General features: G+C 35.9%; 25 protein-coding genes and 1 non-coding gene across 51 annotated transcripts; 10 read left to right on the top strand and 16 right to left on the bottom strand.

Annotated features, from left to right (window-relative positions):
* Window positions 1-2,445: 2,445 nt before the first annotated feature.
* On the top strand, window positions 2,446-7,284 carry LOC124293760 (pickpocket protein 28-like). Its single transcript, XM_046736060.1, has 8 exons — window positions 2,446-2,513; window positions 4,476-4,679; window positions 5,087-5,350; window positions 5,436-5,664; window positions 5,696-5,972; window positions 6,301-6,460; window positions 6,745-6,848; window positions 7,000-7,284. Exons 2-8 carry the CDS (start codon window positions 4,633-4,635, stop codon window positions 7,125-7,127), a joined length of 1,209 nt encoding a protein of 402 aa, XP_046592016.1. The 5' UTR covers window positions 2,446-2,513; window positions 4,476-4,632; the 3' UTR covers window positions 7,128-7,284.
* A 299-nt stretch (window positions 7,285-7,583) lies between these two features.
* On the bottom strand, window positions 7,584-20,335 carry LOC107217510 (huntingtin). Of its 3 annotated transcripts, none has more exons than XM_046734606.1 (15): window positions 20,041-20,335; window positions 19,610-19,796; window positions 18,380-18,658; window positions 17,808-17,949; window positions 16,891-17,460; window positions 16,129-16,739; window positions 15,701-16,014; window positions 14,199-15,545; window positions 9,923-13,979; window positions 9,640-9,845; window positions 9,378-9,552; window positions 8,830-9,243; window positions 8,247-8,407; window positions 7,999-8,070; window positions 7,584-7,916 (listed from the first exon to the last, which is right to left on the bottom strand). In XM_046734606.1, the coding sequence occupies exons 1-15, from the start codon at window positions 20,124-20,126 to the stop codon at window positions 7,829-7,831; spliced, it is 8,709 nt and encodes a 2,902-aa protein (XP_046590562.1). In that variant the 5' UTR covers window positions 20,127-20,335; the 3' UTR covers window positions 7,584-7,828. The 3 variants fall into 3 exon arrangements, with proteins under 3 accessions (XP_046590562.1, XP_015510552.1, XP_046590563.1); XM_015655066.2 differs by having other exon boundaries at window positions 7,999-8,086; window positions 20,041-20,334; XM_046734607.1 differs by lacking the exon at window positions 20,041-20,335 and having other exon boundaries at window positions 7,999-8,086; window positions 18,380-18,674; window positions 19,610-19,716.
* Window positions 20,336-22,526: 2,191 nt separating this feature from the next.
* Window positions 22,527-28,296, top strand: LOC107217498. Of its 2 annotated transcripts, XM_046734609.1 has the most exons (6): window positions 22,527-22,602; window positions 22,700-22,781; window positions 22,998-23,240; window positions 23,308-23,483; window positions 24,026-24,705; window positions 25,114-28,296. In XM_046734609.1, exon 6 carries the CDS (start codon window positions 25,265-25,267, stop codon window positions 28,121-28,123), a length of 2,859 nt encoding a protein of 952 aa, XP_046590565.1. In that variant the 5' UTR covers window positions 22,527-22,602; window positions 22,700-22,781; window positions 22,998-23,240; window positions 23,308-23,483; window positions 24,026-24,705; window positions 25,114-25,264; the 3' UTR covers window positions 28,124-28,296. The 2 variants fall into 2 exon arrangements, with proteins under 2 accessions (XP_046590565.1, XP_046590564.1); XM_046734608.1 differs by lacking the exon at window positions 22,527-22,602 and having other exon boundaries at window positions 22,609-22,781.
* Window positions 28,297-29,198: 902 nt separating this feature from the next.
* Window positions 29,199-31,683, bottom strand: LOC107217505 (cytosolic non-specific dipeptidase-like). Its single transcript, XM_046736059.1, has 4 exons — window positions 31,608-31,683; window positions 30,441-30,987; window positions 29,608-29,788; window positions 29,199-29,417 (listed from the first exon to the last, which is right to left on the bottom strand). Exons 1-4 carry the CDS (start codon window positions 31,681-31,683, stop codon window positions 29,199-29,201), a joined length of 1,023 nt encoding a protein of 340 aa, XP_046592015.1.
* Window positions 31,684-32,012: 329 nt separating this feature from the next.
* Window positions 32,013-37,536, bottom strand: LOC107217523 (15-hydroxyprostaglandin dehydrogenase [NAD(+)]). 2 transcript variants are annotated; one of them, XM_015655085.2, is made up of 7 exons: window positions 36,722-37,536; window positions 35,043-35,186; window positions 33,943-34,066; window positions 33,721-33,827; window positions 33,323-33,496; window positions 33,068-33,222; window positions 32,013-32,878 (listed from the first exon to the last, which is right to left on the bottom strand). In XM_015655085.2, exons 2-7 carry the CDS (start codon window positions 35,133-35,135, stop codon window positions 32,764-32,766), a joined length of 768 nt encoding a protein of 255 aa, XP_015510571.2. In that variant the 5' UTR covers window positions 35,136-35,186; window positions 36,722-37,536; the 3' UTR covers window positions 32,013-32,763. The 2 variants fall into 2 exon arrangements, with proteins under 2 accessions (XP_015510571.2, XP_046590579.1); XM_046734623.1 differs by lacking the exon at window positions 36,722-37,536 and adding an exon at window positions 36,577-36,710.
* Window positions 37,537-38,193: 657 nt separating this feature from the next.
* On the bottom strand, window positions 38,194-41,897 carry LOC107217500 (18S rRNA aminocarboxypropyltransferase). Of its 3 annotated transcripts, none has more exons than XM_046734619.1 (5): window positions 41,799-41,897; window positions 39,587-39,780; window positions 39,358-39,521; window positions 38,583-38,970; window positions 38,194-38,458 (listed from the first exon to the last, which is right to left on the bottom strand). In XM_046734619.1, exons 1-5 carry the CDS (start codon window positions 41,864-41,866, stop codon window positions 38,361-38,363), a joined length of 912 nt encoding a protein of 303 aa, XP_046590575.1. In that variant the 5' UTR covers window positions 41,867-41,897; the 3' UTR covers window positions 38,194-38,360. The 3 variants fall into 3 exon arrangements, with proteins under 3 accessions (XP_046590575.1, XP_046590576.1, XP_046590577.1); XM_046734620.1 differs by lacking the exon at window positions 41,799-41,897 and adding an exon at window positions 39,890-40,143; XM_046734621.1 differs by lacking the exon at window positions 41,799-41,897 and adding an exon at window positions 39,867-40,142.
* Window positions 41,898-44,224: 2,327 nt separating this feature from the next.
* On the top strand, window positions 44,225-54,234 carry LOC107217514 (stimulator of interferon genes protein). 5 transcript variants are annotated; one of them, XM_046734615.1, is made up of 11 exons: window positions 44,225-44,341; window positions 45,356-45,750; window positions 46,270-46,381; window positions 46,943-46,999; window positions 47,150-47,340; window positions 48,770-48,880; window positions 49,025-49,157; window positions 49,541-49,683; window positions 51,494-51,674; window positions 51,795-51,908; window positions 52,092-54,234. In XM_046734615.1, exons 2-11 carry the CDS (start codon window positions 45,718-45,720, stop codon window positions 52,184-52,186), a joined length of 1,170 nt encoding a protein of 389 aa, XP_046590571.1. In that variant the 5' UTR covers window positions 44,225-44,341; window positions 45,356-45,717; the 3' UTR covers window positions 52,187-54,234. The 5 variants fall into 5 exon arrangements, with proteins under 5 accessions (XP_046590571.1, XP_046590570.1, XP_015510560.2 ...); XM_046734614.1 differs by lacking the exon at window positions 44,225-44,341 and adding an exon at window positions 44,717-44,898; XM_015655074.2 differs by lacking the exon at window positions 44,225-44,341 and having other exon boundaries at window positions 45,344-45,530; window positions 45,647-45,750.
* LOC107217515 (macoilin-1) lies at window positions 53,345-70,303 on the bottom strand. Of its 4 annotated transcripts, XM_046734613.1 has the most exons (13): window positions 69,815-70,300; window positions 69,194-69,335; window positions 68,738-68,864; window positions 68,531-68,660; window positions 67,445-67,511; window positions 67,134-67,347; window positions 66,355-66,613; window positions 65,695-65,964; window positions 64,823-64,999; window positions 64,293-64,568; window positions 63,554-63,747; window positions 62,933-63,085; window positions 53,345-60,006 (listed from the first exon to the last, which is right to left on the bottom strand). In XM_046734613.1, the coding sequence occupies exons 1-13, from the start codon at window positions 69,892-69,894 to the stop codon at window positions 59,948-59,950; spliced, it is 2,148 nt and encodes a 715-aa protein (XP_046590569.1). In that variant the 5' UTR covers window positions 69,895-70,300; the 3' UTR covers window positions 53,345-59,947. The 4 variants fall into 4 exon arrangements, with proteins under 4 accessions (XP_046590569.1, XP_046590567.1, XP_046590566.1 ...); XM_046734611.1 differs by having other exon boundaries at window positions 53,345-63,085; window positions 64,823-64,981; window positions 69,815-70,303; XM_046734610.1 differs by having other exon boundaries at window positions 53,345-63,085; window positions 69,815-70,302.
* Window positions 70,304-73,461: 3,158 nt separating this feature from the next.
* On the bottom strand, window positions 73,462-75,112 carry LOC124293520 (THAP domain-containing protein 1-like). Of its 2 annotated transcripts, XM_046734604.1 has the most exons (5): window positions 75,094-75,112; window positions 74,917-74,998; window positions 74,458-74,700; window positions 74,215-74,390; window positions 73,692-74,011 (listed from the first exon to the last, which is right to left on the bottom strand). In XM_046734604.1, the coding sequence occupies exons 2-5, from the start codon at window positions 74,976-74,978 to the stop codon at window positions 73,914-73,916; spliced, it is 579 nt and encodes a 192-aa protein (XP_046590560.1). In that variant the 5' UTR covers window positions 74,979-74,998; window positions 75,094-75,112; the 3' UTR covers window positions 73,692-73,913. The 2 variants fall into 2 exon arrangements, with proteins under 2 accessions (XP_046590561.1, XP_046590560.1); XM_046734605.1 differs by lacking the exons at window positions 73,692-74,011; window positions 75,094-75,112 and adding an exon at window positions 73,462-73,672 and having other exon boundaries at window positions 74,917-75,079.
* A 1,103-nt stretch (window positions 75,113-76,215) lies between these two features.
* LOC107217520 (eukaryotic translation initiation factor 4E-binding protein) lies at window positions 76,216-79,967 on the bottom strand. 2 transcript variants are annotated; one of them, XM_046734603.1, is made up of 4 exons: window positions 79,544-79,967; window positions 78,255-78,333; window positions 77,102-77,251; window positions 76,216-76,657 (listed from the first exon to the last, which is right to left on the bottom strand). In XM_046734603.1, exons 1-4 carry the CDS (start codon window positions 79,613-79,615, stop codon window positions 76,608-76,610), a joined length of 351 nt encoding a protein of 116 aa, XP_046590559.1. In that variant the 5' UTR covers window positions 79,616-79,967; the 3' UTR covers window positions 76,216-76,607. The 2 variants fall into 2 exon arrangements, with proteins under 2 accessions (XP_046590559.1, XP_015510566.1); XM_015655080.2 differs by lacking the exon at window positions 78,255-78,333 and having other exon boundaries at window positions 79,544-79,941.
* A 1,428-nt stretch (window positions 79,968-81,395) lies between these two features.
* Window positions 81,396-92,151, top strand: LOC124293519. Its single transcript, XM_046734602.1, has 4 exons — window positions 81,396-81,761; window positions 89,202-89,315; window positions 89,962-90,190; window positions 90,469-92,151. Exons 1-4 carry the CDS (start codon window positions 81,720-81,722, stop codon window positions 90,777-90,779), a joined length of 696 nt encoding a protein of 231 aa, XP_046590558.1. The 5' UTR covers window positions 81,396-81,719; the 3' UTR covers window positions 90,780-92,151.
* On the bottom strand, window positions 86,611-86,804 carry LOC124293772. The gene has a single exon (XR_006903641.1). It is a non-coding gene; the product is annotated as a U2 spliceosomal RNA (small nuclear RNA).
* LOC107217516 (melanotransferrin) lies at window positions 91,488-99,556 on the bottom strand. Of its 3 annotated transcripts, none has more exons than XM_046734600.1 (8): window positions 99,429-99,556; window positions 97,348-97,760; window positions 96,586-96,703; window positions 96,237-96,416; window positions 95,592-96,103; window positions 95,335-95,499; window positions 95,179-95,267; window positions 91,488-94,411 (listed from the first exon to the last, which is right to left on the bottom strand). In XM_046734600.1, the coding sequence occupies exons 2-8, from the start codon at window positions 97,600-97,602 to the stop codon at window positions 93,430-93,432; spliced, it is 2,301 nt and encodes a 766-aa protein (XP_046590556.1). In that variant the 5' UTR covers window positions 97,603-97,760; window positions 99,429-99,556; the 3' UTR covers window positions 91,488-93,429. The 3 variants fall into 3 exon arrangements, with proteins under 3 accessions (XP_046590556.1, XP_015510562.1, XP_046590557.1); XM_015655076.2 differs by lacking the exon at window positions 99,429-99,556 and adding an exon at window positions 99,175-99,357; XM_046734601.1 differs by lacking the exon at window positions 99,429-99,556 and adding an exon at window positions 98,392-99,111.
* A 3,464-nt stretch (window positions 99,557-103,020) lies between these two features.
* LOC107217499 lies at window positions 103,021-112,866 on the top strand. Its single transcript, XM_046736058.1, has 9 exons — window positions 103,021-103,779; window positions 105,028-105,418; window positions 105,995-106,247; window positions 106,487-106,612; window positions 106,710-107,129; window positions 107,249-111,255; window positions 111,385-111,511; window positions 111,588-111,730; window positions 111,937-112,866. The coding sequence occupies exons 1-9, from the start codon at window positions 103,598-103,600 to the stop codon at window positions 112,135-112,137; spliced, it is 5,850 nt and encodes a 1,949-aa protein (XP_046592014.1). The 5' UTR covers window positions 103,021-103,597; the 3' UTR covers window positions 112,138-112,866.
* A 1,324-nt stretch (window positions 112,867-114,190) lies between these two features.
* LOC107217503 lies at window positions 114,191-120,982 on the bottom strand. The gene is made up of 11 exons (XM_015655057.2): window positions 120,950-120,982; window positions 120,733-120,771; window positions 116,478-117,482; window positions 116,306-116,404; window positions 116,124-116,237; window positions 115,932-116,048; window positions 115,747-115,860; window positions 115,563-115,673; window positions 115,409-115,498; window positions 115,136-115,297; window positions 114,191-115,046 (listed from the first exon to the last, which is right to left on the bottom strand). The coding sequence occupies exons 3-11, from the start codon at window positions 117,385-117,387 to the stop codon at window positions 115,018-115,020; spliced, it is 1,746 nt and encodes a 581-aa protein (XP_015510543.2). The 5' UTR covers window positions 117,388-117,482; window positions 120,733-120,771; window positions 120,950-120,982; the 3' UTR covers window positions 114,191-115,017.
* Window positions 120,983-127,048: 6,066 nt separating this feature from the next.
* LOC107217522 (28S ribosomal protein S18c, mitochondrial) lies at window positions 127,049-129,000 on the top strand. The gene is made up of 4 exons (XM_015655084.2): window positions 127,049-127,204; window positions 127,296-127,384; window positions 127,512-127,722; window positions 128,801-129,000. The coding sequence occupies exons 1-4, from the start codon at window positions 127,132-127,134 to the stop codon at window positions 128,890-128,892; spliced, it is 465 nt and encodes a 154-aa protein (XP_015510570.1). The 5' UTR covers window positions 127,049-127,131; the 3' UTR covers window positions 128,893-129,000.
* LOC107217521 lies at window positions 127,576-131,069 on the bottom strand. Of its 3 annotated transcripts, none has more exons than XM_046735441.1 (4): window positions 130,621-131,069; window positions 130,303-130,540; window positions 129,762-129,963; window positions 127,576-129,284 (listed from the first exon to the last, which is right to left on the bottom strand). In XM_046735441.1, exons 2-4 carry the CDS (start codon window positions 130,458-130,460, stop codon window positions 129,093-129,095), a joined length of 552 nt encoding a protein of 183 aa, XP_046591397.1. In that variant the 5' UTR covers window positions 130,461-130,540; window positions 130,621-131,069; the 3' UTR covers window positions 127,576-129,092. The 3 variants fall into 3 exon arrangements, with proteins under 3 accessions (XP_046591397.1, XP_015510568.1, XP_015510567.1); XM_015655082.2 differs by having other exon boundaries at window positions 130,303-130,480; window positions 130,621-131,063; XM_015655081.2 differs by having other exon boundaries at window positions 130,303-130,480; window positions 130,648-131,063.
* A 5,560-nt stretch (window positions 131,070-136,629) lies between these two features.
* LOC107217525 (graves disease carrier protein) lies at window positions 136,630-142,219 on the top strand. 2 transcript variants are annotated; one of them, XM_015655089.2, is made up of 7 exons: window positions 136,630-136,967; window positions 137,525-137,617; window positions 137,755-137,888; window positions 138,359-138,544; window positions 138,911-139,067; window positions 139,216-139,357; window positions 139,550-142,219. In XM_015655089.2, exons 1-7 carry the CDS (start codon window positions 136,901-136,903, stop codon window positions 139,722-139,724), a joined length of 954 nt encoding a protein of 317 aa, XP_015510575.1. In that variant the 5' UTR covers window positions 136,630-136,900; the 3' UTR covers window positions 139,725-142,219. The 2 variants fall into 2 exon arrangements, with proteins under 2 accessions (XP_015510575.1, XP_046591396.1); XM_046735440.1 differs by lacking the exon at window positions 136,630-136,967 and adding an exon at window positions 137,054-137,090.
* A 1,632-nt stretch (window positions 142,220-143,851) lies between these two features.
* LOC107217507 (serine/threonine-protein phosphatase 2A catalytic subunit beta isoform) lies at window positions 143,852-149,676 on the bottom strand. The gene is made up of 6 exons (XM_015655063.2): window positions 149,401-149,676; window positions 146,147-146,356; window positions 145,375-145,638; window positions 145,105-145,277; window positions 144,264-144,371; window positions 143,852-143,965 (listed from the first exon to the last, which is right to left on the bottom strand). The coding sequence occupies exons 1-6, from the start codon at window positions 149,506-149,508 to the stop codon at window positions 143,893-143,895; spliced, it is 936 nt and encodes a 311-aa protein (XP_015510549.1). The 5' UTR covers window positions 149,509-149,676; the 3' UTR covers window positions 143,852-143,892.
* Window positions 149,677-151,833: 2,157 nt separating this feature from the next.
* Window positions 151,834-154,534, top strand: LOC107217506 (guanine nucleotide-binding protein subunit beta-like protein). Its single transcript, XM_015655062.2, has 5 exons — window positions 151,834-152,039; window positions 152,454-152,662; window positions 153,105-153,311; window positions 153,838-153,948; window positions 154,171-154,534. Exons 1-5 carry the CDS (start codon window positions 151,931-151,933, stop codon window positions 154,486-154,488), a joined length of 954 nt encoding a protein of 317 aa, XP_015510548.1. The 5' UTR covers window positions 151,834-151,930; the 3' UTR covers window positions 154,489-154,534.
* Window positions 154,535-155,114: 580 nt separating this feature from the next.
* LOC107217502 (NFU1 iron-sulfur cluster scaffold homolog, mitochondrial) lies at window positions 155,115-157,080 on the bottom strand. The gene is made up of 4 exons (XM_015655056.2): window positions 156,873-157,080; window positions 156,190-156,608; window positions 155,991-156,094; window positions 155,115-155,894 (listed from the first exon to the last, which is right to left on the bottom strand). The coding sequence occupies exons 1-4, from the start codon at window positions 156,941-156,943 to the stop codon at window positions 155,670-155,672; spliced, it is 819 nt and encodes a 272-aa protein (XP_015510542.1). The 5' UTR covers window positions 156,944-157,080; the 3' UTR covers window positions 155,115-155,669.
* A 126-nt stretch (window positions 157,081-157,206) lies between these two features.
* LOC107217524 (sodium-dependent phosphate transport protein 1, chloroplastic) lies at window positions 157,207-163,658 on the top strand. 4 transcript variants are annotated; one of them, XM_046735438.1, is made up of 10 exons: window positions 157,207-157,274; window positions 157,585-157,928; window positions 158,023-158,236; window positions 158,811-158,970; window positions 159,194-159,306; window positions 159,441-159,572; window positions 159,788-159,995; window positions 160,091-160,235; window positions 160,390-160,504; window positions 160,772-163,658. In XM_046735438.1, the coding sequence occupies exons 2-10, from the start codon at window positions 157,909-157,911 to the stop codon at window positions 160,925-160,927; spliced, it is 1,263 nt and encodes a 420-aa protein (XP_046591394.1). In that variant the 5' UTR covers window positions 157,207-157,274; window positions 157,585-157,908; the 3' UTR covers window positions 160,928-163,658. The 4 variants fall into 4 exon arrangements, with proteins under 4 accessions (XP_046591394.1, XP_046591395.1, XP_015510573.1 ...); XM_046735439.1 differs by having other exon boundaries at window positions 157,240-157,356; XM_015655087.2 differs by having other exon boundaries at window positions 157,240-157,921.
* A 5,364-nt stretch (window positions 163,659-169,022) lies between these two features.
* LOC107217527 (transmembrane protein 53) lies at window positions 169,023-172,712 on the bottom strand. The gene is made up of 5 exons (XM_015655091.2): window positions 172,365-172,712; window positions 171,473-171,680; window positions 171,251-171,403; window positions 170,556-170,681; window positions 169,023-170,430 (listed from the first exon to the last, which is right to left on the bottom strand). Exons 1-5 carry the CDS (start codon window positions 172,580-172,582, stop codon window positions 170,167-170,169), a joined length of 969 nt encoding a protein of 322 aa, XP_015510577.1. The 5' UTR covers window positions 172,583-172,712; the 3' UTR covers window positions 169,023-170,166.
* A 10,795-nt stretch (window positions 172,713-183,507) lies between these two features.
* LOC107217508 (thioredoxin-2) lies at window positions 183,508-189,560 on the top strand. Its single transcript, XM_015655064.2, has 4 exons — window positions 183,508-183,699; window positions 188,695-188,811; window positions 188,910-189,023; window positions 189,142-189,560. The coding sequence occupies exons 1-4, from the start codon at window positions 183,676-183,678 to the stop codon at window positions 189,202-189,204; spliced, it is 318 nt and encodes a 105-aa protein (XP_015510550.1). The 5' UTR covers window positions 183,508-183,675; the 3' UTR covers window positions 189,205-189,560.
* On the bottom strand, window positions 189,141-199,953 carry LOC107217509 (DNA-directed RNA polymerase I subunit RPA1). Of its 3 annotated transcripts, none has more exons than XM_046733566.1 (13): window positions 199,843-199,953; window positions 197,816-198,003; window positions 197,069-197,639; window positions 196,420-196,765; window positions 195,966-196,330; window positions 195,146-195,504; window positions 194,947-195,061; window positions 194,500-194,863; window positions 194,260-194,418; window positions 191,756-193,789; window positions 191,526-191,681; window positions 190,826-191,129; window positions 189,141-190,491 (listed from the first exon to the last, which is right to left on the bottom strand). In XM_046733566.1, exons 2-13 carry the CDS (start codon window positions 197,997-197,999, stop codon window positions 190,373-190,375), a joined length of 5,076 nt encoding a protein of 1,691 aa, XP_046589522.1. In that variant the 5' UTR covers window positions 198,000-198,003; window positions 199,843-199,953; the 3' UTR covers window positions 189,141-190,372. The 3 variants fall into 3 exon arrangements, with proteins under 3 accessions (XP_046589522.1, XP_046589520.1, XP_015510551.1); XM_046733564.1 differs by lacking the exon at window positions 199,843-199,953 and adding an exon at window positions 199,160-199,245; XM_015655065.2 differs by lacking the exon at window positions 199,843-199,953 and adding an exon at window positions 198,700-198,830.
* Window positions 199,954-212,784: 12,831 nt separating this feature from the next.
* On the bottom strand, window positions 212,785-220,563 carry LOC124293756. Its single transcript, XM_046736045.1, is given in 3 exon segments — window positions 212,785-212,868; window positions 220,047-220,346; window positions 220,348-220,563. Coding segments are annotated over 3 exon segments (600 nt in total).
* Window positions 220,564-243,793: the final 23,230 nt, after the last annotated feature.

The raw sequence follows: 243,793 nt of genomic DNA, 5'->3' as shown, positions 1-243,793 counted from the left end.
AGTTTGAAAGGAATTTTCTTTGTTGCGATGATATGCAAAATAGCGCCGTTATTAAGGGTCTTCGGACGTCTGTTTTCCGTGACATCGAAAAGTGCTGCAGTTGTCACTCTTTTGCTGTTGATCTGAAAAAGATTTAACAAGTGTTATTCGTTTACTGACATATTGAGGGAAAGGATATACCTAAAAAATGATGACAAAGTGCAAAATTGAAAATTTGGGAGCGCTTTTACTCTAAAGTTCGAATTTTCGACCATTTTTTCAACATACTTGACCCCTAAAAAGGTATTTATTCACACGCTATCTTTCAAACTTTAGGTATATCCTTCCGATAATATTACTGAGTGTGATCTCCTAAAATTTCATCGAAATCGGACGATAACTTTTGGAGCTACAACACGAGCAGTTTTTGAAAATGTTGTTTCGAGATAATCGCGTTTAAAGTTTCAACATGTGAAAACTAGTAATTGTAGTGACTTACCGGTTAATCAGCGATGCCAGGCGCGTACAGCAGACCTTAATCTTCCTCGAAAAGCTGATTTTCTTCCGCCAGCTGTTTTTTCCGGGCAGTACGAGCTTCTTTCGTCTCAGAAAGACTCAGTCTGTTTGCCGTCCAATTCGCGCCTCATCCGAGGTTTCGGCGAAAACTCTGCAGTTGGTGCCAACAACTATTTCCAACGCATTCATAATCCTTAAGATTGAAGAGAAGCCATCATTGAATATACCAGCAGCGATGTAGGCCGAAATTTCAACAATTTTTAAGCCAGAATGCAAATGTTTTGGAGCCAATCGCCAGATCGTCGAGTTGAAGCTTTCGTTTGCATTTTGGGTATGGCCTCCCAAGTACCTTTTTAGCTAATCATCTCTGGACAAATCTTGATAAATTGGCAGGAGATGCTCTTGGATACTTTCGTGAAGTAAGGGTGAAAGATCTTCCAATTTTGGATTTTTACCTAAGGCGATTGCTTTTTGCCATTTACACCAGCTTTCGGGTCCAGTCGGGCAGTATTCGTGATTTGGCTTTTCTTTTGTTGAAAAAATGTGATACAAAGTAGCCATAATCTCTTTTTTCATATTTTCAACACTATTTACATTTCTTTGAATGCTCAAACCATAATATTTCGTGAGTTTTCTGACAACTTTATCCGTTAACTTGCCTCTTTCGGAAAGTTTTTCTTCTTTTCTCACGTTTCAGAGTCTGGTGCCCATTCTCTTCTTCTACGTGGCCAATGTATCCACTTTTTACAACAGTTAACTCGTCACCATAAGGACTTAGTTCTAGAATAGCCTTAAAAGTTTTTGAATCCACATCACCTATATAATTGCAATACCTTACGCCAAATTTCTCTTCAGATCTGGAAAACATTTCTATCATAGAATCAACCTCCATTTTTCCCGCGGAGCCCTCGTGATTCTTCATGCAATTTTCTTCGTGATGTTCGAACCATTCCTCATATTCTTTCGTATGAGTCTTATTTTTCCAGAACGTACAGCCTTGGCAGTAACTGCTTTTCACAACTAAATCGACCACTTTACCAGAGTAGTAGCCGATGAGCGTAGTTACACCATACAGTAACTTGAACCCACGCTTTTTCCACGTACCGTCACCAGAGACTTTGAGAACTTTTTCTCCTCTTTCATGCTCGATATTTTTTTTCACCTCTTCTTTGACAGCATTCTGCATTGAAAACTGGAATGAGGACTTGGCAGCTGCATAAATATGCTCGATGATTTTGGTGTAGCTGCTTTGATTGAATCCAGTGCACAGGTCCATGAGATTGCAAAAGGTATTGATTTCTCGTCTCGCGACCCCCAAAAGTCTCATAACTAGCACAAGCCTTCGATTAATTTCGTAACCAGTATGAATCAAAGGTCCTGATTGAATTTCTCGATTGCCGCACCGACACGTAACGACAATTTTGAAACCGAGGCCTCGATGGCCTAAATCATTAAAATTTACCCTTTGCTTGCATACAGAACAAATTAAAATGTCTGATAGAGCCGTAAAAACTGTTAAAAACACAATAATTCTATATGCGTGCAAAGGATTTGTACGTACATCCTCTATGCACGTAGACTTTAGTTTTTTAGCACTTGCACTTATTTCGTTACTTGTACTCGGACCGAAACTCTCCCCGCTCGCATCAGTAAATTAATTTCGTGAAATATTTTTTTCCTCGCACATTTTCGAGCTATATTGCCTCGAGTACCTTTCGGATAGTTTGGCATTTTACTTTGATAAACTCAACCGTTCGTGACAAAATTTCAAACGAAACTGAATCTGTTTTTCGGGCAACGTATCGTTTCGTATACCTACCGTTTCACGCTACATAGATATATCTATAATGTCCCCTCTATAAAATTTCTCGAAACATCTGCCTGGTTAAAAAAAATGGTAAATAAGAAAGTATTGTGATGTGAAGGTTGCTCCGTCTCTAACGGTCCGCACGCTGTCGCTCCGCTCTACACTATATGCGATAACTCCGCAAATATTCATTATTTCGGGTTTTCCTTTGGTCAGTATATTCTTTGGGTATTATACTTTCGAAATGTGTAAAAAAAAAATCGATTTTTTGAAAATTCTAAAGGGATTTCTGGCCTTATTACGCACTTACACGACACTTTGAGTATTTATTTGAGAATTACTCCTTTTTTTGACTGTAACGTATGATATGTTCATCATAGCTACTTCACACTAAGCGCATTTATTTTGTTCAATAATTTTCATCATTGTAGAGAAAAACTCTGCCCCCCCCCCCCCCGATTCCACTTCTTCCCTCCGGAAATGAATAATTTTTTTAATCGATCAAAAGGGCCTTTCCCGAACTCGACGGGTTCAAAAAACAAACAGAAAGATCAACTGTGCAAAGCCCTGGCCGAAAATAATTTTCAAAAATTTCACAAAATTTCTCTCGAAATTACTCAGAAGAATACCATGTTTCCCGACGTTTGTGAGCTAAATTTTTCGTCACTTCTGTAACAGTTTAAATTATTCTGAAAATGTCTGAGCAATTCTAAGATACTTCACAAGGTTTTATATTTTCCACTTTTTGTTTCAATTTCACAGGGCAACTGAAAATGTTGTTCTCAATTATATAAAAAAAATCTGCGTGCAACGTGGATCTGTTCAAAAAATATTTAGAGACAGCTACCGTACATGGAAAAATGACAAATTAATCTTCGTTACTTCAGCTTTGCATTTCTGTGACTGAAAATACATTCTAAAAAGATCGAATGACGGACAAAAATATTTTTTTTCACAATTGTTAATATCAATCAGTAATTCCATTAACTCTTCGCAGCTTATACATTGTACAGTTAATGCATTTCAATTTATTATTGCTATCAACACTTTTCGGAAATGATTAAATGGTACCATTTCCGGTATATTTGAAATAAGTTTGTTATTCGTTCAATCTTATTAACATCTATTTTCAGTAGCAAAAATGCAAAATTTAGCTACGTAAATTTATCTTTTTTTTTAATTTTCGATGTACGGGAGCCCTCTCTGAATATTTGTTGATCGCATCCACATTTTACAGAGATTTTTTCACATTATTTGGAACAATATATCCGGTTGCTCCGCAAAATTGAAAAAAAACGTTTAAAAAAACTGATAATAATCATTTTCAATCTATCAGGTATTTTATTTCATTTCACCGAACCTACGCTGCGTTAAAAGGGGGGCTTTTGTGTGCAAGCCTAAGGCAGCAGTTAAGCTTAATCCGCTCCTGGTCCAGTTGCATGGAAAAATCGAATGAATTTCTAACAACGACCGAGAGTAATTTCGATTTCCATAGAAATTGTTAAGCAAGCCAAGTTTTTGAGTTTCTAACTAAGTTCAGTTCCATGTAAAAATTTAATGCATTTCTTGGAACGACTCAGAATCAATTCGATTTCCATAGAAAATAATCGGAACGCACTCAGTTTTTGGGTTTCTGACTATTTCTAACTAAGTCGAGTTCATGAACCAAAACGGGCCAACTTATGGAGAAAACTGATATCTTTTTAGAACTTCATTTTGTAGTAAAAACCTGAAAAAATCGGAGATCTGATGTATCTTGGTAAACGATTGCAAAGTTCTGAACAATAGATCAAATTGAATTTTCTGGAAAAATATTTTCAGTCAAACGAGAATTCTTGAAACTTCTCAGAAATTTTCTCGAAATAGCAAATTTTTATTCATAAAACCGATAAAATTATTATTCTGAATAGAAATTTAAATACTTGTTCAGAATTTTCAGAAATTATTAAAATCCCTCGGAAATTTTGCATAAAAATTGCGAAAATGTCATAAACCGACACACTGACAAAATTCGAGAAAATTTATAAAAGTTTCTGAAAATTATTTCCGCCAGGGAGTATAAATCAATAATCATTTTTAGCGTAAAATAACTGTCAACTTAGAATACTTTCTATAAAACTAAGAGTGTAGATGCAAATACAGCTTGTCACATGTGTTTTAATTGATTCATTAGGATTTTGACGGTAATTTTTGTTGAAACGGCTCTTGGATGTTTGATTGCATCATCGCTACAGTATTCGTGGTTTGAATACCAGAATAATCCGACAGCAATAGTACTTGATATTGATTACAAAAATTTTAACGTCACGAAGCCAGCCTTGACTATATGCATGGACGACTACATTTCCACGGATAAGTTTTCGGCAGTCTTCAAGAAGTGAGTGTTTATCCCTGCGAAATGAAATACATTACGAGATTTATTTCCAAGACGATTACAGAAAATAATTACCTGCGTACAAGGAAACGTTTCCAATTCGTGTTTTACATAATAAATAATTATAATAAATGATTGTATCGGAAATCACATCAAATAATTGAAACTTCTAAACACGAAAACTATTAAAAGTCGTCGTAAGTTTAAGAAATTCTTTTTTTGAACTTATCAAAGTAGTTTGCAGTTTTTGAAAGCAACTGCGGCATATTTTACCTGATTCTTTGAATTCAACTACGACTTTCTTGAAAAAATCACTCACACAATGGCAGAACATTCAATATTTAAAAATCGGAACTTATCAATTTCATTTGTCACGCATATTTTAACGTTAGACAATGTTGTTGTAAAAGATTTGGAGTCGAAGATACAAAAGAGGCAAGAAATTTTTTTCACTTCATATCAAGACCAGTCTACTCAACTCTAAATCAAACGCCAATATACAACGGTACTTCACCTGACAACTGGTTGGAAATAATCCGGGACTTGCATATCGACTATGAACCAAATCAATGCGGTTTGCAGGAGTGTACCGGGACTTACAAAAGTCTGGTTGTCACAGAAAAAGGCATATGTACAGCCCTATATGGTGCATACAGTAATTACTCGTCAGTAGAGTAAGAATTTTCATGATTTCATATTAATGAATTCACATATTCCAGTACTAGTCTCCATCTGCTACGTACAATATTTCCCTTTCAGCTACTGGGTGTCAAATAACTGGACCATCTTCCCACAGAGATCTTTACCGACATACAAGTACGCTCGTCGAAACGACAGGATAAACATCCAGGCAATTCCTTTGTCATACGAAGCAAGTTCTCCATGTTTATATCAAAAATTTTATGTTATAACTGGTGTCCTTAAAACTATTAGAATTTTTTGCACGGGCACTTTTTACGAATGTGGAAATCATAGGCACGTAAAAGAAGTAAGCAAAACTAAATTTTTTCCATCAACAGCTGGCGTTACACTATCCGAACGATCTACCTGAACTAAACACCTGGTGGTACAATTTAAAAGAAATGTCTGTCATAGATATAAAAATTGATGTTCAACAAACGGAGGGCTCTGATGAACTGAGAGAAATGTCTAAGAGTCAACGGGAATGCAATTTTCCTGAAGACGGAGACTTAAAGATGTGGCCAGTCTACACACGTAACATGTGTATCTTAGAATGTAGATATAATTTTATAAAAAGTCGATGTGGATGCTACCCGTATTTCGCAAGACCGATTCGTGAGTACTATTCAGTGTGTTGAATCATTCTGCAGGTTCGATTCCATGTCCAGTATCATAATAAACAGTTCAAACGGTCCGATAAGTCTTCAATTTCGTAACTGCAGATATATTGGAATTGCCAAAGATTCTGAAAAGCGGTGCGATTTTGTGTTAATTGATGTGCACATTTTTTTTAACTATGTGATTACTTTTTTTCTCTTCACAAAATACGGCACCAATAAGAGAGGTAAAAAAGTTTGCTCAGTTTAATAACTAATCACCGCGCCAAATCAATGTCTTTTATATCATGTGAAGAAATTCCTAATTCGTTGTATTCTATCCACAGCTGGAGTTCCAGTGTGTAATTCAACACAGTTACATTGTATTTCGGGTATTTCTGATTCAATAATTTCATTGAAGAGCAACAACAAACATTTGTGTACTTGCCCAGAAAACTGTAATACAGCTAGGTATCCAAATATTCGTATTGGGACTGCCTACAACATGTGAGTATTCTTTGTGAACCCAAATTGGAGTCAAAATATTTCCCCACCAGAAGTCCACTAGCTATGTAGACTGTCCAAACTATTATAAAATTGAAAAGGCAAACTGAAGAAAATTCGAGCTTTTAAAGATAAATTTTTTGTCGACATCTCAAATTTCTTTTTATGTTTTGGAGAACAGGATTTTCTCTTGTTAAAAATAATAGTGAGAACTAGTAAATTTTACAAGCCTTTCTTTATTTTTGGAATATGATTACCCTCAATATGCGATATTTTTATTCAAAAAGTGACCGAGTAGACGTCATACCAGTCAGGGCGGTAAACATTGATATTGAATTTCCCTTCACCAAGATGCGTCGTGAAGTATTCTTCGGATTTACTGAATTCTTAGGTAAGTTACCAATCATACTCTCCGATCCTGACCAAAATTTGATTTTTTCACCCTTGCAATTTCCTGGCTATCACAATTTAAAAGACAATCAACATCTGTATAAAGAATCTGTAATACAATTGCATTGAATTATTAAAATCTTTTCGATCAGTTTCAGTTGGTGGAGCTGCAGGATTATTTCTTGGTGCAAGTATAATATCATTCATTGAAATCTTTTATTACCTTACGTTGAAGCTCTTTTGGTATAGATTTTATATGTCTAAAAACAGACGAAAATAATAGAAATTTCTACAACGATTGAAGTCCACTGTCAGACGTTTCGCGTGAACCGATGCACATTTACCTATCTTTTTATACTTTCTGTGATCAATTATAAATGATACATATCTATTTACTGCTATAGAATGAGTCATGGAAGATAATAATTAAAAGAAACAAGGTTTGGAATTTCAGGTACTGTTAAACTATTTCTGACGAAAAATAAAACACAAATAGATATTTTTTTTCACGAAGATCCTGAAAATTATTAAGAAAACAATTATTGCAATTTTTCACTCATTTTCCTTAAACCATGGAAAAAATTGATCAAAATTCAATTAATGACAGTGATAATAATTTTGGTAGCTGCGCGCATTTAGCTATTGAATTTCACATTGTTAGCCATGAAAATTAAAGTGAAAAATTGGACGGATTTCGAGGAAGATTATTGCCGTCATTCGGTATTAGCACAACAAGTTTTGATTACAAAATAAAATTTATTGTTACTTTCTCCTTTTGTCGACGCGCATCAATAAATATAATGATAATTATATACATATAAATCTAAAATCAATAACAGCTTCAGTAACATTGCGCATAAAATTTCGTACTGTACAGTGAAACGAACATATAATATTTATTTAAATACCCATTTAGTTTTTAAATTCTTTTACGTCATGTCGAGGTAGGAAGCCCAGTGATTAACACCAGTTATAGAGATGCTAAAATATCACTGAATGGAGTGCCTGGTTCCTTTGCTGCTGTTTCAAAAGTCTCAACGAATGCCATCTTTTGATTAGTGTTTGAGAGCTAGTTTTCGAATTTGAAAAATATTAAAGGTAAAAAGCTGTCTTGGTAACATTAATGAAATGTAGCTGTGCATCCTACCTACCTTCTGGTAAAAATCAGCTGCCGATATGCAGAGAATTTTTTTATCCTCGTATTCGTACTTTCCAATTCTTGACTGTACATGTGGAAAGCTTCATTTACAAAGTTAAGAAATATTTTTAAAACGAAAATATATTCATGCAATTAGTTAGTCTTGAATGATAAACGAAGTTTAAAATCGCTCAGATCAGCTTCAGCTGACATTGTAGAATAGAATAGTTTATTATTCTTCGTGAAGAACGAAAAGGATACAATGCTCTGAGCCAGGGATTTGTCGATGCACTAATAAAGAAACAAGACAAACACCACGTTGACATTGCGATTGGTAAACTCTGTATGAAGTTTGGTAAGCTGAAAACTACCCATTCCTGCAGTAGTCCCAGTTGTGCGCTGTTGCAAGCTCTTTCACATACCTTAGAGATTAGAATTTAATCTTTATTATCCATCACGAAGGAAAATTTTACTCACATCATCAAGGCTTCGAAGAAACTAGCACAATATTATAAAGAACTAGTACTATACCCATGCTAGTACACGAGCTCGCTTGAAGATAAATGATAATTATTGATGTAGCGCATACATTGCAAATCTATAATAATATTTAAAAAATAAAAATTTGTAAAAATCTGAGGTCTAATAACAAAAATTTCAACTGGCCAAATTACATGGCTCAGTTACTAATCTGATTTAAAAACCGTTACTTTCTAGTCTTGTGCTTTGTTCAAGTTTGAATCGAGTATTATATATTTTGTTTGTTTGAAACAATTTCGATTACTCTGGTAAGGTGTAGTATTAATAAAGTAATAGCATTTGATTCTAGTATAAAACTACTCACCTGGAAAACAACAGCAGATAATAATCTGGGATGAGGTTGTTGAGGTGATAAAAATTCCCCAATTACTTTGGTGAGAATTTCCCAGGGTGGGAAAAAATCGCCAAGAACACCTGGTAGAACTGCACATAACACCTCGACTTCCATAGGGTATCCCTTTTTGATTCGATCAAAAATTGCAGACGTTCTTTCGATAGACTGCACCAATACTTCAGGCTCCTCGTCAGGTAAAGGTTCCTCAATCTCTGGATTGTTCAACTTCTCGGCTGCACCAGTATACATACAAGTTAGCAGTAACTGCAAAGCAGGTAATGCCAGAATCGGACTCGCCTGTTTCAGTCTATCAACTGCAACTTTCACGATTTGTTCTGCAACTTTACCAACTACACTCCTTGTTGCAACTAATCGCTCCAAACCCTGAAATGAAGCATGTATGACGAAGTAAGAACCAAATAACTCAATACAATCTTTATACACCAATGGTACGCGTTGTATTATAGAAAAATCCACTCCCATTGTAATTGATAATAGGAAATATGCTTTCTGCTTACTTGTAACAACGTTTGGTGAAGAGAAGTTGAAATATTTTGAGTATTGACCAGAGAAAGCACCAGTTCCAGCACTGCCGGAGCTTCTGCGTCTGGCGGCGTATCTTCGGCATGCTCCAACAGGAAAAAGACTAGAGCCCACATTACTCCTTGATGCTCTTCACTCTGGCTGAGAACACTAAATTACATAATGATATGAATACGGAATATGCGAAGCGTATGTGATTTGAAATTTGAGAATATTTATATGACTATGAGGTCTCACCCTTGCGAATCTTGAGCATCTATGTGCTTCTGAATATACTCTATGGCTAATGGATGGATAATATTCATAGTTTCTTCACAGCCGGCAAATACAGCACTTTGCAAGAGATAAAGGGTTCCTTGCAAGGCAAAGACTCTGGCTGGCAGGAAACCAGATTTTAAACTTGTCTCTACCAAACGTTTCACTTTTTCAAGAGTTTCACCATTCTATAAAAATATTTACTGTGGTAAATGGTTCCATATCGTAAGTAAGTCTAACATTTTTCGAGTTCAAATAAACTTACTAGTGGGGTGAGAACAGCAGTAGCTTTACACACTGCAATAACGAGGTACTGATGTAAGATTTCATTCTCGATTGGATGAACCCTGGACAAATCCAAGCAAGTATCAAGCATCCATTGATACTGAAATCTCTCTGTAAATAATTCTGAGATAGCTAGTATTGATTTGGTCACTTCGTTTAATAATCTCAGGGGTGTGTTTACGCGTGGCATAGTCCATGACGAGTAGAGCTCCAGCAAAAAGTGGAGACAAGAATTTAGGTCCAAAGATAAAGACTCCAAAACGTTGTTACGATATTTCTTTAACTCCAAAACACTAGAGCTGAGTTTGTCTTCGTGCAGAGAGCATGACGCCCATAAATAAGGTAGGGAAAACTGACTGTAACTGTATTGATGCCTGTTAGAAACCCGTTCAATGTTCCCTCGGCGAAAAATGTGATCTAGAGTCAACCCATGCATACTTTTGGATTCATTAACATACTCAAACTTTGATATCAGGGTTTCTTGTATCAAGTACAGTTTCTGAGAGTTAATTTTATGCACAGAAAGCTGTGGATCTCTTGACTGGTGAATGAAAGTGCTGTTTACCGGATTCCCGGGACACGGCAAAAGCAATGTCTGGGTCAACAGATTGGTTATAGCTTGAACAGCCAAGCTAGTCGCTTGAATGGAAACAGCTAATTCATCGAACGACATGCCCTCATTTTGAGTGATATTTAATAAACTCAACAACGCCATCCACGTTTCCTCAAACTGAAGCCTGGAGGTCCATCCTAACAATGTCAATCGATAAATAAACTGTTCAAGTACTTCGACTTCGTGCAACAAATTTGACTCAGAAGATAACAACGGCACAAGACATTTGGTGGGACCTGAGCCGACTACGTGCCAGCCATGCTTCCAAACTAGCGGAGGAGTGAGAACAAAAGAATTGACTAAAGGTTCTCTGCTCACAGTTATAATCAGACTTTTAATTGGATTGAATAAGAATAATGGAATGTTATCCGGAGTACCCTCGCCTTGATATTTTTCCAGCCAAGCAACAAGCATTGCCATTTCTATACAGGCTTGTGCGTAAGGTCTTGTTTCATTATTTTCTAGTGCTGGTTTTAGTCCGCAACTGTTGACGACTGGAAGACGCTGATTAGAAGCCAAAAAATGTTCGACAATCCTTGTCAACGTCGCTGACGCAGTACAAACCCAGTAATGATTACTGCCAAATGCTTTATGCAGATTCTGATTCTTCAATACTGCCTCAGCGCACCTTAATGCCGACTCCAATTCTTCTGGGTTTAATTTTCTCTTGTCATTTTCACATTCCTTAATCATCCAGTGTATCACTTCAAAGCAGAGCAGTCCGAACTTTGCCAAAACATCCTCGAATTTCGTATCGATCTCTGACAGACCATATTTCACTAGCACTGGTAATGTTTCAATGTATACAGTAACGGATGGAATAATTGTAAGCAAAGTATTCCAGTAAACATTGTCGTTCATTAGCTCCGAAAGTTTGGCTGCGTATTTAGCCTCCTTAGTACTCATGTCTCGACCTACGGGATGAAAAATTTCACGTTGTTTAGGCACGAGTTCGTTGATATTCTGTACATGTTGCAGTAAGCATTCCTTTGCCGCTTTGTAGAGATCGTTTTCTTCGAACACAATATCAGTTTCTTCACCGTTTCTACTGAATCCAAGCTCTTGACATTTTTTAACTGTATATCTAATGCCCAACTTGAAGCACTCCTTGACGATTTTTGAATTAAAATCATTAGAGGACATAATTTGCAAAGAGTCTTCATAGTTCATATTACCCAGTAGTTCAGCAGATTCTAGTAAACTGTATTTTCTATTATTATGACAACAACGAAGTTTAGTCTGAAGATAAAACCAGTTCCTATCAAGCTGGATACCCTTGATGCTCGACGGATTGAAAGGCCGACGCTGTTCTAATTCCAACGGTGACAAATCGTAGTGTTGAGCACCGAGTTTGTTCAGCAAGCTAACTAGGCTACCATATTTCTTCGCCAATCTCGTCGATAACAAAATGTTCATCATCTCTATGAAATCGTCTCTAGGCAACTGCGTCTTAATGTCCTCAGTATTCAATGTTAGCAAAACTTCAGCCCTTCGACTAGCAATTTTTGCCGCGAGTCTACACAATGCTATATGTTTCGAAGTGAGTAGTCTTGGTACCATTGCCAAAATTAGAGCTCCGCTTTGAGACTGGTGGGTACCTTCCAAGCACTGAAGCAATCTTTTTACAAAACTAGGCTTTGACAGATCTAAGCACCTAGCAGCTATCGCCTGAACAAGGAGACCACTCGCTGCCGGATTCCTATGAACCGCCGCGGCCAGGAGTTCTTTTACTGGAGGTTCTCTAGCGAGAGATATAGTTTCCTCAATATGATTTACCAACAGCCAGGTTAGTGGTTCGGCATCGTTAATATTCTCACACACATAGTCACAGAATAGTATGGTGCTGCCTTTCCTTACAATTTCTCCATTAATGTTGCACAGGTTGCTCGTTAGCTCTGTTTGGTCGGAGTTCACAGCACTCGGGTTGTACCTGCTGAGAGTTGAACGTACTGCATTATTTGGTGACTGTTTGGCTAAAATCTCTTCCCAAAAGTACATTTCACTGTAACTAAGAAGCGTCATCAGATATGCCCACTGGCACGTCAGTATAGGACATTTGCTCGCTAATTGGAGCATTAGAAAATTCAATTCGGTTAACATTAACCTGTCTTCCTGGAGTACGTTTCGCCCTTGCATCATTTGCATTGCGGCATTAGCAACTTTACAGTGGCTACCAGACTCGAACATGTGAATACTCAATTGTAAAAAGAATGAAAATTGTTGTATCAAATAGTTGTCGCTTCCTACAGAATTAGCAGCACCCAGATAGCAATCGTGGTTTTTGTAATTGATAAGACCAACTAGATCGTACACCTTGGATGTAATCAAGCCAATAACTTTAAATAGGAACCTGGCTAATACTTTCTCTGGCGCAATGTCGTATGCGGACGCACTTCTCACATTCAACGGATCGGACATTGGTTCCTTTGAGGTGTACAGAGAACCAGAATAAAAGTTGGCATTGTACAAGCTCAAATCCGAGAGTCGAGCAAGCATGGCTTCTTCTTTGGCATATGATATTAAAGCAAGTAAAACCACGTTTACCATTCCCAGCCAGCGTTCCATAGTCAGAACGGAATCTTGTGCCATTGGTGTTTGGATGAACAATACTTTGAGCAACGGATCGACCGGTCTGAATACTGTTGGCGACACAGCTGAGAAAAGCTTGACTAGTGCGATGTGAGCCTCCTTGGACTCGAGTCTGACTTTACCAGAAGCTAGAACGGGTAGAATTGAATCTATGGTCAGCCTAGACCATCGTGTCCACTTTTCTTCACCGTTACCATCGCTGCTGTATCTTGATTCCGTTAAACAGGCGGCTAGCAATTGGATTACCTGATGATACTCGACTAATCTTAGCAACATAGATACTAAAACATCTCTGGTTGTTTCCAATTCCTTTTGTTCTGCCACCGTTGAACTTGAACCCCTGATAAGAAATATGTCTTCAATTAAAGGTACAAGAGCCGGGATGCAGTGAGTTAGAGGTGACTGTCCACTGGCCATGAGTCCATCGCATAACTGAATTATCTTCGGGATGCCAATTATCACCTTGGAGTGATATTTCTCATAAGACAGCTGAACAAGAAAGTTAAATATTTTTGGTATTAATTCTTCAGTTTCATGAATGTATCCGTCCTCGATAAATTCAAACTGCTTTAGAACGAAGCCAATAAATATCTGATCCTGGTCCAACAAACAGTAATTCACCCGTAGTTGTACCAATTGACTTAACAACAACAACACTCTGCATTGTAATGATACGCAACTTGTGACTGTGTATTGTTTCAATGATTTGATGACCATCGGTTCGAAAAGTCGAATAAATGAGGCAACCGATGCTTTCTGATCGGGATACCGTGACAAACTTCTGAATACTGAGCTCATTTTACGGTCCCCTTTTCTTTGAATGAGACCTATCCAGCTGTAATAAACAATAACAGAAATAAATAACGATTGTTTGACCTTATGAACAATTTTGAAGGGATGAACTATTGTTTTCTTTTATTCATACAAATTGTTTGAAAACTTTCACACCTCAGATTTCATTGAGAATTAAATCAGGATTTACTCTGTCGTTTGTAGCAGAGTCATATCAGAAAAGTTAACAAAATTTCAAACTCAAAGCCGTTAAAAAACTCACCCAGAACTAGGATCATTCCCACTTCGACAATTATTGCCGATAGTTTTAATCATATCTGCCATTTGCCTTGCTGGTGTTTGAAAGCATTGTGTATAAAAACCCTTGGAATCATCTCTAAAGATGTTTCTTCTCTCGAAATTTTTCTGATAATCTGGATCTATCCATCGAACGCTCAAGTTACTTCCAAACAAACATTTGAGCAGCTGCTGTACACATTGGACCGTTGCTGTTGGAGACAAAATAACCGTTGTTTGCAAATAATGTAATATTTCTTCCGCTATCCTGCCAGCTTCATGTATAGTCGCTATTTCCAAGATTTGGGATAACACTTGTAACGTCGCATTCAACAGTGAGAGATACATTTTACTTGCTTCGGATTCTAATGTAGATTTATAATTTGTATTAGCAGCCTTTAAAATCTCGTACAATTTCATATAATGTGGAAAATTGGTAAAAACGCCCATTTGTTCCCGACCGAACTTCGAGCTGGATGTCTTTTCCTCTTTATCTTTAGATTTCTGATCGGAAATCAATTTTCTTTTAGGAGATAATGCTTGAGCAGTTGGCAGAGGTGGCAGAGCAGATTTAGTATTCGGATGCTGCAAATGTACCTCATCAATGACATGTACAAAAGTATTGAGAATTCTGACGACATGCGTCAAGAGCTGTTCGAAATGCTGATGAATTTGTTTCTCCTTGAACAAGCCCCACAATTTAACTGGTTCGGAATCACTTTTGTTCACAGGTTCATTTGGCTTTAAATTGCACACAGCCATTCCTGACGCCAAGTTCCCAGCCAAAATCATCAAATGTCTGTGAGTTGAAAGGTCTAGGCTCAACGGGGACGAAGATAAAAAAGACACAGTTAAGGATATCAATGCATTACTTGTGGGTGCAACAGGACCTCCAGCTGGCTGTGCTTCGTTTATTGTATCTCCACGGCTGTTGGACCTCTTGTATGTCTTTTTGACAATTGGTTTTGGAATTAAACAATCCCAGGCTCTTGGATAAATCGTCGTTAAGAATGTTTCACTGAGTAAACTAAGCGTCTCACAACACCCGTAGTTCAAGTACTTTGACGAACCTACGACCAGTTTTTGCGTAAGCAAACTAATTATTCTCGATAGTACGGATTCTATTCTTTCGTCATATTCATCTCCATCCTGTTGACATAACGAATCGAAAGGTTTTGGCAGACTGTTGAACGATGAGTTGTTTCCTGTTTGGAAAGATGAATTTTCTAATGGGTTCGATATCATATCGGATAAATATCTTTCAGTTAATTTAGACGCCTTCCTTGTCACTGTGTTTTCGTGCGGATGTTGATAGTACAGCAAGGGAACAATCCTGAAAAAAAATAGTGGTCAGACTATTCTACTTTTTCAGAAAATTTCAATATACTGCTGAAGCTCTTGAGACATTTGCAGAACAATAGAAATCGATCCATAAAAACCCTTTTTATCATTGAAAGAAAGTATCCACCTTAAAATTTTCTTACTTACTGAACAATAGCAGTAGCTGTAGCGTGACGTACCCTTTGATCTTGGTCCCCCAATAACTCAACCATTACCGAGATAACATTTTTTTGAAAATGCGGACCACCTGTTATGTACTCGACGGTTGTGTATGGCAAATTGCTAAGAACCTCGACTAGCTTGATTTTAACAAGAAAATATGGATTTTTAACAAGTAGTGGCAGAGCTTTGAGAATTGGTAAAGCATACTTATTATTTGCTGACTCTATCAGTTCAGTCAAACATAGATTTAATGCTAAAAGTGTTTGTCTGCATGTTGTAGCCGATTCGTCCTTCAATCCCTATAAATAACACACACTTTATTATAGTTTTCTTTTCTTGTCTTTAGCATTGGGTACATATTCAAGCACTTTAGATGTAATTTTAGAATATATAAAATGGAAAAAACTGCTCACCTCTAATAGTAGCGCTGTAAGATTTTCTAACGATAAGATATTATCCTTCATTCTATCAGGTACGGTCGACCTTAGAAATATTTCCATATTTCTGTATTTATCACCAGATTGAAGGAAAACAGCTTTCAGAAAATATCCAATTACCATGGCAACATTCCCTCTTATTTGAGGATCCATATGATTAGCAAAAAGTAATATATCGCTGATGTATTGTTGTTCTGCATTGCTATTCGGCGTTTTATCAATTGTTGATAAAAGTAAGTTTGGATAAAGTCGTAAAATATGACCAATGCAAGTTAGAGCAAGTGATTTAACGCTAACTCGAAACATTTTGTCAGGTATCAATTGACCAGGAATTCCAGTCAGCAGAAACGACGACACCAAGTATCGACAACAATATTTTAGTGGTACGTCCGCGTCAGTGAACATTCCTATGTCACATTCGTGATATAGAACTCCGGACGATGTTCTATGCAAAGATGTTACGGACGATGATACCTCGTCCAAGTACTCGTCTTCTTTAGATTGTAAACTCGGCAAACTAAGATCAGGCGAACGCTCCGCCTTCCCAATATCACTTCCAGTGTCGCTCTCTTCCTCGATTCCCTCACCTTGAAGTAATATTCTAACTTCAACATGCATTACATAAGAAACACACAAATGTATGAGATTATATTATCATGCTACGAACATCATTTTTATTCCTACATCGCCAGCACAATCGCTGTTTTAGTTGTGTCTATTAAATCGTTATAATCTTACTGTCAAGAGATCCGATGATCAGGCTGCTGTAATTCTCCAAAGACTTTTCCTTTTTCCCTATGACTTGATTGGTGTCGGCTTGTTTGATATGGGGTCGTTGAATCACTGGTAATACATTCTCCGAATCAACAATCCATTTCTCTACGGTTGGTTTAATTTCAGGAATATCTGGATCGAAAAGATTTAATGTCGAATCCAAATTTCTTCCAGATATTGTTACATTGGAACCACTCATCGGTCCCAAAGAAAGGCGGGCTGTATTTTCATTCATTGCTATCCTGCTCCGTGTAATCCCTTGACAGGAAACCAAGATCGGAACCAATTCTTTTAAAGGGAATTGTAGTAATTGAGCCAAGGTCTCCAACGCTGCATTGACGACATTGTGATCGGAATGCCACCTGGCAAAGTGTAGACATAGCTCATACACCTGTATAAAGCTATGAAGGGGGACGTCAGGTTGGCTCAAATTTGATGTTTCATCAATATGAGGTATTATTATCCTTAGACAGCCAAATACTCCAATTACCGTTGTAACACGGTCTTCGTCATCAGTTATTGGCACAAGAGTATCTAATCAAGAGATAAGTAAGTTCCGTTTAGGATTCTGAGAGGGTAAACTTCCTAACAATTAATAATATCCTTATTTTGATACAACACAGATGAAAATACAAGGTTCAAATTTGTAGCGCTAATGTAACAGCGTATCAAAGGTAAAAAGTTTAGTTGTTTCAACAACCAAAGGCTGAAGGAATGATTGTGGTTGTTAAATTGTCTCTCTGTGTATTTGTTACATTAGCATTCCAAATTTTAAACTCATGGCCTCAAAGGTTCATAGACTATGTAGCATAGAATGCTACAGTTTGATCTAGAAGCGAAAGTGTCACACGCAAATTAGGTGATTAAAAAATCTTCCTCACCTATCATATACTGTAAAACGTGCAATAAGAAAGCCTGAGGATTTCGAGAGTTCAAGCAAGTCGTAAGAATCATATTAGCTGCTGTTCTGCGGAATACAGCCTGTGTTGAAGGTATGTTTTGACAGAATGCATTGAGTAGAGTCTGAAAATTATAATTATCATGAAAACCAAATGTTCAACGGGACAATTTAACATCCTGTCGGCCTCATAGCATATACCGAAGCCAATTTCGCAAATAAAGCGATGTCTAATCTACTGGAAGATAAGCATACTCTGAAATTGGGTGACAATTCAAAATATTGATGTGAAAAGAGGCTCGCCATTGTGTTTAATACGGGTTCAAACACATGAGCTACAGCACCATATAGATTGTGTGTTATATGAATGGGAGATGAATCGCCGATTATTAATTGCACAGCAATCGCGTTTATTGATTATTTTATTCTGTGACGAGAGTCTAGATTTTTTTTTCTAAAATTTGCTAAGGCTAAATGTGAGTAAAGAACACACTCATTTAAATATGGCGTAGTATCCAGATGAACAAATTTCGTATTTTGTTTCAATTTATTTACCTTCACATTGCTATCTGTTGTAAAATTCCCCAGAGTTTTCAAAATCAATGGTAAAGAATTGGCTAGTGTCTCGATAACAGATTCTTCGGAACGCTGAGCAATAGCTACAATGCAAGGTATCAGATTTGCCACGTAAGCCTTTCCTTTCAGCGGCCGGATCATGTGCCCCAGCTGCGCGAACCTCCATAGTGCAGTTCTTAATGTTCGGGCAGTACCGTTCTTTTTTATTTCGCAATATAACACGATTTGTACCTTCACTATGTTGCCATCTGTCATAGCCTGACAATAAGAAGAACTATTATCAAATAGAAGCAGAATTAATTCGTTATATACTTAGCCTCGGTGCCTAGCAAATTCAGTAATTTCTTGTAGTTTTTATCATTAATTTTCAGTCGTTTTCACCATTGGGCAAGAAAGTTTGTAAAAATACTGCACAATGCAACTGGATAATATGCAAAATCTTCGATAACAGCATTATTCATTTTGCAATAACTTATTCTTCAAATTCCTTAACTTCCTCTTAGAATTTTAAAACCTTATGTATACCGTACAATGCAAAATTAAATTTAATCGTTTTTTAAATTCTACTGCAAGATTCCAGTAAAATATAATAATCCTGACTAACTTGATCAAAGGACTATTCCACTTCTTCTATCATAATCAACAACTGATGGAGATTTTATGAACCTGAATTTTTATTATAAAATGTAATAAATGGAATGACGTGAGTCATTATAAAATTCACATTTACAATGAAATGTAAACAATCATTGAATTTCAGAACCTTTTACTTTATTCATCTAATATTTATGTTTAATGCTAACAATTGAAATCATTGTCATTACAGTTAATTTCAAAACTCTGTATAGGGATCAGCCTGCATAATTACTTTCTTTATCATTTAGACAACGTTATGCCAAAATCAACTGACTACCCCTAACTGTTCTCTCAACTTTTACCAGTTATTCCGAATGAGCTGGACACTATGTTGATGTTAGAGGGTGACAGAATCATTCAACTAATTGTCAAAGTCTGAAATGCATGTATCCCATAGAGCCTAAAAATATTTAAAGGCAAATATGGGAAGCAAAATATGGTTTGGGGTCTGTACATTTTGCCTAAAGTATGACAAGTATTTTAAAGATGCTTCAAAGTTGAAAGATGGTACAACTTAATGATGTATCCCCTGAATATGTTTACATCGAATGTATACTAAAATTTTCAGCATACCCCTCGTATTATCCTGTTCAAGCATTCGTCGGCAACCATTCTGACATCTGATTCCGAGTCATCACAAAGCATTAGCAGCGTCTCTATAGCGACGTTAAGAACTTGAGAAAATTTTGGAGTGAGTCTAGCGGCAGAAGAGCATATGCCGTCTGCCACAGTAGTGCAGTACGCGATTTTTTCTTTTTTTCTGTAAACAATAAGGACATTTGTCATTTTGGTTGACATAACCTCGTTGGAAGATGAAATCTCAATTCAAACTCCAATACTTCTAATCGCATGTAAGCATATCTGTGACGCGAAAATCAATATAGAAGTTTACATAAAAGACGTATATACGGACGGGTGTACAGTAGGTATGCATTTTACGTGCATGAAGTGCGCTTGAAAACGCTGAATAGTGCTTATTTTTTAAAGTCATATAATGAAAATACCTGGCGGCACAATCGTGGGAAGTATCTTGAAGTTGCAAATTTTTCAATGTATCCACCGCTTTGAGTATTCCGTTAATCGTAGCCATGGTTGTCAATGGATATTTTATGCGTTATTATACGTAGATATTTATCATTCGTCAAGCACATCCGCTGTTAATCACTAACATATTGGAAATAATTCATATACTTGTGATCTACCTTAAAATGCTAAACATAACAACAGCCGACATTAATGTGACAGGTGCCACAATCATACACATAGGCATAAAACTGGCCATGGAGACTAGAGTAAAGGAATCCGAACGCATATGGCGGAATCGTCGAAAAGTGGTTCGTGAAAGCGATGAAAGAGCTTGTAGTTCGGGATGTATCCGCAAGAGATACCAGCGCCTGGTTACGAATAAAGGGTATGTTCCGATATACACTGCGAGCACTGTAAGGTGTGTCGTCAATTTAGTATACTGCGAAGCCGTTCCTGTATAGTTAGCTATACTGGTTACTGCTTAAAACGGAACGCAGTACAGTATACTGTGATCGACATTTTTTGGCGTTACTTTCATTTCATACATAATATTTGTTTCACATTGCAATAAACACAATTTATTCAAATTTTCCATTTTTGTTTTTAACGGCCGATATTTTTAAATGACAATATTCAATAATAATAATTATCAATAGTGGAAGCTGTTAAATTTCTGAACGCTGTTGATCACGTCATCAAAGCACTGAGAGCACCTTACCTCGAAAGCACCAGTGTTCACAGTAGAAAAATGGCGACGATTTATGACGTCATATATTTCCCTAGGATACTGCGACTGTATACTGTCAGTCTATAACGGAACGAATTTCTCCCCAGTAAGAGCACTGAACAGTGCTCGCAGTGTATATCGGAACATACCCAGAATACATACGTGAGGATCGACGATTCAAAATCACCGCGCTGCCGAAGCCCGCAGTGGTAGCGCTACCAGGCGGTTACAATCCGCGGATCGTTCATCAGTTTCACCGACCATTTGGCTAGCATTCCGTTCGGACTCCTTATCTCTAGTCTCCATAACTATGGCCATAATTGATGCATGAAAGTCATGAATGTATTGATATCAAGAGAACGAACTTGGCAATCTATTTGTTGCCGTTCTACCCAGCAATGAACATAGGTATAAACTTGGATGCCGCGCGTGCCCTCGAGGCGTTATTAGACACTTCCTTGGAAATCTTACTGACTTTGTAAAGGTTGATGTTTTGTACATTGTTACGTTTCATTTCCAAAATTGGTATGGATGCTATTGGACTAAATGGTTTAATTATTAAAATGATGTATTCATCATTTTACCTATTGGATTGATATTCAATTGTTTTGCCCAACAGAATCATCCGGTGAATTGATTTATCTACAGTGGTTTAGTGTCGTGTCCCTGATATACTCTCTAGGTGGCGCTCTGTATTGTTCCACATTACAGATCTACTTTCGGAAAGGATTCTATAGTTCATGCTGGATAATTTGTATCACGGTCTTACATACAGGTCTTGCGACTCTGAGTTTCGACGTGGGCCTCTTAACGTGTCAAGCCGCTAGCGTCGCTGCGATCGAGGGATGCCCGGTGCGACAAGGACACGGTCTTGACCGTGTTGTGAACGAAACACAATACGGAACACGCACGTCAATCGTCAAAGGCTTACTCAAACATTGTAGGTTATGTTGATGCATCCCTCGATCGCAGCTCCATCTGGATTTTTCTTCAATAGAGGAGCCACTCTCTACCATTGGAATTCTATTGAGTCGCAAGACCTGTATGTAAGACCGTGGGTCTGGCAATTCAGTCAAAATTTCAGTGGTGGGGGTGTCCTCTTATTGAAGCACCGATCGTTTCGCCTAGTGACCACGAGTGTCGCTGCAATAGAGAGATGCAGGCTGTGTGAGAGAGACGGAAACAGGTTTGACCTGTCGCGTACGGAGCCTCCGGAACCGTAAACACCACTGATCTCTACTGTGTATAGTACACTGATCTCTATGTAGGGTGTGTTCGGAAATTGACAGAAAGTACTGTCAGTACTGAAAATGGTATAGTCCAAGTGACGTCTACTGTAGATTTTCAGTACTGACAGTACGGTCAGTCGAATTCCGAACACGCCCTAAGTAGGCCTCTTCCTCACTAGCGCTAGCGGCGAAAATTCACAACATCGGTTTCATTTTCGAGCACGGAGTTACAGCCGGAGTACCCTGGAGTACCCAGACGTGTCTATAAGGCCGTGTTCGAAAATTGACTGACAGTACTGTCAGCAATTTTTCATCTCTTTTGCGCTTCCAAGTTCATGAATAGCTTTGACTCTGTCGTAGGGAATTTTCAGTACTGTCAGTCAATTTACGAACACGATCTAAGACCATGGTCGGAACCTTAGATGTTGCCAAGGTTGCGGCTAAAAATGAAACTAGAATCCCACTAACTTCTACTATTAGGACGCGATCATCTCACAAGTAGAGGGAGTCGAACCGGTCCAACCCACTGATATATATATACACTGGATTGGATTTAAGCGTGGTGCCGTCACGCCAATTGAACGGTAGCCATTTTGTACAGATTCTTGTCACTTCAGATATATATAAATATATACGTGATATATGTATGTGTATATAATCGATTGTGTTGGAAAATTACAGTAACAATTATTGAGGTAACAATGAGTACCTGCGTTTTTTGCAAAACAAAGCAATCAAAATATTGTGGGCGATCATTTCACAAGTGAGTATACAACGCTGAAGCGTTCTGCAAATGATAACTTGCAGAGGTTATGTCAGCATACGAAGTATTTACTAATTATATTTAACGAGTATTATAACGTACGAATCGTGTCAGTAAAAATTCACAATATTTGAATTATGAACCGATCTTATTATAATTGAAATTGAAAACTCGGGTATTATTGACTCAGGGATTAAATTATAATTCGATATGTAGATTTCCCGTGAAAGATGTGTTGCGCCTTCAGCAGTTGTTAAAAGAAATGAAGAGGAAGGACTGGAAGCCAAACCGAAATAGCACATTGTGTTCGGCTCATTTTACAAATGACTGCTTTGATAGGACAGGATTCCTAATTACATTGAAAAAGAACAGTGTACCAACTATATTTGACAACCCAAAATCAGAGTGTTCATCTAGTCACCGATTAAGGGAATATGGACGTGGCTATTCATTCTTCAAGTAAGTACCGTTACTCAATGCAACATAACGTGTGAATTAATAAATTTAAACTTTGCTTGTTATGTAGGTTCCCATTGGATGAACCTGATATTATGAAGCAGTGGATCGCAAATATAAACATTGGTCCGTGGTCTCCATCAAGTGATAGCTTTCTGTGTTCCGACCACTTTGAACTCTCTTGCTTTCAGAAGAAAAGTAAAAATTATATAACTTTACGAAAAGGCAGTATCCCAACGTTATTTGGTAAGATCTGAAACTATTAATCCCTTTTAGGTCAGAGAAAACTCAGTGTGCATAAAGACACGTTGATGTGATGCACTATTGCGTCAATGTCGTCGAAGCGGTTAATTACCTACAGATTATAAAGTGCTCTGTTACAGAAAAATCGTGTGTGACACATTTCTGTGTATTTCCATTGTCGTTATTTATTAGTAACTTATCTGTAGGTGAAAACTTGCAGCAGACCGAATTTCAGGATGAATCCGATCGGCCCACCACAGTGAATGTAACCAAATTACATGAGCACCTACACATTTGTACCTGATTTGCATGCTCAGATATGTACATCTTTTTTATTTTCTTTTGATTGTGCTTGTAACTTTTTCTTCATGTGAATGGATTGTGGATTGATACTACTAATTATATTGTTGTGGTTTATCGCACGCAACTCTATAAAAATTCCTTAACGTTTGCAAGGAATGTTTTATTCTCCATATTTTTGAATAAAGTTTTTACTCACCCAATTCGATATAGTTTAATTCAAAACTTTTTTTACATGTCTTAAGCTCCACTTTGATGATCAATGGATGGTAAATGAATTCCCTAACGGTTGAATTAGTGTTATACAAATTTTTGAATAATCCGTATGAAATTCAGCCCACCATAGGATAAAGGATAATGGACGGAAACTTCTTAGAATTGAGGACTTCTTTTGAACATAAAGAAAAATCACGCTTAAATACAAGTTTTTCGTCATATTATTTAATGATCTTTTACATCATATAATTGTAAATAATAATATACCTTCGAAAAAATGATTTGTTCTTCATTTAATGTATCAAACATTATTTTACTCGTCAAAAACTTTTTTGTGTGACGAATATATCGTTAGATTTAAATAGCATATTTTACGCAGTTCAAATCTAGCGCGCATTCTGTGACAACTTTCTGTACAAGATGGCGGAAATTCAAGTGTTCAATTGGACACACGAGCTTACACGTAGAGTATACGGTAATATCCAATCCAGTGTATATATATATCAGTGGTCCAACCGAACCAAACTGGATAGGTTGTTATTTTCTTGATATTGAATTTGTTAACCTCTAACAAAAACTTCCAAAATATTGGAATCATTTAATCGCGGGAAAAAGATTTGGGAATATTATTCATACGACACCTTAATGGCAAGCTTCTGATTACGCCTCACAGTACGAAACTACGATCGTAGTTCTGGCTTAATACAAGGTACGAACGGATTTGACTACGTATTATTACAAATACGCTAACCACACACTCGTTAAGTCTACCTATTCGCATTTCTTATTTCGAATATTTTGTTTTTTTTTTTCTTACACATACTCAATCGGGGAATAGTCATTGGGAAGAATTTTTTTTTCACTATCGGAAATACTTGCACCTATTCAAAATTCACGCTCATTATTTGTAAATACATGAGTCAGAAAAAGATTCTCTATAAGAATCTTTGTTTAATATAAACATCGAAGATCATTTCGTCTGTGAACTGACTGAGAAATATAAAATAATCCCACTCGATGTAAATTGTACCTACAATGTTATGTTATGCAAGATATGTATCTCTTGTTTGAGTTACGAAAGTTTGTATCACAATTGTCATTAAATTTTCGATTCCAGGCATATGTCAGTAGGTGGCAGATGATCGCAGAGGAATATTTAGTAAAATGTTGACTGATTCATGACGTGATCAGTGCTGCCTGGTTAGTTGGGCAATCGGGAAGGTTGCTCAAGAAGGGTAAACAAAATTTTGCAAAAAGAAGAATAAAAAATGCCAGGGTGCGCTGCGATCGGGTGCAACAATCGCAGCGAAAAGGGTTACAATATGAAATGTTTCCCTCGTGACCCACAGCTGAGAAAAGAGTGGCAGGAAAGAGTGGGCAGAGCGAACTGGGCACCGTCGAAAAATTCTTTCCTCTGTCACGCTCACTTTGAGGCTGACCAGTGGGTGCAGACAAAGAAAGGAAAGCTTAGACTTAAGAGAGACGCTATCCCATCTATATTCACAGAAACGTCAACGAGGAAGTCTCCTAACAAGAGACGTTTACAAAACGAGCAGCAAGACATTGATGATTGGTCACTCAGTAATTTGAAGAAAATGCGAACACTAGATGACTATAATTACACTTTGGAATTCCTCGACGATGATGAATATGAGTTGACATGCGATATGAAAAGAAATAAGACGAGGATAATTGCGCAGGGTGATGGCACGATGTGCAAATCCATAGCACTGGGTAGTGAGATTGAGCAAGATATCACAGCTGGTGAAGAAAATAATCATGATCTTGCGTATCGTATTGTTACGGAAAAGGAGATCCCGGGATTAAAAAAACAGAACGTGATAATAGTATCTGATGAGAACAACAGGGAGATAGGCAAGCTTGTTAACAACAACGAGAATGTCATAATCGTCGCTGATGAAAATAACAAAGAAATTGGTCATATCGTAGTTGATAACACGTTGTTTATCCAAGAGAACCTGGACGTTGGAAAACAGTCACAAATAAGCACCGAGAATAAGCAGCAGATTCAGAACAGCTATGACGATATTGAAGAAAGATTGAAACAAATTTGCAATGGCGAAGAGGCAACTGATGACCCAAAAGCACCGAAAGATCAGCGAGTTGCTGGTATCTCAGTTCGTAAAGACATCATTTGCACAAACAATTCGACAGTCTCGAAAAGCAAGGGTGCTTTATCAGATAAGATTACGAAGTACACGGATAAAGAAATCCCAAGAAACTTACAGTTAATATTCGGTACAGAAAGTGGAGATGAAAATAAAAACACAAGCAGTAATGCGAATACACAACTCTGTGTATTGGGCGAAAAGAGAGAAACGCAAAATACGAATCAAGGGGAAGATTGTCCTTTAAAAAGGCAGGCTTTCACTAGTAAATCTGTAACCCTGAATGATTGTAATGTAATTAATGTCCCTAAAGCGAAGCCAAGTGATTCGACGGGCATGAGAGCTGCAATGAAACGAAAAAGAACCCGAGAAGAAGTGATGAAATCCATTGAGAAAACTATTGCTGATTTATCGCAAAGAACGTTAAGCGCCGTTAAATGTGATCAACTGACACGCTCAATCCTAAGGGTCGCTAGGGCGAGAAAAAGAGCAGGTAGGGAAGACAGAAATATCATTAGTTCCAGTCACAGGAAACCCTCGGATGTGATTAATGGCAAATTTGAACTTAATAACGGCGAAGGTTCTTTGACAAACCCAAACTTTACCATTAGAGTAACCGGAGTTGCCGATGATGTTGGCGAAATTATTGCAGGCTTGGAAGCTACTTCAGGCCATAGGACATCTGACAAAAATAACGATGTTGGTTCAAGGTTGTCTAGAAATTTGAAAAATATTTCGTCGTCAAAGTATTTATTAGCTGGACAAACAGATACAAGAAATTCGTTAAAAAATGGTAAAAACCCAGATGGGTTGATTGATTTAAGGTCTGACGAAGAACAATTTGGTGATTCTGATAGCATGGAAAGTGAAGAAGGGTTTGTAGTTGAGAGGGACTATGAAACGAACAATCAAACAAATGTATTCAACACTAAGCAAGTGAACTCAAGTACCGAACTATCACATGGGCAAAAAGGGGAATTTCTTCATATAGAATTGGATGGAAATGAAAGGAAGAAAAAAGTGATTCATAAAGATGGAAGTGTCAAAATCAAGGTTGAAGAAAATATTAATTCAGATTATGAAAATGTGCAGTCTGTACAACAAAAGTATTCAAATAAACCTAGTGATCTATCCAAAGAGTTGCGGCAAAAATTGAATGCGCAACAAGAAGTAATAAAAAAATTAACAAACCAGTTAATCATTTACAAAGAACTGGAAACTAAATTAGTGAATCTAAAATTGGAACTACAAGTAAAAAACAAACAGATACAGATATTTAAAGAAAAGCTTAGTAAAAAGCCACAATTGCCTGAGGTAAACTCCAAAAATGAATATGAAATGAAACAGCAGGCCATATATAAACTTAGCAATAGAGTTAATCAGCTGGAAGAAGCTAACAAAACACTGATGAAACAGATAGGCGCCGAGGCTCAAAATAAAAAATATGTTCAGAATCTGAAACAAAAGGATGAACAGATTAAGGTATTGAACTGGAAGCTTGAGAAGGCGTCAAAGTTCTTGGAGAGAGCGGAGAAGAATGCTAATACGTACAAAAAAAAAATGTTCAGCATGCGGACGTCGATCAAGCAGCAAAAAGCTGCGAACGAGAAGCAAAACAAATTTAAAAACCTGTTTATCGATAATGCGTCGCATGAGTTCTCCGAGACTGCACTGCTCACAGCTATCGATATTAGAAACAGTTGCGGACTGAAATGTTATGAAAAGTTATTAAGTTACAAATTTCCATTACCATCTTTGAGAACACTACGCAGACATATTATGAAAGAGAATAATACTGATCGGAATTGGGGAGACAATGACCAGGAACTGATATTTAACGGGTATGAAGAGCAGGGAATAGGCAATGAAGCTGTCGAAAGTGAAGTCACTGGTACTGTCCAAGATATTTTTGAAGAGAGCAATGATCTCGATGACTTGAATTCCAACGAATTGGGAGAGCACATTCTATCGCAGCTGGGTGTGGAGAGAATGATATAGACTTTAATCGATTGTCATGTACATAAATGAGATGTTTTGTCACGTTTCAATGATGTCAGAAATTCAAATTTTGTGCAATAGTTACCATCCAATGGCACAAGCCTTATTGTTTGTTTCTTTAGCAATAAAGCAGGTTTATTTTGATGAAGTACATGTGCAAAAATTGATTATGATGTACGATTTAAAGTTCAAAAACTCTGTGTGTGTGTGTGTGTGTGTGTGTGTGTGCGCGTGTGCATTATATCATATACGGATATGTATAGATACATATGATTTATGATTATATAATATATTCTGCATTATGACTGAAGTGTGAAATACTGTTTGCATAAAAGAAAGTCTCGTTGAAACATGGTCGAGAAATCTAAGCATAATGACTGAATGTTGAAAAATATATAACATACACATCTTGTTATATATAAAAATAGTTTAACAATTGTGCTACATTCTATTTGTCAAAAATCATTTTTCTATGTTTAATCAAAACTTTCCAAAAAAAATCATTGATCATTTTTTAGTGCCTTTTAATGAAACAGGAACAGGCTAGTTGAAAAAAGGCAGATAAAAAATTGTATAATAATTCAAAATTTAATTATGTACTGTTCAAAGATGTCTTTTTTGCTACACAGTGTCAGTTTACATACTTTCATCGCATCATTCTAATGAGATGAATTTTAATTTGCATTTTTGACTGTCAACAAACTGTAGCATGGATTAAAACAATGTAGGCAAAAATATTTTTATCATTATAACCTGTTTATTTTAATATGAGTAATTGTATTGTTTGAAAATTTACAAGTATTTTTAGTCCATGAATGTAATTTTTATCATGTTCGTTACTTGATTATATTAATGAAGTTCGAAAGTAAACTGATAAAACAATTATATGAATTTACAAGACACCATTTTTTTTATACAATCCATAGCTGGGTGCCTTTTCTATCCAATCTCTAAAAAATCAGTCACCTTGTTTTTCTGATGCTCGTTACCATACACGTTATTTCAAATGAATTCATAATTAATAATATTATTGCATACTTATGCATTACCAATTTGATTTACTAATCTGTTGTTTTCATTGAGAGATGCTCAAATTATAGAAATAATTTGCTATCAGCTTAGTACCTTCCATGTAACATCTGAGTGTAATGCATTCTTCATCCTTGTGAATATTGGCTTCACCACTTACCAGAGGTAACAGAAGGATATTAGTTTTTGGCATGATTTGTTGAAATTCCAATAATGCTCGGTAAGAATTGCCTTCGCGAACCAAATTAGCTGGATCTTTATAAACCTATAATTACGTACAATTATTAAATATATTTAAATATATTAAACATATTTTCACACATTGTACAGAAAAAGATTTTTTTTTCTTTTTTTTCGAACATATCCATAAAACGATACTAAAATGGTATTTGTATAATAATATGTACAGAAATTAAAATATTTTTTACTGAAAAATATAAGAGAGTTTTTAAAACCTGTCTTGATGCGAGCTTTGCTGCTTCATAGTTCCAATGTCGATAATCTGCTATCCAAGGCCTCAAAGAATCTTCCATTCGTAGTCTTGCTCTGTTAGGACTGTTTCTCAACTTTAGCACGTTATTAAGGTGATCGCAAATTAATCTACACACTTTTTCTGGAGTTTGGTCAGGGACGATCCTTTTCAAATAGGCATAACGCTACATTAAAGTTATTATGTAAAAATTTAAGGGAGTACATATGAGAAGCTTGAAAAAGTAGATGAATTTTGGGAATCTAAATCTCTACAACCAATTATTCAATTCGATTAGGGTTTTCTATGATTTAAAATTATGTAGATCGAGCCTTATTTATGTATTATTTTTATTACAATCAGTTAATAGGGAGTATCGTTATTAACAAAAACGTGAACTATTCAGCTCGGTAAAATTTTTTGTGGTGCCCACGATTAGATATTTCAAAAATGGCTCAAATTATATACTTCACATTTCGATACAGTATACTTATATAGTTCATTGCCTTTTCGACGATGCCACTTTTCTTTTAATCAGCATAATTTTTTTTGGTAGTTTAATAAAAAAGTTGTAAAAAACATGTCACCGAGCGATATGGTTGACGTTAGTATCAATAATCATGCTTTCTATTGATTGATTATGATGAAAAAAACAATTGAATTAACCTTGATCTACATACTTTCAATTGAAACAAACGTCAACCCAATTAAATATTTTTTTCTGAGTAATAAATTCTCAAAATCCACCAACTTTTGTTAGAAATGTACTCGCATATACTCCTTTGAAATGTGTAAAAATTTTAATTCTCAACTTCATACCGTATAGAAAATCTTGCTTGAGCGGTCTTGGGGATTTTCAAATTAACAGGGCATTCACAGGGCGGCACGGTATTGACATAATGCAGATTGAAACTGGGATATCGCCAAGCATGCATTAGCGATTGCGAAAGACTGGTATCGTGGGAAAATTTCCTGATGCCCGAATCTTTCCTGTACTCATCAATGTTTAACTTCAACTGTGAATAAATTTTCTCCTCATCTGGGGTGACTTGCGCCATGTCTTTGTCAAGGCCTGGAATAACGAGCGTTCCACTCTTGTCCACCAAATGATTGACAATGTAAATCAAGTCCTGCAGTGGTTCTTGAACAATGCCTCCATATTCTCCACTGTCCAAATCTTCGATCAGACCCTCAATGGTCAAATTGAAGTAACACACCCCTCGACAGCCATACAAAATACAAGCATATGTGTTTCCTGTCCACTGACCATCAGTCATCAGCATGCAGTCGATGTTGGTCAGAAAACCAGTTCGTAAACTTTGTAGCATTTCTGCGATCCCTAGACTCTTACATTCGTTCATAGATTCTAGAATGATAACAACGATAGTTATGCAAAAATAAATAATAATAAATATGAATTGGATAACAATAGTTGACCACAAATTATCTTGATATTGATTGGGAGATTAATCCCTAAGGCTTGATAGGTATCGACGGCATGAAGAAAGCACAGTAACGGTCCCTTCATCTTTGCAGTGCCTCGACCGTAAAGTCTACCATTTTTTTCCTCTCTCAAAACGAAAGGATCTGCACCCCACTTATCTGATTGCACTTTGAACACGTCCAAATGACAATAATACAAAAGAGTTTTTTTTCTTCGGTCATTTCCTAGCGTAGCTAATATCACTGGTGGTATGTTCGTCTGTGAAATGAAGAGCAGTTCTGGCAGGGCTTAGTTTAAAACCCAACAATTATTGCAGCAGTGAAAAAAAATAAGCCATTTAAGTTCCTGTAGTAACCAGAGATTTCGGATAAACCTAATAGAATACCACAGCTGTCTGTGCGTCCAGACCTTATAATGAGTATTTTTCAGTTCTACCGCGAATCCAGTTCGAACCAATCGCGCTTGTAACCATTTTATGGCTGAGTCGACATGGTTTCGAGCCGAGGAATTTGAGCTGATATTTGGTATCTTGACCAACTCACGTAACTCCTCAATAAACTTTTTCTGCTGAGAGTCGATGTACTTGTAACACTTGACAACTTGCGATGGAATAGGCATATTCTTGATATATGTGCAAAACGCTCGAACAGGACACAAAGTATAAATTCGTGTAATAAAATCAGTGGCCAGTAAGATAGATCAATGTATTATTTCGTATTTTATATATATTATAATATTATATGATAATATGATTTGTTGAATTGCAAAAGTTTTTGACACCATCTGCACTTGTTTCTTGACATTCAACTGATAGATATAGTTTTATGTAATGTAATTGGCAGTTGAAAATTTGGCATTCGAAATGTTGCGTTACATTTTTACTGATTTTTATCACTAAACAATGGACTTATATTTGGATTTTTTATTTTTTGTTTTTCTCCTCTTTGTTTGTATTTTTTTTTTTTTTTCTTCATTATAATATAGTAAAGTACAAAAGAATGCGATACAAAAAATAAACATGATGTTATACATGTGTAATTATGTGTATGTATGTATGCGCAATATAATCGCTGGATATACGGTGAGGCCTCTATCTTTTATACTAGGGCCAATTTGAGCAAGACATTCTTAATCAGAAGCAAAGAATTTTCGATTCCCACTCATGGTACAGGCGTAGAGTGCTATTTTTTATAAATGAGTGATAATTATTGCAAACTCTAAATTACGCAAATTGTAATTATGTATTGTATTGCTATTGATAGTGCGATGCATAATTTTTTATACCTACTGTAATCAAAGTACAGAGTTGAACATATTTTCTGCTAATTTTACCATAATTTGTACGTTTATATAAAATGTGATTGCAGTGGCTTCACAGCTGTATACAAATAAGCGATGCTTCACATGCAGGACATGTTCGAAACCGAAAAATTTAACTAAAGTAATCCATATCGAAGACTACATAATTTTCAACAAATTTAACAATTCTAACAAACAATTTAAAAAGATTAGAATAGGATTATTGACAAAGCGTAAGAGAATACCTGTTCGAAGTTGTACATGGTCACCCTCGCGAAGCGTTTATACTTATTTCTATATTATTTAAATGGCGAAATGTATACTATCATTTAAGAATGTGCTTATCTTTATCTTTCATGAGTTACCATGATATTTAGTAAGTAACAAATAATATCTGATCTAATGATCAGCAAACGTAAGCTGATATGGTGGCTGACCATTTTCCACATACCAAATGCTACCACTTTTTCCCATGCTTATCACGTGGATTAACGCCTTTGCAACGTGTTCCGCTCTGAAAAGTAAAAACATGCGTTGTAGATGCTAGTGTAATTCTGTTTTGTTTACAGGTAATATCAAAATTAGCGTGCACAAATTTTTTAATAGAATACATGGTATATTTTTCAGAGCTTCGATAACTTTAATCCACTGTAACTGTGGCCTGTTAAAAAATTTGGGCCCAGATTTAGAAAGGTGAACTCACTTTTGAGGAACTGTGGCAGCTGTATCTCGACACCAAGCATCCTCATAACGTGTTGAAAATAACTGTTTTCCAACGTCACGTACCAAATGAGTGTCTGTCGCACTAGGGCACAGCGCCATTACTTTGATACCGGTCAGTCCAACATGATACTGATCCTGGAAAGAATTAAATTCAATGACATGAGAATTGTTATGAATTTTTTTCACTACAGAAATTACAAATAGTCTATGTAGAATAAAATTATGTGAAAATTACTCCGTATGCCCTCGTAAGGCCAACAATCGCTGTCTTCGTAGCCGAATAAATGGGGACGCTGACGTAAGGGTTGATTCCAACGTTGCTTCCTGTGTTGACGACAATGCCCCCTCTTCCACCACGGTCTGTTCCAAGAAAACGTTGAGCGAGAAGCGTACCGCGGATCACACCATTCTAAAAAAAATATTTGCGTAATCAGATGTAGATAGCTGCTCGTAGAATTATTCCACATTGTTTTCATTTTACTCGAAATCTATCACTCATAGTTTTACACTACGGGACATGAGATTCAATGTTTAATTATAATTTACACATATTGGGAATTCAATTAGGGATCCGTAACGTTGGAAGTTTGTAATTTTAAAATTGATTTGCTTGTTTTTGAAACAAAGTCTTACAAGATTGATGTCGACTTCCAGTTCCCAAAACCGATCGTTCATAATCCCTGCATTGTTTATGACTATGTCGAGTCGCCCAAAAGTTGCGATCGTGGTACGAAAAGATTCTGAAAGCAAAGCTTGAGTTATTCTGTAAGCTATTACAGTAAACAATAGAATACATGTTTCACATAAAAAATCACATTCTTTTTACAAAATATATTTATTTCAATGTCGACTTGCCTTCAAATTGTGGGTAATCAGTTACGTCACATGAACAAAATATTACACGGTCTTTTCCATGTCGTACAGCTAGACTCTCAACCAACTTCTCGCCATCCTCGACGTTGATGTCGCATATCGATACCTACAAGGCAGTTCATGCACAATTAGAACTGACAAAATGTCTAACAATAAGCTTATCTTAAATCTTTCCAGTCTCTGTACAGCTGAATTTGTGTGTGTATAATAGTCATGTTTTTTATACAGATATTGCTAAGAATTTAGAAAATTCTATCTTCAAATTTCCAGAGTTTGAAATTAACTAAGTTTTTACTTATGGGATTGTTTTTAAATTACATAATTAGACTTATGCGTCTGGGCGTCGTTACTATCATGAGTTTGAAAACTTCAAAGCTAGTTTTGATAAAAAAAAATTTGCCAGAATCTTTCAATGTTCACCTCAAAAATGACTCTAAATTTCTCTCAACTATTTTTAAACATGGTTCCCAGAACGACTTAAAATGCTTCTAAACAGTAGAAGTACACACAGTATTCAAAATTTTTGGTACAAATTAGCATACCTATAAATTAAAACACAGAGTATTATCCTTAGTTTTTTTAAGAAGTTGCTAAGAGTTTCTCAATTTTCGTTAATGGAATGCAATAATTTAATTATCCAATTTTGCCGATGGCTCCGAATATTTTATTTATATGTCATCTTTACTCATCGCTAGTGTAATTGTTGGAATTTTTGAGAACGAATAGTCGAATCAAATTATTGTATAATCGGGTACAAAAAGTCGGGTAATCTTATAAACTGCAATTGTCCGATTAATTTTAGAAACTTCAGAGAAATCTTCAGAGAATAGTATGAAAAAAAAATTTATCAGTTTGGAAAGAAAGGGAAGCATCTTTTCTTCCACGCATATTTCGAACAATATGATTGATAAACTGTAAGTTTTGAAGTCATTCTTGCAATCGCTTTTATTTATAATTTGGTCATCGGTTTAGCGGAATCGCACTTGTACTTCAAAAAGTACCGATTTCATAATGAAAGTGACGTTTTACTATTTAGTATTTATATTGCTATCACAGTAATTGACAATTTTCGAAGGTCTCACCTTGGCTCCATGATCGAGAAGCTCTTCGGCATAAGCTTTACCGATACCGGAAGCTGCCCCGGTCACAAGGGCCACGCGACCTTTAACTTCCATCCTTAGTGTTATATACTTATCTTTCGGGGATTCTTTTTACGCTAAAAATACCTGTAAAGCCAATATCGATCACGTGATTTATGGTAAACTGGTGAATTGAAATGGCAACCGAATAGAACGAGATTTTTTAGCGATAATATCGCAAACTTGAACGAATGCTAATAATATTAATTTAATCATTCAAATTCAGTTCTTGCAAATACTTTCGTTGAAATAACACCTTAGATTATTATATAGGATATGTTTTCTACCGAAAATCTATAGTTTTCGTCATGTTGAAGTTAGTAACATTATTGTGATGATTCATGCCGAGGATAAACCGTTATTTTGCGATTTTAGAACTGTTTGAAATTCAGTAAACCGTAATAAAACAAAACATACTCATATTTTACAATCTTAGTTCCTTCAAAATTATTGTAAAAATAAGAAACGTAATTTTTTCCGAACGTTTATTCCTTACGATATCGTTACTAACTTCAACCTCGTTCCTTTCCGCATCATTTTTATTACTCTTCTCTGTTACATGAAATCCATTTTACAAAATTAAAGAGATCGAATATTAATAAACGGGTTTTGAGAGAACCACGACTTTCGCTATTTTTGGAAAAACGAACGTGAGTCACTCAAACCAAGACTTACAATCCAAAGAAATAACTTTATTGACTCGTGTGCATACATTCGGTACTCGGTTCGTTAGACGAAGGTGTAAAATATCATCCCAGTAACACAAGCATATAGATTCAACCCCAGAAAAAAACTTATTTGAGACAATCAATCTGAGAAAAATTGTCCTACACTATGAGGAAAAAACAGGCACATGCAATTACCAACTCAATTTTTTTAATGAAATTCATTCGCTTTCAAGGTTACTATTATTTAGCATTTTCTCCCGCTGACGAGCGCAAAAGTATTGTACAACATACAGACCGATTATAAATTGAATGTATCATAAGTCAATTTCAGTAATTATGAATACCGAATTATATCGTGTGTTGTAAAGTCCGCAGATTTTTGAGTTATTAGGCTTTTGTCCAGTACTAAACAAGGAAACCCGGATGCAAACAAAAAGATATTTCATTCAATGTTTATGTGTGTATTTACGGCCAACAATATTTTTCATGAATCTTGCAGCCAACTTGTATGCATATTACATATTTCAAAGCGTATATGATTCACTCGGCCAAAGGGAGACATGATCAAGATTCAAGCATGTCCTGTATGTGTGTTCATATTGAGAGGTTTATTTTATATTATACACAGTTCTTAATTATGAAATGCGTTTAAATCAATACGAAGCGGTGATAAGCACGAGACCATCGTTAAGACACATAGAACAATCCACGTATACGATTATAACACGCAAATAGTATGAAAGATTAATGCGGCATGTTGATAATTGCAGTATTGAATGAAGCGTTTGGAATCTTCAGAAATAACGTACCAATTTTAACTAAATACATCGAATTTAATTATCTGTATATTAAAATTCCGATGTATTTGATTTAAAATGTAATATTCCCGGTACTATTCACTCACTAGCCGTGTACATTATTAAAATAAAAACAAGTACAGTTTCTTATATTTACCTTTTGTGAAACGCAGCACGTATCTCGTACTAAGCTGTACATGCGCTATTTATAACTGTTTAAATATCTATTTATATCTGTATAAATATCTATTCATCCGTGGAGAGATGTAGAACTCCAAAAATACGTAATGAGTATTGGGCGAAAGTTGCCGGTTGAAGCGAGAGGTGTGGTTGTCGAAAGGTCGAAAGTGCGGATATACCTGTGATATTTGTATGAATGTACACTATTGATTCGCGCGGTATTGCGTGCAGCGTGTTGCGTTTTCCCTTCTATATATCTAAACCTACATGCGCGTTCAACGTGCGTATAGAATAAGGCGTGCAGTCGCCGGACATAGACTTATAAAAGTATATGTCGCCGGATGGACGGAGCTCTAACCCTTAAATGCCTCAACTTTTCGCGTCTGAAGCCCCAACACTGGAATTTTAATCCCTTCGGCCTCGCCCAGTTTCGAGATCGCGCACTATGACCTAGCGTTTTGCCGTAATAGCGCGCATGTCTGGAATAAAAAATTTGCAAAACACATTTTTTCCGTCAATTAGGTAAAAGGTGAACTGGACGAAATTATAATCATTTCCGATTCACTCAACAGAAATTTATAATCCGAAATATTGTCTAGTTTGAAAGCGATCGAAGATTGTAATTTAGAAATAACTCCGATGACTAGTTTCTGAATTATTAAACTTTTGACTTTGCTGTCTATTGATTCTTTTGATCGTTTCATCTGATGCTCACTTTCTGATTCATGTTTTCTTATTACTGAAGAATACTGAGAAAAAAATTATTAATAAAAGTTCGTAAATCGAACAATAAGAACATAATAGCCTCAGTCGAATTCTTATAATAAAGGAACGAACTGCACAATAAAAACCTGATAAATATCCTATATACTTAATTAGATATATAAATTAATCGGAATTTGTTAATTGTTGTATATATCATTTTGTTTTCAAAATAATTTCTTGGATCAATACTGGCGGTTCAATTTATAAATTTTCACATACACATTAAAAATATTCATAAAGCACTATTATACTATTATATGCTATCGATTGTTGTACATAAAAAATGTCCCAATACAATAACATATTGAAAAAACTGTACACTATATGTTAGTTTTGTTACAATTTTATGATCTATGTATAATTAATCCATGTTTACCACTATTTTCCTAGTGTAAAACTTTTCGTCTTTTCCCAGTCTTTACCATAAACATATTCTGCAAACTCTTTTCTATAAAAGATGAGAATTTGCTGATTGAATATTATGTCATTTGCTTTGAAAGGGCTGATTGCTCAAGTGGATAAAAATTGAGGCAGGTTATTTTGAATGAATTAAATTGAATTTGAATTACTAATAACACAAATCTGAGAGCAACAAAGAGAGAAAAGACAATAGTTTCTTGGGTTTCACCAATGAAAGATCACGAATTATGAACTAAACACTTTATAATAAAATTAGACAACTGGTAATGAATAAAAAGTGTAATTACTTGGCTGACCTAACTTGGAATAATATGCAACATGGTATTCATTTGTTGAAAAAAAATCGCAAATTCTCAGTTTGAACAATGGAATTTACTAACGTGTTCTGGTTTATTCCGCTTTCAGATTACGTGGCAACCCTTTAATACCTATTATTTTCCTTCTGCAACTAAAATTGGCTCTGCAACCGATTTAGGAGTTTCCGTCTCCTCTTCGGATTCACTATCATAATGTGGGAGATCTGGTTCAGCTGAAATTGGGAACAACTGATTTTAGCTAACAATAAGTGAATATGGCATAATCCTGGATTCAATTATTTTTGGAGAAGGATTATGTGAAATTTAAATCATATACTTGATAACACAAGAACTTACAACTCCTTTGAGATTTCTCTGTCCTAGCATCGGCCAGGAATTTATTTTGAACCCTTATAACTTCTTCACTGTCCACGCAAAGCGCATATTTTTCTAATAGCTCCGAGTTTAGTTCCATGAAAGAATGACCCCAGGAAAATTTCCCAAGATAGTAAGCAGCTTCCTCGGGAAATCCAGTTATAATTAATGTCGCTGCAATTGCTTCGACACAGCTTAGTTGACATGGCTTTCCATAATTTATGGGATTAGCTGCGACCAGAAAAGGCAGCAGCCGAGGATATGGAGTTCGCATTCTTGCAAATGGTGTATCATCTAATCTTGCCCAGCTGCAGTCAACGACTGCACATCCGTGTTCACCAACAATATGTTTATCCAACGGGCTTACACACTACGACAAAAAGAGTTTTCAATCTCTATGCAATTTCGCAGCAGAACTTCGATTGACAGATTTTGACAATAATATTTTACTGATAGTTGTAGTGAGAAGTTTAGCGAAGTCGAATTTTTCCAGCGCATCGATAAGTTTGTTGTTTTAATTGTTTCATATTATTTTCACTGAGATAAAATTTGAAAATGAAACTCGAAAAATTTTAACTTGTTGGAATTCCTGACATGTAATTTTTTACGGATGCTTTTTAGTCCGCTGGGGTTAGCTTCATACATGGAACACAGCTATAGAGTGTTGGGTTTTCGCCATATTACCTCATACACACAAGAAAGCGATCTTGAAACAAAAGTAATCACCTACAAGAATATAATGAGAAGATTAAAATACCTTCTCACCAACTGGGGTCACAACCAAACCAGGAAATCTGGTTCCTAATCTCAAAGTTTCTACGAGACCGTGCCTGGAGAGTTTTCGGCCGGAACATTTCTTCGGGTCGCAATGTTCGAGATCCCACATCGCCACCGGGAATGAAACTCTGAAAGCCTCTTCAGCTGCAAAAGTTAAAATTGAGTATATCACGGCAATAAATAGCGTAGATCAAGTAGCCGTATCTAACCTCCAGCATCTTCAGAGTCCGACGGATCCGATCTGTCGCCTTCTTGACGATATTTCTCCTCTTTTCCAACCGAACGTCGTTTTCGGCGGTCTACGATTTTTCCTTTATATTTCTTGCTCCGTGACGACATTTTACGGCTAGTACAGACACGGTTATTCCGTGGACTGAAGATGCTTATATCTATATCCTCAGCACTGAAATATAGAAATATCCTCAGTCAACGAATATTCTGAGGATTTATACCTCGTTAGATTATTCACTAATAATGGGTTTGCACCACCAGGGTGTAGTAGTTGCGCAAACCATAAATGATTAGTTGCGTCTTCAGTAAACGTCAGCTGTGAGTACGGTGACATATCGCGTGATATCGCGACACGGTTTTGTTTTGGCTGTGCTACATATCCTGCAGGTGCATTTCGAAATTAGCTGGCAGCGCTAAATACTCCCTAGAACGGAGGCAGAGCTACTCACGAACTCCACGCAGTGACTCCACGACGCAAAAGAGATAAAAGATCGTTGATAGCAGTTGATAGCACTGCGAGCTAATATCAGAACGCACTCTGAAATGATAGAGTTTAGTGGATACATAAGTACGATTATGGCCGTAGTGACGTCATTAGACCGTCAGAACATTATTTACAAAGCGCGCAATTCAAATATACTACGCAACAATGTATAACAAAAAAGACGATATTCGCGATGCAATACGTTTCCTTTGCCTACAATGACTGGACAATTAATTTTTAGTAAATGGGCTGAATGTTTATAGAAAGAGAACGGCACGAGAACGTCAGTACCTATAGATTTATGATACACAGTTTAGTATACGCGGGCAGGCCCTTAGAGAAGCCCAAACGTCGATGAGAGTGTTACAATCGAATTGCTAGGGAATGTATGAGGTATTCCACGCGAACTCGACAAATGATTTTCCATCGCCATTTTTGATTTCGTTCACCATTTTTTTTACGATTGTCCTAACTCTAAACAGCACTCTTGAATTGAATACACACAAATGCGCGTGGGCTCGCACGCATGTGTGTATTACCATTATTATTGAAAATTAAGAAAAAACGTATATACAGAGATGAGTAGGGTATATAATATAAATTTATATTGAATTCGATTTTTCACTATTTATACTTGTTTCATCTGTAGCTTCTAAACTAAAAGCTGGTCCACTTCCATCTTGGTCTCAAATTTTCGATTTATATCAAAGAATTCATGAGGAAAACATGAAGCTAATCGATTGGGGCTATTTATTATAAAATTGGGTTTTCATCTTTTTGAGAGCAGTAAAAATCAAACCCGTGATCCAAAAAATCTGAGACCCGGTGAAAGATGTTTTTTGTCCGTTCTACACCATACCTAAAAATAAAAACAATCGCCCGTGGTAAGGTTTATACGTATGTTAATTGGTGTGGACTTCTTCATATATATATATATCTAACTGTGTTAAATGTATAAGCATATGTAATACAAAGCCGAAAAAAAGGCTTGAAGGGTTATTCCACGTTAGGAAATACAAAAATGTGACCATGACCTCACCGATTTCAACCAATTTTTCACAATTGTTTAGATTACTGACAAACGGTAAATCTCAAATCTTTATCCCCTGGGGACAAGCCTAGCGCTTGGAATCGATTTTTTCAGATTTTAACCTAATTTCGAGTTTTTAAATTTAAAAAATCGCGTCTTAGCTATACTTATTGCGTATTATAAGCTGTAAAAAAAATACGAAAAATGAAATAGATCGCAAATTTTCCGGGGAACATGATCCCACCATTAGTGTTCCGATATCTCTGCGTGGAAACTCGCTCGATCGGAAAAACCGAAAACATTGGAAAATCAAACATCTCAAAAATATTTGCTTCAAATTGGCACAAATTTTCAGGAAAGATTCTTGCAATCAATTTCATATTTTGTATTTTTTTTTTTAGCTGATAATTCGCAATAAATATAGCTAAAACACGATTTTTTCATTTAAAAACCCGAAACTAAGCCGAAAACCTAAAAAGTTGATTTCGTGCGCTACAGGCTTGTCTCCAGGGGCTAAAAATTTGGGATTTACCGTTTGTCAGCAATCTGAATAAGTGTGCAAAACTTGGTCGAAATCGGTGAGGTCATGGTGACAGTTTTGTTTTTCCTGACGTGGAATGCCCGCTAAGACTAATTACTTTTAAATGAAATGCAATATTATATATAGCCAGCTGACCTGTCCCTTTGCTTCTGGCCTTGGCGTTGTAAATTGGACCTTCGTGCTTCGAGTTTTTCGTTGCACATAAATTCAACTGAATTCTAAAACCATCAGCTGCGAGAGACTTGAATTCAAAATCAGTACGCCTGCAGATTATGTTATTCTCACAAGGCTGTTAGGCTGCAAGTCCCTTCTTATTGTTCGTATTTTCGTAACATGTGCATAAATTTTCTATTTTCTGACCAAATACTGCAGTCACGAATAAAGAACATAACAGTATAGAAACCTTTTGTTTGTTACGGGCTGAGGGTTACAAGGTTCAGCTTATCTTGCAGACAAAAAGAGGGTATTCCGGCATCTATCATCGGGTTAGAAATCGCAAATGCGCACCCTTCTAATCGTAAGCGGTTTCACGTGTGAACCGAAATATTGTGTTACGTTGAGTAAATCTTACAATTAATTTCGTCTGTGCACGCTGAACAGACTGTATCGCGGTTGACGGTACCGACGGAAAATGACAACGTGTCGCGGGGGATGGCAGTCATTGTAACAAATTTAGATCGTCAATTGTACGAATGGTAATTGGGAGTAGACCATTGGCTTTCCTCATATAGATTATTCCCTTGTTTGACCACACATTCTTAAGGTGCCTATCCACGTGAGAGTAAAATTTTCGACAGTCGCTCTCGAGAGCAGAACTCGCCTGCAGTGGACGCATTGCTGATCGTGAGTGTAACTCGCAGGCAGTAACGTCAAACTTGTCGATAGTAGACTCGTGAGAGCTTGCATTCAAGTGGAAAAGTTCAAACATGCTATCTGCACATAGTTACGGGCACTATATCACTATGCACTTGGACCAAAGAAAATACGTGTGCATTAATTAACCGAAGAATATATACAAAAATTCATCCACCTTTTTTCGCAATAGTCAGCCCAACAAATTTTAATCGAACTGCAGTCATTCGAATGCGATTCCGAAATTGACACGCGCCCGCTATTTTCAATTTACATACAAGATTCTTTGTAACACCGTTTTACAGTCTCTGTGTTACCCAAGAATTAACCAGCCATCTCCTACTTTTTTGTCATTTTCTTCCTCATAATTTCCAATGCAACAGTTATCGCTGCGGTAACTTATTGTTTATGAGACGCCATGGAGCAACTCTCAGAATTTACTCTCCGTAACTAGACACCTTTATACGATAAACTGGCTGCACGTGATTTCGTTTTAAGAAAGAGAGAGAGAAAGAGGAGAGAAACAGACTAAGAAAAGTAGAGCGGAGAGCGAAAGAGAGAGAACGTGTGTATAAAGAAGGAAGGCCTAACAATAAGCGACGCCCTTACTAATCTCCAGAGTGGGGAGAGAAACTGGACTGGCATTCTTTGCTTCCCGCGGGATAAAAACATCACGTTCGTCTCTGACTCCGATTAATTGAGTTCGCTCCAAGTTTCTTTTTACCTGTAGAATGATTTCATTTTGTTATAAAATTTTATTCTATGTTATAACGCGGCTAGATTCTTTCCGAATAAAATGTTATTTATGAGTTTGTTCAATCTAACTTCGTAGTCTACGTTGCTTGAAGTATATAGGGTGTCCCAATTGAAAAGACGCATTACGTTTCCAGCTGACCTAATGGTTCAATTGGAAAATGTAGCCTACAAAAGTTGTATGGTTCAGAGGGGGACGCATGAAGAATTTTTTTCCCGGCGGTCCAGCATCATAGCCGGTGACGCTGTAGAGGATGGACCAGTTTTTTTTTAAATGGAATCATACATTTTTCTTCAATTAAAATATTCCTTATTCAAAAATGTGCAACTTTCTTGGGAATTTTTTTTTTCATAACATGAATAGTTCGTGAGATACGACAAAAAATCAAATTCTGCAATACACGAGGAGATTGAGTCTTCCGCGCCCCGTACGTCCTTGTCGTGTTATGAAAAGATAAGACACAGAAGATTGTTATTGTGTCGTGTTATAAGAAGGTCAGATAGGACGCAACACAAATGCATGCACACACACACGGCGCGCGGAAGACTCAATCTTCTTGTGTATTGCAGAATTTGATTTTTTGCTGTCTCACAAATTATTCATATTATGAAAAAAAATTCCTGAGAAAGTTGCATATTTTCGTATAAGGAATATTTTAATTGAAACAAAAATGTATGAATCCATTTTAAAGAACTCGTCCATCCTCTACAGCATCACCAGTTATGATGCTGGACCGCAGGAAAAAAGTTCTTTATGTTGCCCCCTCTAAACTATACAACTTTTGTAGAACAAATTTTCCAATTGAACCATTAGGTTAACTGGAAACGTAATGCCTCTTTTCAATTAGGACACCCTGTTTATCTTCAGTTGACCTAGTCTAACAATTATAGGAATCTTAATTTAAATTCCTTTCCCGGGGCTTGAGGTACGAATTTCTATTCGTCAAGGCAACACGAATCACGGTCCAATCTACGGACTTACGAAGAGCCAATCAAAAAACTAATCGTAACAAGGCCAAACAGTAACGACATGTGTTCATGGTGACGACCGTGACGACATCTGAAAACGCCAAGTATGTACGATTATTTATCTCACTCACGGACTATCTCACTGAATTAGGCGGTATTATCCAACGTTGCCCGGAGTGTCGCGGAGAAAGATAGAAAATTACGAGGATTCTGTCTTTCTCAGATACACGTTTTTAATTGGCAACGAAAGAGATGGAGTTGGGAGGACTTCATCTCTCTTTCACTAATGGGAGCACATTTCTTTGTTCAACATTTGCGTGGGGACAGAGTGGCAACACGTGTTTTGTACACCGTGCGCGTTCCAGTATTACTATATTTCAGTGATTTATATATCTATTCATATATATATAGTTTATGATGTATATTTGAAAGAATTACTATGCATTTTATACTTCCGTTGTCACATGCACTGTGATATACGTAGAATTTAGATTCTAATTAATTTACATACAGCTGATACGTTTAATTCTCTGTCTTCTTGATTACAATTTCACAATTCAAGTTTAATTTCAATTTTACATTGGAAGTATATAAATATAGTGACGACGTAAGCGAGTGTGATCAGTCGCGAAACAGTGTTGGTTGATTCAATACAAGTATGGTACGAAGTATAGTACGAGATGCATTGTAAACTGCAAGCAAAATCGCCTGCCGCCCGAACCACTCAATTATAACATAACCGTCTTGAAGTGATATTTTAGTTCAATGGCGTGAATGTTGCGAACTTCTTCCATTGAACAGTTAACATGCTACACGACCTTATCCTGTTGAGAGTGCGCATGAGTAACTTGAATTGAATATAGTAAATGGCTTTCGATTATTATGACTTGCACATCGAATGTGTACAGATTACATTATTATCAACAATGTCCATTCTAGACGGGTAACGTCGTTTGTTTAGTCCTATTCACGTTACAGACGGATTTTAAAAATTCGCAGTCAGCTGTCGTCAATGCAGACTAATGTTTACGACAAAAATTTAGCTTCTGTCAAGATCACAGAGATGATGTTCAGTACGTTATGCTTACACCCCATATATGTTTATTTGCCATTTTTAGTAAGTCACAAGCATGCACACATGGAAAGCTGATACACATATGTATGCAACAGAGTAGTAGCGACGTGCCGGCAAGTCTGCATCAAAGTGTAACTACGCACAGAACCGGGAGTGGAACTTGCGACTGCTTACGATTCTCGGTAAATCTGCGGAACGCGACGAACCTCCAGCAGAAGGTGTGATTATAATATATATTGTGTATGCAATGATTGGGTTAAGTTACAAATAGTATTCCGTTAAAGTACGCCAGTCTCCTTCTGGACATACACTGACCATCCAATGAAATCGACAGATATTCAGCGTTACTCTGAATGAACCAGCGAAAAAAAGCAGCTCTGTTACACTTACTTTTTACAACTAAAAATGGCGAGTGCGATTGATTGTAACGAACTACAGGCAAGTTGAATTTATTGTTAATTAACAAGTATCCAGTTTTCATTCTGGTGATTCGAATAGAAATGTTTTAAAAATTTTCAGTAAGTTTAGGCATGTGAGTTGGTTAGCGAGCCAGTAAGTGAACCAGAATTAGTTGCAATCACAGTGTTTTTATGGATGTAGAAAATTAGAAAATCTCTTGAAACCTATTATTAAAAACAAAAGAACTTTATTATTTTTTCCCCTAGAGATAAGAAGGGTCTCAATTTATTTTTATTTTTTTTATTTTCATTCCCTTGTGTTGAAATTTCTGGTAAACTTTTTTGATTATTAAGTTTATCGCAAATATTTTTAATCACATTGATTACGTTTTTGCCATTTCATAGTATATGTATATGTTTCTCTTGTTAGTGAGAACGGTAGACTAGAAATTTGGAAAACACAAGTCTGGTGAGACATAATATTTTTTCAAATTACGGTTGGAAAAAAGTTAGTCTGAAACCAAATAAAAATGTTTATTTCTGTGTTTTTAATCACTAGGTAGTCAAGGAATTAAGAGGAGGGGGGCTTTTGTACCCTAAAAACATACCTGGAGATCGTGGTAATACTGCCCTGATTACACAGATTATATTAACCATTCTACTTATGATGTGTAAGTGTGAAATTTATAAAACTAAATTAAGCTTTTGATCAACAATTACTTCTAAATAGTCTACTTTCATTTATATTTAATTGAACAGGGTGGTGACCGACCAAGAAAATCGGGAATAGTCAGGAAATTTCATCTATTGGGAAAAGTCAGGGAAAAGTCAGGGAATTATGATGGATCATAGGAAAAAACATACTTTCTTTATAAATCGTTTTCAAACTTCAACTATGCTTAATTAATTCAGTTAAGTTAATTTTCGGAAATGTTATTGTTCAATTTCTAATTATTTGTGTAATACGATGCAACACCGTGTGTTTTTTAGATCCGAATTTATATATTCAGGATGCACAACTTCTGAAGCTTTTGGTCATAAAATCTGCCCAACATTATCTAAGTTTCATAGGAAAAAGTCAGGGAATTCTGCATTTTTTTTATGGGAAAAGTCAGGGAATTTTATTTGAGCAAAATGTTTTCCACCCTGTTGAATAATTCTATTTTATTATGCATATTAATTCACATGACTCTTCATTAGAATTATATGCGATGTAATGTCCTTTTTTTCAGTATGTGCTTACTATGCATCAAGGAACCGAGATTTAAATGATTACATTAAATACTGTGGTTAGTATAAGATGTAATGTTGATATAATCAGAAGTTTTCAGTAACTCTATGTAACTTATGGATTCAGATTATAATCCAATATTTATTTTTTACTCAAATTTACTCAATGTATATAATCTAAATTGACAAATGTATATTTTTTTTTCAAGTTTACTGCACTGCAAGTAACGTAATTTTGATCTCATTGTGCAATTTCTTGATGAGAATCACGAATCTTTTCGAAGAGTTACGTCATGTCCATGCAAGATATGATGACAAAATCTTGAAAGTCTTCGCAGTTGCGCTGGAATACAACACATTATGTATAATTATCATCGCAGTGTGCATCTCGAGTTTGATTGTACGTAGTAATATTAAAGTAATGGATAATACATGGCTTAGTTTGAATTGTCTTTTCAAATTCAGAACAATATACGTTGTTTATAAAATAACTTAAGGGTATAAAGTATAGAGTGAATTATGAGTCTGTGAGCTAGCTTTTGGTGTTCATTACTTATACTGAACACACTTTCAACATGCTCCAATTATTACTAATTTAATGTTCTTGTTCGAACATAGAATTTCATTTTATGTCCTACTATCTTATCAGAGTTTAGTAATGTTACAGCAATCGACTGCTAAATTTTCTTTAAAAATACGACTTTCGTGTACTTTTGTCTCATTGTCAGCATTGCAATTATAGTAAGACCTGAAAATCTACCATTCATTTCGTTATAGGGCTATTCCGCATCAACCGGATCAGTCGTCTCTCAGATATTTTTTTAATTTGGCATGTGGATTGTGTAGGGGGAGTTAGATTTTTGTGCCAAAGCACGAATCTCATAATGCAAAATTCGATTTTTTATTAACAATAACAAATTAGACTCCCATTTTTTTCAAAAATTCGTAAGTGAAGTTTCAGGAATGTGTTTTTCACCGTTTTTTTATTACAGAGATTCAAAATAACGGTTACACACCATGAGAGTGCACATAAATGATAATAATTACATAACTTGCTACTTATTTTAAAATAAAAACACATTCTTGAAACTTCACTTATTGCTTTGAGCAAGTCTTGTGAAGGTACAGTAGTTTTTTCAGATTCTCCAATCATGTCCTACATCGTGAAAATGACTAAAGTAACGCTGCGACGCCACCGCGGGGTAGCGGTGGACGGCAACCGGCCGCCCGCCATTACGTAGAGACTCGGTGCGCCGCAATTTCATGCGCATCGACACCTTTAATGATTTTTTACTCGAAAACGAAGAAAAACACCCCTCTGGAATTAATTCACAGGTTGTAGTACAGTTCAAGGAACATGTCAGAATTTTAAAAAAATTTTTTGATCGTGTCCGTCACTGTTTTAAAAATCTTTGAAAAATTAATTGTTAAATAAACAATTGATAACAACTTTTTTTTTACCATTTCGTATTTTTTTTTAATTTTATGGAGCTTTCCGCGTAATTTGAAAAAAAAAATATATTGTATCTAATTTTTTGCCAAAGTTATGAATTTTTGAAAAAAATGGGAGTCTAATTCGTTATTGTTAATAAAAAATCGAATTTTGCATTGTGAGATTCGCGCTTTGGCACAAAAATCTAACTCCTCCCACACGATCCACATGCCAAATTAAAAAAATATCTGAGAGATGACTGATCCGGTTGACGCGGAATAGCCCTATATCAGAAAAATTACTTCCAATAAAGAGGTGGAGAACAGAGATTTTTTTAAATGATTTACAGTTGTCTAAGATTTCCACAGTTCTCTCTATTCTTCATTAAATTTTATAGGCTATGATAATGGCAGTCAAAAATCCGATCATGTTTCTTTGGAGCCACGGTCCAGAACCGTACATCTGCTCATTGCTTTCTTCAATGATCATACTCCGCCTGATTAATATTGTAAGTATTTGAGAAATAGTGCGCAAGGAATTACGACTTTTGGTAGAAACTCCATAACCATATTTTTACGTCTTTTCACTGCAGATGTACCTCATATGAATCAATATCTTCACAACGTCTATCACATTTTATCCCTGATTTCAGGACGAAAGTAGACTAGATACAGTTTTGAAAGTTTCACAAATGAAAGGTTTGGATTATGGAAGCAGTATGGCATACAGCTACTTCTACGGATACTTGAACATCGTTCTTCCTTCAGTTGGGGATGAGAAGAAAGGTCAAAAATACGTAGTTAATTTGAATTTAACGTACCATGGTTTTAAGACAAGACTGTTAGTAAGCCTGTTATCTCAATTTTTTTTTTTTTTTACTATCACTGACATATTTCCAGGATTCACTAAGCCTAATCCAATAACCTTTTCCATATTTTACGATTTCTAAAACAGATCTATAGTGCGATATCTTTCACTTATAGTTTGACGGTTTGAATTTTGTTTAGCTCAATGTAGTATGAAGCTCTAAAAATAACCAAATCTCATCGATGGCTAGGATAAAAATTCGTTTCAAGACTTTTTTCTCATGGCTTCGTTGCTGTTACGCTGAAATTTTATGGTTTTCACAAGCTGATAATAATTTTTCCAATTTTAAATTTGTCATTAGGCTTATATGAGAACATCAAGGTATATGAAAGTCAAAATGGAGTGGAGGTACCAGTGAAAAAACTTTTCATTCTAATTCCTACCTCGCTTCACATTCCTCCAAATCTTGAAGAAGCTAGCTACTACTGGATGGAAAGTGCAAAGGTATTCATGAAGGCTTAAACCTTCTTTAATTTGAAATAATACACCTAAACAAGATACTTTGAAGATAGAAACTAGTAGCATTTTATGGGGGTGTCCTATCCTTGCTCTTATTGAATATACATAGCTGATAGAACGTGAAAATATTCGATAAAATTCATCACATGCAGACAATATTGATTGAGATTTTGTTATCTTCGTGGTGATAATAGTAGGCGAGCCTGTAACCAAAATCGTGTTTCATCGCAACAAGGATAAAACTAGGTAGAATCAATAATTTAGATGATCCTAGACAGGACTAGGGGGGTAGTAATCATCAGAAATCTTGCAAGGTCGCACAGGGTGATGTAAAAAAAAAACCAGATCATATTGCGACGATATGTCTGATATTGAAAATGTATGTAGATTTTATTAAATTAGTACTGAAAATAGTGTTTTCAGATATTTTGTGTCATGCGTTTGACGTGCGCGCATTTTCAAGAATGTCGTAAAACTTAGCTGACTCGTATGATAGCAATTAACTTCAAATTTGTTTCAAATATTTTGTATGGCTAACGAAATTACCAAAATACTGTTTTCGGACATTTTTAATCTTGCCTATAATACTCTGATAGAGCCCGTGCAATACTCAATTTGTCTGATATCGGTTTATTTTACATCTGGGCAACTTATTTTATCATGTCTAACAGTTTTCAGACGATTTGCGATAATATCAACTCGTTCAATTTTATTACATTTTTGAAATGCTTTCAAAATGTCCAGCAAATAGATTTTTTTTCTGGAAATTAATTATTTCGCATCAATTGACTTAAATTTACTTAAAAATATGATTTTCAGACACAATGCTATATATGGGGCATTCCACGCCAATTGGACCTGGGTTTTACACTTGACCTCTCAGATTTGGCGCGCGATTTTTTCTATGATTTTTCTCACTTTGAAAAGTACTCCGTTTTTTTTTTTTGTTTTTTTTCCACTCAATTTGAATTCTCTACAATTTTAAGAAACTATTTTATTGACCGGCCAAAATTAAAAATTTTTAAAAATTCCGAAAAATCCTGTGTCAGATATCAAAATTGTTAAGGTTGGAGCCGGAGTGGGCCGATTTTCCCCTCTTACTGGTTTCAAGCTCTTTCCGAAAAAAAAAAATGTTAAAAAAAATTAGAAGCGGAAGTAATTTTATTATGGATGGTTGCTGAAACATTTTTATATGTCACATTGGATATTTGAAAATTTTTTCAGATTTTTTGTAAGATTTTTTTTTCTTCATTTTGCCAATAAAAAAAAAATGCAAATGTAAAACGATTCGAAAGTTCTAGCATTTTTAATGAAAAAAAATTTTTTTGCATGTTATTTAAATGGGAAATTTCAAATGGCCAGCGACATTTTTTAAAATTGAGCTAAAAATTTTTCCAAACGGGAGGATTTATTTCTCAGTAATTAAGTCCTTTTAAGACCATAGATTTGATAGGTTAGTTTTTTTTGCTCACCCTAATATATATATATTTTTTTTTATCAGAACTGGTTTTCTGGCCAGGTGCAACGTGCCATTCTTGACATACAATCCGTAAATCAGACTTTTTTATATGATAGAATTGGCTAAATTTTACGACATTTTTGAAAATGTGCTCAGAGCAAACGAAAAACGTAAAATTTTAGAAAATCACATTTTTGGGCTTAGAATCATCTAAACTATCAATTCGATGTAGTTTTACATTTGGTGCGATAAGAAAAAATGTGGGCTCTCGCACTATAAGGATATCTCAACACCATTCTGACTATATATAACTGGCATGTATTGATACTATTCCAGAAACTCGAATCGGTTGTTAAACATCGAGCCGGTGTAGTTCATCGCACGTATCACAATAGTGTCTACAAGATCCATCCAAGGGGACAAAGAGGAAACGATAGTAAGGTATATGTGATAACTGAAGGTGCAACTCCTTTGCTGACGTTTTACGAAGTTCTGGAACATTCTGACAAGGATTCGTGTAAGTTATGTCTAACTTTAAAACTATTGAATCACAAGTTCATTTCAATACCTGAAACGACATGGTGCTTGTTTTGTCACATTGCTACATACCAATTGTATGTTTTGATTTGTGTTATAGCCTCTTATAAGGAATACAAGAAAGAAATTGCGGGATCTTTTTATAGAACTCTGCGGCACATCATTAGAAGTAAACCGGAATGCCGCGATTTGTGTGAATTGATTTATTACGAAGGTAAATTTTTATTTGGTCGGCTAATGTGCCATTCACTTCAAATCTAGCAACGTCTACGTGTCTATAGATGATACTCATAAATTGCATGTGATTGGCCAATCTTAATTACAACTCCAGGTTCTTGCAAGTAAAACATTGACTACCAAAATAAGATAATTGAAAATAAACTGAATCTCATTACAGATTATGATTCTGATGGCAAAAAAGTGAACATTGCGGAGATCCTGCTTGAGAAAATCGAAGAACAGATTTCTCTAGCTTCATATTATGGCCAGTAAAAAGGAAATTAAGAATACCTAATGTTGTCTTATGGTAGAACTTTATCCCACGATAATACTACCATGAAAGAATTTTTGACAAGCCGTAAGGGAAAAATATAATGACAAAGTAAAGTTTCTAGGAACCCTGACATTGGCGCACCAACAGTTATATCGATGTTAAATGAAGTGTGATCATACAAAAGATGCCAAAAAACATACATGATACATACAGATGTAAGGTATATCCATTTTATAAAGAGTTCCTTTAATGCAGTTTAAAATTTTTAATTAAAATACCTACTTGAAACAAAAGTAGGGAAAATTTAAGTCTAATCGTAATCGTGTTTTAAGAAGCTTCTAATCATGCTACACATTTATGACATATTGTTTATCTATAGATTTTTTATACCTTAACCTAAGTTTTTAAAGAAAAGGAACTATTCCAACAAATATATTTATTGCTAATTTTGAATATCATAATACCAATTTATTAGAGTTCTATTATGTCTAACCAGTACCAAAACCGATTAAATCATGACATGTTCAGCTTGAACACATTTTTGAAATTAAGTAAAGTTAGCTGAGTATATTTAAAAATTGTAATTAACTGTGATTTGACCTCGTGCCAGATGCACTTTGCACTTATTTTTAAGCGAATTTACGTCCAATACATCATATGCGTTCAAAATTGGGCGGTTTCCTTCTGTTTTAAAGTTTAACTGTGCTTCAATGACACTGTAATGTCGAATGTGATAGAATATATAATATCCGATGTTAAAATGTACTGTAAAGGTTTGATTTAAGTATACCTTTATAGTAGTGAAGCGAAAACCAATTATACGGATCTGAAAATTAACATTTGCCCACCCACTTACCGTTGAGTTTATACTGTAATTTCGACTGCAGGAAGAAGACTTACGCATTCATAACAAAAACCGTTTCATCCCGAATAACTAACATAAATCTGGATTATTCACACAGATACGCATCCAGCCAAATAAATATTGTTTTTGACAGATTGAAGTACTTTGAATCAAAATATATACGATATTACATAAATTTCGTCTGTGGCTCCTTTCTTCTGTGAGGAAATCGAAACAACAGCGGAAAAGAGGCCTTAAATCGGTTGAACTTGAATCAAGAGTCAATAAATCCGTTTCCATTTTTTCGCACCTGTATGTGCACATAACTTTGTGGACTGATTGTGAATTCCCAAGTATGATTTAGCTGTTATTTTCTTTGGTGTAAAATAACATTTGAATGACTTCTTATACGTCCCAAAGTTTGAATCCACGAATTAAATGTTATAAAAAATAATGTTTTGCTCAATATCGCGAATATAAAATTGTTGAACGTTATGTCACACCACACATTTTTATCAAAGGAACAATTTTTATGTTAAATATTCGTTAGTCAACTTTTCACTTCCGAAAATTTATTTCGCGGAAATCACTTTGCACATTGGGTACTTGCATACGTGTAGGGGCAAAATGAAACTGGTATGAGTGGCTCATTATACGAACTGTTTGTCTGTTCGAAACATAACTTTGGTAGGGCAATTGTTAAAATTTGGAAAGGTGCGTTGAAAGTAGTTTCATGACTTTTGTTATGGAGTCACGATGTTGGCAACTATCGTATTTAGCTTGAAATTTAGTTTTGATATGATATCACTGCTTTGTTATACCTTAAGCATAAACCGAACAGGTATAATACTGTAAATATGTAGGGATATGTCTTAACTAACAGTTTGTTCGATTTTTCACTTCAGAATGACTAAGAGTAACCCAAGTAAAAAGTATAACATTTTCTACAATAAATCTGATAGAAGTTATAAACATTTATTTGAAACCAGTGCTCTGAGTTATTCCGAATCACTGAACTGACAAATCAAACTAAAGATCTACAAATCATATTCTGTGTATAAAGACGTAATTCAATTAGATAATAACTACTATTACTAAAAAGTGTAATTTTTTATGCAATGATATTTTCCCTTGAGGATGAATTTGGAAATGATTTATTTCTCGTTATACTCTATTACTATTAATTACAAACTTGGAATTATATTCTTCCTGGTGTTTTTTTCATTTACCTTTCAACTGGGGCGATTGTAATTAGTCGAATTCAGTTTCCGCTGTTTTTTAATTATTTTTATTTCACTTCGAATGACTTTTTGACATACATAGAGAGCAGAACAACTCCAAACGTTGAAAAAAATGTGTAGTTATGCTTATCTCAAGCATGAATAACATTTTTTTATTTACGTTTTTTTTTTTTTGTATCCTTTTTTTCACTTCAATTTTCATTTACGTACAATTTATTCTGCAAGTTATTACAGAATAATGATGTAGATGCATGTATTTATTTGAGGGTACATATCATGTCATCGCTACATACCTATTTTCTTTTTTCTTTCTATTATTTTTGTTATCTTTCGTTTTGTCCCATGACTTATACTTCATATTTATACCAAGAAACATTCGGGCAAGAGTCTTTGTTTTCAGCCAAGGTACACATTACCCTGGCGATTTTAAGTGCGTTATAAAATAGTATTACATAAGGTAAGTTTAACGTTCCTCACCCAGTCTACAAATACAGATGTTAGATGTAATTGCAGGGCTCATAGTACGTCACTTTTCTCACTTTTAATCAATTTTTTCCACTTTTTTCTTACCATCCAGCAAAAAGTAACTTTTTTCAACTATACCATAATGATCTAGATTTTTTTTTCTTATGTTTTGGTACTTATATTCTCTCTTTATTGGGATGGGGCGAAAATGTAAAATTTGTCAAAATCGATATGGCTGGGTGTGGAAATTTTGTGGGTACGCGTGTAAGTACAGAAAGTTCATTGCTGCACTCCAAAAGTAAAGATCTTCAGCTCTGGAAAAAATATTAAAGTTTTGGTGTTATCTACCAATCCAAAATACATGGTTTTTTCACACTTATACACATATGCACAATTATTATGTTCACTTCTTGGCATCAAATTGGAATATTCTGAACTGAACTGGAATACATGTCATTCTCGTTAATCATATATTATTGAAAAACATATAAAAAATTTTTTGCATAGTTTTACTGTTTAGAAATAAAATCATTCTTTTTTCACATCCAGGCTTGGAACCGTAATAGGCAGAGTTATTTTATTTATTTGTTTATTTTTTTTCAATTTTTTCACTACTTGTTTCTAATTTCCACTTTTTTCTGGTTGGTTCAATATAATACTTTTGTACACTCATTGGCAAGAACCGTAATTTGAACCATCCCGAAAGTATTTGTACGGATTAGAAAATTGGGAAAGAACTATTTTTCCATTCACGCTTTTCCAAGAAACTGGTGAATCTCAAATATGCTCTTCTTTGAACAAAGTCATGAATAGTTCACTACTTGAATTTTTCGAGTAGATTCCTGTTACTTGGGCACTGACTGACTAACTAACTTACTGACGGACTGACTGACTTAGTGACTTAGTCAGTGCCCGAGTGATTTTCAAGTAGCGAATCACCCTCTACGAAGAAGAGCATATTTGAGATTCACCAATTTCTTGGAAAAGCCTGAATCGAGAAATAATTCTTTCCCAATTCTCTAATCTGTAAAAATACTTTCCTGATGGTTCAAAAAACAAAATGACACCAATTCCATTTCGGTTCAGAATGTCCCAATTTGATGCAAAGATGTGAACATAATCATCATGCATGTGTGAATAAGTATGGAAAAAGCATGAATTTTGAATCGGACTATAACACCAAAACTTTAAATCTTTTTCCGTAGCTGAAGATCTTAACTTTCAGGCTGCGGCAAAGAAAATTCTGTACTTACACGCATATCCATAACTTTCTTACAATCGGCCCTTTCGATTTACAAAAATTTTACATTCTCACTCCACCTTGACGAACAGGCACTCGGTATAATAGATGTGAACCATGTACTCCGAAATTGAATGTATAAATTTTCCGAAACATGTCACTTTTTAATCACTTTATTGTCACTAAATGATCACTTTTATCACTTTTTCTGGTCACGGAGACCACTATGAGCCCTGTAATTGGATCAACTTGCCACCACATTTCTAGTTACTCATTCGAATCGCATTGCAATCGCATTGCTTGCAGTTTTTTTTCTTCTTCTGTTATTCTCAATTTCGTACTATGTTGTGTTTATCATATACCATCGCAACCAAGTGTTAAACACTAACTATATATGCAACAACATCTAGGACCCATTCCTCATGTCAGATTATGTTGCATGGGATTTGAATAATAATAATAATAACAACAATAATTTCCAAATCATCCATACTCTTTCGGATATGTCCCTATAAGCGACCAGCTTGTACGGAATGAGGGAAGAATAAATTAGTAACCATTATTATGCGGCTGCATCCATCTTAGAATGTTCAATAGAATTAAAAGAATTGAATTGAATATAATGCTAAAACGTTTTGTAAAAAATGTATCTCTACATGACTATAGTCTCCAACAATATTAACAAATTACAAGAAACTCAAATCAGCTTAGATCTGAAAAGTAACTAATTGTAAATAAAAATAAAATAAACTCCGGCGAACACTTAATTGGAAAAAAAAGAAGAACGAGAAAGACAATCGTGTTTCGATAATTATTTTCGTAGATCAGGAAAAATGTTTCTCTTGTTTGTGTTAAGTCAACAAGTATTGGCTCACTCAGCTGACGATCCACTAGAATAAGAATATGTGCAAGTAGTCTCGTGTGATAAGCAATATGTATCTTATTCCCATATTTACGTGCTCGCATCATGTGTAATTCATGAAAGAGTGAGGGAGTCAGATGGGGCAGCTTACAACAAGAGCTGAATGGTGCTACGAACATGTAAGATTAATCGTTACCTTGATTGACAAATTATGGTTATCAGAAAGTTTTTTGTTTTTGGTTTATGCACGGATGCTATAGTGTTTTATTGACATGCAATCACTTTATTTGTCAATATATCGTTTCATTATAGAAGCATTACACACCCTAGGGTCAGGATTGATTAAACATTAACATCAAGACCATCCACATATAACAACAAATGCTGAATGCGAATTAACTCTGTGCAAACAATATTTGATATAACTTTGTTTTTCATTTGTTTGTTTATTTTTATTTTAATCGATTTTGGTATTCCTTTGCGACGCAAGTTTCAAATATTTCGCCAGTATGTATTATCTATTTACCATTCATTGTTCGTTTCCAATATATCAAATTAAATACTAACAATTTCAATCATAATAACAGTTGTACTAAATTTTCACAATCATTTCAAATTTAATGGCGTTTTACAGCAATTCTTTTTTTTTTTTATACACATTACATATCAATTTAGCATAAGTTTTGTAAATAACGAAAAATTGATCAGTACCAAACTGCACGACGTGTGTGAGAAACATATGTGAATATAAAATTCGTTACAAACAATTTATTAGAAATAATTGCCGAATTAACAATATTGAAGGAAGATTAAGAGATTTTAATAATAGATATGTATGCTGATATTGGGTACCGATCAATATTCAATTATCAACCAGAAAAGTATAATAAAAACAAAAAATAAATTATTATTCCTTTGAAACAGTGGCATTCTGCAGTATATATAACAAAATAAGTTTGCAATATTTTCGCGATGTATGTCTTATTTGTTTTCTTTTAAACTTTTACATATTTTGTACTTTCATGTTTTTATCGAAATGTCATATTTTTTTTTTTTTTATTTCGTTTTTTTGTTTCTTCTTCTAAATTATTATTACTATCATCGTTATTTTTTTCCTCTCGACTGCCCGACGTTATTTTTCTAGTTTTATTTAATAATGTTATCCTTCCAAGAATAAGGAGGTACATCGCAAACATTACTATGTAATAGATATATTCAGGGCACTGGAGAGAGAAAGAGAGAGAGAGAGAGAGAGAGAGAAAAAGAGAGAGAAAAAAGAAAAAGATGTTTCTACACACACCGTACTATAATAATAAGAGGGTGGTATACAATATAAAATTGTACGTTATCGGTAGCCGTGAATCAATTGTCCGTACCTACACGTTGTACGCAGCAGGTATGGTACATAAGTTATAATTACAAAAATTCAATAAAAACTACAAACTTTGTGCAATCTGTACCTGGATGATCGTATTATCACGATGGTTTACAGTACGAGTTTTCAATTTTTGTTTTCGAAACTTCTTTCCTCAAATAAGAGACATTTTCAATTTATGCAAATTATTTCAAAAACTTGTTGTATATATATATTAATTAAAGTGTCACTACGTGCACTGTTGATCGCATGACAATAAAGTTAGTAGGATGTGTAGGGCATTTGCAACAGGCACAGATAGTGACCGTGCTGTGAGATCAATGCTGTTGTAAAGCAGCAGCAGCAGCAGCAGCAGGAGCAGCAGCAGCAGCTAGCAAATTAATTATCTTAAACTTAAACTCTAATTAAAAAGTATAAGTGAGTAAGTAAGTTAAGTAAGTACGTAATTAAATGTTGGAAGCGCATTAAAATTTTAGTCAGTATAATGACAAAAACATATTATCACACGATTTCTTTTTAAATATCAACATCAATTAATTAACACAGTCAGGCATAAAGAAATTTGTCAACACTTGTTTTATCCTTTACTACTACCACTACCACTACTATTATTATTATTATTATCATTATTATTACATTTTTTGTCGAACTAAAAAACAAATCATTAAAGTTAGAGCCTAGCAAATGAAATAATATTACATATCATTTTCATATGTCCGGAAGGAGTTGCTTAAACTTATAAGCTCGCGTTGTGCTATCTTATTCAAATCGTGGAAGGGAACGGTGATCGGAATCACCGTGAACCAAAATTAAAAAAAAAGAAACAAGAAGAAAAGATAAAGAATGAAAATAAAAATAATCAAATAATGATAAATTAAGTACTTGTGATATATATCATAAGAAAAATTACAATTATTAAGACACGTTAAGGATAAGATTACTGACTGGATTCGGAGTGATATATTATCAGTTCAATTCTCTGCGTGTTGTAACTAGGACAAATTATTTTTTACGACACAAGTGATGATAATAATAATGTAGTATTTAGGTACATTGTTGCGATCCTTGTAAATCCTGTGTTGGAGGGGAAGATACGTATCTGTATTTTACATATCATCAACTAAGTATAACAATTACTGTAATTAAATAATAAAATTGAATCGTTTGTTTCATTATTTCTATATAACGCGCCCCTTGTGCAGAGACAATTTCTGCTGACAATGAGTTAAGTTCCAAAGTAAACTAAAAATTTTCTCACTTCAAGTATATTTAAGTCATATACGTATAGTATATGTACATATACATATATGCCTTTGCATGTAACTCAGAAACTTACATGTATTACGTTACATACATATTAGGAAAGATTATTCCCGAATCGGATTAGAAATTAATATTAACAACCTTTTCTTGCGGTACGTTACTATGCCGTGCAAATGCCCAAGTGTTTCATTAACACTTTTTTAAATTTGTTTTTTCATCAAATTCCTATGTATATACATGAGGGTAATAATACCGCTGGACAATGAATAATAGATACATATCAAACTATTAAAATAGGCATCTGGATTTCACCATTTGGCAATAATTAATTTATGGATGTAACGATCGGTATTATAAAGAGAGCATCAAGGCTCGGTAATAGCTTCTTTGAAGTTTCCTCAAGACTTGATTCGCTCTAATCAACTCTGGTCCGACAGTGAAAGGGAAGCGTAGCACTAAGCATGACGTAACTAAGCGTGAAAGGAGGTTTCTGGCTCAGGCCTAACGTAAGTTGACCAATTGTAACGATCTGTACAAATGTGAACACAAATTTTAATACACCTTTCTAAGTAAACACATCATTTATTAAATATGGTAATAGAAACTTTGTAATCATGTTTATCAAGAGGCAAAATTTCACAAGACATTCTACAGTGAATAACATGAAACTATATCGCTAACGTGAATCGCATTGGTAGCTCCTTAAAAAGTGAATATTAGTAAATCAAATAGGAACAAAGATCATTCGAAATTCTAATGGTTGTTATTTCCTCAGTTTTGATAGTTCATTAGCTTCCTGTAACCCACCGAAGTTTCCAAACTTTTACGTTTTCACAGGGAACACCAAATCTATCAGCAGGGCTGGTAGTGGCTACGCCATTTTCAAACAATTACAAATTTATTAACTATTTATTTAGAAGAAAAACCAAACCGACGAAATATCTTGTATTTTAATCATAAGTATAAAAAACGAACTACCCTGAGTCTTGCTTGCTTTTGAAGCTATCTCAGCATGACAGGAGAGATTATATATTTTTGTTACCGATTTTGGTTAATGAATCAATTAGTGCAAGTAAAACTTCAAAGGATGTCATATCTTATAAAAATTATTCAGTTTTTCTGTTTACTGCGTAGCTACACTTTTATCAGTGGACCGGACGCATTTCCGCATATTCTGATGAGTCATATTCGCCTGAATGAAGATTTTCATGCATGTATATTTATTGAGAGCAAATAGTGATGGTGTTATTTCTAAATAAAGCTGAAAGTAACGCAAAAAACTTTTCATCTAGGTATACACAAGCTAAGTGTGAGTTTTTTGTTTATACAATTGTTATAACAGACGTTGTTTAATGGTTCTGAGAAAAGGACAAGCTTTGTAAGGAAAGGTATTTCAAGATTTTCAAATTCCCGACGCCTTCTAATCAGTGGAAAGAAATATTCAAGTGCCCCTGCACCTCTATAATCAACAAAATTTTAATATTTTACATTCCTCACATACTCAATAACATTACCAATATGTGATAAATTAGGATGAAATTATTGTTACAACGCCAACCTTTAAATAAACCGGTGAAAAATTTATACATCACTCAACTTTTAAAGTTTAGCGTAACTTGGACTAAATTTGTCACTTGATTGTTCATGAAAAAAAGTGACGAATATTGATCCGTTACCAGCCCTGTACTGGCATTTTTTTTTTTTTTTTTTTTTACAACTGTTAGAATTACTTGAACCAAACCAACATCATCGGCGAATAAAACGATTGGAATTTAAGATGGGGTCAACTGAAATAAACATTCAACAAACGAAAATTTGTGTCCACAACGGTATGTATAGTAAATCCTCCCGACAATACTTTTCGCTGTTTAAACAATAAATAATTAATAAATTAAATGTCATGAGAGTGCTTTATATATACAAGTGAGATAATGTGTATACATGGCGATGATGGGTGCTATGATATATCCAAACTGGCTTCCCATTTCGAAGTAAAGTATCATCAAACAAAAAAGTTACATTTTCAACGTTTTGACATTAGTTTTAAAGAAAACAATTTCGAACCCCGCTGTGCAAATAAAAAATCAACACGACACCAATGTACAATTTGTGAAACCATCAACAGAAAACCAAGACTGTTGCCTTTAAAGTTTTAATTTACCTAGTTTACTAATTTTTTCTAGTCGCGTCCGCCTGAAATTTCATTAAATTCTCCGTAGCCAGAACGATAGTTGAACCTTACTCTTTCAAGAAATCAGATACCGACCCAATTATAGAGTTTCATATTGTGCAATCTAAAGAGTTCTGCCCAAGGACAAAAAAGAACAAATTTCAGTGCCCCGTTCGTTTAATTTTACCGTTTACTGGTCAAACCTCATCATTGAATGCTTTAAATAGGTAGCAATAAATTGCACTTTATTTTGTATGGTTTTTTTTATACCTTCATCTTTGTGGTTGCAATCAATGATCATGTGATTTTACTGGCTTATTATACTGATGACAATAAATACAATTTTAGGGTGGACTAGTTTCAGGTTACGACTTAAATGAGGGTCAACGTTCTCACGAGTCATTATAAGATTATGAATACGCTGTGCGAAGGTTGCGAAAAAGTTTTCAAAGCAATATTTCTACTTCGCCGTTGGTACTGCCGCCTTAAGTTTACTTTTTCATTTGATCATTCTCATAGTGTTATTATGGTTATTCAAAAATGATTGGATTCACGGAATTTGATGACTCGATTTGTTTACGCTACAAATTTCACTCTCTTTCAAATTGGAATTTGTTATGATTTAAAAAATATATAGCAGTCTTTACGTTACAGATGAATGGACTAAATCGCAATTTATCTCGATAATTAGGTAATCCTTTTAATAACAAACTTCGGAACAGCGTATGTAAGCAGTGCGGATATAAAACGCCAATTCATTCAGGTAAGTTCCGTTCCAAATGTCACGCGTACAGTTACGTCGTGTTGACAACGATCTGATGGTCTGTACAAATCATGTTTCAGGATAACTTCGCAAATAAAAAAAAATTGAGGTTTAGAGCTCGACTTCGATTGCATAAGACTAAAAAAAAAAAAAAAAAAAAAAAAAAATTACAATTTCGAATAAGTAATTTACATTTTGCATAAGAAATTGAATAACAGAGAAAATGCCAATATCCTTTGTTCGAACAATTGAGAAATAACATGTAAATTGAAATATTCATTTCTATATAGGAAAAAATTTGTTTCAGCTGAATTTAACCTGAAACATGTTTGACGTTGGGTGGTCAAGTTTATTATTGGACTCTGGCTTTGTGGGGGCTATGATTTTGAAGTCGAACAAGAGGACCTCAAGCCTCTGTGGACGCGACCAAAGAACCTTTCGGCGTATATGCGGTAGCGTTTGGATCCAGATTGGATACGGTGCATCCCGGAAAGGGATTTTCATTCCCGCGTATTTTATTACCTCCAACTCGTACTTCGTTATTCAAACGAAGCTTCGACGTGGCCGAACTTGGCGCTGGACCCGGACCGAATGAATCTTGAGGCATAACTGCCAAATCTTGTGCAATCTTGGCTTTCAACGTCTCGATTTCCTTCTCCTGTGTTCTTATCAAACCTGAAAAAGAGAAAAATCGTGTAATCACCATGGCGATTTTATTTTCAGGATGTATACTGCAATGGAGAATTTAGATTTCAGGACTATTCCAGGAGTCTCCAGGACAATTCATTGAAAAATTCTAGAACTCTAATTTCGATTTCTTATGAGTTTTTAGAATAGGATGAGGTGGTTAGGAGTTGATTAAAAAAAATGTATACAACTGTAGATGTTAAGCACATGCTCTGGAGGCCTGATGAATTATACTTTCCATAAGAAAGCCGTGTATTACCAATGAAATATGACAGTTTTCAATTAAAACTGTATCGTACCAAATTTTTTAGGATGAATCGAATTAGTCCAGCACTTTTCCAGGACTTAAGGAGCAATTTTTGTATTCCAGGATAATTCCAGAATTTAAAGATATTTAAGAAGCAGTAGACAACCTGTATTCTGCTTTGCAAAATGAATCGATGTGTAATTACTCACTCTCTCTGATTTCCAGCTGACGCTTTGCTTCCCCAAGGGCTGAGAAAAGGTCGAGTTTGATTCGTGTTTCGGCGCTGAGACTATTTTCTAGATGAGCATTCTTATCCTGCAGGGCACTAAATGCTCCAAGCAGGATTTCAGTCTCACCATGGCTTTCCTTACATCGTGAAACATCCTTCTCAATTGATGCGTACCTTTGATTAAAAATTATCAAGGAAAATTATAATCCTACAGTAGTTTTTAGAGTTTTTAAATATTTCGTTTGGAATCAAACTTCAAGATAATACCGAAAGTACGTTACGTGGTACCTAAACCAGCTATTTATAACTTCTCTTGCAGTTAAATAACAAAAAAATTAAAATTAGGTACAACACGCTGAATTCATCTCAAATCAAGAATTTTGAGAAATGTGCGTCACGCATTGCATGTCAAATATCAGAAAAAAACCACATTTATTTTGGGTAAGGAAGAACATACTTCAGTCACAAGCAATTATGGAATATGATGTACGCTGGCCCGCTTGATTTCAAATGGATTCAACCAACTGAAAATTAGGTGTTACGAAAAATCATATTATGAATATGTATTATGCCTCTTATTACGGCAAAATTGCTATTCAATTCACGTTATCTAAATTTTCTGGTAACACATACTAAAATTAAGTCCTAGAAAAAACGAATTTTCAAAAAGAACATGTCAATTTTTCAACATCCAATAGGTCATATCTACTGCAGCGTACCGTTCTTCTTTTGCTTTGAGTTCTCGACGCAGGCTCTTCAGTTCCTGTTCCATTTGTGCTCTTCGGGATTTACAAGCGTCAGTGCACTCTTGCCTTACAGGTGGCGGCGGCGGCGGAATGGAACTTCGAGCTTCCTCTGCCACACGGCGTGCCCGTCTTTCTGCAGCTAAAGATGCCTCACAGGTACTCCGCTGCCTTCTCTCTTCTGTTATTCGTCTTTCCAAAGACGACATGGTCTGTTTGTCTAATTGACGCGCTGTTACCAGCCCGTGTAGTCTGACAATATCAAATCATTAAAAATTATAATGTATAACTGGAACTGATATATGTCTTAAAAACATTCAGTAATATATTACACTGAAGAGGTTTATGTTTTTTTCAAGTATAAAACTATGGAATAAATTGCAGAACTTTACAGAAGAAATACCAGGATTTGAAATTTAATTTTGAAGTGAGTTTGCTTTAGCTATTTTGAATTTTTTTTTACATAACGAAAGTAAAAGGGCTGTACGTAGATTTGTCACCCTTACTTATTCTGCAGCTGATCGTTATCGTGCTGCAGCTGCTGAATGTCACCTTTGGCTTGTCGCTCCCCAGTGACTAGCGCACTGATTTGCAAACGCAACTCCTGTTCAACTTGCCGACTTGACTGGAGGTCTGATTTTAGTCTTTTGATGTCAGCCTCGAGCCTGCGACACACCAGTAACCTATTTCATTGGCAATAAATTAAAATCGTATAGTAATAAAAATAGCAAGAAGATTCTTGCCTTTATAAAATTTTTGAGGTATCCTGATTTATACGCTATTTAAGACACCGCTGACCTGGCTTGTAAATATATATTTCGTGATGTTATAAGCACTCACAGCGCTTTTGGACATTCAACGTTGAACTAAGGCCACTGATTTCATTGGCCTGTTCTGTTAGATTCGACCAATGAAATCACTTACAAGTCGACGTAGACTTCTTGTGGATCATGAGCACGATCATGAGCAGGCTCCTGTCATCTGAAAATTTCTTTGTCGAACTGTGCCATATTTATGTAAAGCTAATGGATGAAATAAGTTTTCCCAAATTACGCGGGTGTTTTTATGTAACTTTAAATGTCTATTGGAAGGGTAAGAGATTCTGAAATCGTAGAAGCAGTGAATATTCAAGTCGGTGATTGTAATTGGCATAATAAACATTATCGGTGATCTACGTCAGCAATGACGGAGTTAGGGACATTAACTTTTATTCAAGCTACGATTTAAAAATTTTCCTAATAGGAGCCGCACCTCCATTCTCGCACAGTTCGATGAAGAAATTTCCCTGCTTCTGAAGTCACGAAATATATATATGAGACATCAGATCAGCAGCACCTTAACTACCAAACACAAAGAATTCCAAAGTATGGTCACAAACCTCTGACAATATTCATCTTGCTGTTTTTGTTGCTCTGCTACTGTTTCGACTGTTGATTTAGCTTGTCGGCCTTTTCGCTCTCGTTGACCATTTACTGTCGTCGAAGAGTCTCGGCTTTCTTTAACATTATTCCACTTTCCTCCGGCAGATCCATTTGACTGTATTTTAACAGAGGTGTGCGCAGAACCTCCCCCTTTCACTGATTTATCCTTTTCTACTTCGTTTACGTCAAAATCGTTCACAGAGCTGAATTTCAGAACAGAGACTCGTCTGAGAAAAGAGGCAATTCTAAAAATTGCTTTCGTTTCCTTAAAACGCTTTTACTTTGAGATTTTACATTGCACAATAAATATACACAGCATTTGACCAATATACTATTCATATGAAATCTGTGAAAAATGAATGCCGTTTTTATTTTAACAGTATTTTTCAGCACAGCATTAAATAAGAAATTAATTAGTACTTTGTGACGTTATTAGATTAAAAAAGAATAACAAAACTAGAATAGCTCTTTCATTGTAAATTTCTGAACATTTAGAGGAAAGTTTCGTTGCAATTGTTTGTTTAAATATCCTGCACAAATCCTAGCGTTGATTCTCATGTTTCAAACTGCGCAGATATGATGAAATTTGGATTAACCAGAATGATGATTTCGCTTACCCAACCCTCTCAATAAATTGTAGGTCGTTGTGAGGCACTGTGGTTCCATTACTGTGTGCAAACTTCTTATCACTTTTGTCATTCTGTGAAACGTTTGTTGCATTCTGTTTGTTTTGTTGCTCGTCCTGTTTGTTATCCCCTTTGTCAAGTGACTTTCTGTGGCTGTTTTTGGTGGCATTTTGTGCTTGTGACGCGCTGTGCGTGCCACTGTGTACTCCACCATTTTGCATGCTCGATTCTGTAGTCACGCTACAACCACCTGTGAACAAATTCGACATAATTCAATAGATTTTAAGAAATGAAAAGAGGCAAGGTAAAACACTTCTATTATTTAAGAGATATGAAAATTATCACTGTCAATTAAAGGTAATGTGCAACTCGTGCTTTAAATTATTATTTGATATTACGCAGGACGAAAAATACCAATGATAACTGGAGAGTAATCTCAATTTTTATCACATGGTAGTTTATTATTTCGATAGTTCAATTTCTTCGGCGCTTTTATTACCGATTCACCATTACTAAAATATTCATAAAACCTCTCAATACTACGTTTGCTAAATGAAATTCTTCAAAGTTGCTTGTAGAATTGAAAAGAGACTAAGACTGGTGTAAGTTTCTGAACTCCAAATCTTCACAAGTAAACACAAATTTAGGGAAAATGTGAGAATCCTTTTTATAGTTGGTACAATGGTATGAAAATATGGATTATATCAAAGATGGTAAAGATAAGAAATTAGTCCAGTTAGCATAGAATTCCCGATATATATGCAAACTACCTCTACTCTTCTCAGGACTTGTGTTGTACTGTGGATTGTGCCTGTGCAACTGTGACTTTGTGTGTTGCTCCTGAGGGGCAGAGGCTAACTGTGTTTGCAATTGAGCCTGTGGCTGAAGCTGCTGCATAGTTGCAGCCTGCTGTTCGACGGGCAGCGCTTGCTGTAGCAGCTGAAGGTAAAACTCGTTTTCCTTAGCTACGTCTTTTTGTTTTCTCTGAAACGGTGAGATGGTAAATTATCTTCCGTTCCTATCATGCTATATATTTTTTTTGCAATGGGTAGAAAACGAAAAAACAGTAAATTCACATCACCTGTCTCATTCTGTAGCCCACGTAGCTTTTGAAACCAAAGCCTAATGTCACTACAGGATAGCCAATGCTGAAAGTGATAAAAACTTGATTAAAATCAGCAGATTTGAATAATTAAAACCACATTCTTAGGAACAAGTTGCTTTTTTCTTTTTTAAGCAGGATGAGTTATTCACGTATATAACTATTAACCGTTCATTTTGAAGGATTTTTTTTTTTCGTCTTTCAATATCTGTTCTGGATAGTAAGTAGCTAATTGATTAGTTTGGCTAAAGTGATACTGTCCAACCTTAAAAGTACACTCGGTATTCCATGGTCTTTGAATCGATCTCACTAATGTATTTAATTTTCTTTTCTCACAATTCCGATATTTACTTTAAAAATTAAACTATCAATAATTCTGACCAGAAGTATAAAAGAGATTAGCTACCACTTGTCTTATCAGTAAAGGGGTAATTTTTCGAGAATTAATTTAAAGGGAAGTATTACGTGAACTGGTCCTACTACAGTAGTTTACTGGTCTATTGGAATATAATTGTTTGAAAGCTGTATTGCAACGAAACTAAAAGTAATTAGCATAAGGTAAAAACTATGTTGTTTCACAAAAATGTTTTAAATCTTTTAGAAATATTCTAAACTGATCGCGTTTTACAGTACAGCAAAAATACGTAGAGTGTAATTTAATCCAAGAATAACAATGTTAACAGTACAAAAATTGTAAAAATTAACTGAGCTTTGGTATCTGCCTTCCTATTAACTTTATTCACTTATGAAAGGCGAAGTGGGATCCTTTTCAATAAAGTAGATGGACCATTTAATAATGAGCATAAAATTCGAATGGAATGATGCAATAAGATAAATCTACATAGAAGTATAATTAATGTAATATAATGTATGTGCCGGTGGTTTCAAACCAAATTTGATTACCAGAAGTAAAAATATAATATATTTCCCAACATGCCAAAACTACTAACGTCTGCCACAACATAGCTACTCGAAAGTTGTGAAGTAAATTATTTCTTTTCACATCGTAACTTGGATGTCAATACATAAGTTACCGTATTAAAGTTAATTAATTGAGATAAATACCAATGAGCAGCAAAGGGCCTACAGAGATCCAGATGAAACGGCATGTGGCGCAGATCACGTAACCGTACTGCTGCTTCTATGTAGAGGAACAGGAGCCACAGCATCACCGTTGGCAGGCAAACACCTTTATCTAAATAGTAATTTTATATGTTACAATGGTGCTAATTCATTAGTTTATACTGTAAGTAAGTAAATGGATTGACATACCTGTATGCCAGACGTATTGAACCCAAACATATGTGCTAGCGGCAAAGAAGAGCCAATGCACAGGGATGAAGAAGAAGCAAATCATATCTGACGTTAGGGCGATGCAAATAAAAAACACGGAGAAGGCCTGTGAAGCAAAAAAACGTTAGTTCATAAGACCTGTTAATCTTCCATTAAAAGTTAGAAAATCTCTGAATTCAAGGCTGTATTGTATTAATTAATATTTTTGTGTTACAATTTATCAAACAATGCATAAATTGCATGTAAAAAAAATCGAATTGTAGTCTGAAAACAAGCGCGCTATAACCAATAACTGTTGTAGTAAAAGATTCATTGAAATATTCAGAATCCTTACGAATCGAGCAATAGGTTTGTAGATACATTCAAAAACGATAACAAGATTGAAGGATGAAAAAAAACGCTAGTTAATATTATCGTTATTGCCGAGGTACTTACCAAGCCTTGGTATTTGAAAGAATCGTAAACACTTCGAAGGAGAAGCCAGAACGGCCAGAGGAATTCAAATCTGAACTCTAGAATGAAATCTGCCAATATCACCATCGCCCATAGCAGCAGAAACTTCAAGTAAAGCAGCGTACTGTAATAGTAAAATAAAAAACCTCAAGCGATGCGAGCTCATTTTTTGATCCCTGTATTCTTAGTCTATTTGAAGTTTTTTGAACCGTAGAAAGAGAAAATTTGGTACAGATTTGGATAAAACCACAAAAATGGAGATAAAATTATTGAAATATGAAAATTTGTTTTCTTCTATATGTTTTAATGTGATCTTGCGTTTCTGCTGTCCTAATCTATACGCAATTTTAACCAGGGAGAACGTCAAGCAGGACTGGTGGTGAAAATATCTGTTTTGTTTTTTTCCCTCCGGTAATTGGAAATTCTTAAATCGTGGTGAAAGAGTAGGTCTGGGGGCGAAAGATTGCGGGGATCAAGTAAATTGGTACAACGGGGTGAAGGGATGAGTGAAAAATAAACCTCGATATATATGATGAGGTTTTTGGTTATTTTTAAGATCAGCCATTGTGATGCACACATATGGCGACCAGCAGGAACGTTTACCTTCCGTAAATTCCTTCCGTAATTTTGTTTCGTTTCAAGGGCCTCCGAAGCTTGCCGCACTCGGCATTTCTTCTCTTCATATTCCCCGACACTTTCACCACTATGATACAAACTTATTTACCTTGTCAACAGAAGGAAAATGTGTTAAATCCTTCGTAAATACGTATTCCTATGAACCTTCCTAACTCTATCAATCTCTTTTGTTGTCATTCGTCTGTGGATAGATTATTCGAGGGCTCGCAGCGGCACGTCGTGCGTCTGATTGGTCCATCCCGAGACATGGCGGTTAATCAACTTTTAACGATGTTCGTTAACAAAATCTTACTATTATTTTTCAAACAATTTAAACACGTGCCATCATCCTAACGCGCTCATTTCTCTTCGCTTAAAAACTATTCCGGGTTCAAGCCTTTATCGATCGCAGACGTCATGGACACATCATACTTGTGTATACATCCACCAACCATCGAGGTAACGAAAAGTAACGAGAAGTGTGCTGACATCGGTCGGTCGACCTTGTGCCACGAACTAGACATGTGCAAAGATTGCCAACCTTGAACACTTTCTGCCGATACGAAATTCCTTTTTTATCGTTCGAGTACTGTCGACGTTACCCCGTTTTAAAAATTCTATGACATCTTCGTACGTCGACTGCCGATGATCTTCAGTCAACTCTTGATATTACATTGTTTTTTTATATATTTTTTTTAACGTTTTAAAAATATTCGGAACTATTCATCACTCGGAAAGAAGGAAGTCTTTTAAATGTCTAAGGCTAAGATTTCATGGGTAGCAAACAGTAGCAGCAGCAATTGACTGGAAGTTACTAGCAAGTTATTACTGCTTAAAGTTCATTCATCCGAACAGCAGGGGCTCTATTGTCGAGTTAAGGACCTCGTGCGAGATGTCTAAAATATCGAATGCGATATATGTAACTGTATTCTTGATCTTCGGTTAAGTATTCGTGTACGATAATTATCGTCCATCGTGTATCGACTGAGGCCGTGTTCGAAAATTGACTGACAGTACTGTCAGCAATCTTTTATCTCTTTTGCGCTGCCGAGTTCATGGTCAGCTCTGTCTCTGTTCTAGGGAATTTTTAGTACTGGCAGTAAATTTACGAACACGGCCTAAGTAAGACCGTGCGATACTGCAAATCATATGCGATAAAAACCCGTTAATTCGAATTATCTTTTGGTTCAAATAGAAAACTTGTTATATGGTCGTTATTAAATGAATGATTAAACGAGGTTGTATATTTCATTTCATTTCATTTATTCAGAATGAAATTACAAAAATACCATTAAAATCGGAAATTTGTTTCTTCTCAGTTATCGGCAATAATATTATTTCTTAAGTGACAAAGTAAGTAGCTCATTATTCAATTAAAATTAATTTCAACCTCTTCTTATAATTGCACTGGTGTATTGCATCACAACATTCCAGACTGCAATCCAATAGTTGTACTCGCTAGACATATATTTTTGATCGTATTTATTCAAGTTTGAAGCTAATATAATGGATCTGTAGGACGCTTCACGCTTCCTCTCGATGCATTGTTGGGAAAAATCGAAGAACAAACGAAGAATACTCATTGTTACGATACTTTATGGATTTCTCTTGTAAACTGAGCAATGATTGGCTGTTGCAAGATTCTCTCACGCGGCAACACTGCTGGCTTATCGCGTTCGGAAATTATCGCATGTGACAACACGTATGCGACTGCGTGGTATTAGAGAATACCAAATTTGAGTCGTATTTGATTTGGCTGCGTAATGATTCTCACATGCGATAGTTATCGTACGAGTTTGAGAATAGGCCCCCAGTCGATAAAAGGCGAACGAGAATTATCGTATTCGATTTACTAACCGAAGCTCGAGAATAGTTTCATATATCGCATTCGATATTTCAGATATATCGCATGCGATACCTAGGGTCCTCAATTTGAGAACATACTGCTGCTGCGTCAAATTGCTAGACAGATGTTAGTAACATCTAGTAAGTTACTGAACTGCTGCCGCTTTTTGTTGCCCATAAAATCCCACCTTAAGTATGAGTGATTATTTATTAATGCTTTATGGTGCCATCTCATGTAAGGTTGGATCGCTGGAATCCGCAATGAGAGAACGGAACACAAATGTCATCCACTGGATTTCCATGTCCGTTGCGGGCACGGTCTTATAGACAGGGGGCTTATTACGGTTCTCGAGCGAGTTTACTCACTTCTCACATTTTCATCTCACGTGAGTTTGGCACTGATATATATATACACGAGTTTGGTCACTCTGGGAGCTTTCCAGCAAGGAGACACAGTGTGACACTGTGTTACACGGTCGAACACTGTGCCTTGGTGCTTGTTGGAACGCTTTGAGGCTCTTAATTCAGTCACTAGAGTCCGCTCATGCATTATACGAAACATCTAGGAACACTGAGCGCTCCAGGAAAAAAAAAACATTTGTGAAACGCGTGTAGATTATCATTGTATTTAATAAATGAATATAAATAATACCATGCGTCGAAAATAAAATCTCTAACTAAAAAATTGGCAGCAATGAATCCGACAAAGTGTCCAATCATGCTCCGCAGCTGTGTCCGACTGTGTCGTCCTGTGTCGTTGTTGGAAAGCACCGTGTTCGACACAGTGTCGCTCTGTGTCGTTGCTGGAAAGCTCCCTCTATTACGGATCTCTGGAGTGAAAATGTGAAGTAACTAGGCACCTCCGGTATAGGGATCTCATATTTTCATGAAAGTTGACGCCATTTTGTCAGATAACCTATAAAAGTTGTTGTGAACTTCAGAAAGAATTGTTGAAGAAAATGAACGTGACAGAAGTACAATATATAAAATATATAATAAATAACACAAATATATCTAAGTTATATTGAATGGGTCTGAGGCATCGCGTAGTGTTCGTCGTATTTTGAGCATTTGATTTTCCTGATTTTGCATAATCACGATCACTAAATTATTCATTGTACAAGTTCCCACGTATCAATAACTTTTACTCTTTAACCAACAAATATGGAGTAATCTTTGTTCTTTGATGAAACCGATGGAACTTTCAGGCAAATCCAAGCAAATTACGCTCACGAGCATACGCAGAATGATTCTCGACACCGAATTTCGTGCCGAGTTTATTCACGTCGATAATCTCGTTTTTTCACCTCCAGAGATTCACCGTAATAGGGTGAGCCCACGGTCTTACATACAGGTCTGGTAACTCCGGCACTTTTGAGTGGTAGGGGGTGTCACCGTTAGTGAAGCACACGGTCTTGTTTCCTATCTATCCGCTAGGGGCGCCATTGGCCCGGGGTATGATAGATATAGATATATACCGATAAGATAACCTGCTCATCGAAGTTTTTGACAGTTCATAACCACTGATATATATATACACTGGATTGGATATTACCGTATACTCTACGTGTAAGCTCGTGCGTCCAATTGAACAATTTAATTTCCGCCATCTTGTACAGAAAGTTGTCACAAAATGCGCGCTAGATTTGAACTGCGTAATATATGCTATTTAGATCTAACGATATATTCGTCACACAAAAAAGTTTTTGACGAGTAAAATAATGTTTGATACATTAAATGAAGAACAAATCATTTTTTCGAAGGTATATTATTATTTACAAATATATGATGTAAAAGATCATTAAATAATATGACGAAAAACTTGTATTTAAGCGTGATTTTTTTTTATGTTCAAAAGAAGTCCTCAATTCTAAGAAGTTTCCGTCCATTATCCTTTATCCTATGGTGGGCTGAATTTCATACGGATTATTCAAAAATTTATATAACACTAATTCAACCGTTAGGCAATCCATTTACCATCCATTGATCATCAAAGTGGAGCTTAAGACATGTAAAAAAAGTTTTGAATTAAATTATATCGAATTGGGTGAGTAAAAACTTTATTCAAAAATATGGAGAATAAAACATTCCTTGCAAACGTTAAGGAATTTTTATAGAGTTGCGTGCGATAAACCACAACAATATAATTAGTAGTATCAATCCACAATCCATTCACATGAAGAAAAAGTTACAAGCACAATCAAAAGAAAATAAAAAAGATGTACATATCTGAGCATGCAAATCAGGTACAAATGTGTAGGTGCTCATGTAATTTGGTTACATTCACTGTGGTGGGCCGATCGGATTCATCCTGAAATTCGGTCTGCTGCAAGTTTTCACCTACAGATAAGTTACTAATAAATAACGACAATGGAAATACACAGAAATGTGTCACACACGATTTTTCTGTAACAGAGCACTTTATAATCTGTAGGTAATTAACCGCTTCGACGACATTGACGCAATAGTGCATCACATCAACGTGTCTTTATGCACACTGAGTTTTCTCTGACCTAAAAGGGATTAATAGTTTCAGATCTTACCAAATAACGTTGGGATACTGCCTTTTCGTAAAGTTATATAATTTTTACTTTTCTTCTGAAAGCAAGAGAGTTCAAAGTGGTCGGAACACAGAAAGCTATCACTTGATGGAGACCACGGACCAATGTTTATATTTGCGATCCACTGCTTCATAATATCAGGTTCATCCAATGGGAACCTACATAACAAGCAAAGTTTAAATTTATTAATTCACACGTTATGTTGCATTGAGTAACGGTACTTACTTGAAGAATGAATAGCCACGTCCATATTCCCTTAATCGGTGACAAGATGAACACTCTGATTTTGGGTTGTCAAATATAGTTGGTACACTGTTCTTTTTCAATGTAATTAGGAATCCTGTCCTATCGAAGCAGTCATTTGTAAAATGAGCCGAACACAATGTGCTATTTCGGTTTGGCTTCCAGTCCTTCCTCTTCATTTCTTTTAACCACTGCTGAAGGCGCAACACATCTTTCACGGGAAATCTACATATCGAATTATAATTTAATCCCTGAGTCAATAATACCCGAGTTTTCAATTTCAATTATAATAAGATCGGTTCATAATTCAAATATTGTGAATTTTTACTGACACGATTCGTACGTTATAATACTCGTTAAATATAATTAGTAAATACTTCGTATGCTGACATAACCTCTGCAAGTTATCATTTGCAGAACGCTTCAGCGTTGTATACTCACTTGTGAAATGATCGCCCACAATATTTTGATTGCTTTGTTTTGCAAAAAACGCAGGTACTCATTGTTACCTCAATAATTGTTACTGTAATTTTCCATCGCAATCGATTATATACACATACATATATCACGTATATATATATATATCTGAAGTGACAAGAATCTGTACAAAATGGCTACCGTTCAATTGGCGTGACGGCACTACGCTTAATCCAATCCAGTGTATATATATATCAGTGTTCATAACTCAGTGTAAAGTGTGTAAACGGTGGATCATCTATACAAGATCTCAAACTGTCTCAAAAGTTGTGAGCCCTCGCTTGATGTTTATGGATTTTATTGACTTAAACATTTGAGGATTCCGTTGAAATCAAACAATTATCACGCCCGCCATGGAATGCTAGTAAACATCTCAATAATTTTTTATTTGCATCCTTCTTCATTTTTGAATGTTATTCACGATTGTTGATTCCGAAAAATCAGCTGTTCGGATCTGATTTATGATTGGCTCACCCCGAGGGGGCAGTGCTGCAGATGGCGAAGACGAGAACCACGGTTTTGCCTCATTATCTGAGTCATTCCCCACCCTACTAGTTACCAGACCTGTATGTAAGACCGTGGGTGAGCCACTCACTTTCGTCATTTTCACTCGATTCGAGAACCGTAATAAGCCGCCACTCCAAGCCCCTTCCTATATAATGCAGCGTGACCGCTTGAAGCCTGTGTTTCTCAATTTGTGCACCAAAGACCGGAGCGCTGCAATCTCCGAGGCCGGTGTGCAACAAAGAAAGGAATATTAGGCAGCCGTCTCTTTCTCCGTGCGCTTGCGTGCTGAGTAGGCCTCTCCCTTACTAGCGCTAGCGGCAAAAATTCAGAACATCGGCTTCATTTTCAAACACGGTTTTAGCAAGTCTATGGGTTTTACAGCCGGAGTACCCAGGCCTGTGTATACGACCGTGGTTGCGGGTTACGAAAAGCAAATGGTCACTTTTATGTACAATGTCAATACCGAATGAAATAAGAGCTCCCGCAATTATTCACTGTAGAACGTGCTTTAGACATATTCCGCATACAGTAGGGAAACCTGGGAATTTATTGACATTTTTCGTTTACTCGGGAGTTGGACACAATAGCAGAAGATAACGTTTTATCTCATTGTCAGTCCAAAAATCTTATATCTGTTATTCAATTGATCTCTTTGATTACATTTATCTGAATTTGTACATACGCTGAATATATCGCAGTTCTAAGTATACAATTATACACCTTAGGGACTAATCAATGGATGAAGAAAATAGTCGATTTTAAAAACCACAATATTTATTAGTATTATTCAATATCTTAGAAAGCAAACTACAAAAAAATATAAACGTGTGGTGAAACCTTAGTTAGATTCAACAACGATAAGGCATGTTTGAGAGTGAAAAATATTCTCTCTTTATGTGTAGTTATTGAAAAAATATCTCGTCGTGAACGTTTATTCACAGCCATCAAGATGCTAGAGAAAAAATGTAATTAAATGAAGATATTTTCCCGTCCAATTCTGCTTGAGGCACGTTCATAAAGATGGTAATTAGGTAATTAAACTAATGTCCTTCTGAATCACGAGACGTGAACAGACACCGCGGTCATATGCTGATCGTATGATCTTTTTCTTCTATTTTCTCTCCTTCCCCCCTTTGCCGTCCCGATTATCACATATCCATTTCAAATTGCTCCGGAGTTTCGTCGATCACTGGAATATCTGAAATAATAACAATAGATGGTTAAGAAAAGGAAAATTTCTCAAATTATAAAGCAAAACATTTGCTGAGATAATAGTGCACGAAAAATAATTTGTCACAACCGAGACTATTTAATAGAATGAAAATATTTCATTCTTCCGATCAAACAACTTCTTTTTGGACGATAAACAAGTGGCATATATAGGTCCAAAACTCTTGCAAGAATCATTAGGAAAATTATCTTCGTCGCGACAGAAAAAAAAAGAAATGTTAGTCTTACCGATTAGGATTTGCTGGTACAGACCAAAAATACATTTGGGTAGTAGAGATTGGCGTGAAGGTTGAATAAAAAAAGCGAACGTATCTCAAGTGTTTTTGATAGATTGATGCATAAAAAATTAGATCTTGATCTGTTCGAAGTGTGATTTAGTTTATTTTTAGTCTGAAAATTTTTGTTCACGTACCTTTTATCGGTGGACTAGGTATGGTCGGAACTACTAGCGTACCCTTCAAAAGATCGGCCGGAATCGCTGGTATATTTCGCGGTGGAGTTCTCGAAATAGGTGAATTCCTCAAGTTCATTAAGAATGCTCGCTCGTAAACAATGCGGGTACCTGGAGCAGATAGATAGCATTTTTATACGTATTAAAAATAATAGAACAAACGTAGTGAAATTTCAGTATGCCGAGAAAGACAAAATAAACTCTCCATAACTTCCTGACCTCGAAGCAGCGATGGTGGATCTTACCTGTAAATCGTAAAGTCAGAGTTCAATTTTTACCTGACCTGACAGCTGCGTGTGATTGTAAAATATAACATCTAAAGTTATTTTGGTTTAATTTTTTAAATAATCTTGTGTATCGTTTAAAATTGGACACCCCGTATCTCTACTTCGTCGACAAACCAATTCGGTCAATTAGTTTTCAATAAGTGATTCTCGTGATCGTAGCTATTAGAGTATAGGCATAAGTTGGTCGTTATTAGACAATCAGTGTGGCCAGTTGAAGCCTAGTGCAACTATAGTTAGTTACAGTTTAAATATTCCATGAAAACCTTTATACAAGATTAGAAATCTGCACAAATCCTCTTCAATCTCGCATGGAATACATGGGGAAAAACAAATTACTAATGATATAAGTATATATAATGTCAGACTGCAGTTGCAAGTTATACTTGATTCAAATAAGATTCAGTTATATGTATATGGTAAACTTATGTAAACTGATAAAGTTCTAGTTGAATCCGTTGAAAATTCATTATCTCGTATAAATCTACTATAGATTCAACGAAACCACAGTTAAATGAGGAAAGGTGTAATTGAATTAACTAAAACTAGATAATATTGAGTTTTCATGATTATGTCGGCCAGTGAGGGATAAGTAACTGCGAAATTTATAATATAGGGAATTGGAATGAAGTATATGAATACATGAGTACATTTTTTATAAGGTAAATTTTCAACATCGTGCCACACAAGATTCCTCGCTCAAATAATTAATTTTTAAATCTATTGATCGTTTTTTTTTTTTAACTGTTCGAAGAACTTTGGCAGTCACTTTCAGCAATGAAAACTAAGAGTGCAAGCTGTTTCGTGACCTTCTGAGCTCATTCACTTACAGAAATATGTATGTATACAGCTGTATCTTATAGCTCGGTTGGAAAGATCGCGCGGCTGTATAAAGTTGAATATTTTTGCCTGCAAATAATCGAACCAAAAGAAAATTATTGAACGAAGGGGGACAATTAAACAACATTCGAACAAAGAATTGAGCCTCCATACCTGCTAATGACTCATTTCGGTATACATTGATAAGCTTCTTTTTGATAATAATCGAGTTATAATCTTTCGTTATTGAGGTTGAAAACCTTTGTCTACCGAAACCACTACACGGGGACGCCAGCGCGATATATTCGTGCCATGGGTGCGTATGGTTAATTATACACTCGCTCTAAAAGCGACAACTGATAAGCCTGTCCTAGTTTCAACGCGGTTCAATTTGCCAACATTAAATCTTTGCACACATAGTACCATCCAGTTGAAGAACCTCAAGTGGCTTCATGATTACGCGATGAAATTGAAGATTATTCAATTTCAAGATTCGACGACTACCGATATATGGACAATAACAAAGTCTATCCACGTCAGTGGAGCTTAACGGTAAATCAGATTACAAAAACCAGATAACGAACTTATCAACTGCAGGGTAGCACTTCTTTTGCGCATAAGTCTATGGTTTAAGACGTCATAGGGTGACAGGCCGGTATCAAGTCAAACATTACAATTAAACCAGTCTTAAGGAAAATTTTCCAGCAGGGCTATTTAGATCGTAGTTTTATCACAACTGTATTGGTGGACGATTACTAAAAAACAGGAATCCTGATAAGTCAAGAGCCAAAGCATATGAAATTCCAGAGTTTATGTGGAGCGGAATGCACGCAGACGCCGTATAGTATAAAGAATAGTACGCATGCGTCATAGATCCTATAATCTGCTTGTATGACTTAAAACACGTAGGATTCCGGAAGCAGTTAACAAAGTACAATCGCTATAGAACATGTCACGCAGTTTTTTTTTTTATTTAGCTTATAAATCCGAAGAAATACGCAGGATGCAGAGATTTTAGCGCAATTTTCTATTGCTTCATTGTTGTGTAGCGTGGGAACATTTTTGCGAAAAACTTCAAATAAATGGGCACGTAAAATTCAGGTATAAAATTTTGTTATTGTAAACAGTTGTTGATCGATAAATAGACGGTGGGCGGGGAGGGGGGGGGCAGGGGGGGGGACGTTCAAGGCCATTCGAACCGGCACGCGCGTGTTTCCAGCTGGGATGGTATCCTAGGATTGAGAGGTAGAGACTGTGAACAGCTGAAAGTAGTCAACTCGAGGGTAAAAAACGAACTGACCTCCTGGCGTGGTTGAGTATAAGGTGCCTCCAGGCGTCGAAGAGTAATCCGCAGGTAGTTGGTTGGGATCATTGATGAGGACCCGTTTAGATGGAATACTTTGACTCTGAGTCGCTTGCCTCGCGATTGGAGAAGCCGACATATTTAACTACTTATATGAATACTTATTGTCTCTGATTCGAATTGTCACGTATAAAAACAAAATGGCAAATGCGGTTCACACAATGTTGCATTCAAATACAGAACTATATTCAATCACAGAGGCTTGGATCGTTCGAGTTCGACGATTTGAAAAACTATATCGTATTTTGAGGTAATATGTCCCAAGAGAAGCGATAGAACAGTAGCAACGATGAGCGATCAGTTGCTCGCCGCACTCGCAACTAAAAACAAAACGCCTCGTGGCGACGGACGGAGCGCGCTATTGATAGCCGCTGCTGGTTTGCTGCGCAGTGCTGTTGCACGGTTCAACAACAGTTTTGGATCTCGCACGCTCTAAACTGCCGGTGATCACCTTGATGATTAAACTGTAATACCTGTCTGTCGATCATGGTATCGTAATATGGCCGAAAGAGAATAAAGAATCCGGCCTGCACATACGACTTTACTTATTTCAAGCCTTTATTTCGTCACCAATTTTGTCATAATATCGGTACAATTGCGCGTTAGTCTGTTTTATTGTATATATATATAGTTAATTAACAGCTGTGTACACATCACGGTGTCTAACATGTACATTGTACATACAACACGTGCTTGTTGCACTGAAGCCGCACGTACGATGAAATACATAATCATTATACATGTAATATCGATATTGGGCTTGATTGATTATAGGCATCACGTTTATCACGTTTTAATCAATCCGATTATTATATGACAATTATAGCGAGTCTCCGAATCACGTCAATCCGTTTACTTTAAAATAAAAATACCCTTCGCAAAATGTTTTTATTTGAGTAAAGAAACACTTTTTAGACGATTTTCAAATGTTTTGGACATGTTTCAGAAATTGTGTTTATTTTCAATATTTGCGTCCTTCTCGCAATGTGACAATAATTCTAAAAACCAAATAGTGGCAATCAGTTTGTCAGAAAATTTTCGCCCTATTTCATATACTTGACAATTATTTAATACGCAGTATATCACGAGAAAATCGTAAAAAAACGAAGATCAAGATTGTATGCACACTACAGTGTGCAAGAAAGCGAATGGGTTAATTACAATCAGTGCAGCGGACAACCGGGAAATTACTGTAATGAAACATCTTTTTTAAAATCGCCACCAACGAGCAATCGGTTTTTTTTATAGCAGAGGGCCGATAGTCGCGTAATTCGCGAAATTTTTTAGTACAACTCACCGTGTAGAAAATATACACATTACATATACCTGTCGCCTTCTGCGTTTACTTTGTATTTTCCTGCCTATAATACTTATATTACAGCGCGTGTAGAACACAGATGTAACCGCGTAGCCTTGCGAATACGACGATTTTGCCCCTTCCATTTATATCTTCGACCGTAAATATTATCGCAGAATTTTTTATCTCGTACACATCCCAGCAGCTGTAGGCAGCAAAAGAAATGTCTTTTTTTCTTTAATTTTATAACAAAATTTTCCATACAAGACAGGTCATAATATTGTGATCGTAACATATGTATATTATTACTAAATAGTACGAATTTATTTATGTTTACGTTGACGTTGACGTAACACACGGACATCAACACAATTATACGTTTACAGGTGGGAACATTCCTGTTGTATCCGCGTGTTATTTTATACGCACATGCATACAAATGAGGCTTAAAACTGCGCGGGAGTCACGAGGCGTAGCACTTGATTTTTTGTCTATTTTTTTATTGATAATTTGTATAATACATTAGAGGTATGCGTATGCAAATAGTGTATTCATGACATACTGGCATATATAGTGAGTCTGTACGAACGATTTTCCAATTATATTTAGTAGTGTGATAATTCGACATTGTATATCACGTGTATAACACTGCAGGGAAATTCTCGCTTGCTTGAATACTTAAGAGTCGTAGTCGGATACATGATCTATATATAACTGGCATACAATTTTGTTTATCAAGTATTTCGCTACTTACAAACAACCGGGGTTGCGAAATATATCGACGGTTAAATATATATACTGTAACTAGCACGTGAGATGGCATTTACGGGCGGGACAGAGCTTGGCGAAAATCTACCGGTACGACGAACATACACACTTTGCATTTGGTAAACAAGAGAATTCGAATAGAACTTGCTAATTATTCAGCCAGCGTAAATACGAATACCGATTGATGTGTCCTTGTTTACGAATAACCATACACTCGGTATATACGTATATTCATATTACGTATCTTATCCGTACAAAAATTACCAGGATGAGAAAATGAATTGTAAACAATGTAAAGTGAAACCAATAAGTATACATTCATCATAAGTCTGCACATTTTTTTATGTACCGCGTCTATATCAGTGTAAGCGTGCATTTTATATCCTAAGAAACCCATTTTTCACACAACATTATAGAGGTCGCGTATATTGCAAAAGTGCTGGGAGAAATTAGGAAACTATTTGCTGCATTGATTGGTAATAATACCACATAGCAATGGGAGTTATACTTATATCATATACTATACAGTTTGTAAAAATTTCTTGAATCCAAGGCTCTTTGTATGGATAAAATATAATCTCGTTTACGATGATTTATCCTGCTTGATTATACGGTCGAAGAGCTCCCACTTCCTTTAGTCATGCTCTATAATATGTGGGCGCTACTTCCGCCATATAAGCGTCAACATACTGGTGACTACGCAAATATTATAGGCACTGAACTATTATAGCATGTACATATGAAGAATGCCTGAAGTGCGTATGGTGCGTTCAAATTTCCTACCCGTTGGATGAGACGGATCGTCTATCCCTCTTCCTTTTTCTATGACTTCAGCTAACTGGTGGGGACTTTAAACGTATCTGCGCGTAGGCGCAATAACTTGCTCTTACTTAACGCCGAATAGATACATATATCGTTCTTGAGTAGTACTGATAACATGACGTATGTTACGTTTGTCCGGATCCTGAAACCGATGATAATGTTATGCTTAAAGCTTGTGGTTATTGTCCCGAGTCGTAAGTGTATAAACATGTTATGTTTTGATATTATGTAACTTGGATTATACGCCTCGATCCAATTATCATGTATATCAAGTATCATATTTATTTTACTTTTTTTAGTATACTATACCTCGATGTGTATAATGTACGTTCGGTTTTGCGTAAGTACCACGTAACATTACGATGTTTTTCAGAAATATCGTTTACTCATCATCATGTCAATGACGTTGAGCTCACGCGTGTGGTGGAAAAGCGACTCTGCTATTTCTTTCAGTTTTCCGTTACAAATTTCTGCAGCTTCTTTTGCAATTAAAACAATTGACACGGAAAATACGTCAAAAGTGTGAAATTTTGCTGCAGATTGTTTGGCATGTTTCTTCAATATATCTTTATTAGTTTACAGTATTTTTTTTCCACTCATCGCTTTTCCAAGCAGTATCGATTTAATAAACATTAATCGATCCAAATAATCCATGCGTTTGCATAGTCCTGAGAGCGCATTTATTCAAAACGACAATTTCGGTAATTTTTAATTCAAGAAATCCGTATTCAGGAACAATAAAAAATAATTTGAATGAATTAAATAGAGACACCGAGCAGCATAACTCACTGAGTTGCTCTTTGGTTTTGATATTTTTATCCAAGTGCTGCATGCTTCACTCAAACGTTTACAAGGACCAATGGGATATTCTTCCGATCAAAGAAGATATGGCATTGTACAGAAAAAACTAAAATCACAATGACTAACCCCCTAAATTAGGTTAAATAAAATAAATAAAAATTTGCTGGATTACATGATTTTTTTGAATTTCTTTCAGTACGCTACACTATTGTTATTGACTGCCACCAAACAAATGTAGTAGCGTTACTCCAAAATAGTTTTTGGAAAACATTGTTGCATCAAAAAAACATAACCCAACAAATCGCATCACATATGGTTAGCAGATTCTCATGAATCTAGAAATAAATATGTACTTGTTTCAAATAAATTAAACTCAACAGCATATAACATTCAAATCAATGCATCAATATTTTTGTTTCAACTAAAAAGTAGTTGTTCTGAGTGAAAAATTGTTCGAACAAAATAAACTGGAATTCAACAAAATTAGTTGTATGGTTCGATAACTTTCTCTCAGTTTATATGTCGATACTTGGTAAGAAAAAAATGTTTTAACTACTGATTTTGAACTTTTTTTTATTAATGTACAAGACGCATTATATTACTAGTGGGTAGGGGCCTAACAATACATCTAATTCATAATCATATGTCGCTTACGCGTGTTCGACTGTGGAATGAAATACCACTGAATTTTGTGGAATCAAATAGCCGGAGATTAATTGAATAATTTTCAGTAATTTCTCCCATTTTCAATTCTAGTTTAGGATGTTGAACTTCTATATTTAGGAAATACAGAATTTCGCAATGTATTTTGATCGGAAACAAATCTACATAGAATATATTATGCTACATATAGAAATGCGTATCTGCAAGATAGACGCATAATTGCAGCGCACTGGGTCAGCAATTTGCATCTGTTGCCTTTCTCCACGATTGACTTGTGCATGTACATAGAAATGTATACATAGTATAGAAATTTTTTTCAGCATAAAATTAAATAATGCATGAGTCTCAACCAGAAATCAGCCATGATATAACTTACATGAGTTTTATTTTCTATGACTATAAATTATTGCAAAAATTATACAATTCTCAACCGTACGCCGAGAAAAAAGAATTATCGAACCAATCAGCTAATTTATTTAACTTTCAGATTATTTGATTCGAACAATTTCTCACTCACACCAACCACTTTGCGATGTGATAGGTTATGGTTTTATTCATCCGACCATATTGTCGAAAAAGTATCTTGGAGTGACGCTATAACGCTCATTTGTTGGTAGACAATAATATTAGCGTATCGTAATGGAACAAAAAATCCGGTAACACAGAAATCTCTCACTATATTTACATGACATAGAGCGGTACATTTACCTGATCGCAGAACTGGCATAACACTTCAAAAAAAAAAAAAGGATCAATGAATTAGTTAATTGCATGTTTAATCCAAATAGAGGGGTTAGTGTGATTTCAGTTTTTTTCTGTACAATCCCATATCTTTTTATAGAATAAAAATATCCCATTGGTCCTTGTAATTATAATTTGAGTGAAGAGACGATTTGTTTTACATGAAGCATGCAGAGCTTGGATAAAAAATATCAAATCAGAAGAACTAACTCACAAGGGGAGGCTCAAACTTTTCTCTTACCGATTCGATTCAAACTCATGGTACATAATGTTCATTAGACCTGTCCTTAAGAAGGGCAAAATCGAATTTTAATGGTCTTACCCCCCAAACTGGTTCGAAATAATTAAAAAAAATATAATAAAAAAATAAAATAAGAGTTTGTTTTGCGGATGAAAAAATTGAACAAGAATGCATAAATTCCCTACTGTATGGCTCGTATGGTAACAGTACGTGCAGTGTTACGCTACTTGACAATTTTCTGCTGACTTAACCTGGAGTCGGGTATAAGAGGAATTGCTAACTGAATAGTCGTTTGCCCATGGTTGTATAAATGTATATTATACACGTGTCTCTAAATATCTTATAATGTAACCTGCATTGCTTGAAGTTTTTCCGAGATGTTTTGTTGTGAATTATTCTCCACGCCTCGATGGAAACCTCAAGGACATTTTTTTCGCTTCAAATACTTCACGGATGGAAAGGATTATATGAGTCAAGTGATATTCGTTTGATTTAACTAAATGCTATAGTCAAATGCGATGAACACAATGCTGACTTAATTCAACAAAATACTTTTGTCGGACCAAATATTTGTGACAACTTGATATAGAATTGAGTCAAGCCCTTGAATGACCATGCTGACTATAAATTTATTCAAGATAACACGGCGCAAGTGCCTTACAATAATGTGAACTTTCTATCAAGATAATGTCATTGAAATGACTGAAAATCTCGTTGAACGTATTTCAATCGTGTTGTTTTAAGGATATGAAATTTTTGTGTCAAAATGAATTGAGCTTGTTTAATTACATGTTTTGTTGAGTCAAGAATTCAATGATTGAAACAGGCAATGAAATTTGTTGTTACAGAAATCTTTAACATGAGTATTCTTCAATTGATACTATTTTTAAATCTGTTGAATCAAAATTTTCAGGGAACTTACACTCACCTTACCCGATATGTAACGGGTAAAACCTAACAAATTAATTCTGTATGTGTGACGAATCGACTGAACATGGGTCAATGGATACGATCACTTGCTGCCATTGTCAATTCCGATATCTCGTAACTCAGTTTTTGTCATCTAATGTGATAAGAGTGACGACACATTTATCATTGCGTTTTTTTTATCTGATATCTTAGCTCGGTTATAACTATCTCTGAAGCTACTTCCGTAGCGAGAAGGATCACCGCCTAGTGGCCGTTTACAGTACTAGTATACTGATGTTCACGATGAATATATTCTGTCCTTGTTTCGAAGCATACGGTGTTTCTTTTACCTCGCAAACAAAGTAGTGTAACTGTTTCAACTAATTACGCCAAACAAGCTCCAGTTAGATCAATAAATTATAGCATTCTTATTTCATTTGCAGTATTTAATTGCGTTAAAAGGTTAAGGGTATCGTTTAACTAATGAAGGGTGTTTTCGATTCTTTAATGAAGCACTTTATTCTTTAACTTACAATACATTATTTACTGACGGAAGACTCGATTCACACACTGATTCTGTCAGCTAGCTCCCTGCTCTCTTACATATAGGGACTGACTTCGGTCAAAGTAGTGCCGCTACCTGGTAAATTCAATTACGAGGGTCCTTAGGTGGACGGACTTACTCTCCGACATCCTCGGTTCACACACGCAATCTTGACCGATGATAATTATATTTTCGCTGGATTATTTGTGTTTTGAATAACTAACAGGCCGTGCCCCACGGTACTGCAAAGCAGGGACGACCGCGGCGGAGCCGAAGCAAGCTCCAGAAACTCTCCGCCACTTTCCAAAAAACAGTTTAATATTCTGGCTCTCCGATAGAGAGCGTATCAGATATTAAGCTGATAAGAACAGATACTACACATTGATCTTAGCTCAAAGAGCCGAGAAGCGATACTGGTAACGGCTGTCAGAATAGTACTTGAGTTTGTGAACACACAACTATTGTCGCGGGAGCGATGTGTCGCTGCGCCGCATAGCAGTGAAAAGAGGTACTCCGATGCTTTCACCCCTAAGGACCCTCGTAATTGAATTTACCAGGTAGCGGCACTACTTTGACCGAAGTCAGTCCCTATAGCTATATCTTCAGTCGGCGCAAACTATTTGAGATGCCAACTGTCGTTGAACTATTTAAAACCGGCGTAAAGTATCTTTTCAATCATTTCACGTGAGTTTCGGACTTCACACAGATCGATTACAGTGTCAATCAACGATCTACATAAAAGTGAAGATTGAAAAAAAGAACGAAACAAAAAAAAAAAAAAAGATTGGCCATATCCCAGGAAACAAAAGTTTTATCACAAAAATGGTTCCCTTCTAAACTCTAACACCCATGGAAAATTTGACGATAACCTTTCGGCCGTAACTTTCATATAAATTATTTTTAAAATCACTGTATAATCGTATCACTGAATTCGGCACATACAGATACATTCGTATATATTTGTTGTTTCGAGGTCATTACGAAAATAAAAATATCAAGCAAATATTTTCACTCCAAAAAAAATGTTGAAAAAGAATAACCTGAACGGGGGTAATTATGGCGCAAAGATTCCAAGATATGAAGAGCTAGCCATACCCAGGAACAGAGTTGATCACACCAGTAAACATGAGCCCTTCAAGGTATAATGAATACAGAAAATCGAATTAATATTCTACGTGAAAAAAAACTATACACGGTTAGTCGTACACTCGCAACCGGCGTAACAAATCACAAAACCTACCGGTTCGTAAATGTGTACAGGTAAAGAGAGGGGCATTGTCCTATCAAATAACCGATTCGATGAACAAACTTGCCCAGCCACGACGCTTGTACTCGGGAAAAATTGATAAAAAATGAAATGGGACGAAAAACCGCAAAATACTCCAAGAACTTGAATCCAGAAAAGGGTATAAATTTCGATATTAGTGCGAGACGCGTCGCCGATTGAACCGATCGCTTTAGATATGGAAACATGGTTAACAAGATTGGGGATGGAGGTTTCAGTCGAGGAAAAATTGAACTTTAATTTTTGAAATAATTTACGTGGATTATTAGGTTCATAAAAATAATAGATTTGAAAACCGCAGGTCTCATTTCGAAGTCCCCATAAAGAATACACAGTCCGAGATTTCCTGACAGTGGATATCCACGCAAGTAATGCAGCGGTATAACTGCGCTTGAAGTTAAGCAATTTATTATACGTTTCTGAAGGACTGGGTATCATCGTCGGCGCATAACGGCAACTCAACGGTAATCCAGCCTGCTGTAACTGGGAAACAAAAATCAGTTGTTCATGATTCCATAATAAAAATTATCTGGATGGATCTTGTTTGCTTCCTCATTGCCACCTAATCTAAATCACCGTTAAAATCTGTATCAAAATATCGATCTGTTTTTCAGTGTCGTGAAAATAACTTATTTCCACAAGCTCTACATAGTGTGAGTCATCTATAACACGTGAACGTGCTGAATTCGTACATGCAGTTTTTTGTCACCATGTCAAAATTTTCCAGACTATAATTTCTTACTCCTCAAAAAAATTATTATAAATGCCGTAAACCTGCCAATATACACAAAAAAATACCCGCCTAACAATAAATGCAACGAGGTCTTTACGCAAACACATTTTGCACAGGAAATTGTGTGCATACAAGTTCACAGTGTGTCTGGGCTATCTGAACATATTATTATCATCGTAAAGATACAAAAAACCTTTCAACATCATCAAGAAGATTCGTATATCAGATATGTCTCACACCGTGAATGTCATCAGGAACACAATGTCAAGCGATTCGACTCAAGCTTCAAGCTCAAGTTCTTCTTCCAAGTACGCAATATTTCACATATCATTCAATAAAAGCATTAGGTTACTTGTCAGATGATGAACCGATAAACGTGTAGATGATCTCTTTTAGTCGGAAATTACATATTTCATGCTGTACAAGCAATAGCTTCTATTCCTATATTGCTGTACAATGTGGCAAGTATATTTTGTTGGACCTTAAAAAAACTAGACAATTTTCAATTTATAGTACCGGTTTTCTATACGGGGCACTCGCGGAGGCTCAGACACAAAGAAATCGACAAATGAAGATGAAACCAAACTGGAATTGTCCGAGGAAAACGATTAAAAGTGTCGACTTAATAGGTAGAATTGAAGCAGGGCTGAACTTGGAATTTAGGAAACTCCCGACAAAGAGAACTGTGTCGAAGGCAATTTTACATGATAGATATTAACCCCGTTAAATATCACGTCAGGTTTGGTGTGCATTGTGTAAAATATACGATTGGATGTTTTTATCGTCCATAGAAATACAAGAAGAAGACGACTGAACGTGTGAAACGTTACAAACGCCTTCTCGAACTCGCAAAACCGAAATCAATTGCATCCCAGGAACGCCCAAATTCTACTACTTCCTTAAAGGTAAGCGGAAGACTTACGATTTAATATTACGATTTTAATCGAAGAGTATTCTTGGATCTTATCAGATTTTATCAGATCTTATAGCCTAACAAGTAGCAATTTGAGTTCAACTGCCTTGTTCTTTTAATTATTTAGCCAGTGAATACGAGAAACGTCGAACGTTTAGATTGCTCACCATTATCTGAAATGACATTACGAAACTTTGGCGTTTTATTTAAAAAAACTGCTGTTTGTCCTTGATACGCATATCGGTCGATGAGATAAATTCGTTAAAATTTAAGTGTCATGCCTTACCAATAATCGTATGCAAAATTGATACGAAAGTTTGGCAATTAAAGTAAAACCAAACTGGTGATAGTTTCATAGATTTTGAACACGTAAGCAATCGTGTCAATTTATATAGTGGGATATGAAAAAAATTATGATAATATTGACAGAACCCGGTGGAAAATTCATAGACTTGACATAAAGATTATATTTACCACCGCATGATCAAATCATATCAGAAATCATTAAATTACAATATTATTTGTTGTACTTGTGTATATATTACAATTAAAAGCGTTTTTAACCGTTTCCGAGTCCCCGGAAAACTTTCGAAATCCTATTTTCGTAAGTTCTCTGACTTTCGTTTTATCTTCTACAGCGGATAAAAAAATCAAACTTCAAAAATCGCGGCGCTCTCAAGCTGTTCAATTCGGCAAAAGTTTTGGATGCAACTGAAGATATCAAGTGTGAAACTCTCCCAACAAAGAAGTCAGTGCTGGGATACAAGATAAGCGAACGTACTGCCAGACTGGCGGAGCCGAGAATACGCTTCGAAATGGGAATCCGCTCACCAGGAACGGTGCAAGAATCAGCGTTATTCGCCACAGGTTCGATTTCGATAAGTTGAAACATTATTGGAACAAATATTTTTAGTAAGATTTTCGAAAAATCGAGATAGCTAGTAGATATTATACTTTTTGCTTTTATTTGATTTTGACAGCACTATTAATTCTTCGCGTCGATGATTGGAACCAAAATGTTTTGCAGCTTTCCTATTTCGGTAGATAATTTTAATTCATACGGAATAGAAGTTAAAAAACACTTAAAGTTTAAACCCGCCGTCATTTCGACTCTCTGTAATTTCATAATACTTATCTTAATACAGCATCGAAAAGACTCATCGAGCTTGCGACGCCAAAGAATAGCACGCAGCGAACAGACCTACCGCAAGGAAAAAGTCCAAATATAATATCTAATTCCAGCGTCAGTCGAAATGCTCTAAAAGCCACCTGCACCTCAAGGATCGCGAAACTCTCCGTACCTAAACACTCCAAGTCGCCAATTAATGCCAATGAAAATACGAAAGCCAATCATGGTGATACTACTGCCATTCCAATAAAACCTCCACTGGCCAAAGAAGCTTTTGAAAAACAGAGAGAGAAAAAACGCTTTGCTATTCACGGAGAAATGAAATGAACAGTTGTTAGTTTTGGGAGAATTTTCGAAGAATTCGAACGTACCACATACCGATACCTAATAACAACGGAAAAACTTGCGTTTGCAATGAGAATGCTTACTGGCATCATGTTCAAAATAGTAAAAATAATAGTTTCTTGTCCTTTATTTTATACTTGTATCGATTAAAACATATACCGTTCTATGATTTTATTTGTCGAACTATTTTTATATACACTAATATTATAAGTAATTGAAACTTTTATTAATACATAAAATCTCACTTCTACAATGTATTTGGCTAGTTTTTCTAGTTCATCCAAGCTCACAAAAACTAAAAGATCGACTTTCTAAATTGACTTTGATATAAGAGAATCTTGAAAGCTTCAGAAACGAGTTCCGAAGTTTGGAAAAACAAGTTCTCAAATATTTTTGAAGTCAAGACATGAACTCTAAGCATTCAAAACATCAATTCAAGCAAATACTTTCGGTCAAATGTTTCATTTCGATTTTCTGTACCTAAAAGTAGTTTCTGATAGTTGGTTTTCTAATGTGATTGTTCAAATATTAAAACAATTTATACGGACCGTAAGTTCCACTATATATTTTTGTTCTGTAAAAGTTGAAATTATAACAAAAGTCTGAGGCTGAAATACCGAAAAGAACAATATAGTTATCAATCGGTAAATTGTATGAATATAATACAATAAGAGATGCGACAATGGAAAATTTAAAAATAGGCTTGTTTTTATTACTTTCATACACATGAAAAAATGGAGGCTTATACTATGATATATTTATTCAAGGCACTAAAGATATTTGCTTAAGCATCATACTGATGATCGCATATAAAAATGTTACACATATAAATCTAGATAAAGGATTGCATTTTATCGTAGTAATACAATTCTATATTTGCATAATTGTACATGCATAATAAATAGCTCTTACACTATGTACAAAAATTGGACGGATTCGATTACATTGCATATAGACGAGCATTTTAGTTATAAAATATCGTTTACGTTACATTCAAACGGTCTTGTTTCAACTCACCGTATGGTTCTTAAAATTCTAATATATATTCTGATTTTCGTTTCTAATAATAAACATTAAGTAGAGATTTATAATCATTGATGAGTTATTTGTTACTTTATTTTGATATTCGGCGAGATAGAATTCGTAATAGACAGAAGATAAAACGTGAAACAGACGCTCAAAAACGTCGCTAATTCCTGGTGTCGTGATTGTTGGTAAAACTTTTCTTATTGAATAATTTGAACACTTGCTTATACATATATTATACATATATGTAAGTGTGAGCTACCATTTCAGACTTTATTTTTTAACCTTTAGTTTCACCTAACAAGTGTAATTGCTTTTAAGTGAAACGCAGAATTGAAAAAAAAAATTCATTTCAACATTATTAAAAAAAACGTATTATAATACGAAATTTTGTATTCTTTCCAATCGTCTTTAAAGGCACATAAATTTAATTTAGAAAAGCAAAAGACTTTTTAAGATTTTACAACAATCAATACTTATTTCTAGCTTGTAAATCAAAAGCTGATTATGGTCTTTATCTAAGGCTTGGAAGAAAAAACGTATGAGTAAGAAACAAAGTTTAGAAAGTGACATATACCTTCAATTTCTTTTTTCCCCTGAATTGGATGTTTTAGTCGCAAAAAAAGTAGATTTGTTTCTAGATAATCTAGTGTACCATACAAATCTTGAATTCCGAAAAATTAGGAATATTCAAGTCTTTGGAGAATATTATCGATACTTCAAATCTGTGCAGTCCTTGGGAATTTTAGTTCGGCCTAAATATAATGTGGAGTAGGACTAAAAATCAAAATATATAGTGCGAAATAGAGCTGCCCTAATGTATATACCGTATTATATGCTAACTACAAGTAAATTGTTAGTCATATTTTTTTTAACAAGATAAAAAATTCGTAAATGAATTATGCTCGAGTATAATTGATATTTCAAAAGCTGCCTGTAAAGTGACCGAGGTATTCACATTAAATTAAGCTGCCAACCAACTCTGCCAAATTCTCTGATCTTTCCAGGTTTCCAAGACTAAAAATTCATTTTCTCCACACGATTTTAGCAAAATCGTTTAAATACACTATGCACACTGATCTGTGTATATAGAGATCAGTGACTATGCAGCAAAATTTCGTACACGAAATAAAAATTGCTCACATTGTATTACCAATTTTCTTACAAGTACAATCGAATTTTATGAAAAAAAAATGGTCTGTAAATGGTAAAATAAGAAAAAACCTAGCACAATACAATGTCTATAAAATAACTCTTTGTTACCGAAGTAGAACTATAGTTTCAAAAATATCAAGAATATGTAAATTTCAGGCTTGTAATAGACTTTACTGACGTTTCCAGTAACTCGAAAATTTCAATAACTGCTATAGTTTTTGTGATACTTCCTGGAACTGTGAATGAAAGCATAGTTGTGACCCAAGCATTATGTACCTCAAACAGTAAAAAGTATAATTGTAAATGAGATTCAGTTGCGTGAATTGACGTGTACTCAGTCTTTGGAGTTCGGAAATCGGAAATTCGTAATATTTGTGTCATTTGCACAATACGGTACGGGTAAATAAAAAAAATTAGATAAACACAAGCTAATGGTAAGATGATTTTGATTTTAGCTGCCTAGTAGTGTAGCCAAGAATCCCATAGCGATTGATCCGCTGATAGTATACTGAATAGCAGAGGCACCAGCGTTACAGTCAGTGATTCTCCTAGCCCTCATAAAATCAGGTCCCACATACGCGCTAAACTGTCTCTTCTCAGGTGGGATAACGACAAGCTGTTGAGCAGCATCTTGGAAAATTAGATCACTATAAGGTGGTGGGCTGTAGAACATACTGAAACTGAACTCATCGGGATCTTTCCTGCCATAATATTGCTGCGCATAAACAAATAGATTGATATAAGCGTTGATTTCGGTTTCATTATACCCGTAATATCCGCTTCGTGCTACGATTGCATTGGCCGCAACCTTTCCGAGGTTACATTCCATGTACTGTCCCGTAGGTCGTCGCGTTCCGTCTGGACATAATAGCTCGAAATCTTTAGTGAACGTGTTTCGAGCCCAAGTTGATCTGCGCTTACCGTCGGTATTTTCGGCGACTGTTGTATGCTTGACAAAAGCAACATTGCCTCCACCTTCGACTAAACATCTGAAAGCACCGGTGTATCCAAAATAATCTTCAGAAGCATCTCGGCGGCAGTATCTGAAGCTCACTCCGTGGCACAAGTCACACATATTATCGTACGGCACTCCGGTATTATATTCGGTGCTCAGAGCACCGGGTATACAAGATTTAGTAAAATATTCTGCAGCTGCGCGCACCGAATCACATCCATAGCCTCTTATCCAGCCGTTTGAAATCAAATAAGCCAAGGGATAGACCCAGCCTGCTGCAGTGTTTATTCCGGGATGACAAGTGTATTTATTTTTCAAATATGTCAAATCCGTGCTTGGATCTTCTTCCTTGGCTACAGCCACAACGTAGTAGTCAGGGCTGCCCAGATTATAGACTTCAGAAATGAACGGAATGAGTCCGTATCGCAGACCCGCTGTGTAAACGTCACTAGCATCCAGCACTGTCACGTCGGCATCTCTGGTAAAAAAAAAACAACAGGAAATTGAACAATATTATTGTTAGTTAAATTTATCACGAAATTTTTGTTACTTTCTGTTGGCATTATATATTCATCACAAGTTAGATTTCAAGTAGATAATAGTTGTGTTGTCTATTGTAGACTCAACCACTTAAGTGCCAAGGCGTCATAGCAATGTCAAGCACGCCTCTGACATTAGTGCCAAAATCGCGAAATGGCGTCGTGAAATAATTCAATGTTTTGGGTGTTTCAGGTGAATATTTACTTTTGAAAGCACAGGTTTCAAATATTTTTGAGGTCAAGGAATCAGATTATTACCATAAAAAGATATTTTTCCCTAGCATTCATAGTTTTGAGGCGTCGAAAGTTGACGAATTTTTGATCATTTTCTCAAATGGCATCATAGAAGAAAAATATAATTTTCTTCTTTCGGAATGGATTTTTTTTTTTTGAAAAACACTGAACACTATTTTTGAGTTCAATTACGCAATTTTAAGAATTACCGAGTCAATGTGAAATTGCGTATTTTGATTGCGTATAATTATTTTATGACACCATATCGCGATTTCTGGCACTAATATCACAAGCGTGCTTGACGTCGCTATGACATTGTGGCACTTAAGTGGTTAATACAGTATGAAATCGAAGTATAAAAATTTTTGTTTGAAAAATCAATTCGTAATTATAAAATTCATTTTCACGTTATTCTTGTGTTGCTATCTCCTCAGGTTGATATTAAATTTGAAGATCTCCGAGATTTACTCACCCATTTTGTATAGCTTGCATGCAATGTATCTGACTGTGACCCTTATAGCAGACCATTTCTGGTTTTAACAACTGTGCTTTCAACGCGATCTGGAATCAAATGTTTTTTATAATTATAAAATATTCACATAGAATAATTGAATTCATTAATATTTACCCTCATTTTAATACACTTTTCCATTTCAGGCTCAGAAGTTACGCACAAAGTCATCCTGTTCACTGGACAATGTCTAACAGCCAAAATATCATTCAGGGATTGTCCAAGATATTGTGGATAGTTTTGATCCTTTTCAGCTAACGGATGAAACTCTCTGGCAGAATCCTGATGAAATATAATCATTGTTAGGGGAAATAATGGTGGCATGAAATTTAAAATAAAGACTCTTCAGACAATAAGTTCAAATTGGCAATTACCGAAAATAACAAATTATGATGTTCTCCGTATCTTGGAGATGATTCGAACAAGTCGAAATTCTCCAGAGGAAGTATGTCAGCTATATTAGGATTCCCCGCTTGTCTGTTCGAAGGGTTCGGTCCGTAATTGTTTCCTTGCTCAAAATTGTTGTCCGTTCCATTGCGATAATAAAAATTTCTGTTACCAGAAAAGTTACCGTTATAATTACGATCGTCGAATCTATCATAACCTTGTCGGTTGTCAAAACCGGGTCTGATCTCGTAACCATCTCGATTTCCGAATCGATTGTCGTTCATAAATGAGGAATTTGAATTTGAATATGACTTGGAAAATTCCTGACTAGCTGTTATCAGAAATTTTTGATACAGTTTACGCATGTTCACATGCGTCGCGGATGAAGTAATAATCGCTCGCGACGGTACACTACCCCAATTACAATTACGAAAATCGTCAACTGGCCTCCGACTTCCATCAGTGCATAGCAGTTCAAATTGATCCTTGCTAGGTGTATCTATAAAATAATCAATTAATCAACACTTCATATTCAATATCTTGTCAAGGTGATGCCACGATAATTGTTAAGGATGTTATGAGACTTAAATTTCAAAAATACAAAACTTTCGTGTATTGATACTTGAACTTACTCAAATCAAGAGTATTCGAGGTCATCTCTTGCACTGTTGTATCAACAAGGAATGCTATGTCTCCAGCTTCAAGTAAGCATTTGAAAGCACCTTCGTATCCAGCATATGGATCTGCGCTAGTACATTTTCCACCTGGTACTTTACCTATACAGAGCTTACACAATTGATCGGAATTGTCACCTGAAAAATGATAAAGATAATTGAATTTCTTCCGATGTTCATTGAAAATAAATATTCTATACAGGAAATATGAATATTTGATAGTAACATTTATATTGCCAAAATGATATTCATTTCAATATTATAATAAATCAAAGCTCATCTTATTACAGGAATCATTGCTACTTACCTAACGGATTATATTTATCAATCAAAGCATTAATGGCACAGCTTGGACCAAAGTAATTTATTGTTGATTTCACATGGTTGTTGCAGTCAATCACTTCCATTCCACCTTGTTCCATTAACTGAAAGTACAAATTATGATCGTTCACTGATTTTTGATTTTGTCCACATACATGGAATCACCACAGAGAGAAATTTCTAATTACAGTTGCTACACAGTCTTTAACTATTTTAGTTTTCTACCATAAATGAAAAAATATAGATTTGGGTACAAAATGAAAATTAGTTGTGTAGCTGCAACCAGGAAGTCTGGTATGTGTTACTATTCTTTTAGATTACAATCATTCGTACTATATTTTCTTAAAAGTAATACGCTAATTTGATGTTGACGCAACAATGAATTAAAGTTAACGCCTTACTTATCTACAAAAATGTAGTAAACTGAATAGGTTTTGTTGCAATAACTAGAAAATGTAGTATTGATAACTATACAACAATATATAAATAACATAATCACACTAAATATTTTCTTGTACCATATTGTCTTGTAATTCCAACTGAATTGAATTTTTTCTCATTATCATAATGAGATCCGTAAACTAGAGTTTTATAGTATCTGCGAGAAATGATGTTTTTCAGTAATTGAGAAAGAAATGACAACTAATTACAGAGTCGGATGGTACCAATCGCGTTACATATTAACTGATTATGAGTGAACATTTTTGTTTCTGTGCGCTGTAAGCTAGTAAAACAAATCATGACATACCGTGTGTATCGGAATGACCCAGCCAGCCTGGGTTCCTACTCCTGCAAAGCAAGCCTTTTTACCTCTGAGATCCCTAAGGGAGAGAACATCAGGCAGTGAGCCTTTCTTTACTACCGCTACCGCATACTGATTGATTAATCCGCTAACGAGTTTTTCTTGCATAATCGGTAGAAGACTGTGGTATCTTCCAGCAATGAATACTTCTCCAGGATCTAATGTGGTCAGGTGTGCTTTTTCTTCGTCGAGCATGGTCATGCAGGCCTCTTCGTTGAAGGCTTGTTTGCATGATAAAGCTATATCCCTGGCTGTAAAACTGGATATCTTCTGGTCCACCGCTTTGGAGAACGCTTCACACTTTCGCTGTTCAGCATCCGATACCGTGCACCAAACGATGGTGTTGTTAATCAATAGACCTGCAAGAACAGGTTATAAGGCATATTTAGTACACCTTTTATCCGAACATATCACAATTGAAAATTGATTAAATAAAGATTTAAATTTTCAACAAATGAACTAGGTTTATTCATGTTAATATGATTGATACAATTTTATCTTAATAAAGAGCAAATATTGAAAATCGTAGAGTTTGGTTGAGAAGGTTTAGTTGTTAGCAATGTAAAGCAAATTAGATTAATGCCAAAATCATCTAATTCAAATGCTTTGAGAACAATTGTGCAGACCTCAGAAGAATGATCATCGAAGACTTAACCCTAATCAGTCAGTGCAAATTTACGAGTTTTTAATTTTTATCTATACAGAAGGGATATTTTTGCAATCAAATTCAATTTCATTAATTTCAGTTGAACCTGGCGACGTTTTCTTTTTTTTTACTTCTTAAATTGCAATAATTTTTTTACTGATACAACTGACAAATCACAAACCCTCATGATATAAAACAAAATCAGATAATAGAAGTACAAATGAACTTATGAATAAGCATTGTATGAGAGGAATTACTGGAATTTGATGCAGGTAATTATAACACTGGTGCACAAAAACAATAGAAATGATGCAGTAATGAAAAACAGAAAAGAACAAGCTTACAATCCTTTTAGGTATTACATGGTGTTATTTCATCAATCATACAAATTTCCCATGAGAAGTTGAAAATGATTTTATTCATGATTCTGGAACAGAGAATGAGTCACGCGCGACCGAACGTGCGTACAATGCATACGGCGAGAGTGTTAAGCCACGCCCCATAAGCGTAATTTCTAATACGGCTGATCTGAAAATTGATCTGTGAAGCTTAAGAGCGTAAAGGCTTGACGTTCATTTTCATAAGAATTTTCATAAATCGCATAGATCGATCGGAATCTATCATCGTGTATGACAGCGCGTAATGATATAATATTACAATCGGTCACGATGTATTGAGTAGCATCCACCATTGACACGAAACAAGAAACAAAACAAAACAATAACGATATCAAACATAAATTGAAGTGTTAATTGTCGCAATTATTTTTATATACGAGTTGAATTCTAATTCTTCAAACGCGCATGACAAAAGATGAATCAACTCTGCTCGAGGATTATGAATCAATTTACTACTATGAATCGTTTTAAAAGTAACGGTTTCGCAATCATCCGGTTTGCGATTTACTGATACCGATGTTTTTGTTATTAGTAATCGACATTGGTGCGCATTAAAAAAGATGATTGTTATATCGATTATTCATGCGTGGGATTATTCGTATCGTTTTATCTGATACGAGTCTCCCTTAGCTATCATTTAACGCAACGTAAAGGATGGGCACTACATTCACTACTCTGAGACAACATATCAGTGACTGGACAAATGTTTGGACGGAGATAATTCTGTACCATTTGTAGCTTGGAATATCTGATAAACCACAAGCAAGCTGATTAGCAACCACATCCTCGAACCGCAATCCATTCTTACGTTCAATTAACAACACAACATTAAAACGAACACGTAACTGACAACACCCAACATCAACGACGCGCTGTACAGCGCTTCAGCTGTGGCACGCTCTCGTGGTTTATTCGGATTTTCAGTTATTCGGTGAGTTGCAGATAGCCACTGTCAGGTAGCAGCAGCTTCGTGTTATACATACCTCGGCAGGTTTCTCTCTGCTTTCCATTTACATGACTTTGGTGTCGACGACGGTTTTACATCATAGAGATATAAGAATAGAGTACGTGAGTTAGCCGATACGACCAGCACGCAATAGAAAGAGAGAGATAGAAATATCGATTTTGACGTAAAATTTTTTCAGCACTAATACAAATAGAGTTTACGTCATCAGATGCAAAGTGCAAGTCTCCACGATTTTTTAGTTTAGTTAATTTGGAATTGCTGCTGTTATCAGTATTCCCTTCTATCATAGCAACGCACTGTTTACAATGAATTTTATTCTTTAATGAAAATACTGTAGAACCGCTAATATGTTTGACTACTTCATCGATATATTCTGTGGAACACCAACCTCCTTTTTTGGTATAATCATATCCAAATAGAGTACGAAGCAGGTTATGTTTGTGTCAACACCTTCGGCACGCCAGCGCATGCGTGATTAGACAAAGACAACCAGACTCCCCAGTTGTTCTCTCGCTTTCTATCGCGTGCTGGTTTTCACTTATGTGCGCTCCTGTGGCTGACGTACCTTATTCTTATATCTGTCTTACATACAGGACTGGCAACGAAGCCAATTTTCTACAGAGCGGCGTGATTCTCTTGTTGTCCGTGGTTTTTAGTGTTTGAAATAGCCATGTCGCAGCGCTGCTATCTAGGCATGTACGTGGGGTAGGGATGAAAATGTGCCACCGAAATTATATTTGAAATGAATATAACCTAAAATCAGCGCGTGCGTCATACTCACGGTCTTACATACGCGTGAAACGCTGTTGCGTTTAAAAAAAAAAAGATGGTTAAACCATGTGCGGTACCGCGGTGTAAAAAATTATCGAAATTGGTTAACCACTAAAAACAACACCGTTTCTTTAAATAACATACATTCATTTCATTTATTACCTTCGTAGATTTATTATTCGTACATACACGTGAAATTTATATTTTTTTTTTCTTTAAGGTAGTACCGTGATAGCAGCAGTCCTCAACTTCCAGAGAAATATCCCTTGTATAAAACATTATAACTAAAGTAAAAAGTAGTTGAGATACAGTACACCTTTGGGCTTCCTGTCATATGCGCAGAAGTATAAAAATTTTCCCATTGCGTCTTTTGTCTGACTTGGCAACGTTGCATTCTAACTCAGTATCTCTTACCCCTCAAGCATGTGTTGTAGAGAAATGTATTGTTATGAAATCAATTTGAGGTTAGTTATAATTGGAGACTGAACCGTACCGTAACCTATACCCGCAAAGTTCTGACATTTATTTCAATTCGTTGGGCCTTTATGGCATTTTAAACTTCCCGCGTAGGGCAACGTTGCCAAGTCACTATTTCTCACGGGTCAGGTTATGAGAGGAAGTTTGAAAATCATTAAAAGCAACAAACTTTAAGAATTATTTACAAGAAAATAAATACCGCTTGTTTATGTTTTTTTTGAAAAAAATTACTTGTTATATCCTCAATTAATAATTCTCAGTTTTTAAAAAAAATTCTAAGAAAAGTATGGCTGTTATTAAATAAAATGCTCACTCTAACTACGGTCGGGATAGGGAATACATGTAAATTGTACGACTTTTGATCGCTAATATTGCAAAATTTAGTACCGCAAGGACTATTAAAAAAAATTCCTACGTATAAAGGACACTTCAAATTATGTGTATTCAAAAATTGAAAGATATTGTAAGAAAAGTGATTTATCACGGTACTACCTTAAAATGAACGAGATTGATATAGATAATTTGTTTACATTTTTTTCTAATACTTAAGTTAAAACCCCGCTTGGGGTTTAATCAAGCTTGGTGATTTATTCGGTTAGGTCACCGCCTAAATTAATTGAAACGCAAGCGATACAAGTATTCCATAACTTGATACGTAAACCACAAATTTCAATAATGACGGCTGAAAATAGGAAACGGCGATGATACTCTTTGCCTCTAGTCTCCATACATATATGTATTATTCATAATAATTATATCATACTAATATTTATATTAACTACTTGCATTCATAACAATTCATTACTTGTAATAACAATAATAATATTATTATTAGGTTGGCGCTGCATTGTGCTCACGTTGATTATCCATCCTTCGATCACAACGCTAACCCGGCGGCCACAAAGTGAGATAAATAACCGGCCGTGAAATGAACCACCCCACTACCTTTGTTGCCAGACCTGTATGTAAGACCGTGGAGTCGACTCGTGTCGACTCTCGAAAACGAAGAAATGGAACATCACACTTTTGCGCGAGAGTTGATTGCACTAAAGAATCGCTGATTTTTACAGATAAATATACAGATAGTTTGTTTTATTCGTATAGTAATTAGTTATCTGTTTACAGTAACTTTCATTCTTGGTAGATGCAGTTTGATTAAATGCGTTTAAAGTTTGGTGAATCTGTGTTTATCGCGTCTATCAAGCGTCTTTGTTTGTCGTGTCTATTCAAGCGTCTTTGTTGGGTATTTGTGACCTTTTGGTTCCCGCGAACTTTTCCTTGTGCGGACTAGTGTGCTGTATGTGTGATGTTCAACTCTCATAAACTCACCATTCTAGCAGAGCCTTCCCGAGTCGACTTGTGTCGCCCACACACGGCGACACAAATCAAATGGAAAGCACTTTTAGCACGACTTGTGTCGAGCTGTGTCAGTAAATGGAAAGCACCCACTATAGAGATCAGAGTACTAAATATGTATGTATGTACACTTGGGGACAATGAATCTGAGACGACTAATTTTTTACACTAGACAGTTATGTTGGCAACACAGAGAAACCTACAGCGTCATAGTCGGCTGAGCGCGAATCAAACTTAATCTCAATGAACATAACATAACCAATGATCGTCGAATCTAACTTTTGAATACCACGGGGATAATGACTTCTTGGATTGACACGTATTCTAAGGTTAGATTCGATGGTCATGGGTTATGTTACGTTTGTTGAGATTGAGTTTGTTTCACGCTCGGCCGACTATGGCGCTGTAGGTTTCTCTGTGTTACCAACATAACTGTCTAGTGGAAGAATTAGCCGTCTCAGATTCATCGTTCACAAGTGTACCTTGGTCATGAACCTAGAAGAGATAATGAAGAGGTTGCCTCGCTAAAATATAGTAGTACTGGAACACTCGCCGTAACGCAGCGTTGCCCGATAGAGTGTCGTCGAGTAAGTCCGTGGTCGAGAAGGATGGAAAATTGGGAGAAATCTGTCTGTCTCAGATACTTGTTTTTGATTGGCAACGAAAGAAATAGAGTTGGGAAAACACCATCTCTTTTTTCCTAATGGGAGCGTATTTCGATCTTTGTTCAACTTTTGCGTGGGTAAATACATTAAAGGGTATGTTCCGATATACACTGCGAGCACTGTTCAGTGCTCTTACTGGGGAGAAATTCGTTCCGTTATAGACGGACAGTATACAGTCACAGTATCCTAGGGAAATATATGACGTCATAAATCGTCGCCATTTTTCTACTGTGAACACTGGTGCTTTCGAGGTAAGGTGCTCTCAGTGCTTTGATGACGTGATCAACAGCGTTCAGAAATTTAACAGCTTCCACTATTCATAATTATTATTATTGAATATTGTCATTTAAAAATATCGGCCGTTAAAAACAAAAATGGAAAATTTGAATAAATTGTGTTTATTGCAATGTGAAACAAATATTATGTATGAAATGAAAGTAACGCCAAAAAATGTCGATCACAGTATACTGTACTGCGTTCCGTTTTAAGCAGTAACCAGTATAGCTAACTATACAGGAACGGCTTCGCAGTATACTAAATTGACGACACACCTTACAGTGCTCGCAGTGTATATCGGAACATACCCATAGTGGCGATAGACGGGCGACATGTCTGTTGCACATGGTGCGCGTTCCAGTATTACTATATTTCAGTGGTTTCCCCAAAATACTCTGAACCTGCTCGGAGTACGTTAAAATGTTATAATCGAACGCGGCCTATCACTACAACGTTCGATTTATGGTCGAATTTGAATTTGAATTTTAGATTTAAATAATGTTTTAACTAACAAATTCAAGTGTGTAAAAGATCATACTATACTATTATATCATGCGTTGTTACGAATTCATCGACATTGACAATAAATTACTAATAACAAATAGTACTTTGAATGAATAGCGTTGCTAGAGAAACGTAAATGTATGTCATAACGAATAAGTGTAGTTTCGACAGAAACAATTTGACCCTGGCACTGATCATTCGCAACGTCAAAAAAATTTTAATAATTTCAAAAGTCTTGACAAAATTGCAAGTATTTGATCGAAAGATGTCAAAATCTTCAAAAACGTCAATACGAAGCTTCAGAAAATATGGATTGAGGTATGCAAAGAAATGTTATCAAGCATATATGCATGCTTTATTGGAGGTTATCGGAGGGATCAGTGGATAATTTTTAATAAGTATAAGTCATATACGTCATATCAATTTATAAACACTTTAAAGACGGATCTGTACAATTTATTCATTTTGAATGATAACATGTCAGTTCATATATATGTATATATATATATTAGACCTGTCCGTAAGAAGAGTAAAATCGAATTTCGATGGTCGCACCCCTCCAATTGGTTCGAAATAATTTTTAAAAAATGTATTTTTTTTCTCCATATTTACCCACCCCTAGAATGCCTTACTTTTTCTTATAAGAAAAGCATTAATTTTTCGAGGTTTTTAATCAAAAGTGCGTAATGAGTCCAAAAAAAAAATCGTGGATAATTTTCTAAAACAGCAAAATGAATATGAATATACCCCTTTAAAACGCCGCTTGGGAAATTTAGCTATGTTTATTTTTGACTCCGGTATCTGACTTTTGGTGCTGCAGGAAATTTCAAGCAGCGAATCCAAATTTTTGAGCGGTCAAGGAACTTACCCTCACGGAAAAAACCCCAAATTAGGTGTAAATTCATGCCCCTAACTTTTTTCTTATCGGAAATTAGCATTATCTATGAGTTGGGGGTACGAATTTACACCCAAGTGGGGGTTTTTTTCCGTGAGGGTAGTAGGATTGGTCTTAAAGAAAAAGGAACTTCTTGACTCCAAATAATAAATAGAAATTCAAAAACTTCGATCACCTCCTCTTCTTTCTTATGAGAAGGGGGTCGTTTTGCTTTTTTAGAAAAATTTTTACGATTTGTTTTGAACCCAGTATGCATTTTTGATTAAAAACTTGAACAAAATCAATGATTTCTTTACGAGAAAAAGTAAAGCCCTCTAGGGGTGGGTAAATATGTAGGGGGAAAAATACATTTTTTTTAAATTATTTCGAACTAATTTGAGGGGTGCGACATTCAAAATTCGATTTCACTTTCCTGAAAGAGAGGTCTAATATATATGTATATATATATATATATATATATATATATATATATATTATTTTATATAATTTATATATATCTGTATAAATTTATGTAATGCATATTAACAAGGTCATTCGAATTCTTGACATTTTCTGTCAAAAAATGTCATCGTTTTGAATTATTGCGTTTGTTCCTAGGTATAAGCATTCCGATTTTAATTCGAATTTTTATAAGAATAAAATAATCTCGCATGCAACTTTGTTTAAAACAGGAAAAAAACTAAGGGTCTTAAGAACCTTCTAAAGCCGTACAATTTCTGTTGCGATATCAACAATCGCGACGAAGAGATACGCTATGATAAGCGAAATCTACCGTTCTCATCTTCTCTAATGGTGTTATCGCCAATTCAAGAATCTCCAACACTCAAGTTCCGCTATCAATTTACCGAACCAGCAGTAAACGCACGACGAAAAAGTAAATCGAAATTAGAAGAATCGGAGCTGGGTGAAAACCCAGGCTCGAAATCATGTGAACCATTGTTATGGTATCAAGAGGAAGAAATTGAAGTAGCCAAAAATCAATTTTGGTCTGAAAAGCAAAAGTTGTACAACGAGGAAGCAGATAAAAATGCACTCATTGGAGAGAGAAAAGGTATACTCCACGTATGGATCAACTAATTGTAAGGCGCTATACTTTTAGTTAGAGACAATTATTCATACGTGGTGAAACAATCTTCCGAGATAATACCCAAGCAGAAAATCTAAGTCTTAATTAAGCTTTTAATAACGTTTTTGAATAACGGAAAGATGTCTCGAAGTGTTGAAAAAATTAAAAGTACGGTATGATTAGTAGGATATAAGACCATTTTCAGATGTGTTCTGAAAACTTTTTCTTTCCTTATCGTTCTTTGCTATCTGGAATCATTGTTGATACCTCCTACAAACATTTAACCCTTGACTCCTTTGTTTTGTTATGTGAATGTTCATTGACACAAACATACAACATATTTCTTTCAATAAGCAAAGCTCACATAAAAGGAATATTCATTCTCTGAACTTCACCTAATTCGAAACCTTATCCTATAGTCAAGGAAAAGATGGGTTTAATGAAGGTTGCTACTGGTCCACGATGGTATCAAGATCTCTCAATTCCACAAGTATGAGTTACAGTCGCTTATTTTATCATTTAATTACTTGAAAGCCTACAGGATCATCAGGAAGTAAGAATACCACTGATAGAATATATTTTCTAAATGGTATAAGATGAAACAAGTACTGGCACTCGAAGCCACAATGACTGCTGATTATGAGGAGACGATAACTGTTAGAACACAAAAAGCTCTTGCAATCATTGGCGCAACATCTACCTTCTGTAAAATTGATCCTCCAGTTATAAAAAAGTTGCATCGCAGAACTCAGCTTAAGCCGGTTCAATTCTTGCGAGAAATTTATAGAAGAGTTACTGGGCAGTATTTCGAGGAAGAAGAATATAGTTAGTTACGACATAATATTTCTCAATGCTACGATTTTGATTTTAAGTATCAAAAATAATACTTGCAGTTACTGAATAGATAGAAATAAAATTATTTAAGAGCGATGATTATTTTTCTAAGTAACATACCTAGAAAGCATACATTTTCATTAAATATTCGCCTATGTTTGAAATTTTATAAATATTGGAAATTATCCGAGAAAACGATAACTGTTTTTAGAACAATGATTTGATTTTAGAAAAGTCTTACGACTGTAACGAGAGAATTATTCTATCAGCAATTGCATTGTTGGCACTACCTGATACCGTATTGGAATTGAACAACAGGTTACCTCCCATTTCAGAATCAGTATTTCCTCCAAAACGTAAACTATTTTTATTTTGTACTATATCACAAAATTGTACCACACATAGTATAAAGGATCGATCTTTCAATCTTGATTTTGAAAACACGTTTTACAGCTCTACCACCTCGAACGCCACTGCGTGGTTGTAATGTTTATAAATCACCTTATATGGAGCCGCTCTCCTTGCCCCCTGACTGGGTAACGTATAGGAAATGCTTGGATAAATGGCGTGCAAAGTGCAAACTCGTACCAAGACCTAGAATAATTTTACCACAATTGAGAAAAGATAAACCGAACGATCGTCTCGACTTTGGGAATAAGACATACAGTCAGGCAAAGCTTGAGGATGTTGTAAGCTCGCAAAAAGAACAAATACTGGGAAATGAGGCTAACTTAACGGAAGCTGACGTTAAGGGTGTAAAAACACTGTTTGATTTCTCTACTCTAATATTCCCGGAGAATGATAAGCAGACGTTCGACTTTACACTCTCGGGATTGGGAGAAGAACCTGGACCAGTTAATTATGAAATATCCGGTATAAGATTTTTAACTCAATGTTAAGTAATAGTTACTAGACCAAAATGTGAAATAGTTTATATGCCGGGTAAATGTTCGTAACACGAGACTCTAGATCATTATTCAATACTATTATAGGTACTCTGAATCCATCTTTCCCGAAAAGAAAGTCATGGCTAGGAGAAAAGGAAGCTCATTATATAATATCGGGTATATCGGAGCACGAGAATCCCCCAACTTGCCCGGTTACCTATGTGATGACAGGAGTTTCTTGCGTCACTCCAAACAACAGCGACGAACAGTTTTTCGCGGAATTAAAACTTGGTGATGGTCCAAAACGAGTTTACCCTAGAGGTAGAAAAAATTTATCCAAAAACTGGCAAGAATGGTTACAAGATGCAGATGAACAGTTTTTGGAGGTTGAAAAAGAGGCCAATAAGATCATAAAAAGTGTCGAAGCAACGATGAGACTTGTCATTCCGAAAGGACGTTGCGATGCTTGTTGCTCTTGCAGACAAACAAAAAAGACTGATTTGAAATCGCGCGCAACAAAAACTCCTTACATGGTGATTGACAGTATTGCAGAAGGTGACAATCAGAACAGATACATTGTCGGATCTTTGGCCATGCATTCTCCGGGTCCTAGTCCCGCAGAGTCAACGGTGAACCTCTTAGAAGTGGTCGCGTCTAACGAGACGGTGCAGAAAAAACTTTTGATAAACGGCATCACTAGCGAGAGTGGAGAAACAACATATTATATTTCGGGTGTCACACAGGAGACTCAGCATATTCCGAGAAAAACAATTATCACAGAACATTCTCCGAAGCCGCTACGGAACGTTCCGCCGTGTGCTTGTACCATTGAGCAGATGTTTAATGAAGGAAAAACACCGAGCGGAAGTGGAGATGATATACCTCATACTAAGAAGGAAGGTGTTTGTTGCGGGCATAAATACCGACCGAATGAGCTGCCTGCTATCACGTGTAACAAATATCCTGGTGACAGGTCTTGCAGACGCAATCCGTTCGATAATAAGCTGAAGAGAGCTATGCTATCCAGAACCGAAACCCCGTGCTGCGATGAAGCCGATGGGCCGTCAAAAGAGAAAAAAATGTTCACTTTGCCGGATTTTGCGCCATGCGGGGACGAAGACGGTATGGCAATTTGCGGGGGACCGTGGGGTGCGAAGAATGTTCCCGATCCGAAGGTCGTTGCTGCACGAGAGGCTGAGGCAAAGCAGATATTAAAGGCACCTCCGTGTGGAGATACACCTGGTAGAGCAGTTTGCGGAGGTCCTTGGGGCGCTATAAATCCTTCACCAAAGATACGTAAGTCGGGTGACGATGAAGAAGAAGACGAGGAGGATGAAGATGAGAAGAGTGAAAAAAACGAGCAGTTGAGCTCGAGGGAGCAAGCAAAATTAGCGAACGAAGCTAAAGCCAAGACAGAAAAGTTAAGAAGGGAACAATTAAAACGTGACAACCTTTGTTCGGCTAGATTTGAAGATAAGCTTAGTGATAAAGCTGATGGTAAACGATTCATGGTGAAAGAAGCACCACCCGTCTATTGTGATTTTGATAATGAATGGAACAGAACGCGTACTGCTCCCACCACAAATCCATGGAAAAATGAGTATGAAAAGTCTCTGAAATTAACACAAGCAATAAGAGAATCTTCCGACGGTCACAAGATCGACAGACGAGGTGATAAGGAGGGAGGAAATTCATTGAAACGAAAACAAAGAACGGAAGGTAATACTGAATCAAATTGTTTTGGCAGGAATCAATCTCTAAAAGAGGATACAAACAATATGAGGTCCAATATTAAAGGATACGGCGTAAAGACAAAAGATAATGTTGAAATGATTTACAGTGGTAAACAGGCGTCAAAAGGTCAGCCTCGCTTAATCAATTCGAACGCAGTTACCAATGGTCAACAATCTAATGCCAAAAGCGGACCTCTGGCAAGTGACCGTGTGAGAACTAACTCGCCTACTTCTAACAAAAACCGAATAGGTTCTTCGAAAGAAAATCGAATAACTCGTAAGGCCGAAGGTTTAAAAAAGGCCAACGTTTCTTCTGCAATCAAAAAATCACAACCAACTAAAGAATTTGTTAACTCCAAAAAGGTACAAGATGTTGACAAACTGAAAAAAAAACGCACTCAGAGTTCCGAAAAACGTAAAGATGGTAGAAGCAAACCATCGATGAAAAATAATTGCAGCAACGAAACAGATAAGGACCGGTTGAAAAAAATTACAAAGCTTCAAAAATCATCACCCCAAAAATCTCTCAGACATGAGCGTGACGTCACATCCAAAAAACATAAAACTGAAATAACTCCTGGCTCTTCGTCATCTGCTCCACAGGCTCAGGCAACTTTGAGAGTAGGCAAAAAATCTGATCAGTACAAAGTAGAACCTGCAATAATTCCAAATGAACCACGTATGCCTTGCCAAAGACAGGATACACAATCCGACAGCGAGTCGGACAATTGCGGGTGTTCAGACGAGGGGGGAACTAGTATGAACAATAAAATCCTTAAAGCAAAAGAGGGTCCATTTGGGTGGAGAACTATATCCCAACAAGCACTTCCACGAGAGAAGACTTTGGTATATCTTGTGGAACCACCTGATCAAGTAGATATGGTAAAAGTACGAGAAGGTGGGCGACCATGTAAATGCAGAGAAAACAGAAACAAAAAAAAAATTCTCATTTATAATATTGGAGGAGCAGTTAGCGTTTCAAAGGGTGGCAGAAGAAATGACCGGCCCCAGCTCATAGAAGGAGTAACTTATATAACACCTCCGCAAAGCCCTAGAAACAGCAGTGAATACATCCCTGAGTACGAACTCTTTGAATCCCCCTACAAAATGTGCGAACGAAAAAGATCTGACCAGGATCTAAAATATATAGATGAAATCTCGACTCCCCAAGGCCTGTCACCAAAGAAAGAAACTAACGTGGAATCGTGTGCGTGTCGCGATGAACTTGAAGAGTGTACTGTAAAGAATTTACCTACAAAGAAAACAGAGCAACGCACAGATGATCCAAAAGCAAAAAAGCGGTCTTCAGCTCTGAAGGATGACGGCTTGATTGATTACTTTACTAGTTGTCAAGACGCGGTACCTTGTTGGTTGAAGTGCGCAAAGTTTTCGAAAGCTGGTTGTTGCGCGAAGCCAAAATTGTTACAGGTAAAAAAGCCCGTATGTGAATGCCGGTATGAGAGACGGGTAGTAAGAAGGGAAGAAGAGAAGCAAAAATGGTTTGATCGCCAACAGCGTTTAAGAACAGCCAAAAAACAGCCATACATGCAAGTCGCAGGAACATCGAGGCCAATGGGGCATGATACGAAGCTCATCATTTCATCAGTAAAAAAAGTTCTGCGGGACGGTGAGTTCATTCCAGAAGCCCAGTACTGCGTTAGTGGAGTGGCCGAAAATTATGCTATGGGACCTCCTCAGCATATTGTTCCCGGTATTACGATGCAGAGCCCTTTGGTCACCCCGGAACCTAGCAAACCAGATATTCTTTGCATGTGTGGACACAGGCATTGGTCTCCGACAGAAATTAAAGCAAGTGAACTGGCGCCAGAAGGTCTTGCTGTACGCACAAAGGGCGACTATCCGTGTAGAGGAAGAGAGCAGTGGAAGGAGATTCCTAATGATATTAGTAAGAGCATGGAGGAGTCACTGGGCATTGATGATAGTGAACCTTATGTGGCCTACCATAGCTGCGCTGATGGTGGCTGGGGTTGTAGCTCGATCGCTGACAGCGGTGGACAATTGGATGAGATGAAGAAACGGAAACTGCAGATTAATATAGCTGAAAATGAAGTTCGTAACTCAAATCGTAGTGTAAAAAAAGCGAAGTTAAATGCAAAAAAAATTCCTCAAAGTGTAACTGAAAAAGTAAAAACTGAAAATACCCAAGTGAGCACTAGTAAGAATAAGAGTAAAATGAAAAAAACGATTATAACGAGAATGGAAGAATTTGAAAATGCGGAAAAGCAGCAATACCATTCACAAAAAATTGCCTCATTAACAAATAAGACCCCAAAGCTAAATACAGACCCTACTCAAGGTAACTCGGAGCAGGATAAATCAACTTCAGAAACTAAAAGAGATTTACATGAATTGATGAAGGTAGACTATGCGCGCTTTCTACATTCCTGCTTATTGTTAGACACGATGAAATTGAAGATAAAATTTCTTGAAAATGATAAGTTGTTGTGGTCAAACTGATCTAATCCTAATAAATAAAAAATATTTCAGGTTGAATTGCAAAAGATGGCAAGCGAAGATTTCATCCTAGCTAAACTGCCCGAGTGTTGGTTGATACCTCAGTTGAGATCCTGGATTGAATATCGAGAAGGAAAAGTTATCACTGACAGGATGAAGAGTGGGATATTTATTAAATATCTTAATCGTGTTTAACCATCACAATAGTGGTATTATATTACTTCTATTATTCTCAGACAAATTAGGTGACATTTCGAGAAAAAGGTGGGGCATGATGCAGCAAATCAAACAACACAGTATTCCGCTACCATCACTGCAGTTAACTCCGTTTGAAATTGCTACAATGACTTTTGACAGAGCGGTAGAAATGAAAGAAAAGGTATGGCTACTTTTAACAAATAAAATACTATTTTAATGCTAATGCTAAATAAATTAAGCCCCATGCTTATTACCATTCAAAATCATTTACTTCTACGTAACTAACTACGTAAGATGCGTGGTTGCGAAGCCCGTTGGCTGACAAATTGTTAAATTTAAATTGTTGTAGTTCGAAAGTAATACTACGTAATCTAATATTTTTATCAGATTTCAGTCATCAAAAGAAAGTACTACAGTCAACTACGCAAGATGCGTGTTTCTGAAGCCCGTTCATACTGGCCTACAATGGAGTTTGGAAAGTTCCCGAGCCTTAGCTTTAAAGAAGCGTTCTTCACTTATATGGCTGGAAAAGAGGCCGATGGACACGTATTCAGGCCGTGGAAATTAGAAGATTCTAAAAATCATTAACGTTACTAGTTATCAACTAGTATAACGAAGCAGTACTCTTACTTCCTAACCGAATATAGTATTTACTAGAACTAAATAAGTGACCATACTATTCATACACCAACTAATAAGCTATGTATACGTAATTCTCTTACAGTTTATATTGCTCCAAATATTTGGTGAATTTTTCAAATAACTTTACCTGTTGTCACATGAGAAGTGCCTGTAAATTTTCTGTAAATGATCCTATAATCTAGTGATTGTAAATAAGTACTCCACGAATCTCCAATAAATGAAACTGATACGAAAAACAAAAACGACACATGTGAAGATAGACAATTCGTCAGTTACAACTGGAAGGGTAAATCTGCACTCTTGAAATCTGGTAGTTGGTAAGAAATCAGAATTGAACCAGATTAACTCACAATCAGATAATAAATGAAATGTTACTGTGGCTCTGCATTCGATGTGTAACACTGAAGTAATCTAAGGGGATAAAACAAGTGTAAATTTTATATCGAAAGGTTGAGTCGTGTACATAAATAATTTAAAAAAATGTTATTTCAGAAAACTTTTTTCTATTTATCTTTCACGACAAATTTTCAGATCCTGGTCATCCTGGACATTTGTCATCATGATCGTGTTGAAAAATTTCCAATAATCGATCACTGAAATTTTCGATACGACTTTTTTACGATAAGTTTAAACAAAGCGTTAATTTCCCCTGAGAATAGTTTTCTCCGATCCACATGTAGCGGTTCGGTGAATTGTCGACTGTTAAAGAGAACTGCCGGAAACAAAATTGATTAATACGGAGCAATGTTTTTTTAGAACATTTTCTAGTTTAAGGTGATATAAAAATCGTCATGGAACTTCACAAATTATATATATATACCACTATGCTTGTATTTTCTGGGGCAATGATCGACATATCAATTAGATTAAAAGGCCGTTGGCCGATAAGTATATCGAATCGGCCCCAGAAGAGTATCAGGCTCATTATTTCAGGGAATGTTGGTACTATTGAGGTACTTTTATTCTGCAAGTTTCAGATCTCTATCCATTACTGTTTCTGAATAAATCGAAAAATACTGAAAATCAGGAAAAATTGTTATTCTCAGAAACTTATGAATCGATTGATCTGAATACCGGATATGTTTTAGGGGGTGATAGTATCTTCTGGGACAAAAAATAAGAGCTATATCGGTTCATAGGATCCTTAAAAAAAACTAGTTTTTTTCTTTAATTTTAATTTTTAACCATGTTATGATTACGGAACAATTATGGGCTTTAATGCTACTACGTGAACAAAATCACGTCATCAAACCGTGCAATCTCGACTTGCACATCCTCGGAGTCTGACTTTTTTTCTATTTTTTGGAAATTTTAATCCAATTGATATTTCGATCACTACCCAAGAAAATACAAGCATAGTACGTATATAATTTGTGAAGTTCCATAACGATTTTTATATCACGTTAAACTAGATATAAGCGATATATGTATGTATTTAATAAACAAAATCGCGAATATGACATAAAGTCGAATCAAACCGATATCATCCCACCTGAAGTATAAGCGTTGTTATGTTTGATGACATAGAACTTAGACCAAAATCTTAAATGACAGACGTGTAAGGCGAAATCACGTCGGAACTACGCCATTACTCAATAAGAACAGGAAACTGCGAATAGACAGAAAGGCACGTCAAGAATTACTCAACGCCGATTATACAGCTAATATGAGTGTGATATTAAGAATTGTTAAGACTCCCAGAGAGGTTTCTCTCTGAAACTCCATGCAAATTCGCAATGCGTCATAAACTTTGCATAAATTTTCCAAAGTACCATGACAAACCCATAATTTTCGCGGAGAAGTTCAGTACCCTGGTTCAAATAATTTTTTTTTAGATATCCTCGACAACGAAGCAGGCACAGCAAATTTCTAATATAGAGAGGCATAACAACGGGAGTTTGCACGACTCGTTGCATTTTCCGAAATAGTTTCGTGAAAGCTATCGTACCAATTGGAAAATTTTGAGACCACAATTGTTACATCAAGAAACTATCACACATTTGTAAATATAATTTTATTTTATTCATATATTTCATTTTCCAAAAATAAAAATCACTAATTTTCGTTTGGTTAGTTTTTAGGGAAAAATTAATAACCAATGACCATAAGTTTGCATAAAGAAAAGGAAAAAGTAAACCTATGACTCTAGTTTTAGTTGTAGTTGTTAAAAATACATCAATGCTTTATGATGCAAATCAATATTAACATTGTTCATTATGTATTAAAGAAAAAAAAGCATAAGCAATAACAATTGTAAAAAAGTAATGATGAAACGTATCGTTTTAGGCTTAATAGAACAATTGATCAACAACAGTTGACAAGAGAAATAAGTATGGATGTATCACTTTAAGCTCGATTTTAAGCTTGATATAGTTTTTAAAAAGATATATAGATGCGAGTTAAAATTGAATTTTTTATCCTATGTTAAAGATAAAAAGCATAATTCGTAAACATTGGAAACCAATAGAAAGAGAGGAATAATTAAACATATCGTTTTACGATTGATATTCAAATATCTAACAATCGTTAAAAAAAAGGAATAACTCTGGATATATTGTTTTACACTCAACACTTATAGCTGTTAAAAAATACGTCAAAGTATTCCAATGTGAGGTATTAATCTGTTTTCGTTATACGTTGAAAAAGAAGAATAAGCAATAACTATTAAAAAACAAGGAAAAATTAAACGTATCGTGTTACGGTTGACAGAACAACAGAAGTGATACCTGTTAAAAAAAAAAAAAAAACAACCGATAAACAAACGTATCATTTTACGCTTGACAGTTGTAGATGTTAAAATAATACGTCGATGTCTTGGAATGTGAGTTAGCCTGAGCACGTTCTTCGATTATGTCCTAAAAATGAAAGTAATACACAATTAATACAGTATCTTACCGACAATATTAAATTTCTGATGATGAAGTAATTGATAAGGTACTCATACCTGAACCACCACAATTGCCACACGTATAACTACGACGACCACCCCCGGAGTAAGATGGTGATGGAGATGAGTACGACAGTGAAGGAGGTGTGTACAAGTACGAAGGTATGAAAGCGGACGTTAACGAAGTGCTGCGACGGCCGCAAGTTCTACTGTTGTGACCTGACACAAAAAAGTAAAAATAGATTAATTTTTCTCATCTTGATTTGTGATATTAATCATTATCAATATGATAATGATAGCGATAGTTGGTGAAGATATCTGAGACTATACCTTCATTGCCACAGGTGCTGCATCTGGGAGAGGCTCTTGCCGAAGGTGTTGATGTTACAGAATTGCGGGAACACGTTGATCTATTATGACCTGCAAATAAACTAAGTTTTAAGACATTAATTTTATACATGATCTATACATTATCATGAAGTACCTTCTCCTCCACACAATCCACACATATATGACCTGGCAGGAATACTCATAGCAGCAGGTTTGGGCGTTGAAGGAACTGATTTCGACCATGGGCATGTTGTTATGTTGTGTCCTAAGTTTACGAAGCAATTTTTTATATACATTGCAAAATCATACCTCGTTAATCAATATAAGTTTGATTATACCTTCCTTGCCACATCCTCCGCATTTATATATCTTTGGAGTTATAGGGGTCTGAACACTAGATTTCGACGCAGAAACAGCTGATTTATTCATCTGACAGGTCGTTCTGTTGTGCCCTTAAAGTTAAAGAGAATCTTTCCGTTTTATCATTATTACATGTTATTGACTGATTCGACTTTATTTATACCTTCTGCACGACATATTCCACATTTTCGTGATATCTTTGGAGTTTGAATAGCTCCAGCAGGAGACTTCGATGCAAAAGTGACAAATTTATTCAGTGGACAAGAAGTTCTGTTGTGTCCTGAAATTTAAAACCAATTTTCAAGTTACATTGTTAGTTATATTTTGGTGATCAATTTGTCTAATTTTTTTATACCTTCGTCACCACATGCACCACATCTGTATGACCTTTTGGGAGTTTTAGTGATTCTTACGAATTTTGGTACGGAAGTGACTGGTCTGTTTAGCAGACACGTTGTTCGGTTATGTCCTGAATCATTAAAACAAATTTTTATTTATTGCATCAACATTATTCATTTCATCTGATAAGTTTAGTACCTTCTTTACGACAAACTCCACACTTGTACGTTTTTTTAGGAGTCGGAGTCGTTGGTGGAGTGTAAAGATGTGTTAATGGATGCATTGAATTCTTGTATTCTAAAAAAATTCTATTATTAAATGTACTATTCTTGTGTAATTATAATATATTCGTGTATTCATATTTTGTTACCATGTTGATCGTCTGATGCATGGGGCACTCTCTCATCATCAACCTGCTGGTTGGAAAGCAGGAATTTATTATAGATCTCAATCGATGTTTCTAATTTATCCTTTGCCATTACTTCCTTTAGCACAGTTTTTTTACTCTCATTTGTCGCAATATCAGGAGTATCTAATGGAATATCTTGGCTCCTAATTCCATCACTTTTTTTCTCTTTCTGAACATTATCATTTGGTTCTTCAGTTTTGACAGCATCACTTTTTGCTATACTATCGTCATTTTTATGAGGATTTATATCAAATTTTACCAGCATAATATCAACGAGTTCACAGCTCAATTCATTCGTTTGTTCTTTTATCTTAATATTGGGTAATTGATCAATAACATCGATGAAATCACTTACAGCGTTGATGATTATTTTTTCATCCAGCGACTTTTTAACATTATTTTCCTTCAACTGTGAGAGTAAATTATCTCTAAAAGTAGCGCTCAGTGATTTTTGATCTTCCAATAGTTTTTTATCGGATGAATTATTGATAATATTAAAAAAATCTTCGACGCATTTTTCAATAGCGTTGATGATCGCATCCTCATCGTCAGCTTCAGCTTCGTGATTAATTGAAGCTGCGAGTTGTTCATCTTTATTGCCGTAAACATTCTCAAGCTTTGACCAAATTTCACGAGTAGTTGTGCAATTTTCGACCAATGGAAGCAACGAACTGCTGATATGCAATATCAATTTTGATTTAGCTATTTTATTCTCTTTCATCCACAATTCAGCGTCCTTCAATGATTCTTCGTTCTCTTCAACATAATTCCAGAGATCAGATACTCTTAACAAAGCTTCGGCTTTCAGTCGCCAAGTTTTATAATTGTCTTTAGTTAATTCTTCAAAAACCACTGCCGTTGAATCGTCCATTTTTCTCTTTGATACACAACTGAAGAAGCTTATTCTTGGGAATCCCCGAACACAATAGATACCAGGTCCGAAGAAGCACCTGGTCAGAGTATATACTGCGTCACAAAATGTGTACCATATACCGGGACAATCTCTTGAAACTATACATATAATGCGCATGCGCCAAATAATTTAATCTCATTGGTCGGTGAAATCGCGCCGCGGTGATGTTTTCATCTGCTGAGCAAGGCGCCAACGTACACAAAATGAAACAAAAGCTGTAATTCTCTCGCGCGTAAAGCCGTGGATTGAGGTTATGCTGCTGTTTATTTTTACGTATCGTGAATTGTCTAAGAAGAATAGTATCGTTCAGCAATACCGTGGTTGATTTCGGAAGATATTCAACCGACGCAATAAAAAATTTAACGGAAAAGCAAATATCAAATGATACAGAAATTGGGTGTTATTTATTGAAAGAAGAAATCTAACATTCAACGTGAAATGTCATTAACAAGTGGGAATCTGGACAAACAGAGGTAGGTAAGTAAAAACAATGTTTATTGTGAACAGATTCTTTATTTACATAAAATTAAAAATAAATGAATGGTTGAGACCCAGTAGAAGGTATTTCCAGAGTAGATTCGTTACGGTGCAGTGCTCCAGAAGTCAGTAATTAGTGCCGATGAACATGAAATAAATAAAAGAGATGAGTAACAAGGAATAAAGAAATTATTCACCTTAAACACGAAGCTTAGGAGGACAAAGAGTAGCAATTAACAGAAAACGTACCCGACGCAATACTCACAAAAAACCTCGCCGACATCATTGATTAGTTGACAAAGTTTTTGCAGCTCCATTGTACAACAATCAATGTTCCGTTAACAAAGAGGGTTCACCAGATATCCAAGAATCAAAAGAGAAAAAGAACAACAGTTAATATTACAGTGTAAATCATGCTATTAATGAAAAATTAGGAAACAAACAATAACTTACAAGACAATCGTCCGATAACACTGGAAGACCAATCTCCACTCTTCTGATCACCCCTCGTCTGGCCATTGGTGGCCTTTCAAAAAGTGCTGCCGTTTCTTTTGCCTTCAAAAATACCGAAAGATCCTGTTTAATAATAATAGCTTCTAATATTTTCAGGTACGAAATAATTCATTGTCAAAGCGGGACTAAATTTGTCAGGCACGGAAGCATGTAAGTAAATTTCCAATTACGTGATCTTTGACAATGACAATATTTTAACATGGATTCAATGATAAAATTGGTTTTTTTTTCAGCAGGCTCGAAGTTTAAACTTTAATTAACACGAGGAAAATTATGCCTTACCTGATGGTCAAAACGTTTAGGTGGCAAGGATCCTGGTTTCTCGAGCGGTGCAATCATTAGAACCATCGAACCTGGTTGTTTCGTCAGACATCAGGTGCCAGAGTGAATTTTATCAGGCCATCGCCACCTTCTTAACATCAGTTGAGGCAAAATTGAAGAGCGGGATATACTACAGATCATAATGGCTGAATATCCCATCATTTTACTTTGATCGAGCCAATAGCGATAAGTTTGTTACTTAACCGTTGCTGCCAATTCATTCTACCGAGGAATCATTCTGTGCACCATTGTGATTTAAGCATTATTATTGACCAGCATTGTTTTTCAAACTTTATACCATTTGATTTGGTATCTTATTTTGAAGCTTACTTTTACTCTCTTTGGCATTGAATTCAGATAAATAGTTTTTCAAGTCCTCAATTAGATTGTAGGGTTGAATTTTGCTAGGCAAACTGAATCAATCTAAATCTAGAACTGTTAAATAAGTTCAGTAAAAATGTCTTTAAATTTAATCTTAGTTGACGGTGTCATCTGGCTAGCTAGTTGCACGATAACTTGAAACCAAATTCAATTTTACACTCTTTATAGGGTCCTACGCTAAGACTGAAAGCTTGTGAATCTCCATGTACCGCAATTATTTCTGCATTTCATGTTAGCATTATCTGGAGCAAAAAAAATCCCATTTTGAGATTGAAAATGGAACCTGAAACACAGAGTTATTCAATAGCACGAATTGAAAACCAAGAATTTTATAATGGTTTCTGCAACAAAGGGACTCTTTCCAAATATCCTTGTTAGAACGTGATGTTCGGAGGACTATAAACAAGATATTGTATCGGATTACATTATTTGGAAAAAAATCTTCATAAACTTCGTTAAAAATTAGATATTCATTTATTTTGATGGAACAAGGGACACAATCTTTACATTACTTTAAAATTGACATTACTCTAAAACATGATTGTCCTTGAAGCTAATTGTGACATTAAGGCGCATTTTGAGAAACTTGATTTTCAACTTGTGTCACAGGATGTGATTTACGTTCCTGAGTTCTACGCTTTCGATTAGATTTTCTTTGTTTCGAACCGCACTTACATGAAATACAGAAATCATTTTAATAAATCTAATATTACTTGAATTTTCAATTTGAGTATTAGGTTCCCTTCATTTATTTAATCGAACATCATTGAAAATTTGCGAAATAAATTCTGATAATCATTCGGAAATTTTAAATAGTAGTAGCAATAATTTGTTAATCGGAAAAAATACATTGACTATCGACTATTCGTAAATTTTGTTGAACTATTTTCAAGCAAAAAAAGATTCACAGTTCCGTTACAGATAGTGAGATATTTAAATTTCTTGAACGCTCGATTTAATGTCTCATTTTCGAAAGTGATAAAATTCAATATTACCGCCTGAAATCACAAAAGAGTGAGAAAGTTGCTTAGTTGCTTGAAAGTGGCGATGATCTTTGTACGTCTGACAAATTGAATTGGCAGATAACAGTGAATATCAGAGATGTAATTATTTTAGTCGTATCACCTGTTGATAGATAAAAATTCCACTGTTATTTCTAATGTACGAAATAATAAAAATGATTAAATAAAGTGTTCGCACCTACCTGCTGCGTTTCTTCCAAGCACCCAACATTTAAACAGATTTCTCATTTTAGTCGAATAAAGCTAATTTTCAAAGAGCATTATCATCAACTTTCCGAGTCATTACCTCGACTGTTTGAGATTCTAACCTCAAAAATTCGTATGAACTACAACGCCGCCAGAAACAGAGTTTGACAGCTGAAACTCGGAGTGGCCAACCTGCCCGAGCAGCCGATAAAACTCGCGCATGCGCATTATATGTATAGTTTCAAGAGATTGTCCCGGTATGTATAAGTTTAACGGTAATGTAGCGCAGAGAACTATTGATATAAGGGTATTTGCACGTCACGATGATAATTGTGCATGTCGGTATTAGTCTAAGAATTATGGGTAATACCTGGTCTACACGCCACGTTTAACTCGGTAATACCTTGTCTACACGCCCAGGCCAGCCCCCTGACACTCACCACTGCTAGTATACTAAAGAATTGTATGCGTTTTGTCCCCGTTTTTTAGTTCCTCTACGTGGCGCTAGTAAACTTCTGACGCGCTCGTTGCCCTCGCTGATCGCGCGCGAGCTTGTCAGACAACTACTAGCGCTACTAGTGGTGGAGATTGGCGGCAGAATTGAGGGACATTTTGCGAACCACTTTTAGCAGCGTGTGTCAGAGGGCTGGCCCAGGCTTAACTCTGTCGACTACGGACTAAACAACAAGTATACTTTATTGCTTATCAATCAGGCTGTACTTAAGTATCGATAGATATCTGAATAAGCTGTTTTTATCACTTATCTTTTTACGAACCGAAATTTACACAATTTTTTTATCACCGTCTTACCGTGGCAAATAATTATGACCAACCAATACTATCGATATCTATCGATATTACCAAGGGGGCCTGAAATAAGTCCGTGCTCTGAAATGAGTTTAACCTCCGCGCGGCTCTCTGTTTTGTTTTCGGTATTGACAACTAATCGTTCCATTCAGTATTGATTTGCGGTTTCGAAAAATGCGGCTTTTCGCTTGTTACTGGGGCAGCGATTTCTCCTGCAACATTCGACCAGCTGACCGATAACTTTTCGACCGACGTCCGGAGTAGCCGTTGTCGTTACCTTCACGATTTTTTTCTCCAGGGCTTCTTAGAAATTAGGTGGATCCTTGTATGTACTTCTAAGTCATGCTCTACACGAAAGAATTCAACGGATTCACATCCGCTGATCGTAGTGGCCAAGCGATCGGCGTCTACGGCATATCTTATACCTGTCCTGAAATCTGTCATTCACAAATTACCATGATCAACGAATATCTCTGCTCTACGTTTAAGTAGACGATTATTTAGCAGATCTGGAAGCTTGTTTTTGAGAAACTTCAGGTAAGTTCTTTAATACCATCTTGCGCGTAAAAAGCAGAGACCAATCTGTCATACAAATAACCCCGCATTGATTGAATGTATAATCAACCCATAATGCTCGCTGAATCATTGATTGGTCAAATATTCCATATGAATTTTTCCGAACAGTCATAAAACAGGTCTCCACTTATGAAGTTCAAAATCAAGCCAATGTGATGATAGCAATTTATGTCTGTATTGAAGAACTATTAAGCAAGCTTTCCAACTCGTCATCCAACATGCTGCAAAAACACATTGATAATCCATCGAACTTGATGGCTCGACTTACGAACATTGCGTGGATTTCATTTAGCCCAGTGATAAACGTTGTGGGCGTTTAACATTCCGTCCAGATCGAAATTCTACTGATGTGCAAACAAGATATGAAACATGAACAGCGGTTCCGCTTTATGCTGCTGTAATGCGTTGTCGCAAGAATTTATTCTTTCCGCATGGTCTGACCCATACAGTGATTGAACCTTTGCTAAGAATGGAAGACTAACTGATTAAACCCAGATTATTCAGAAATAATTCATCGAGTACTACTTTCCGGATAACTAAAAATCTCAAATGAAGCTGATTGACCGCGAATTCAAAGTTGCAGTGCACAGAAAAAAGCAGAATGGAAAATTCACAGTTTTTATGTAACGTAGCGCTTCGAAAGCAAACTTGAAAAATCAAAGTTTCAGGTGTAAATTTTACATTTTCTGTCGAAATTACATATTAAAAATGTGAAATTACATTTGTAACTGTAAGAATTCATTTTTAAAATTGAATTCATAAAAATGTTATCTCAAACTGTAATTTTTCCAGTTTTATTTACGAAGCGCCACTTATTACAATTGTAATTTTTCCATTTTTTCCGTGTAGTTACTCATTATTCAGATCATAGATTAACGACTTTCAGACATTTTCAATATATTCTGCTGAAGTAAGTTCAAAGTCTTTCATTTTCAATCGAATTCGTATTTATTTTACACCCGTTGTGTTCGGAAAGTCATACGGCTGCATAGCAACTCGAGAGTCAATTGTTATAAACAACGCGCTTTGACTGGCAACTGGCAAATTTTGCTCATATTGTCTTCGGCATCGCTCGAGTACAAATCTCTTTACGATGGATTTTTCAAATCGCGAGATGTACGATATGGTGCTGATGATGGGAAGGTGTGACAACGTTGCGGGGGACGCAGCTCGCGAATACGCGGACCGGTATCCGTTGAGGCGGCATCCGTCCGCGAAGGTCTTCCGCCGCTTGGAGCGAAGCCTGTGCGAAACTGGCAGCTTCGTCCCGGATCGTTCTAACGCTGGACGTCCGAGATCCAGACGGACGGTGCAGTTCGAGGAACGTATCCTCGACGATCTTGACAGGGCGCCTACTAAAAGTACTCGGGGTTTGGCGGCGGAACACGAGACTGATAAGTCAACCGTACACCGGGTCTTGCGAACTAACGAGCTGAAACCATTTCACTCGCAAAAGGTTCAAGCACTGCACGGTCCAGACCGTGTGGCATAACCGCTTTTTGCGAGTGAATATTGGAGCAGCATCAAGCAGACCCGATGTTCATATTTAACATCTTATTTACGGATAAGTCGAATTTTGATCGCGACGGGGTTTTCAACACCCACAACATCCATCATGGGGCCGAAGAAAACCCGCACAATGTTCGGGAATCAAGCCACCAAGTTCGTTGGAGTATCAACGTGTGATGTGGCATGCGAGGCGACGAGTTGGTAAGCTTGTTTGATAATGCATGGAAACAGATATAATTTGCTACAGTTTTATTGCTTGGCTTTGAAAAATGTCATTAAAGACGTGTTTTATTGCTTTTGATGAAAATAACTTTGTTGAATCACTACAGTCAACATATTTTATCAATAATTATAATATTTGAGCAATCAGTGATAGAGCAAGGATTATAGTTTAATTATGCAATCACACAATACGGGGTAATTTTTGACACAGAATGGTCCCTGCGTTTTACCGGCAAGATTGGATGGAAACTCGTACCGCGAGTTTCTCGAAAATCAGCTTCCGGAACTGCTAGAGGACTTTCCGCTCGATCGCCGCGCCGCCCTGACTTTCCAGCATGATGGTGCTCCAGCGCACTACAGTGCCCGTACGCGGCAGTTCCTCAACGAACGGTTTCCGGGGAGGTGGATAGGCCGTGGGGGTCCCATCGCCTGGCCACCGCGATCAACTGACCTGAACCCTCTGGATTATTGTCTATGAGGCTTGATCAAAGAATTCGTGTACAAGGACCCACCGAAGCAAGCTTAATAAAAGCAGACCTTTGCAAGCTCTGGAGGCTAAAATCGTGGAAGCGACAGCGACGGTGAGTCCGGAAATCGTTCGTGGAGCGATGGAAAATTTCGTTAGACGCTGCAGGCTTTGCATCCAAGAAGGTGGCGGCCCCTGTAGCGAGTCGTCACACTAACCCGATGAAAAACGGCACTTTTCAGAGCCACCAAATAATTTCGCAAAGAACGATTAGTTGTCAATACCGAAAACAAAACTGAGTGCCGTACGATGTTTCTCATTTCCTAGTAATAATAACACAGAATCATGAAACATGATTGAAATTATGTTTCTGGAATTGGAGTACATCGATTTTTTGTGACTTCGAATGGGAAAAACATGAGAATTTTTTTTATCCAATAACATTTGTAGCGCCGTAAACTGATTTATGGAACAATTCAGTGTTGCCGAAAACCGTGCGAATAAATCTATGTAACATGAATTTAGTAAAATTAACCTTTTCCGACTAATCAATAATTTATTCAGTGAAATAAGGTATGGTATGACTCACTTATCACTCAGTTGGTTTATCTAAATTTTCATGTCTTTGAATTCATTCCTTCTTTGCCGTGAAAGGATATTATGCCCTAAAATGCTTCTTTCTGTCTACATAATCGAAATTTCTTTCGGAAATTTGGCAGTGTCCGGGTATAAGAAAAGATGTTTCCAGGTAAAATGAAGCATTGTCGAAATTGCCAAATCCCATTTAATTCGAGCATTAATTTGTCTGGCTATAAAATACATTTTTCGTCGCAAAATAGGCTGCGAAAGCACGAAGGGATACTGAGACTCATCGCTTTTCGATTTTAAATTCGATGTTTCGAAGTTTTTTTTAATGAAAAATCTTGTTGGTATCCCCCCTCATCGGATATGTCTTTGATTGAGGTAATTTTTAAAAAAGGAAATTTACATATTATTGAGAATGGATTCACGGATTTGAATGAAAATTGGTACCATGAGGATTTTGGGGTCGCTGATCACGAATCTGGGGTTAGATTTGAAAAATTCGAAATGGCGAACTCACATGGTGAAACAAAATCTTAAAATATTCGGATTTTGATAGAAATTGGTAAGTGGACATTTTTCCGGTCACCACTAACCGATCCAAGGTCAGATTTCCAATATTTATGATGGTCGATCCATTATCAGTGGTTCAAAATAAAAAAAATCGTAATATTTTTTTATGTAATATGATATGCGAGGGCTTTTGAATCGTCAATCACGACTCTGAATTCGTAGTTGGAAAATTGGAATTAATATTTATTCGTTCCATGAACCTTGAATTTGCAGTGTGAAAACAGGAAGTTCGAGGGCTGGCTCACGGTCAGCCTTAAACCGCTTGTTTACTCACACGAACGATGCAATACAGTATCGATGTATGTGGTTTAATTATCAATTACTCAAAATTTATCAAACTTAAAAATATTTTGAATAAGACTATGAATTATCAAAATATCTCTTCTGATATTAAGACTACACGCAGAAATTTACCAAATCGATTAATTTTTACCAATTCAATCGAGCCGTGTCCGATTATTTTGTTGAAATCGATTAATCGATACATCGATTATTCTCAGATAAGTGGCCATCACTAGCATTGATCTCAACAATTTCAACGTTACTTGCCACTCCAGACCCACATTGAATCGACGAGGAAATAACTGGGAATTTGAATGACACCATATTTTTTTGAGTTGAATTAATTGAATTTATTCATGTAATTCGACTTCATTTTTCTATTCCAAATAATGAATATTATTTTTCCTCAAATTCGGATAGATTTATTAAATTCAAATTGCTTCATGTGAATTCAGATATTTGGAAATTTTCTTCTTCTTGATTTAAAATGACTTGTTTATTTGAATTTAATTATTTTCCTCTCTAAACATAAAATTTTGGCACGAATCTAAAGTTATTCAAAGTAACTTGACTTATTACAACTCTTCCTAATTCAGTTATATCTCAAATAATTCTCATGATTTCGGTTATCATTTTTAGTGATTCAGTGAATTCTCATTTATTCAGTTATTTTTTGTTAACTCAGGTGAATCGTAATTGATTTACAAACCTATTGACACGTCAATTCAGCGAGTTATTTTTCCCTCGCATTATTGAAAAATCGGGTGTCAATGATGAATTTCAAACTAGTGGAAAAATTATGTTGCAAAGACACAAAAAATGTTCGGAAAGCATAATTCAGATTGATTGAATGACTAATCATGAACCCTAACGGCATATCAATCATCTAAAATCTCTAGTTTTATGCATACATCGATGGTTGGAAGTGTTTTATAACATTAAATCTTAAATCCGCTGATTTATTTGGAGATTTATTTTTATTTTCACTCGTAGATGTGTGTTTCGTAGTATTGTATAACTGGGCATTCGCTTATTTTCACACACACGAGCGTGCGTCCGTGGGTGTGCGGCCGGCAGCGTGTACCGTGGCAACAATACCGAGGTCAGCGCCCGAGAAGGGGTACAGCAGGGAGAGAGGGGAGGTGCCGATATTTAATTTGTAAACGAATAATAATAATTCACCCAGCGAACAAAACAGCAATTTCCGTGGCGGCAAATCCAGATGAAATGGTGCACTCTGATTGGCCTAGCGCTATCGCTTGTAATTCAAAAACTATGCGTCGGACGAGCTTCCGGTAAAGAAATTCTCGCTTGGATTTCAGTCAGGTATCACGCTGGCTGGTCGGTATCCCCCAATTTAGGGACATCCTGTATAGCCGGGTATGTCGATTTCTTAGTAGAGAATATCCAATAAAAAGCCGAGGTTATGTTTCTATGTATCACTTTAAATCATTTTTTAGATCTGCAACAATGAACGACGGCAGAAAAAAAAGGAAGGTTTTCGATAATGATGAAACCCTTTTCTTATTGGAGTCGATTATTCCGATATCTATCGATATTTAAGTACAGCGTGTAGACGCAACAAAGTATATGGTTTCGCATGTATACATTATACAGAAAATACGACGGAGGAGTGAGAGAAAATGACCCGTTATAATCTATCTCCCTCGCTCTACACCTGGTTGGCCAGCCTCGTGTTGATCTAGATTGCACACAGTTTATGTCCGGCCATGAGCGCCTCTTGCTATTCCTCCGCAAGATTTGTGAAAATTTGTTAAATGTTATATGTTTTTTTGTAAACATCAAACACACAAAATGTCTAGTTACGTCCTAACAAGAAGTTTCGTTGGTGCGGCAAGTACGTTGTTTAAATGTTGGACAGAAAATATTTACTTTTGAGAATATTTGTTAATAGAATATAACCTACACACAGAAATTTTATTTTATAGAAAAAATATTGTGGCGTACTTTGCATCGACCGATACACGAAGCTGCTGAAAGTCATCAGATTTCAAACGAGGAAATACAGGCAGATCTTGTAAGTTGTCTCAATCACTATCTTCGTATTCAATGTACCCTAATATTTTGTTCAGTTTAGAAAAATTAGAGATCAGAAAAAACAAGAACAAATTTTTTTTGTATACTAACATGGTCTCTTTTTATAGCCAGTGCAGTTGGAAAAAAATCCGTATGAGAAGCCGCGAGTCAAATGCATTTTGTGCAAATACAATATAGAGCCAGATTATAAAAACGTAAGACTGCTCTCCCAGTTCCAGAGCCGTTACACAGGACGAATTTATGGACGCCACATAACTGGCTTGTGCAAGAGTAAACAGGCAAAAGTTGAACATGAGATTCTAAAAGCACAAAATGCTGGTTAGTACCATATATTGAAATACCTCATATCATTATGCAAGATTATTAGCGCCTTAAATGCTAAGGATTAAATAGTTTCAGTCTTTCTCAGATCCCTCAAAAACCAAATTCCAATTTTTCTAGATTTTCTGATATAAAAATTAAACATGCACTGTAAAATATATCAAAAACTATTAAGTTCCAAAATGTTGAAATCTAATACTCCCATTTATTCGTATTGTTCATACTAATGAAAATTGACAAAAGCATGATACAGATCGTGATATAACACTTGGCAAAGGATATATATTCCCTAATGTTTCAGAGTTCTCCAGATTTAGTTTAGCTTGAATAACCACCTTGCATTATACGAGACTGAAGTTAGTAACATTAACATAACGAATCATCAGGGAGAAATTCATTATTGTGCAATTTCAGAATGACTTAAGAAGTTAGCTTTTCCAAATATAAATATGTTTTGTTTATTATGATTTGCTAAACTTCAGACACTCCTAAAGGTTTGAAGCAATGATTTTTCCTAAACATGCATCATTGCAGTAACCTTACTTACCTCAACCTGTTTGAATTATTAAAAACCCAATCGATTACTTGTGTATGGTAATATCCTTCCACATAAAATTCTTTTTTGTAACTATGTCAACAGTTCCTATGGAAATGAACATATTTTGGTGGGCCAGATCGCACAGACATATCTCAAAAGATGGTACAGCAAGTGTATACAGAGCTCTATACACAATTCGTAGCATCTTTTGAGATATGTCTGTTCTAAATTAGCTGGCAAAATACATTCTATCTATCCAGTCCGCCAAAATACGTCTTTTTCTGTAGGACGCATTGATGTATTCAGCAACATAGGCTCAAGTCGATTATTTTGATTAGCAATGCTTTATTTTTGCAATAATTTGATTAATATGTTGATGGCTATCTTGACATTATATACTGTTAATGAATATATCATAGTAATTTATATTAAGGGTACTTTGTGGTCCATCTCTGGTTGAATTACATATCATCTATTTCGATTATCTCTCCAATTTTACTTCAGTCAATGAATATAATTCTATACGTTAAAATATAGGTTTCATGGCTTACTACTTCAAGGATGTGACGTACGTGAAAGACCCCCAGCTCTTTGATCCGGATCATCCATTTAGGCCCCATAATTATTGAGTAATACTTGACTTAACTTTAAGAAACTGATACACAAAGTTTGTCAGTTTGTACGAAAATATGTAAATAAATAATGTTTTTGTAGCACAATATGCTGCTGCTCAAGAAGAAGTTGGTTATCGCTTGAATATATAGTTCACAAATGTTCTCATCCTGACCATTTTATGGATACAAAGAATCTCAACAATCAATGTCTGTCTTTACACCACAAAGTCGCAATCTTCAACTGAATATTGTACCAATTTTGGCGGAATCCCTAACTGCGCCAAAAGCTCTGGTATGCTTACAGCAGTTCCGCTGTGGCAGCTAATATCTTTCTGGAATTGCATAAGCGCTTCTTGACACCCTCGCAGCCATCTTTCCGTAAGATCATTTAAATCATGTGCCTCGTGCTAAAAAAAAAATATACTTTTATGTCTATACACATATTATTTACCTAATTCAATTAATTATAGTTTGGAATATGTACTTCAAGTTTGGATCATTTCAAAAAAGTAACCAAACGAATTGCCTTGGAAATGAAAGGATATAATAAACTTGCAACTATTACAATATTACGTTATTCAAATTGTTGGGTAATGTGACTTATTCCAGATAAGCTTTCTTTCAAATAGTGAAAATTTCTAAAATTCCAAGACATATTTTTAGAATCGCAAACACGGACAAATTTTTTTTGGTTCTATTAGCTACAGTTGACCTTTTGCAACTAGTATAGTATATGTGTACAGTATCTGCTTGGCTGCGATTAAACCAACCCAAAGAATTGAGAATATCAACGGGCAAACACTTGAATACTGCCAAAGACAGCATGAAAATATTTTTCAATAGTATCCCTTTTTCAACAAAGTAATAGGATTCCAAAATCTGACCTTTTTTTTGTACAACAACTGACGTTTCACACTTTCTAATTGTTGTTTCTTTACGCAGATTCTATCTTTGATTTGTTTAAGATCATCCTCAGTAATCGATCTTTCTTTGTCGCATTCTGATGGTGCGTATTCATTTTCTAAGCAAAGTTTTTTGCCCATTAAACACGGCTGATGACTAGTCCTCTTCTTTGGGGTCCATGAACTTGAATTGTAATAATGAAGATGTTTTAAATTAGGGTTGACAGTGACAGTTAACCACAATGTTAACTCTTAAATGTCATACAGATCTAAATTTGAAGAAATTGTATTTTAAAAATAAGATACGTATGTACGCATCACAAAGATACGCGTATACCGTGAACTGTGTTATCCAATTATATGATATTAATTATCGGAATTTTTATCATTACTATTATATGAAACAGTTGAAAAGATGAAATTTGTCAATTGATCCAAATTACATTTATACATTTAGAAAGTTGCAATTCAAGTGCAACATTCAATGATTATTTGCGATGCATAACATCGAAAAAAAACTTACGGAGAAGATGTAACGTTTGAAAACTTGACACGCTTTCCGTTGAGATTGACTTTATCACATGGGCTGAGAATAGTATGAAAGGGTGATCGAAAGGGTCGATTCGCAGCCGTGCTATTTTTCAACGGAGAAGGCGTATTTAATCCGTGCCGCCTGTCCATAATAACTAATCGTTACTTTCCTGCAAACCACATTAATTAAGAGTAATAAAATATTGTCTTCCCCTTCTATAGTAAACCCACTGCAACAATATAAACAACAAATTGCAATAAGACTTCACAAACTAGACAGTCAAGACAATACATCGGCAAGTCTATATACCGAATTCCGTTCGATTTCGCAGCTGACCTTTTTTTGTATGTTCCCCGTGATCCACGATGTGACAATAATGATCAAAACACTTCTACCACGTGGGAAGTAGGTTTGTGTGAATTGCGTGCATGTGCCTGCACGTGTCGAAATTTCAAGCGTGATACTTTTTAATCTTTATTCTTCGTAGTTCGTGGATCAAGAAAAGTGTGCGGGGCCGTTGCGAGACGCACTCGGTTCGAAATACATTCCGAAATACAAGGCTGACTTGGTTATGTCAACAAAACTAAACACCAGGGAAATCATCATTATTGCGCAATTTTATAATGACTTGCAAGGAGTCGTCTTTTGAAAATGAGAGTATGTTTTGTTTATCATGGTTTACTAAGTTACAAACACTCCTAAAAGTGAGAAGTGAGCGATTTTCCCACTGATCTCTATATACGCGATTTTCCCTAATATACATCGTTACAGTAACCGTCGACTGAAGGCATATAAAGACTGATAGTCTCATGGGACTTTTCGTAATGGAAAATGGACGAGATAAATTCTTCGTCAAACAGCGCCCTCTGCGTTCTTCCTCACATGCGCAACTCAAGTCGGCAAGTGGTCGGTGCGTAGAGGCGACAAGAACTGATGTTACCATCGCTCACCGCGTGTACCCAGATAATACAGTCGAGTATTGTTATGCCTATGGAATGACGAACGGGAGCAGACTGAAATTTTCATATAACTCCGTATGAACGCCGTATGCTTTTCAATTACGCAAATTCATTTGGGCCAAATTCAGCAACGTCAATATAACTCCATCGGATCGACAAAAATAATACTATCTAAATAGATTTGCAATAAACGTGCACCTGGTTTACTGTTAACAGAGCTCGAAACCTTTTCTTGATGCAAAGAATGGGAGATGTAGTCGAAAAAGTTAATCAAAGGATGAAGATATACAGTTGATCCTGTATGTACCGTATGTAATTTCTGTGCATATGTTTAATATTTAACTCGTACCGTTAGCCGAAGATAATAAGATGCATCTTGAGTCAACGCTCATATCTTCATTTCGAAAGAAAATGCAGTTGACGTGTAAAAATAATTTCTGACCTGAGGTTAAATTTCCGTGGTTTTTAAAAAATACAGTTTGCTTGCTGCGAAAAACCTAGACCTATTTACACGAAAATACTACTTGGAGATATTTTTTGGAAATTAGGTAAGACTCGATTGTTACTAATGTTTGAGTCCATGCTGTAACAAACCGCGATAAATCTCAGACAACCATTTTCACAAAAGTGATTTTAAAAAAATTTGAGGACGATCAAGGATCCTCTTTTCAACTTCTAATCACATTACCTGGTTAAATTGCGACTCTGTCCGCTAACCCCCTAACATAAGATTGTTCAGAAAATTATTATCAAGTGGCTCAGAATGTAACTACTCATATCTGTCCGCTTCATTATACATCTATGGCAATGCCCGCGTTGATTGTGAGGAATTTCGAGTTTAGGAATACGTATTCCCGACAAAATCGATACTATTTTATCCGAAATTTCAGCATTTTTCCGGTAACTCCTAATAATGATATTACCCACAGGACCCAATTGTGTAATAATACAATATATAGGATATCAGAAACTAACGACTGATATCACCTAGAAATAGATTTTTCGGATTCTTTATAATCAATTTCTCATCAATTATCTACGATATCTCGGTCAAGAAAAATACAGATGAAAGGTTTTGCAGACTTAGGTTATAGAAGAAGAATTTCACGAAGTGAAGAGGAGACAATGGTATAACGTTAATGAGTTACATTATATATGTTAAAATTACAAGATGCTTGTTAGGAATTCATGTAATCATCCAAGAAATATGCATCGTTAATAAGTTTTTGGAACGGCATCGGGTTCCGGTGGTGGACTGATTGTCCGTTTTGGAGAAATACGTAGGTCCGTTAAATTCCAAGCGATACTCTTCCTGCGAAGATCACCATCCAACGATGCCTGTACTAGTCTTTGGAATTAGTGACGAAGCAGCCAACTTATGCATAGACCGTTCAGATATTGATGCATCATTTGTTTCGCGTTTTACGAATTTATCATCTGAAAGTCCGACCTTCCGTTCTGTCGAAAGTAATATGATTTTATGTGTTTAATGTGACAAAAAATTTCGTAAAGTGAAAATTTGAGCGATAGGTAAATGCCAAATGGATAGCAGCCAGAAATTGGAGAACACTGTCGCTTTGAGCGAATAAACATTTTTTCATCTCAGAAACCAGTTCAAATTCACTAGCGGTCAACAAGACCAAGAAAATAATTCCGCTCATTGATCATACTTTTTTCAAAACTATAAGAGAGCAACTGACAGAATTAGTAAATGATTGGGAACCCAGGAGAGATTGGAAGCGTTGACTAAAGAATATAGACAGTTGCCCTTATAAGCTTTGGTGTGACAACCGAAAATCGTCGTGCGCTTGCGCTCCTTGAGATGTTCCAACGCCAGAGTAGAGAACTTATTACAGAACATCAGAGAGTCACCGATTTCGACATGATGCTGGCTGCATTAACCTTCCGAGTAACACAGTCTTCGCAATGGTAAGCCCAAGCCAGCACTTAAATTAATAATGAGAATAAATTTCGTCCAAAATTTGTAGCAAAACAGTGATTTAATTAAAGTATAGGTATCCAAGAAAAGAATGTACACATAGATCATAAATAACAATAGATCAGATTTAATAATAATACAGAGACCTAAAAGTATATGTGTATATGCGGTCCATGTACGATATTAACATATATGATCCATTTACGATTAATACGTGATGCATACTATAAATTTTATAATTTTCCAGGAGACAAACTGGATTATCTACAAGAATACGGCCATAATATGAAAATTGAAGAATTATTCATTTTGAAATGGGATTCTATTCGACACGCGCTCGATGTATTCCATAACATTAACATTCAAAATAATCCCAACAACTTTTCATTTGCTCTCTCGATCTTGAATTTTCGTAGACATAGAATCGAAACGCTGTTTTAGCTAGTCGCAAGCGAAGTATCTACGCTGGGTAAAGAAGCACAATTGTTTTTCGAAAAGTGGTCGTATGGAAAAAAATTCAGACTAATTGTAATAGATCACGGATGCGGTAATTTTTATCAGGATGAAATGGGATGCTCCGTATATGAGACAGTATTTAACGTAGTGTCCTGATTTAACGGCCTTAAAACGTGATTGACGGTGATTTTTTTTTTTTGATCGGGAGGGAAAGAACGAAGCTTCTTAAAACTTCGAGTGTATTTTAACACACATTTGAAAAGTACGAGCAAAAATTTTTATCATCCAACTGTCTCAGAACGGCAGCGTTGTTAGCTGACCCTTAACTGAAGAATATATCTTTAGTCAACGGCTGGCTATCGAAGGGCCTAGCCGATTGAGTTTGGAATCGGCAGGAAAGATAAAGTGCGTATTTCTTGTCTGAAATCTAAAAACTAAAATCATCGTACATCGTAGATAGTATTAAAGTTCGAAACCAAATTTTGGATGTTCGGATGTTCGGATGTTCAGAAAATGACGTCACCCAAAATTTTTTTTCTCTTGACGTCATCGATTTATAGTAATCGTCGACGATCAAAATCAGCTAGCCGAATTCCTCAGTCCAGAAACAACCGCGCAGTAGAGAGGACGTACGAGAATCGCGCTCTGCAGATTTCGAGTACCGGGTTCTTTACCTCCTGGTTCCTGCGCTTCAGGTCCGTTACCTGGTGAAACTCGACTTCCAGGACAAGCGCTCCGTGGTTTTGGCTGTCCAGGTCCTTGACCTGGTGACTTTTGACTTTCCGGACTAATTTTCAAGTTTACAAGTTTGATTATTGAGAACGTGGGTTTTGTATAATCAAACCAATATGCATGCTTCAAATAACATTTTGAATCCGAAAAAAAACCGAACGACCAGGATCAACAAATTGCAATTGGTGAGTAGTTGGCATAGTATACATAGGAATACATGACAATAACGTCGTTCAATTAGAGCTAAAATTGCTGTGCGTTGTGTTTAAAATCTGCTAGCACTTAGCTGATTGTTCTATGGTATTTTTTTACGAAATTCGTTGTCATAAAATCACAATACGTTATACTTACATGCATGTATAAACGTGATTTGTAGCATTACATAGAAAAAATCTTACGGGCAGATTCGGTTTCGATCACATGCACAAAGACAGTGTTCATTCGTTTTAAACCTAGTTATTTTTAATTGATGTACCATATTATTATCGGCGCACCAAAATAACCCAAACAACCGTGCCATCATATCAACCCTTTCGGCCCGATCGGTGACCATAGTCACCCAACGCCCGACGCTCGCTCTGTCCGAGCGGTGACTATAGTCACCCAACGCCTGACGCTCGCTCTGTACATCAAAACATTTCATCCACCGCACCGTTTCATCACACGTGGCTTGAGGAGAAATGCTGTATCCCCGACCAGAAAAAAAGGTACTTCAATGTCTGTCCCAGGGAAGAAATTTGACGGAAGAACTTGCGGAGATTTTTCTGCCAGACGTTTTCCATCTCTGAAATCATAAAAATACCACCATCGCTTTGCGATTCTTCCACTCCAATATCGATGATGGTGAAATTGTAGTTAGCATCGCAAACAGCCAGCGGATGATATTGAACGTTTTTTTGTAATTAAAAAAATAAATACTTTGATACGCTTCCGGAGCATAGATTCGAAAATGCTTCCCATCGATGGCTCCACACAGTGCGGAAATGCCATTGGTTCCAAAAGCCACTCGCAATATTTCGCCAATTTTCTTCGGACAACTGTGGTACCAAGTAGAATGGCTTCAACACCGTAATCAAAACTCGAGTAGTTTTGCTCAATATACATGATATGCTACTTTGGCCACACCGGTAAGCGAAACTTAGCGTATCCTGGCTGTCTGTAGCGGCAAGAAATCTGAAAGGCAGTTCGTTTTTTTTTCATGTTTACGTACAAATGCCCAGCAAAACGCAAATTGAACATTAAATAATTATCTCGTACCACCGGCATTTTGATATCACGAGCAATGTCACGAGTAAAACAAAACGTCACTCATGACCACTGTCATTTAAAACACCTGCGCCGTCGCTACTTTTTGAAAATCCCGCTTCACTACTGCCATACCATTCTAGTTCCATTCCGTTCCTTTCCGTTACGTATCATTACGTTCCGTTCCATTAAGTTAAGTTCATAGTGATCCCGGCTTGATAACGGTAGAAAATTCCTATACCGAAGCTCCCTGCTTCAGCCCTTGCCTAGTTTCAAAAAGCCCCATTCAACTGGCTGTTTTTAGTAATCATTAGGCAATGCAAGAAAGCTAATGTTTTCAGCGTGATATCGAGCATTTCAAATCACCCAAAAACCCTCCAGAAGGGTATGTAACAATAATCAGATGATGCTGTAGTCAGTGTTAAGCGACATCGATAAATGTCACTCATTTGGATAATATTATCAGGTAAAACTGGCAACTGGCGCACTTTTATATGCAAAGCTAACTACAATTAATGTCTAACAACATTTGGTCTTACAAAACAATAATATGAGCAAATATATTTCTGTAATTCTATTGCGACTTATTGCTGGAATAAGTTTTCTATCGTTATTCTCGTATGAAACAAAAACGTTCGCTAATATTTTAGCTCGGCACTGTACATAATTTTGCTTTGAAAATAAGTAATATCTTACTCAGTCGGTAACTACCGACTATAGCATATTCTTTCAATTTGACTCGTTTGGAGAGCTAGTTCCACCACCTGATACACGATAAACACGAGTTCTTTTCACTCGCCCCTCTCTTCCTTCCTGCACTTGCCATACGTCATATACGTCCATGATTGGAACTCGTAATATCTAGATAATGCTAAATCAAGGAGTGAGGTCATCTTTCATACGCAACGTTCAACCCATGCGTTCAACTCAAATGGGTTCAACATACTGCTTCCTGCTGGAAAATATGTGCTTGTCGCGCGGCAAGGGGGGGGGGGGGGGGCTGTTCGTGTGGTTAACGGTGTGTTTGCCTAAATAGATGAATACGCGGCACACGTAGCCGTGTGCGTGGAGAAAACTCGAATACCGAAGCCTGCTACTTGACATTTCTCGTCCGCACGAGTAACACTTACCCGCTTTCTAAACATTCCAACATACGTTACAGCAAGTTCATGTACATACAATCAATTTTTTTTTATTTATATTTTAAGAAGTAGTAAATCTGTTCGGTTACCGGCAAGCGAACAGGAAACTAGGGACAATGTCTTTTGCAACAAAAAGTGAGAAAAAGAACGCCGAGTTCGTTTTTAAAAGCCTTGTTTCCGGCGGTAAGTCCTTGCAACTGTCAGATATTGACTGATGAATATTTGCAAATACATCGTACGTAACTGAATAATCATCATACGAACTTCAGTCTAGAACGTTACAAATGATTATCGTGTATAATCTTTGTACGTATGTAATAATCATCTTGAGGATCACTACTTGTCTGTAGTAGCAGTCTTGTTTTTAAATTTACAATTTATTTGCAGACAGTAGATTTCTACAGCAAAATGGATTTTTTTTAACGTAAAAAAATAAACAGTCTGTTGGGGTTCTTGAGATCTCCACAGTTGCATCTTTGTATCATAACTTTGGTTCAGAATTTCTAAGAAAATTTGCATTATAATTCAAAAAATCCTTCCAAAGAGAGAATATGTATACCTATGTATTTCCACAATATTTGACTCAGCCCTTTTCGAAACTAACTTGATGTGAACTTAAATTAATATGTATCATGTCAGCTTTGCTGATCATGACAAAGATTGATGTTACACTGAATTTTGTATTTTCACAATTTGCTTTTTTTCCACATTGCTCTTTATGTAATTTTTCAAGTCCACAGGTGTCGCAGGTATGTGTTCGAAAACTGCGGTTGCACCATTAGACAGAATAAAAATATTGTTACAAGCACACAGTCAACATTACAAGCATTTAGGTAAAGTATTCGCCAAGTTCAATTACAGAGAATCGATTTTGTGTAACAAAGTACTTATATGTCAAATATTTAACGATAAAATAACAATTCCCTATGTGTATTACGTTTCAAAAAAAATTAGAAACTTTGTTTGGCAGGCGTTTTTGCTGGACTAAAAGAAATAGTTCAACGTGAGGCGTTTTTTGCCTTATATAAAGGAAATGGTGCACAAATGGTCAGAATTTTTCCTTATGCTGCAACACAATTTACTGCCTTTGAGATATACAAAAAGGTAATGTCTAATATAAATCTATGAATTCTCGACAATTTTTTTTACATCCCATTGTGATTTTCACTGTCCAGTACCTATTATTTTCATCTGCATAAAGTGATATGATGTATGAAATGTTGAAAATAACCAGGTTTGCAAATAAAATTTCTTTGAATAAAACCTCATACATTCTATACATTCCATTTAATTGAAAAAAAGGTTGTTGAATTAAGTAGGCAAAGATTCTTTGAAAAAAAATATTTTCACTTTCGGATTTTTTACCATTTTCGAACAAAGTATTTGAAGAGTATGGTTAAATTAGTTGGAAAGAAATGAAACAAAATTCTTTAAAAAAAAATTGAGGAAAATGCTGCAGTGAACTCTGTAACAAATCTTTATCAATATTCTTCACGATATATAACATTTGAAACGAACGAAATAAACGTTTGAATTATGTAACATGATGCGCACGGAATAACAACTCTTGACAGTATTTAGGAGGATTACTGGGTAGTCGCACCCAATTAGATAAATTCCTGGCTGGTTCAGGAGCTGGAGTAACCGCTGTAACTTTGACGTATCCACTCGATACCATAAGAGCACGTTTGGCATTTCAAGTCACCGGAGAACATGTTTACACTGGAATAGCACATACGGCTGCTAGTATTTTCAAGCAGGTAATAAGGAGACTTCTGCATTAATTAGTTTACAAGATAGGTGGCAAAAAATCAGTTTTCTTTACAGAAGAGGTCTAAGATTTTCGCAATTCTTCACCATTGTAAAGTTCTAGTTGCTATGTCTATCATTCCGAACTGCCGTTAGTAGAATAAAAGTTGAATGTCTTAATTACGATCTAAATTGATGCTTCGATGCATCAAAGTTTGTTGAGGTTTTTTAAAAAAAAAGAAGTGTGCAGCTTAATTTTTCCCAAGTGTCCCTATAAATTACAGTACTTTAATTTTGATGACAAGGAAATATGTTCAAGTTCAAGTTTTTCAATGAACTTCTAATCTGCATGCAACTATAAATAAATTTAATTTTAGGAAGGTGGAATCAAAGCCTTATACAGAGGATTTATGCCTACAATATGCGGAATGGTTCCATACGCAGGCTTGTCATTCTACTCTTTCGAAAAGTTCAAGTTCTTCTGTATGAAGTACGCACCAAATTATTTGTGCAACAAATGCAACAGAAATACTGGTAAATGTTTCATTTCAAGGTCTCAAACTATTGAATTCCTCTGTCTTCATCAATCAATATAATTCCATTGTTCCATAATTATTGATTTCCTATACAAATTTGCACAAGTTTATGCAAAATTAATGCAATCATTTTCTCATTGTTAAAGGTGGATTAGTCCTAACATTGCCAGCCAAGCTGCTGTGTGGTGGCTTTGCAGGGGCAGTTGCTCAAAGTGTTTCCTATCCCTTAGATGTAACTAGACGGCGAATGCAATTAGCTATGATGAATCCGGCTACCCATAAATTTGGGTAAATATATTTTATAATCGATACAATGAGAGTTTTCAAAGATGAAGTTAGCAAAAAAAAAAATCAAACAGTGGCGTATAAAACATTACCAATTGATAATATACACGAACAAATATTATATTTAAGAAAAATAAAAATTGCGATCTATGTGATATCGTATGTACTTAGTAGGTTATTTACATTTTATTGCAGGTCGGGAATGGTTGCAACAATGAAGCTTATTTACCTAGAAAATGGGATCATCAAAGGACTTTACCGTGGAATGAGTATAAACTATCTTAGAGCTGTCCCCATGGTAGCTGTAAGTTTTGCCACGTATGAATTAATGAAGCAATTGCTCGATCTAGATACAGGTATGAAATTATAAATAAAAAGTGTTAATTAGGGAGACTGTAGAATAACTGATTATTGTTGTTGAAGTATATTTTTATATTTTGTATATTACAAAAATGGATGATACATCTGTGAATAAGTACATCCACGAAGAGTAGACCGATATAAATGAATGTTAATGTGAAAAGCACAATCGTTTACGTAAATTTACTGATTTGCTTACAAAAAGAATGATACAGCAAAATGAATAATATGTAAAGAGTCACGTGCGTGAAATGTATCAAATCTAGATTTATGGGTCTGAAAAGATTGTTGATGAATGTGAATATAGTAATAGGAAGCAAAAACTTACCGAACAAAAATATTCAAGCTCTCTTTTCATGTGACAACTTTTCTGATATGTCAGACTAAATTTTTTCAACTACATTATTCAATAAGGTTTTACGTAACTATCAAGTCAGTAATGCTGCACAAGTAACGGGGTTTTACGACTAAGATTCCACAGTTGTGATTTGGGCAATATTATGAGCGAATTGTTATTTGAGTTGTAACTCAATAACAAAACGTTACTTCAACATTGCCAGAATAAATAATGTACCTGTTTAGTTATGCAGGAATTCTATGCTAAGAGAATTTGACAGCAATGAAAATGGGCATTAATTGTTGTCAAGTTAAATAAATAATCATACATTACCTAAATCGCAAATTGACGATTTTTCTGTAAGCGTTAGAATTAAATCTTTATAGAATAATGGATTAGTATTAATGAAGGAACATATGCTGCTTGACCTTATAATGTCAAACGTCTGTCAAGCGGGTGTTTCAATATGTCAATAATTTATTGAAATAGGATTATAAGTAAGATACAAAATCGAATCCCAAGTTCTTGCCCAACCTGAAGAGGTGAATAATCATGACAAATTTCGAGGTCTTGTTCCACTTGTTATTGTACTTATCATGTGGAATTGCCACAATAATAAAACTGACTCAGATATTGCTGAATTATTATACCATAGACGAAGATAAAAATTATACAAACATCTATTTGATGTATCCAAATTCATGTTGAAAAAAAAAATTTTTAAAACGGTTGGTAATTACAAAAATTAGTATGTAGATAAATTATTGTATGCTATTTGTATTTGCCGATCACTTATATTATACGGAATCTTTTTTATTCATATACATGTATATATTCTTTTCGATCCCTTTTCATTCCTCTTCTACTTATTGCCGGAGACTGAAAATATGTGTATAAATATAAAATTTTTCGAGTGCAACATCTATGCATTTTACGAGAGCCATATGTAACGAAAAACAAAAAAATTGTGAATTTTTCACGTAAATACCTAAATCTATTGTAAAATTTCACCAGCTATGCCACTTTGCTAATAGGTTATATAAATATAATAAAAAATAAATCGAATCTTTTGAACGGCTACGTCAGTACAAAAAGTAATTATAGTTGACAAGGGATTGTGATATTATAAGAGACTCCATTCATTTTGTACGCTTTTTTTATTCATTTCCTAAATTAAGAATAAACATGTAAAGATTAATGAGAATGAAAAGTAAAAATGTGAAGGATGACACGCTAACATCAGGTCCAAATACAAGTTTCAAATTTTCATCATATCGATAGCGCGTAACAGTCAGGTATTAGTATAGCTACAAGTATGTGTGGCATTTTTAGTATGCCCGAAAATAATTAGGAGCGGAGGTTGTTGTTTCACTTCTTAGTTAAGCGAATAAGATGAAAATATTACTTGAAAGTGTGAATAAGTGAAAATTACTACGTAGAGAAAAGCTGATTTTCAGCAGGTTGACACTATTCGCGAAATTTCGCACGATTACTAGAACTATGTATCGGTAGTGCCAACAGCATGCTTCTCTCAAGTGCAGTCAGCTAAAATTCCTGAAATTACTTCAGTTCTTATGCCATTTACTTACATTAAGTTGCAAGTATGTTTACAACAAAAAACTGTTATAATGATTAATTCAATCAACACCGTTCAAATACTGTTGGCAACTAGTTAGCAGCGACTTCCTTTTATTTTAAATTATTTTTTTTTTTTTCTGAAAGAAAAACTAGGCTTCGGAAGCCGTAAACAAGCGATGATTTTCACCAAGCACGTTCATGTAGTCAATTAGTCACTTTGCAAATGCATCTTGTGCAAATATCTGTAGCATACTTATCCGTTGGTCAAAAAGCAGAGTTTATTAAAGGAAGATGGAGAGAAAAAATATAAAGAAATTCACGTGCACTTGTCGCGATACTTTAGACGTTATACTAAGTTGTTTACAGAGATGTATGCAGATTAAGAGATCGAATCATTGTTCAACTTTACAAGTACACTGTATGTTATCTAATTGGGAAGTGAGTGAAAAATGTATCTACTGACTCGTATTCCAAGTAGATTTCAAAACCATTTTAAATTCAATAAAAATTCATACTCTCAGCGTCTGTGTAAATCCCTTAATAATATTGCTAGCAGTACCCTTCATGTAGTAATTTTAGCAAAAAATGTATGATTGATGAAAAATGAAGAATACAGTGTCGTCTAGCAGCCACAATTCGTTCTTATCGTACATACGTACTTATATGTATTTGTATATGCCATTTTGCTAATCATTTGATGATACTATTGGATTCTAACATCTACTATTTCATTCAACTGCAAATAACTGTTGTATTATTACCATTTATTGAATGTGTTTTGAATATAAAACGAGAAAAAAAATGCTTATTCTGATGTACAGAGAATTGAGTTATTGGACTCAGGTCTTAACGGGGCATGAGAAGAATCGTGTGCTACGTCTCATCTCTCGCTCTTGGTTGAACTATTTACCAAATGTCTTGACAAATGACTAAAAAGTGCGTATTCTAAAGACTTCACGTTTACTTGATCATTGTACAATAATAATAATAATTATAATATGAAAGCCACCACTCTAGGAGCACTACTATAATAATTAATTATGAAGTTATGTATACTTGCAATTTGCACGCTTATGCCTACGAATGAATATATCTGCGTGTGTTTTCTTTCAAAGTTGTGTGTGATTCACCGATAAATTTCGTCAAACCGTACAGATTTTTGTCAAATAATCTGGTGTGGCTCGTAGCTGGCGCGTACATACTTTTATTATGTGGCATGTGGCTGTGTTTTAATTGATCGACGGTTAACACGATACATACCTAGCTATTTATTCAATTCTTTGACTATGTTTTCAATTATCAATTAATCAATTAATTTATCAGACATCGGAAAAGCATCGTTTCATTTGATATCATTAGTAAAAATTTCAGCGTCAACTATCTCGAATATAACGTGCCACCTGTCAATTATAACAAGGATGGCCAATACGTGCGTTTACATGCTTTATGTACACACACACACACACGTCTCTCCCACTTTCAACTTATCTTTTCGTTTCCTATTTCTATGTATAGATATTTGTTACACACCAGTCGTGACCTTGCTGGTCACCAAATACGAACAATCGTTTTTATTTATTTAGCATTAATGTGCCAGTTTCTAAATTTAAGTCAGATAGTTGTATATTCGGTGATTTGCCTGATTTATACAAGTTGCACGAATCTGTTGTAATTATTATCAGAGTGCGTATGTAACATTTCTAACAACCGGCACAGAAACTGGCTACGAATTGCTTTATAATAAAATTACCCCCGTTTTCTTTTCACGTGCGTTTTGAGGATTTGTTTTTGTTTATTACAGTTTATTTCATACGTTTCTTGTCCATTTATTTTCATTTATATATAGTAAAAATACAAGCGTTACATATTGAACTTGTAAAACCGAATGTATTTATAGCTAGGTGAATCGATTTGAGATGTGTAGGATTTGTTTATTATTTAGTTATTTACTTATTTTTCTTTTTATTCATTCTTTTTTTTCTTTTCAGCTCGCATTTCGTAAGTGTGAGATACTTTGAAAAGACTGTAACATAGGTAATACGCGACATTATACATGGCATGTAAGGTTTGCTCCAAAAGCCCTACAGTCACACCGATCTTCCTATTATAAAGTTATGTTAGGGTTCTTGGCATATTTATAAAGCCAAATCCATTCTGTTCTCCTACCTTAACAACTACCTCCAGTTTGTCGTGAATTATTTCCTGCTCTATCTTTTCCATTCCTTTTTGTGTTTGGCTGTTTTTTTCTTTTTTTATAATTTCTTTAGAGGAAGTAGTCTGGCGTCCGCCTAGTAACGTGCGGCTCACCGCGTCTCGGTGCTGGATCAAACTGAAGGCTGTAACAAAGAAATTTATATTTTATTACATATTCTTTTTGCATTTCCAATATGTCAAGAGTTTACTCTCGAAGCTATCGACCCCAACTGCAAAATAAATTCTCCAGATTTTTCCATAACTTTCAATGAGAAAGTTTCTTTTTGTTATTGAAATGCTGGTAAACCTTGTATACAAGCCAATTCAATTTTTTTTAGAATCTTCTAACTAGTATGGCAATCGTAAAAAAAGTGATAATATTTTCATTCTAGAAATAAATTCTTTTACAGCAGTGTTACTTTACATAACTCTTATACTCACAATGAATATTTCAATGCATCATCCAGTTCCATAATCGCCGCTTGATTTCCGCAGCGATAGCAATAGTTGGGCGCCGAAAAAATAGTCACAACATTACGATCGTGACACCTGGAAGAAAAATTTTATAGATTATTAAATAATCACAAATTGGTTAGTAGAAATAACAAAAGTGATATTCAACAATCAGAGAAACATCTTATCAACTAAAGCAGGGTTCGTATATTTTTTGGAAATTGAAATCCCCTGACTTTTACAGGTATTCCAGCCTGAAAATCGAAATTTTCCAGCAACCTTCAAAAAATATGCCGCCGATTGCTGACAATTTTTTTTTACATTCAAACTAATACCTTCAATATTACCTAGTAACTATGTTTATCTAATAACTCTATCAATTTACACACAACAGCCGGCGAGTTTTCATAACAAGCAAACGAAAGATAGTTTGGTACTAAGTAAGGAGGTATGTACAATGTATAGTGATGCAAGAAAAAAAATTTTGAGTGCAACTTTCTTTTTCTTAAGTACGATACTACTTTGTATAACAACAAGTTCATTTCTTCGACAGACTCAAAATTCCAGTGATATTTTGAAAACTCCCTGACTTTTCCCTGCTGTAAGAAATTCCCCGAGTTTTTTCGGTTTTCCCTGTGCATACGAACCCTGGAAAAATATGTGATGTATATTCATACAGTTCAGTTATTATTTAAGAATGAATTTTTTTATTGAAAGTTTCCCAACCGATGAACTGCTCTCAATTTATTATTCCATGTATAATTTGTCGAATTGCTAATGTGGTTAATGTGGAGACAGAACTTATTGTTAGCTACAAAAGGAAACTCACCAATTATATCCTTCCATTACCAGCTGATGAGCTCGCGATACAAGAGTTAGACCATTAGAGTGATTGAACGTCTCAGAAATGTCTTGGCCAAAGGTGTATCCTGCTCCACGAGGCGAGATACCCCATCCTCCTCTGTCATCGGGGTCTGACCAGAGTAGATCGCACATTGGACCCTGGAAATCATGATTTTTTTTCCATTTTTTATTACCAGAATTTGATACTGTTGTTATTATAAAAAGGCTCCAAATGGAACAGTATATCAGTACAAACCTCATGCGGAACTTCTTGAAGACGATCCAATGCTCTGATGTGATCGAGAGTATCGATGGAAGGTGATAACCCTCCATGAAGACAGAATATCTGACCATCGACCAATGCGGTGAGTGGCAGATAGTCAAACAGATCGGTAAAGAATTTCCATACATTCGCATTTCCATACTTGCGCAGACACTCGTCATAAAATCCGTAAACCTGTGTAATCTGTCTAGACTCGTGATTACCACGCAAAATCGTTATTCTTTCTCGATACCTCACCTGTTAAATGGTTTACACAATCTTGGAATTATTACTTTGCTTTTTACCATAATCACAACACAATAACAATTATAATCACAAAGATTAATCGAACAGTTTTTAAACTTTGATGTTACCTTGATGTTACCAGATTTTCACTTCTTTAGTCTTAAGAAAGATTACTAGTGTATAAATCTCAAAAAAAAAAATCTGGTTACTTTTTAATATTGAAGTATCAAAATACTCTTTTCTGCATTTTTTACCAAGGCTTATTGCTAATTACAACTAAGCGCAAACAGAAAATATCTTCTCAAATAAATTGTTGAAGTGATTCGTTACTGTTTAACAATTTCACCTTAAATTCACACTGCTTGGATCAAAGTGCTCATCATGGAAATACTGAGTGTTGTTTGTTTTACTATGTTTTCTTTCTTTATCATATAGTTTTATGATCGAAACTGCACTCCACCATTCATTATTATGAATATATTTCTCAAACTCGTCTAATGAATGTCTGGTGATCTCGTACCTTGAGCGCAACAAGGAGAGTAACGGTCTCAACAGAATAATATCCACGATCGACGTAATCCCCCATGAAGAGATAATTTGTATCAGGTGATTTGCCACCTATTCGGAACAGCTCCATCAGGTCGTGAAACTGTCCGTGAACATCTCCGCATACCGTCACAGGACATTTTACCTCCTGAACATTCGACTCCTTGGCCAATATTTCTTTTGCCTGAAAATTAAAAAACAGACTCAAATTATTCTCCAATGTTTACATGCTTGCATAGTCATTATTATAAACACGCTTCATTATGTCATGACTCGAGTATGTTTTAATAATATAACGTAAACTCTGGATGATAGATTTTGAATTTGCAAGAGAAAAAAAAATATGTACAAAACTGCTCCAAGTTTGAAAATACAACAGGCAAGTGGAAGTTTTCAATTTTCCCCCTTATTATGTGGAGTCTATCAATGTTCACTTCGAATAGTACATATAAAATTTCTGACTGATTTTTTTTCTAGAGTTTAAAAACAAATACTCCTGCGATAATAAAAAACTGCAGGCATTGTAGAAATACTGCAACTATGGCCAAGTTGACATTATTACAAGATGCCGATCTATCACTAGCTGATCATTAACATAAAAATGTTTTAAATTCCAAAGTTCCAACAAGTTTGTTTTTGTAGCTTACGCTTATGCTTACAGTGCTGCTATAAAAAGCATAAACAGTATAGAACAACTTGCGAAGCAGCTCACATTACCGATCGAGTTTAATAATCTTCAGCCAAATAAACCCTCAAACAAGTAAGGTTTGATGTGAAACTATACTTTCAAAATTCGAAACATATTTCTACACAATATTTGGTGGAATTATTAAAAAGGTCAACAATTATTAATTGCAAAAAGTGGGAAATCACACAGTTTTACCCATGTCGTAGTTTTCTTTTAATGAAAAATTCAAATTTTATCTAACAAAGAGAGGCGTTTTTATGACCAACCAAAGCTCAGGAACTTATCATTTTACTGTTTTAACGAACTGTTGTTTGGTTATGTTTATACAACAATCATCGTCACGAAAATGTAATATCTTTAGAAACTAATATCAACATGATTAGATCTGGATATTTTCTCTAATTCTCAAAGTTTATGACATATTATATACCAGTCCACTGAATTCCAAGTAAAACTTGTTTTGGATGATCGTAAAACATACGTTAAATCCGGTTCTGGAATTGAACCGAGTTATAACTAAAGAGTTGAGCGATGAGAAAAATTTCTTTCTGTCATAATAGTTGAGTCACTTCTTCAAATTATCTCAACACTGCATTCTGGACATTTGATAATCTGTTAAATACCTATCACTACAGAATTCGAAGTTATCAAAGTGGTTCAGCAAGGCCATACAACTTGTTTACTTATTTCGTGTTTGCAGGAAAAGATTCTTCATTTCACAAGATCAATTTTTAATGTACAAAGAATGATAAGGTGAAAGTTTGTAACGTTCAGGTCATGATCCATTTTCCTGGAAAAATCATCATGTCACAGCTTTAGATTTGTCTGAAATATAGTGAATTAAATAAATATTTTTAATAAAAAAAGTAGAGATATTTTTGAAACTTCTAGCAAGAACATTGAAATTTTATAAAACTTGTCGGAGCTAGCTGAAAAGTTCGCTGGCATGATAAAAAAATGTGAACAAATCTGAATTGACCTTCATTGGCATTAAATTCTTTTTAAATTTTAGGGTCATGATGTAATATTTTTCAGCATTAACTCTGTTGAATGCTGTTTGTTCTACGAACCTTAATACTATAAAATAGTTCTAATAAACCTTGAACTTGATTCGAAAAACATGTTACTTAATTATGAAACAAGGTATTCAATAAGATTTGTTTCTGAAAGTTCAAAGATTTTCCTGAAATTTATAAGGACTCTAGAATGAGGATTATTAATTACATAAGACCATTTTCAACAGGTAACGATTACAAATGATTTCTATCATTCTTGTCTAATAAGAATTCTTTGATTATTTAGACTTTCGAACTAATAATCTACTGTCCCTGAGTGTTTACGAGTACAAAATTAACTAATGACTATTAGGGTTGAAAAATATCGGAATTTTTCCGCAGTTAGACAATAAGAAACAGTGGAATATCTGAATGTTGTAACACAGTAAGTATCCCATGAATTTGGAAAAGGAATAATACAAATAATTCTTATTTTATTTGCTATAAAGTCTTTCGTCCTCAAGTACGTAATAATATTATTCAAAACGGCCCAATCGGTATTTAAATGATCACAGTGGAGCGTACTATGGATTTGACCTAAAATAATCGTATCCAAGGTATCAAATATCTTCTGAGCACAGCGTGGGTATTAAAACGTCAAAGTATTCGCATTTATTTTGACTGTTGTCAGCTGTGAGCAGAAGGGTTTCACAGATACCGACCTTTGAAAGATTGTGTAGAATAAAATATTAGTAACAGGCGTTGATGAAATTGTATTGCAGGAATGTTCTTCGTAGATCTGCTATTCCAGAGAAAATATTGCCCGACGTACGAAATACCGAATATGTAATCCTCTACTGCTAATCTACTAATGCTAAAAATAAGTTAAACTATTGGAAGCGTGAAACGAAGTTGAATTCATTACTATTTGTTTAAAATTTATCGCGACATCGCAGAATGACGTAGTTCGATGTGTTATTCGACAAACAAATGATAAAAAGTGTAATAAAAAATCGTCAGTACATAAAATATACATAGAGAAATAATAAAATCGTTTAAAACAAAATTACTCGTTATTACAGTGTGCGGAATATAACATGTGGTTTACAGGGAAAATGAGCAGCGAGTAAGAGGAAAAAATTCGCGGTGTGGAAGTTAATCCGATTCCGTGTAAAACAAACGGCGGCGTGGTTAATCGTTGGATAATTTTATCCGCCGTGTATTCGAGCTCGGCGAACGGGGGACGTTGGTCGTTAGCCGTAATTCAAGGTGAGTGACTATCAATTTTCGATGACATATCGGCCAATCGTATACGCCTAAGAAGACGTGGGACGATCGGTGATAGAAAGGATTTGGTGTGAAATGTTTGGAGAAGCGAGGGTTGTGTACCGAATAAAATGCTGGATAAGGTTTTTTAGCCGGGAGGCGATGTCGAGGCGCGATAGGCGTGGATAGAGATGCAGATTGTCGGCAGGGAGGAAAGAAGTTAGGAAAGTCAACGGGGAAATGAAGGAACTTGGGGTGAAAAATCTCCGGCCAGCTCACCTTTTCGCACAAAGTTTTAACTTGACTTTCTGTCAGTTGTTTGCACTCGTTCAACTGTTCGATCCATTGGTCAAGCTCTTTCAGAGACGTCACTGCCTTCTCCTCCATCGTTTGGATCTAAGCAATGTTCAATACCCGGTTGACACTTAGCACATGTAACGCAACGGGAAACTATCTTATCAATAAACTAAATCCATTCGATTTCGCTCCGGTATTATTTCAACACAAATATCTCAATCAACCACACACTCACAAAATGGCCGACAAATAGTGATGATCGGGTGACGTCACGTTTAAATTCTTCCGCTCGGCATCGCTCGCCGAGATTCGGTTTGGATCGACTAGGCTGTCTCGCTCTGGCCAATCGTAAAGCATTTTTATTTCGGCCCGCCAATCGGATTCAAAGTATACTCTTGTGGCGAAACTTTGCAGTAAGTGTCACGATCATTTCTTTTGCCCTTAATTATTGTAATTAAATCGAGGGAAGTACCGATATCCGTCAACTTATGATCAGAGTCTATGAAAATTAATGAAACTACTTTTCATTTTGGTCTGTCAGCTATTGGCGGAGCTTCAACTCTGCAACGGTTCGATGGGGTGTGTCGTTTAGATACTATTATGACTACCTGTCGCGGGAGAATTTGAAATCAATTTTGACACGATATGGAATTGGACTACGAAACTGCTTCCGCGAAAATATTTAACACGTTCTGTAATGAATTACAACTGAATTTCCATCTGGTAACCTGTGTATATGATTGTATATCATTTCCTAGAACATTATTTATCTGGTTATACACTTACCTGTAAACATGTGATGCCGGCTCGCGTCTGCATATGCTGATCGCAGTTGGTGCTGCCTCAATTGGTATTTTTACGTTTTTCGTAATTGAATTTAAATTTTAAGACAATTATGTTCGATAAAACGCCATCGTCACAATTGCTTGCCCGTAGTCATAATATGGTTACTTGATGTTACGATGAACTGTACAAGTTTCAAATAATGCTACGCTTGATCTTGCCTGGGTAGCGCAGTAGAAAATTTAAAAAAGTTTGATCATACTTACAGCTAAAAGATTCAGAAATTTGCATTATTTTTACATATGTATAAAACGGCTATATAAATGTTTTGACCATATAAATGTAATGTCTCATTTATTTAACATGAACAACTCTAAGAATTAAAAATTATACAGTCATATTCAATTGCAGAATTGGATATGTAGGATCGAGGATCTATGGAATGCCTACATTGCGGTTTATTTTTTTCATTATTTTTTCTTATAACTCTTCATCAGTTGATTCCGTTCATTCAGAAATCATTGGCAATCTTTGACTACTTCACGAGCAGTTAAAAAAAATCCGAATTGATGGCGGTTGTAATCAAAGTTGGATAGATAGTTCAACATAACATACGTTATTATAGAGAATAAAAATATCAGTTCCGAAGTTTCTACAAGCGATTATCCAATAAATTAAAAAATATTGAAACGTATTAAAACAGATTCATATTGATGTCTGCCAATTTGAAATTTAAAAAAAAACGTATTGCGTAATGAGGAAATCAATCTGAATCGACCTGTGCAAATGTTTGGAATCTTTCTTCATGGATTGACGAGGTTTGAAAAAAGAAAGCAACCAATAGAAAATTATAAAAGCACTAATCTTCGTAATCATCTTCATTTGAGGTAAATTTCAATTTGCATGTAAAATGGAATAGAAATGGATTGGCCTACCGAATTTGTATATCACATGACGAGTAAAATTAAAATTCCGTTACAATCCAATCTGAAAGAAATGGCAAGAAACCAAATTGATTGATGAATTTTCAAAATAATAGTAATCGGTTTTCTTGTAAAATTCTGATTGGTTAACGTCAAAACGAACCTGTACGTTTTATTGTTTTCTCGTGTGCTAGGTGGTTTTCTTTTTTCTGCAGTAATTATTTCGAATTAGTGGCAAGGCGATTAGTTACAGATATCGTAAAAAATTCTGAAAACCACAAATATCATGTCCGCCAGGTATTATAGAAGCAATACGTGGGTATATCAACCAGTTTACAGAGGCTGTAAATACCTATTCGATAAATAACCATAGAACTGTTATTCGAACGACCAAGTTGTAAATCTCATCATGCAGTAGTGAATATTTTCAAGAATTTTCGGCTGTAGATATATTGATTACCGCAACACGGGGGAACATAAAAATTGACATCCCATGTGGAAGATTTCAGTGTAAACTCGTGAATAAACTAATTTTATTTTGGTACAGAAAGAGTTGAGATATTTGATCATCTTGTATGTAAATATAGCTAGACAATGGAAACACGTAATAGCTAGACAATGAGTTTCGTGAAAGGGCGGCTTAATTTCCCCCTCCACAGACTCCCTTCCCGCTAACTTGTGGATGCCGCGTGGCTTTGCTGCTCGTATATCCTGTTTGCCTTTTCTGTTCAACGCCGCGTTGGAGGCGGTCAGTGATATCGAATCCAAGTGATCCGTTCATCAAGGAACGTTGAAAGTACGGTAAAATGTCGGAAACTTTACAACTCAGAGGGACCCTTCGAGGCCACAATGGATGGGTTACCCAAATCGCAACCAACCCGAAATATCCTGATATGATTCTGTCGTCTTCACGCGGTAAGTCTTGACTGCCATACTGTATAATGCCGACAATATTCTAACATCTGAGATCGTCACGCTGCAAAAACAACGTGTTAATCCTGCGACATTCCCACCTCTCTTCTATTATTATCTTTGCTTACAAATTAATTTTGCAGTTTATTTAATGCAACACAAATAAATACCTGCTACTTAAGATTATTGGCTTCTGAAAAGTGTCTTCGTATGTCTTTATTTGTTGGAGTTCCACCTTTTGATGTTGTTCAGTCCGTATTTGTATGATTAAATTGCTACTTTTCATGCCTGGTGTATGTCTAGATGATTATCATGTGTGGACATCCAAATATAACTTGTCCTTAGAAAGTTTGCCACTTTAACATAGGTCCAGTGGAAGTATATTTCAAATAAAATTGTATGACATTAATTTCACAGACAAAACTTTGATCGTATGGAAGTTAACACGTGATGATGCCAATTATGGTATACCACAAAAGCGTCTTTATGGTCACTCGCATTTTATCAGTGATGTCGTGCTTTCATCTGATGGTAACTACGCTTTGTCTGGATCATGGGACAAGACTCTGCGTCTTTGGGATTTGGCTGCGGGTCGCACAACCAGGAGGTTTGAAGACCATACCAAGGTGTGACTAAACCCAAATCCATCTCGAGAGGGGAACAAATATTGTGAAAAATGTACAAACCACTGAAGCTTTTTTTTTCATATTTTTTTTTTATTTCTTATGCTATGGCCGAAGAATCTTCGAGAAACAGGAATATACTGAAGCTTTTTTGTATATATTTTTTTTCATTCTTTGGTATTTAGAAGAGGTGGGATGATGTAGCTATATCTCTGCGCTGTGAGTACTAGTTGTAATTTTGAAATTGTCGATTCTGATGCGACTTGGAAAAAAGCGGATTTTAGAAAGGTTTTTTTTTTTTTTTCTTTATTATTTTCCATCACATCTATTATGTAGAATTTTGTGTACTGCAAACTGTATGTATATTGATTCTAAACGAAATTTTCAATTGGTTCTGTCATATTTCATTTGGAACTAAATATTGGAATCTTACTTCATTCAACAGGATGTCCTCAGCGTCGCATTCTCTGTAGACAATCGGCAAATTGTTTCTGGATCTCGAGACAAGACTATCAAGTTGTGGAACACACTTGCCGAATGTAAATACACCATTCAAGATGATGGTCACAGTGATTGGGTCAGCTGCGTTCGATTCTCTCCTAACCACTCCAATCCCATCATTGTTTCTGCTGGATGGGATCGCGTTGTTAAGGTAACTATGAATTCCAACTACGACTTTTCTGTTTGCAATTTTTAATTTGATAATATGAAATTCAATTGCTTCATTCAAAGTACAGCAAAGGCTCTAACTATTATTTTCTTTCCAGTCATGTCTTGTGAACTTTGCAATTTAAGTACATTATGTCGTATATTATTTTTGCATGTAATTGAGACTTTTCAATGCATCCACAGACCAAAATATTGATCAGAGTAATGTAAAATTATTGACGATAATGAGGCATTTTTTTAAAAATTCATAGACATGGTTTGCAAATAATTTGAACAATTTTTAGTGATTTTCATTGTTGGAAAAGTTTGATAATATTTTGGTCAAAGCATTTTTATCTTGTACTTACAAATTATTGAAAATTTAAGATATTCTAAATGATGTAAATCTTTGGAAAACATGAACTCTGTGAGTGTTAGCGGATATGGGACTGATTAATTGTTCCAAAGTAAAACATTTCAAATTTTTATGCAATTTTCCCTTACAATATTTCCCTTGTTATCATACACAGGTCTGGAACTTGACGAACTGTCGTTTAAAGATCAACCATAATGGGCACACTGGGTACCTTAACACAGTAACTGTCTCTCCAGACGGTTCCCTCTGTGCTTCCGGTGGCAAGGTAAAAATTTATAATATTTACTTATATTTGGTTATTCATTCTACACTACATCTTTTCTTTTTTAATCCATTTTTACCAATAAAATATGATGCAAACAACTAATTCATGATATCCATGAGTGTTTACGGATATGGGACTGACTAAATATAAACCAATCTCTTACTGACTTTCACTATTTCCGGGATTATCACTAATACTCTTATTTGCTTACCTTTCTCATAGGATTGCAAAGCAATGCTGTGGGATTTGAATGATGGAAAGCACTTGCATACGCTGGATCACAACGACATCATCACCGCCTTATGCTTCAGCCCGAACCGTTATTGGCTCTGTGCCGCATTCGGGCCATCGATCAAGATCTGGGATCTTGAAAGCAAGGAAATGGTCGAGGAACTGAAACCCGAAGTTGTGTCTGCCACCAGCAAGGCTGAGCCCGCTCAGTGTCTTTCTTTGGCTTGGTCCACGGACGGACAAACGCTGTTTGCCGGTTACTCGGACAACACCATTCGCGTTTGGCAGGTGTCTGTGTCCAGTCGATAAATGCTTTGTACTATACTATACTGAATAAAGGAGCTGAGAAATTTTATCAAATTTTATTTATTTGATTAATTCCAAGCCTAGTCGCCAATGCCCATTACAGGATGGCCACACACTTGGAAAACCTGGAATTGCCAGTGAAATTTTATTTCCCTAATTAAAAAGTTTGAAAATATTAATATTCTTAAATTTGAATTAGAAATGATTTTGTGAAGTGACAAATTTACTTCTTTCGTAAAGAAAAAGTTGGTTCAAACTGATCTGTTTTATATTATGGTAGTTAGTGGTCCTATACATTGTCGTTTTCATCGATATCATTGCGTTTATACTTCTAACTGAACTATCATTATAACCCTCCTCCTTGTCTTTACTTGAAGGTAAGAAATTTTTTTTTCAATTCGAATTGAATTTGAACAAAATGTAGAGGTAATAAGCTGGACGATTTAAGACTTGTGAAATTTTGACTGAAATTTTTTCATTCAATTTATTTCCTAAAAATTTGTCGTCCTGTGTCATCTTTAGTCAGGACAAAACACTCCGATAGTTTGGCAAGTATTTACCAGATTTTTATGTGTTAAGATTAGATAAGACAAATATCGTCAGGCATAGAGATAAATTAAACGAAATAACTCGTTTCAGTCTTTTAATGAATTTCAACAAATATTAAACTACATAAATTCATACCTCGGTCTAATCTACTATTGTCTGCTGTTTACAGAGCATTGAAGAAATAAAACAACAATTGAACTGGTCACTACAGTTTTTTATGCGAGTAAGTAGAGGTTTTATGAAAAAGTTTCCTGCTTGCATGAAGTAAGGTATTTAAACGTAATCTGGTGATATTCCCTGATTTCCATAAAAATGATAATTGCTAATATTAAATTACAAATATACTTTAGCATTGATAACATCACACAGTAACTCCTTCAACCTGTTGTATCTGCTTAAACTTTGTTTTAAATGAAGAACAAAAAAATATACCAGCATTATTTTTCCCTCAACTACTGAAATATGAAATAAAAACATTTAACGAAACTTCCCCATTATCACAACATATTTCAACGAATAAAAACTGTTCTATTTACAAATAGCTGTTACATTTAGATATGAATATCAGTATTAAGTATATTACAAGATGCTATTCATTCTAAAAATCAATAGAAGTAATTTCAAGATCTTTTGCTCTAGTGTTCGTTACTGGTCTTGCTTGTCTGAATCTTTGTCTCTAATTTCTCAAATTCTTCCTTCGCTGCTCGATCTGATTCATCTTCGACTTGTTCGACACCCTGAACTTCAGGAATATAAAATTGCATCATATTTTGCACACCGTTTTTCAATGTCACTACGGAACTGGGGCAGCTGGTACAAGAACCTTGCATTTTTAGCTTTACTATCCCATCTACGAAACCCTGTGGCAATAAAAAGTATTTTGTAACTTCAAATTGAAAACAGTTGATGGTTGAAGTAGAAAGAAATGTTTTATATCCAATACTTGATTTACGTACCATGTACACAATGTCTCCTCCATCTTCTTGGACTGTGGGCCTGATTCTTGTGTCAAGAAGTTCTTTTATCATTTGAACAGTTTCATCGTCATCATCCTGAATCTCTAATTCAGAAACGTCAATGAATTACAATTAGGAATAGAAAACAATTGAGAGTAATTGTTATAAAAGATCACATGAAATTGTCCAATTCATTTACTTGTATCTAGCGATGGCTGTGCTTCAGTAAGAACAGGCAATCCGCTAGCAAAAAAATCCATTATAGTAGCAAATACTTCTGGCTTTATGAGCTTCCAATCGACGTCTTCGTCAACTTTAGTTACAGTGATGAAATCAGACCCAAAAAATATCGACTTCACTCCTTCAATTCTGAAAAGCATCTTTGCCAATGGCGAACAATATGCATCTGATCCTGTAGGAAAATCCATTGTTTGTCCTGGTTCGAGGACGGCAACTCCAGGTAGAAACTTCAAACTATTGGGATTTGGCGTGTCTTGAGTTTGTATAAACATATTGCGTTTATGCAATTCGTTGAATCTAGTGGTTGACTGCCAAAGAAAAGGCCTTTGCATGTAAGATTTGCTACAGTTGTGAAGACGCTTAGCATTGTTGATAGTCCTGCCATAAAAGGAGATATTTTTGAAGGGCGTTCCATACACGTATTAGAAAATTTGACTCCATGTACTAGTGGATACGACAGTTTACAAAAAAAATTACACAAAATATTGCGAATTATAAGGAAAGAGAGAAAGGAACATCTAAAGTTGCTCAACGTTTCGTAGAGTAACAAATTGTACAGGAATATCTCACGGTTACCGTACGTTAGATTAGGTTATAAACACACGTTAATTTCATCAGTAAATAACAATTTGTAATTCATACCGTAAACTTTGTCGTGCAAAAATTGACCCACAGTTTATCGAACGACTGAGAACTGTTGTTTTTGCGAACATTTTATTCCTCAGAGTTATTCTTTACTTTTGCGTATTGCAATGTCGTACTGTCAAAATCATCTGTAATTTTTTAAGACCACCGTAACAATGCGATATGATACGTTAGTTCCGTTGGATCAAATGATTGTTCGGATCTTTGCGGTCCAAATTCATGGAGATTTAAAAAGTGTTTCCCAAATATACGGCAAAAAAATTATTCCTTCGGCGAAAAGCTTTGACGTGAAACAAGGTCCGACAATTTTAGATTCTCATTAGAGAGGACAACATTGTCTTTGATCATCTTCGTCAGAAGGATTCAAACAAAGCAAAATGTCCGCTGTTACAGTCAACGGTGGGTATTTGAAATTAAAGGAGCATCTGATTAAAAACGATGGAATAACGATTTTGTTTGTCCCATTTGGTGGAATTATGTGGTAATTGTGATCTTAATAAAAAAAAAAGAAAATTAGACCACGGTTAAAATCAATGACGACAGTGATGACGACCCTGACTTATTTTTCCAGTGTCTATCTGACTCAGAACGAAACTTTTTACTTTCAAAAAAGCCGGCATAAGGCCAATTTACTATTCGTTTTCCGAACATTGACTGCGAATAATATAACATTTGTACAACGAATTATATCATTGATGAATTTTTGCAGATACTTTACTGTGCGTTATGTGGTTTGAAATCCAATTGACACGTCAATTGGATCCAGGATTTATATTACGTTACACGTCCATCAAACGTGTCAACGGTGTCAACATGATAATGAATTATTAACAGTTATACTTGACGTCTTTTCAATATTTTTCGACAACGATAAGGAGTGTTAACATTTTTTCTACGCACAACCGGTTATTCTTATTCTTTTTTATTCATCTCTCATTCATCATTTGACAAAATCGTATTTTACTCGCGTGGCCAACTCCAGCTACCCGCAATGTTTCTTTTTATGATATATATGAAAATGAAATATCGCTGAATGCAACGCAAAGGTTTGAGGTTAAATTATCTTTACTGAAAATAATAACAAATAAAGGGTTCTAACCTGAAAGTACCCACAATGTCTTACTCTGAAGACAAACACTTCACACAGTGATCAACGAGAATCATACAACATGCCGCGGCTAGCTATGCTCCCCAGAACTTCCAGAATCGTTGCATTATGTTCCGCTGCAAATTTCATCAATGCAGCTGACAGGGTAATCATGCCGATTGCCATCGTTCCTATGACCGACCAGTACAGATGGAATCTTCATTGGCAAGGCTGGATCTTGTCGGCGTTTGCATTTGGCTATTTTACAAGCCAGGTAAATCTTGACGATTTCTCTCTTATTACTTCCACTCTATCGAGCCACAGCAATCCTTAATGCTGCGATAAAATTATTCTCAAAATCCTATTCATAATAGATACTCAAGCGCTTCATGTGTCTTCTTTGAATGGTCTTTAAATTATCCTAGTCACTTTATAAATTCAAGGAATTTCTATTGCTATTGAAACTTCTACCTAGTATCAGCAATGTTTCAAGAGGTGAGATTTCCAGAAAAAAAACAACTTAGGCTAGAGCATTTTATAATTATGGTACAAAGTTTGATCTTTATATGATATGTCGAACAATTAGCACGAATATTGTAAAATTCATATACCTAACGTTACATCTTTTTTCAATAATTGAAAAAACTCCCCAAGCATATTTTTCGGATTCCTTATACAGCTGCAGAAGCACTTAAAAATATTAAATTACGTTTCTCAGAGAAATATTACTTTCTTGAAATAACTCCCGATATGCAATATCATATAATTAAGTGGGTACAAAAAACAATTTTGATCAAGTTCGTTTTGTGTATATGTAATAAACATGATGTAGCTTGTGATGTTTTTAGGTTATCGGAGCAAGTACGGCTAATCGATTTGGTTGTAAAACTGTTTTGATGTCGGCAGTTTTGCTATGGTCAATTAGCACGGTCATCACACCTCTATTGGCCCATTCGATACCCATGCTCATCATATGTCGAGTTATTCTTGGACTCGGAGAAGGTTTAGGTACGTTGACTGTGCTCTACTTATTGCCATTTAGTATAAAAGTAAGCGGTAAAATTAATAACACAACAGAATGCATTAAAATATTCCAATCGAAAGTATTTTTACAACCAAGAAGAAAAGATTTGACAATGTGTAAAAATGCAAATCAAAATATAATGGAAAATGAAGTTCTCCACACATGACAATTATTACTTATTTCTTGGCTGTTGGAATTATTTTTCAGGTCTTCCAGTTATATTTCACCTGTTTGCTCATAATGTACCAGTTGAGGAGAGATCGCGTGCATTTGGGTATCTTGTAGCTGCAGGATCCGTTGGCCAAGTAGTAGCGTCGGTTGTAAGTCAGAATATGATAACTCCAATTTTTAACTGAAAACAATTAAATCGTCGTCAAATTTAAAGATTATTTAAATTGTTTGTTATAAAATTATTATATAAAATTGATTAAACTTTGCCTGCTAATTTTTATAGATTTGTCCGCACATGTCCTGGCCAAACGGATTTTACTTGTTTGGGAGCCTCGGAATCCTTTGGACTTTATTGTGGATGTTACTTTATAGAGAGTCAAACACTCAAGACGAAATACCATTGTTTTTACCCAAAGTATGCAGACCTTTATTTCAAATAACTCTTAATTGTAGCTCGTTAATTGTTTTATCTGGGCAATTTACATTTCGGATTATACTCAGTTAAAACTCTGAAGCTGTCAAAATTTCGAAGTATCATTTACAATAAGTAAGATACACTGTGTTACGAAGGAAATATGCTACCACTTTAAAACTAGCTAAATACGTTCTAATATTTTTTCAAATACTCAGGTGGCTCAAAATCGAAATATGCACTGGACAGAACTGATAACTCACTGGCCTCTTTGGGCATTGTATATAGCTCATTTTGCAATGAATTGGAGCAACTACATAATCATGCAATGGTTACCGACTTATTTGGCACGAAATTTATCTGCCTACAAGGAAAGCATCAGTTTAACAGCTTTGCCGTACATTGTAAACTCGCTTGTCGGTATTGGTAAGCCATTTATTTGATACGTTGCGATGAAAATTCTATCTTTGAATTAAAATCTAACAATCTGATAATCCAATAATATACTTTTCATTTTGTAGTCGCTGGTCACAGTGCGGATAATTTGATTCAAAAAAGGTGGTCAGTCTTATCTGTAAGGAGATTGATGACTAGCATCGGCTTAATCGGTCCAGGGGCATTTTTGCTCGCCTTTTGCGCCGTTGACAACTTACTTGCAGCTGTGATGTAAGCTTGAATTAAACCGATATTATACCAAGATGTATTGAAATTTTTTTAAATCCATTCAATGGAACAATGAATCTTTCACTTTTTCCTATACTTGCTTTCATATTTCGTATTTCTAACAATGTATGATTTTAAACTTGCGCACTTTATACAGATTTGTGTCAATTTCGATGGGACTTTGCGCTTGCAATTCGGCAGGTCATCTCAGCAATCACGCCGATGTAGCTCCTAATCATGCTGGCATAACTTTTGCTATATCAAACACAATAGTAAGTAAAAAATAATTGACTTTTATTTCTTCATAATAATGTACAATGAATAATTATCATATTTAATACGTACAGTAGGCACTCATCGATTATTCATTTGGCAAATAAAAATACAATGATTCATCCTTGCACATGTAAGAAAGTATTTAGATCCAAAACTTTTGTTCACCAACAAAGATAATTATTACCAACTACCAGGACTTTGTATTGAATATAAACAAAAAATCAATTATAGAATGGAAATATTAACATATTTATTTATTGCAGGCTACCATACCTGGAATTCTCTGTGGTCCATTGACTGCCGAATTAGTGACAGCCTCGCAGGGTCGATGGATGCCAGTCTTCGTTCTGGCAGCTGCAGTGAATTTTACTGGTGCGATAATCTATCACACACATAGTTCTGCGCTCCAAGTGTTATGAGAACTTGGATCGTTGTATGTGGGAAAATGTGATGAACGTGATACGAGGTATGACGATAAACAATGCGAATGAGTGACGATAAACCAAGGGTGTTGCAAAAACGTAAATATTATTGTATAAAATCGAAGTATTTTATCACCTTCAGGCATACTAAGGTATGTATAGATTTAATCTTAGACCAAAATTACATAAATTTATGACTTGAGATGAGAATTCGTACGATTATTACCAATTATTTCCATACGTACACGAATGTTATTACTATTTTTTTCAATTATTATTCTGAATAAAAGCATATATACTTTACGTAAATACATATATTAAGATTTTCAATCGACATGCAAAGAAATGGGTTTAAATGCAAAAAAATTCATTTTACAAGCACTGCTGCGGCTGGCCTATATTACTTCACAAACGTTATCTAATATTTTAGAGAATCTTCTTTTATAGTCTTTTTCCGTGCTTGAAGCTTTCGTGCGATTGTTTTTCTGCTTTTCATGCCTTTCATTGTTTATATTAACACCATTCTGTACGGGACATCATTCCATGCCAATTCGACCAAATTTTGACCTCTCCATTTGTAATGTGGTTAAATTTTTTTTAGATGATTGTAGCATTTCTAAAATAAAATTTTTGTGTTCTCATATGCAACTGTTTTTAAATTATGAATACTCAAATTTTTCTCAATTTCAACTTATTTTCACAACGCTCAAAATATTTTTTATTTTTATGTCGCCTAAGGCAACTGCGTCATTTCCAAATCACCAAAATGGATACTTTTATATTACAAGGACGTCTCCAGATATTTAAATTGAATGGAAGATGAAATTGACTATTAATACAATTTTTGTAAATTCGATGACAAATAGTATAAAAATTATCTTGTACTTATACGTGATTTTAACATAGTTACCATAGAGTTTGACTGAAACACAGAATTTTTTTAATATTTGTAAAACATGTATTTTTGTAGCTTAAACATTATCAGTGTCCTGAGAATAATAGAAAAAAGAGATTCCATCATGGGTCCAATCATAATATAGTTGGTTCAAAACATCAAATTCTGTTGTTTTGTTTTGTTCAAAAATTGCCAAAATGGTGGAAATAAAAAAAATTTGAGTATCATAGCTCTAAAATGGTAAATTAAAAAATAAAGTTTAAAAGTTCTATTATCAGATGAAAAAGTTTCAATTGCGTTAATCAAAACTGCTGAAGTTAAAACCTAGTCAAGCTTTCACGGAATGCCCAATGTATGTATGTAAGTAACACAATTCGATGATTACACAGCAGTATTATTGAAACTGAAAGCATTTACCAAAACAGCCTTCGACACCATGCAATCTGAAAATGTAATGATTTGCTCCTGATCTTATTCGTGGCTTTATCTACTGGGTTTAATAAAAACGGTCCGTAACCGTTAACGGTATATTCTGTGTAATACTCTCAAAATACTTACTAAAACATCTACAATTTTTTTGGTGGTTACACACTTTGCACGTCTCACAATGTGTTTCAAAACTTCGGATGTCTTCGTTGACTAGCATTTGCGAATGCATTATCTTGTTTTCTTTGATTAACTCACAAACGAAATTATTTCATCTTCACCTTCATATTTCATCTTAACTAACACACTTTCGCCGTGTATTTGAATCAAACTGGCTTACACTTTTTCTAAATTTTCAGTCGTCAAGGGACTGAAATGAACCTCCATTGGCGATTAAAAAAAAAAAAATAAACAAAAAATCACAATTGTGACAGGTTTTGTGGCTTAAACTTTCTTTTGTACGTTTTTCACTGTCTCTGTACTGTGAGCCTAAGCAAATCATAGTACGTGATCTTATGCATAGTGTAGGAGATTATTCGGACTTTGAAAACTTTTTATAGTACAAAAATAGACTTTCAGAAAGTAAGAATAATGATAGTAGTAATTATAATAGTACTAATAATATCAATAATATAAGTTTTTATAGTCAGTATTTTGTAAATTTTCTTGTGTAAAGTGTTATTTAATTGGCGTAGATTTTAGCCCAGTTCACTAATTAGCAAATACATACCAAAAGGGACTGACATGGGACTTGTATATTATGTAAACAACTATACTGTATATAAATTATGATTACCATTTAATCTTATAACATTAGATATTTTTGGGCAATGTACACTCATAAGGGGATGCTATGATGCATGGGTCACCAATTCGATCTATCTTTAGTACACATTTAGGTCCTGACCAGGAGTATAACCGATGCAAGTAGGAAGGCACGCATCTTAATCGTTTCCGAGAAATAATAATTAAATTAATTGTCAATTAATTAATAATCAAAATAGAAAATTAAAATTAGTAATCAAAATTTCAGTGCATTCATCTGTATTCTACGTAGAGCTCTACTTCAGTTACAAATCAGGGCTCTTTCCATCGCGCCACGTGGTCGGTAGCTTTTCGTTAATGTAGAATGTACATGAACGGAGCGAAATTTTGATGATGAATTTTAATTTTCTATTATAATTGTTAATTAATTGACAATTAATTTCATTATTATTTCTCGGAAAGGGTTAAGGAGCATGTCTTAGTACTTGCACCTATTATACTGCTGGTCATGACCTACACGTGTACAAAAGGTGGATCGAATCGGTGACTCATGCATTATACCGTCCCTAGTCAGATTTTCTTCGGCACCATCTCAAATTGTATACTTATATTGCATTAACTAAAGATATATACTTCGATCAACGTACATTGTGAAAAAATATCTATTATTCAGTTTGTAAGTATTCGCATGGTTTTTTTTTTTGACACGAAGAATTGTGTTTTGCATAGATTATTATTTTGTTCCTAACGAAAAGGTCGTCCAGGATAATTAAATAAAAAAAGAGACATATATTCACTGCTCCATAACAAGTTTCAATGGAAGCCAAAGTTTATTACTTATCATGTACATTATAGTGAAATTCAAAAAAAAAATTTACCATCATTAACGGCAATTTCATGTTTTATTCATTTTAAGCCATCAAAAATTATTTTTATAGTAACTGCTGGTTAAAAGAGATTCGGATATTTTGTGTGCGCTCACAAAATGCTGCTATAATTTGTACAATATACTTTATTGTTACGCAGTTGCTAGTGAAGGTTTTGAATGATTGAAATTGTTCAATCAAATCAAATTTACGTTAATTAAAAGTGGTATGCTTATTTATTTTCATCCGTATTTAATTGAAAGAGGTAAATAGATTCGTATCAGAGTACAGAATAATTTTTTTTCTCATCTAGCGAGCTCTGCCATTTGACAAATTTGGTAGTCCATTTACCAAACTTGGCAAAATCGCCTGTAATCGAGGATTGATTAATATCTCGTTTTGGACTGCCAAGAACTTTTGAACAAACGACTGTTTTTTGATGTTGACTAATTTTTTCTTATCCTTCCTGTTTTCGGCCAATTTTTTATCTATTATTACATGCAATTTTTCACAACTGTTATAAAACTTCAATTTATCCATATCCTTCAAAGGTTTTTCCTTGTTTTTCGTGGAACAATTACGAACGGTATTTGCCACGGTACGCTGTATCTTTTGCATCAGCCATTTGTCACTATTATTTTCAACACCGAATATGAATTTTTTACCAGAATTTAGAGGGTTACTAAAATTTACAGAATCTTGATACCATTGTGTCGGATGCAATGATAACTCTTTGCTTAGAAACTTTGACTTGCGGATCTGATAGCATGAGTACTTTGGTATCTGTCTTTCTAGTGCATTCAAACCGATTTCAATAAAAGGATTGTCATATTTGACTGCAATTTTATCATTTTGATTTGTGTTGCTACTTTGTTCAACAGTAGATAACTGTTTTCGATCTTTGCTTATCATCTCTGATTTGCGTATCGGCATTTCTGTATTATTTACTACCTCATTGCTGTTACATCGAGCGTTGTTCATATTCTCATTACATTTTGCTGACATTATCTCTTCTGGCAATTCTTCTTTCATCTTAACTGTTTTTCTACCATTTGGAAACGAGTTTAGAGTTTCGGCAATCAACAACTGCCTTGAGTTTTCACATTTTTCTGGATTCATACGAACATTTATGAATTGTTCATATCTCTCTTCGTCTATGTGGAACCCAGTGTCGTAAATATTTAGTTTTTCTAACATATCAGCTACAGCCTCAGAAGTTGGACATGATACTGTCTTCCGGTTATTATCGCTCCTATCCTTATCTGAGATTAAGCCGCACTTATCCAAATACTTCTCTGCTTCAGATTTTATTGCTGTAGTTCTATCGGTCTTGGAATTGGTCATCGTTTTCTTACCTTTGTTTTTATTTTCATTTCCTATACCCGGGTAGTATGTTTTTTCAAAATTAGTATGACATATTTTAAGAATATCATTCTCCGTATTTATACTGCGCATACATTTTAGTGATGCATTTTGAATCAAACTATTATCTTTTCTTTCAAAAAAAGTTGGTTTCAACATTTTCTGGTCCTTCATGGTCTTCTTACTTGGATTTAATACTGAATCTGAAAACAGAGTTTCAGTTTCTTTATCGAATTTACTTCCAAATCTCGATTTCAATGTCTTACTTGTTGCTTTGTGTGGAAGATAACCAGCCTTTTTATTTCTTTCATTGGACATTTTTTCTAACGTTTGATAGAGTTTCTTCGTATGCTGATCGTTGTTGGCATTCTTTGGATGATTCCAGTTTCTCGTTTGCTTCAGTAACTGCCAATTAGATTTAACATTCGCTATTTCTCCGTTGACATTGGCAATTGGCAATTCTGGAAAAGAAAAAAAAGCACTTTTCTAACAGTAAGTCTAATGGAAACTGTTTTTAAAAAATTGCTCGTTGTTGAAAATTGTCGGATAAATTTTTAACGATTAAATGGAAAGTGTCAAAGATTTTTTCAAAGTAAGATTTCTTTTAAAAAAACAATAAGATTTCGTAAAATTGACTGGTTCGCAGTCGAGCTACAAGAATTTTATTTTTACATCTCTTTCTAATCAACCAAAAAGAAAATATAGTGTAGCTCAATTAGTTTCTTCAATTTTAAACAAAAAATTTGTATTGCATTTGTTTAAAAAAAGATAGAACCGCATATGGTATTCACCAATTCAAACGGATTGAAATTATTGCAGGATTTCAATTGAAGAAAATTGATGAACCTGAAAATTGTTCGATGTTTTAACTTATAATTAGTGCAAATTCCGGTTTGCTCATCAGGAATGAATTAGAAATAGCTAGTTCAGATGTTTCTTTTGCAGGCTGCATGATTCAAATTTCATTTCAACTATTTCGAATATGATTGATTTTCCATATCATTTTTATGTCAACAAAGAAATTCACCTCATTAATTATAATTTTTATAGATTCACCCTTACTATTATTGATTACATTCTTCTGCAGTTGAGTTTTTTTCGAACTTGAGTTCTTCTTTCGAGGAATATTGGGTAGTACTGCCATGCTACCATGTAAATTTTTGACTGGCGAACAATCAACATTGTCAGTTCCCAGTTTGGTATAACTTAATTTTGGCAAAAGTGTTACGGACTTCGGTGATTTGTGGCAATGCACCTTTTTTCCATCCGTTAGTTTATACTTTCGCAATCCTAAATAAGACGTAAATGTTTATTATTATTATTTTATTCTCATTTTCCCATGTTTAACATCAAATGACATTGTTACTCACTGTTATCCGTATTAGATAATACTGGACTAATGTTAGTAGCAGTATTCAGTTCTCTTCTTCCTTGAATCGATGGTACACAATGAGTTTTACTATTTTGTAAACTAGTTGCGTCCAGAGCTCCAAACTCGAAGATAAAGTTGTTCGTTGCCATTGTCCTCTCAGCTATAAACTTGATTGATGGTAAACGTTTTTTCAATTTCAGGAAACTCGAGTTTGACTATTTTGTGGTGAAAGCATTTTCACATTTTGAGATGAATGTGGTAAATGGTAATTTTCAATGTCTAATTATTTGAAGCTATTTTTCTAATTGTTTACAACAGAATCGCACCTAATTTGAAACTTCAGAGTCGAGGTTCGAAAGTACATTGTACATTAATAAGAAACCAATGAATCTAATTAACATGAAAACTAATTATTACTAATTTTTTGTGTTTTTGAACGGATCTTTTCAAACCTTGGTAGTTCGTAGAAAATTTTCGCTGAAGCTATTGGCGTTCAACAATTTTTCTCCTTCTGGATAATTTGTTTCTACAGAAGCTGCCTTCTGAATATTGTGCAACGCAATAACTGCAGCAGATACTCTTTTCTTGTCTACTCTTTCTAGACGAGTTCTAAATACATCAATCTTTCATTTCATTTGCAAATCGTCTCATCCTAATTTTCATTAACATCATCAATGGTTACCTGTTATACACGTAGACGTTTATATACTCTGTCACCACTTCTTCCGGATCAGCGAAGTGCCTGAAGTTGAAAAGTGACCTGTCTCCATTATTTGAGTACGATTGACATGATGGCGCGGTGGAATTTGCTGCGCTATTACATTGACTTTGCCTGAAAAATCAGCCGATTAACTGCAATCCGTTATCGGAACTGTTTGCTATGTAAACTGGATAAATCTAATCCAAACGTAGCCCATTTTTTTATTTTACATATTAAACTCAAGTATTAATTTATTCTGCGTCTTACTAATAGCACAAAAAATTCCGATATTTTGAATAACTAACGCCTTCTGCTTGTCTTGCTCCAACGGATCTTCAATATTTTTCTTTAGCTGTTCCGGTGCTCTAACGAAGAAGGATAGCTCCTCGTTGCGTTTGATATTAGTTTTGAAACAAGCTGTTCGAGGTTTCTTTTTATGCTTATGAAGATCGGTAAAACAGTTCGATGATCGGGAATGTATCTTAGTATCCGTAAAGCTGGAAAATCCTCTGGAAATCTTTGACTCTGTAGCCTTCAGAATTCGGTTATCGTCTTGATGATCACCGCAGCACCAATTTACTAATGATCTGTTAAAACCCATGCACAACCAGTTACGGTATAAACTTTCAACTTGCTGCTACTGCTGAGATAATAATAAATTTTTTTCGTCTGTCCATTTACTGTTCAGTTATATAAATGAAAATTGTTGAATCATTTTAATTGAGGTTTGACATTACTTAGAAAATTGGCATGCGTTGCGCAGGTTCACAAAACTGTGACTAGTGCAAAGTTTAGGTCGTTGTACCAAGTCATCAACGTTTTTGTATTTTTTTATCTTATCATCTGCCATCAACTTGCGAATTGATCATTTTATTTATTTCTCTTCATCCTATCCATTGACGAGTTTTTTGTTTTTTTTTGTTTCTCATTCAACCAGAAGCTTGCTGATTAACTTTTCATATTTCCCAGTCCTACTTGTATCTGTGTTCGTGATTATGAGGTAGGATATACTCCTCATAATGAGAAAACAGAATATGTAGGCTGCAAAGTCAGATATTCAACGTCGTGTTGGCCTTGGTTAATTATTCAATATTAACAGATTTGTGTTATGTTAAAGCTCGCACGTATTGTCAATTTTATTCCTGCACTGATTGTTCGGGTGTTATTATATTTCTTAGGAATATCGTGATATTGTTATAACACGTGTGATACATGGGTCATAAGAAATAATCTATGGTCTAAACATTTTCAAAAATGATTACCGGAAGTCGCTAGAGTTGATGAAGATGATTATTCTTCTAATTGAAGAAGTCTACATACACTTGAATGAATTTTGTAGATATTGATGTAGAAATTGTAAAAAAAAAATCCGATTGAATATTTATGACCAGATAAATTAATACATATTTCACGTGATACTTGGGCAAGATTATTGTATCTTTGGGTTATTGTTGATGAAAATGGATGAACCCGTTGATGTTGGAGAAATAGTATTTGACGAGTGAAATATTTGTATGCCCTAGTTGAGTAAGACTATATGGAACTTTTTAGTTCTGCTATCATTCTCAAAACTTAGTATGAGAACTCGCGAAGCACGCGGGCCTGATTCTAGTTTTGTAAAAAAGGAGGATAAACACTAAAAAAATGGAAATTAGGAAATGCATTTTGAAGGCATTTATCAGTCTTTATTTATAAAACTAATCAAGAGATTAAAACATATTTTTGTGGACGCTTTAACAATTATTTATTTAACATGAAATGAATACAAATCATTAGATCACTTTATCATTTCACAAACACATCCCAATTTTTAGCGAAAGAGAGAAACAGTAGAATACTAATTACATTAATAATTATCTATCGAAGAGGATGCCAAGGCCAGCTTGATCCTCATAATTTAACAAATTATATAGTTCAAAATTTTCATCACCAAATTAGTGTCGATTACATAGCAGAAAGTGGTATCAACACTATGCTAAGAAATTAAAGTTATAAATTTATTTCTATCTAGTCAACTTATAGAGCGCTGAATATATTTAAAGTTGCGTATCGTAGCTATATTTATCCTAATCAGTTATTAACAAAGCTGATAGAAATGATCAGCTGGTTCTTCATAATTCGTCATCGAAGTGATTGTAATTCCTATGTTTTTTACATCATAATAATTTAGATTGTTTCACATGTGTTTTAGACCCCTGAAATTAATTATACTATTACATTCAATTCACTATTAATACTCAATAATTTTTTACCACGTACTAAAAATCTGTAGTTTTCCTCTACATTTGATCCATTTACCTAATCTTACTCGGTTTTCTTTCCCATTTGTCATAGGTAGCATAACAATTTCACTAAAAGTGTTAGTTTGAATATTCGTCTCCTATGTTTTATTCACTGAATTCTTGTTCGTCATTTTCATTGAAAATTGCAATTATGATTTCCAGCTTTTAGACACGTATCTTCATGTCCCTTTACATGATAATTTTTGACAAATTTCATTTCACTCGGATTTTCATACTTTCATTAAATTCAAGCGTTTCATGCACCTGAGTATCACAAACTAACAAGGATTATCGATATTATGCTTTCACACAAAGTTTAAAAGATCATTTACAAATCGTCGCTTCTAGCATTTGAAATAAATCATGTAGAGCAGTTTCAAGATTCAAATTCTTTGTACACTCATCATCAATATAATATTCTAACAATAAGTGAAAGCGTTATAATGTGCACAAGTTTTTCAGATACAGTTACCTGAAAAATATTATCATATCTATAACATACGATTATTGATGTTTACTTGGTATTAATGTTGCCGATCATTTTGCTACCCTGGTAAAATATCTCACTTTACATCAATGGTTTCGAGGCCTCACTTGGAAGTACGACTCTTTTTGTTAGTCGTGGCCTTTCGGCAGGCTCTCTATGGTGGCTAGCTTCTTTCAGATCTGACGAGTTATCGGGTATCAAACACTCGTGAATGAAGGTACAGACAATGTTGATATAGACCTCCCGATAAGCAGCGTAATGTTTGACGTGAGGCGAGTCTGTGAATCTGACCATTTGTACTCGGACTCCTCTGGCAGCGCGCCGACTGGCAAATTTTTCTACATCCTGTTCAAGTAAAATGCAACACATTTTTAAAGTGATAGAAGTCATGAACTTTGAAAATCATTTTTTGAAAAAAAAAGTAGAGTAAAATTTCTGCGTCGAGGCAGTTCTCAGATAAAGTCACATACTTTGGCTGGTATGAGGTCGTCAGTATTGGAATAAAGAAACAGTTGTGGCCAAGAGTGCGTTTCTTCAGCAAGTGCTATGGGATTCGTCGGGATTGGGCAACCTTCCTTCAAAGATTGTGCGATGACCTGCAACAGCGTGGTGATGAAATGAGAATTTTGTTATGGGAAAGAACGTTTTGAGACGATATTAAGAAGATTAATCTTTCATAATCCATTGCGTAGTGATAAAAAAGACTTCTCTGAGAATAAAAGTGAAGACTAGAGTTAGATTTGGATATAGTGAAAATTGAAAAGATCTAATGTGCTCGTTCATGCCCTGTCCCATTGAAGATGTTACAGCCTAATATTCATCGTTAGTTCAGAATGATGTTACAGTCTGTGCAATAAAACACACGATCTTCTTGAAATTGGTATTGTATAGAATTTCACAGTATTATTTAGTAGAACACCGTATCACTAAAATCATTAAAAACATTGTAGGCCATTAATTTTTAACATTCTTGTCAATTGATTTTCGTCATTCATGTAACAAAATTTGAGTGAATTTCAAAGCCCTAGAACAATATATTTTCGAATATCATCAAACTATACAGAATTCCATTATGTCTCACGTTATTTTAAATGGATTTCAGAAGTAGTGTTTCTTCAATAGAATAAAAACATGTACTACTCTATGAAATATCATCTGTGCATACTTCGAAAAGCCACAAGATTGAAAGGAAGATTGTGATGACGAAGGACATCGGTATGTTAGTAAAGGGATGTCCGCCAAGAATGGCACTGATTGCCCGAAACAAGGAGCTTATTCTTCGTTCGCCCGGTGCACTATCGAATATCACACCTTTCACCTGAGACAATGAGAATAAAAATTTACGAGATTTTCATACAACTGTGACGTAGCTACAATGCTTATTTACCTTCAATGGTGTTTCCAGCTGCTGCATAGCGAAGCTGACATGTTGGTAAAGAAATGCACCCCCATTACTGAACACATGGAAGAAGATTGGATGCTCGTGTAAATTCATATCCGCAATGACTTGGACGAGCCTTCTCCCTATATCCCTCATTCGATAACGCTTCCAGAACAAACATTCCACCGGTGCGGTATACCTAAGGGTTACGCAGCTGAAAAATGATGAATTACACAATTACTATAATCTGTTACTGCCAATTCACAGATTTAACAGAATAATCGTTTCAGATGTCATTGCACACACTTATGTTTAAATTTTATCATTAAACTACTACTGTTACGATGTAATATGGCTACAATCTTACAATTGAATGTATAAAAAATGCTATCGGTTATACCTGATTAAATGTTATTCTGTTTAGACGAGGTCGCTCTGAACATACATCTAAGGGCATGATCAGATCACTATGTTCATCTAGTTGTAATTTTGAATTATCTATATCTATGTTGATGGCTTAGGAGATAATAATATTATCTTTCTGAGGTACTCGCTAAGACCACTTTTGTGACGCATAAAAATTCTAAAATTTGAAATTGACATTGAGTTTCGTTTCACTTGTCAAACGCATGTCATTGTATAGATTTAGCAATAGAGATTTTGATGATACAATAATTGATCGGATAAAAATGGAAACAATTATTTTTTTCTCAATTTATTACCGAGAGTAGATTGTAGCTAGTTTGTTTCTCATTTAATCTACATTTTATCATAGCGACTATAGATGTCTTTAAATTCTAACTGTTACTAGTACTGCCCCCAGTCTTAATAAGTCTGATGCAGTATCATCAAATACATAAAAAAAAATAACCTTTTGTATTGTGTTACGAAGATGTACCTTTTTTCTTCGTAAATCGCGCTGTATTTAGCGAGATATTTGTCCTGGCAGCCGGCCCATCCTAAGAGGATGACCACTGGTAATTTGTCTTCGTCGTATACGAATACAAATTCCTCATGAGGCTCTGCGGTAGTGTTTCCGGATGAAGGGTCCTTCGGAGCCGGTGGATAAGGTGTTGGAAATTTAATATAATACTCGAGATCATCCTGTTCAGACATCGTGGGTATAATACCTCACAGCCCGGAATCCCCAGGAATCCGTTTTAAAACGGAAGTGATGGACGCTGTAGGTACGCGTGTAAAATATTCTGAGTTTGCGTTGTGGGAACCTAGTCGTTGTATTCGGGAGATGTCGGGGAAATCAATATAACGAAGCTTACGTGGGTCAGAAATAATAGTAGGGCTTGAATACCCAGAAACGGCGCCAATATGACTACGCACTACGACTTCAAACGGTGCAGAAAATTATCATTCAAATCGTCGTCATCGTCCAGTAACTTATGTTGCACGTTGATTTTGAATTTAAAAAAATAGAATGCTGATGTACAACTTATTCGTATATTTTCGACTGCTTCGAAATATTATACTGACGTGTTTTTATATGTACGTCGGTAAAAGTACACTATTCATTTAATTTAGCTATCGGAAGTTGGATTCGCGATTTGACAATTGATCTCTTCGATATTACCGCCGTGGTTCATTGCTAATTGTTACGAATAGATTATATACCCACAGAGGTATGCGTTATATACCGTATCACGCACTCGTTTTGTATACATACATATACCTATAATGTATACTAATATGAAATTCATGCTAAATATAACACGAATAACCATACTACGTCAAATTTTACCATCTGGTATGTACTTATGTACTCGTATACATATTACGTACAAATAGTAGTGGATATTTTCTCTGGGTCAATGGGTCGAATGGGACGGTATAAGTGACAAAGCTATATTGTCGAATGAAAATTTTTGTCCTTGATTAGTGCAAAAGTTTTTACGGATTACAGATGAAATAACAGCGGGAATCTAATATATTATTTGCAACATTTTTCCCGACTTACATAAGTTAGACACTGTGTTGAGAAAAGCTGTTACATGTTAAAGAAAGATCAGCTATGACGTTACGTTATTCTGCCGTACCGGGAAATTCCTATACAGGAGTCTTCAGTATTATATGTTTAAATTTTTGAAACAAATGATGTAAACAATTATATCTAAGGGTTTTCAAGCATGAATTGACCCCCACACACATTCAAATATCGGCCAGAGACATCCGTAGGGTAAACAGAGAGTAAAAAAAAATGATTAGTAGTGATTAAGAATGACGAAAAGTTTGAAGAAATGCAAGCTGTTACAGACATTTGCAAGTCTTTGGAAATCATTATCGTGCATATTGTAATTCAACGGGTGTGTCATGATAGTGAAGAAAAAAAAATTAATGTCGAGTTATTGAGAAACAGGAGCAGCATTACGATAATACTGTTGAAGAAAACTGAGAACAGGGTTATCGTACTTTTCCCTGTGGAATTGAAATAACATGTTTATAGCATTTTCAACTTCAGCACGTGATCTAATTTTGCTACAATCTCTCAATTTGTTCGCTACGCATTGAAAATATATAACACAATCGTTTTTTCGTCACGGATGATGCTTTAAAACTTTGAAAGCCTCTTCCAGTTCCGCATCGTCCTTCCTATCAGACGCTGTATTGCGTTATGCTCTGGGGGAACTGCAGCAGTCAACAATTTTTGTTCATCTACTGCCGATTATTTGTGATTAATCCCCTCCAACAAATACATTCTGCTCAACATCCAAATTTGGTTTTAAGAAATTTGGTCAGAATCAATTTCTTACTTTTCGTTACCCTTTTGAATGTTTTTATTTTTATATTTTCGTTCATATACCGTCGATTCGAACGGAGTGGCTCGCAGTTTCAGTAAAGTACGTTATATATTACTTTGAGCGAAAATGTGATAGGCGACGAAGCCATTCTCCGGTACATACCGAAAAAGCTCAGTTGAAAGAATTTTCAACTGGTAATAATGAAACGATTTAGCTACTTCCACTTCGTAACATGTCTCGAAATAAACACTAAGCGGTCAAAGAATTCGAGACAAGATCAGGAAGCATTTTTATTATAACAATGGAGCTTTGGTATGAAAAGATAAATATACCAGACTTAAAAATCAATGTCTAGTAAATAACGTTTTTGTATTTATCATAATTTAATTGCGCTTCATCATTATCCAATAAATAATGCATTCTCCTTATTTTATTTTCATGGTAAGTTTTCTTTTCTGAGAAACGAGTCATCATTGATCTTTCACCTCGAGAGTAAGCTCATTTAAAGGCGATATGTTGAGCTCTATTTCGAATTTTTTCAGTAAAAACTTTGCAATCATCGCTATTAACTTTACCTATATTCATTTACGAGTGTAGATAGACAGTTTAATCAAATTATAAGTGACTTCGTTACAATGCAATGTTAATTACTCATTGTAGCGGTGGTTTGACGCCATATAACGCTATCTGGTGATCTATTCTGATCAAACAATTAGGTATAATGATAAACTTAACGTTTTTGTAGGAATCCATCGCGAGCCACTCCTCGCAATCGCACCCTTTCTATAGTATTCAATATAATGAATATAACGCAAATTCTGTGTAAGAGGACTTTCATATTAATTAAGATATGAAAATTCGAAGACAATTCCATACGTACAACCGTAACCAGGTTAATTCAACAATGATTTAGTTGCAACTGTTATACTTTATCCTTTTTTGAAAGAACCTTTGTAGTTATGCACTGCAACAAATTGGTTGGAAACTGTTTTTATTTAATAATAAAATAGTGAATATGAATAGTAATTTGTACTGGAGTTTAATAATGATAGGTAATATCAAACTTATCAGGTATGAATACAATAAAATCAGTAGTAGTATAATCATATTGATAGTATTTTATAGTAATAATAGTCAAATGTTCTGTATATAGAAGAATAATCTTTGAATACTAATTTGTGCTGAAGCTTGATTATAGGTAAAATAAACCTTATCAATTAGGTCCGAGTACAATGAAATTAGTAACGGGGTAATCATGTTAGTAGTATTTTATAGTCATGATACTCAAATGTTTAGTGGAAGAACAATTTCACGATGCTGCTGACTGAATCGCGATTATCTGAAACTATAAGATCATGACATCATAACAACGAAGATTTTGAATTAAAATAATAGATTAATGTTATAATTCACTTAAGGAAGGAAGTGAAATGTCCTTCCTTCCAATTCGATGCAACGGTTCGCACGGCGAATCAAGTTTCGTCGCGCATTCTCCAACATTTCGGGCTTCACTGTTTTAATCGCTTCCTCAATCTTGGTTTGCAATTCTTCAGCCGTCTGTATGGTGTCATCGTAAATGTGGTTATTCAGGTGAACCCAGAGAAAATAATCTACTGGATTCAAATCCGGGGACCTCATTGGCCATCCCACGGTACCGCCGTAACCGATCCATCCGCCGGGGAATTTTTTATGCAAGAGGGCTCGCACCCGTTTCGTCTGATGTGCCGGGGAGTCGTCATGCTGAAACCACATCGCTTTGCGAACGGATAGCGGTAGATCTTCGAGATGTTCGTGCAGCTGGTCAGAAAGGAAAGACTCGTAGTTCTCATCGTCTAGTTCGTCCTCCAACACAACTGGGCCTATCTGAAAGCCAATTGATTGAAGTATTATTTTATACCGAATATACATAATTGGCGGAATTTACATAATCTTCAAAGTAAGAATCGCGTGATTCTCTTCTGTTTTTCTTTCAGTCACGTTTTTCAACTCAATATTTTCGTCTGAATTTTGTTATTCGGAGGTTTTTTGGGTCACTGATTACGAATCTGAAGTCAGAATATGATAATTTCGATATCCAATATGGCGGATGTAAGATCGAAAAAACTATCAAAATTCGATGATTCTGGAAGACAATTGTTACTCGGGGGGTTTTAAGGTTATACGAAGAAACAGAGATCATTTGAAGTTGTAAATAAATTGTGATAAGGCTAGAGAATGGAAATTTTTGAGGTGGGACGCTGAGCATCCCACTGCGACTGTAAGGGTTAAAATGTATCAGTAGTTGAACCCTATATTTCTAGCATCACGTTGAGAATTTGGAATCACCCACGAACAGTTAAACCAAATAAGCTAATTGTACTCGGTTGATTTTTTCTTCAATGAAAATTAAAGAGAAAATGCATTTCAAGTTCATACCAGAACATCGCCAATGATCCCTGCCCATAGCCGTTTCACTCCAACCGGAACCCTCGGAAGCACAGGTTCGTTAGGGTAAATGTTGTGAGCATGGTAGCTACTTGGGCCCCTCCGGTCAAAGTCGCATTCGCTCGTAAAAAAAATATTTTTCGTAAAATTTGGGTCCGCTTTGTGCTGGCGCACCAACCAACGGCAGAAATTGCGACGCCGCGGGTAGTCTCCAGGGACAAGCGCCCTTTCCATTCGAATGTATTCATTCGTGCTGATAATCTGCTCGCCCGGTTTAGCGAATCGCCTCGATCTTGTAATGATACCTTCCGTCCCGTCGCAAGGTGGAACCGTCTTCCCAGTCTTCAACGCTCGCGTTGTCAAAGCCGTAATATCGTCGGCATCAGGATGACGCCGCTTTGGATACCGGGCAGCGTATTCTTCGGCGGCACGGACTGCGTCTCGTCCAGCTGCTCCGTAACATATTAACATGTCGCAATAATCGTTTCTTGAATATTCCATATTGATGATCAATTAGACTACGTGAAGGCGTCCGTGAATCACGGGCAACCAGAAATAATAGGTAAAATGCAACGCAAGATACTGAGCACACGAGGAAGCGACGCGCGACGTTTTACTGTTCAGTAAACAAAACATAATCGTCGATAATCGATTGCGATGATCGAGTTCTCATTGTATGTCGTATTTTGATTCCCCGTGATTTGTTTATAACCTCGAGCGTGCATTGTGCCGGCGATGCGGTGCTTCTTATAAATATAATACTGCAAAAACCGTACCGAGACACAATTGAATATATGTAAAGCTTACACATGCACAATACATGCGACGATTTCTCACCGCAAAAATTTCCCGGATTTATCATGTTTCGTTACTTGATCATTTTTTATAAGAACTTTTATATCGGAGTCAGAAAGTGACGTCACAGCAGAAGTAACATTCCTACTCTTAATTAAGCTATTTTATATTCTGGCAATTACAGTAGCCATAGCTAAGAGACTTTCCAAGATTTGATCTAAGCAAGTAATGGGAAGTGAAATGATGTATCATAGCACTATTTTCATGAAATATTCAAGTAATTAAACTACGATTTACATTTACAGGACTGTTATCTTTCACGCTATATTGTTTAAAATGTTATCAGGTGTCTCATTTATTACATGGGAAGACAGAATTCAATACCCAGTTACCACGGTTTTCGGGATCAACGTTATGTGAAGACGTCGACCGTAGACGTCTGATAAAGTTCTAACTCACACGTATGAAAAACGTTTTTTTTTTTTACGTCTTTCGATCAACGTTATTTTTATAAAAGTCGGTATGACGCTATAAATTAGACGTATTGTTACAACGTTTTTTTGCCAAAGTCGATTCGACCTTGAATCTGAAAATCGTTTCAAATAGCACCAGAAAATATATTCCTACGGAATTAGTGCAGGTGATTCAATTATAGCAACACATTTTCTGGAATAATTGTTACGTAATATAATTCTTTATTAACTTACCGTTTCTCTGCCTTCAGAGCAAAAAAAATATTTATTGTAATCGCCCCGAAAGTTAAAAGTTGAGATATCACTATAGATCTCGACGTTTCAAGATCTAGAGAATCACCTCCGACCATTTTCTGCTGGAAATCTGTATGTACGTATGTATGTATGAATGTGTGTGATCAATTTTTTATCCGAAGATATCTCCGGAACGAGTTATCGGATTTCAGCAATTTTGGTCTCAATTGACGTGGCTTTTTCAAACTTAGAACAGATTAGATTTTGGCTTTGATTGGTTCAGTACTGTTTGAATCATTTAAATAACAACATTCCAAAAATAGAATAAAGATGATGATACTTTGAGATTGGATTCGAATGAAAATTGGTAACGTAAGGTTTTTGGGGTTGTTGATCACGAATCTAAAATTAGATACGTGAAACACAAAATGGAGAATCTGATATTGTAGAAAAAAAATCTGAAAACATTCGGATTTTGTTAGTAATTAGTAGCTGGAGGATTTTTGGGTTACCGATAACGAATCCAAGGTCAGATTTCAAAAATTGATGTCACAGTGGATCCATTGCATTGGTTCAAAATAAAATCGTAATATTTTCATGTAACATGGTATCCGAGGGCCTTTCAATCTCTAATCACGGATTTGAATTTGTAGTTTGAAATTCGAATTTGATATCAATATTTTTTTGCTTTGTGAACATGGAACCTACGCTGTGAAAACCGGTAGTTCGAAGGCTGGCTTACGTTCAGTCTAAAGCGGCACGTTTTTTTTTTTTTATTTTAATATTTGTGTTCGACATTGCATGTATAAAATTGCTGTGAATATAGTTTATACTGTCACATCAACGATGTGTAGACTTTGATAATAGGAAGAAATTTTCTTGACTGTGGTTCAGTGATATAGGAAGGATAAAAAATCTTACTTATCCTTCCTATAGTTGATAATAAGTATCGCAAGTCCTTTCATTTCATTACATAGTTTATTGGATCGTTGCATGATAGAATACAAACAAGTCACTTTGTATGATGATCTCAGTTACAGTTATCTATAGATATGTTTGGTGTGCATCTTTCGGTGGGCGTTTTGTGCAATTCTGACACGGCTTCGTCGCGTGTTCAGTAACCTTTGTGGATATCATACTGTTAATATTACCAAATGCATATTCTGACGTGTACCCCTCTACTACACGATGCTATTACGTATATTACGTGAGTGATTTTGAACAAATCAAATGACCTCAGACGTAAAGAATCTTTTATTATGCATGTAACAATGATAAGGGAAAACTACAAATCATTTTTACGTTTCAGACACAAAATTTTTCATTTACTGTCGAGTAAACTTTGTAATAAATGTAAAATTTATTCTTTTGTATCTGTGTAATCTGTGGATATAATTGTTATATATTGAGAACAATACACAAACTTTAATCTGATTTCTGCACTACCTCCGTCAACGACTCGACTACTTTTTAGTTTTTGAGTACTAGTGCGTTAAAGTCGACTTTTACGCACTAGTGCTTTAATAAAAACTACAAAGTAGTCGAGTCGTTGACGGAAGTAGCACAGAAAATAGTATTTGTGGCATGTGCGCATATACGAGTACACCGAGAAAAGAAGTTATCGAACCAAACAACTAACTTTGTTGATCTACAGTTTATTTGGTTCGAAAGATTTCTCACTCAGAACAACTACTTTTTAGTTGAAACAAAAATATTGATGCATTGATTTGAATGCTATATATATGCTTTCGAGTTTAATGTATTTCAACCAGTTACATATTTATTACATTGAATTAAACTAAAAATTGCGGAACGACAACTTTGCTTGAATCAACAAACCTTATTTACTTCGTGAAAGAATAGTACTTTCACCGCTGAACACATCGATTCAAAAGTACCGAGAGATTAGAAACAATAATCCCACGCTTACTGATATATTAACGTTATTGCCAGATAGTATATTTGACTCAATGTAATATTTGTCCGACATATTCAATGATAACTACAATCAAAGAAATGTACAATATGTTGAAACAAAAATTTGTTTCACAAGACAAGTTTTAATATTCATTTAAGAATATTATTTTGTTCATCAAGTTATATATATATAGCAACTTCAAATAAAAAAAATCATTCAAGTAAATGAGGATATGTTTGAGTGGAACCAAGAAAGAGTTCTTGAGTTGCTATATGTACCACATTTAATTCAAGTTATCGACTAATACAATGAAATATAACTTTTCTCAGTTTGAAACAATCACATGTAGTTGAAATCTGCAAATATATACTTTAAATTGATTTCAAGAACTCTCGATACTTGCATACGCGCTCGAAACTAATGAATCATTGTTTCTACGAAATTAACATTATTTCACTGAAATAAAATTTTTGTTGAGTTGATAGTCTTCTGATTCTTTGTGTGCATGTTTCGTGTTTTTCAACCGAAATGATAAATTCATTCGAAGTGGTACCAATTTCGGTCAGTAGTCAGCAAGCTGTCCCGCTTGATAAGTAGCTTCAAAGTTTTTCATATACCCGAATCCTTCGCATTACGAATCTGCCAACCATATGTGATGCGATCTATCGGGCTATGGTTTTGATCCAATCATGTTTTCCAAACACTACTTAACTTTGGAGTGACGCTACTACAACTTGTTTGGTGGCAGTCAATGACAATAGTATATCGTATGAAGAAAATTTTTTTATTTATGTCACCCAGCAGCTAATTAAAACTACATTTACATATATATCCTAGAGCACTGCATTACGTGTTCGCAGAACTGGTATAACACTCAAATACTGAAGGAATCATTGAATCAATTAAATACATTATTAATCCAAATATGGGGTTAGTCGTTGTGATTTCAGTTTTTTCTATACGATGCCACTTCTTCTTTGAACGGAAGAATATCCCATTGGTCCTTGTAAACATCATTTGAGTAGAGCATGCAGCACTTGGACAAAAATATCAAACCTAAAGAGGAACTCCTGTGCGTTATGTCGCTTAATCTCTACTTAATTCATTTAAATTATTTTTTATTGATTCTAAATACGTATTTTTTAAATTAAAAACTACATGAATTGTGTCGCTTTGAATAAATGTGCTCTAAGTACTTTACAAACTCATGCATTATCTGTATCAATTAATATTTATTAAATCCAATAACGTTTTTTTTTAGTCTATGGATTTCTTGACTCGTATGAGTTTCGCACTTGCCTTTGGCTTGCGCGGAACTTGACACTCTTCAAAGAATCTCTATTTATGCGCACTTGCCACGAAAATAACTAATTTAGTTCAGTTGCGTTCACGCGCGATTCCTTTTAATTCTGACCGTCGGAATTTTCTAGAGGAAGAAATAAAATTAGCGTCGGCGACCTTCAACATAGTACTCTCCCCAGCTTATTTCTGACCCGCTGAAACATTTAAGGGCGGGGTCAGAATCGACCGTATTGTACGTCTCTGATGTACAATACACACCTATTTGGAATAGGTAGGAATATATGTATAATGCTCGGTCTTGGTATCGCAATCGCATGGCTGACTGGTGGGTTCCTAAATCTGTGATGATGCCGAGTTTAAACCGTGGCGGCTAGACATGATGCGTCAGAATGACGTGTCTAGTATCTCTCACGCAATAATCGTAATCGAACATGTCGTCATGGTGTGCAATAGAAAAAATCAACATTAAATACAATAGCTGGATGCTCACATAGTTCCAAGAGGGATGATATTGTTTTATAAACAAGTGAATTTTTACAAAAGTGCACAACATGAAAAACATCCGCGTTCGAAAGTATACGGCAATAAAATTTATCAAAGGATGGAATAATTGCTAAATTAATTCATATTTTATTAACAATATGGTTATACTGTTGTCTAATCAGCCTTATGCTTGCGATATTCGATATCGTTTTTCCACTGTACCCAAGCTAGGTAATCGTATGCGGTGCGATCATTGATGAATGTTATAACGTTGTCATTCTTACACATAAACACATTACATGAAGAACGCACGCATGAACATTATTTTTCGCATACACGCACATTCGTATGCTTCTGAAACCGGAACCTTACTATACACGTCTTACAATTAAGTCATACTTGTAGATAGCTCTATATAGCGCTGGCGGTGGGTATCCTTGAGACTTCCCACCATGCTTGAGGCTGCGGTCTCATGACGAGAAATGAGCATAACGTGGTCAAATAATACAGCCAATCATTTACAGTCTTTTACACTGAGGAATAATTGGCAATTGGTTACTATTCATTCCTTTGCATGATACAACGAATCCTCACAAACAAAAGCTTCCGAGTTACCGAAAATGTGAGAATCAAAAAAAAATTTATTTTCCCAATATGTACTTTCTCCTTATTTTCAGGAATCTTGCAATGCAATTAGAGAAACTAATAAATATGTTCTATTGCTAATTCGTTTATCAGAAACAACGACATATTCAAATTCTTGATCAATTAAGGGGGTATAACTGTGGAGATTTTGTGATGCGTAAGATATCAAAGTCCAAAAGTTTATATAAATTTATGTAAATGAGAAATATTTCTTTTGAATGATACTTGTAAAAAATTTTAATGATATAAAGTAACGGTATTTTCAAGATCATACATGCTGTGTACGTGAGGAACAATTATTAACAATTCCTGCATGATACAAAAAATAACTAGCAGTCTTAGCTGAATTCGAAGAATGTTTGAAGGAATAGAAAAATTCGACAATACTTTCGTCGCGCGACAAAAATTCAACAATGTGAAATTCAAAATTTCTGAACAATATCGCAGAGCAATCACACAAAATGCTCTGTTCCAAGTTCACAATAATCCGGAAAGATCGATCCATTCCAGATTCTATGGCAAAGAATTATACAAATCCTAAGAAATGAAAATATTGCATTATTATTCGGAAATTCTTTTATTCTTTTCAGTTTGATTGTTCCATCTTTCCTGTAGATATACAGTCTGCATTATTCGGAATTCTAAGTTTCGAATAATCGGTTAACTTGAAGGGAAATTTTTTCCGGAAGATATTGCAACAATTCGGTCCCTCGGTCATTATATGATTCACAATGACGTTCCCGCTTCCACATATGAAAAATAATAATCAAACGAAAGTGTATTGAGAGTGTGAAGGAAAGGCACTGCAGGTTCAATCCCAAATAATGAAGCCGGAAGTGACACCGTATGAAATAGTGATCAGGAATCGCTGAATGTTTCACGAATGTATTGTACATCGATTTTGTACTGATAACAATCCATTTATCGGTTCGGGTTTCTTCGGGAATTTTCGGAGCCACCTTCCACTACCACGTCGTATCCGCGACAGTGGCGTCACCGATACTGTGGCGGTATTCGTCGTTTGATCATTGGTCTCCACTCCCCAAGTTTTGCGTTCACTTTTTAACTGGGCAGTTCAGGTACAGCCTTCCAGTGCTTGTATATCGCGAGTTAGTACGAAGTTACCAAATCGAGTGACCGCATCGCGAAGTACGCCGCAGGAAAGCAACTCGTTCATCGTTAAAAATGGTTCTCCAAATTACTAGCTCGGTAAGTCCACTCCCTTTAACAATAAGTCAAAAATCGGAAGAACGCGAGAGAGTGAGAAACAAAATGAATACAAGTGACATGTTGAACGAGAACACTAACCAGATGAACAAGTTTAACCTAAAGATTATTACGCTGGTGAAGAAATAGGCGGGCGGATAACCTTGATAAGAAATAGAGAAGGAAATAATTGCTGCGTGGCGTGTTAGTTGTAGCTGGCAGAGTGACCGATGGACGTATGTCTTATTCCCGAAGTTAACCAAGTCCAGCGTTATAACCGTTATATCTTTAAGACTGTGCCGATTTGTAAAGAATATCACACTCGGTTGAACGCGTTCGTAGAGTGTGCTCTCAGTGCACACAGGTAGAAACTTTAAAGCCTAAGTACGCATTAGTACAGCACGTTTACGCATCCGAATTGTTTATCTGTTGATAATTGACCAACTATCTGAGCGATATCATTTGATAAAATGTCGGCACTCCTCTTCGCACTATTGCCTCATCAGGCTCACATACAACTTCGGCATTTTTGCCGCCTCTTTTCGGCCTCTTTTATCCTTCTCTTCGACTTTCGCTCCTCGACCGCCCGTATCACACTTGCTTTTGCAATATTGATCACACCAGAAATCGCGAGCCAAATAATTACGAATTCGAGAAATGTGATTCTCATTATGCAACACTATGCTCGGACATTCGTTTTTGTCCTTAGAGTACGTAGTTTATGCAGTACACTCTACGCAATCTGCAATTCGTCGGCTTAAGTACATGTAGGTTTATCGACTATGTAGTTCGCAATGCTCGATGCAATGTGCCGGAAATACTTTATTGATAACCGGCAAACAACCGTCGCTGCGATTACGAATGAAAACAGGCGTGATTCTCTAATTAACTGAACTGGATGCGTCGCTGATTTATCATGTTGAAGTTGGTAACGTTATCGTAACGATTTATGCGATTCATGCGAAGGAAAAACCGTCATAAAACAAAACATAATCATACTTCATGACATTGTAAAAATAAGAAAATAGTGATTTTTTCCCTATTGTTTCCTTAGGAACTTCAACCTTGTGATAATCTTGATTTTTAATGAACATAATCTAGCTCTTCGATGATATAACTTGGAATGTAGGTAGATTAGGAGTCATATTCACTTACGTAACAAATGACGATGAAAATAAATTCAAATACTTTCTTTATCACCGCAATGACGAAATCTATGTTAGATATATGTGCAGACGGATTGCAAAAAAGCGGAAAGACGATTGTGTGCGTTAGCTAATTTTCGCCCAGATATATTGTAACTATTTGCTATTTACCGAATTTTCGATATTTCGGTATCGGTATTGACAGAAGGTTCCCATACCGATACATTTCGAGCAAGGAGATGCCAAAAAAAATTCGGTATACCGAAATACCGCGCACCCCTAATTGTAACATGAATTGGCTCACGGATTTGTTTGGTTCTTTACTTTTCTCGTGACCCGGTGATTTGATGCACCTTTTAAGGACGTGCCCTTTAGTCGATTTCGACGTTGTCGTATATATCTCCAAATATCGAAGTCCACGTGTTTCAAACGCGAAAAAGAGCTTAACAGCCCAATTCTATACACCATTCTGAACAAAAACACTCGAATACATTTCACAATACAAATGGCACGGGTTTTACAAAATCGAAGAAATCGTAGAAATCATACCATTCCTTTATTTTTATGTTAAATGAAAATATTTTAGAATGGTTTTATTCAGAACTGTATGTAGAATGGGGCTGTTATGCCCTTTTTCACGTTTGAGATACGTGGACTTGGATAATTTGAGATGTATACGATAATGTCGAAATAGACTAGGGAACTTCCTTAATTAAGGAGATGTAGGAGTTAAGAAACAACGATTGAAGCGATTACAGCGTCACCGTATTCTGTTACACCGATTTTGTATCCATATTCTACATACAGTAAGTATCGAACATCTCTTAATTAATAGCGGGCACATCTTTATAACGGATGTTCTTAAAAAAATTTCCAGCAAAATGTAATAGTAATAGAACGGAAATTCTTCCGAATAGCAGATGTTGTCATCAGCGGACAATACTTTCATCCCCAAATAGGTTTCCGCTATCAGGAAGTTTCACTGTTTAATTCGTGTTTTAAATCATGGTTTAAAAATGTACTCAAAAATAAAAAGACCTATTGAATTTACGGCAACAAATCCTTTCTCCGTGTAGTATACAATGGAAACGTAATAATTACTTGATATTCTCCGCCTGTCTTACGGATCATGTCAATCGGTTATGTTGGGCAAGGAAAGTTGAAATGTATAAATACTTTGTTCACGAAAAATTGCATTTTCTTGACTACGTGGTAATATAATCTGTATCTCATGGAATACAATTCAATACTATTCATATTACGTCAGGTAAGGAGAATGTACTGCGGGGAACTAAATGTTTTCGACACCGCAAGAATGACTTGTTGGAATAGCGTTAATCAAAGTACAGGTCAACGAGATAGTTTGTTGTCATCTGTTTGAGCTATATATAGAGCATGCGTGTACAATGTTATATACATCTCAATTAAGAGTAATACATTCCGCGGTCTATTGAATCTTTTTCACAAACTACGACACTTCGCGCAATTCACAAAACCATGACCGCGCTATATTCCTTGGGGGGGGGGGTATATATACATGTGTGTGATGTAATTCGGTTGGCATAATCGTCAAATATCTTGATAAGGATTTGGAGCAGTTTTGCCAAATTTTCGAGTATGAAATTTGCCAGATCTCTTGGAGATGTTGTACAATTTTATCTGAAATTTTGAAGAGACTTATTACATTTTAGCGAAACCTTACAAAAGTACGCAACAAAATCTTGTACAGTTTACCGAAATTTTTTAAATCTACGAATAGAATTGTTTCATTGAAACTCAGTAACATTTTGCACAGTTTCGTGATATCGTATCCTATTGAAGGTTGGCTGAAAGTTTTATCGAATTTTACGTTATCTTAAAAAATTACATGAAATTTGACTTCGTATCACGTAATCTTGTCATGTATTTAGGTAATATCCAAACTTGAGATAAAGTTTGAAAAATCATATGAACTTTCAGTAATCCTGCAATCGAATGAAATTTTATGATGGTCCACGCAATTGGTCCAAGTTTTAATGTGTAACACTAGGAAGGTCGACCCCTTCGATTTTGATCTAGTTCATATATGTTGTTGTTGTGCACCAGAAACTGAGAGACTCATATATTTTTTTATCTGCTAATAAACGGTTTAGAGGGATACAAACAACTCCCAAAGATGGGCACCTAACGGGGTGATTTTTGATGCGCTTGATGGATTTGAATGAAACCAGCGGTGAAATGTTTTATTAAGGAATCGAAACATTTCAGCATTGGTTTCATTTAAATCCATCAAACGCATCAAGAAATCACACCCATTGGGTGCCCAATTTTTCTAACGTGTCCATGACTTGCAATAACGATGTTTAGTTTTCAAAAGTCTGCAATTCTGATTATTCAAACCTGTTAATATTACAAAACATTTTTGAGAACATAGATAAACAATATTTGATTGATGAATAAGGACATCACTAAGGCAATTGTCAATTGTTGGACTTTAAACACATTAGCAAGTGTCTAGTATCTAAAAAAGAACGATAACACATACTTTTTATTTGTATTGCCAGACAGAAGTATCTGGGTTGTCAAAACTATGACATGAAATCAATCGATTCTAATGACTGTGAGATACTGTTATATATTTATGTGCGATAGAATTTAGCAGGTACTGAAAAGTTGAGAGGTATAAACTATTTATAGGTTTTGTACACTAAGCCGAGGTTTTAGAGTCTGACAAAATGAATGTATTACATGCACAATTATATTACTGATAAAACTGGAATAATTTGTGAGAGGAAATTCAATACCTATACATACCTATTTATACAAATTGAGACGCCACGTTATACCCTCATAAATTATTCCAGAACTCTGGCATAATAAATTGTTTCGTGCAGAAGCGTGTTTTCACGTAATATACTAAGTCTAAATTACCTGGAATATTTATACTAAACATGTCATTTTTTGCCATTTAGTAACAAAATCGATATTATGATTGAGCTATCTTCAACGTTCTATAATACTATTAATAGGACTACAAACCTTGATTAACATACCCCACGACAGAGTAGGACTTGGCCTTGTTTTTCCTGGTTGCCGTGACAACATTTTGTACATATAAAAATTTCCTTGAAGAGAAACAATGGTCATGTTAGTTCTTCACTGTTAAATCAGCATATTGTCAAAGGTGAATTCTATGACCCATAGTTGATATACTACAATATTTAGTACGCAATTCATTTAATTGTCGTCTTCTGAGCTCATCTTACTTTCCCAATTTTTTTAATACACTCGACCTGCATTCTTTAGTTGAAATTAACTGGCAGTTTTATTAGGATTATGTATTAATATTCGCTTGCACGTTTGTATACACGTGTTTAAAGTCCGCACAATTAGCTAATTTAATGTTTGTACGACTTTGCCTGCTTAAATTAATTACAACTTGGGATAAAGGAACATTTGAAAAACAGTGGTTTACTTTCGTCAAGTACAATTGTTTCGAGAAATTTATCATGTTGAAGTTAGTAACCTTATCCTAATGATTCATGCTAAGGAAAAACCACCATTTCGCAATTTTGTTATTGTTTTCAATTCAACGAATCATAATAAAACATAACAGACTCATATTTCAATATCTTAGTTCCTTCAAAGTCATTGTAAAAATAAGAAAAGAGTGATTTTTTCCTCAATGTTTCGTTTCTATAACATTATTAACTTCAACCTCGTGAAATTGAATATTGTTCATGTGTTAATATAGTATAGCGAGACGACTCTTTACAGTTCAGTTATCGTGGTGTTCTGTTCATGAAAATAATTCATTTCTTATCGAGCACTTTTTTCTTAATAAACTAAATCAATTTCTCTGCTCTATTTTTAGGCTGATCTCAAGGCCAAATTGAGTGAGGCTGGAAATACGCTGGTCGTCATAGATTTCTTTGCTACTTGGTGCGGACCATGCAAAATGATTGCACCAAAGCTCGAGGAATTGTCCAAGGTAAAAACAAAATGCTAATTGCAGATGGACATTGAATTTTTATACAATTCCATTTCAATGTGAACTTGTGCAAATTTATTTTCCTGTTTCCTCTCCAGGAACTCAATGACGTTATCATCCTCAAAGTTGATGTCGACGAGTGCGAGGATATTGCCTTCGAGTATGAAATATCCAGCATGCCCACCTTCGTTTTTATAAAAAATTCTGCTGTGGTAAGAAGCTTCTCACATTATTTTTTTCTACTCTGAATATTTTCTACTTCTGTTTGCGCCGCAAATTACATGCTGCATGAAATATTTGTTAATTAAATATCGCAAATTATTGTTTCAGCTGGAGTCATTTGCCGGTGCTAATTTTGACAAACTAAAAAACACCATTCAGAAACACAAGTGAAAATCTGTGAAAAGAAATCTATTCCATTATTTTTAATTGTAAACAATGCTAAACACAAATAATTACATACATATATATGTATACGTATGAGTATATACAAATATATACATGTATATATATATATACGTATGTATATGTATATAGAAATCAGAAATTGAAATATTCCGCTCATTTTTAAGCTTATTGTCAGTGCGTCATTTGTCGACGAAAAAATCCAGTAAAAAACTGTTGTGCTGTGCCGTCGCACAGATATATTATTATTACATACCAATCTGTATACAATAAACAGTTTAATGTTCAGTTTTGTTATTACTGAAGTAGAATGAAAATAAAGGAAAGGAAACATTGGAATTTAATCATTGATGCTGTAATTATGCACTTGTATCATATAATCATACTCATCAAGTATTATGATTATACAATCATCAGTAATTTTTCAGCCAAATCATTTTCATTCGCTTTATATCGGCCTTTTTATAAAATTCATTGCAGTACATAACACTTCGATTTAAGTTGCTATCGAATATCTGTCCGATTTGTCTACAAAAAGCAATTGTATTTTATGATAGAATACAATACAGACGGTAGAATATATTGGTAATATAAAATAGGTGTCAGATTTAGTTGATTAGTTATGACTGCGATAATGCTAATTAAAATATTTTCTGTCACTGTGTTAATGTAAGGTAACAAACCAAGGAGAATCCATTTTAGAACAAGTTCAATCCATCCGTTTGTTTTCAGTAATTTAGTAAAGTTTTCTTAAAAAAAAAAAAAATTGATAAATATGTGATTATAAAAGTTACAGAAAGTGTATGATCTGTTTTTTAGTAATTGTACTTAATTAGTTGACAATACGCGTTGATTAATACGAATCACAAGCTCCAGATACAAAAATGAATTGACAGATAAATGAACAAAAGAACACTGTTATCGCAGTAAATGATATCATTTATAAATATGATGAAAAAACTCCATGTAAATCATGTCGACTGCGGTTAAAAATGACACACAAACGAATTCGTAATAATCTGTTTATTTTTTAATTGTTCAGGTCTGAAGAATATTTGGACCCAATTTTACTTTGATTAAGTAATTTATTTCATGAATTTCTGCTTTTAGTGGTCACATGTTTGTGATTGTGTAAATATAACTTCCACTCTATTGGTCACTGACCCAGAATGTACCTTTCCATTCTATGCATCAAATCAAATGATCCTGTTCCGGATTTGCAAGGTTGACCGATGATCAAGCGACTGGATGGTGAAACAAGGTCATCTCGTTTGTCTGGAATGAATAATTGTAGTTAAAAAAAACAGTGAAAGTTCGACTTCACTGTGAACGAAGAAACAATGTTTATGGAAATTTGAAACGACTTTCATTTCATTATATACCGTATTGTTCCGAATATAAGTAGAGACCGTTGAGAGCACCGACCAAAATGGCCGTTGTCTTATTCGCGGGCCAGTCTCATTTCCAGTAACTAAGGGAAACACCCTGAAATATTGTCTCAGAATTGGGGGTCTTCTTATCTGCGGGGCCCGCTTATATTCTGAACAATACGGTATTTACTTTCCGATTTTCGAAGGATTGAAACACATTTAATAATACGACTGCTTACTATGGAGCGTAGCATTTTTCAGGAAGGTGAGTGAACTCTCAAAACTAATTTGCTGGAGGGGAGATGCAGAGTTCTCCATTCCTTTACGACTTAGCGGTTGGAAAGTTCCGTCAAAAGTCATGTAGTCGGCGATCAGAAGTAAATGTCGTGGATCAACAGTAATTCCGTACATTTTAAACACATCCTTCACTTCCTTTACTATAACTCTATTCGCTGCTTCGATGCCGTAGGTTTGCGAAATCCCGTATATGTCATTAGAGTATAATCTGTTGAGATCTAGGATTTCATTGTACTTGAACATTTCCTGAGGAAGAAATAGAACGAGTTAATGTTTTCAAACCAAAAGTAACAACAATTAGATTAGATAATGGTCTATACAATACAAGGTAGGCTGTTTTAGCAAAAATATAGAACAAGTAGCTTACCAAACGTTTTGCTACGAGTATTTTTTTTAATTTTACAGAGAGAATGCCAACGATCCGAATCTTTTCATAATGTCGAAAATGTAGCGATTTGAAAGCTGAATTTTGAAAAAAATTCTCTACTATTAAAGCTGTTGTGAACATGAAAAGTAGGACATTTCAAGAATCTAATTGGAAAACCATAATGGAGACTTCAGTTTTACTTCATCTACTTTTTTCAGGGAGTGCTTTACACAATATCAATGACAATTGAAATAAAATGACGATTGTATACTTACCACAATGTTGATTCCATCAGTTTTCAGAACAGTTTCATTGTTCAGATTTTGGAATGTAAATGCTCGCTTTATCTGAGGCGTTTCCCATAGTACGACCTTTTCTGCGACTGATCTAATGATCGTAGATAAGTCCAGTTTTGACATTTTCAAAGGTAGCTGCAAAATGAATTTTTATAATAGCATTTATATTGGTATGATTATTATTAACTTTTTCTAACGATGATACTTACCCAGAACCTTAATTCGCATGATAAATATTTCTTGTCATCAAAATCGTACTCAATAGCATGGGGGTACATGTCGACAATTAGTTTTTTCCTTTTCTCTGCAAGCAGATTTTCGAACTCACTCTTCTCTGTCTCTTCAGCTCTGTTTGATTCAGTTGCCACAGTTTTGTCATCTCGCATTTTCTCGTCTTCGTTTTCGTCGGAGTCATCACTCGTTTCGTCAGGGTCGTCATATTCCTGATTTTCTTGGTGTCTAGAAAGTGACCTAGCTGCGGTCGCATCTGCGTCTTCGGCAGCTTCATCTTCATCAGAAGATTCATGCATTTCTCCGAAATCTAATCTCCCTTTAGTCTGACTGCTAGGCGCACTTTCAGGGTCATCTGCGTCTAGTTGATCGTCGTTCGCTGGTTCCTTGTTCTCCTCAGTGTACAGCAATGCTCCGGGTACTTGAGCTGCCTTTTTTATTTCCTTAAACAGTTCTCTGAAGAATAAATATTCCGTTGCCTGTAAAACGTACTTGCGTTTCACACAGTATTCTCGTTTGTAGCTTTTGTGAGGTAAGAATTTTATCGTCAGCTTATAAGTCATCCTTCTCTGAGGTTCGATTTCTAATCTTCCGTCTACATCAATGCTTCTTAAGACGTTTGACAAAGTGCATCTGGTTAACTTTAATCTTAATTTGTTCGATTGTTTTTCTATATTTTCAAGATTCGGCCTAAACGGAATTTCCATTGAGGGTGTCTTTATATTCTTCGAGGCCATCATAAGGATTTCTCGTAATCTTGGAATTCCGAGGGTTACGTTCATTTCACCACGTCCCGCAAAATGGAAAGTATTCAACGTCATCTGCGTTGACGGCTCGCCAATTGATTGCGCTGCTAGTAATCCTACAGGCTCTCCTGGCTGGCAAAGGGTCTTCATTACTTTGAATGATAAGAGGTCTCTGAGTTCATCTTCGGATATATCTGCGGAGTTTTCGACTTTTCTTTTTGAGATATAATCGTTTATCAAGCCTTCTATTCTTTCCGTTAGAACTCCATAGTTAGAGTCCTGTTTGTATTTTGAAAATACAGGGTCAGGGCATCGTGAGCACTTGTAACTTTCCTTAGTTTCTTCGTCAGTATTTACCCATTCTCTCATCAAACGTAGTGCACCCTTGCTTCTGCCGCAAACTTGATTGATCTTATTATACTTGGGATCACTTAGTCGATTTTTTTCGGAAAATTTGGTAAATTCGCTATTGCGCCGCTTTTGTAAAGGATCACCATGTTTCTTCATCCACCTTTGCATTTTCCGCCCTGATTTCAAGATGTGCTCAGTGCTCAAATCCTCTTTGAGACGGCTTAGCAATTCCTTTTCAACAATCGCGTTTCTATTATGGACCAAAAAATCCAGTTGTTCTTTTTTCAGAAATTGAGAACTCGGTACATCGAGCCCATCTTCTCCGTAATATAACTGAACTAAACTGCCGTCAGAATCGCGAACGGTTGAGTCGTAACTGACTGTTAAGCCTTCCAAATGCTTAATTAAACACCTCTGCAAGTATCCAGATCTACTGGTTTTCACCGCAGTATCAATCAGCCCTTCTCTGCCTGCCATGCAATGGAAGAAGAACTCTTGGGGTTGGATTCCCGTCATAAAACGACCGTCAATAAAACCGCCTGCTCTTGGCATTGGATCATAAGCAGCGAAAGAGGGAAGACTTTTGCCACTGATCATAAGCGGCGGTCTCTTTCCTTCCAATTCGATTTGCCCAAGTAGACAAGAAATCTGCATGGTGTTAACAGTCGAACCTTTTGCTCCGGACTGAACCATAAGTTGCAAATTATTATCCGGAAATTTTTTGAGGAGTCCAGCTGGCAGGCATGTTTTGTTTATGTCATTCGTATAGACATCCAGAGCAGTTTTGTATTTACGATCGATTTGCGCTTGGAACTTGGAATTTATCAAATAGGATTCTTGTATTTTTGATTTGACTTCTGTCATCGGTGTGTCTTCAGGCAACTCAAGCACTGATTTCTGGGTGCTTTCACCTATCTGAAATATGACAATACAGGAAGAACATATTGTCAATCTGGTGTGAATTATATGCTGAGTAAAAATTCAGTACATAGGTCAGACAAGCTTATAACTTAACCCTTATTTTGGTAGATCTGCTACTTAGAATACAAAGTACGCAAGTACACACAACCCAGACGACAAGAGTATGCATATTCTAAAACCGTCTCAAACGATCAAAATTATCTTTGAATGATGACGGAAGTCTCAAAAAACTATCTGGCATTCTATTATATTCTACAGTCCTAAGAGCATTTATTTAAGGATTGGATTTCGTCTTCGCGCTGGATTGAGAATTTTCTGCAATCGCACAACATTTCAGAAGCAGACTTTCATTAAGATTTCTGTAAAACTAGACAAGGTTCCATCGAAGTTACGAATTGTACTTGTATTTTGAATTTCAAATAGATCAATTCCCCATATCTTATGATGCAAAGTATCATTGTTACCTTTCTACATGACTCGATGAATTTCGCACGTTCTTCATCAGCGTTTGAAAGAATTAAGATATCTTCTATTCCCAAAGTAAAGCCATCTCTCTGAAGAAATGCTTGGAATAATTTTCCAAACGCACTCAGCATCCTGCTTGAGTATGTACCACCGTAAAGCTGTTTCAGAGATTTACATCAAACACGTTGAAAAAATTACACATTCAGTTGCAATGAATTACAAACTCTAAAAATACAAACCTCGTATACGCAATGTATCAAGCCATAAGGTGTAGCACCGTAATGAATCTTGTCGAGAACACCGGTTAGCAGTTCGCCATTACGTATAACTACTTCAGCTTCTGACATTGTTTTTGGATCACTGAATTCGGTGCCACATTTCCAACGTCGCGGCTTCCTAGCTTCCCATGCTTTTGGGCCAATTTTTGTGCTAGCTGCAAGATTAATCTTCGCTTTGCCACGTGGTGTAACATTAATTATGACTGTTGATAACAATTGTTTGCCTGACCACAATAACTTTGGTTTGATAATGGCAGGTGGTAATAGCGTTATATCACCCTGAATATCTGATAATGCGCAGTAAACTAACTGCATGTAGTCTTCTCTGTAGAGAAAGGTGTTGTTAATGTCAAACAACAGTTAATTCTTAGGTTTTACTTTATTATTAAACAGTTTTGTAGTAATCACCTTGAAAAGAATTTTCCTCTGAGAGTCAAACGTACTCCAGAAACCATGTGATCTTGAATCAAACCGCTTAATGGTGTACCATCTTTCGGGACAAGGTACTGGTTAGAAACGTTGGCTAAGAAAATTTATGAAATGGTGGGTTATTAGTCTAGTCGAATTTTATACTGGCAAAAAATTTTGCAGAGATTCCTAGGTTTACCTATATTGTATCCTTCACTTCGAGCAAGTTCGTTTTGTGGAAAATGCGCATTCATTTCATCTCCGTCAAAGTCAGCGTTGTAAGCTTTACAATTGGCATAGTGAAGGCGCAACGTTTTCTCCCCTTTCAATATCCTGGCTTTATGGGCCATGATACTTGGCTTATGCAAAGTAGGTTGACGATTCAAAAGCAAGATATCTCCATTGTGCAAATGACGGTGAACTATCTTTACGCCATTAAAAAATTTGGTCGCTTTGACGCTTGTAGTCAAAAGTCGTTTTGCAATTGATTCTCTTTGCACAGCTGCACTCGCGCTTATACGAGTTGTTGAGCCATCTTCACCCTCCACCAAAACTGCCCTGGAATTTAAATAAGTGGTATAAAGGAGTAGAAAATTTTTACGTATATTTTTTATAAGTTTTTCCACTGACGAATGCTTGTCTTTGATTCAGTATGCTTGTTCCCAATGCAATGAATTCACAAAATTATGTTTTAGCTTCAATACGGAGTTTAATTTTTAAGATCATCAAAAATATTAACAATAAAAAACCCTGTTATAAGTATTTTCTGAGATTCGATTTACCAACTGGATGAAAAAAACTATGGAATCGATAAATATCCCTTTAGAAATTAGTTACTCATTTGAAAAATTAATTAATAATGCTCTTGGAATATTACTATACGTTCATTTCGAGGATAAAAAAAAACTAAAAAAAAAAAAAAACATTGCTGCGGAAAAGTTTGTTTCAGTGTCTGTATCGATTCAATTGTTTTAAAATAATACACAGATGTGAAAAGAGTGCATGTAGAAATAAATTACCCTGGATGTACGTTTGGTCCGTTAATTATCATTTGTCGTAATTCGGCAACATTCCAAGGTGTTACCGGAACTGGGTAAGTCAGCTTCAAAGCAAAAGCTTCGGGGATACCAATTTCGTCGATGTTTAAATTAGGATCTGGAGTGATGACTGATCTTGCTGCAAAATTCACCCGTTTCCCCATCATGTGCATGCGAATGACACCCTCTTTCTTCTCAATCACCTGTTTCAGCCCCTGGCAGTTTGCTGATTCCGTCGTTTTATTTACATCACGATCCATCAGATGATCGACATTTGCTTGGAGCTGCTGCCAAGCATTATGAAGTTTTTCCGACGGCGAATTTCCCCTTATTTGTTCAAAAACAATCTATAAAATTTGAAGAAAATTTGTAAAGTTAACTTTTACGGATGAAATGGAACGAAAATACTCTGGCAAATTATAATTTCTTCATTTACTCGGCCTTCTTCGGGAAGTTTTGAAGTGTCTCCATCTTGAATTGTTTGTATAATGTTCCTGAGCACCAAGCAATCCTGTATAATAGCTTTATAGACTTGGGATTGAGGATGTTCTATCAGTTGTCCATTGACGTAGTTAACTGGCCTTACGATCGGTGGAAGTACAGGTATTATACTGAAGAACAGAATGTCTGTTGGATATTCCGTATGCACTGTACTCAAACAAGGCATTATTATTTTCAATACATCTCTTTCTGTATTCCAGAGCTCACGCAAATACTTTTGCGTCTGGTCTGGCATCATCAGAACAGTTTCCAGTCGTCTAACGATTCCTCGTTTAATTTTGCTGAAAAGGTAATCAATCTATGAGTACGTCACCTTCTTAGAATTTCTCAGGTTTCATTGAATATAATGTCATTCCACATTTCAACAAGATGGAGTTATATTGTAAATATCTATAAATTTCCAAAAATTACAGCTAAATTTGGCATACTAATATCAGTTGTACACACGAAAAATACGTCTGTGGTCATTACGAAGTTTAAAACTGATTTCTTTGCATGATATTATAATGTGGGTAGTGCAGTGGAACTTTTCCAAGTTGAGGAGAAGCATGTGAATCGTTCATATTAGCCTCCTAATGGCTTACCTTGCATCCAGCTCATCATTGGCTGATTTAGTAGTCATAATTCGGTTTCTGAACGTACTAATTTTTGGGATACTATCTTGACAATGTATGCAGATAGGTACAGATTGAAATTGCCTGAGTATATTTTCGACGTGCATCCATCTTTGCATATTAACATTTCTTGCATTAGAACGATTCTCTTCAGCAAGAAGGGGCACAATGTGATTTAACCTCTGACGATTATGAAGCCTCTCTACATGAGCCTCAATAACTTCTTTAACGAATTCAACTGTTCCAGTACCATCGCCGCCGGCAGCTATAATGGATTGAACTTCTTGTTCCAAATCACTAAGCCCTGAGACAAACCCCTCGTCCAACAGTTTTATCTTAGCTACCAACAACAGTTTCATAGGCTCTGGTACTTGCAGTTTGAAACAACGCAAGCAAGTCAATTTGATGATGCTAGCCAGCTGCTTGTGGAATAACGGATTTACCACAGGCAATGGCAAGTCTATGTGTCCAAAGTGTCCCGAACATTTTGTTATATTTCCGCCACATGTTCCACAGGGATCTGACTTTTCGCTCACTGGACCTTGAAATGAATGTTTCAATATAATCAAACATGCTGATAATTAAAAAACTGACACATGGTAAGGATGACTTCAATACAGTAGATACATTTACAATTAAGAACTATTTAAATTAAGCTGAAATAGTTTTTCACACGGTTGTAAAAGTAGTCTTCCTTGGAGAAAATAGAATACTTACCTAACACCGGGTCATAGAGTCCGCCTTTCAGTGGATTGCCCAAAATGTTGAAAGACAAAGGTGTGCTGATTTTTGTAACGCTTAAGTTGCGAATATCCTCGTTAGTAAACATTGAAAATTCCAGGTTCTCTAGGACCAGATGTTTTGCAGACATTGTCATGCCTGATTTTAATTGCTTGTACATTTTTCTAAAATTGTTGAAAATTTAATTTAATTACATTACGAGTACCAATCATATGTAGTTAATGGATCGTGGACATATGAAGCAAGTTTAAGAATCTAAAATCAATTTCTCTGATTAATTCTAGTTGTACCCTTCATTAGAGGTTTATCGTAATAAACTTGAAATTAAGATTTATACTTGTTAACTGATGAGTAGGAATTCTCGACCTCGTATATAATCTATTATTGAATTATTATAGATATCACCAAGATTCAATAATAGTTTATACTTGTTAGAAGCAACGTAGTGTCTATTTGTACAATGGAGTGATTTCACTGGATGCTACATCATTAACACAACTCATCCAAGAGTCACTCCGAAAATATGCAAGGAACTGGATACTTATTATATCAACCCTCTATGAACGGATGTAACAGAGATGTCATGAGATTACTGTCAGTACTGCCAAATGCTTTCGGCACGAGACTCATAGCAGACGCTAACAGTCTTCTCAGCTGGTTTTGTCGTATGTAATATTAGGACAGTCATGGGATTCGAGAATTCCTGAAAACCTCTGTGCCTATATAATAGCCTGATTGTGAACGTAGTTTAACCTCCTGTGCGAGACTGTGGCAAGAATTTATTGTGATCATTCAACCGTGTAAATAGATGTTGTGCAAAGTAAAATAACTCAAAAACGACTATCTATGGCAATACATACAGTTTCAAATTCGAAGCTTCAGGTTTTTTTAGCAATTCAAAACTCTAAAATTTCGTGACATTAATTTAGGTAAATGTATCTGTGGACGCACATGGCCGGTGATGGCACGTGGTACACTTTGGAACAGATCGTGTAAACTGGTGTAAACTAAAGATAGAGATGGTAAAGCATGGATTTATGGACTGAGCCTCGCCAAGCGGGGCTGAAGCGAAAGACGGAAGGGGAATCAGCGCCGTCAGCCATATTGATGAGCTAAATAGATATAGGTATACATATACAGCTAAATAGATATACATGTAAGTTTCTGTTGTAGAAACTTAACAATAATGATTGTTGGGCAGGTTGAGATAACCAACACGTGTTGTTGCAGTGAATAATCGCTATAATTAAAGGAATATTCAGTACAATATATATATATATATATAACTATGACTAACTTATACCACTATACGGATCTTACCTAAATCAACACAAATTGTTGGTATTCTATAATTTAGAAATGAGTACGACTATAACGCAGCATAGTTTATCCACGACTGCTCCTTTCGAGTCCAGTCGTTCGTAACGCCCACGCTAAGCCGATCGGTCCTAAGACTCACGCATGTAAACAACCAACAATAAGTTTGGAGGCCGTCAAACTTACATACATATGAATACCACGGATATTCATAAGCGTTTACGGCTTGCACTTTGACGAATCGTTGTTGTTATTGTATAGATTAGATCAGAAGGTAGCCAATAATTTTCCACAGCGATATTTTTAATTGAATAGTGAGTGAGAACAATATACAACATGCCTTATTGTGTAGCTCCTAACTACAAAAACAGATCCTTTTCAAAACTTAAAAATCAATGTGAGATCGAAGTAGAGAATAAGACTACATTTCACCTGTAAGTATAAGTAACGCTTCTGGAACTGTAAATAATGTCAGTGCTGTGATACCAAGTAATGTATTTGTATCTATATTTATTCAGGTTTGGTTTTTTCTTTGTATACATTTATACTGAGTATTATTCTGGTTCTATGTGAGGTGCTTTGCACCTCTATAGAATGTACGCCGGAATTAAAATTGGATTGAAAAAAAATGTGCTTACCTGAACAGTTTCGTATACAAAAAGAATTGAAGCTGTGTTCGTACATACCTATACAGTTCGAGGAAATAGTTTATGACAACGATCTGTCCGAAAAACTAATGCTGCCTAAAGTGAATCGTTTAAACGTGGCGCCCGAAAACTTAGCTCATCAATATGGCCGACGTGCTACCACATGTACCACGGTCTTACCCAGCCCCGTGACACTCACCACTGCTCGTATACTAAAAAATTGTACACGTTTGTCGGCGCCGGGCGGGGGGGGGGGGGGGGGGCTGTCCCTGACACACGCTGCTAAAAGTGGTTTGCAAAATGTTCCTCGATTCTGCCGCCAATTTCCATCACTAGTGGCGCTAGTAGTTACCTGACGAGCTTGCGCGCGGTCAGCGAGGGCAGCGAGCGTGTCAGAAGTCTACTAGCGCCACGTAGAGGAACTAAAAAACAGGGACAAGACGCGTACAATTTTTTAGTATACGAGCAGTCGTGAGTGTCAGGGGCAGTGGTCAGGGGGCTGACCATGGACTTATCATAGACCATAGTGTGGCAAAGCGTAGTGCTCATTTCCACCACTTGGAGCAGTGCAACCACAGGGTAAGCCAATTAAATTAGAATAGGGAGAGTCAGGAGGTAGCTTTGAACAGCCGTGCTATGACAGAAGGTAAACGATATTTTAAATCAATCAAAAATACGTGCAGTGCTCATTAAAACCTAATATTTCTCTTTACGAACGAAAGACGCGTAGGGTTATAATGATTATTTATTTGATATATGTATACGATCTTTTGCAGTAATAAATATCATAACATTTTCAGATGTAACCATCTTTTTACCGCTCAATCTGTGGAAAGAATAGTTATTTTTTATCGTCAAAAGAAATTAAGCTGATTAATTGCCAGACAAACTGTGAATCCTAAGCTGGAGCACACGACATTTGAGACACTGTTCGATACATCAACTTATAGATATAGTATTGACTATTAGTGCAGTGGAAGAGTGCTTGCATGTCTCGTATGTGGTCGACGCAGGTAAAATCCTATTACCGTTTTTTAAAAGTACTGTTAAATTTTCTGGTCTAATGTTTCGTTTATAAATTTGTATTTTTAAAAAATTGTTTTATTATGAGAATTTACAGTACACACGAACACGAGGCTCTATGAGGTTACCGCGAATGTATATTTATAGCTACAATACCCTAGTACGACAGCGCAGCTAGTGGACAAACGAGGGACACAGTTTGGTCACACTGTAACACCGGCCGGAACGTCCGTACGTTTTATCGATTATTATTATTATATGTCACTTTTATCAACTAACCGAACTCGCAAGTACGAGAATCTTGTAACCAGAATGTATCAAACAACTGTCTAACTATTCGAAATATCCCTACATGGAAATAACTGTAAAATTCATTAACCAGGGCCTAAAACTATGTTACGATATCCTCGGACTACAAAGAGCCATGATATCATTATACATTCAGGGCCGGATTTAGGGGGGGGCAACCGGGGCTACAGCCCCGGGGCCTCCACGAAAGAGGGGCCCCCACAATTGAGACTTCGAAAACAAAATTTTCAAATTCCAACTAGTATATAAACACTTGTAAAACTTTTTTTACGCTGTTTTCGCTTTTAGAAATTTTTCTTTCGCTGTTTTACCTTGCAAGTGGCAAGTGTGAGTTTTGTTTCTTTTTATTGTAATCTTCAAAAGCCCTTTGCCTGTTCGTGGCTATCTAGAATAGAATAAAAGTTGCCAATTCGATAAGGAATTATTATATTTATATGTTTGTTAAATAATAAAATAATCTATCCTTGGTTCCACAACAAATTATTCATTGAAAAGCTCAACGGAAAAAAATTGTCCACTTTATTTGGAAAATAATTTGGGGCCAGGGGGCCTCCACTCCTTTGTTGCCCCGAAGACTCTCGACCTCTAAATTCGGCCCTGTATACATTATTATATATTATTACTATATTGACATCATAATTAACTAACACTATTATATCCAATTATTATATAACACTCAACAATGCCATTTGCGCATCCGGAGCTGAGAGCTGCACTATAAACAACTTACGCTGTACCATATAGCCTGGAGATAAGGGCTGTAAAACCATATAATGTAAAACTAGATGCACTGCTGCAATGATTCATAAAACCAGTGACTGCGAAACCTTCAACACCGTAAATACCAATTATCTAGTATGAATTATAGATTTTTCTCAGTAACGCCGTATTGTAGGCAACGCGGATAAACATTTGGGGGTAATGCAGATCTCCCATGTGAAGTCATACAGAACACCTGGAGAACATATTGACGAAGCTTAATGACATAACAATTGTAGGTAAATCAACTCACGGGATGATTCTGTAAGGCGAAACAACCTGACAAACATTTATATTCCAAACAGAATTATAATTAATGTATGAATACAATAACAATCAACCCTTTAAGGTGAACGAAGCTTATACCAGTTGTGAGATGAAACGTAAGAAAACGTATCCCTAGCTGCTTACAAGTATTGCACGATCACCAAGGATTAGACTTAAAAATGTATACGTGGCAACGCCCAGTAATAGGCGACCAACAAACAAGAACAACTCTCCAATAACTTTCAAGCCGATCTATATCAATATAGGAATTAACAATTACCGAAGAGAATTATAAGAAAGCACATACGTAAACCTACTCCAAAACTTTGAACTATCAAAATTCTTAAATACCCTAGCTCTGTTAAGATTGTTACAACACGAACACCTAAGAATATTCACAGCAGCGCAATCCTAGTATTAGCTTAATATTACATAAATAACAACTGTGTTCCATAAATAATCACTATTGTACTCCAGGCGTTGACTGAGGATATATAAGGTGAATAATGATGATAATTAATTATAACATATATGCAATTCTATATATTTACACGCTGTCAAACTAACCAAATAATGAGTAACCGATATAATACTTTCAATATATAGACCTTGTAAGGAACAGGATAGTGAGAATACTTAAGTAGTAAACTACGACTAGAACTCAGCGGGTCGTGACCTCGAGACTGCACACGGCACTAACGTCCGCGACATATGACACCACCACGAAACATGGGTCACCTCAAGTGCACATAACACTGTGATAACCATATTCTGAAATAGCAGCTAAAATCGGCCCACGTCCTAACGTCTGCAAAAAAGGGGGAGGAAGCACGGTAGCCAAGGAGGACTTGCTGCCCGCGGCACCAAAGCTCACACGGATAGGAAGCTAATGGCGCAACGGCTCTATACTTACACTACCACACCAACGCGGTGTTATACCAAATATAAAAAAGCTCGCAATATAGTAATAGCTAAGAGCAAAGATCGCGGGTGAACATGGCACGAGGATATCGTACTCTAGTTTTAATTCCAAGAATAAGGGGGAAGGTGCGCAGTAGTTTGACAATGAATTAAAGAGGGGGATTATTTTGCGCAGCAACCGATCCCCATAAAAACAGCTACTGATCATCGGATCGTCCTCTTGGTTTCTACCGCTAGATTCGTTATCTTGTCCTCGGTACAATCTCGCGGTAAAATTCTTTTGCCTTTTGCATTAAAACTTTTCCTACGAAGTTACTCTGTCTAAACTCCAGCGAGCTTCCCCGTTCCGTTTTGTTATATTAATTTAGAATCTAACACTAGTAACCCCGTTGTTTGTGACTTGAAATCTGACACTACAAAATAAATCCAAGTTAATCAAAGTATCCAAATATATCCAAATCAGTCATTCCTTTAAAGCCTCTCACTAATCTGCGCTGCAATTCATCATGTCCAGATCACTTTCCAAAGGTAAGTCAATTTAAATCTTTTATCTAACAATTATTCCTTCCTCAGTTCGTTTGATTAGAGCGATAGAATAACCGTTGTCCGGTGTATTCCAATACTTTATCGGTAATTGATGACCCAAACTACTGACGTGAGTCTAACCGTAACTGCGTGATCGATTCCAGTGTCTAACATCTGGAAATTTTCACGAGGTACCGTACCGACAACACATATAAAACAACATATAAAAAATTTCTGGTGCATCGGCTGGGAAACCAAACGTTATACTCGTGAAAAACTTTTGTGACGCGAGTAGCGACCGACGGATAGCGGAAACTTTACGTGCTACCGATACAAACCGAAAATCATGCTAATCCCGCTTGATTTAATAAAATAGTTGAACAAACCTAATTTTAAATACGCAGTAACTCGCCAATACCCGTAAAATATCAATGAGTAAGTCAAGGATCTTTCCACTCGTTCCGAAAGTTTGCGTTTAAATATTTCTTTAACATTGCGCCTACTGAGATGTTATATCGCTGATTACTTTGTCTCGCTTGCTGTGGTGTTGTAATCGGAGATTCCTCCTTTGTAACAAAGCACCTTGTCAAACCAAGATTCCAGTCCTTAATTGAAACCCCTGGCAAATAATCTTTATTTCCATAACGAATGCTCTTAAACCGTCGCCGTTTCATCAAGGACTTTTCAAAAATCGCCAAACCTATATCAAATCTATTGGCGAAAGACAATCTTCTTATGATCAACAGAACAACAACAGGCTTTTGAAAAATAAAAGGTTTACTGTGCGAACAACCTATATTACAATATCCAGATTTTACGCGACCATTTGTAGTAACCACCGACGCTTTTTATTTCGCCATCTGAGAAATACTAACTATAAGTCAAGGAGATATCGGAAAAGTTTTACCCATCTTATGCGTCTCCAGAGTTCTCAACGGAGAAGAATTGAATTATTCAACGATCGAAAAGGAGCTGCTCATAACAGTATACAGCGTCCAATGTTTTCGACCTTATTTGTACGGGAGGAAACTTACGTTGGTTACTGATCACAAACCATTGCTCTGGCTGCACTTGGTGAGAGATACAACTTCACGATTATTAAAATGGAAAATTAAGCTTGCTGAATAAGAATATACAGTCGTCTATTAAGCCGATAAATCCAACCTCAACGCAGACGCCCTATCTAAGATCCCTGTCGCCTCACAACTACTTCCAATAAAAAAGTACGCACTGCAGCCAGGCGATTCGAGTGAGGACGAATTCGTTACAATCACTACGCAGGCCGACATAGACCAGGGCTCACCACTAGCTCACAATTCCGAAGAATTCGAAACGACCGACGACGGCAGCTTTAGCGAACCCTGAGAAGAAGCGGAAAGCGAAGATGAGTACGAGCAACTTGAAATGCTAGAGGACTGGTTACAAGCAGACGACCACCCTCATGCAACCGAATTCGAGGACACTATCAGAAACATCGCTAACAAAAAGGCAGACAACGAAGCAAAAAACAAAGAACTAACTAACACTAGAAACAATCCCAGAAACGAGAAGATACCCCGGGACGCATGTAACAGAACGAAACATATCAAGCCTGACAGTAATGACGGTTCGAGAGAACCGAGTGGAAACAAAACAGACAGCAGCAATCAATTTCACGAACTTGAGACGTTAGAAGACAGGCTAGAACCCGACGACGACGCTGGAAAAATTGAAATATTATCACTCGACGAAAATTTAACCGAACGAAAGGGAGGAAAACAAGTCGTAAAGTTTAACCCTGTCATAATCGAAGATCTCCGGATCCGCTCTGATGTAATTATCATTCGAGACAACATAGTAACGAAAAAGAGAGCAATTATTTGGTTTGCAAACGAGCATGGAGAACCCATAGATTCAGGAGGAAAATCACTTGTAGCCTGCGGTAAGGCCATAGAACTAAAAAACATTGACGCAAAGGGAGGAGAAACATGGTTTAGGAAAGGGAAATCAAGAAAACAATTTATAATGATTCTGTCAGAAGAAGGAGTTATAGGCGAACAATTGAAATCGGCTATCCGCGAACTTAAGACTCTTATCACACAACTTAAAATTACACCACTATTCATATCAGAAACTAAAGAAGGAATCTATGAAATCCCCTAGGTTTATATTATTCATTTATTCGGAATAACATTCACCACCGATCCCGTGAAAATTCTAGTTTGCACGAACAAAATTATTCTACCAGCTCGCTCGGAACGATTGACTATTATCGAAGAGGCTCATGCTTCAGCAATAGGTGGACACAAAGGTGTTACAAAAACATACAATCGAATAAAATAAAACTGTTATTGGGAAAATTTAAAGGAAGAAATTTATCATGCAATGCATAAGCTGCCAGAAAAAGAAATTAGTCCGAGTAAAAACTATACAACCAATGGTCATAACCGACACATCTTCAACCGCGTTCGACAAAATATCATTGGACATAGTAGGGCCACTTTCGACGTCGAAAAACGGATACTCATTGTTATCAATGTTACATCCGGCGTATTGCTTGGGCGTACCTTTTTCGAAATCACGATATAACTAGGACTCTCAATACGTGAAGTGTTTTTCAAAATTCACTTTCAACGTTGTAACAAAAGCTACAGCCATAGATAACATTAAAATATGGTATTGCCAAGTCCGGCGAGTTCCACCCCTCCTGGCAAAAGTCACGTAGAGACCAGTAACGATCTCTAGTATAATGTTCAACTTTGTTTCTTATAACTGGTACCAAGAACTGAGACAAGATACTGCTGAATTAGCATCAGTAGCGCTCAGCTTGGAAATATCTCTCTTTTTAAGTCAAAATTATCATTAATAATTAGGATAAACCACTACCTTTGGAATCACCAAATTAAAATAGATTATCTGTTAAGATGTGTGGATGAATGCGTGAGAATTATCTTAAGATACTTTTTGTCAACATCTTACACGTGTAAGCGACTAGATTGAGAATCGTCGGAACACCGTCGAAGAACGCGAAGTAACGCTGACCGTATAGATTTGGGCACCAGGAGGTCGCCCTCGCACTTCATTGGCTAATTACCGTTGTAACTTATTGCAACTGCAGCTCCTTGGACCCTCAGGCCCAAGAAGTCATGTCTTACGTCTGTCAATTCGCGAAGTGCGTGGACGTCTTTTTTTCCGGATTAGTCCTCTAGAGCAAGAGTAGCGTAATATTAAGTGCTTATAATAATAACCACCTACATTATCATCTTTAATTAATAATCGTTAGAATCATTTTCAATATATATATATATATATATCAATCGTGAGTGAACCAAATTGACTCTTTTAAACAATAGCTTTCGATAGTAGTGTACCGTTCTAAATTCACAAAGCTCAGTGCCCGACGTTCATCATCGTTCGGATTCAGCAATCGTTCCGATCTCGAGGCGAGGCTCTGCTCCAGAATTCTAAGGACACCGACCTACACGACCGACGGCTCTCAATCTCGCCGAACTTCGCAACTAAAGATAAGTTAATTCGAGTAGTCTTCTTCAACATCATTCCAAACTTTGAATAACGTCTTATTAAATAAAAACGAGTGGCAAGCTTCACGAGCCACTGTCGAACATTCAGTATTGTTTTCTGAGAATATCAATATAGGTTTTCTCATAACAGTTCCATAGCAAAATACAGCAGGATAGAATTGGCGCCAAGCTGTAGATAATAACCTTGGCTATTCAGAGAGACACTCTCCTGTCTACAGCTTGGCCCCCAAATCATATTTTTGCAAGCTCAAATCAGAGCTAAGTAACGCATATAATTCTACGGATCGACTGATCCGTAGCGTAGGATTGGACTATTAACATAAGTTACATTTAATCTAAAAAGAGAGATACTATATAATAATAACCGACCAGAAGTAGAAATAATAGTCGTTCAGGATAGATGTTTTTGACGAGCATTATGTTTAGTTATATATTATTCGTATATTATTAAAATAACCCTGCGTTTTGGAAGAAGCGTAAACGATCGAATTCAACTAGTTCTACAGCTTCTCTGTATTTGAATATCAATTCGTCCGTCGACGTTGTCTATCTTTAAATTCGGACATTTTACGATTATTTGGCTTTTCTTTTATATCATTGATTCATTTCATAATTAATCGTTTGAAGAATATACGTTATCTTCTACCAATCAAAATCATATTCAACTATTTATTTTGAACGATACCCTATCCCATTTCATTATAAATTGGCCTCAACCATTTAAACAACTCTCACAGACCTGTATAGGACTAGGCAACAACGTACCCACATTACCGGCTTATCGAGAGGTAAGTTTTTCTTAGTTTTAATTTTTATTCATTGTCGTTACGTGGGAGCATCTTTGATTATTCATTAATCATTAACTACCATCGCTCAGTACACTCTCACCCCCACGTAACATCAACAATGCAGGATAATCTAACAAAATATTCATTAGCCGTACTCCTGAAGAGAGCAACGGCACCGGAAATTGGCGAAGTCTGCGTAAAGAAATTTATTTGCCAATTCGGTGCACCAAGAGCCGTACTGACCGATCAAGGACAAGCATTCGTAGGAACTCTACTCAAATCAATAGGCAAATATTTTAAAATTCAACAATTTAAAACTACAGCGTTCCACCCGCAATTGAACGGTTCGCTAGAAAGATCTCACCACATGTTAATAGTATACCTAAAGTACTTCATAAAAGATAAACAAGACTGGGACAGCTGGATCGAGCTCGCTATGTTCTCATAGAACACAAGCACGCACGAAGCTACGAAATACCCTACGAATTGGCATATGAGCGCATAGCACGCGCGCCATCGAGTCGAGTGCCTGCCGACGGAGAATTAAAACTATACAGCGAATATACATATATTCGACCTGTTAGACACGTTCCACAGTATCCAAACCGACGCGAGAGAAAATACGGAAAAAGTCAAAGTCAGGTACAAAGAATATTACGATCGTAAGCTGAACCTGCAAGAAGTCAAAGTCGGGCAAAAGGTGGTCGTAATGAAGGATAAGGAGGGAGAATTCGGAGACCATTATACAGGTTCTTATGAAGTTTTAGAAGTATTGAGTAAGGAAAATATTAAAATTCAAATGGAAAACGGTAAAACAAAAGTCATACATTCAAACCGCATGAAGATAGCCCGCACCCCGGAAGAATCACACGAAGCCCCTCGAGAAAAAACAGTAGAGAGACACGTTCGTTTTGGACCTCAAATTAGTGAATTTCCCGGCGACATCCTTTCATCGCCTAAAGGAACGACATTGGTAACAACAATATTTAGTGACCTTGATATGACTACGGGCCTATGTAAAAAGATTAAAGAGAATTATAGTAGCATTCGATGATTACAACATTTCGCCAACAATGAGATTTCTGATCTTCGGAAGTATCATTTACGCATTAATCGGCACTGGGACCCAGTGTAGTTTGATCGACCATGCCGCTGTACTTTAGCTAAATCAACTGCAAGAACGAAATTCCGAAGTAGGTGACGCACTCACATTACGATGGGGACAACGCTTGATATTCTATTTAATAACCAAAAGAAAACCTACGTACGACGACTTGAAAGATGACTTGCAAACCCTTTATCATAAATGCTCCGTACTCAGAATTAATAAGATAGCAATGTCAAGAATAAGCTGCGTATTGAATCGACTAGATTGGAACACTGTAAAGCATGTGATCAAACAAGTATTCTCAAACGAGTTTCAAATAAAAATCCACACAATATCAGAAAAATGAAACATGCCACTACGCAATTGCCAAAACCACCGGAATTCGTAGGGAAGTCGTAAAAACTTCCGATCACCCGTTCACCCGTCAAAACGCGCCATTATAAAAGTACATGTATATATCGCCATGGCGAATCCGAATTCGACTATAAGTATACCCTAACCGGGCAAGACCGCGGTCGTTAACCTTTCTTCCCTCAGGCGTAAAAATACAACCAACGAATAGCAGGTCCCGTGACTAAACTCCACTCATACAAGGTCCACCTACCTTGAACCTGGACAGCCCTACGCGTGAGACTACATCGATGTATGTATATATTCTAAAAGAATATAGCCACTCCACGGGGCCAGCTAAGCCCGCCAACCGAGACGAAAAAAATACATACGTAACACCCAAAAAGAGCGAATCCCCCACAAGGTCTTCGTGACCCATTCCACAAATGCAACCACTTGAAAACAGGGTCAGTAAAGCGACTGGCTGAACATACAAAATCACCGACTACAGCGAAACAATACGAAAAGAAAATCGAACGGATGAAATCATAATATAAATAAAAAAGGGGGGCAACTTTCTTTATCAAGACTCAAATTAAAGGATTAAGGGAACATCAAACTTTGACGGGACCTACGAAGGCATACGATACTTCGATGAATATGGAACATGGAGTAACGTGACAGTCCAAGGATACGTAAGAATCAGTCTAACCGAGTATATTTCACAGGTAAACTTAAATTCAAACTAAATTATACTTCGATTTGAAACAACATGTGACTTCAGCAATGGTAACTGCATAGACAATGAGGAAGGAAGCACATTTTGGGAAACCTTGCCAAATGATTCCTGTCAACCGGACCGATACGACATCTTGTATGAAGGTAGAGCTATGAAAATCAAAAACAGGGACGAGATCTATGACGAAATGTATAGTTACCACTCAGGACATAATCCTCGCTTTTTCGAAGAAAAGACGTCAACAACTATGCGGGTTCGAGATGATTCGAACCGAACACCCAAAACTACTCATTATTGAGAAACCGACTAAAAACGCGTTCACTCACAAAAAAACCATGGCGACCCTTAATCTGGACATTTTTATCTATGTAAATTCAAAGTTCGTATACGTGGAAAGACACATGAGAATTCAAATGTCAGCCTTATACCGAGACGTACTCTTGAAGAAGTGTAAACTGGAACAACAAGTCTTACGGAACTTATTGACAACCGCAGCCCTAACGCCCGCCGACTTTGCACATCAACCAATGAAAGGATCTGGTTACATGGCAACAACAGCAGGAAAAGTCATCCACGTAATGAAATATATACAATTCGACGTAAAAGTAAGGAAGGACAAGAACTGTTACTAAGAATTACCGGTACTCAAAGGAAACGCCAGTATGTTTGTATCAGCCAAAGAACCGCATGTTGTTAAAAACCGGAGCACAAATAGAATGTAACCCTTCATCCGAATAACGTTCAACCTCGATAAAAAAATGGTGTAACCTACTACCAGAGTTGATCGAATCAATGCAACCAGGTACAATCGAACCTTTGACTACGTCAAATTGGAAATACAATAACCCCAATAACCTAGCCACCAGCGGAATCTACTCCCCAGAAGATCTGGAACGACTAAGAGATCACATCATGGTCCCAGCAGAAAGATCTGGAATATTAAACGACATGGCAAGAGGAATATCACTTATCAGGATAAACCATAGCCAACCAACAATTATCCATTATGCAATTTATGACCGCAGAAGCAATGCAACAAATAGCAAAGAACACATGGACAAAAATGTGGGGCTGGTTCGTAAGCTTCGGCACTCTCACCGCAAGAGGAATCGGAATTTGGGCAACCCTCCAAATGACCAAATTCTTCCTCGACATAATAATTCATGGATATACTCTGAAAAACGCCTACGAGTGTAGCTTTCACATGCTTGGAGCTGTATGGAACTCCCTGACAAACCTGCTCCAAAAACTAGCCAGACAGAAACAGGAGGAAAATACGGGACCCAAGGGACCACCTAACACAGTTATTTTTTATGATGTTCAGGTCAGAACCTGTATCTAACATGAAAGTACTCGGATTTTGTAACTCGCTCGCTTCTAATTTGATCGTAGGGATTATGTTCCCGAAAATGAGATTTGATTCTCTCGCGGTATTTGATTTAATATATCATTTTGCTGTTTGACTGGGCATTCGCCGACCAACTGACTGTAGTTCGGAAAATATCGGCAACATTCGCGTGGTTGTTTTCTCTGGTATTCGTTAGGTCGGTTCGAGTTGTAGGTTTCACAATTTAGTTGCGGAGGGTAACGTGTTTGTCTAATTATTTGATTATCGTCGTACTGATTCGAACGTTGATTTCCCTGTCTAAAATTTTTTTGTAGCCTCTGCGGGCTCAGGTTCCTTGGATAAGTGCTTTCACGGTATGAATTATTCGTGGGATTTCCGCGTTTCCGCAGTATTTATTGTTTCCTTGATAGCAATTTTCGCGATATTGATTATTTCTAGGATAGCGTTGTGGATTAGGAGTGTTCGACCTTGGGTTACTGTAATTGTCTTGATTGCCAAAATTCGGAGGTCCCTGTTGTCGATTTGGATGTTTTTCTCTTGAGTCGAAATCGGGTTGCGGTTGGTGATTTATTTGACGATTTTGATGGTTCGGAAATTTATTTCTTAAGTTAGTATTATTTTACGGTTGGTAGGTGTTCGAGTTACGTCAAGGATATGAATAGGCATTTCTTCAGTTATAATTATTCCGATTGTCTGCTTGATTACCTTGGATAACATAAGTTTAATTCCGAGGCTCACGGTGAACGTGATAGCTTTTGTCTGAATCACATTGGAAATCGTACCTGTGGTCGTTTGCTCCACATACGATGCAATTAGATGGTTGGAACATCGCGTAATTTATCGCAGCTTCTTGAGTTGTGCTTGGTTGGTCTCCTCGTCTAACAAGGAATTGTAAGTGGAATTTTGATTTTCTCCTGTTTTTCTACTTTCATCACCGCGTCGATCAGTTCTTTTAGAGTACCGGGTACTGTGAGGATTTTTCCACCGATTTCAGGTATTAGCCCATGCAGAAAAGTAGCTTTGCCGTTCGCTTCTGTATTTCGCGTAAAAACTTCGGAGTCGTCTTTACGTTATTCTTGCAACAACTTCCTGTCTTATATTTTCCAGCGCTTCACGTACCCTTGACGCGTACGTCACGACATCTTCATTTTGCCTTTAAAAATTTTTTCCTATCTCACCCTGACACGGATCGACGGATTTGGCTGGTCCATAAAGTTCATTTATTCGCGCGGTTAATTCATCTACGGTATCGAACCGTTTGTTCTCGATCACACGTCGAGCTGCTCCCTTGATATAATTACGTATTATTCGCGCGAGACTCAAGTCGACTTGAGGCGGGAAATTCAAATCTTGATGGTAAGGTGGTACGGATGAGACGGTTGCGCCTGCACTTGTAGCAGGGTTCCTTTATCACCGAGAGACTTTTTCTGTCAAAAATCAATAAAAATATATCAAAGTTTAGTATGCTAACGTTTAGAAGTAGAGAAGTCCTGGGTTACTTGTCAGAATTCATAATGTGCATACTACTGAGTAAAATTCATATTCTTCTTTCAATGAATGAAAAAAATATATCAGTACTTAATACAAAACACAGTAATATTTGAAACGCACCATGTCAATGTTAGCAACTCGACAAGCACGATTTGAACAGTGAATGTGACAGATTGAAATATTCGTTTCAAAAGACGTCACGAAGAATATCAGTTTTTAATATGGACCATACGAAAAACTATGACTCACCGCTGCAAAAAGAAAGAAGTAGAGGCAGCGAAGACTTCACAAACACACTGACACTGATACACGTTGCTAGATACATATATATTCACAAAGACACCTTACGCAACTTTATCACACAATACACTTATAAATTAAACCGGGACCTAAACCTAATACATTTACAATATACAAATATACAATACAATTACATATCGGAGTCTTCAGGAAACTTGTATATATGCTAAGTTTAGAACGACCCACCGCTTGTGAGAAAGGATTCCAAGAGTTTTTTTTAATTTTATTTACATTTTCCGTTTGCGAAGAAATAAGCTACTACTGGACGGGTAATCCCAACCAAAAGTTAGTCTCAATGAGAATATTGAACATTTTGTGATGAGATAAAAATCTAACAAAAACCAATGTAGAAAGGACTTTATTTATTCCGCTTCCACTAATTAGGGTACGATTTAAATTGTATCGAATATGAATAGATTTCGGCTTAATCCGTCTCGTGTCCTAACTAGCAGTCGAATGCTGCCAGGACCACCTTGCTCCGAGAGCATTCCTCAGTAATCCTCAGGGTTCTCCCAGTTTGTGTTCCGTAGCGTAAACAGCCGATAACCGATCCCGCATGGTTTTCGGCTAATTGTGAGCCAGTCCTATTCCGAAAATGTAAATATTTACTTCACCAATCATAACCAAGTTGATAAGATAATTCGTTTTGAATAATGATGATGCCAAAAAGTTCTTGATAAATTGTTTAAACAAAAAATTGTCTAACAAATCTTTAGTGAATTTTTTTTTATTTCATATAAAATGATTTCATTAAATTGTGTGAATACCTACGAATATTTTTGGAATTTTCGGTGATTTTGAAAAACTTGTATTCCAAAATTATCTAACGCTTGTATTTGTGAAACTATTCGTTCCATGCCTCTAAAACTTCTTCAGTGTAACGTATAACCATTCGACGAAAACCGATCGAAATTTCAGGACATCTGATCCATTTTTCAAAATTGAAATAATTTTGGAAAACGGGTTTTTCAAAACCGCGAAAATTCAAAAAAAAATCATAGGTATTCAAAAAAATCAATGAATTCATTTTATATGATGTGAAAAAAAATTTCACTACAGATTTGTTAAACAAATTTTTGTTTAAACATTTTACTAACAAACCACTCGTGGCCAATCGGGAAACATTTTGATAAGCAGCATACGAAAAATCGAGACGTCCCGTTTCAATTTCTACTATTCTTTTCAGTTTCACGGCTAGTTAATACAGACCATGTCAGTTTTTTGAATATTCGTCCAAGTTTATAACATTCACTGCACTGATTATTGAGATACTTTCGTACACAATTTATTACGAGGAATATCAATTTTTCTTATGGTCAATTCTGATATACAGTATCATAATATTTCATATCCACCATACTAAGTTTACGTATTATTTTGTCAAAGACAGCTTTGGCAATGTCAAACTTCGATATGACACTACGAATAATTACTAATTAGTTTTGCACTCTCTTCCCTACCTTCTACTGCGGGTAACAAATTAAACTTTGATATAGTTTTACCGATTTTTCATACAAAAAGTCTCTCAGTGTAATTTTCTCGGTTTCTGGATCGATAATCGATACGGGTTTGATGACTGGATTCGATTTTGTAATAACAGGGCTTGTTTTAACTTTGGGATTGTCTACTACGCGATTATGACCAAGAGTTGGTTCCTCTTCTGATAAAGATTCCGTGTCGGAGGAAGAGGAGGTGGAAATAGGTAGAAGTTTGAACGGGAAGTATTCAGCGATATTCTTTAGCTTTTTCCTAATTTTCGCGTCTTCTTTGCTAATCGTTTTGGGTGGTGTTAGGGGCTCGAACAGCTTATTTCTTTCTTTTGTTTTTTTCCCGTGTCTCCTGTGTAGTAGTAAATAGGTATGGGTATGGTTAGAATTCTGCGGTCTATCGAGATAAGGCTTCTTCACAGAGTCGGGCATTTCGCGCGGATCGTTTAGTACAATCGGCTGAATATGTTGTTCCCAAAGTTTCACTATCTTTCTGCGTTTTCCTCCGTTTCCTTTGCTTGATTTTGGGAGCATTCGTTATGGGAATAAAGGGTATTTGCCAGGGGTTTCAATTAAGGACTGGAATCTTGGTTTGACAGGGCGTTTCGTTAGGAAGGAGGAATCTCTGATTACGACACAGCAGCAAGCGAGACGAAGTAATCAGCAATTCTATAATATCTCAGTAGGTGCAATGCTAAAAAAATTTTTTTTTATATGTGGCGTAGGTACGGTACCTCGCAAAACTTTCCAGATGTAAGATACTAGAAGCGATCACGTAAGTACAGTCAGACTCACGTCGGTAATTTGGGTCACCAATTACCGATAAAGTATTGAAATACACCGGACAACGGTTATTCTATCGCCCTAATCATACGAACCGAGGAAGGAGTAATTGTTAAATAAAAGATTTAAATTAGCTTACCTTTAGAAAGTGATCTGGTTATGATGAGTGCAGCGTAGATTGATGAGAGCGTTTAACGGAATAACTGATTTAAATATATTTGGATACTTTGATTAACTTGGATTTATGTTGTGGCTCAGATTTCAAGTCACAAACAACGGGGTTACTAGTGTTAGATTCTAAATTAATACATATAACAAAATGGAACGGGGAAACTCGCTGGAGTTTAGACAGAGTAACTTCGCAGAAAATGTTCGAATGCAAAAGGCAAAAGGATTTTACGGCGAGATTGTATTGAGAACAAGATAACGAATCTGGTGGTAGAAACCAAGAGGACGATCCAATGATCGGTCGCCGTGTTTATGGTGATCGATTGCTGCGCAAAACGATCCCCCTTTTTAATTTTCCGTCGAACTACTGCGCACCTTCCCCCTTATTCTTGGAATTAAAACTAGGGTAACATCCTCGTGGCATGTTTACTCGCGATCTTTGCTCTTACCTATTACTATATTGCGAGCTTTTTATATTTGGCATAACACTGCGTTGGTGTGGTAGTGTAAGTATAGAGCCGTTGCGCCATTAGCTTCCTATCCGTGTGAGCTTTGGTGCCGCGGGCAGCAAGTCCTCCTTGGCTACCGTGCTACCTCCCCCTTTTTTGCAAAGGTTAGGACGTGGGCCGATTTTAGCTGCTATTTCATAATATGGTTATCACAGTGTATGTGCGCTTGAGGTGACCCATGTTTCGTGGTGGTGTCATATGTCGCGGACGTTAGTGCCGTGTGCACTCTCGAGGTCACGACCCGCTGAGTTCTAGTCGTAGTTTACTTCTTAAGTATTCTCACTATCCTGTTCCTTACAAGGTCTATATATTAAAAGTATTATATCGGTTACTCAGTATTTGGTTAGTTTGACAGCGTGTAAATATATAGAATTGCATATATGTTATAATTAATTACCATCATTATTCACCTTATATATCCTCAGTCAACGCCTGGAGTACAATAGTGATTATTTATGGAACATAGTTGTTATTTATGTAATATTAAGCTAATACTAGGATTGCGCTGCTGTGAATATTCTTAGGTGTTCGTGTTGTAACAATCTTAACAGAGTTAAGGTATTTAAGGATTTGATAGTTCGTAGTTTTGGAATAGGTTTACGTTTGTGCTTCCGTATAATTCTCTTCGATAGTCGTTAATTCCTATATTAATATAGATCGGCTTGAGGGGTATTGGAGCGTGCTTTTATACTTGTTGGTTGCCTGTTACTGGGTGTTGCCACGTATATAGTTTTGAGTCTATTCCTTGGTGATCGTGCAATACTCGTACATCTCTGTAATGTTAGCAGAACCATGTTGGAAAAATCGATCATGACAGGTACCATAATTAGGTGCTCTTTAGGTTCTAATTAGGCACCCTATTCAAAAATTAAGTGCTGGATTCCGTTACCGATAAAAAAGAATTTTCACTCTGAGCTGCTGCTGCAATGTCATGCTGGCAGTGCATAGTCTAAAAATGCCGAATATTGGCTACGGAAAAAGTTACTTTGCGCAAGAATTTTATGCTCTTTAGATGCTAATTAGGTGCCCTATTCAAAAATTGAGTGCTCGAATTCATTGTCTCAAGAAAAGTACTTCCACTTCGAAAAATCGTCAATTAATGGCGTTAGAAAAAAATTGATTTACTCAGGAATTGGGTGCTCTTTTTAAGTGCTCCATTTCCTATCGTCCGCAATTGATTTTTACGTACGGTAGCTGTGTCACATCCTCGATGCCCCCTGACCCTACCGATTAGTTTTATTTTTGATTACCTTTCAATTTATCATTGAATACATTTATATTTTCTATTTTTTTTATTTGAGTCTCCGTACGCATTGCATGCATACGGCTCTCTTCGTTACCTTTTTACTACTTCTGGAAATGAACACCCTAAGCTATCAATAACCTTACTGTTTCGATAATTCTTCGAGACAATCCTTACCCAAACAGACTCGTATATACAAACTCCCTAAGAGGAACCAAATGACCTAACACGTGCAACGGATAGATCCGTATGGGTCTATCTCAAGTGTCTGTTTGGGCAGTATTGTCCCGAACATAAAATAAGGGTATCTTTATTATATACAAAACACAGCACGGAAATTCGTACCCGCACGTGTGGAAAAGGCGAGATAGTTCATGATAAATTCTCATGGTACACCGTACCCGAAGTGCGGGGGTAGTCTAGACAAATGAAAAGACTCAAAATTTTATCAGGACCTCCTGATTGGTCCAGCATCCCTTAAGGATACTGGGAACCAATCAGGAAGTAGTTTAGACAACAGCACGCGAATCTTTAAAAAGCGTTGCTTTTCGTCAGTCGTAAGAGAGTAGTCGTGAGAGGGCAGTCGTCAGACAGTCGTCATTCATTTTCGTCATTCAGTCTTTAACAAGAAATCATTCTGTCAGTTTTAGATAATCCAATCACATCAAGCTCTAAGTGTATTCCGTGTTCTTTTACTTAAATATAAACGTTTTTCCACCATTATACATAACTAAAACCGTTTTAACCATTTTCATAAACCTAAATTGAATAAACGAATAGTTGTGTTTTAAAACTTATATCATGAGTAAACCAATCAATTACCTTTAATGCATTCATTCAATTAATCCATTTAGTATAATTATTTATCCTTTCTTTTGAAACCCCACATGTAAAGTTGTACAGTTTACAAGCTAATAAAAGCTAAATAATCAGTCAATTAATACCGTATCCAGTCCTCGCCGAGCACGCAGAGCCGCCTCACAGAGCCCGAATCAACGGTTAACAACAAAAGGTAAGTGACCATTTTTATACCAAAGCCAGTTCAATTAAGAGGGAAAACGGTGTCAAAATTCCAATAATTCATATCCGGGAAAATTAGTCTGAACTAAGCGTTATATTTATGGAGTGGTTTGGTCATCAGCCAACCCAGCCCATAACAGCTGACGCAAAGTGTCGTCATGCTTAAGGAGCGAGTCACCCGGCTGGTGATTTTTTTCTTAGGGTGACTTTTTACAGAAAAAGCTGGGGTGAAAAATATAAAATTTTTGGACAGCTCTGAGTTATTTAATTGCGAAATAATAAAGGTATCTCAATATTCATATTATTAGTTCTTTCGAGTGTCATTTGAAGCTTAAGTAAAAAGTTGCAAATCTTAAACTCAGTTTACACAAATTTCAAACGTTTATTGACAGATTAAAGTGCGTTTTAGACAATTTAATTGAAATAATTCCGAAATCAAGGCTCTAAGCATAAAAATGTACAGGACGTTTTTTGTTTGCTATAAAATTTCCGACAACCTGAAATTGTTTCCAAATTTTTAATTAAAAATTGGAGATGAACAATCGTTTTTTCAACTGCTTTGAAACAATACTCAGTCTAAACAGATGGTTTCGCAAATCGAGGATTGAGTGGTTCCTTCCATCCCTAATCTATTTTCAAGCTCCCGTCCTCGTGCGATTATTAGATTGTGCAAAATCGGTGTTTGAAAAAAAAAATGAAATTTGTTCAATCCGAGATGCAGCATGAACGGGAACCTCCATATAGGTGCTGATTTCTTGACGCAGATTAAAAAATTCAAATTTTCATAAACCGCTATGAAAATGAATTTTTTTAAAATTGATATTAACTTTTTTGAGTTTTTGAAATTTTTTTTTGTGAAACCGTGAATATTTCAGTTGCCTTTAGAATTACAGAAATTTGAGGGTCAGATATAAATAGAGCTCGGAGTCCCGCTTATTTTAGGAACAATTGAAAGATTATACATTGCGTGACCTTTGCTCACGTCAGTTTCAAAATTTCCAGGTTTTTTCTGCAACGGGTATTTAACCCATTACGATGAAGTTTGAACGGATGGAAAGATAAATTTAAGTACTTCAACCGTATTTCTTATCAAAAATAGGAAAGAATGATTTCTAGGAGATAAAAAACGAAAACGTCAACGGAACTTGGCGCCTCCGCGCGCTTAAAAACGAATCGGCTGTAAAAAATAGACTTTTCTCGGGAACTACGACATCTTTTGTACCCAAAGCAAGGAATTCCGACAAATTTTTGCGTAAAAAATATCATTTTCTTTGGTCCGAAAAATAATGTCCACAACAATTTTAGATGTCACGTATATAAACAATGATTTCTTGGGGATAATAATTTCATAGAAGTAGGCATCATTTTTATTGGTGTTTACTAGGATGTTTCAAAATTACATTTAAATAAATAAATAAAATGGTTTTTGTAAACAAAAACAGTAAAAAAATATTTGATGTACGTCACACAGAGAATACTGATGTGAAAGGATGGTGATAATAAAAAAAAAATTTTGTTGTAAATATTCTGATCCAGAATGAAGAAGAATGTTTTTCACAGTAATTTATAGAAGTAAGCGTTTTACCGACCGTTTTAAAGTGTACTTTTCGGGAAAATGAACGGAACAGTAATTTATTCAAAGCTCTGAAATTTTCTTTAAAAATAAGAATAATCGCTATGAAAACGAAGCATGTTGTAAATGACAATTTTAGGACGTCGAACCAAGCCCAAGCATTCGTTTGTTACAAGAATTTCTTATAAAGCGTCAACAAGTATTGATCCGTCGAAAACATTATAATGTAACGTAAATTTAAAAATGCTTATCGAAACACCATATATTTCACTTTGTTTAAATCATTTTTAATCAAACGTATGTTCAAATTTTTTGCCAAATTTTCTATCTTATTCGAAAGAATCGAAAATCCTATTCAAGCTTTTATGACGAAAGTTAAGAGTAACCCATGAACTAACAACTCTGCAGTATTAAAAAGTTGATGCAAGAAAATCCATTGCAATGGTTAATTTCGTGTCTCGAGGTAAACGGAGATTAACTCTACAGCTGATAATTCACAAAAAACACATTGTATATAAAGATATTATATTCCAGCATGACTGTTCCATCTTCGTTTTTCGTAAATAGTCTGAAGTAATTCTCATCACTATTACTGTATCACATGGGGCCATCCATAAATTAAGTAACGCACTTTTTGGCCGATTTTGACCCCCTCCCCACTTGTAACGCTCTGTAACGCTAAGCGTATGTCAATAATAACAATACAATAAATATAATTCTATTTTCAAGTAGAAACTGGGTATTTGGGTAGGTACTATATAATAAAAATACACACAAATATTTGAACTTGGTTTCATCCATATTTGTTGAAAAACAAGTATGGCGACCATAGAAGATGTGAAAAACAAATCAAAACATGATTGAAAATTTGTAGGTCGGATTTGCATACAGGATTTGCTGGAATACTTGAAATGTTTTTTATTTTTCATTCGCTTTATGTTACGTGAAACAAACCAAATATTTTGTAGCTCGGAATTACCACGATCTTTATATCGCATGATAAGCGTGATATTATAGTAATTTTTTCCCGTCATAGCAGAAGATTTAGTTACCTGAAAGTTGTGTTTTCAATTAGTCTATAATTGGTACATTTTTCCGTGATATAAACAAAAATATTGAATCTTATGTTCGTTGATTATAAAATTCTAATGAGATTCTTGGGTCAAGGTTCATTTTATTCCATCGTTCACTTATACTTTGTTATAGTGAGAAGTTGTGCAGGAAAGTCCGGCGGGATTTATCTCAGAATGTGAGAGTGGAAAAAGCAGTGGTTGGAAAAATAGAAAAATCATTTTGAAGCTAATTATCACACTTATTTCACAATGTGAAAAAATCGTATTTTTTAAATATCGCAATGAAATTGTGAACAGTCCTATTATTTAAGTATAATAAATATATAATAAAATCTATTCAGAATGTAGAGAAATAGAGCACCTCTTCCTGCGTAGCGCAATTTTTGCTGGCGCCATTACTTGGCGATTTTTTTTTTAACACGGCAGTACAACGCGTTCGCAGCTGGAATTCGAAATCAATTTTACACGTAAAAAAAAATGGAGCATCCGATTTTTAAGTGGCAAGCTCGATCAGCATCTGAAGCGCACCTAATTCAAAACTTCAATGAACATGGTTCAGAAAGCGAAAGTCAAGGAGACAATTCATAATGATCTTCTCGGCAGAAGGAAATGTGATGAATTAAAATCAAGCTCAAAATTCTTACCGCGAAATTCGAGATTACAGCACTTTTCATATCAAAAACCAAGGAAGGAATAAATGAAACACCCTGAAAACACGTAATCAATCTACTTATTGTTAGACTAACATTCCTCAATAATCCCGTAAAAGTTCTAGATTCCACTAACAAAATTATGTCGCCATAGGAATCGGAACGATTAACTATTATCGAAGAGGCCCACGCATCGGTAATATAGGAGGGCACAAAGATGTAACAAAAATATATAATCCAATAAAACAAAACTGTGACCGAGAGAACCTAAAAGAAGAAATTTATCAATGGTAGTACATAACTGGCATATCTTCCACTTCGTTGCATAAAATATATTTGGATATAGTAGGGCCACTTCCAACAACGTGTCCTTTATTAACCCTAAGATGGAGTAATTTTAACGACAATCTTAACCCAAACAGGCTATGTGCACGTGCTCACCAAAAAAATTTTGCCAAACAATGGGCGGTGTCCTTTTGGTACTTCAGGTCAAGGGAAAATATATTTTACGATACATCTTGCCACTTTAGACATTATTCTCATGCATTTTGAACGAAATCTGTTTAGAGTTAGGCAACAGTTTGTTAAAATAAACCGAAAATCCGAAAATATATTATAAAACTTTTCGTCCTTCAGGTAGGTTGTTGTTGTTTTTTTTTTTTTTTTGAAACGACGACCTCACGCTTATTACTATACATAAGACGAAGATGGAATTTCATAGGGCACCCTTTGGATGTGTCGGAGTGGGCGTAACTATCACTCTGCCCTGGGCCCAGGAGGCAAGGGTAAGCAGGGCGAATAAGAAAGCTCGATATACTTTCTACGCATATGAATCTTCCTCGTTGGGCAGGAGTATATAAAATTGGAAAGAACCAAACAGGAAGTTCGTTAGAAATTGGAAACTAAAGAACGGACGGTAGGAGAAGTGTTGCTCAGTTTGAGTCTTGGCAGTTCAATAGATAGCCTCTCACTGAGCACTCCTTAACAAGTTTCTTCCAGTAGAAGTTTTAAATCTTAACCTTTCAGCAAGATATACGTACTTAAAAATTCTTAGAGAACAAATCTCAAAGTTCAATGTTCGTGAATGAAATAAAGTAAGATTTGTGGTTTGAAAACTTTGTCTTTCGTCAAATAATCCCATTTTTTAATAACTACGTTTACTTTTATCTTAAATCAATTATTTTTAATTAACTTTTTTTTATTGTGTTTAATTTAAATTGTGAGTCGAATCAGTTAACACAGTTTTAATCATCACTCAATACTTTAACAGTGATTTGTTATAAACTGCGAGCCAATTATTTTCGTTACTATCGATGCCCCACGTTGGGCGCCATTTTGTAACACGATAAAATTTCTCGCGAGGGTTAAACGAAGAAATGAGACAATTGGTCACCCTACGGCGCAGTCACTAACCTGAATAATTAGACATAGAAAGAGATACGATAAGAGAAAGATATGATTGTTGGGCGCCAGACGCACATGCGTCAAAAATAGATAATTAGAGAAAAAGATAAAGGTAAAGGTAGAGATAAAGATACTAGGCAAAGGTAAGGTCAGGTTCTACGACGGTTTTGCACAGCTTGCTCAGTATAGGCAAGATAATGGTAGAGGGGAGGGGTCGAATCCAATAGACAAAATAAGAAACAGGTGAAGCAAAAATAGTATCGAATATATTGATTAAGAAGCGATAAATTTTAATAACAAGCAAACAACTGCAGAGATTGAGATACCATTAAAATAGATGCGATAATTAACAATCTTTACAGCCAGAGAAAAGTTAAGCGAGAGATTTAACAAATAACGGAACGTTTTCCGAATAAGCGGGAAATAGGCGTAAGCTCGCGATACTATGATTCGAGGTAATAACTAATACGGTTTTATAATGAGTATGCAGAACAGAAAAAGATATACGGTACTTAAATTAAGCATTAAGCAAGTAAACCATAAAATATGAGAAGCGATTATAAAACACATGCGAAATACAGAAATTGCAATAGTTATCACATTACCAGAATTATCAGAAATATGCAGAGACAAGGAATTATGAATTACAAGGTAAATTCAAGGCAACAGGTCAAGTAGAAAATTATTATAAAATATAGGTACTAACAGATAATACGTAGTCTCTAGTTTGCGGTAAGTGCTAGAGAAAGAGAGATAATATTCGGTACGATAAAAGGTAATTTAAGATAAGACAAACAATATTCAAGATACTCAATATGCAACGTACGGCAAACCAAAGAGACTACGGACAACTACGATCAGCGATATTAGCGAAGAAAATAATGAAAAAGATGTTATGCGATACGGCGCAATACTCCAATGTGAAGTGAACGACGAGCGGGACCGCGCAGCGATGTAGGATCGCTCCCGCGGTACACTCACTAAGATACGATAATCAACGGTAATAGGTAAAGAGACAGATATGAGCTAATCAGAGAAAATATAGCGGAATAGCAATGCTCAATAGCTAAGATAACAATTGATCATTTAACAGAACGCGCTGCTATACAGCGATATTAGACATTTAGATATTCTAGAAGAGAAAGATAACAAAATAAAGCAATAGTCACTAACAATGCGTAAGTAATAGTTAACCAGTCGCGAGGCTACTTGCAATAAGAGAAAGGGACAAGATAAGAGATAAGAGAGAATAAGGTACGAGCCCAGGTGGCTCAAGCAGACCAACTGCAAGATAAAGAAAAAGAGAGATAAAGGTAAAGGTACGATATATTGCAAGTAATCTCGTGGCTTCACAAAATAGAAAAGGAACCTCACTTCCGTAAAAGAAGATCTAACAGGTGCTAGAGAATGCGATACGATAGCGGTACGACGACTTGCGTAGCGATAACAAGAACACGTTTGCAATTAACGAAAGCTGAAGGTAGAGTTAACAAAAGCACATCTGCTATTAACGAAACTGAAAGTAGAGTTAACGAAAAGCACGTCTGCTATTAGCGATAACTCAACGTAGAGTGTCGAGACGAGCGATGATCCTGATCCTCGTCGCGCTGCTGTCACGTGATTTTAACTCAAAATTTCCGGTATTCTAATTGGTCAGCAGGTCGCGTAGGTCTGGTCTACGGATAGGCGGCGATAATCCCTCGCCGCTAGTTTTTCTTCTTCCGCGACGACAGGTATCGAGGTATCGGGACGTCGCGTCGGAAGGTGGACGGAGATGTTTTCCCTCAGCTGTGCGGTATCGTTGGTGAGAGGGGAGGTCGTACTGCCCATGTGTTGCGATATTGAGGTGTGCGGCAATAGTACGTCACCGATCCTTTGGACTTGCGACCGACTGTAACTCACTCCTTGCTTTACTGGTACTCCCCGTTGTAGCTATTTCGTCGGCGCTGCATCCCGGCCCTCGCTCATTGAAGCCCTCATGCCGGAACGATCTGGTGGTGATGGCCCTCAACCCGGATCCCCACACTAGATCCACCAGATCCACGTGGTCAGCATATCATTAGCCAATTCCACGCCGCAGTCCTTCGATAGGACGGTTCGTGAAGAGAAAACCGTCCTCTATTTGATAGGCAACGACTTAGTAGGTGTTAGGGTCGGTTCAGCTCCAGGCTGATAAGTATCGTCGACGGGAGGCTTTGTTGTGTTTTTGACGCACAGCCCTGTACGCCGCCTGACGATGCATCCGAGCGGTAGAAGCATTCGTTCGTGGTTCGGCTCCTGGCCGATAAGTCTTAAATAGTCGGAGGTACTGTTTGTGCATCACGCACAACCCTGTTCGACAACTAGATAGGCATCCATCGGGAGTGGTTTCAGCGGTATTCGTTCGTCTGTAGTCGGTGGTGGTCGATGTTGAGCTGGTACGTGACCCCTGTTAGGCAGTGCCCAGGTATCTTGACGCGAAGGTCTCGTAGATGTTTCTCGTAGAGCATTACAGAATTAGAAAATGAGATAAAATTAGCTTAATAAAGAGAATTCAACTTAAAGATAATTAGTCGTTCATTTTTGGAGTATTGGCCTCAGACGTGCTTTCGTTATTTTTAACGATATTTGTACTTAGGGGAGTGCGATAGTTAAACAAAGTGACGGGGTACGAAATACCATGTCACAAAACATAGGTAGTTCATCTCATATTCAGTCGCCGCTGATCACGCAGAACCGCGCACAGCCCGAAATATTAAAGTAAGTGACAAACTTTATTCCATAAATTCATTCCCACTCGGAATAAATAGTAAATTCGAAAATTTTCAAGAGAGGAAAATTCATCATTGACTTAAGGTAGGTCGTGTTTGTGGATCCCTCTCAGAACTTACAATTAGCGTTAAATTGTGTGGCGAGTTGGTTTTTCTTCACATTACCAATGCATCCAATCCATCCATCCAATCCAACACCCTAAGCAAGATAATTTGACGAAGTATTCATTAGCCGTACTCTTGAGAAAAGCAACGGCGCGGCGCAAGAAATTACTGAAACCTTCGTCGATCAAGGTCAAGCTTTCATTGGGACTCTAATTAAATTAATAACCAAATGTATTAAAATTGAACAATTTAAGACTACAGTGTTCCACCCACAATCGAATGGATTGCTGATGGAACATTTAAAACACATAAAGATATTCTCAAAATTCCTACTCACAATATAATTTTGAATGAATTTACGAACCCAGTAACTAACCAAATTTAGTCAATTTTCAGAATGTTTCAGTAAATTTACGGTGTAGTTGTCACAAATTTTAAATTCAATTACTGATTCCAAAATTTACATGGTAATTTTTTGGACATTGCTCAAATCTGATACTGTTAGGGATATCGTATAAAACTTATATCTGCACAAGTTGAGTGGATTCCGAAAAAAATTCCGTAATTTCCAAAAACTGTTACGAAATGATTCAAATACATTACGTTCAACATTTTAGAAATCAGTTTTAGGAAATTCGAAATCGGACTAATTGCAGAGCAAAATAATAGAGATGTACATTGATTCCTTTAACCACAATATCTCATGAAATATGTACAGATAAACAGGTATTTTGGAATTAAAAGTAGAATTGAAATTGTCAAATATTTCTAAGTAATATGCAGCATACAACCGGACGGATTTTCGGGAGGGGCGAAGAAATATGGCACGCAAATGTTAACTGCAATCCTTCAAAGTAATTCAGAAGGTACAACAGAAAAATTGACTAGAGTACGTCCCTTTACCTAGATTTCCATAAAGTCGAACTTTAAATTCGAAAATATAAACGTAGCGTTGATAGTTTTTCTGTCGCAGACAACACAGGAAGCAAAATCGTTCAAGTTTCCATGTAGCTTATTTTTATACAAATATCTGATAAAACTGAAATGACATGGGAAAAACTTTTTCTCACAGTGTATATTTTATTGTAAGAGTAATAACGTTCCAAAAAAATCTGTAACTCCGATGCCTTAGTGGGCATTAGTGCTACTATTTGAAAAAATACACAACGTCACACCAGACAATCTCGACGGATTGCACACCCTCGAAATCTGACTTGTTTTTTATTTAGAGGAAGTGTAATTCGTCTAGATTGCTTGGTACGATGACGTGTATTTTTTCAGATAGTAGCACTAATGCCCACTAGAACCTCGCAGTTACAGATTTTTTGGAACATTATTACTCTTACAAAAATATATATACTGAGAAAAAAAAAATTTTCCCATGTTATTTCCATATGAAACTTCGATCACAAAGCGTACAATCTTAGAGCTGAGGCAAAACTCGGCAAAAATTATGCAATTGTTTTTGAATTATTTGAAGTTGATTCGGGGAGTGGGGTGAAAAAAATTCGTCAACACCTTAAATAAGGACCACCCTATGTGTTCGCGTATTGTGCTTTCTCTTTCTAATTACGGCTTTAGCTCGGTGCCCAAACCGCCTAGCTTATCTCTGTAAGTCTATGGTTACACCAGTCACAACGCCGAGGAGCTCTCTTTACTTGACGTTCAGCTTGCTTCGCCTGCGGACGAATTTCGCCTGTCTCGCGTGTTTCTTTCCGTTATTAACGTGTATATTGTAATATCGATTGTAGTTGTGGTTTTGTGCGAACCTTTTCTTGGATTACCATATTAATGTTGTTGATTAGTAAGTGAACTTTTTATTACTGTTCGGCTGTCCCGAAGTTGTAACCTTTTTTTCTTTGTTGAGTTCTTGTGCCTCACGTTACACGGCCCTCCCCCCTTCTTCTTGTGTGTAGCGTCTTCTCATTATTCCCTCTGTTTCCCCTGTAAATATTGTATTGCTTAGTTTGTAATTACGTCCAGTCGCGTTAAACTTAGGATTTTAGTCTTTGATCGCGGTTGTTCGCCATTATTTGTCACAAGTAACTCGTTTTCTTTGTTATAAAATTCGGTTGTACGTTAATAGTACTGGCGGCCATATTGGTGGCGTCCCGTGTGATCGAACGCAGCCTCGGATCGATATATCGATCCTTCAAATGTGAGTCGAATTCAGCCCCCTGACACTCACCACTGCTCGTATACGAAAAAATTGTACGCGTTTTGTCCCCGTTTTTTAGTTCCTCTACGTGGCGCTAGTAGACATTTGACACGCTCGCTGACCGCGCGCAAGCTTTTCAGACAACTACTAGCGCCACTAGTGGTGGAGATTGGCGGTAGAATCGAGGGACATTTTGCGAACGACTTTTAGCAGCGTGCGTCAGGGGGCTGGTCGAATATCTCGAACACGTCTGACAGCCGCCATTTCACTCTTGTCATCGATATCAGTCGACCTGTCCGGTCGATTTACCGTGTGTTCCCCATATTCCCTATGTAATATCGATTCTTATCGTAAAACTTTGTTTTGTATTTAGCTAGGTGTGAGGTTTATTCTCATGCAACGTGTGTTCGTGTTATTAGGTCATAATTTATGTTGAGTTAGGGATAAGATTGATTTCCGTATAGTTCCCATTATTATTATTGTCGCGTCTCGGTTACCTTGATTTAAATGTAGGGTCAATTCGAGCGTGATATTCCGTTAAGTATAGTGTATTTTGTTCTACATCGAGACTCATGTAGAGTACATTCTCGTATAATGTTGCGCTGTATTATTATTTCGTTTTGATTTATCTTTCGTTACCGTTAATGATTCTTATTTCGTGAGATTGTACCGTAAGTTCAGAGTTTAGTTTGTTCTTGAGTTTGTTTTAGAATAATTTTCCGTATGTTCCTGAATTCCGTTATTATTGTTGATTTTATATCAAGTGAATCATGTTTTTATTCCCATGCTGTATGAATCTGGTGAATACCCTGTTGAAAATTATTCTATAAAATTTTCTATCAAATTCTATGAAAGTTCATACGAATTTCTACGAATTTTTATGGAAATTTCTATGAACAAGTGTAGGATTAGGGTCATTTTATAGTTTTCAATTTCACCAACTTATTATTAGATTTCGTAACAATTCGTAGGTTTTCGTAGATTATAATTATAATACTTAAGATTATAATCTACAAAAAATTACGGATTGTTACGAAACCTAAGTTCAAAAACTGCGAATCGGTTCAAATCCTATACTTTTGCATAGAAATTTCCGTAAAAATATGTAGAATATTTCATATAAAGTCATAGAATTATTTTCACCAGGGTTTTTGGTTTAGTAGAATAACAAATGTTGGCTTTTTCGTAAGACACGCCTATTGAGATAATCCAGTTCAAAAATATACAAAAGATTCTCTAAATTCGTTTAGATCATACTTACAATCAGAAAAGGAGAAGATGTGGACCTTCGAGTTCCGTGGACCTAGTCCCGAATTTGCTTATAGGAACTAATTAGATTGTCTGCAGTATGATTTCCTTGTGAAAGAGAAGCGATATCTAGCGATGGTTCAGAAATAGTATTTCATACTTTCTCATACATATTCGTAATCTTATCGATCTAAATTGAATTCTCAAATTGCCGACCATCACTTTTTTGCGTAAAAATTTGTACTATTTTATGATAATTCATGAATCAATTACGCAAAGTTGTACTTTTCAACACTTCGAATTCAAAGCTTAGAATTTCGTAGGTCGTGTTAGTTTTGTTCTGCTTAACTATCATAAACTATTATATTTGATTACGGTTAAAGTTTTTCCGTAGATTTTCATACTTCCAAATTCAGGCTCATCGTCAGATTTTTGTACATCGTCGTAGTTTTGACCTGCTTCGAAAGAAACTATTCCGTTCAGCTACGGTGGTAGTTTTTCATCGATTTTTTCTTTCATTTTTCGAAATGTACGCGAAACTATTTCTCATAATTTAAATTGTAGATCTTCGTAGGTATTCATACTTTAGATCCAAAATCCACGCAAAACTATTACTTATAAATTTTTTAAATGCTCTGTTTCATTTTTACCAGTTACTACTATATCGTCAAGAAAGTTTAGTACTCCTTCTGCTCCTTGGTGAAGTTTTTCTACAATCTTTTGAAAAATAGCACACAGTGGTTTGGTACCAAATGGCATTTCTTGAGTATATATATTCCCTGATGCGTACTCCATGCTAAAAGCTTACCAGTCTTGTCAGTAACTTGTAATTGGTCGTATGCGGTTGTAAAATCTATAAGCCTAGTGAATAGTTCTCCACCACTCAGCGCTGCAAAAAATTCTTCAATTTTAGGTAGTGGATACTAACCATCCTGAATTACGTTCTTCACTGTAGTATTATAATCCCAACAAATACGGATTTTTCCGTTTTCTCTTATCACGGGTACCACAGGCGATCCCCAATTGTTATCGTCTGTTAATCTAATAACCCCTTTCTTTTCCACGTCATCAAGCTGCTCACGGGTACGGGTATAGGTTTTGCATCTTTATTAGCTGTAAGGTCTTTTTCTTTTCTTGTTTATAACGCCCCAGTTTCCCATCAAAGAGGCTCACGTACTCGTCTAACAAAACTTGTGACCCGTTTTGATTTTGAATCGAGTTTAGAGATATTATGTGGACCCCTAATATTTTCATTAGATCTCTCCCAATTAACGGATTACCGCCTTGTTTAACTGCAACAAATGACCCTTTATGCCACCTCTTTCCATACTCAATACTCACTTCTATTTGTCCTTCCGGCACAATAATTGTTCCATCGTAAATTCTTAGTCTTCCGTTTGTACTTACTAATCTGCAGTCTTCAAATTTCTCTGAATATTTGTTCAATCATTACCGATCTAGCTGCTCCAGAATCTATTTCAGCTCGCAAAGGCTTTTCTCCTACAATTAAATTAACTATTACTGGTTCTGTGTCTTCGCTAACAAGGCTAAACATGTCAATAAAATCGAGACGTTTCTCGAACATCTCGCTACTTTTCTCGCCTACGTCTAAAAAATTTGTTCCTAATACTGTACTTATGCTAGCTTTGCATGCTTTCCTTATGCGTCCTACTTTTTGACAATTAGAACATGTACAGTCTTTAAATTTACATTTTGCGAAATTGTGTCGTGATTAAACTTTTTGACTTTTGTTGTCCCTGCTTTCTCGGTTTCTGGTCCACTGCCTGCGTTGATCCCGTGTACTTCAGTATATTGCATCCTCGATACTATAGCTTTAGACAAGATGTCAACGATCATACGTTACATTATCAGCTTTCAGCTGAACGCGTCATTATCAATTAAACTTGGCCGCAAATACAGCGATCGGTATTACTGAGGAGACTGAGGCAATCAGAGGCCATGAAGTTCGCGCAGTCAGAACTAGTACTGTACGATTAATCGATCAATCGGCAGCATTGATTAATCGTTGTTTCGATTAATCGATTAATCGAGTTTTTTTATTAATCGACGGTTTCGCTGATTCGTTTTTTCGATCAATGGATTAATCGGAGTTGCCTCATTTATAAAAAAACGATTAATCGATTAATCGAAACCGTTTCTTATTCGATTAATCTGGAAAACGATTAATCGAAGCTGCCGAATTAATCGATTAATCGCACAGCATTAGTCAGAATAGCAGCATAGTTCAGACACGGTCCTGAACATTTGTAAAAATGTACGGATAGCTTACGATTAAACTGAATTGAGAATTTAGGTTCCAAGATTAGAAAATTTGATTAAACTCAGCATCCGTTAAACTGAGATCGCTTTGACACTCGCAATTCGGAAACTGCAGCAACGTTTAAAATCGCTTCATTCTGATTTAGAATTAGCTTGATACTGCGTTGGGGTTGGTGAAAACGGTTTAAATAAAAATGAAAGAAGCTCCGGGCTTAAATTGTGTAAAAAGTTCGACAAACTATTTATTTAAAATATTCGGTAAAGGAAGATAGGCGATGGAAAAGGGCTTCTGGAGAAGGTTGTCCGAGGACGAGGGTACCTGGAAGCATGGTGGATTCTACCAGAAAGGTTGTGTCTTGGGTTGTATAGCTTGCCGTTGGTCCCACGCACTTGGCCCGGAGTTTGGGCCGGGTCATCGACGGACTGCAAAATTTATAACCCTATATAAGTCCCCGGTGCCTGGTTGCTTCCCAGACCACTTTAGAAGCATAGAGCTCAGGCCCTTGGGCCCGTTATCTGCTGCTCTGTTTATTGTAACTTATTCTATTTATTGCCAAATATTATCCCGAGCAGAAATCCGTCCTGGGATTTTTCCACAGCCGGAGAGGCGCGTGTGACAAGATTTTTTTGGAATCAATATTTTTACAGGATATTATCCTTGCAGGTATATTTCTTACGCAGAGAAAAAGGATTTGCTAAACCAACTCAATATATTTAGTCAAAAGAAATTTATTTGAATTCACCAACGCGTATTTAAATCGAATGTAAAAGAATGTTTATGATAACTTCTATTTAGTTGAGCTTAGTGAATAATTTAGTTGGGGGAGTCAGTTGACTCAGACCGACTAGTGCTTGAAAGAGTATTTTGTTTTGTTTTTTGATAAAGATTATTTGGTCATGTCACGTCTGAAAGGTTATACTTACATGCCTCATTTTTGAGTTTATTTCTGAGTTAACCTAAGACGAGAGTTTCCTGCGTGTGTATTGTCTCAATACCTGTCAGATCTCTGCAGTGCCGTAACGAGGGTATGAAGCGCCTGTGACAAATAGCTAAATTGCGCCTCCCTGTAACCCAATAATGACCAAAAAAAATAGAAAATTTTAATGCAACAAGTTAAATTTTACTAAATGCGATGTATTAAATACTATTAACTTCATCAAATTGAGTTGCCTGTACATATAATAATGTATTTATCAAGTTTTTTGTATGACTGAATAATCCTTAACCTAAATAAGAACAAATTTTTTATTCATATTCATTGACGACAAAGTAAAAGAAACGCTATTCTACGTTCAGAGAGCTCAGAAACATTCTTGTTTATACACCACGGTGAGTCTTAATATTTTTAAATGAAAAGTTCGAGGACCCCAAAACTACGATTGGGAATTTGTTATAAATCGTCTCTATAATACATTTTTCATCAACTTGAAATAATCCCCTGGGCCGTTTTTTTTATTTCTTAAAAATTCGTCAAAATTGCTATGTATAATAACTTAAACGCTAAATAAGCTGGTTCATTCTTATGATACGAGTTTGAATAAATATTTAAGTAAGTTAAAGTACTTGCAAATCATTATTGTAATAGTAACATGAATATTTTATTCAAGTATTTTTCAACAATCACTAAAAACTAGTCATATTTATAAAATTAATAAAATAATTTTTTTTTTTGAAAAAGAAATTTTTATTTGAAAATAGTTACACGAACTTACAATGTGTATGTATTTTGTTGTTAGTACGTTTTGAACTAAAAAAAACTCAAAGTTACATAAAATTTAAAGAAAACATAGTAAATTTCATTCAAGCAAGAAACTAAAAAAAATGTATTTGAATATTTATAACTTTAAGTATTTGCAAATCAAAGATGTCTGCTGTTATATTCCCGAACAGCTTTGAGTAAATTTTCTGCATACTTAGGATGTGACTTTTTCACTTTATACTTAATCCATATTTTTTTAAAGTCTGCATGAGCTGATTCCACAGCTTGTTCTGAGTAGTATCCCAATCCTTTTTTGTTTTTTTCGCAAAAATCTTTAATATGGAAAAAAACGGCGTGAACTTTCGGAGTAACTTTAATCTCTAAATCTAAATAGCTTTTTTTGAAAACAGCAATCTTGTCAAGGTAATCCGATTTTAAATCAATCGAAAAACAAGAATTTACAACTTCTTTGAACTTGTCAAAACAAGTAACAAATTGCATACAAGAAAAATTACAGGTTGTTGTGCAAATTTCACGTAAGAGATCCACTTTGTTTAGTAACGTTTTACTCGAATTCCCATTAAATCCTGCACTTCCGTATAAGATTATTTTGTTCGCTGTTGAATTATTATTTAAAGGTGCATTATTACTAACGATCCATAAAGTAAATAATTATCATATCGATAAATAGTAAAGTAGGATAAATATTCATGTTACTATTATAATAACGATTTGCAAGTACTTTAACTTACTTAAATACTTATTCAAACTCGTATAATAAGGATGAACCAGCTTATTTAGCGTTTAAGTTATTATACATAGCAATTTTGACGAATTTTTAAGAAATAAAAAAAACGGCCCAGGGGATTATTTCAAGTTAATGAAAAATGTATTATAGAGACGATTTATAACAAATTCCCAATCGTAGCTTTGGGGTCCTCGAACTTTTCATTTAAAAATATTAAGACTCACCGTGACACGCTCGAAAAGATCGATTTTGCCATTATTATTTTTGAGCTGTTCGAGCTTAAAAAATTTATCTCTTTTGGTGGAAGTTAAAATATTTAAAAAATAGAAACAAATAAACAATATTCGACATTTTATGGCTTCGAAATATCGACGGTAATTATAAAAATAGTGCTCTTCTGATTTATTTATTGATGTCTATTTATTGAAATACTGAATTCGCAGAAATAATATACTTCATTATTGGAATTCACTACAGAGACAAAAACCTGATAAATTTTGAATGAATAAAAACCGTACATTGTATAATATTTGGAGAAAATTAAGAACATTATTATTTTTTAAATATTTGTTAACAACATATTTTTAACGAATTCACTGATTCGAACGTGGCTTGTGTCATTCGACGCGGTTTCTTAAGTGCAAAGTGATTCGATTTCACAAATCGATCAGTCGTGATATATTAAAATTGTTTGGAAAAAACCTTTTTTTGAAAATATTTGAACAATATTTTTTAAACGCATGAATTGATTTTAATCGGCCATGAAGCATTGGATGCAGTATTTCAAACGCCAAAAGTGATTGGATTTCAAAAATTGACTGGTCAAAAAATTTCACTTATTTTGATTAAATAGTATTGTAAAAATTTTTCAACAGCGATATGTTTCGAACAAATCAAGCGATTTTGACCGGGTTTGCGGCAATCGACGCAGTGTTTTGGGCAATTGAGCGGATCAGATTTTAGAATTGATGTCCAGAGTAGTTAAAAATTTATTCGAAAATAACATTTTTTAACATGTTAATTTTCAGATTTCTCAAAATCTACTTCACCGATTCATTTTAAGTTTGTAGAAAATTTGAATAGAGAAACAAATTCGAATATTGAAAACCAAATCTGAATCAGTCAATTCGTTAAAAAGTTATAAGATATTTACGTATATACATGCACAAACATACATATACTCAGACATCATCTTGGAAATAGTCGGAATATCTTTCTAGAACCTTAACGTCGACATATGATTCGATTTTCGAAAATCTGACGAATAACAATTAATTTCCGAATTTTTGAAAATGTACAATTTTCTTAACTGAGAGTTGAAAATATTTGAATATAAATAAATTTAGATGTTTCATATCTGCCAAGCATCACACGACGGCCTACATTTCTTTTAAAAAAACGGTTTTTAAACATCGGCTTTTTATAAAATTGTAATAACAATGTTAAATGTTAAATGCAGGGCCAATGGATTTCTTGTGCACCAAATTTAGTGCCAAGCCTTTCAAAGGAGAAAAAGTGTCCAACAAACTATCATTTGGAGACTGCTGTCCTTATGCAGAAGTATATCGAGAAATTTTATACCAAGTCCTCCTCGTGAATTGAAAGAACTATTTACTAGTGAGCATCCCAAATCCCAGGATTTTTTCAAGTACATTACTTTAGTTATTCAAAGTAGGTCTGAATTACATTCACGCTTCATATTAAAAACAGGGCAAGAGCACCGTCCTTTCAATTCCCCAAGACGTAATAAGGTAACAGCTATTTTTTCTACTCCAGTGAATGGAGAAATTCAAGAATCATATGTCACTATTCGAAATAAGAATACTAATCGATCACAAAGTACAAGTTTGATAAAGCCAAACGTAGAGCCCTTTGTTATTCATTATTGCATCCACGCGAAACGAGAGGTTGGCATCCTAATTTACTTCGTGTTGATAGAAGGGTAACTACTTATAAACGCGGGAGCAAATCTGCATACATACAATACAGACTATTCGCGAAATTGAATTTGACATATTTTCATTAGGGCGCCGATTTTTCAACAGCAGGTTGTAGATAATTATGTAAAATGGGTCAAGATCGATTAAGATTCTGTATTGATAATTAAAAAACATACATACGTTCAGAAACATATCGAGGTGTAAGAAACTGTTCAGAAAGTGTCGCACAAGATAAATAATAATATAATTGTGTGTATGTGTATGGCTCAAAATTAACAAGAAAAAGTCATCCAGCTTATAAGCGCAATGTTTATAAGTGATAAATTAAAATTCACAACCTTGTGTTCCCCTGGACTAGTGATTGGTAATTTGAAACTTTTCTTTCTAGATTTAAAAAACTGATAGATTTTTCGCGTCAACTGTTCTTTCGTTTAAATTGAAACGCCATATGGTACAATCAATCAAATACGGTAGAACTGGTTTACATCCACAATATCCTTTTTCAATATTCCCCTTCCCCAATATTATTATGCGATTATTAATGTTCGTACAATTATTTATTTATTTACTTAAACAATAATAATAATTTATAATAAATTCGACATCAGGGGTGAATTGTATCCAGATGAAATTTTATCCGGGGGAATTTTGTCCAGGGGTGATTTTTTGAGGAGTGATTTTGTTCGGGGAATTTTGTTCCGGGAGATTTTATCCGCGGAGATTTCGTCACAGAGGGATTTTTACCGGCCACCGTAGAATTTCTATAAATTCGATTTCACGTACAATACTATTTTGGAGGGGAAGTTGCTTCTTCTACCCTTTCCTCTTTTCAATGCGCCTACTTTACAGCGCAATACGTAAAACATGCGCAGACACCGACAAAGTATGTATTGGATGAGTATCTTGATGGAGAGGGTAAGCCGCAAATCCTAATTCTTAGAATTCTCAGCCCCGTATCTTTTCTACTGTATTCAGTCAATGCAATATCAGCGACCGATCGGGCTGAAGAAATAGTCGTATGAAGTAAGCGAATCGTGAACTGATGTAACCGGATATTTACTCATTTCAAATAGCTCGATCAATTGAATAATTTTTTTGTCTTAAGTGAGTGCCGGGTGGTATTCAGTTAAGTGACACAATATTCACTTCATCCAACAAATCCTTATTCTCTGGGTAAGCGATTCGTGATTTACTTTACTTACGTCATTGTGGAACTATTCACATTTCTCGCTGCGTGACAAGTCTTTGAAATAAATACATCCGAAATTCGTGCTTGTTTTGTTACGGCTCGGGGATTTGGGTAATACAGCGTTTCAATTTTGAACGAAGTTTATTTTTTGTAAGATAGATAAGAGCGATAATTGGACCTCTCACTAATTTCCAATGAATTGATTTCAGTCTGATCACGGACACACGGGGTGGCCAGAGGTAAAATTTCACCAATCAGACAGCGTGAAGACTTATCGTCCGGGTGATCATATAAATGCTCGTACAGAGGTCGATTGCTACTTGTCAGAAGAAATCAAGTTTCCGATATGGAGCGCATATATAAGAACCCTGCATTGCGAAATTCACCGTATGTTGGAGATGACGAATACGAGGCATTGGACGGGCAAGGGCGTCTGCGAGGCTTTATTTATCAGCTGAAGCTATTGATGCTCTTCATGATACGCGGATTACGGACGAATCTCACGTTTCGTTTAGCGACTGAAATGATGGCGGCAGGATATTTCGATGACTTGGTGCTTGAGTGTAAATGTGATGCCGACACCGAGAGTAAGACGGTCTACCGATTTCTTCAGGCCAAACATAGTCAGAATGATTCAAGGGAAACCAATGCTCACGACCTTTTCACAGACAAGGACTTCAACTTAAATAAATATTTGAATTCCTACTGTCAGATAAAACAACATGCCATTTTGAGTCAGGGCGAGTTAAAAGATTTCACTATTTGTACGAACGTAGATCTAGACGCGAAGAAACTCGAGTCCCAAGGGATTAAGCTGATTCTGGATGAACGAAGTGACAAATTTCTGGATCTCGAAACCGCAAATAATGAAAACAGGCGATACAAGTTCGACGGTAAAGGACCATCAATGATATACGAAAAACTAGCATCGGAAGCCTACAATTTAGCTCAGACATTGGTTGAGCACATCCTCAATTCAAAAAAATTAACAACCGACAAGATTGTTCTGAAAAAATATCGTACCGCCGTCAAAAGGGAAATTATTAATGTGAAAGAAAAAAAAATTTCCGATGCTTTTATTGAAGGCAAAAATTTGTCTGACGGGGCAAAAAAATTCCGCGACCAATTTTATTCCCAGGTTTTGGAACAAATGGGACTCCCAGAAAATGACATGCACCCAGAAGATGTATGGATGGAAATGAAAGATAAATCTATTGAATTTTCGCAGAGTTTCGTTTCGGACTTCGAACCTGAGGATTTGGAAAAATTAGCCGCGGAATTCGAAAATTTGTTGGAACATGTCGATGATAACAAAGTAGTCAAAATAGACATGTCACCGGGGAAAATTTCCGAGAAACACGGACAGAAAGCCTGTGCGCCTAACATTGTACGTAACATCGACACTCTGTTGGAACGCGTCTTGGTTGAAATAAGTACCGACAAGATTCAATTCCAGCCACAGTTTTTGGACGTTAATGTCAAGCCACGTAGAGACATATTGAAACTCAAGCAAGCTCTAAAGTCCAAACTGAGTAATAAATTCGATGATCTTGGTCAATACCAATTCGAAATCGAGAATTTGAACACTGTCAAAGAAGAACAGCTGCGTTTAAAGAACAGGTTTCCCGATAGTAACGTCAACGATAAAGAAATCCGAAGTTTCCTTGACAAGTTAACGGTCGCGGTGAAACAGCCGAACGAATATGAACTGGGCGAAATATTGAAGAAAGAGATAAGTGAGCATTGCAAGCTAGATTTGCTACATGCCGATTTAGTTATCACGTCTTTTGAAAAAGAGATGCGAGATTGGTTTTTAAATAGAAAAGGTTCATTTCTGACAATGAATAGCGGCCGTGAATATCTTGATGCAATTACGGGTAAGATTGGAACTCTCGTAATGTCAGGGTTGAGCTTGGCGTACCCGGAGCAGCTAAGAAATTACGATATGCATTTCAGAGAAGAAAATCAAGAGCTTCGGGATTATTTGACCCGAAGAGATAAGAACAAGATAAATGCAGCTTGTAATTTAGTTGCAACTGAGGAAACGCTGACAGCAGCCATTCAAGTTTACCGAGCTGTCGAGAATTCACCCAGGTTTGGAGGAAAATATGACAATATAATTATTCCTCTGAACGACTTGTTGTTACCCAGCGTCAGAAAACATGTAATCGATGCATTCGGGATGCAGGGTCGGTATGATTTGCTGGTTGTTGTATCTGGACGGTGCAACGACGAGGAGCCTCAGAAATTAAGTAGATTGTATGAAGATTTACAGGAAATGATGATGGATGACCGATATGAAATGAAAAAACTGATTTTTGTTACAAGCATGGAGTTACGTTTCAAAAACTGTGATCAGATTCACTGTAAATTAGGTTTTAATGACCTTACAGACGAGTCACAGAAAAAGCTGTTGAATAAACAGCTCGTTAATTTGCAAGGTCGAGAAGAAAACATGAGTTTTGCAGAATTATTGCGAATTCGCCCAGCAGAGAACATAGATTCGAAGGGTTTCAAAAACTTCGGTTCCGCTATAGACTCGAGAACGTTAGTGAAGCTGATCCATGGTAAAGAGAATATAAGAATAGGCTTTCCCTCGGAAAGTTTGGATAGGATAGAAGATTATTTCATAAATCGTACATTACATCGACGAGTTATCATCAGTGCCGATATTCTGAACTCCAAACAAACTTTCGATATCTATGCTGTCGGCCACGCCGACAAAAATTTCTTACGGGACCTAGAGTTGAGTAGACAAAGAAACTGTTTTCAGCGAATCGAATCCTTGAAATGGCAACCACCCAGATTCGTTAAATTAAGCTATGGTAAAGAGGAGGAACAGTTCAAGAAGCTGTGTGACGCACATCCAAAATATAACGTTCACTGGTTCATGGCGGCACAGGGACAATTACTATGGATACGATCAAAAGGTAGTATCGCTACGCTAATTGAGCACAGAGACTTGGGAAATTTTTTTTCTTGCAACTGTCAGTGTTACGTATGTCGCACAGCAACCAGCAATAAGGTGGTTGACGAACTGGCCGCCCAGAATGTGGGGCCCGTAATTATTTCTGATATTGCGGGCACGGGGAAAACGACCATTCTAACTCATTTCGCGAGGATAATACAAGAGACAAATCCTCGGATGTTGGTGATCCACATTAATTTGAACGATTGTACAGATGCGTTGGAGAAGGAAAAAAGGAAACGCAATGTCAAGACAGGTGACCAGGAAATTGTGACCAAATTTCTCGTCAACGATTTATTGAAGCTTGACACTGAATTGGAAAGAGTGGTTCTAAAAAAACTCATCACGGAACGGGGTGGCGTGGCCTTATTGTTCGACGGTTTTGATGAAATAAGTCCCGACTACAAGAAAACGGTAATAGCCGTGCTGCGAGCGCTTAAAGAAGGTAATGCTGTGAAACTGGTCGTTTCCACCAGACCTCATATGCAATGGCCGTTAAAAAGGACGCTTGGAACATTTGCTTACGCGATGAGACCGTTTTCTCAAGAAGATCAAATCCATTTCCTAGTCGGGTTTTCGAGAAAATTATGCGGTAATGTTGATGAAACATTGCTGAGAATACGTGCTGAGACGGTGTTGAAGAAATTTGCAAATTCCGTCTTTGATCGGCTCAATAAATTCGCTGGTATTCCACTACACACTCGGATGATTGCTCAAGTATTCTTTTGTGATAAGGACGATATGGTTTCTGTGAATAATCACGGAAATATGGAGCCAGATGTGTCAGATCATATCAAAGTAGCTGATCTCTACCGAATATTTGTTGACAAAAAGTATGAAATATATCGTAAAGAAAAAAAGAAAGAAGTCCTAAGCAATCTTGGTGGGCAGGAGGATGCTGAGGAATTGAAGACAAAATGGCTAAAGGGTTATCGACGATTAGCTATGTACACGTTACTCAAAGAAGAAAATTCCGGGAGGTGGAATTTAACTCTAAAGGAAATTGCCAAAGTAAAGAAACTGAGCGATAAAATTAGTGAAGGTACAGAGCGGACTGGCATTGTGACAAATATAATCAACCAGAGAGCGAATTTCATACATCGTACTTTTATGGAATATTTAATCGCCAGTTATTTGTTCGAAAACCTCGAAAATTTGAAAGAGAACGATTCGACTGAGCGGTTCAGAATGTTTATATTGAATGAAATTCTGGTCAAGTCAAAATATAACGTAATTCGTGCCTTTCTCAACGATCTGTTATCCAAACCGCCAGTGAACTCGACACACGGTGCTCCTTTCTGGACGGTAAACTTGGACGACTTCGTACGTGACCTAAACCGCAGAAATATTTTTCACATCGCTGCGGAGGAAGGTAACTATAAGATAATGAAATATTTCTTCACTCGAATTGCAAAGAATTTTCGAGATCCGCAAAATTTGATTAACATTAAGTCCAAGCGTTACGGGAGAACTCTGATGCATATAGTGACTTCGAAAAAGCAGCTTGGAAAATGTCAGAGTTCGTCAGGTGAAGACGACTTGGCAGTTCTGGAATGGTTGCTGGACCAAAGAGCTAACGTTAATGCTACCGATGAAAACGGAAATACACCAATGCACACAGCTGTCAAAAGTGGGCATTTGATGGCTTTGAAGTTATTGGCAGGTCAGCGAGATGCTGTTAAAACAGCACGAAACCACAGGGGGGAAACATTGCAGCACGTGGCTGCTCAATGTGGTAACCTGAATGGCCTAAAGTGGCTGATTGACTATCTAGGATGCAATGTTAATGCTCGAGATGATTCGGGAAAAACATTGCAGCTCATGGCTGCTGAAAATGGGCACGTCGACATGTTAAAGTGGCTGGTGGACGAACGGGGCTGCAATGTTGAAGCTGAAAATAATTGGGGGACAAGAATACACCACATAGCTGGTGAAACTATGAATTCCGAGATGATTTTGTGGTTGGTGGAAAAGGAAGATCGCGATCTCAGCGCTCGAAATGATTTAGGGACAATGTTACATTGTCGATGCCCACTGCACCAAAAAAATAAAATCCGTCCGCGTCACTTACCGTATATTATGGATTGATATATCATTTAGCGACTCTTTTTGTATTCGTATCCATAACTTTTATAATATGATTTTGTATTTTGTTTTAAGTTGTTCTTATACAGGGTATTTCATTTCAATCGCTCCAGGCCGACCACGCCGAAACCAAGCAAGGTACGCAAAAATGTTTCCTACAAAATATTCCGGGTTCAAAAGGGGAAAAGCAAATGAGATTGCCAGATATTTCCGTAAGTGGATCTGCCAAGGTCATGTCAAGGTCAACTTGGTTTTTTTTTTCCACGCAGCAGTATATTTTTTTCACTGACACCTGAAAGGGCATCAAATCATGCGTAAAAAAAGTGCACTACTTACCATCTAAACTTAAGCGGTAATGGAATACGAGTCGATTAAGTTGCTACGGAGCAAGATACCGATAACCTATCGGTTCCGTGGAAATATTTGGGGACTCAAATATTATAATATCATAAGTTGTTAGAATAGTTTTCTACGTGGAGTCTACGAAGTCAGATAAAGGTCAATTGGATTGTTTGTATCGTATTTCATTTACTCGATACTAAAAGATAGCGCAAATTTGCTTTCTATTTTCCAAATATAGTTCAAATCCTTTGTGTGTATTTATTCATCAATATCTTGTTCTTCTCGGTGAAACCTCACAACATATCGAGGATAAATATTTGAATGTTCCGTTAAAAAAAAACCCAAGTTGATGTTCACCTGATATTGGCGGCTTCGGTTACAAAAAGTCTGACACTCTCATTTTCTTCCCCCGCTTCGAACCCTGAATATTTTGTAGGAAATATTTTTTCGTATCTTGCTTAATTTCGGGATAATCGGTCTGGGGCGATTAAAATGAAACACCCTGTATCTTACGTGAAACCTTAAAGTGCATTGAATACATATGACTTACATTATCTCTTGCTAGCTTTTGGAAAACTGTCAGGTTTACTTATATTAACCTCAAGATGAAATAATTTTAGCGACAGTCTTAACCCAAACAATCTACGAGCACCTGCGCATCAGATGAATTTCACCAGACAACGAGTTGTGTTCTTTCTGAAATTGCAGGCCAAAGGTCAAAATATTTTACGATGCCTCAATACCTATCAATACGATAAAACCCGTCATTACTCAAGTGGTATCTGCTTTGTGAAACGACGTTTCGATATTAGAATAAGTTAGCATAGACAATCTCACCATTATTCCTATACATAAGAGAAAGATGGAAATTCATAGGGCACGATTTGGATGTCTCGGAGTGGGCATAACTATCCCTCTTCCTTGGGCCCAGGAGGCAAGAGTAAAAAGGGCGAATAAGAAGGCCCGATATACGTTTTACACATATGAATCTTCCTCGTTGGTCTGGATTCCATAAAATTGGAATGAACAAATTAGGAAGTTCTTTAAAAATTGGCTTGAAGAATGGCTGCCAGGAAAAGCGTTGAACAATTTGAATTAAGGCAATTAGCAGAAGTTTCAAATGTTATTCTCCCAGGGA

This window comes from Neodiprion lecontei, chromosome 3, assembly GCF_021901455.1.
Source record: "Neodiprion lecontei isolate iyNeoLeco1 chromosome 3, iyNeoLeco1.1, whole genome shotgun sequence".
In the NCBI taxonomy this organism is placed as follows: domain Eukaryota; kingdom Metazoa; phylum Arthropoda; class Insecta; order Hymenoptera; family Diprionidae; genus Neodiprion; species Neodiprion lecontei.
The sequence above is the reverse complement of the archived record's forward strand: the minus strand, read 5'-3'. Positions and strand labels throughout refer to the sequence as shown.

What these genes read in the sequence shown, in the direction of transcription:
- LOC107217527 (XM_015655091.2), bottom strand. Translation starts at nt 172,582, where the DNA reads ATGTCTGAACAGGATGATCTCGAGTATTATATTAAATTTCCAACACCT. An exon ending in GCGATTTACGAAGAAAAAAG is followed by an intron (nt 171,681 to 172,364) that starts GTACATCTTCGT and finishes ATCATTTTTCAG; the next exon opens with CTGCGTAACCCTTAGGTATA. An exon ending in AGCTGGAAACACCATTGAAG is followed by an intron (nt 171,404 to 171,472) that starts GTAAATAAGCAT and finishes TCATTGTCTCAG; the next exon opens with GTGAAAGGTGTGATATTCGA.
- LOC124293520 (XM_046734604.1), bottom strand. Translation starts at nt 74,978, where the DNA reads ATGAGTACCTGCGTTTTTTGCAAAACAAAGCAATCAAAATATTGTGGG. An exon ending in CGTGGCTATTCATTCTTCAA is followed by an intron (nt 74,391 to 74,457) that starts GTAAGTACCGTT and finishes CTTGTTATGTAG; the next exon opens with GTTCCCATTGGATGAACCTG. An exon ending in CAGTATCCCAACGTTATTTG is followed by an intron (nt 74,012 to 74,214) that starts GTAAGATCTGAA and finishes ACTTATCTGTAG; the next exon opens with GTGAAAACTTGCAGCAGACC.
- LOC107217505 (XM_046736059.1), bottom strand. Translation starts at nt 31,683, where the DNA reads ATGCCTATTCCATCGCAAGTTGTCAAGTGTTACAAGTACATCGACTCT. An exon ending in AAAGTTTATTGAGGAGTTAC is followed by an intron (nt 30,988 to 31,607) that starts GTGAGTTGGTCA and finishes TTATCATTCTAG; the next exon opens with AATCTATGAACGAATGTAAG. An exon ending in CAAGCAAGATTTTCTATACG is followed by an intron (nt 29,789 to 30,440) that starts GTATGAAGTTGA and finishes CTATTTGAAAAG; the next exon opens with GATCGTCCCTGACCAAACTC.
- LOC107217507 (XM_015655063.2), bottom strand. Translation starts at nt 149,508, where the DNA reads ATGGAGGAGAAGGCAGTGACGTCTCTGAAAGAGCTTGACCAATGGATC. An exon ending in CTCTCCTTGTTGCGCTCAAG is followed by an intron (nt 145,639 to 146,146) that starts GTACGAGATCAC and finishes ACCATTTAACAG; the next exon opens with GTGAGGTATCGAGAAAGAAT. An exon ending in GATGCATTGAAATATTCATT is followed by an intron (nt 143,966 to 144,263) that starts GTGAGTATAAGA and finishes TCTTTGTTACAG; the next exon opens with CCTTCAGTTTGATCCAGCAC.
- LOC107217502 (XM_015655056.2), bottom strand. Translation starts at nt 156,943, where the DNA reads ATGTTCGCAAAAACAACAGTTCTCAGTCGTTCGATAAACTGTGGGTCA. An exon ending in ACAGCCATCGCTAGATACAA is followed by an intron (nt 156,095 to 156,189) that starts GTAAATGAATTG and finishes TTTCTGAATTAG; the next exon opens with AGATTCAGGATGATGACGAT. An exon ending in GAGGAGACATTGTGTACATG is followed by an intron (nt 155,895 to 155,990) that starts GTACGTAAATCA and finishes TTATTGCCACAG; the next exon opens with GGTTTCGTAGATGGGATAGT.
- LOC107217522 (XM_015655084.2), top strand. Translation starts at nt 127,132, where the DNA reads ATGTTTTTTTGTAAACATCAAACACACAAAATGTCTAGTTACGTCCTA. An exon ending in AAGTTTCGTTGGTGCGGCAA is followed by an intron (nt 127,205 to 127,295) that starts GTACGTTGTTTA and finishes TTTATTTTATAG; the next exon opens with AAAAAATATTGTGGCGTACT. An exon ending in TCTAAAAGCACAAAATGCTG is followed by an intron (nt 127,723 to 128,800) that starts GTTAGTACCATA and finishes GTTAAAATATAG; the next exon opens with GTTTCATGGCTTACTACTTC.
- LOC107217500 (XM_046734619.1), bottom strand. Translation starts at nt 41,866, where the DNA reads ATGTGCAACGAAAAACTCGAAGCACGAAGGTCCAATTTACAACGCCAA. An exon ending in GGCCAGAAGCAAAGGGACAG is followed by an intron (nt 39,781 to 41,798) that starts GTCAGCTGGCTA and finishes TCTATATTTCAG; the next exon opens with TGCTGAGGATATAGATATAA. An exon ending in GGACTCTGAAGATGCTGGAG is followed by an intron (nt 39,522 to 39,586) that starts GTTAGATACGGC and finishes TAACTTTTGCAG; the next exon opens with CTGAAGAGGCTTTCAGAGTT.
- LOC107217524 (XM_046735438.1), top strand. Translation starts at nt 157,909, where the DNA reads ATGCAACGCAAAGGTTTGAG. An exon ending in ATGCAACGCAAAGGTTTGAG is followed by an intron (nt 157,929 to 158,022) that starts GTTAAATTATCT and finishes CACTTCACACAG; the next exon opens with TGATCAACGAGAATCATACA. An exon ending in GCCAAGTAGTAGCGTCGGTT is followed by an intron (nt 159,307 to 159,440) that starts GTAAGTCAGAAT and finishes TAATTTTTATAG; the next exon opens with ATTTGTCCGCACATGTCCTG.
- LOC107217521 (XM_046735441.1), bottom strand. Translation starts at nt 130,460, where the DNA reads ATGGACAGGCGGCACGGATTAAATACGCCTTCTCCGTTGAAAAATAGC. An exon ending in TCAAACGTTACATCTTCTCC is followed by an intron (nt 129,964 to 130,302) that starts GTAAGTTTTTTT and finishes TTACAATTCAAG; the next exon opens with TTCATGGACCCCAAAGAAGA. An exon ending in AGTTGTTGTACAAAAAAAAG is followed by an intron (nt 129,285 to 129,761) that starts GTCAGATTTTGG and finishes TTTTTTTTTTAG; the next exon opens with CACGAGGCACATGATTTAAA.
- LOC107217499 (XM_046736058.1), top strand. Translation starts at nt 103,598, where the DNA reads ATGTATGTCATAACGAATAAGTGTAGTTTCGACAGAAACAATTTGACC. An exon ending in TTTCGAGGAAGAAGAATATA is followed by an intron (nt 106,248 to 106,486) that starts GTTAGTTACGAC and finishes ATTTGATTTTAG; the next exon opens with AAAAGTCTTACGACTGTAAC. An exon ending in TATCACTGACAGGATGAAGA is followed by an intron (nt 111,512 to 111,587) that starts GTGGGATATTTA and finishes TATTATTCTCAG; the next exon opens with ACAAATTAGGTGACATTTCG.
- LOC107217508 (XM_015655064.2), top strand. Translation starts at nt 183,676, where the DNA reads ATGGTTCTCCAAATTACTAGCTCG. An exon ending in TTCTCCAAATTACTAGCTCG is followed by an intron (nt 183,700 to 188,694) that starts GTAAGTCCACTC and finishes CTCTATTTTTAG; the next exon opens with GCTGATCTCAAGGCCAAATT. An exon ending in AGCTCGAGGAATTGTCCAAG is followed by an intron (nt 188,812 to 188,909) that starts GTAAAAACAAAA and finishes TTTCCTCTCCAG; the next exon opens with GAACTCAATGACGTTATCAT.
- LOC107217498 (XM_046734609.1), top strand. Translation starts at nt 25,265, where the DNA reads ATGCCAGGGTGCGCTGCGATCGGGTGCAACAATCGCAGCGAAAAGGGT.
- LOC107217514 (XM_046734615.1), top strand. Translation starts at nt 45,718, where the DNA reads ATGGCGAGTGCGATTGATTGTAACGAACTACAG. An exon ending in TTGATTGTAACGAACTACAG is followed by an intron (nt 45,751 to 46,269) that starts GCAAGTTGAATT and finishes TTTAATCACTAG; the next exon opens with GTAGTCAAGGAATTAAGAGG. An exon ending in ACTGGATGGAAAGTGCAAAG is followed by an intron (nt 49,684 to 51,493) that starts GTATTCATGAAG and finishes ATACTATTCCAG; the next exon opens with AAACTCGAATCGGTTGTTAA.
- LOC107217525 (XM_015655089.2), top strand. Translation starts at nt 136,901, where the DNA reads ATGTCTTTTGCAACAAAAAGTGAGAAAAAGAACGCCGAGTTCGTTTTT. An exon ending in CCTTTGAGATATACAAAAAG is followed by an intron (nt 137,889 to 138,358) that starts GTAATGTCTAAT and finishes AACTCTTGACAG; the next exon opens with TATTTAGGAGGATTACTGGG. An exon ending in CCGGCTACCCATAAATTTGG is followed by an intron (nt 139,358 to 139,549) that starts GTAAATATATTT and finishes ATTTTATTGCAG; the next exon opens with GTCGGGAATGGTTGCAACAA.
- LOC124293760 (XM_046736060.1), top strand. Translation starts at nt 4,633, where the DNA reads ATGGACGACTACATTTCCACGGATAAGTTTTCGGCAGTCTTCAAGAA. An exon ending in TTTTCGGCAGTCTTCAAGAA is followed by an intron (nt 4,680 to 5,086) that starts GTGAGTGTTTAT and finishes TTGTTGTAAAAG; the next exon opens with ATTTGGAGTCGAAGATACAA. An exon ending in AGTAATTACTCGTCAGTAGA is followed by an intron (nt 5,351 to 5,435) that starts GTAAGAATTTTC and finishes TTTCCCTTTCAG; the next exon opens with CTACTGGGTGTCAAATAACT.
- LOC124293519 (XM_046734602.1), top strand. Translation starts at nt 81,720, where the DNA reads ATGGCATTTACGGGCGGGACAGAGCTTGGCGAAAATCTACCG. An exon ending in AGCTTGGCGAAAATCTACCG is followed by an intron (nt 81,762 to 89,201) that starts GTACGACGAACA and finishes TATCGTCCATAG; the next exon opens with AAATACAAGAAGAAGACGAC. An exon ending in ATCAGCGTTATTCGCCACAG is followed by an intron (nt 90,191 to 90,468) that starts GTTCGATTTCGA and finishes ATCTTAATACAG; the next exon opens with CATCGAAAAGACTCATCGAG.
- LOC107217510 (XM_015655066.2), bottom strand. Translation starts at nt 20,126, where the DNA reads ATGGCTACGATTAACGGAATACTCAAAGCGGTGGATACATTGAAAAAT. An exon ending in CAACAGATAGCAATGTGAAG is followed by an intron (nt 17,950 to 18,379) that starts GTAAATAAATTG and finishes TATAATTTTCAG; the next exon opens with ACTCTACTCAATGCATTCTG. An exon ending in CGTTTTACAGTATATGATAG is followed by an intron (nt 17,461 to 17,807) that starts GTGAGGAAGATT and finishes TCTCTTGATTAG; the next exon opens with ATACTCTTGTGCCAATAACT.
- LOC107217523 (XM_015655085.2), bottom strand. Translation starts at nt 35,135, where the DNA reads ATGGAAGTTAAAGGTCGCGTGGCCCTTGTGACCGGGGCAGCTTCCGGT. An exon ending in TGATTACCCACAATTTGAAG is followed by an intron (nt 33,828 to 33,942) that starts GCAAGTCGACAT and finishes CTTTGCTTTCAG; the next exon opens with AATCTTTTCGTACCACGATC. An exon ending in GCCTTACGAGGGCATACGGA is followed by an intron (nt 33,223 to 33,322) that starts GTAATTTTCACA and finishes AATTCTTTCCAG; the next exon opens with GATCAGTATCATGTTGGACT.
- LOC107217509 (XM_046733566.1), bottom strand. Translation starts at nt 197,999, where the DNA reads ATGTACAAGCAATTAAAATCAGGCATGACAATGTCTGCAAAACATCTG. An exon ending in AACTTCCCGAAGAAGGCCGA is followed by an intron (nt 196,331 to 196,419) that starts GTAAATGAAGAA and finishes CAAATTTTATAG; the next exon opens with ATTGTTTTTGAACAAATAAG. An exon ending in CTGATGGAATCAACATTGTG is followed by an intron (nt 191,130 to 191,525) that starts GTAAGTATACAA and finishes TTTCTTCCTCAG; the next exon opens with GAAATGTTCAAGTACAATGA.
- LOC107217506 (XM_015655062.2), top strand. Translation starts at nt 151,931, where the DNA reads ATGTCGGAAACTTTACAACTCAGAGGGACCCTTCGAGGCCACAATGGA. An exon ending in GGTTTGAAGACCATACCAAG is followed by an intron (nt 152,663 to 153,104) that starts GTGTGACTAAAC and finishes TTCATTCAACAG; the next exon opens with GATGTCCTCAGCGTCGCATT. An exon ending in TCTGTGCTTCCGGTGGCAAG is followed by an intron (nt 153,949 to 154,170) that starts GTAAAAATTTAT and finishes CCTTTCTCATAG; the next exon opens with GATTGCAAAGCAATGCTGTG.
- LOC107217516 (XM_015655076.2), bottom strand. Translation starts at nt 99,247, where the DNA reads ATGGATTGCGGTTCGAGGATGTGGTTGCTAATCAGCTTGCTTGTGGTT. An exon ending in TGATAAATATAATCCGTTAG is followed by an intron (nt 96,417 to 96,585) that starts GTAAGTAGCAAT and finishes ATCATTTTTCAG; the next exon opens with GTGACAATTCCGATCAATTG. An exon ending in ATGCAAGCTATACAAAATGG is followed by an intron (nt 94,412 to 95,178) that starts GTGAGTAAATCT and finishes TTTTTTTACCAG; the next exon opens with AGATGCCGACGTGACAGTGC.
- LOC107217503 (XM_015655057.2), bottom strand. Translation starts at nt 117,387, where the DNA reads ATGGACGATTCAACGGCAGTGGTTTTTGAAGAATTAACTAAAGACAAT. An exon ending in TGGAGTTTGTCGTAAAGAAG is followed by an intron (nt 116,238 to 116,305) that starts GTACTAAACTTA and finishes TTAATGATTCAG; the next exon opens with GACATAACCGAACAACGTGT. An exon ending in CGGAGGATGTGGCAAGGAAG is followed by an intron (nt 115,674 to 115,746) that starts GTATAATCAAAC and finishes TCGTAAACTTAG; the next exon opens with GACACAACATAACAACATGC.
- LOC107217520 (XM_046734603.1), bottom strand. Translation starts at nt 79,615, where the DNA reads ATGATCCCAACCAACTACCTGCGGATTACTCTTCGACGCCTGGAGGCA. An exon ending in CTGTATACATACATATTTCT is followed by an intron (nt 77,252 to 78,254) that starts GTAAGTGAATGA and finishes TATCTGCTCCAG; the next exon opens with GTACCCGCATTGTTTACGAG. An exon ending in ACCTAGTCCACCGATAAAAG is followed by an intron (nt 76,658 to 77,101) that starts GTACGTGAACAA and finishes TTATTATTTCAG; the next exon opens with ATATTCCAGTGATCGACGAA.
- LOC107217515 (XM_046734610.1), bottom strand. Translation starts at nt 69,894, where the DNA reads ATGAAGAGAAGAAATGCCGAGTGCGGCAAGCTTCGGAGGCCCTTGAAA. An exon ending in TGGGCTACAGAATGAGACAG is followed by an intron (nt 67,348 to 67,444) that starts GTGATGTGAATT and finishes TCACCGTTTCAG; the next exon opens with AGAAAACAAAAAGACGTAGC. An exon ending in CAAGATGAATATTGTCAGAG is followed by an intron (nt 65,000 to 65,694) that starts GTTTGTGACCAT and finishes CCAATGAAATAG; the next exon opens with GTTACTGGTGTGTCGCAGGC.